A 266,185-nucleotide genomic window follows, 5' to 3' on the forward strand; every position below is an offset into this window, starting at 1 on the left:
GTCCCATGCAGAGGGCTCTTTTTTGCTGTTAAACAAAGCTAGCCAAAGTGTATTGTGTATTTTAATATTAACACACTGACTGCCCCTCAAAGAATAGAGTTCATGCTGATATACTATTTCTGACTCCTACTTTGAGACCAAAGGACTGCTGTACAGTGCATGTGGACTATAAAAGCATGAAGTCACTGCGTGGCTTGGAACAATCCAGTCAGGAGACCATATGTGTTACACATTTAATACAAGTTTATTTTCTCTCCATATGCTTATATAACTGCTGTTAAGATCACTCAAAACTCTCCAAATGTGCGGGCAACCAGAATACCCAATGATCTCAGTTGAGAATTCTCTGCCCTTTTATTTTTGGTCACTTAAAAGTGCTTTTTTCACAGACAACCTTTGCAAGTGCTTTGGAAAGCACATGATCAAGTTACTGCCCCTGAAAAGTTTGAGAGCCATGCAAAAAATGAGTATGTAGTTATGCAACTCTAGATTGCATAACAAATCTGATGTAAAGACATCTCCCTTTTCATCCCAGCTAATCTTTTATTCCTGTGGTTAACACTGGCTGTTGTTTCAGTGCTTATAATGATTATTAGGCACTGTTAATTAACACTAAAACAATGCTTAATATATAAAGATTGGATTGCAGTAGCCAAACATATTCTGGATAATGAGATTTATCCTATAGCCTCTTGATTTGCTATTGGAGTTCTTGATTAGTTTGGCATCCATGAAACGTTTCAGAAATGAAAGGAAAATTAAATGCTGTGCATATTTAGCAGTGAGTTGTAGAACAAGAACTACAGACTTGGTCTGCTCATCACTGTGAAACAGCATAAAATACCTTCTGGAAGGCCCCTGTGAGCATTCACAATACACCTCCCATGCCAGAGCTACCACTGCTTTGCTCTTTCAGGCAGGGCAATTATTTGGTTGCCCCTCAGGCTGGGGACTGCTCAGCAATTCACAGGCAAGGCGCTGCTGAAGCACAGACCGGAGCTGCCTTGGCTAATTAACGAGATCATTCAATTAAAGATGCCTTATTTTACAGCTAGTTGTTAGCTGAGTTTTGAGGATTCCCAGGCCACAGGTAGGAGCTCCTGGGCTGCATTTGAGGGATCTGTGGTGTGGTGGATAGAGCACACAGCTCTGGCTTTTCTTCCCAGCTCTGCCTGGAGAGTTACTATTCCCAAGATACTGTGCCTCTGCCTGGATTCTCCCATTCACAGAATGAGGACAGTGAATGCTCATCCACCCTAAGGCAATCTCTTAAGGTGTAGTTTATTGATATTTTTAATCACCTTTTTCTCTTTTTTTATGTGATCTCTGCTGAGCCATCGCTAGAGACTAAGCTCAGAAGGGGAACTGTTACCCTTGACCTGACATGCTGAATTTGAAGTTGCCCTTGTCCCTACCTGAGGGCAATAACATGCTGCTGTGCAGCAGTCACAGAATGGGGATGAAGTTTGATTTAAGCTGTTTTCTCCAAGATCATATGGTAGTTTGAGAATTTTGTACTCAGAAGGTTTTGTATAAAAATGACTAATTTTTAATTTGGTTGATTTGAATAGTCATTCTCGTGCCTAATGGCCTGAATCAATCAAGTAAATATTTTGTGCTGTATATCAGCTATTGGAAACAAGTCCTTTTTTTTAGTTTATATTTTGGTGGCTTTTTAATTGATATTTTTTGTTAAGATATTGGATTTTTTGACTTTACATTGAAGTTTTTGACTTTGATTAATTCTCAAAATTAGAATTTTTGTTGATGGATGAAATTGAAGAAGCCAGGAGTGAAAATGCAGTATTTGCTTGCAAACAACACAACATTAAGGCACAAAAAAACTGCATTTAGAAAATGTTGTTTGTTTTGGTGTATGAAACCTGAAATCTTTAGTGACTATTGAAGCAACTGATAGTTGCAGGTACCCTGCAGCTCAGAAAACTTCCTTATGTACCTCAGACTGAGCTCCTTGAATGTGCAAGATTTTTTCACTCTTCCTGCATACATTAGAATTTGTTTGTGCTCATGGAGCTGTGGGCATGAATGAGTGAATGTGGGCACATTGATTAAAAATGTAAACAAATTGCATTTGATCAAATGACCAATATTAGACCTCGTGTCTGGAAGTCAATCTGTAAGGGGAGCTTACTGCTCTGAGATTTAATAGCCAAAGGACACACTGCTCATACCCAAGTCAGCTGTGAACAGCATCCCTAAAGACTTAGCAGTCAGGAATTAAATACAGGGTTATAGCTCTTCTCAAAGGAAATTAGGGTTTGTTTTCTCAATGCTCATCTGATCACAAAACCCTTCTGCTCCTCCTTTGTCTTCTCGGTGTTTTATTTTCCTGACTGGTGGAGATACTGAGGGCAGATTGTTATTATGAGAACAAAAGAAAGGAAAATGTGTGTGTGCCTGTACACACAAACCCACAATGCAGGTGAGCTAAGACCTGAACAGAACAGGGCCCATGCTGGGCAGTCTGTGATCCACTGGTGTGGAGACTGCTCATTCACACAGCTCTAACTATTCTACACAAACAATTGGAAAGATGTATTAAACCTTAGGAAAGATGAAAGAAGAGTTTTACAGCACAGTCAAAAGCAAATGGGCATCTTCTATTCAAGGTGATTTTCCAGGGAACACAAGTAGCTGAAGTCACACTGGCTGTGACAGGCCTGCCAATACATTTTGATATTGGGGAAGTGTTTAATGCAAGAAGCCTGGGGAGCCAGCCCAGTGCAGGCAGCAGCGTGTGCTGTGTCAGGAACGCTGGCAGAGGGTTTGAGGAGCGGAAATCCCACTGCGTCCTGGCATGCTGGGGGGACTCAGATGTGGAATGAACAAACTGCTGCAGCATCAAAGACCTCATTTCTCCTTCTAACAATGTGAGTCCATCACATCCTTTAATCGTGCTGTGATGAAGCACCTTCAGCAGTAGCCTCTGGTGCACATTTCTGGGCTCTGTGTCGTGTGTCATGGCAGATTTTTGTACAAAGCAGTGAGGCAACCCTGCAGAGGATGTAAATCAGCAGAGCTCAGCCATGGTGTATAATATCCAGGATTCCCATGCAGGTGACACAGTGCTAAATGCTTTTGCTGTCCTTCTTATGCTCATTTTATGCACAGGCAGGATGAAAACACCACAGTTTTACAGTATTCAGATAATTGCTTTTTTTGCTCTCAACTTGCTACCATAGAAATTCTAATGTCAGAGTCCTCCAGAGACCATATGGGCAGTAAACATTCCTTATGTGTTGTATGTGCAGAAAGAACGCATTTTCTTATCAGTTCACACAAAAGCAGATCATGCAGAAATGATTTTTAAAAATTACTACTATTTTCCCTGTGGTAACAGCAGTAGAACAATAAGTAACAACCCTTGAATGGATTCTCTCTGTTTTATAGTACATGGATATTTTTGCCTTTTTGGTCACAAGAGAAATAAAGACATTAAAATGTATATTTCTTTTCAGAAAATGTTGTATTGATTTTCTGTAACATCTGAATACTTTGTGTTGTAACTTAACATATAACCATATAATTTGTCTGTAACAAGAAATAGACCAAAAGACTTGCTCAGTGAATTGTACAAATGAGCCTTTCCTCATCAGTGATCCAAGGCATAATAAAATACCCTGCTTTTTCATTTCCCTCTGTGAGGTGAAAAAGCTCACTTACAGAAGCTAGTATATTCCACTGAAAGAAAAGGTGATTAATCATAGCTTGAGCTCATACTCAAAAGGAAAAAATCCCATTTGGATCCAGGCATTTGTCCCAGGATCATTCAGTTCCATCTCTAGTTTGGAGAGAATAAGGTTTTTTTGATTAAGAACCACAAAAATGTTACTTTGTTGGAAGAAAGCTAGCAGCAGCCAATGCTGCTATTACACCACCCCTGTTGAAGGAAAAAAGCTAATAAACAGGTTGTTCAGATATTTTCTAATCATTGAAAATACAAGTCAAAGCCAATAAAAGCCAGCTGAAATTTGAAAGATTCTTCCCCAAAGTAATCAGGTTATGCAGCAAAGAATGGATGCTGGTCTAAACCCAGAGATATTACAAATTTAGTATTTCTGAAATGTTTCTGAGAAATGAGGTGTATAACACTGACAGCTCAACCAAACCCTCAGACATGTATTTCATAAAAAGCATACCTAGAGGCCAAACAAATTTTCAGAAAGGACAAAATAGGAAAGCAAAAAAAAAAGGAAATTGCAAAAGTGGATATTCTAGTGGGCTCTTTTCTGGAGGACCAGGGATCGTGGCTGTGCAGACCATGCATACTGTAGGATATCTGGAGAATCCTGAACTAATCTTGGGTAGTTACATCCCTTGCACATCTGCCCCAGTACCAGCAGGCATCTGGGAACCACACTGCCACTGGTTTCCAGTCAAATCCAGTGTCTTCATGAAATACTCAAACAACTTCCTCTGCTAAGGGAATATGCACATTTTCAGTTTGTTTACAGTAGTATTGCATTTAAGGGCCAAGACAGCCATGCTCCTCCATCACTGGCTTGGTGCCTTTTCTTTCACATTCTCTGGGCAAGGTTGAGAAGAAATGTGTGATTATTTCCCTCCCCAAAGCTGAGGAGGCTTTGTCCCCAGACTGCTGTGGGAAATCTGCCACTGTAGGGTTTGTTCCAGCACCTCTCTTGGTGACAGCAAATGCTACAGTGGTCAGGGAACATTGCAGCTAAAACCTGCTCTAGGGGCAGTACCTGGAAACTTGAGGGGATTCTGAGCAGGTTCTGATTGCTTCCCTTCCTCTTGCTGTTCTGCCCCACTGGAAAGGCTGCAATGGAGCGACAGTACTGCAGAGTACTAAATTCTCTCACAGCCTAATTCTGGAGGAAGTTCATGATGGCCTTTTACAAATCCAAGTGGGTTAGGTGCCTGCCTGCCACTGCTGTCCACACAGGCTCCGTGTCTGGTGTGCTTCAACATCTTTGGCATTTCCACTGTCTGTATGTGCCTCTAGACTTTTGCAATTCCGACTCTAAAGTCCTATTGACCTAAATAATGGAATTAATTCCTAAGTTTTGAAAGAATGGCATTTTCAGACACTTAGAGTTATTTTGCCATAAGCAAAACATCTCATAGTCTGTATATCAGTTATGATTTATGAGTCAACCTGACATAGTTCAAAATGCTCAAAAGCAGATGTGGCACTTTAAAAGCTTTGCAGAAACATAGCTGTGAAAGCCAAAAAGGCACAACCACATCAACAGGCACAAACTCTAGGTGATGTGCAGAATTTTTATTTTTGCAGAGTTTTATAAGATCTGCTGAAAATAACTGCAAATTAGAGCTGTGTTTATTTGATGTTTAATTCATGAGCAATAGTATCTGCTGCTGTAGGAGTACATGGGTTTAAAGGAGTTTCTACTCTTGGCTCTTCCCTGGCCTCAGCGTTGGCTGCAGCATTTTCAGTGGGGACCTGATGGGTGTCAGGAGTTGTCAGCTTTGGCTGTTGCAGGCAGAAAGGAGCAGAGCTCAGGAGCAAAGGGGTTTCCCTGTCAGTGACCTGTCACAAGCCCTGAACAGGTCATATCTGGGAAATGATGGTCTGATCACCTCCCACAGCCCCAGCAGTCCAGCAAGGGGGAGGTCAGATAAGGAGGTCTTGAACTAACTACAGCTAATATATGTCAAAATTAACAGCCTGATTGTCACACAGAGATAACTGGGAGGTCACTGGAGATCACACAGCATTGCTATTTCTGGATGCCCTTGGGGCATCCTGCAGTAACCCAAGTAGATTGAGCACAGCCCTGTTCACTGTATCAACATCTGGGTCAGGAGCAGAAGGAAATCCCCTCTGAGCAAGCATCAGCAGTGAAAAAAGCATCCCTGCTCCTGGTGCTTTGGCTGTTCCTCAGCTGAGGAGGATCCCATGCTATTTCTAAATGCTGACTCTGTTTTATGCAGCCCAGGCAGTGCTCCATGGAATAACCACCACTTATCCCTTGACTGAGAGTAGCTTCTCAGGGCCTCTCAGCTCTTTACTGCTCCTAAATGCTGAGGATTGAGGAGCAGAGAAGGTGGCCTTTCAGGGTCACTCAAAGCCCAAGGAAGGATTGCCTCTGGACTCCACTGCAGGAGACAGCTGAGCTGTTGGGATAATGCAAATCTTGCAGGTGCTCTGAGCTTTCATGCATGAAGTTCTGCCAGGGTACAAACTCTTCTGTCAACAGATTCTCACTTAAACTGTGGTGTCCAATGCATAGCCTGCTACTGTATGGGTATTTCCTGTATCTGACATGGCAGAGACAATGGGATGGATCTGGGTTAAGGATTAGTACTTTGCTCTATTCTTTATGCTACATGTGGATGGTGCTTTTCACCTGGGAGTCTTTGTTTCAAATCTGGTTCAGTAACAGCTAAGAGCTGTCACCATACAAATAGCTGCCCTGTGAGCTGTATCCAGTGGCACCTTTAGTAGCCTCTGTTAGCTTGCTTGGGAAACTGGCTTGTTCACAGCACTGTCCTCACAAAGGAATGCCCACACTTAGCCTTCTTCCCCTCCATGCCTCTTCATCCAAGCACTCAGCATTGCCAGCTTCCTTATTTGTAAGCTCCAAGAGAAAATTTCCTGAATATCTCAACTGAACGTCCTCTCTGTGATGCAAAGCATTGCCTCCACTGATGCTTCACGTGGCATGACTCCATCTCCTGGTAACCAGGGGGAAATAAAGCCATCTGCTCTTTGCATCATGGTTGGCTTTTTGCTGTTACATGGAGTGTGTGAGTCCCCTGGCTGTGCCAGTGACATCCTAAAGGTGTAAATGGAAGCTGACCACAGGGTCTGGATGCCTCCAGTGTGAGACCCTCCATGGTCAGGCCAGCCTGATGTGGCCAAATCTCTGTTGCACCTACAGGACATGAATTAGGAGTATTTAGCCCATAACTGTACAGATCTCACCTTTAATGCTTTAAGGAGGGTTGAGCTCACCCAGCAGTAAGCAGGTAGCCATGCTGAAGTCTTGGATTCAACTCCCTTATGATGAGACCACCATGAATTAAAGGTGTTCAGGATACCCGAGGCAGGAGGTTAGAGTATGTAGCCTAATTTCAGGGCTTAGTCTCTTCTTTTCCTCTGTTTCCATCAATAAAAAGAAGAGACAGATCTTTTGTACTTCACAGTACCCTAGTATTGTACCAGTGCAAGCCCTAAAAACACACATAAGTTCTCTTTACATCTTCTGAAATAAAGTCTTATTCATTTTGGACAGGAGCATCTTATAAGACTTTAAAATATATATAATAGACACAAATATTGATAATCATAAAAACAGAGAAACTGTAGAGAAGGGGTAACTGATGCAGCAGTTCACTACAATGATGTGAAAGGTTCCTAGAAATGGAAAAATTCCTCCTTCACAGTGATGACTCTTGCCCTTTAAAAAACAGCCAGATGAGACTTTCTACCCACAGGGCTCTCCTGCAGTGACAGCTACATTAACCTTTGCTGACAAGCACTTCTCTTTGCTTGTAAAATCAGCTTAGTGAGTGCAAAATTCTTCCAGACTTTAAAATGGTTACAATCCTAATGGAGATACGCTCCATGCAAAACAAAACATCCTCGTGCCTCACAATTACTCCTGGTTTTTTGCTTTGAGATCTCTGGGTGGGCTGATACAGGATGATGTCTGGGCATCTGTCTGCTTTGGCTAATATTGCAGAAGAGATGTGAACGTAGGAAAGGACACTGAAGTGTTTCCTGCCTTTCTCTCCCTGGGCATTTTTCCATGCTTATCACCAGATTGTCTGGGCAATGAGCAACAAAGCAGAGGAGCAGTAATATATGCTTGGGCTATCTGTCTGCTGCTATTAGAGAAATGCTTCAAAATTGCAGGAGCAGCCAGCCCTCTCCCTCCTGCGCAGGGCACACGCGCACATGAACGCATGCTCTGTCCCTGACATCCTGTTTCCCCCTATTAATTCCACATCCTTCTGGATTATACATCTGAGCTCTCCTATACACGTGAGCAACTCCTCCCATGCAAAGGGAATTTTTCTGGGCCTGGGCAAAAGGAGGTTCTGCCAGTCTCCTCCCACCCTGTGGCAGCACCCAGCCTTTGGAACTGGGTCACACGAGCTCCGCCACCTCATCGGGGTTAAGCTTTTGCATCTCCTGGGGCCATTTCAAAGACTTCACAGCCCCATGGATTTAAACCATACAACATATCAAGTTTTGATGCACTCAGCAGTTCTGTGATATTTCTATGACATTTGTAATTGCTGACCAGTAATGTCCAGGACTAGGACTTTGGCATAAAATGCAAGTCAGGCTCCCAAACTAGTGCCACCTTGTCACAAATCTGTCATGTCCTGGATATCAGCAAGGTACAGGAACCCAGTACATCACTGAAAATATTTAAAAAGCTTGGAACAGAAAGGTATAGAATGGAATGGAATGGAATGGAATGGAATGGAATAGGATAGAATAGAATAGAATAGAATAGAATAGAATAGAATAGAATAGAATAGAATAGAATAGAATAGAATAGAATAAAAATTATATCTATTAGAATAGAAATATAAATCAAGTATAAATGGACTATAAGGATTAAGAATTTATTAAAAATGCTTAAAATTATGATTTTTATATCTGGGTAATTTTGCAGTATAAACACAATGTATTCTTACACTGTCTTTCCTTTAAGTGCCAACCCATGACATTTATTGCAAACTCCTACTGAGCTCCAAGATGCAAACCTTGCTTTCAAGCCTGTCTTTTCACTGTATTTGGTGGGGCTGGAATTGCCCAGGTCAAATAACTGATTGTTAAAACCTTAAAGTAAAATATTACATTAAGATTCAGAAGGACCCATCTTCTGCTGCAAAAACAGTGGGCAAGTACTTTGCTGCAAAGATCAAGTGAAGTTGCTTTTCTAATAACTCCCAAATTAAGCCACTCTTATTATTTGCATTATTCTGGGATGTTTGGTTCAAGATATCTTTGCAAAGTTAACTGGCAAATCAGACCAAGAATGCTGAATTTCTAAGAAGCTAGTTGCATGTACTTAGTATTATCAACTTAAATTTTGGAACTGACCTTGTCTGCTACGAGTTAAGATTTAATTGTGTCATATGGTTCATTAAGGAGGGGTCCATGAAGCCTTGCTGAAACTGGACTGGGTTCCTTTGTGAAATATGTTTATGAAAATTCATTTACTGGCATTTAGAGGGGAAATTATTTTCTGTCTCCTGTATACTCACTTGAAGGACTGCCAACATCTTGTTTAACACAAGATGTTATAGGTATAATTCCATTGTTTTGACACCAAACAAGAATCAGAATTCCAATGTAAATACAGATTTGAGAAATCAGACCTGTTTTCTGCAGCTCATGGAGGCACAACGCTCAGCCATGTAAGTCAATGGCAGCACAGTCCTTGACTTCATTTGGGCCAGGATTTTAGCCAGGATACTTTGTCACCCAAGCTTCCATGTGAAAAGCTTTAAAATAACTGACTAAAAAAGGAAAAGATCACGGATAATCAGTCATGGCAAATCACTCAAACAGAGTTTAGGGACAGCTCATAAGCCAGAGCTCTAAAACACAGCACAGTTGCTTGGATGGTGAGGTCCTTGGGACTGAAAGCAATTTTTTGGCTTCCTTTGCTGGGGCACTGAGATGCTTCTTTCATTGATGGACTACTTACAGCTAATTATTACAAATTATTCCAGTAAATGGAATTAGTGAGACATTCATGTTGTGCAATTTTTTTCTTTTTACTAGCTCTGCCCATTTAGCAACTTTGCTTTATGGCTGCTGGTGGTCAGCTCCAGGCTCTAAACAGCACATCCCTTTGCTAAGGAAAAGAAATAATTTAAAAGCCCTGTGCCACCCATGTGCCTCCTCCACTCACCTCAGTATTAACTGTTCTGCTGCCACAGGGTCCCAAACCTCCTGGCTGCTCTGTGCCCATCTTTTTCAGACTTCCACACCTTCTTTATTTGCACCTAAATTGCTACGAATAATAAAACAGCAGTTCAATTTCTTAGCTTTAACAGATGCATTTGACTTCTGATTTTGTTTCACAGTTTCAGCTATGAATAAAAGTAATCAAGGAATGTGAAGAAGCCTTGGGGTCAGAACAGTTTAGAAAAGGGTCACTAATAATCAAAAACTGGTCAGAATGTCTGGTTTAAATGTCTGAAAGAGCCATGGGAAGGGAAGACAACTTTTTTCTGCTCTTAAATTCACATGTAGAAATGTTTCCAGTTTAATATCTGCAACTCCTAAATGATACACAGTTTCTGGAAACAGACTAACAAATCCTGAAATTGGTATTTGGGAGGTGGTGTGATTATTATTCCAGTCTGATCCAAGATCTAAAAGAATTTCTAATTTATCATATCAAGGTTTCCTGATGAGTAGCCATGAGGGAGATTTCAAAGGTCAGGAGAAATGAAATGCAGATTTAAATTCAAATTAATCAGAGGCAGACTCCAGACTGGCTTACACATACATGGGTAAACATTCACCATGGACTATATATCACTCCAAAACATGGAAATGTAATCTAGAATTGAATTTCAGAGCACTGAACAAAATGTAAGCCATAGGAAAAAAACTGTGTCTGAGGGTGAAAATCACACAGGAGAGACTGGGGAGCAAGAGAGCAGGGAAATGGGTGGACATGATCCGAGCCTGCCTGGCCTTATCCTTATCACTGGGGCAGGGAAAAGCTGCTCTGACTGATTCTGTTGTGAGCCTCAAGATGGTTTTCCATGATCAGATCCCTGACTTGCTACTTTTCTGGGATTTGTCATTTTTTCACAGGGGGAAGAGACCCTTAAGGACCTGTTGCCACAACTTCAGGAAAGTTGTGAGCTGTGTCACAGAGACCACAATGCTGACCAGGTCTGAGGCTTAGAGATTTTATATCACAGCTGTCCAATGTCTGAAAGTTTTGGTCAAAAGTTTGTCAGCCATATAGAAGATCTAGTAGATGTGTTTGCTTTATTTAATCCATATATTTGCCCATTAAATAATTCAGAAGGTGTTGTATTAAACAGACTTCAGAGAAAAGTGAAGGGAGTGCATTTGCTGAAGCAAGAGCTTGTATAATGAGACATTTCATAAAAGAAGCTGGACTTTTAAAGTCAGAATGGATTAAGGGCATGAATTCATGTGTCCCATGAGAACTTATTATAAACTCGAAGGACATTCAGAGACCTTCAGCAAGAAGCAGCTCTCACACTTGAGTTTAATTTTAGTACCATTGCAGTTGTAAATAAATTGTTTTTATACTTGTTCCAGTGTGAATAAGAATCTTATCTGATCACCCAATTAGCAGTATTGGGGGGGGGGGGGTGTGTGTAAAAAATGAGAAATGTGTTATAGATGATTCTGTGCATTTCTGAATACAAAAAAATATATCTATTAAAATTGTATCTTTCTTTTAAGGCTACGAAAAAAGAGAACTTAAATTGTACTGAATAAACCACTTTGAAAAAAGTCAAGTGAGTTTTTCCCTATCTGTGGCATTGTTATAACACAATCAGTTGGACACTGATAACTGCTCATCATACTCATGGCTGATTTCCTATTCTCACACAGTAATAATGATATTATGAGCATGCTAACTGCTGTGTTGCCAAAGCTACAGGAAACTATCGCCTTCAGAAGGAGTGTAAAAGAAAGAAACCCAGACTGGAAACTTTCCCATGGGTCCCAGGTGCAGGTGAGAGCCTTTTTGCCCAAAGCTGGCTGTGGACAGAGCGGTGAGGGTGAGGGAGATGGGATCTCCTGCTGCCAGCACCTCGGGCTGGTCTGTCCATTGAGATTTCTTTTTCAGAGCCCATTTTGCAAAGCAAGCTTCAGTGTGGCTCTCCCCCGATGCCTCAGGTAACACAGACACTCTCTTCCCATCCCATTCTATTTCCCTTTTCACCCTCATTTTCACAGAGATTTCAGCTTTCTTTTGGCCAACCCAGTTACAGGGAAACCATCCTTCTTAGTGGTGATTAAGTACAGTCAGTGATTTAAAAACAAGAGAACAAGAGTCCGGCATTTAATTTTCACTAAGAATTTAAAAAAAAATAAGTCTGTATAAATGGTCACTCTATTTTAACTCCTCTGATTTTTCTGTAGCAGAAAAAAGTTGTCTCCCCTATTTATTTTAAAAGTTATTATTCCTGCTTTGGACATGAGCTGCCACTGTTACAGGTGTGTGCAAACTGTGATAGAATAGAATGTCTCAGAGTGAAGGGACCCACAATGACCACTTAGTCCATCTCGGCTCCTCTTATATGATGGACTGCTTTTGCTCAGCTCAGGGGCAGGAGACTTTGATGTCTCACCCATCAGCTGTTCCTGCTGCCAGGGAGTCACTTTCCCATGGTTCTTCAGCAAGGTTTGACCTCTGGTATGTGACAGGTGAAAGACAATGACTGATCTGAGGCCTGGATCTCATTTGGTGATTCTGCTAATGAAGTAGCATGTGGACAGGCAACAGCTTTCATTAGCTGTCCATTCTTTCAACTGCTGTGTTTTAGGTTCACAGCAAGAGTTATGCAGGATTGTAGGATGGAGTCTGAGAAGAGGAAATATTAAGCTCACTCAGGCACCAGATTGCCTTCTCATCACAAGTTTTGTACTAAATAATGATATAATTAGTTACCATAATGATTTTTATTTTAAAAATATGTCATATCATTTATCAACTGCAAACTAATTTCACTTTTTCTGTCTTATGAATTTAAGATTCATGTAAGACTGATCACGTGTAAGTGAAAGCAAATCCTATTTTTACTTAGCCAAAAGAGTATTTGCAGTATGTTAAAGCCATAGTTGCATTTCTTACTGTTCAAGCCTTTTGCATTTCAGTTGTCAAATGCAAGTATATAAAAGTTGCACTTCTGAGATTTTTAAACTTTTGGTGTTGCATTGGGTTTCTTTATTGTTTTTTAAATGAAACTATTAGCCTAAGATTTAAAGCAGCTTAATTATGTGATAAAAAAATATCTCCTTAGTTTGCATTCTCTTTGTTTGGCTGCTGTAGATACAGATCTGCAATCTCTTGCCTTGCACAGGTCTCTGAAGGGCAGGAACAATTTCCCTAAGATTTAAGAAGAAGACTAGCAGTTTAGCACTACCACAGTAAAGAGCAGGAGTGTGTGAAATTATTGGAACAACAAGGCTTGGTATCTCTAAAGGCTTAACCCTTCTGGAAGGGGCAGTATAGCAGAAGGCATTTTCCCCCATCAGCACCCCCAGCTCCTGGCTGGGAGCACAATTCCAGGCTCATTCTGGTGAGTCAGTAATTCCTGTCTCATACCCAGGGAGGGATGAGGCCCTGCCAGGGATGAGGCTGATAATTGGTTTCTCTTTGAGGTGCTGAGATGGGGACACCTGTTAATGAGAAAGTTGACCAAGGACACCAGCCCCACTGACACCAACTATTTAGCAGCTGTCAGGCAGTAATGACTCCAGTCACTCCTACCTGGCCTGGTTTGAACCAGTAACCCAGAGACAAAGGCCTCCTATCTCATTACTGCCTCTCCCTGGAGCCAGCCCCCTCTTCTCCAGCAGCTGTCTATCGCATTAGTGTCAAAATCTTGCATTTAAAGGAAGAAGTTTGCAAAGGTACATCTGTCCAGCCCCTGAAAGCTCCCTCCTGCACCCAGAAAGTTCTGTCTCAGGCTGCCAGCTGACAGGGAGGTACTGCAGGGTCCATCCCCTCTTGGGCTCCTGCACTGCCACATGCCTTTGCCTCCCAGTGCCCACTGTACTTCCAAACTCAAAGTCTTTATTATATTCTTATTAAGAGCACTATGTGTGGCCTCTTAAAATAGCTGGGGGACAAAGGAAGGGGCACCAAATTATAGACAGGTATAAAATCCATTCAAGTTAGCTGCAGCCACTCACCCTAAGAAAAGATTCAGCTCACCCAGTGAAAATAACATGAGCAGGCTTACCTGTCTAACATACCTGATAAGTACAGGGGCTGCAAAGGAATCTTCCTCTAAGGACATACATGAAAAGATCAGCAGCCAAACACATTTCAGCTTCAATTTATCAGGAGTCTGATCCAGATAGTATTCAGTGGTGAGCACTACCCAAACTGTATGTACAAGCTCCAAAACAACATGCTTCTGGGATAGAAATGGCAATAAAATGTTACCTGAAGACACTGCATGCAAAAATAACTCTTGCATTTTCCTCTTTCCCTTCCCCCTGCTTTCAGCCTGGCAGTGCTGAGCCCTGCCTGTGGAAATGAACAGCTCCTGCTCTGGTAGGAATGCTGCTTCCAGAAGGGCTGGTGCTCAGCAGTGGGCAGGGTCCCCTCCCAAGCCCCACAGCGGCTTTTCCAGTCTGTCAGGTCAGGTGAGTGAAGTGAAGTGAAGAACAAAAGCATTGCTGTGTGCAGGAAGGGGAAGGGATGGCAGCACTGATCTGTGGCTCCCACAGCCCACCTTGCCCCTGCCCCGAGAGACCTTTGCTCAAGGTTTAAAGTATGGGAAAGGCTGCTGATGTTGGTGTGAGGTGTAAGTAGGAAGAGTGCTGGCATGTCTCTCAAATCCTCTGCATATTAGTATTAGCATTACTATACTATTGTTGTTATTATTTTTATTATGCAGTTTGTACAACAGTCACTTCTGTGGCCCCCAGCTGCAGACTCCAGGCCATGCAGGGTAACAGTGACTGCAGAAAGGCTTCCTCTCTGATCAGCACATCTCTCAAGGATGCCAGACTTGCATCTAGGAATTCTCTGCTCTGGATAACCTGTGCAAGAGCAGCAACAGCAATCCTTCTGTACAGCCAGCCATGCAAGATGATGATGTGCTCAGTGTTCAGCTCCTTTACCATCACAGGTCTCACACAGATGCAGTTCTGGGAGTGGTGATGGCAGCAGAAAGGACTGAGGGGCTGAGGAGATCCCAGGTGGCCAAAGGGGCTGTCCCATGTACAGGAGGATCAGGAGACTGATCACTGCTCCCTGCTCCCTAGGCATTGTGATGGCTCCTGGGGGATACTTTTATTGCTCCCTGAGGAGTTAGGTCTAACCTAGACACATTGCCTGCCAAAGAAGATTCCACCTCTTTTTTCCCCTCTCTCTCTTTTCTTTACTTGCACAGGGTTTGCGTGGAAATATGCCTCCCAGTTCAGGCAGCATGAAAACCTCCTTTCTCACAGCCTGTCTCCTTCACTGTTCTCTGCAGGTGCCTCAGCTGCAAACAAAACAGAAGTACCATGTAGAGTAGTAACTACTCTCTTTCTTGGCACAGAGAAATTCACTGTGTGGGACTATTCCTAGTCCAGAGACGGTCTTCTTGAAAGAAGCAGAGTTAAAGTAAAGCTTTGGAAGCTTTATGGGCAGACTGGGCACAGCCTTCTGCTGGTGGCAATGCGTGCTGCTCCCTTGCACTACATCATTTGCCACCACCCTGCCACACTTTCTACTCCTGAGCCTGCAGGAGGCCAGCCCAGGATCAGGGAGCCACTCCAGATGGCCCAGCTGGAAGCACCAGGAGTGTTGTTCAGTCCACTGCGCATTTTAACGGGCAGCAGCCAGACCAGAGTATCCTCATCAATAGGACTGGTCCTCGTGGCTGATGCTGCTGGTGATCCCAGCACTAAGCTGACCTAAAGGACAGGGGTTGAGCTGCAGGGAGCACATGGGCGTGATAAATTTGCTTTGATTGGCTCTGTTCAGCTGGAGCTTTGGTTTCCGGAGTTGTCGATTCTGGGAACTTTCCCGAGTGTTACATTCACTTCTAATGAAGGCAAAGCAGGGAGTACAACAAATAAGCTCAAATGCACAAGCAGAACTGATCAATTAAGCCTGGTACATCCTGCATGCTATCAAAATCAATGTACATCATGGCTGAAAAGTAGTATCTGCAAAACAAAGCCTAAGCTGTACCCAAAATGTAAAACCTTGAGTTTGTTTGCTCTGGAAATGAGAAGACTAAAAATAAGATTATAAATATGGGGATCTCTGCTGCTCTGGCTGCTCAGCGCTAGAACGGTTCCTGTGTCTGACAGATTATCTCCGCGCCGCTAAAAATGATCAGAGCCCCGAGGCAATTAATTCCTCACTTTCAGAGTTTTACTTCTGCGGCAACAACGACTGCCAAGGACAATGAGGGGGGCGGCCGAGAGGGGCGGGTGTGGAGCGGAGGTAAACAAGGCACGGGGCAGATAACGAGCGGGGACACAAAGGCACGGCAACCTGCTTGCTGCAGGGACCAGCCGCAGCCAGACCAGCGCTGCCGCGACCACCGAGCCGTGGGAAAGCCTTCATCCCACCGGGGACCGAGCAGGAAACATAACCACAGCCAGCGCCCCACCTCACCTTGGCAATCTGATCAGCCCACACCGCCTGGACTGCCCCTGGGCTCTGGTGGGTGGAGAGTGGAGTTTGCCTCCTCTTTATCTCCAGATGGCATCCCTGCCGGTAAGGGTGACCCTTTCTGGCAGTGGCAGCAGATGTGGGCAGAAGGGACGACAGAGTCACCTGCCTCAGGACCTGCTGTGGTCACCCAGGCCAGCAAGGGGATTTCAGCCACACCAAAAGGTGTGTGGACTGAGATCACCTGTTAGGAGGTCTAAAATGACTCTGCCTTCCTGCTTGGTTCACATTTGCAGAGCCCATCACGTGCTGCTCAGCCCCACACCACGGAGCTGGCAAGGTGTCAGTGCTCTCGAGGATCCCCTGCCTGAAATATCAGCCCCAGCAAGGGTCACCAGGTCCAAACTGTGGCCTGAGAAAAACAGAGTAGAAAACAGATTGCAACCTCCAGAGGATTTTTTTACTTTCACACAGGCAAGGAGAGACAAGCTGGGAGCCCTACTTTTATATCAGGAGTGGAAGTGTGATTTCCTGGATGGCTTTCACTCGCTCAGTTCAATGTGATGGTAAGGGTCTTTTGGAAAAACGTGGCTGGCTTCAGTCCAAAACATCCTCAGAATTCCCAGATCCCTGATGAACCAGCAGCATAAACACCTGATCTCCAGCCTTTGCTTTGGACTTAATTGTTTTGAAAGGCAGTTGCTATAAGGAACAGAAAGTGATCTTGGAGACCTGCAACAGCAACCTGGGGTCTGCAACACCTCTGCACCAGGATGAGCCCAAGGAGAAGGGCACTTATTGGTGTCCCTTTTCCCAATCCAGGCCAAATTTTATTTCATTCCATTTCAAATCCCACACTGGGCAAAGATAATAGGTAATGTGACAAATCACAACAAGATCCCCATGTTTTGTGTATCACCCCACTTCATGTAACACTGTTGCAGTTCTTCCTTGGAAAGACTGATAATGGTATTTGTGTAAGAAAGAACTTTGTGGAGTATTAATTTTTGTGCAGCATGTACTAAAACTGGATGTTGTCACTTAAGCCACTGCTCCTTTAAGTTGTGCTGCTTGACACTATGAATTATTCAGATATCTCTATGATATATAGAAGTGGTGTCAGCATTTTAGGGCAGGACTCTCCTCCCTTATCTGCTATAAAATCCCAGCGGCTTCACTGAACTATAAAAGGCAAAATTAGGTCCTCAGCAGCATTATTGTCTTGCAAGCAGAAAACACTCTTTAACACTGAGTGAAGGGTACCAACAGGCCTTGCTTATAGTATAAAAACAGATATTTGTAACTCCCTGGTGCATCAATACATCTAAAAGGTCATTTAGTCATTTGGGAATGAGAAATCAGAGTGTAATGAAGATGGGGGATAGTGTAACATTGCCTATTTTCTCTACTGCAGAGTTACTCAGGTTGCATTGACCTCATGCTGCTAATACCAATGGGCTCATCTGCTGAATAGTGAGGTGCCTGTGCTGTAGGCAGCAGTGCTGAGCCTGAGCACAGAGCTGTGCTGGGAAAAGGAGGGGGTATGTGGAGTGGAGGAGCCCAGAATAGCCCAGGGGCTGCTGCATCCCCAGGATACAGACTGTTCAGGGCAAACCTGTCAAGCTCAGAGGCTGATTGGGCTACAAACACTTGCCATGAAACTGAACAGTCCCTGGGAAAAGTGCTGATAATTTTTCTATCCTTGCATTGATTTTTTTTTCCCTCCTGTTTTTAAACCAATGATGTCAAAGACAATTCAGTTGAAACTGTTATAAATTCATTGTCAAGCACGGAAGAGCATTCACTCTGCTTCCCCAAAACTGAGGGGGTGTCAGAGCTGTAAGAGAAACAAGGATAGAGGTGGCAAGAGAAAAAAAAAAAAAGCATGTGATGTGAATATGTGAATATACTCTTGGCAAAGCCAGGGTTTAAATCACTAGTGGCTTAAATGATAGAGGTCTAAATTCCTGGAGTTTCCTGTGCCTTGTCAGTGGGTGGATGCTACACGGTCAGGAAAGATGCAACTATAAACCAGAAGGTGCTTTTGTCTGGCAAAATAACCTCCTGCAACTTCCTCAGCCTTCAGGAACCAAGTTCTGTCCCCATATATGCAGAGGCTCCCCCCATGCTGCGAGCTCTATGTAACTCAGGGCAGAATTTGCCCTCAGTGATGCACCCTGAAGTCAGGGTAACTGAGGGCTGCAGTTTAGTGGTGCCAAGGCAGATGTAAATTCTTACCTTCCATTTCTCCCATCTCTTTGTTGCAACACTTGTTGAGGCATTTACAAAAGAGGTATTTTCAAAAGACAAAGACATATCAAGCATTTCTGGCCTTCTTCCCATGTTGGATAGAATGGTAAATATTTTTGGAAGGGATGTAAACCTTAATGCTGCTGGGAAGAAGCCAAGAGGCACCACATGGCAGAGAGGAGGAAACTCACCCTATGGGCAGGTTTTTTCACAGTATTCTCATCAGCATCTGGTATTTGCTACTGGCAGAGACAATACAGGGGCCAGCACTTCGATCCAGTCTGCCTGTCTTTCTATTCCTGCTACTGATTGATTTCTTACCTATTCAGAATAGGTTCTGTCAAATTATTTTCCTGACACACACTTGGATCCAAAATCTCAGCATCTCTCCTCTTTGTGTGCATGATGGTGGAGGATGTGACAGCTCTCCAGCACACGGCTTCAGCTCACAGGCATTTGGCAATCCTGATGATTCAAATCTTGTAAGTGGAGTTGGGAGATTTTTCTTAATGCTTCAAAAAATTATTCTGATATTGTATGTAGCCTTCTGACAGTACAACGAAGTTGGATCCCCACCATGCACTAAATTAGCAGTGAAACTTCTGCTCTAGTGGTTACATATGTGTTTTGGACATGTCAATCACCTGCAGCTCCCAGGTAGGAGCAGCATTGACTACTCCTTAGGATTTAGCTTCCAGTCCTCTCCCAACATACAGATTAGAGATGAGGGAAAATGCCTCCATATTTATGGTTATAAACTTCCATGAAAATGAAGTGGTAGTAAACACTGTGGGTGAGGGGATTTTTATGGGCTTTTTCTATTTGGCTCAAACATACCATGTATGCCTACTCTGCAGCTGCCACTACAAGAGATCTGACTTGGTACTGCTCCATCAGCCCTGTAAGGGTGCCTGCACAGAGCAGATCTGGACCCAACATGTGAATGTGCACCTCTTGGGTGACTGCAGGACACTTTGAAATGGACTGGAAAACAGCATTTGAGGCACATCTTGAGAACACACACCTTCCATGCTTTCCTTCAAGGGACAGCTACTCTTCAGTTTGGATGCTACTCTTTGTGCAATGTTTAAAGGCTGCTGCTTATGCCTTTTGGAGGACCTGTTTTTCTGGCAAGGCAAAGAGTTTGCTGGTCATAACCATAATCCTTCTTGGAATATCCTGAAGTCCTTTAAATGAGTTAGTGCATTGGAGAATTTTACAAGCAGTTTCAGGGCACAAAATAAAAAGGCTTTGTGGACACAAGATGAAAACCTCCAGTGAAACGTACTATTTTCATAAGGAGAGAGAATGAACTGGATGGCCCAGTTATATTGCCAGAAGCCAGCATTTAGGAGCGCTGCATAATCTTCCAAGAGACTGCATTTTCCTCATTGCTCAGCCAGATGGGCAAATGGAGGCACAAAGGCTCCTCACAGGATGGTTCAGCTGATCTGGGAAAAGCAGGAAGAATGACACAAGACGGTTCTTCAGGTTGTTGCTACTTGGAAAAGTGTTCTGGCTGAAAATACTGCTTAATCAGGCTGGAAGTGAGGTTCCTATCTTGATAGCAGAGTTTGGAGCATTGCTCAGTTTTTGTTATCGTGCAGCTTTGTCTCACAAAGAGAGCTCCCATTGTTGCAATCTGGGCGCTGGATTTCAAAACATTAATCCAGGATTAGGCCTTGGTGTTGATTTATGGGAAAACACCAGTGCCACAGAGGGTACATCCCGTGTAAATGATTAATGGAGTATGTGTTCTTCTAGATGGGTCCTCGACACATATAAACTGGATCACAGTCTGGACACACAGGCAGAAGTGTGTATTCCTCAGGCTGCCTCAGAAAACCAAGGTCTGGGAGAGTCTCACTGGGATTAGTCCTGCCCCTTTGCCCACTCCCACACCCCAGAGTGGGCCTTGGAAGAGCCACCCTCTCCGGGGAAGGGAGGGAAGTGGCAGCACAGCTCTGAGCTGTGCCGGTGTCCTCTGTAATACTGACGTATCCCTGTAGAGGGAATGCTTTGGTAAGACTTCAATGAGGCTGTGTATTGCTGTGTTCTATCAGGGACCAAATTCATTTCTTGCATCACCTGCTGAGTTCAGGAGTTAACATCAAGAGCATTTTTACCCAGTAGGTTGCTGGTAGTTGTTTTGTTGGGGTTTTTTCTACAATTCTTATTTCGCTACAATTCGCTTTAAAATTTCATCCCTGACTGAACAGGGTGGAAATGCCCATCTGATTCTGTGCAAGGGGTAGGCTTTGATGCTGTCTTACATGAGCATCAAAAGCTTAAGATAACATGCATATTAAAAGTGTTTTTCACTGGCAGCTTGCGGAAGGCCCCATGGCCAGATGTAACGAGAGGGAATCCATAGCGTGTTGTTTATCAACTCCTTCTACACTTCATCTAAAATGCACAAGGAAATCACAATGCCTTCTGAACAACACTGGGAAATAGGATTTTTCACTAAAACTAAAACTATGAACCCTTCAAAAATACCCCAACATTATGTGTTATTTGTGTTGATTAAAGTATGCTTTGCAACACTGGGTTTGTTATTGACCATAAAACTGTGCACTGCCCTAGTCCTTTCCCTCCAAACTATCAAAGTATTTAAAAACTTATCTACACCTAGCCCTTGGTTCCACTGTGCCCATAGATCACCTGGCCACTTTCTGATACCTCTCCTCTAGCACTGCTGCCTTGCCTTTCCAAAATGAGGGGATTTTCCTCTACTGCACTGCAAGGCCCACCTTGAAGGGAAGATGAGGGAGCAGTACAGGTGATGATGCACAGTGTCCTCTTTATTCAGGTCACAGCCACTCAGACCATTTGCCATCTGGACACCTGGCAGCTTCAATGCCATCTCCTGAGCACACAGGCCTCTGGATGCCCAAACACAGCAAGTCACCATCCCTCAACAGCCACGTGGGCACCAGAATGGCAGCACTGACAGCGAACCCTTGTGGATGGCATCAGGGTGGATCAGTGGTGTTAACATTTCCAAAAGCACAGACATACCCTCTGAGTACTGAAAGCAAGTCTTAATCGTCACAGGGACTTCCTTTGTGGATATTAATAATCTTCTCACTTCCTCTGAGGAGCCCCCCTGTCTGCTGAGCTCAGTTTCTGCAGAAACATCAATAACACTCAAACTTTGTAAGGTTTCACCTAGGAAAGACAGCTTTTCTTGGGAAAGGGATGAAGCAAACATCAGGTGAGCCCAGCAATAAACTGCCCACGCCAGGCAGTGTAGCTTCACCTGTCTGTGACAGCTGCCAGAGGCTTCTCCCTCTTTTTGACTTTGGTCAATGATGAACAATTGCTCTGCAACATCCCCCTGCTCTGCTCCTCCTTCCCCCGGCCACTGGCCAGGGACCTGCTAGTCAGATCAGCACTTGGGAGGGTCTGGGAGAAGCCCTTTCCTCTTCCTGTGGGGAAGGATACAATTAAAACCTTGTACATAAAAGGCTTGGCTCAAAAAATGCCTGGGTGCCTTCTGGACACAAGGCAGCCATGAGCTGTGGCTCAGGGAGGTGGGACACAGTGTGATGCCGTGCCATGCTGGCCATGGCCTGTCTGCCCCAGACCCCAGGAGCAGTCACCTCTCAGCACAGACACCTGCTGTTTCCACATCCTAAGGGCTAACTGAGGTGGCAGCCTCAGGAAAGCCAGCCACAGCCAGGACTGCACCTTCTGGAGAACTGTCACCAAGGTGGAGCCCAGGTCAGAGCACAGCTCTGGGTGGTGCCTCTTTTACCTGCTCAGAGAGGGGGGGGTTTGCCCCCTGGAAAGGAGCAAACAGGCCTTGCCACTGGCTGTACAATGGGTTCCCTTCTCTCTAGGGAAGTGGTGTGGGTTTTTGCTAGGGGAGAACTGTTCTCTCACATCTTCAGGTCTGTGCTGTGTGCTACCAAGAATCCACTTGCAAATCCACATGAAGTGAACCAGTGTCCGTGCTCTGTCATCTTACCCTTTTGATCATAATGGGATAAAGAGCTTCCTTAGGAGGACAGGGACAACAGTGCCCACGGAGGGGATGGGCTCCTCCAGAAGCAGGGAGGGTCTGCTGTTTTGCTTTATTAGGGAACAGGCAGTTGTCTAGTTTGCCAAGGGTATATCTGGGCTCAGAAACCCAGCAGTATTCTTCTTGTGCAGCTTTACTGAGACTGAGAAAGATAACATCAAAAGGCAGAAGTTGCAATCCTCCATCCCTCTCTGTTCCAATGTTCCCTCCATGCACAGGCCATATGCTCTGCATCCCACGCTCTGGCATCGGATTTGATGTCTCTTTATAGCTAGAGGGTGTCTTGACCAGCTTTCCAGTGTGGTCAGAAACCTGATGTTGCACTGGATTAACCCTGGAGTCAAACCATTTACTCAGGTTCCTAAGGAACACAAAGCTGGCAATTCCCTGGGGCTTTTTAAGGATACTCATGCTGTGTCCTGGTGTACCTTTCGTTTTAACAGTGTGAGACTGGCCCAAAGGCAGCCCACAGAGAGATATCATAGCCCAAGGAAAAGTGTATTAGACTGAAACTCAGGGGATGTGATGCAAAGATATAGGAAATCTGCCCACATGTTTCCTAGGAAATTCACTTTATGAACTTTCCATGCCCTTTACTTGGTTCTGTCCAATGTGTGCAGAAATTGAAGCTGGAACCCCAGCCTCCTGACAGTAAGGACCAGAACCTGCGACGATTTTACCGAAGAATAAGCGTTGTCTGCGACTTCAGGGCCGTTTCCTCCCGCACCGCTGAGGTATAAAGGAATATGCCGTTCCCAGGAGCAGAGAGATGGCAGGGATGCTGGAGCCGTCTCTTTCAACCTGCCGAGCAGGAGGGACCCGCGGACAAAGGCGGCCACCCCAGAGGGAGCAGGGCAGAGAGACGCGGGTGACAAAGCCCTTGCCGGGGGCGGCAGCAGCGGAGATGCTCCGGGAGATCCCGCTCCGCTCGCAGCCCAAGGCGGCCGCCCGTGGCTCCGGGTCCCTCCCCGCGCCTGGGCAGAGCGGGACCGGGGCCATTTCGGCGCCGCTTCCCCGGGACGCCCGGCAGGCGCGTTTTCCTGCCTGTCCAACCCCACCCTTTCCCGGGATGGTGCTCTCTCCGGTACCTTTTCTTTAGGAAAAAACGAGGAAACCCATCTGAAAAAAAAAAAAAAGGGGGGGGGGGGCAAAAAGCGGGGTGAAAGCCCCGGGGGGGCAGCGGTGAGGCAGCACGGCCGGGGCGGGCAGGGCACGGCAGGGCACGGCGGGGCGGGCGGAGGGCGGGCGGAGGGAGGGAGCGGCCCCGTCCCTTTGTACCTGCCGTTCGAAGGCGCCAGGCGGGCCCGCATTGGCTGCGGCGGCCGCGGCTCCGTAACCCGAGCCGGCGGCGGGCGCGGCGCACCGGGCCCGGCCAGCGCCCAGCCCGGCAGCCAAGGGGCGGCTCAGCGCGGCTCGGCGCGGCTCGGCACGGCTCGGCTCCGCCGCCGGCAGCCGACTCTCCCTCCCCGCCGCTCGGCTCGCTGGGGCAGGGCCGCGCCGCCCTGCCCGGCAGGAGGTGGGACCAAGCCGCGGCGCTGCCGCCCCCTCCTCCCTCGCTCTCTCGCTCCCTCCCTCCCGAGGGCTGAGCCATTCCGGGAAGGCGCCGGCTCCCCCACCGCTCCTCGGCAGCGCCGCACCGGCATCGGCCGCCACCGCGCCGGGCTCGGCCCCACGGCGCCCCGGGGCTGCGGACGCTCACCGGCGGAGCGCGGCGGCCGCGGCGGTGCGCGGTCCCCCGGCGGGCAGCGGCGGGCGGCGGGCGGGCGGGAGGACAAGTGGACGGAGCGCCCGGGAACGGGGGGGCGGCCGCCGCGTAGTTGTTTTGCCCGGGGTAAGTTGGCCGATCCCTGCGGAGGCTTCGCTCGGGGAGTGCAGCGCTTGGCTCCCGGCTCCCTGTCGCCCCGAGCCTCCGGGGCAGGGGGGGCGCCTTTTTTTATTTAATTCCCACCCCCCTCCCCCTTTGGTTTGATTTTCTTTTTTTAATTATTATTATTATGGGGTCTATGGGGGAGCAGAATTTCCAGTCCGGCGTTGTTCTTCTTCCTTGTCCAACGCTCAACGGAGAACTATAATATTTCTTCCCCGAGATGCTGCAGTGATTTTTAGTTATAGGAAATCAGGCGAACAAAATCATCCGAATAACCCGAACCATTTGTTATCCTGTGAGAGCAAACGCAGCCTAGGCACAGATGATGGCAAAAAATTCCATGGAAGGGTCTAAAGAAGACCTGAGCAAAATTTCGGAAGAGGAGATGCTGAGATGGAGCAAGGAAGAGCTGGTGAAAAGACTGAGGAAAGTGGAGAATGAAAAGATGAACTTAATGGTGGAACACGGCAACTTGATGAAAGACGTGAACCGGCGGCTGCAGCTCCACCTGCACGAGATCCGCGGGCTGAAGGAGGTGAACCAGAAGTTGCAGGACGACAACCAGGAGCTGCGGGAGCTCTGCTGCTTCTTGGACGACGACCGGCAAAAAGGCAAGAAGCTGTCAAGGGAATGGCAGCGCTTCGGGAGGCACACGGCCAGCGTGATGTGGAAGGAGGTGGGCATGTACCAGCAGAAGCTGAAGGACCTGGAGGCGAGGCAGGAGACCCTCCTGCGGGAGAACGTGGAGCTGAAGGAGATGGTGCTGATGCTGGACGAGGAGCGGAGCGGGGCCGGCTCGCGGAGCTCCATCGACAGTCAGGCCAGCCTGACCAACCTCAACGGCGGCTCGGCCACCAGGGACGTGGGGGACGGGAGCAGCACCTCCAGCACGGGCAGCGCGGGCAGCCCCGACCACCATCACCACCACCTTCACCACCACAAGGCCGGCGACAGCAAGGCCGGGGCCATGCGGAGGTCTATGGATGACCTGTCCGCGCCCCTTCACCACCGGAGCATCCCCAACGGCCTCAATGGTGAGCCCTGCCCGCCCCGCGCCGCCAGCCCCGGTCCCCCGTGGCGGTGGGGTGAGGGACCCCGGGGAGGGGGGTCCTGGCCATTCCCAGCCCTGCCCGTCCTTGTGACCTCTTTGGCAGAGCAGCCCCGGGATCCGGGAGGGGCAGCTGTGTGCGGGGTGTGTGTTATCAGCGCGTTAACTGCGTTATCGATGTCCTGGGCTGAGGGTTGGAGCCTCTTTTATCTCCAGCAGGGTTGGTGTTTGGTTTTGTTTGTTTGTTTTGGGTTTCTATTTTGACAAAAATCAGCCTGAGTTTTCAGGGTTAAATAAACACTGATTGTGTTCCCACTCTTCCTCCTCTTTCTCTCCCCCTCTAAATATTTTGGTTTATGTTTGGCTTGTTTGTGTGCTAGTTTGATAAGATTGATCAAGATGGGATGAGATTTTGGAAGCATCTGATGAAAGTTCGGGTTTGTCCCACAGAGCATCACCTGTTAACTCCACAGGCTCTCAGGGCAGGCTGGCTGTGGAGTGCTCAGCAGCTTTGGAGAGGGGCAACTCGGCTTTCCCCTGTCTCCACTTCAGAAAGAGGAGTTTTGTTTGTAGAGAAGGGATTGCACTCGAAGGGACGCTGTACTCACGATTTTGTTCAGGCTAGTCACTGAAGTTAGAAACAAGCTCCACAACGAAATCGTGCCAAGCCTCCTCTGGCAGTTCATATCCAAGCAAAGTTTCTCCTGTTGTTGTCTAATAGTGATCAGGCATTAACATAACATTGAAATATCTTTAAATTGAGATTTAAAAAAAAAAAATCTTTTAAAACCAACAAGACCAAATACATGACTTTTAGAATGTGTGGTCAAGAGGATTCAGTAGGAATCAGACCAGGCAGCAAACTAAAAACTTCTTATATATAAGACTACTTTTAATGTTCTTAATCCTCTTTTCCCAGCAGAGAGGGCTATTTTCTTTGTGGGGTGTCCTTTTCCCACCTCTAAGCACACAGAGGGGGATGGAGCCCCAGAGGTTGGCTCTGATTGATGTCAGCATGGATGTGCTTACCAGATAAACATGCTTTCAGCTCCCAGAGCTTCTGGTGTTCTTTTCTTTTTGGTGATTTGTGGCAAGTCTTTATGTCCCAAGAGACCTGAGGGCATGAAGGACTGATCCAGTCGTTTCACAAGTGTCCATCCATGAATGTGCTGTTTGCAGTCCTGTGTGTGTCTACTCACAGCTGGAGATGTTCTGGCCACCTTGCCCAGCAGTCAGGGATTGTTGGTTTCAAGGGTGATCCAGTCACCAGATGGTGCATGGTACAGCAAATATCTTTAAATGTTTGGTGTGGAATTTTTTAATCTCTCTCTCGTAGAGCTGTGTAAATCAGAAGTATCTGCTTTGTAAATCTGCAGATAGCTTCTGCTCTTGACGTGACTTGACTTTATTTTCATAAAGCATTGCTCTCCACAGAGGCTTGAAGAGCACATGACAGGTATTGAATGTGCTGTTACTGTTAGGGAGCAGAAAGGCTTCACCGTTCTGGTTTGTGAACCTCAGACCGTGTCCCTTTAGGTGTTGGTAGCTGAACGGGACAAAGCCAGTTGAATTCTGTTATCTCATCTGTTATCTCAGGGCTCTTGAGTACACAAAACATAACCAGTGCCTTAGAGCTGTCCCTTCAATCCGGGGTGGCAGCACAGTGGGATGCTTCACCTGGGATTCCAAGTCGCCCCTGTCAGCACAAAGAGGGAAGCCTCTGCTCTCAGAGCTCGCTCCTCATGGCGCTGTGTGTGGGACTGTGCCCAGCAGCGTCTTTCGGAGGGCACCGAGAGCCGAGTCTCATGTCCTACCGTATGGTAAGGGTAGGAAAAGGAGGGTGGCCATCTGCACGCAGTACTTCCATGCCTGCCTCTGCACACCCCTTCGCATTTCCTCTGTGGGAAGGATGGGCATGGCCTCGAGCGTTTCAGCCGTGACCTTTAGGTTTTGGTGACTTCTGGTCCTGGGGTGCCTGTGGAAGGTGGTCTCGGTGGGAAGAATCGAAGCTCTTTCCTGTGAACCAGTGCGGCTTCATTTCCGAGGGTGCAACGGAGATGATCAGCACTTTTAAAGCAAATAATCCTTGTAGAGATGTAGACAAGCCTGATCTCTCCACTTAGGTAGTGAAGCTGTAAAATGACTTGAATAGTTGTCATTCTCAGATAGCATCGGTATTCAGCAGGGCCATTTCCCTGACTGTGCCTTTGGAAATGCCTCTCAATACATATGCAAATGAAGGGCTTATCAGGCCCCTGCTTTTGACTGACAGCAAGAAGTCTGGGAGGGGTGTTTGCCTGGGACCGAGCAACAATTCTGTTAAGCCTGTGACGGTGTCGAGGAGCAGGGCAGGAGCAGGTGAACATGAAAAACCACTGCAGTGAGTCAGGTGGGCGGCGGAGCTGTCACGGAGCAGCCCCGCAGCGAGCGAGCAGCCTGCCCTGTCTCCTGCTCCTGTCCCTGCTCCTGTCCCTGCTTCTGTCCCTGCCTTCCTGTGTGCAGCCGAGGTCTCAGCCTTTTTGTGCTGCCCTCCTGGTGAGTTTTATTTTCCTCAGGAATAAAACAGAAGGAAGGCAGAGGAAAGAGAATGCGTGGCCTTTCATTTTTTGGTTGTAAGTTTGAGTCTGGTTTACTGTTGTTGCATGTCTTTAAAGCACTGGAGAACTAACCAGAGGGTGAAACAGGGACTGCCCGGCCAGCTCAGCTGATACTGAAATGAACAGCCCTGTGTTCCTTCTTAGGGAGAGGAGGTGGCTGGAAGGGATGCAGTGCAGAATTTAGCATCTGTAGTAAGAACTCAGCAGAAGCTTTGGACAACTGGTGGGAGCAAGTTTGCTACTTCTGAGCTGCTTGCTAGACTTTTTTTGCTTATGGAAAAGCTGAAAAGTCCTGAAATTGGGAGCTGGAAAATGCAGAACTCTACTGCCCCTGCTAATGGTATCCGTTGAGCTTCACTTGTTACGTGCTTTTCTAAAGGAGTCAGGAGTATGGTAGCTGTTGAAACACTTGCAGGAAGGTAGATTTTTAGTAGAATCTTAGTGAGCGAAGGTGGGTTAAATGTTTCTCATTTTCTGTTCAGTGATCCTTGGAAGTGAGTTGTTGAACCTGGGCTTGATTTATTGGCCCCAGTGACCCACCCCAGTGTGAGGTGATGAACTCTAGATTTGTAAGGTGAATTCAGAATAAATGGTGTAAGTGTAGAAAACACCCCCAACCCAGCTGCTGGTCTACCTTTGCTTCACTTTTCTGAAGTCTGTTTATTTCTGCAAGTTGTCTTTCAGAAGCTGATGATTAATTATTTGCTCATGGAAGATAAGATAATAATTATAACGTAGTGTGAGAATGGCTAATACTAGAAGACATGTAATCCTGCTTGTTGGAAAAGTGAGAGGTATGGTCAGTCTCTGTGTGCACATGGACCTGGGCTGTGGGGCAGGGGCACCCCAAACTGTGATGGAAACTGGCCAGCTGCCTCTGTAAGGATGTGTCACAGTTCTAAACCTACCCAGATCTAGGGCAGAAATTGAGGCACAGTCACTGTATGTGCTTGTGAGTGCTTTGCCTTTCCTTTTTATGCATGCTGTGGATCTCTGTGTGTACACACAATCTTTCTGCCCATCCAGCTTTAGACAGCTCTGTTGAAGCAGCTGCTTGGCTCCTAATGGAATTAGGTTTGAAAAAGAGAATTAAAAAAAAAAAGTCAGGCACATTTAGTGATACTGATATTAACATGACCTGGGGGAAGAGAAACCCCTCAGGTTTATTCCCACAGGATACACTCCTGGACTGTGAGGTATGTGGGAACATTGGGAGGAGTGACTCAGAGTTCCCTGAGGCCAGGGCAAGGGCTTCCACTGGTTTTAGCCTTATCTAGATCTCACTGGGACAACTGTCATCCATCTTCGAGCCTGGAGGCATACAGACTCAACTAGCAATGTGCCAGGGACAAAATCCTGTGCACACAGGCAAAGCATTCGGGCTTTGGTTTTATTTCACAGCCATCAAGTGCAGTTGTCATCAGAACTTCACCTTCCACTGAAACTGTTTGCTCTAGGTTCCCAAAATGGACTGGGTGGTTTCCAGTGTCTCTGACTTTATTCCAGTTGGGTGAAGTGTTAATTTCGATGTTTTGTTTTTGTAAATTATCGAAAACATCAACAATTAAAAAGTGGTCAGGGAGGCCCAGAAAGAAGCTGTGGGTATAACAGAGAGCCTGTAGTAGCAGAAATATTAATCTATGGCCTCTTATTGCTGTCTTCTCCAGTGAAATGCTCTCTCTCTGGGTGAGGGGGTGGGAAGATCTCGAGTTGTATTGATTCCCACTTGTAGATGTCCACATATTTACCTAGAGGGTACAATATATTGCAGTTAAAATGGTGGCAGAGAGAAATGGCTGTTCTCTGTGGGTTGGTATTGATTGGTAATGCAGCTGCCCTTCTTTGCACACCCTTAAGGCCAAAAGACTTTGTTTTATTGGTGTATTAATAATCAATATATTTATTATTTATGATGGCATGTTAATGAGGCCTTTGAGACGAGAATATGCAGGGGCAGAAGCGAAAGATGAGGTTCATCCCATTTAATTTGAGATATCTCCAATACAGGCATTAACATCTGCGTTCCCTTGGACATCCTTGGTCCGCCACGTGGAGAGAGGCACTTTGGTGTGATGATTTATGTGAACTATGTCTGCATCAAAGAGACCAGAACTGTATGCTGCTTGTGCTCTTTCCCTCTGCTGATGCCTGGTCAGCTCATTCATATGCAGCCATCTAAAACCAGATGAGATCAGCCCTGTTCCAGGTCTTGTGGTGACCATTGTCCACTTTTGCAGTGCTCCTGTCCTAGCTCTGGTGAAAGAGAGGAAATTGCCTTTCTCAGCAGCATTCAGATATCACCCCTTTACAGTCCCTCACTGTGTGGGTAGGCCAGGTCAGAGAAAGTCCTGTTCTCTGTTCTGGGGACCTCTTAGAGCTCAGTGGCTCCTGCCAAGCTTAAGCACAGGTTTGGTTACTTGACCAATTATTTTCTTTCTTCTATCAAGAGCACTTTTCATCCTATGAAAACGACTTTAATGTTTGGGTTTTTTTTAACACTGCTGTTGTTAATGTGTTGGTATTTTTGGTACTGTAGGCTGTTACATACAGACTCCTTGTGATTAAGACAGGAAATCAGCTCTGGGGGGGTATGCTAGATACATGTGAGACCTCTTACAACAACACCTGTTTCCATCTCTGCTGTGAGTTCGATGTGCTCACTATTTGGCTTATCAGTGCTGAGGTCTCAGATATGAAGGGAACAGCTTGAGTTTCTTGTAGCTAGTAGTCATTGGCCACTCATTCAAAGGACTTCCATCGAGTCCTTCATTTGAGGCATCTTTGTCATTGTCCACTCCTGCCTTCTTGCTGGGGCAATCCCTGTGTGCCAGCCTGCTTGGCTCCCAAACTTCAGGGTAGCTGGTGTCCCTGAAAACAAGGCTCAGGATGCTTAAATTAAAATTGGGCCATATCTGGAAATATATTCTCCATGGTAATGTGTTCTAATTTTGTTTTCCTCCTGCGTATTATATAGAGATATCTTATTCTCAGCTGTCCTGTTGAAGGAAAAAAACTTGTATTGATTAAAAGACAATTTTCTATGGGCCTTTGATGGAATTATCCACTTACTCTCATTGAAAGCAGTCAGAATAAGAGAAGTAGACTGTGTTGGTTACATGTAAATTATTTGGTCCTCTGGAGACATTTCATCAAATAAAGCTGAGGATCAAATTAAATGGTGATCTAATGAAGTGGCAGGCATGGGAACCCAAAATGCAGCCCTGGCAGGTGTTACACCTCATGTTTGTGTGGAGAGGAGAGGCATGAATAAAACACTGACAGAAGCATTGCATCTGAAAGCTGAAGGGTTAATACTTGGTGGGGACAAGGGTGCCTGCATCCATGCAACCTTGGGGATGCTGGGGGTCTGCCCTGGGAGGCATTGGGCTTTTTATCCGCACCACAGCAGGGCCGTGGCCTTGCTTGCATCTCGCACAGACATTTCCATGGCAGGGTCTGCTGACATTGTCCCTCCAGACTGCCCTTGCAGCATCCTTCTGTACTGGGGCTGCCCTTTGGAGATGCTCTGGGAACAGAAAAATGGACAACAGCTGATGGTAGGTGAGATGGGGTGAGGTGCTTAAACGGGCAAAAACATCTGGTATACATCAGGTGTGGAGTGTGGCTAATGAGAAACATCTAAGCCCATTTAAAATTCAGCTAAAAAGCTTGAACCCAGAAGACTGATGTTCTTTCCACACTCACACACAGGCCTTAATGCATCCCACTGCAAAGCACACTGCACTGCTTGCCTGGAACAGGGGAGGTTTGGAGGCTGCACATCCAGTTTTCCTGCGAATTAGCTGCAACTGGCTGGGTTTGCTTCTGCATTCTGTATTTTTAACCTGACTTTTTGTCTGCCAGCCAGAATTCATCCTGCCCTGTCGCCAAATGTCATCATCCCCTTGTGGTTAACTTGCTGCAATTCATGAAACACTTGGCTGCCATAAATAGTTATGTGCAGAGGTTCCTGTGCGCGCGGCGCGGGCAGAGCGGCGCAGGCAGCGCTGCTAGGCACTCGCGCACGAACATGTCCACCAAGAGAAAGTTGACCCACTTCTGCAAATAGATAACTCCTGGCAGAAAAAGTAACACTGTCTCAGAGAATCTATCTTCCCCTTGCCTACTGAGTTGTGAAGCAAAAAGCAAGCCAGCTCCATCTTCTGAATTAGCAGTGATGTGAGCACAGTACTCCCCATTGAAACCAGGGTGTGTAAATCGGCCCTTGATCTGAGGAGGGCTTTAAATGGCCACAATTTGGTCGTGATTTTTTTTTTTTTTTCAGTATAATGAAAGCTTTTGTTCGTGAACAAGGTGCATGGGGTTCAGGACTCAGCTGCTCTTAGGCATTAGGAAGCATTTATCACCATGGCAATTGAAGGCTGCTGGGCAGGTTATTTTGAACACTTTTCTAGTGACTCATGTCTGGGTCAAGACCATTTATGCCAGGTTACTTTAGCCCCTGTACATACGGGTATGTATAGTCTTCCTTCCCTTAAATTGTTTCTTGCCTTGATATTTTGCTTCTCTCAGGGAACTCATTGCTTGTTCTGACTTATGTCTCCAAGGTGATGGTGCCAAGCATTCACCTTGCTCAGAGCCTCTTCTGTAGAGGGTCTTTGTGACCTAAAGTCCTTGAGAAGTAGATCACAGGTTAGTTTTGACTGGCTTTGAGACTTCACGGATCTTGCCGTGAGATTGAAGCAATCCTAAATCTGATGTGAGTTATCTCATTGTCTGCTCGGGCTCTCCTGCAGGCTGGTAGGACGGGATGTCTCCTGTTTGCCCGGGGTGGCTGTGGTGGGAGGGCTGTCTGCAGCAGAGGGAGCACGGTGGGTGAGTGTCGGGCTTGTGGCAGCGGGGCTGTGGCCAGCTGCACGCTGCAGTCGCAGGGTGACACGCTAGCTGTCTGCTGCGGTTGTGTCAACGCCGGCTCGCTGGCAGAATTAGTTCAATCAAAGCTGGAGTGCTCTGAAAAGCCCTTCAGACTTTGCTCCATCCCCGAGCTCTGTGCAGTGACACTCAGGACTGCATGCTGCTGCCTTTGCCCCCATTTCAGCCCAAACTCCTCTGCTGCTGGGGTTTCATTCATGTTCAGGAAGGTCAGCTGCATTGGAATGTCTGTGCGAGGTGAGAGATGAAGGGTGTGGAGCAGATGGATGGAGTAGGACCCAGGCTGGGAAGCAGTAGGAGATACTTAGCTGCTCTTTCGAGCCATCTCCAGGACAGTAAGATCAAACCATCTCTAGGGCTGACTATGCCTGGGGGTTTGATGGCTGTGTCTGACCTGTCCCAGCATTCCCAGGACAATGAGAGTCCCCCGGTGTGCTGCAGGGAAGGCTGCAGAGCAGCTGCCTCTCTGTCCTTGTGCTGTAGAAGATACATGAAGAGGAAAGGAGCAGACAAAAGGGCTACTCAAAGCAGAGCAGCAAAACCAAACCATTGTTTTAGAAAAGAAGAGAAAAGGCAGCATTTCCAGTCCCCAAAGTGTAATATTTCTATGGAAATAGCAGGAAGAGGCTTGCTGTCACTCTCTGATCTAGTGGGACTGACTAGATTTTGTTTGTTCTTTCCCACGTCTTCCATCATCTCTGGATCATCTGAAGACAGGTTGCTGTGCATCACACATGCAAGATTCCTGGTTTCTGACTTTTGATTAAGTGCTAAGCAGTCTCTGGAGGACTGGCATCTATCTTTCATCTGCAGTTTTTTACTTGCTAAGGTACATTTCTCTCACTCTATGACAGTTATTGATAATGCCTTGTCCTTTAAATGCCACTTCTGTGACACTTTGCTCCTGGCTGTGACTTTTTATGAGGCCATGGACTGTTCAGTGCTGTGGTACATCTCAGTGGCCAGTGAAGTTACGGTGGGACACTGTTAGACTTGAATGAAATTGAGACTTGGACTCTTTACACTTGCTTTGGGTTTTTTTATCAAAGGAAGTCCAGAGTGTCTTTAATCTCCAACAAGGGAACTAATCTGTCCTGTTTAGGCAATGTTCTGCTTGACTTCTGTGTTGCCAGAGGACTACTGCTGGTTGTATACATGCAGGAATTTGCTATTTTCATGTTGATGTTTTCACTGATTCCCCCCCTGCATTTTTCTTTTTAGTAGGATCTAATAGAATAGGTTCCAGGACAATCTACTGTTTTGTGCCAGAGTAACATCATCAGATGCTAACAGAGTATCAGTAATTAAAATAACTAATTTTGGTTGTTGCTGAATCTTTTCCAGCTCATAACAAAGGTGTTAAGAAAATCTTATTTTAATGTACAATCTTAAAGGGCTATTGTGATGCACAGTATTCTTTTGTCTTCTTGGTTTCCTTTTCTTATCTCCCTTCCTGGGATTTGCAGTCTCGTATTTATCTATTTCCCAGCAGCTGAATATAACTTTGATCTACGCTTTGGATCTACAGAGCTTTTAATCCCTTTCCACTGAGTTAAAAGCTTGTTTGCTGTTGAATGTGATACATAGTTACAGGTTATACGATCTTCACCAGCGGTTCATGCATTGCACCGGGATGGCACATTGTGAAAAACTGATAAAATGTTCCCTTGTTCATTTTCCTGATTGCAGCTGAAACCCAGCATGGGAGCGAGTCAATCATTCACTCCTGGTCAAACTGCTGATACAAGTGTCCTTTGCTGTTACAAATACCTCTGCACTGCTTGCTTTATTTCAGTTATTCATTCATTTCTCTGTGATGCTTATTTTTGAGGCTACAAACCAGCTGAGTATTTCAGTCAGTGCAGCAGCCTTGCCATCTTTCAGTTCTGCTAACATTTACAGGGTTTTCCTTTTCCATCCTTTTAACACCTTTTAAAAATAGGAATGAATTTTTAAAGCCTATGTGTTTACTGCTCCTTGATGTCTTGAAGCATGATAGTATATGCCTTGTTTGTGGGGATCTTCTCTTCTGGAGTGGCTGCAGTTTCCACCTCAGGAGCAATAATGTTTTCTGCAGCTCTGTCCTCCAGGCCATGTGGGTGTAGCTGCACTTGTGTGACTGTGTTCAACCATGTTCAACCATCTTCTGAAAGTCGTTCTTTTCGAGTTTTGGTGCAGCTGTTTGCCTCCTGGATTCTGAGCAATTAAGTTGAAAGTCTCTCCCGTGCTTGTCTCCTGACCTCTTGTGACAAAATGCAGTCCTCTTTTTATGACATCAGTTAAGACTCTATTGTTTTAGATGTAAGCTTTAAAATAACAAAAGGGTGGATGGTTCTGCAAGTTAGAGCACTGAGCTGGGACTCAGGTTTGGAGTGCTGTCTCATTGTTACGTGGCTTTCTGGTGTAGTCTTTTAGCTAACTTATGTGATTTGTGGTTCTCCTTTTGTACAACCAGGATAATATATTTCCTTTGTCTTCTCCAAGTTTATTGTGGTGCTCAACAGAATTAGACCCTTACCTCAAATGGGGCCTCTGACCATTGCTATGATACCAGTGATAACAAATAGGTTTTGAGTTATACTGAACCAGCAAGGAAAGAGACATCTTTAGAGTAACTCCACACATTTCTAATTCCCAGTTTTGGAGTTGCTTCAAATCCTTTTTTTTTTCAGTCCTTGTTTCAATTTTACTGGGATAAAAGCACTTCACATGTTGGGTTGCTTCCCTCTGTATTGTATATAGTTCTTGGAACCACAGGATGATGAAGTGTGGTCAGTCTCTCACCACCATAAAAAAACAGAAACTTGTCAAATAATAATTCTCTCAAATGAGAAGATGAGCAAAATTACATAAAAAGCAGGGTTTGCCTCTCCACAAAGACAGACAAGTGCAGAAAGATGCTGCTGCTGCTGCTGCTGTCACGGTGACAGGTTACCTTGATATCTTTCAGAGTGGACACAGCATTTGTTATTTGTTATTTCAGCTCATCCCATCTAGGTTGCCCAGCTGAATATCACGCTATGTGTGTGTATTTAAGATGTTTATCTGTCAGCCTAGTACAGTTTTGACTGAAGTGAAGAATCACAGCTGTGAAGCAGAAGGGTCCTGCTTGTCAGGTTGCTCCCCATGTCACTGCAAAGCAGTGGTGTCTTTGCTGGAATTGCTGAAGGCACTCTTCCTCTTTCCAGTTAAATTCTTACCTGATCCCTTGATTGCTTTATTTCTGATGCTGGTAATTTGGTAACTCCTAATGAGTCCTGACAGAAAAGTCATCAAAGTCATTCTTGGGTGTGAACTCAGAGTTTCTTAACCACATGGGCTTTTATTTCCATTTGCGTGGTGGAATTGGGAGGGAGGATCTATTTGTCAGCGTATCACTGACACCTTAGGAGGGTGACAAGACCACAGTAACTCTTCCTAGGCAATTATGTATGAAAGGTTGTCAGTATGAGTAGTATGGGAAGTTAAAAGCCTTAATTTTCATTTGGAATTGAAGCCTTAATGACTTTCCACTCCCACAGCTCATAAAGACCATGCTTCAGCTTCTAGTTGACCAAGAAAAAAAGGGGAGGGGACATCTTTTATTTCAGACTTTTTTGTGCAAAATTTTTATGAAAAACCAGATTTATGAGTCATTGTTCTTTGTATAAAAGATGATTACTGGGGTACGAACCTCAGAAAAGTGACACTTTATGACTTTGCTGCTAGCCACACAATTTTGCTTTCCCTCTTTTCAATTAGTTAAGTTAAGCAACATCTCAGTTTGAAAGGACTAATTTTATTCCTGTTTGTTGTTTGCCTTATACACTAATTATTTTCTCTGTGTAAAGCTAAACAGCAGAGAGGGGAAAAGAAAGGATCATTCCAAATGAATGCTCCCTAATTTTCAAAATGATGGGTGTAGATCCTATGGGGTTAAGTGAAGTGTTGTACTCAGTCACATCCCTCACTTGCAGCATAATAAGGAAGAGAAACTGGATCACACAAATCCTTTTGTTAACCCTAGGAACATAATTAACTTCCTCTGGAAATTCGTTCTTTAAAAACACAGCCCTCTAAACATCAGTGTTGTTTAATCTGTGCTTAAAAGCAAAGTTATGTTTTTATCCACTTTCTATGTGTTTTGCTGTTGTGTTATTTGGTTTTTTTTCCCCAAGAAATAAGGGAGCATTTTGTAGCTCAGTAGCATCTGCTGCCTAACACAAGTGAGAGCCCAGGGCAGGAGTGTTGGTAGGGGTGGCATGTGCAGGTCACAGTCCTGCTTTGGCTCTGTGGCAGCAGGTCCAGAGCTCTCACAGTGGCAAGTGATCCAGAGCATGTTTGTCTTTGTGGGTGCACCAGGGATGTTGAAGGGCATCTGCTGTTCAAAGCACAGGTGCTCAGCATTTTCAGAGTATTAAGCATTCTGAGAGTGATGCAGGCTTCATTCTTGAAGTGGCTGAGGTGACTAGCTGATTTTCTTGCCCATGGGGCTGTGTTCTTGAGAAAGCATCTCTCCAGAGCTGTAAATGCCCTCTGTCCATAGGAGCATAGGTCAAACAAGTTTTCTGGTCCCACAGCTCTGGAGACAAGTTTGCTCAGAGACCTGCAAGACGAGGAATGGATCATGTAAGCAGCAGCTGATGCAGTTGTTGGAAAGGCCTCTATTTTTATTTTCTTCTTGTTTTCATCTTGTCCAGGTTGGACAGAGAAGGTTTTCAATGGAAGGTCTGCTCTCCTGTGCTTCATTCTGCCTTATTTGGATAAAAATTACGGGGCTGTCCTTTTTAAATTTTTCTTCTAGTTGGCAGCATAAAGTGAAGGAAAGATAAAAATTCTGGGACAGCCTTGGAACTGCCCCTGTAAAAGGAATGCTGTATAAAGAGTAAAACTCCCTGACTCTGTTATGTTCAAGGCTGGCCATATTTGAATTTAATCTTTTTTTTTGCAGGAGAGATTTCATGTGTGAATTTAAACCAAAACTGTGTCATGCACAAAGGGACAGGCTTCTTCTGTTGAAAACAACATCTGTAGAGCTGGAGGGAAGGGCTGGGCTGCATGTGTCCTGGCATGGGGAGCCATGGAGGTGCTGACTTCCTGGAGCTGCTGTGGGAGGGTAGGGAGCAAGAAGGCAGTTGGGGGCAGAACTTTCATCAAGCCCAGATGAAGCTCTAATGCAGCCCTTGTGCTGTGCTGAGAGGGGAAGATGATCTCAGTGTGTGAGGAGTGGGCAGCAAGAGCTGCCTGCCTAACTTGAGATGGGGTTGGAGACCACCACAAAGGGATGTGGCAGCAGCTGAACGAGGGGATGGAGTAAATCACTGCAAAGATATGGTTTGGGAGCTAGCTGTTATTTTTAACAGCTGATTTTGTTGAACTGGATTGAACTCCCTCCAGCTCAGCATTGATGATGGTGCCTGGAGCTATAAAGATTGTATTTTGATCAGCAAGTCAAAAGCAAGTGTACCACTAGTTATGAATACATTTTCAGAATTACAAGCAAAGGAGATCTCAGAATAATAATGGGCAGAAAAAGTTGCCTGAAGGAACCAGTTTCCTTGATAAATGCTGGAAGAGGTGTGGACCTGAACTTTGCACTCCTTCCCATATCAGCTTTTTAAAAATGTGCCAACAGATCTAGAATCTGAGTTTTGAACTTGTTAAAATCCTGAGTAGATATAATGCAATATGGCAGGGAGGCAAATAATGTTGAGGTTTTGAAAATACAAATGGTTCAGTTGTAGATGAGTGATGTGGGTTAAAGAGGGGTGTGTGTGTCCTGTGCTGTATATCGTTGACCCAGTTGGTTATTCAGTGATGAATTCTGATCTGGATGTTTCGAATGACAGATCTGGGCTCTGAAGTGCTGATGATTAGATTAAGACAGTGTAGTAAACCTTAATGGTGCATGAAGAGCTACTGCTGGATTTGCAGTAATACCTACTTTTCTGCCTTAGAACAGCATGAATAATACTTTATGTTTGTATAACTCCTTCCAGACAAGGAGTCTAGGAGTGCTTTGTAAACGCTAATGAGTTTGGCCTCATAGCATATTTATAAGCCTGAGAAGAAGCATTATTCCCCTTTTTTACAGTTTGGAAGTTGACTAGCCTAAATATGCAAAGAGCATGCAGCAGAGCTTTCATCTGCTGACCCTCAGTCCTGGGCCTTATCTGCAGGACTCGGTAGGCTTCCTAAGTGTGTCTGAGGCATGCTCAGAAATTTACTGCAGATTCATTCCAGAAAAAAGGTTGGGGTTTTTTGCAAACCTCCGAGAGTCCTTTGTAAAGTGTAAAGCATTGTAATCACTTGATGATAATTTCGTGCTTGCAGTTTTGTTCTACAGCAGCAGAGATTGAAATTAATCCTCTACTGGAGTGAAATCAGATTGGGCTTTATGAATATTGTTTCCTTGCCCAGAACAAAGAGACTTAGTTAATGTGAATGCAAACTTCTGTTATCTTTACGTGGGAGTTGCAGGTGGGTAAGGAATGTGAGGTCAGAAGGATTGGGAGCAGATAATTGCCGATGTCAAAGGGCAGCGAGAGTGATGCTTGTGAAAAACTCCTTGCAGAGTAGGTGGCATCAGACACTGCAGTGGGCACACACAGAGCTTTCCTCAGCAGCTTTCTCAGATGTTCATCCCAGAATGTCTGCATTATTTCTACAGATTTATGTAGTGGGATATTCTGCAACATGAGCACCGTGGGGATTGTAGGTAAATTTTGTACATATTTTGGGTGTGAATTTAGTGTTTGGTGACACATGCTGTAAAGACAGGTCTAAAGGGATAAGTCCCTCCTTAGCTGTAGGATAAGCATATGCAAGCAGACATTTCACACAGTGCTTTCACATCCCTAACCTGAAAAACCGCTTCCAAATCTCACTGCTTCTTCATGGAGACCAGTGAAGATCCCAGCAAAGAGTCTGTAGAGTTCTAGATGTGGAGATGGTGATCTTCATGATGTGGTTGTTAGAATTAGCAGCATTTCTGGTCTGATAGAATGACAAAATAGTCTGGGTTGGAAGGGACCTTTACAGATCATCCAGTCCAACCCCCCTGCAATGAGCAGGGACAACAACCTGATCATGTTTCTTAAAGCTCCATCCAAGCTAACCTTAAGTGTTTCTAGGGATGAGCATCCACCACCTCTCAGGGCAGCCTGTGCCGGTGTTTTACCACCCTCATTGTAAAAAATGCCTTTCTTAGATTTAATCTAAGTCTACCCTCTTTTAGTTTATAACCACTACCATTATCCCTGTTGTATCCAAAAAGGCCCTAATAAAGATTTTGTCCCCATCTTATAACCTCTCTTTAAGTGCTGAAGGCCACACTGAGGTCTCCCAGGAGCCTTTTCTTCTCCGGGCTAAAGAAACCCGACTCTCTGAGCTTTTCCTCTTGGAGAGCTGTTTCAACCCTCTGATCATTTCTGTATCTCTCTTTTGGACTTGCTCCAGACATGGACAAACAGGTTCATGTCTTTCATTTGTGAAACTGTGTTCAGTGTATTGCTGCACTTCAGACCTGTGTATCACTGAGTCAAGTGCCATTAAAGCAGTTGCCTCTTCCTTGTGACTGGACTGTGATTTCTGTCTGATTCTGGTATATGAAATGCTATATTGGCATGTGACTTTTTCCTTATCTGGCTACTTCTGGAATGCAGCTTAGCCTTAGCTCTTCAGCACAGAACAAAAGCTTTCCTGAAGCTGTTTGCACATGGCTACAAATAGAAACCTCAGGTGATTAGCAAGAGGTTTTGGCAAGTCATGCAGATACATGGGCTATTTCAGTGCGTGATGTGGCATCCTTGCAGAGCTGGGGGCAGGAGCATCCTGTAGGGAGGCTCCAGCTGACTGTGCAGTGCTTAATCTTTCTAATACATCCCATAATGTGTAGTGGAAGATCTAGATAATGCAAGAAAACAGTTATTTATCTGGGATTAACCTACATAAAACATTTACATTGAGCAGAAACTAGGCCAGAATACCACTTAGTCTGATGAGGAGTAGTTGAGGGACCTGGGGAAAAGGAGGCTCAGCTCCTTATTGCTCCCTACAGCTACCTGAAAGGAGGTTGGAACAAGGTGAAGGCTGGTCACTTCTCCTAGATAACAAGCAAGAGGAAAAGAAGAAATTAGCTCAAGTTGTACTAGAAAAGGCTGAGTTTGATATTAGGAGAAATTTCTTCAGCAAAAGGGTTGTCAGGCATTGGAACAGGCTGCCCAGGGAAGTGGTGGAGGCAGCATCCCTGGAGGAATTTAAAAGATGTGTCGATGTGGCACTGTGGGACATGGTTTAGTGGTGGACTTGGCAGTACTGGGTTAATGGTTGCACTCCATGGTGTTCAGGGATCTTTTCCATCATCCTATGAATTGCAGTGTGATACATCTTCTAAAATCAAAAGAGCCTTTATGGTTCTTTCAGTGAGTGGACATTAACTTTGGATTTTTTCTTAGTACCCCTTTTTTTGGTTTGTACCACTTGACTTAGTACTTGAGCTTCGTACTACAGTCTATGTGTATTGATGTTTTTGTTTAAAAAAAAAATCGACTTTAGCCTCCCAAGCACCCAAACAAACACACCAAGTAAGTGGAGCACAATTAATACAATCTTTTTAAAAAACAGGTTGGCTGGTTATCAGTGCTCCTTCAGAAGAATAGCCTGCCTGTTTTTCCAAACTCCTGCTCTGTTAGTGGTGCACAAGCCATTCTCCTGAAGATTTATTATGGTAGGAGCTACAGAGTAATGCTTGGTAAATAGATTTATACATGTGACACTCTACTGAATGGGAGATTTATACTTGTCTGTTCCATTGTGCTCATTACCATACGATGTTTCATTGAATGCAATTACGTGTCTGCCTCTACTCTTTAAAGTGCAGTAAGGTTTCACAATATCACTATCTTCCTCTGCTCAGCAGAGCCTCACAAAGAGGCACTTTCCCCTGTGATGGATGGGGTTTGAGGGTGGCTTTGTCCCTGGTAGGCCTGGAGGTGAGGGAAGGTGGGTTTTGGCTCTTAGCAAGACTCACGGAGCCGTCCTGCTGAAGGTGTTTGAGAAGTTTTGCTCAACTTTGCCTGAACTCTCACAGATTTGCGCTGCAGAACTGACCTGGTCTTGCAGGTTGTTAATTGTGAAGACCCTTGTAACTCACAGGTTTTAAAAAGGCATAGGTCTTTCATCTTGATGAATTTAGTGTAGCATATTCATTATACCAGCTCAAGATCACACAGTATTTTCTCTGACACTAGAAGGATGATTTAGATTTTTATTAGGTGATATTTTTCACCTAGTTTCTTTGGCCCATATTTTACTGTTTACTGCCATTATCTGCTGCATTTTTAATCAGAAAACATGAAATCAAAATAATATTTTTCCTGCTTTGGAAATCAATGCGATGCAAAATCTTTTCAAAACTGTGACCGAAAGCAATGGGGTCTGCTAGGTATTTATTTAGTGCAGATATTTTGTGAGACACTGAGGTCTCTGGCAAAACTTTCAGTGGCTTTGAAAGGACTGGAACTTCTTATTTTCTGTTTGCCTGTAACTTTTCATTCCTGGCTATTGCCTATTACATCTATAAAGATTTCTCTTCAACGCGGCTTTTAGAAACCATGACCTTTTTTGTCCATGGTCAAGCCCTGTGTTGCTGCACCCCTGTGCTTTGAGACCTCATTCATAAACATCTCCCCGAGCACGGCTCTTTATCCCGTGTCCAGGGATGCGAGAGAATCCCGAACAATGGCGAGGCCGAGACAAAAGCCGGCATTGTGCAGAGGGCGCCGGGGCGGGAGGGCCGAGGGGCCCGGGAGCCTCTCCGGGCTGGGACCATTGTGCCCCTAATTGGATTGCTGCTGCTGCTGCTGCTGCTGCTGCTGGTGGCCGCTCCGAGGCAGCCGGACCCGCCGGACCCGCCGGGACCCGCCGGACCCGCCGCCTTCAACCTGGCGGCGGCCGGAGGAAGCAGATGACCTCCGGAGTCCGTGGTGTTGAGCGAGACCTAATGCGGTGCAAATGCACCAGGTTGCAACTTTATTAATGATTAGACCCAGAGATAAGCCTCAGCACGTTGCCTAATCTGCAGAGTCTAATTCCAGGCATTGAAGCCGCGGATGCTGATGCAGCCCGAGCGCCTGCTCAGGCCGGGGGAGCTGCGGGGACTGCAGACAGCGAGAGTTTGGCTCCGGGGCGGGTTCTGGTCCAGCCCAGCTGAGAGGGAGTTTGGCTCCGGGGCAGGTTCTGATCCAGCCCTGCTGAGAGGGAGTTTGGCTCCGGGGCAGGTTCTGATCAGCCCTGCTGAGAGGGAGTTTGGCTCTGGGACAGGTTCTGATCCAGCCCTGCTGTGGGGGATCCTGGGGCAGAGAAGCAGCCACAGAAAGTGTGGAACCAGGGCAGAGTCGTACAACTGGTGACTTCAAACCCAGCTTAACATTTGCTACAGCTGCTCAAGAATATTCACGTTGACCAAGGATTGCTGCTTTCAGACAAAAATAAAGGTGTAGGCTATAGCATAAAGTGACTGGTAGAGTATTTAAGAGGGAAACAAACTCTTCAATTTTTGCACCTGAGGCTGTTCCTGATGCTATTCTGAGTTTTTTGTCATCTTTTAGACTGGGCTCCCTTTCCTGTGGTCCAGGATAATGTCTTAGGTGGGTTTGGCCTGTGCTGATTGATCCATGCTGGATGTATTAGTCTGTGACCGAATCCTGGTAATGTGTCTGCATGAATGGTGGTGGAAAATGTCAGAGGTTGCAGGCAAAGATGAATCACTGTAGGCCAAGGGCTAAGACAGCACAGCAAGTATGATGCTGTGGTATGCTCTGTTATTGGATTTCCTCCAGGGACTGCTCTTTGAGGAGCTTTGGCCTCATGGCATGCTGCACAGACCTGCTGCTTGGTGCCATCCTTTAAGCACAATGTGGGAGCCTCCAGTTGGATCGTGTGCAGATCTTGGGCTGTGTTACAAATATATGCATTGAAATGTTTGGCAGATTCACTCTGCAAATCCAGACAAGCCCATGCAGCCCTAACATTTAAATCTGTGGCTTGGAAACCTGCCTCTCAGAGCCACAGCAAACTGCCTTGTTCTGGACTCTCTGGGATGGCATCTATCTTTTTCTTCAGACCCTCCTAGACAAGCACACAAACATGATCTAAGAAACTAGCTTGCTAATAGCCAAGTCCTCAAAACTCTGTTGTTCAGAGGAGGTGGTTTTGACCTTTACTTGGGCAAATGGATATTAAACTAATCCCACCCAATCTCTGTAGTGACAGGATGACCTATTTCTTTTTAATCTTACAAAATTAAGTTAAAGTTACTGCATCTCACTGCTTTTGCCCCTTGCCTCTAGGCAAAACCCATTCAGGATTCCTGCTTCTCTAGTTTTTCTCTTAGCCTTTCCTGTGTTTTGACTTGTATTTTGGAACACCTGGCTCTCTATTTGGGACTGAAAAGGGGTGAGAAGCCTCATTTGCTGTAAGAGAAGTATCACTGGGCTAACATTTACCCCCAAACAGTGGCAGGCCACAGAAATTAGAGATTCTGGAGAAACCAAAATCTTGTCTTTGTGATGTTAAATTTTTAAGTTTGTTATGGGGGAATTTGGAGATGTTAAATTCTCCAATGGTCTGTCCACGACTGGGAAGTGGCCTGGCCAAGGCCTGGCTGTAGGTGAGACCTTGGCAGGTCCCAGGTCAGCATCCCTGTCCCTGGGAGAGCTCTTTGTTGGGCTTCTGTGTCAACTTCCCTGTGGCTTTGCACTGTTTTCCCTTTTATCCCCTAGCCAGGGCTAGCTGTTGGACCTTTCCCTCCAGAGTTTTGGAGAGGAGCCACTGCCTTCTCTTTCTGTCCAAGGCAGCTTTGCATTAACAGTCTTCCCTGTTCAAAAAAGTGTGAATCAAGAGAAATTTCTGTTGCTTTAAGTAAATGTTGGCCTGGACTTGATTTTGTGAAGTCAAAATCTGTGAATAGCAAATGATGCAAACTAAATATCTGGTGCCAGGTGGCCTGTCCAGGCCATTTGGGATCTTACCCACAGGTGTAAAGTGGATATTGTTCCACCAGCCTTGTATTTCATGCACCTCAGGATAGGTTTATGTTTTGTTCTGGAGGTGCTTGGAGAAGGTGAAGCAGGAGCTGAAGTGGAGAGAAGTTGCTCAGCCCACAGCTTCACAGCTTGTCCGTGGTGGGTGCTATGTGTGAAGGTTTCCTGGACAGATGCAAATTTTGGATTTGTATATCTCTTTTTGTTTTCTGCTTGCATGCTTTACTCCAGACCAGTGTTAGTGCTGCTGTAGGCACCTCCTCTGCCATGGCTTCTGCTGAAGCTGATCAGAGCAGGATTGCTCCTAAAGCCTTAAGAAAAGCCTAAAGCCTTCTAGCTCAGCAAAGGGGAGCTCCTTGTTTGCTCTGTGGTCTTAGAAGGCGGTGTTGTGTCTTCTTCCCACCCACTTCCTTGGCAGGGAGGACAGCAGAAGCAGCCACTTGAGAGAGCAGCTTACATTGGTCCTGTGAGCAAGCATTGTGTCCTGGGAGGAGGTTTAGTGAGCAGCAGGCTCCTCAGCACCTGCTGGCAGCTCCTTTTGGGAGCCTCTGGTGCTGCCAGCCCTCAGCCACCGCGGTCATGGGGGCACCCTGGGGCTGGGGAAATACTTTGTTTGCTAATCTCCAGACAGTGTGGCCTTGGTTAGATAAATCCATGCCTGCAGGCAGCTTTCTGGGGCTCATTATAACACTAATTCAGTTGAATTCCTAATCAGAGACCAGTGGTTTAGTGTAGGTATTTGAAGTTGGTGTAACTTTCTTAGGGTGCAGGAATCGTCCACTGAAAGCTGCTTTGGGCACAGAGGTTGAAATGAGATTGAAATCTAAAAAGGATGTCTATAAAATAAAACATCCATTTTAAGTGTGTTGTATAGCTGGTGTATTGCTTCAGATCAGCCAGGGTTTGGAATTATTATTTTAATTGAATATTTGTGTGCAGAAATGTCCATAGATGAGGAGATACCTCTACCTTGAAATACTACGAAGGACAATTTTCAAGCCCAAGTCCAGTGTTTCTCCATTGGAGTAGGTGACAAGGCTGCTTCAAGAGATAGAGAGAATCCAAAGCAAGCCTTGTCTGACTCCGTGATAACTGTGGAGAAATCCAACCAATGCCCCTCTTTGACCATTCAGGGTTAGATATGTCCAGAACAAGCGGAACAAAAATTAATTATAGCCCATGTATTTTAATTTTGTAAAGTGAAAGAAGCAATCTGTCTACACTGTACCATGTCCTGGTTAGGCTTATGATGTCTTCTATTTATACTGCCTCTTCTGTTTGAAAGGGCTGCTTTAGAAGGGTTTAGTTCACAGAGTGTTTGTGCATGTGTTTTTGTGTTGGTGTTGCACTCTATCATTGCTCTAATGGATCTCTGGGGAATGTGATACAATAGTTAATGCCAGCTATGCTGTTAAATAATAGCTCTTTCAGGAAGGAAGTGAAGAATAATTTATGTACAGGAAAACGGAGCAGGTATACAGAGAACAATAAAAATAGATAAGCTGTGATTTCATTGGAACTGTTGAGCCAAAAGTGGCTTGGACTCTGTGATGCCTGCAGGTGCCCTCCTGCCTGCTTCCAGCAGTGGCAGCTCCATGAGGATGCTCCATGGATGGCCTGTGGCTGGGGCTCCAGGGCCTTGAACACTCAGGTGGGACACAGTGAGGAGTGGGCCAAAACCCAGAGTTGTCCAGCCAGTGCTGGGATGAGCATTCAGCAGCACAAATGCAGCGTTCTAGCCCATGCACTGCCCAAATCCTGCACTGGTAAGGGCTGCAGGAGGGAAAGGGTGTTACCCCTGAGTACAGGTCTGGTGTGAGGGGCACTGGTGGAGCTTGTTTATACAGAGAATGGATTATAAGCTGTGACCTGCCTTTTGATTGTACCAATATGCTCAATCTTATCTAAATAGATTTGTGCATTAGCGTACTTAATTATCTGCTGGACACTCTCAACTTTTGTTTGGATAGCCTTCCTTTTGTGTTTAAAGGTAAATAAATACTGATGGAGTAGATTGGGCTCCATGTGGGCTGTGGGGCTGAACAGGAGTCTCTGCTGTGCTGTGCTCCTGTGAGCTCCTCAAATAAACAGAGACCTCCTCCAGTGCTACCGGGAGAACTCCCCCACCACTAATTTTAAAAGTAACCTATAAATCAAAAGCGTATCACTCTCTTTCCTCTAGGATGTCACTGTTAGAGGTGCACAGCTGAAATGGCAACTTTTGATCAGTCCTTGCCTTTAGTCACGGAGATGTATTATTTAAGTGTAAATGCATTTGCACGAGAAGTGGTATCCTGTGTCTAAGCTGCTGGGAGGTGATCACTGTTTATCTTGTCATAGAAACTTCTTACCCTTTCTGCAGGCTTCACCTGACCACCCCCAGCTCCCCTTCCCTGAGCCCCAGCCCCTCTCTCCCCATTTCATATGTGTGGTGGCCTCTCAAGCAGAGAAGGCATGAAAGCAAAGAAACCCCAGTTGCAATCTTGTAAAGAAACAGACCACCTATGAGATGGGGCACCTGGGCATGTAGGTCAGCAGTATATTTTGAGAATGTGGATTACCTGTGGTGGGGCTGAGTTCACATTCCCATATGACAGGGGATGGGATAATGCTATCTGGTACCTCTGGCACCGCTATCGCTTTTCTGCTGGAGTTCAGACGGTAATTTTAAACCATGGGAAAATACTTTTTCTCTTTGAAGAGTATTGTTAGTCACTTGAAGTCTCCTCCCTCGTTCCTTTGCTGAGCACATCAGCCCACGATCAGATTGCGGGAGGGGAGCCCAGGATTCCCCGGTGCTGTGGGGGGGACTGCCCTCGGCTGGGGTGGATGCGGGGCACAGAGGGGACTGGCATCGCTTCTCTTCTGGCTCTGACTCCTGTGAGTGTGCTGCTCTGTGTTGGTGAGGGCAGGAATGCGACAGACACTTTCTGAGTTATTCTTGGATCAGATTAACCAACGTTTCAGAAGAGAACTTCCACAAATTCACAAATTACGGTTAGGTCAAGAAAATACTAATTGCCTGCAATTTTCCTTCTACCCCTTCTCACCTCCCAGCCTATCTGTGTTCCCTCACTGAATAATATTCCACCTCTCTGGAAATGTAGTCAAACGCCTGCATGAATTTCAAAGGAAGTGTCATTACAGTAAAAATGCTTAGTGTGTTATGCACTGCCAGGTGTTATTGGCACAGGGGGGAAATCTGCACTTTAACAGATCCTTGGCTTAATAAAGAAGTGAAAATGATGCCCGGTATCTTAGGGTTGGTTGGTTTTTTTTAAATGAAAAAGCTATCCCTGATCTCTTATGAACAATGCACAGTCACTATAAAGTACTTGCATTTCAATAGTACTGTTTTTTTTTTTTTTTCTCTCAATGCTGGGTTGAGGGAGATCTGATAATGCAATCCAGGGTGGAAAACCTTGAAAACTTGAGCTGTTAAAATAAAACACAGCGTGCTGTGTTGTATTAAAAGATAAGGCTACAAAGGTGTGGTGCTTATTTTTGTGGGTTTTTCTTTTCTGGAGGCAAGAGGTGGGTTTGACAAAGTTAGAGCAGGGAGTGGGGTGGAGGCAGATTTGTTGCTGGTGGAATTGTGCTCATGATGATTGTGTGCTACCAGGCCACAGATCCATTTATGTTTGTCAGAAATATTAGGTCTCTCCTAGAAGATAATGAGTGACGGTAGGAAGCAACTTGTGAGATTAATGTTGTGCCTTTTTGAAGCTTTCTGCCTTTTTTTTCTGAGCTCCTGGGAGCTGTTTCCACCGAACACCTCTCCAGTCCCGGGGAGGGTGAGGAAATCCCCGCCTGCAGCCGGGTGTGTGCCAGGCGTGGTGTTGCCCTTATGGTAATAACAAACCTCCAAAAAAACCCCAACAAAACCAGAGCTCGTGCAGCTTCAAAGGAAAGGCAGGGCTGTGGGCAAGGGTATGCTGAGAATCTGACCCTGGGAGCAGAAAGCCAAAAGGGCAACAGCAGGAGCAGCGGCTGCCAGGCTGTTTGTCCAGTTGCAGTTTAATTAAAAGCTGGGGTGGTTGCAGCCACATTGTTATTTATTTATTTGTGCTGGTAGAAGCTCTTCTCCTTAGGAAAGTTTAGGTTTCTAGAAGGGAAGCGGTCTGAGTGTTGAAGAAGCTTTTCAGAAGAGTAGCTTGTGGCATTGCGTGCTCTCCAAGGACCTCATCCTCTTTGGTGGGCATGGTCCAGGGATGGTCTCACAGATGCAAAACTGACATTATTGTTGTTTAGCTAGAATTCATTTTTATAGTATTGTAGGAATATTTAGGTCGGAAAAGACCCTAAAGATGACTGAGACCAGTCCTTAACCAGCACTGCCAAGTCCACCACTAAATCATGCTCTTAAATGCCTCATTTGCACCTCTGTTAAATACCTCCATCACTCCCCTAGGCAGCCTGTTCCAATGCTGGGCAACTCTTTAGGTGAAGAAAGCTTTCCTAAAAGCCGGTCTAAACCCCTCCTGGAGCAACCTGAGACCATTCCCTCTTGTTTTGATTAGGATCATCTCCTTCTGCTGGAAACTAGAGACCAAGAAAATGCCCTTTCTGGGTGAGGGAATGTTGGCTGATTCGATTTCTTTCCCTGGTGCAGATGCCAGGCCAAAGCTCACCCTCTGCCATTTGTGTCCCTGCCTTATTACTGCTGTTTCTGTTCCAGAAGGTGAAAGCACCAATCCAGATATCTGTGTGAGCCAGTGAGATCTGGGCAGGCATAAACATTCCCAAAAATGTGGTAAACTGGTGATTTTTTTCGAAGGGGTAGAGTGTTGTCATTCTATCCATACCAGACAATTTTTAGATCTATTTTGTTTCTGTGCACCAAGGCCTGTGATCTTGATGACACTCATGATTTGACTTTTTTGTGATGTATTCAATTAGAATATTGCATTAAAATTCTGCTGTCTTTAATGATACTCATGTGGAAACTACAGGCAGGTAATTACACGTAATTTTCATGGGTTTTTTTTCTGAGATAGACAACAATCTTCACCTATACGAGGATGAGTGACACAGAACAATCTTTCATCGAGTACGCCTTAATTAATACAAATGTTAACTAGTCTTACAAATAAGTCTCATTTAAATGTCAAACATTTGTTATTCTTTGCCTATGAGTAATTTTTCTTGCTTGCATGTGTGTGAATTAAGCATATGTTTTGAAGTCGTTAGGTATCCGAGGTCACAACTAAAAATAGGGAGGTACATTGTTTGCCATCAAGGGTAAAAGAAATTCTTGATTGCAGACACTTTCTTGCTGCGTGGTGTTCAAGGGAGAGAGAAGTGCTCTGAAGCATTTGTGTGGTGCTATGGGACCTTCCTGAATGCTGGAGCTCGTAGGTTAGGGAAGATTTTTTTACTTTTTTCATGACAAATTTCCTTGTTTGTACAGTCTGCACCAGAACCATCACTGTATGGGTGTCATTCCCAGCTGCAGAGCCGTGAATGCAGATATGCCACTTCAAAAGAGGATGAGTGACAAGGCAGTGACAATCCTTCTATTTGCTTTCCCTCTGTATTCACCAGTGTATTTATCCTATGGCCAAGTGATCAGCAAAGAGGTGGTTGGAAGCCTTTGCATTTCAGTAGTCTTTATGTAGAAATGAGTGACAGCAGCTTGGACCCTGCACAAGCCTGTGCTGAGCTCCTGTGTCCTGGTGGTGCTGCTCCAGGGTGGCAGTGACCAGGGGAGCCTGCCCTGCTGCAAGCTGGCACACAGCAGCTCCTCTGCTGCTGGGCTGCTCAGCCCTCGGTGGGGCAGGCTGCTGATGGCCTGCTTCAGCCCATCTCTGCTGGTGGGAATCCTTGGAAGGGTCATTGGTCAGGATGTTTGGGAGTGTCTCTGTTGGGAATACTTGGAAAAGTCCTTGTGGGGGATCCTCAGAGACCTCCTCAGTAAGGACACTTGATAAAGTCCTGGCGTGACCAATTCTTTAAGCTATTTATCTGGAATGGATGGGTGTTTTATTTCCTTCAGGGATCTCTCACTTGCAGCTTTTGCTATTTTAAGAGGTGAAAAGTGAGGTTTTCCTGTGGTGAAGGAGGTGAAAAGGGAAGCTTTGTAGGAAGCCACAAGGCAAGTGCCAAGATACTGTTTTCCAGTTGTGCTTTAAGGCTTTGTGCAGCTGCTGCTGCTGCTGAGACAACTGATTCATGAAAATGCTGCTGGAGCTGTAGTTCTCTCCTAAGCTTGGCCATGGGACTGGAAAAGCACCCAAAGGAAAACCAAGCTTGTTGTGTTGGGAAGTCCATCCAACACAGGGAGGTTGATTTGCAGCCAGCCAGGCAGTCGGATCTGGGGTGTGGGGACCTACAAACCCCTCGTTGCTGCAAGCTCAGGAGAGCTGGCTCTTGCCTGAGCTGGCTTTCCCCTGTGGCCTGACCACTGAAGCTGCTGGATGAGATGGAGGTGCAGGAGCTGAGTAAGTGTCAGAGTTGGAAACTGGAAATGATGCTCTGCATCTAGGAATGCTACAGGGAAGAAGTCTCCCAATGTTGGCCTTTCCAGAAGAACTTTTCATACCCATTTATACTTCACATAGCACAGCATTTTCTGTTTTTATTCTCTTTGTGGAAGAGACTGGGACAGGGTTAGGGAGAAGCTGCAAGGAGCAGTGGTCTGTGGAGGAATGCAGAAGTTTAAAGTGTGGAGCAAGGCTGCCAGGAACAATTGGACTGGGGCGGTTGTTTTGGAGCAGAACTGCTCCCCAGACAGCCTGGTTTGGGGGGAGACTGACCTGGCTCACCTCCTCCCCACTGCCTGACCCTCTGCTTCCTCTGATGCTTGGTACTGGGACCTGGGAAGAGGCCTCTGATTATTTTATTGCTGAGTTTAGGGCTACTTCTGGAGCTGTCTTGAGCACAATGCCTTTGAGGAGGGTTAGCCTGTGCTTTGATTAGGCAATCTGTGCTTTGGGCAATAAAGAACCTTAATTCTGCACTGAGAGTTTTGCAAAACAGACATGAGGCCTGGAAAAACAGATCTTTGAGTCAAGGAGTCCATCCTGGGCTGCTCAGTTCCAGGCACGAGATAGGAGAAAAGTATTTCAGTGGTTCTAATCCCTTGCAATTTCATGGCCTTGGGTGACAACAGAAAACAAACAAACAAACAAACAAACAAGATTTTCCTCCCCTGTAATGAAGGAAATGAAGAGTGACCCCTTGGACTGTCCATAACCTCCCAGCTTGTCAGAGATGCTGTTGCAGATTCCCCTGCCAGCCTGGGTTCCTGCCTTGAAACACATCTGATTTATCTAATCTCTCCTAAAGCATCCTTAGTGATAAGGGATGTTTTTATTTCTCCATTCCTCCTCGTGCTGTCTGGGAGGCTGCAGTATTTCATAAAAGCACAAAGCTGCTGTTTTAGGCAGCACTAGGCCTGTTAGCTACTTGAATCAGGAGCCCTGTCTTTCTCCAGGTTTTGTGCAGGACTGATGCCACTGGCAGCAATAGATAACAGCAGTTCCCTGTTGTGCAGATGGAGGTATTAAATGGTCCTGCTTGGGGGTAGCGAGCCAGCCCTGGGGGTTACCACACTTGGGTTTGCAATGGCTGCATTGGAAGTTTTGGTGATGTGGTCCTGTTTGTATCCCCCAAAGCTTGATGGATATCAGGGGTAGCTTTCAAGCTCTGAATTGTCATCCCTTGAGCTGGGATTGCAAGCTGATCACTCCACAGGGCTGCCAGAATGCGCCTGTGACCTGCTCTGGGATGGACTTCAGCACCTGCCAGGCTCTGGAGTTGAACTTGTGGGGCCAGCCTGGAGCTGCTCCCTCAGCCTGAGCCTCCCCCAGAGCCAAGCTAGCAAAATGGGTTCAAACATGCTGCTGCTGCTGATCTGCTTAATGTCGCGACATGAGGTAGCACATGAAGTAGCACATGAAGTAGCACATGAAATACACATGAAGTAGTACATGAAGTAGCGCATGAAGTAGCACATGAGGTAGCACATGAGGTAGCACATGAGGTAGCACATGAAATAGCACATGAAATAGCACATGAAATAGCACATGAAGTAGCACATGAAATAGAACATGAAGTAGCACATGAAGTAGCACATGAAGTAGCACATGAAGTAGCACATCGTCTGCTGCTGCTGGTGGGAAACAGGGCTCTTATCACTGCTGGTTTCAAGTGCCTGGTCACGCTGCCAAAACAGATACAATTCAAGTTCCAGAGCTGATCTGATGAAATTAAAATTAAAAAGAATTTAAAATTTGGCTTATTTATTTATTTATATTTAAAACAAATCATCCTTCCCTCAGAAGAGCTAAACTCCAGCCAATCCTCGCCCTTCAGCTGTGGCTCGTTTGATGCTTTTCAGTCTCTTTTTGTGGTTCCTCTCTGAAAGGAGAGCTGGGGGTGAGTGCAGAGCTGGGAGGGAGGAAGAGCACATGGTGCTCTGTTCTCACATGCTTCCAGGGCTGGGAGGTGGAGGAATGGGAGCCTCCCAAGGTGTGTCACTGCTGCAGTACATACTCAGGTCTGTGGGTTTGGTGCCTGCTTCTGGTGTTTGTTTGCCCTGTGCTGTGCAGTTCCTTCTGTCTGAGGCACAGCCTCACTGCAGGAACGTGCTCTACACTGCTTTTCTTGAGGGAAGGAGCAGGGTGGAGGTGCTGAACACGTGTGCACACCGGTGTGATGGCATCAGAGCCAAGAGGGAAGGGGCTGTTTCTTCCTTGGATGCACTGGCATTGTTGGGGTGATGTGACTTATGTGTGCTCAGACAGGGCTTTGGGCAGAAAAGTGGCATTTTGGAGATGGTGGGCCTGGTGGAAGAAGCTGCTGTTCCCTGCAGAGTGGGACCAACTCATTAGTGTCTCCACTGATCTGCCAGTGGAGCACAGGTTGCCTGGATGATCCTTTCCTTGGCCAGAGCCAGCAATCAAGCTGCTGGGGCAAAAGTCTGTGTTTTGTTATAAAGGGAGCAATAGGCATTTGGGATTTTGTTTGTTTAAATACATATTCTTGAATGAAAGTAAATCATAAAACAGCAGCAAAAGAAGGCAGCAAAGCAACAAGAAATGAAGATGTGAAGGAGGAAGAACGTCAGCAAAGTCCAGAAGAGATGAAGATGTAGACAGGATCTAAGAAGTAAATGCATGGCAAAGGCATGGTCAGACATGGCTTTCCTTGAGCACAGGGGCTGCAGACCCTCTCTCTCAGGCAGCTGTGCCTGCAGTGCACTGCAGGATCCATCTGCCTTGGAGGTAGTGGGTGATCTCCCAGGTCAGGGTCCAGCCTCCTAACTCCCCTTGCATCAGCAGGGGTGTAGTCTGAGAAAGGAGCCTTTGCTGAGCAGTGGAAGAGACCAGCAACACAGCTGTGATCTCTTAGTGAAAGAGCAGAGACTTCAGTGGATCTTTTCTTTTGCTTGTGTTTGAAAAAAATAGAGATGAGAAGCCTCTTCTGAAGCATCTTGGTCTTTTCAAAGCCTACAGAAGATTTATTTTTGCCTGTTCCACCTATTTGAAAAGATGTGGGAAGACAGGTAGTGCTCTGCAGCACACATCAGTGTGTGCTTGAGCTCCTGGTACAATAGCTAATGAGCTTGCTATCAAAACCTAGTCAGTGGTTTATATGAGGGTGGCTGCTAGCATCAGGCTCATGCATTGCTCTGGGATTTGAATAAAACTTTGTATTTTTGTAGGATATTACTCTCCACGCTTTAATAAACAGCATTTCATTGTCACAGCTTAAGAATGTCCAACTCCTTCATCTGAGGGCAGCATTTCAGCACATCGCATCCTTATTTGTCTGTGATGTTCTCCTTCCCTGCCACTGTCCCATCGTGGGGTGAAAAACTTCAGTACAAAAGCCCAAGGGCCTTAAAAAGGAAATATCTTGTCATAAAACTATATTGCTTTCACACAAATGTGGAACACAAACAAACTCTTCCTGAACAGCCACTTAGAACAAGTTTCCAATTGATAAGGGAATCACTTCCCCCCCCACCCTTTTCTTTGAGAAATTCAGAAGCCATCCTCTCTTATTCAGTTGTGTGGGGTGAGTTGTCATCCACCAGCTGTTCTCAGGCTGAGTTAAAGGTTTTGTGGGAGCTACCTGAGGCTTTGGAGACCACTTTGGTTAAGGTGTTCAATCTCACCCGTCTCCTGGTTAGGAACTGACCTTGGGCTCCCTGCTTTGATGGTGCCTGGGGTAGTGGGGCTGTAAGCACTTGAGGAGTCTTTAAGCACTTCCCCGGGAGAAATAACGATTCAGTGTTATGCAGGAGAGCACAGGCAGGTCCCTGGTATGTAGATGGGGAAGGAGGGATGGATTATCACAGCCTGAGGTGGGGCTGCTCTACATCAGCGGGCACCACTGCAGGATCTCATGCACTTGTTGCAATTATTCTCTGAGCAGAAACAGGGAGGCAGCCCTTCCTTTGCACGGCTGCCACAGTCCCCTGTGTGTCCCTGCTTTAGCTGTGATACCTCCAGTCACCTGGGGATGAAAAACTTGACTTTATTTGGTGTCTGAACAGCAGCTCAGACAAGACTTGTCTGTCTGTGGCTAGGCTTATAATGCAAATAACAACTACATAATAATAATATTGAAGGGAAAGATTGCTGGCAGGATTAGGATTGCAATCTGTTTTTTTCCCCCCAGTTTTTCCTGGGGTTTTGTTGTTAGGTAAATGCTCATCAGCTCTGTCTGGCTGCTTGTCATGCAGCATTTACAGAGATGGATTCTTGTGCATTAGTAACATCTTTTTATAGAGGTTCATGAGATGAAACTGTGTAGCTGTTTCACTCAGAAATGCTCTTTTCAATACTTCTGGGGTTTTGTTTCCCACCATTGTTCCCTCCCTGTAGGACTGCCATTTAATATGAATTGGAGCTTCAAAACAAGCCAAAGATGTCCCTTTCTTTCAATTCTTTGGGGTGGAAAGAGGGAGTTTGAACCTTTTAAACTCAACAGATCTATTAATTTACTTTGCTGAAGTCAGGCTACCTGCCTCCCTCCAGAAGCAAGGTGCCAGATCTGGAAATGGATTTGAGGTGGGGGCTAAGAGGGTGTAGCTACACAGTTTGTGGTCATTGGGAGTGGGGCTGCAGCTGAGCCTCATCCCCAAAGGGCTACAGCTGTGCAGGGCAGGTGAAGGGTGTGGAAGGTGATGAGCCATGGAGTGCCCAGGTGCACTGACCAGTCACCAAAGGGTGCGCAGGTGCAATGCATGTACGGTAGGGGTATTAAAAACAGAAAGGTTTTTCTTGTACTCTTGCTAAAGAACAAGAAAGAGCAGATGCTTGCAGTCTTCTGAAGTGGTGTGATGTTCCTCTGCATGGGCAGATGCTGAAAGCCTTCTGAAATGGTTTGGTGATGCTCTGTGTATCGTGGCCATCTCAGCTGTGACATGTGCTGTGACAAGAGGGAGCCTAAGGGCCAGTGGCATTCCCACTCCCGGCCATGTCCTTCAGCTGTGGGACAAGGCTTTCTTCTCTCACCCACTTCTTTTGCTGAAGAGCTGGTCCAGTCCAGGTAAAGGTGAGCTTCTGCCACTTGGGCAGAGGAATGGAGAGGCTGGTGGCTTGTGTTGATGTGGTTTTAGTCCCTTTGAGAGAATGGGACAAGCAGCAGTTGCTGGATTCTGGTTTCAATTCCTGCCTTAGCTGAAATGGCCCTTTGCCCTGCTGCTTTCTGATGTTTTCTTACACACCTCTTGTGCAAGGGTGGAAGTAACATAATTTTGGGAGAATAGGTCTGTAGCCCAAATTCTCAGCAATGTTAAAGTGCCTCATAGCCCTTGAATGAAAACTGAGTCGAGTACTTAAGTGCTCACTGATAATGATGTTGATTGCTTGGTGTTTTGGTGAATTATTTGCACTATAGGGTGGCTAATGTCCAGTCTCAGATGTAAAGGAGGGACTGACCCTTGTGGCAGCAAAAATATTGTGACTGCTCCAGTGCATTTTTATTCAGAGACTGGAGGCAGTGGGGACCCATTGTCACTGTGTGTTGTATCACCCAGCCCCTAGCAGTGCTTCTGTAATACCACCTTGGGGACTGCAACCAGTAATTCTGCCCTTGCATTGGGGTTTTGTGTTCAGATTTTCCCTAGCAACTCTCTGAAGTAAGGGATGCGGGAAATTGCAGCTCTGGCAATCCCAGTCTTGGGTCCTCCTGACCCTTTCAGAAATGGAACAAACATTGTCTGACGCGTTAAAACCTTCCCCCGCTGGGCAGTGTAGATGGAAGCTGAGCGTGTTTAGTTCTTGCAGAGCTGAGCTGTTAAATTGATAGTGCCTGTAGTTACTCTCGTGAAGGGAGAGAAACATCTTAAATCTTTAAACCTCTCAAGGCCATCCTTTCCTGCCACGCTGTGAGAATGTGTAAGTGTAGCAGAAGAAATCCTGCCTGAATGTAGCCGTGCCAAGATGTGCCTGCAGATCTCAGCCTTCTCCTACTGAGCATGGACTGGTGCCTGCCATGGTCAGGGTCACTCGAGGGGGTCTTTCAAGGCTGCTGAGGGCTGTTGTTAGTGTACCTGGCTTTTGAAAGCCTTGCACGTTTCAGAAAACCACAGTTATGTTGTAGTTACTCCATTCACACAATGGAGATCTCAAGTATTGTTAGTTTCGGTGCTGAAATATTTTCTTCTAAAGTAACAGTGGATGGCATGTATGTCTGACCAGATCTGTTTTGAGCTCTGGGATGAGTGTGCTTTGTGCTTTCATTTTATTCAGATTCGGTTTAACTAATGAGAAGCACAAGTAAATGCTCTTTGTTGCCTAGAGGGAGATCTTGAATGTGGATCATTAAGAAATGGGGTCAGATAAAGAAGAGAAAATACCACTGTCCCCAAACTGGAACTTGCAAACCCATGCACTGTGCAACGCCCCACGGAGCTGGAAATCTTCTGTCAATGCTCATATGACTGTGATGGTCTGCAGTGATGATAGCAGTGCCTGGCTCCAGGGTCTGTGCTATCCCTACTTGTCACAATCACTGTGTTTCAGAAGCCTGGATTGCATTTCCTCCCGGAGAGTTTGTCTGATTGATTGCCCACAGCACATAACAATTTGAAAACGAGTTTGTTTTTAGTAATAAACCTTTGTGGCTTTTGCAAAGTGGGTCTTCGCAGTCTGTTTGGGGCAGAACAGCTCTACCTGACCTCTGCTTTGGGAAGAATGCCAGCCCACAGGGAGGTAAGACAAGGTTATCAGGAAAGGGGGAAATGAAAGGTTTTTCTTACACTTAACACTTACTGAGAGCTGAAAAGTCACAGCTTGGCAAAATATATGTTCCTCCAAAATTCTGAAAAAAAAAATTATTGAATTAATGTAGCTGTAAGTTATGTGAAATGAAATCCAAAGGAATTAATTAGAATTCTGAACCATATGGTCATGTGAATCTGGAGACCCACACAACTGCGTTTTCGTATCTGATGTTGACACATTAAAATTCATCAGTTTGCAGGCAGAGTTGTCTTAGTTAATTTAACTAATACCATAACATTCCTGAGATGCATCATTACACCTCATAATGTAAACATAAACCAGGATGATTAGTGGAGAACCACTCGCTTCAAAGAATTAATATAGCTGAAAAACTGCTTGCAATTTAGAAGGATTAAAAAAAGATGCTAAATATGTCTCCTTATGCCCCTTGTTAAAGCCAGACCTTTATTGGTTTACACAGTACCTGATTTCTGGTGGTACATAAAAGCCAATGTCTTGTTTACTCTTGTTTCTGTACCATTGAGGTGCTCATGTGTTTGGGTTTGCCACAAACATTCTGAAGCGAGAGTTTTGAGGAAGAGGTTGTTCAGTTCATTGAACTGAGTTGTCCACTTGGCTCCAAAAATGTGTATTCCCCAATGCAAGCTGCCCCTTGCCATGCCTTGGGAGGAAGAAATGATGTCCTCAGGGAGAGGGAGCTGGAAAGGAAGCCAGGAGTTCAGCTGAAATACTGAGGGGCAGCTTGGCTGCACTGTGGTGGGAAGAGAAGCCTGGCTCACCTCTGTCTTTAACCAGCTCCAGGCTGGACCTTCCTGTTGGTGTCTGGTTTTTGGTGTAGGGAGGTGGAAGAGGCTCGACTCTCCTCTCATGCACAGGTTGAACTGGAGACTTTCTGCTTGGAGGTGAAACTGAGGCGGATGGGTGTCACAGGAGAGCTGGGTTCAGAAGGTTAATGCATTCTTGATGTCTGCTGAGACACTGGGATTTTCCCCCCCATGGTTACTTGTTGTGTTACATGTCTCGTGTATCTGTGGTGTGTGCGTGTACCAAGAGACAGAACACGCTCCTTGTGATTACAGGAGCCAGCTTGCAGACTTCTGTGGCTGGCAACAAAAAATGTTCCTGGGGATTTTAAGATTGTTTTCAAAACCTCTATATTTGTGTGCACAGCTTGAGGCTGTGTTGGTCACAGGCTGGCCAAGGGACACCAGTTCAGGAGAGCACTGGTTGTGCTTCAGAGCTTTGTGTGACCCTCTGTCAGCTCCAGCAGCATTTGGAAATCTTGTCCTTGTGAGCAAGGCCAGCTGCCTTGGACCTCCTGCACTTCATGGAGTACAATGTGCCAAGCAGATATGCTCTCGTGGCTGCCTGCTTTGTTGGTAGGGTCTGGGACCAGCCTCGGACAGAGCAGTAGTCCTGGGCGACTGGCTTAGCACAAAATATGCAGACATCAATAACAGGCCTCAAATGAACCAATTGATTTGAAAACTGGGATATTGACTTGTGAACCGCTGTTACTAATGGATTAAGCAGCAACAGGATGTGAATCTTTCAGGGGTCATTTAGCTCATCTCTCTGCCCTAAGGCAAGACCACCTCATATCTAAGTAGATGTTTTTATAGCCTGGTCTTAAAATCTCCACAGATGGCAATTCCATAACCTCAGCAGGCAGTGGCTTCCAGTGTGGCACTGTCATTCCCAACTGGAGGGCTTTTTGTAACCTTTAACCTAAATCTTTATCACTGCAGTTTAGGTCTGGTTTTGCCATGTCCAGTCTGCTGTGGGAAAGGAGAACAGGTTATTCTTTCCACCTACTTGTCATGTATTTCAGATATAGTTATCGTGTCTATTCTCAGTCTTCACTAGACTAAACAACCTAGTTCCTTCAGTCATCCTTTGTAGGTCATGTTTTCTAGGCTGCAGAGAAGTCTTGTTCCCCAGTGGACTGTCAGATCGATGTGCTTCCTTTTTTGAAGTGTTATGCCCCAAACCAGCTGGCTGTGTGAGGGTGATGCTGAGCAGAGAGGGAGGAGCTGGTACAGGCCAACTGCTGGTCACCAGGAGCTCGGAGTGCCCGTCTCTGTGGGGAGTAATAAAGCCCTTGAGAAAGGCATCCTACTGGCACACATGCCTCATGGCCTGCCCCCAGAGAGGGAGAACCCTCCTTGGCACAGGGGCTGGTGCCTTTGAGCTTCCCACGCGCCCAAATGGGCTTTGGGGCTCCAGCAGGGTTTGCAGCCTGGGCTGAGTTTCCTGACAGGGCTGGGAAGGTCTCGGAAGTATCCATGAGCAGGCCCTTGGTTTGGTAGTCCCGACTTCCATTTAGATTGTTACTAACTTTTGTATCAAGCAGAAATACATGAAAAAGAGGAGGCTGAGGGAAGGGAGTGGAGGATTAGTTTCTCCCTTTGGCTCATGCAGCGAGCTACCCGAGTTTCCAGAGACCCACTCAAGATTTGACTCTTTAAAAAATTGGCAGGTTGCCATTGCTTTAGGAATTAATTTTTTTTTCTTTGCTCCTAGTGCTTCAGCTGATTTCATAAGAAACTGTTAGAGTGGGGGCAGGGGGAATACCTTGTGCAATGAAATCAAACCAAGGGATCATCCTTATTTCCTTAGTGTGACATGGGTTGAGGGACCTCCTCTGCCTTGGAATCGCAGTTTATGCTTGGCCTCAAAACAGACCTTACAGGGGGACAGGAAAGGGTCCAGCCACCCAGCATGTCTTCAGTAGCAAAACTGGGTGCTTACCAGTCTCTCCTTCCTTGCCACCAGTCTGCTTGTCCTGGTCCAGGAATTCCAGCACCAAAAGTCAAGCCAACTCCTACATTCACACTTGGAATAAAGGATAAAACAGAGCAAGCTCCCAAAACATGGCCAGCAGGTACCTTGCAGCCAAGCTGCTTGCCCAAAGCAGGCATCAAGCCCGTGTCCCAACTGGCATTACCTGTGGCAAAGGAATGACTAAAGGAGCCCTCCAGCCTTTTCCCCAGAGCTTAGGATCACACCCCTGTGCATTTTTCTCTCTGCTTGTTGATGGATGCTGCTTCCGTGCTTTCCCCTCCCTGAACCAGTGGGCTGGGTGCCAGCCCAGAGTTGTGCAAGCGCTCAGCCTTGTGAGGCTGCCAGGCACAGCGATGGTGCAAGAGGACACAGGGCCCTTCTTGCAGCATTTGGAGTCGATAATCCTAATTTCCCTTTTTTTTTCTTTTTTTTTTCTTTGTTTTTTCTTTTTCTTTTTTCTTTTTTTTTTTTTTTTTGTTTTCTTTTTTCTTTTTTTTTTTTTTTTTTTTTTGTTTTTTCCCCCCCAGTTCTGGCAACAGTTGTAGAAGATGGAAGATAATTACCCTGTGAAACAGATTTGATTTCCTACCAGGTCTTTTGTCTCTGCCAGACACTTAAAACTTGAGGGTTTTGGAGGGAGAATTTCATAACACATGACTGATCGTTCAGCAGTCCACGTGTGGATCCGACCTTGGAGTGTTTATACAGACTTGGTGGAGCTGCTGAATACAAATATTTTTTCTTTTTCTTCCTCTGTATTTGCAAAATATTTGGGTCTCGATCATCTGCTGTGTTGCCATTTGGAGCTGCACACGCTGACATGCCATTTGTTCCGCTGCCACTCGGCAGGTTAAACAGTGACCTGCTTGGGACACTCATTACTTGGTGAAACATCTCTCAGAGCTTGAAACCAAGGCTCTGCTGCTATACACAGCAAGATTTATGGCCTGGTGGATAAATTGGATTTAGCAGAGCTGAAGCAGTAATAAAATGATTGTATCAGATTGCAGTGTGTGAATGTGGGGGTGAGGGTCATGTAGGACTCGAATGCCTCCTGAACATACTCACTTTTCTTGTATGTCTTCCCTCTCCTGTAAAACTGTGCTAAAGCAGTGAGAAAAAACAAAGCAGATAGGTTTGGAAAGAATCACTTCTGACTGGCTGACTTCAGAAGGATGGGTAATTTTAAAACAACAGCATTGTTGCTTTGAGGTTGAACTGGCTCAGAGCATTTCTTCTCCCCCTTCTCCCACCCCAAGGGAGAGATTTTATTTTCTTGCAAGTACAGGTCCTATCTGAGGAAAAAAAAAATTTTTTTTTTTTCTTATTACAGGTTTTGAGGGAAACCTTCATGAAGAATTTAACCTGTGTGGTTAAATCTTTGAGAAGCGGACTGTACTTTAGTACATGTTTATTTCTCTGCTCCTTGAAGCACCTCTTAACCTGAAACAGGGGGAAAGCAGTAACAAAATTCTGGCAGTGCAAAGAAAGGAGGATGGAAGATCAACACAGTCTTCCTAGTCTATCCAGCATCCCACTGGGATTACTGTTTTGACCTGCAATTGTTTGTTTGTTGGGTTTGGCCAACACTGGAGGAAGGCAGACCAAAGCTGTGGGGCAAGCTGGGCCAACAGTGCAGGCACAAATGTTGATGCATTTGCAAAGGACAGGCCTGTACCTGGCTTCAAAACTTGCTCTCAGGTTGTTGCTGTGCATACCTGAGTATGCCTCTGACTGGCTAAAATGGCTTTTGATCTCTATTTTTGGGCTCATTAGTAGTGTGCTCTCCCTGGCTGAGAAGGGTAGACCAACACCATATCCATACTGGAAGTTGGTCCTGTCTATTTCTGTGTCTTCTCAACTCAGAATTGAGGTAGAGAGCTTCTTAGACATGGTTGTATGCTCCAGAGCTCCCTGGGAGGGGATGAGAATCAGCCAACCACGCACTGTGCGATCGTTGGGATTAAGTGATCTCTTCCTGGGAAAAGAGGATGGAGGGAGAGTGATGTGTTGAGGGCATCATGATGAGGAGAGGTCTCTCCTCCCTTCTGGAGCAATGCAGCTGCCCTTCCATGTACTTCAGAGCCTCACAAAGCCTCCATGAGCCTCCAGCCATGCGGGCTAATACGGATTACATTAATATAGTCAATCCAAAGATTAATTTTATAGAGCGAACTAGATTGGGGAGCATGTTAACTTTCTCCCTTCAACCAGTTTTCATTAAAATGATTTGGAGGGTGTGCCTGTACCTTGTCATGGAGTGCAACCCAGGGATGGATGGATGCCTGTGGGAATGGAGGCTGTAGCAGAGGATCCGGGCATCACGTAACCTCCTCCAGGGGTGGTTGTGTGTCAGGACTTGTTCACTTGGCCGCAGCACTATCCTGCTCTACTCGCTTGAGATCTGCCCAGCGTTGCTCCTGGTTCTCCCTGCCACACCTTCTGCAGGCAACAGATAAGTGCTTTTGGGGGATGATGTAAGATTTTCCATGTATGAACGCTACAAAGTTGATTTTAGGGCAGCACAGTTGAATTACATTCTGCCTAACAGTAAAGGGTGCTTCTTGGATAGGTTTTGCTGAGTTTCAGATTTTGTCTAATCTAGAGAAACAGTTGCTGTTCCTGGGAAACAGGCGTTCCCAAAACAAATGCAGTGCTAAGTGAGAATGGCTGACAGCTAGGGTGCACAGGAGATTTATTTACATTTTATATATATATATATCTTTACAAAGATAATGGTAAAAGGAAATCAATAGCAATAGTGGTTGCAGTCTGAGAGAAGTGTGTCTGGACATTTTGTGGACACAGACATTTTCTGGCATTGATGACTACAGTTGGTAGAAACCCTGCTTGTTCCATTACAAATAATGTTCATAATTGGTCAGTTCAAAATTCACCAGTACAGATCATTGCTTTCCAGAAGCAGCATTTTATGCTTTTCATTGGACATTGCTTACAGCATCAGTGGACAGTGCAAGGAGAAAATGGGCTCATTAGATATGAACTTAATTGAGAGTGACATGACTGGGTATTAATATTAGTCTTGCTGCAGGCTTTTCCTTTCTTTTTTTTTTTTTTTTTTTCGGTGTTTATAGTCATGCTGGTAGATCCTGAACATTTTATCCATTTACCAAATTCCACAACAGTACCTTCACTAAAAGGCATAGGTTTCCTTGTTTGTTTCTAAATGGAGATGCAGCATCTGATGTCCTCCTCCTCCAGATGCAGGAGGGCAGGGCTCTGCCTGGCTCCAAGCACAGGTCGCACTTGCTACCGATGTGACCTTTCTGATGGTATTTCTGTTTGCAGGAATCCGCCTTTGTGGTGGTTACGGCGGTTTGTGGAATTTAACTTGGCATTTATTTTTCTGAGGAATGGTCTGGTGACAAGAAGCTGACACAGATTTCTTCGGGGTCCTGCCCCTGGGCACTCCAGCCTCTTTCCCCTCCCCCCTGAAATATGCCTTGCAGAAGAAACAAATTGTTAGGTGAAATGGAGGGGTCCGTTTTCACTGGGAACAGGAGAAGCGCGCAGGGGAGGCGGGTGAGCGCCGGGCTGCGATTGGCGCGGAGGGAGGCGCTGGTTGGGATAAATAGCGGGATGCGCTCCTTTGTGCTGGAGAGGTTTCCCGTGCGAGGCAGAGCGAAGATGCCGGTTGTGTTGCTGTCACGACCGATTCAGCTCTTTTTGGTACCTGAGCTTTTCTATTAGGGCATGGTTCTTTCCCCCCACCCGTCCCTTGCCGGGGGAAGGCGCGGGTGCCCCTCGCAGCGAGGGCGCTTTGCGCCGCGCGGTGCCCGGCTCCGTGCGCGCTCCTCCCGGCCGGGGTGAACCATTGTCGGAACGGCTTGTCTCGCAAGTCACTGCCATCTGTGCTGGGCGCCTTGTTCGCCGAACAAAAGGATTTGGAGGGGATCGGGGGCTACGGCTTTAAAAGCCCCAGCTGAGTGGAAGAAAGGATGCTGTCACCCACTTGTGACTGCATGCGGGAGCATTGTTCGCTCCCGGAACGTTCAGCATCCCTTGTGTTACCTGCAGCCATGCCAGCGCCTGGCAGCCTGGTTTGTGATTGGGGGATAGGATAATAGAGTCAGTCATTCTGCCTGCTACTGATATGTTTTGTTTTGTTTATAGATATTTTACAGGGTTTGGTCTGGCAGTTTTGTCTCCTGGGTAATTAAGCTGAATTATTGAAGGCCCTGACATTAACACTGTCATTTTAAATGATTAAAATAAAATACATCTCAGCCTGTTTATCAAGTTAGGTTATTTCCTCTTTCTGATTTTGAAGGGGTGTGTGAACTTGTTGGGAAGAATGTGAGCACTCAGGTAGCTTGGTTAAAAATTTTGTTTAACAAAGTATGGGGAAAAACCCTAGGTCCAGGTAAGGTCTCTTAAAACATCCAAACCTTAAAAGAAAAGAGAGTAGGTGGGAAAAGTTCAGAGTATGGTAAGCACTGCCGGTCAGATTTTTCCTGCCCAAATATTAGACAATAGAAGTCTCTTGGAGATTATTCTGGAGCGGGGAAGAAGCTTTAGAAGCATATTTTCATTTTTTTCTTTTAGGTTGTAACACTGGCAACAAAATGTTTACTGGCCTGATTATATGTGTATAGGTTTTAAAAATTTTTTTCTTCAAACATTCAAATATATTTTGTCCTTACTTCATTTTTTTGTATTTCTTTATTCAATATTGGAATTTCTGACTTGTTGTGGATTTGGCAATCCTCCTCCTTTGCTGTCTGGGAAATCCTCGGTGGTGGATTTCCAGGAGCCTAATTTGGTTAACTCCAGTGTTAACACCAAGGTTCTGGCCTTTGTTCCCTAGCTCTGGGTCACCCATAGCCATCCTCATGTCTATGAATCACTCAGGCTTCTTTCTCTTGACAGGGATTTACAAAATCTGGCTCTTACTTTTCTATACCAAGTTCTATAATTTCTTGCAGGATCAAGAGCTGTAAGCATGGATAGTGACATCCACATGTTTGTGGAGCTGCAGCAGACAAAGGGGCTGCTCCCCATGGGGGTGCTGAAATGGGAACTGAGACACTTGGATCCCATCAGTGCTGCTGCCCGTTGGGAGTGAGCATTTTGTGCCAGTGAAGGAGCAATTGGAGTCAGAACAATGACCAGCAACACTCAGAGGGTAGTTCAGGCTGGACAGGGCCTCAGGAAATCTTTTCTTCAACGTGCTGCTCGTAGCAGGGTTGTCCATGAGATCAGAGGAGGTTCTCCTGGGTCTGGAGACCTTGCAGCCTCTCAGGTCAGTTGGTTGCAGTGCTGGACTGAAGGAACAAGGAAGCTCCTCAGGCCAGTAAGTCTTTGTGTCTCTGCTTGTGCATGTGCAAATGTCTAAAGCCACAGAGGAGGTCACAGGTGGGTTAGAACAGCTGGAGAACAGAAGGAGTGGCTCCAGGCCCAGCTAATTGAACTGGTTTGTCTGTGCACGCCCCACACTCTTTATTGATAAGCATATTGTTGTATTTCCTTGGCAGCAGTGTTATGGCAACAGCTGACTTCCAGTTTGCAGAGTGAAGGTAAAGGAGGGGAGGTGGTGGAGAGGCTGGCATTGGCCAGGGCAGGGGCCAAGGGGCTGTTTTGTCTAAAGGGAGAAATATGAGCCATGATCTCCAGCTGCTGCATGGGGCTTCAGTGCTGCTCTCAAAGTTGCTGGCTGCAGCAGGACGTGCGCCGAGGAAGGGCTCGAGGATGCGGCTTTGCCTTGGGAAACATCAGCAGCTCTTCAGCTCCTGCCCGGTCACCACATGAAAGAGAGGAGCTGGTGTGTGCTTGAGGCAGTGGATTGGGCCTCCTGGGACTGGGGCTGGCCACAGACTGCTGGTGTGGCCTTAGGCAAGTCACTTACCTTCTCTGTGTCTGGGTTGCCATTGGCAGGATGGGGATAGCAAGGTTTGTTCCATTTCAGCATGTCCAGCTGAATTATAGGCTCTTTGGGCAGCCTTGGCATTCCTGGGCAGAATGGGGCTTCAGGCTCTGCTCTGGCTTGTCTGGGTGCTGCTGTCACAGCCAGGCTGACATGCTCAGGTGGACCACTGCCTTGCAAATAAGGAATATTGCCTTAGGAGCCAGGAGGACACAGCTCCTGAGGGTTGCCACCCATGGGTGGGTTTGGGTGGGCTGAAGGGCAGAGTGCCTGGTCCCCACCTTTAGGCAAGGCATGGGGGCTGTCTCTCCTCCAGTCCTGCAGGAGACCCTGCTCCCTTGCCTCTGCACAGCTCTGCTGTTTGCTTTCTGAGTGTTCAGAGCCTCTGTCCTCCCTGCAGAAGCAGAAACACCAGCTTGTCCCATTTGGGTTCCTGCACAGCAGTGAGTGGCTCAGACCTGCCTGGGGGGGTTTCACATCTCGCTTGGAGGACTTCTTTGGTCTGACTTTGCCAAGCTCAGGGGGAAAATGTGCAGGTAGAATGCACTGGGGGTGCCCATCACCAAGGCATTTGCAGGCTTCTGAGTCCTTGCATCTTTTATTCATTGCACCTGAGCCTTTACAGGAAAATAAGCAGTATTCTTAAATAATGCAATTTTTAAAGCGTATAATTTAAAGGTTTTAATCTTTTCTACCTTCTGGCCTACATTGCCTTTCATTCCTTCTCAGATGAACAGATGAAATAGGGGATCACTGGAGCTGTGTGTGTTTATGGGGAATGTTCACTAGAGCATCTCCCAGGTCACTTGCAAAGAAGCGTTTTAGCATTCAGATGCCAAGCCGGTACTTCAGAAAGCTCCTTCAAATGAAATATTTGGCAAATCCATTTTCACATCTCTTAAAAGTGTGGGAAGATTTTTTTTTAATTTGAAAATCTGGTTTGGGCCCTTGCTAATTTTCAGGAAAGACTGATGGAAGGATTATGACCAGCCCTAATTTTGCAAATGAGGTAAGGGAGCAAAGCTTGTATAACAAAACCACAGGATAATGTGTCATCTTGTGCCTTTCTTCACTCACTGGCTGAATACACTTTACTTGTAATGATGTGTGAACTTTTCTTCAAGTGAATTCTGGAATATATTTTGCCAAAGGAAAAAAAAATCTCAGGACTACCAGATCTCATGATATCTCCCTGCTGTTTGGGGCATGCAAATTATGGGCGAGTTTCTAATGTGTTAAGTTCCCACAAGCCTAAACCAAATCCTTAAGGAGAAGCCAGTGGGAAAGACATTTCCCAAGACTGCAGGACCTTTTTTTTCCTTTTAGCCTTGCAGAGAGTCTTGGATTTGGTTTGTTGGGGTTTTTTTTGTTTTGTTTTTTATTCTTAATGAGCAGCAATATTAGCTAAGATTCCTGCTCTTAGGAACACTAGGCATGAATTTTCCCATTGCAGTGTGGGCATGTTGTGTGAGCAAGGAGTGGTGGATTCAATCCACTGGGGCTCAGCGCTCCTACTATTTTCATATTGATGTCTTTGAACTGAGCACTGGATGCTGACCAGGGCCACCATGCAGGAGGGGGTGATGAACTGGCCTGGGGCAAGTGCAGGGCATCAGGGCTGGGAGGACAGCAGGGGCTGATGTGCAGGCAGGCGCTGCAAGGGCAAGTTTGCTGTCTCTTGGCTCTCTTGGCTGTGATGGCAGGGAAAAAGCCTTGCTCTGGGATCACACCTACCAGTGCTGGAAAACCCTGACTATCTTGTCCTGCCTATCTCCCCAGTGCTCACTTTGAATTGGCCCTCCAATGTCTGTTGTCCCCCCAGAAGGATGCTTTTCTGAGCTGCTGATCCCTGGATCTGGCTGATACCCAGTGCTGTTGTTGTTTTCTTGGATTCCAAGTGCTGCATCCCTTTGCAGTCTGGAAACCAGGCACAAATTGTTTGCCCAATATCTTTTCCCCAGGTAAACAGTGCTTTAGATGCTGCAGCTGGGTTATGCAATGCAGATAGGTGGGGACAGGTTTTCTTTCTGCCAGCAGTAGAAAGGGAAAGTTGTTTTATTAAGATAAAAGTGGGATTTTCTCCAATAGCTGGGTGCGCAATATAACATCCCTTTTTCAACTTTGTTATCCTTGGCAGCTAGGGGAGGCTGGAGCTCTGCTCCTGGGGGGGTGAGGTGGGTGAATCAGACAAGGTTTTCAGAGTGCAGCATTTTTGACCAGGTGTTGGACAGATCCCTGTTCTCCAGGGGCAAAGGAGGACACAAAACGGGCTCTGCACGCACCTGGAGCAGCACAGCACGCAGGGCTGCTCTGAGTCTGGCTGTGCCTGCCCCTCCAGCTGCCCTCCTGCCCGTGCCCTGTGCTGCTGCTGCTGCTCCTCCAGCTGCCATCCTGCCTGTGCACTGTGCTTCTCCTGCCCTTCCAGCTGCCCTCCTGCCCATGCACTGTGCTGCTGCTGCCAGCCTCTCCCTGTGCCCATCAGGGAGATGCTGCTCCCAGCTGTGTCCCTGTGCTGTTACCCCCGGCAGATCTCACCAGGGGTTTGCTGTGTGGGGCTCTGCTGCTGGCTGCCTGCACGGCAGGCGCCTTCCCCAGATGCCAGCGAGGCTGTTGGAGCTGGAATGAGAGTGGCGGGCTGTGTGTCCCCAAGGGTGACACGCGTGTCCCTGCAGTGGCAGGGGCACGGCAGGGCTGCCTGCAGCCTGGAAGGGCCTGGCAGCTGCCTCTCCCTGTGCCCTGCACCTGGGTGACACCCAGCACACCGATGGGCTGCAGGAAATAAAACATTTTGTGCTCTCGTGCAACAGACCCACTGGCAATTTGGGGGCCTAGAGGGACGAGGGTGAAGAGTTAAATTTTGTATCTGTTCCTTCTTGTCCTTGGTGATGTCCTTTATGGGCACAACCACAGACATGTGTGCATCATTTTAGTATTATTCTTTCTAATTCACAGAAGGTTTTAAAAAGTCAAGGATGACCCTGTATCTGTGGTAAACTCCCTGTGATAAACTCCAAGAGCCTTGTGTACTCAAGGCCCCATGGCTTTTCTGGTGATTGAAAAGCCATTGAGTAAGTGTATAGTACCTGAACAGGGCAGTTGTTTCATGGAAACATGAGAGTATTTGTAAAATAGTTGGTTGTTGTTTTTTTTAAGTTATTGGCACTGAACCAGTGGTTCTGGTGTCTGTGTATTTGAATATTTAAAACAATGCTAGTAAAACCAAAAAAAAAACAACCCAAAAAGCAAATCTTTGCCCTTTATCCACTGTCTAAATCAAAAGTAATTACCTAGAGCAGAAGTATTTGCACTTCATTATATGAGGACTGACTTTTCCAATTGGGGAATCGTGAGATTGTGAAGAAAATTCAGTTCAAGGATGAGCCCAACTTGGAGTCTGTTAAGTAGTGTCTGTCATCTTCACTTCTTCAGTCAAGCTGTATTAATCTGTCTGAAAGCTCATATTCCCAAGGGCCACCCAGCGCTTGCTATACTGTGGCAGTGACCTGAAGGAGAGTGTGTTACTCGTGTTATTTTGAAGAAAAGCTGAAATGAATTTTGTTGGCCAAGCAAAAACAGCAGTGAAATCAGCAGATGAGTGCTAGAGAATCCTAAGCCAAGAGGCACTTTTATCCATTGCCTCCATCCTGGGCATCCCCCATCTCTGTATGTCAGCACGCTTGTCCAAAAGACCCATTACCCCTTTGTAGGTGCACAGCTCATCTGGTAATAATGAGACATGGGTATTCAAGTTGGCCAAATTCATCCCTGAGGTCATTTCAGATGACTCCAGGAGAATTAAAACAGGACTGAATTTGCTCCTGAATCTTTGTGTTTGCAAATTAATTTCTGTGAGCTCTATTTTTAATTATGCTGTACCTAATTATACCAGATTTACTATCACAAGGGAGAAATGCTCTAGTGTCCAAAACACACAATATTTTCTAATATCCAAAGCAGAGTGAGTATGCCCTGCCCCTTAGATTAATCTTACACTGATGCTGTGTGTGACATGTGGTGATGGGTATATCCAAAATGCACCAGTACAAGGAGACAGGAGATCAGAAGGGATGTTTGGAGTTGGTGGATGTGGTCTTGTGCCATAGTGAGCACTCACACTTGACACTGACTGCCTTCTGAAATTTTTGTTCCTGTTGCTTTTATTGCAAGGCAAATTACGTTCCTGAATCTCATACCTTCCTTTCTGTTGTAAATGTCTTCAAACTTAGTTTGTGTTCCTATTTTCATCTCTTTCAGTTGATGAACATTTTGCTTCCCCTGCCATATTATTGCCCAAGGCAAATGCTGCTGAGTCCTGGAGGAGCACAAGTCTGTCGGTGTGAATCCTGGGTTCTGCTATCATGATGTGGCTTTCATCCTAATAGCAACATCCAACCTCATGATATATGCTGTGAATGTCACAGGCAGCCTTGCAAAGTGAGCCCTTCAGCTCCCACCTGGGAACCTGTGCTAATGCATTACTTTGGAAGAAGACCTCTATGAACACAGTCAAGGGCACCTTAAAATTCCCAGTTGGTTGGTACATTTATAGAGAAACATATCTGGGGCAGCCTTGGCTCACAAAAATGTAGTGTAACCCCTGTGGCATGCAAGGTGCTGCTGTGCCTGGCAGCTCTGTGCTCAGCACTTCTGCCTGTGCTGGTGACCAGGACATGGCCCTGCCCTGTGGGCTGTGCCAGGCAGGGAGAAGAAAACCTGCTGCCTGAAGTGAGGGGCTTGCAGGTAGGCAAGGAAGATGCTGCTCATGGCTGTGCTGAAGGCTCGTGATGCACAGCTCTGATCCGGAAAAGCATATGGAAGTATGATTGACTCTAGGCAATGGCTTTTCATCATTGCTCAGGTTACTGAGCTGTTCAGCCAGGGTTCAACACTAAGCTCTGCAGGAAGTTTTGCTTAGCTGGTATTAAATTTATTCAGATTTTGTGTCTTGATGGGGTGGCCCAGGTCAGAACTTGGGGTGGGGAAGTCGTACAGCACCGCTGGAGCCTGGGAGTGCCAGGCTGGCATTCAGAACTTCACTGAGTTGCGTGGGAAGTGCTGTAAGAACTGTGAAGCATACTGGAAGTCCCAGAGTTGTTAATGCTGCAGAGACAGCAGGTTTGCTACCCAATTCAGGCTGGGATGCTACCCTGCCTGAATTGTGCTGTAGAACATCACAGTGCACTTTCCATTCCGCTCAGCCGAATATCCTGTGCTGTGGAGGGGAAAAAGCGGTGGGGAGCCATTAGCTGCGGTTCGGCGATGAAGCACCAGGCGTGTGGTTTCACAGGCAGCTTCCACTGACCTCGTGTTGGGCAGCTGCCAAGGGCTGGTGCTGGCTCCCCATGCCCAGCTGCACGTCCCCATGCCTCGTGCCAGCCCCAGACAGGGATGCTCTGCGTCATCAGGTCATCCCGGGATGGCGCTGGGAAGTGTTGCCCCTTTAGGCAGCTGCCTGCGGTCGGGTAGGCACAAAAGCTGAGGTCTTGCCCATTGTCAGTGGCAAGCTTTTAAGCAGAATGTAGGCTTTCCAGGTCCCAGGCTTTGGCTCCCTGCCTCCCTCACACTCCAATTCTTGCCCTCTTTGCAATCACTGTTACAGGATTCCCCAGATCTGAGGTCCCTAGCCAGCTCTGGTATCTACTGTGACCAAAAGCAGCCCTTTTATGCATTGAGGGAGTAAGCAGGAATGCTTTTATTCTTGTGATAACTCTTAATGCATTTTGCTTGAGGAAGTGTTTGTTAAAAGGGTCGAGCAGGGTTAGAGAAGATAAATTTGAGCCTCTGGGCATACTGTGGCTTGATGGGCATGAAGCTCTTTCTGTTTCTGCCTTGATCAGGGCCTTGCAGTGCCATCATGTCAAAGGTTGGCATTGGCTACTGCAGCACCATCAGGACTCGCTTTTCTCCTCCTTCTGGCAAGCAATTTGCTGGGAAACCATTTGTATTATTTAACTAAAGATGACTAATACTTGAGAGTGGGTATCTGAGCAATGCAGGAGTGTGCCTGTCTGAGGTCTCAGCACTTACTGTCTGGGTTTTGTGCCTAAGAACACAGCCTTCCCTAAAAAAGATAAAAAAGCCAAAAAGTACTTTACAGGAATCCTTTCATTCCTCCTTTTTGAGAGTGAATCATTCTGAAAATGAGTTCTCTAAAAATTCTCATCTCAGTTTTTGTTGAGGCAAAGTTGGGTGATAAGTAGTTTTGGGGGAGAAACAGAGAAGTTCGGGAGTCCCATGTCTCTTCTGGGACATGCACTCTTTGTGTGTGTGTGTGTGTGTGTGTGTGTTTTGTCTCAGCCCTGGGTGACAGCCAGATCTCCAGCATGTTCCTCCTTCAGTCCCCTGTGTGTTGACACAGGTGTAGGGACTGAGGACATGTATCTCCATTCCTCTGAGGCTGTCAAAGGCAGATCTTGGCTCTTGGCAGCAGCCAAGGATGGCTGGAGGGCCCCTGGACTCTGAGGTTGAAGGGTGGATGAGCTTTTGCAAACATAACCCCATGCAGCCCCATTCTGGTTGCTGCAAGGGGAGCAGCAGCCCACAGCCTGGACACTGCACTGGGCAAAGTCCAAACAGCTCCTTGGAGCCTCTCATGCAGCTCAGGGTGATGGAGTAGCCTGACAAAGCAACCCAAAATGAATCTGCTTTGTGACATGTGCAGCTGGTTGGGCTGAGGTCACCAGGAAAGATGCTTTTGCCTCGTGCATGACGTTTTTGAGCATCATGTTGTGTCTTGTGTATTGCTCTGCTTTGGCCTGAGTGTTCTGCTCTTGGGTACTCATGGAGCCTCCGAGGTCTGAGAAGTCTCAGAGGTCTCTGTTTAATTTAATTTTTTTTTTTTTGTTAAATTATTTATACCCAGTTGCAGCCTTACTCTTTTTTCCTGACTGCCTTTCAGGACAGCACCTGCTTCCCTCCTAAAGAAGCCATTAGCTTGCATGCTCCAAACCAAACTGTTAGCTCAGCTGTAACAGATGGATGGATATGGGCATCATGTAGCAACTTAATGAATAATATCTATCACCTAATTTCCCAAAAGTTGGCATGTAATGAGTCTGGTGCCGTGATTATTACCTCTGTAAATCATGACTTTAGGATGCTGACAGTCCCTCCTGCCCCAAGGATACGGGGCAGCCAGGCAGTGATGTACATTTAATTGCTGGATGAGAGCGGCGATGTGTTCGGGAGCTCGCCATCGCCTCTGAATTATCTTCTGCAGCACAGACACTGCACAGATTAGTGCAGATTGGAGGGGAGGGAGCTGCTGGGTGCATGTGTGTGTTTATTCCCAGCTGGTAGAGGTGGTGTGAGCTGGCCAGTGTGGGATGGAGGCGTGACTCCCAGGCTGGCCTTTCTGGTCTCTCCTCAGGACTAAAGAAGAAGGGGATGGAAAAGGAGATTGCTCACAACTCTGTAGAGATGTTTACTTTGTTGTTCTGATGAGTGTTTGTGGTGAATACCTCTGTAGACAGAGGACTTTGACTTACCAAACACAACCTTGGCTTCAAGGGTGAAAGCTGCCAAACCTCTGCCCGAACCTCCTCCCACTACAGGAAATTTCTGTCCCTGATTTCTTCTTACCACAGACCACGTCTGGCCATAACACAGAGCCAATGCCCATGTTGTGGGCTCTCAGCTTGCTCATGCAGTTAATTCCCAGGCAAGGGAGGCATCACTGCTTACAGGGCCCTCCCACACCTTCTTGTTCTTCATCAATTGATTGTAAAATTATTATTCTGGTGGGCTTTTAAGGTGTCTTTCATTAGATGCTCTGTTATGACAGTTGATAGGGATGTAGATGAATCAGATATTGCAACTGATCCTTGGAAAGCAGCTACTGCCAGTCTGCCTGTGCTGCTGGCTGATGCTGCTGTTTTGCTGTGTCGTCTCCCATGCTTGGGTACTTCTATGTGTTTGTTTAATTTCTCTTTTCCTTTTAATTCTGCCCCCATCTCATGGTGTGTGGGTGAGTGTGGTTATAGCTGGCTGGATGTGGGGCAGAGCAATGGACATCCTGATGCTGTGCTCCTCTCCTCCACTGCAGTGCCTCTGAGCCACGTGATGAGCAGAGGTGAAAATAGCCTGGAAACAGTGACAATGACTGCTTTGGGTGAGACTGAAGGTCCCTCTGGCCTGATGTTCTGTCTCCAGTTTCTCTCCCTTATTTCTCTCAGGGTAATAAGAACTTAGGGCAAAGCGATGACCGTGTATGATGATGGGTGTCCCTACAATACTCTCCCAGCCACCAGAGATTTGCAGCTCAAGGGCTTCCCCAGCCAGGAGTGTTACCTTTGTGTTTGGTGGCCCCTTTGCAGCCAGCACTGGCAGTATCACAGCTGCTCTCAATTCCTGCAGCTCAGGCCCAAAGCCCAGATGCTTACCTGGTTTTTGGGGAGATGGCTGTAAAATCAGAATACTGTGACTGGGTGATATGAGCCATAGGGCATTTCCAAAGTCACTGAGTGCTCTGGGCTGCATGGGCTGGAACTGCTCAGCCATGTGCTGGTGTCTGTGTGTTTCAGAGGGAGCCACTGAGGTGCTGGAAGAGGAGACCCACAGTGGTGATGGACCATGTCTTGTGCAGGGGGTGGCATGCCTGAATTAGCCTCTCCTCCCTCTATCATGTTGGCTTGCACAGAGGTGACCAGTGTCACCCAAATGGGTCGACTCCCACAGTGCTGACTCAGTGTCACCCTCATCTGACCCTGTCTTGCAGGGCTCCCTGCTGGAAGTGTGGGCAGGTTCTGCAGAAGCAAGGTGAGGATTCCAGCAGCCTGCATAAGTGCAGGGCCAGAGGGGCACATGCAAATACCTCTGAGAGCTCATAATCTCAGGCAGGCATCTTTTTACAGCCAAAAGATGTCCTGGAGCATTTTCTTGGCTTCTTTTCTTCCCCCAGGTAAGCAAACACCATCCTGCCAATGCTTTGTGGTGTCAGATGTTCCCCTACCTGCTGGAAAATTCCTATCTGCTCAAGCAAGGCTGCTCACGCTGACGGATTTCCCAATGTAACACCAGTTTCTTCTCTTTAGCTCTCAGCAGTGAATTGGCTGCAGTTGGTCTGTGTTGAGCCTTTTTGTCACTAAAGACATTGTAGTGCTTATGGCATTACTGGTTACATAAGCTGGCTGTCTCCAAGGGGCTTTGCTGTGGCACGATGCTCCTTTAGGGTAAGGGAAGAGCCCGCCTCAGAACAGGGGGACATGAAAAAAAATGCACATACGTGTTTGACTTATTTGAACTTAACACACCCTGCAGGAAAACCCGGATTTTGGAGTTTTCATGTATTCTCTCTGGCTCCACAGATTAGAAGGGGACCGTGGGAAAGCTGCCAGGGCTTGGAGATCAATCCAGCCTTTGTAAATCCTTTCATCTGACTGGCGGCTCCGTACAATTGAGTATTACCCACTTTATTATTGTTGGTTGATTAAATTCCTGTTGGTCAACACAAATAGTGCTGTGCAGGCTGTGCGTTCATGGGATGGAGATTGGCATTGCAAAGCACTTCCTAGAGAAAGGCAGGGGCAACCTGTCACTTCAAACCACATTCAGAGGGTGTTTGGCAGCGATGGGGAGGAGGGGGGAAGAACAAATCCCCCCATGCAAGCAACTTCCCAGGCATTTCTCACATGCCTGCCGAGGTTCAGTTGCCAGTGAGGGAGTGTGAGGTTGGGTCTCTGCTTTTCTGGCAGTGGGAGCAAGCAGCCTCTGCAGGAATGCACTCACCAAGCCCTGTGTCTGCAAGGTGGGGGAGGTGTGGGGTGACTCCAACCTGTATAACCAGGGTTAATAGGATGAAATTAGGTGAAGGAGAAAGTTGTTAGGAAATGTTTCCTCAAGGTGAAAGCTATTAGGCTGCAGCACAGTTTCTCAAGGGAAGCAATGGGCACTTACCTACTTGGGTTGTGTTTAAATGACAATGTGAGAAAAATCTGGCTTTGGGGAGGAGATGGATGTTATCAGTGACTTCAGGGGCTCCAGGGAGATGTGGCTGCTCCCCAGGGACAGTGCATTTCTGGGAGGGATGGAGGGGGCTGCAGGGTCTTCAGCTGAGGTTCAAGTCCCAGGGAGCTGTGGGCTGCTGTCTTCCAAAACAGGATGTTACCAGTAAACCAGCAGCTGGGACTTGCCCTGGTGTTAGTCAGGGCTCTGGTAGGTCCTGAAACAGCATCCCCTAATTTTTTTGGCCTTTCAAAATGCTATTTCTCTGTAATGTCTGGCTTGTAGGAGGGAGGGCATAGAACATATTTCTCAAGAGTGGGAGTAACTGGCAAACAAATAATTTGTGAGCCTCTGTGCTAGATGACCTGAAACATATTTATGCTTTTATGAATGGCATTACTTTGACCATCCATATATTTTTACTTCACCATCCTCATGCCTGAACCAATGAAACACCCTTTATCTTTGGGTGAATGGTTCGTTTCCCATCTCTGTGCAGCGTACACTCCTAGAAAATGAACCCACCTGATTATTTGGGGGGACAGTAGGGGATATCAGCAGCTTTAGGGGGCTTGTGCTTAGCAAAACAGCAAATAGCTAATCTGTGGAAATAAGACCATCTTCTCTCCCTCTATTAGTTCTCAGATAGTCAGAGATGTGGACACAGAGGAGCTCCAGGCAGTGAGCAGACAGGAAGCAGCACGTGGTTGGGAATGAAGATGTTCATCACAGGGTCCCTTTCCACATTGCTTCCCTTTGCCCCAGCTCTGTCATGGTGTGTAGGCAGAACCCATCGTGAACGTGACACGAGGGAGGGAGCAGGGCTGCCCACTGCTGAGAGCCTGCTCCTCAAGCCTGGCACACAGAATATGCATTTGAAAGGCAGATGAAGAGGTGGATCCTGTGGGCCCCTGTGTGCTGCTGTATGGTGAGGCTGGCATTGAGCCATGGAGGCTGCCTTAGCCTAGGAAAGCACATGTCAACCTGCCTGGCAGGGAACCCTCAGCAGCCAGGCCAAAGGGGCAATAAACTGGTTAATAAATAACAGGGAAAGCTGGCAGTGTTGCATAGTTTTAGTTTCTGCATGTAACCTCAGAGAAACATGGCAGAGGTTCGCACAGCCCTTTGCAAGTGTGAGCACTTGTTAGGCTTGGAGGATCAGGAGGTCTCCTGCACTCTGAATCATTGTGGGGCTGATTTTATTATCCCCAGGGGCCAAATGCTTGGGCTCTCCTTGGCTAACCAAGGCAGGTGATGGTGCAGTTCCCTGGTTTGCTGTCATCCCCAGGGATTTTTCCTGTGGGGTGCTGCCAGGACAGCTGCCCTCGCAGTGAGGGTTGCTCAGCATCCCCTGTAAGGGGCCAGTTCTGGCACAGATCAATCAACTTTGTAGTGTACTTCCCTAAAAATCTTGGCTCAGGGTGTAGCCTGGACAAGAGTGAGTTACAATTATTAGGGAAACTTGTCTGAGGAGAGACTTGCTGTTTCTAAATGATATCTCCTCTTGTTATTGTAGTAGCACTGTACTATTAACTTGTTTTAAAACAGGTTTTGTTCCCTTGTCTCATTGTTTCAATCCAGCCCAGTGATACGCTGTAATCTGTGCCTCCACCTTGTTTCTACTCCCATCAGACACTGCATTATGAAATTCTTAGGTATGCATTGTCTAGCCTTTCTTTCCAGGCATGAATTATACATTTTCAGCATTTGGATTCTTAAGCCATCCCCTGTGTCACTTGCGTAGGTATCTGGAGTCCTTGTTCTGCTCAGTTCTGGGTTGTAGCATATTTTTGGTTGGCCAACTGCTGTTCCCAGCCGGTCCTGACAAAGCCCATGCTGTTTTGGCATAGCCAACACATTCCCCTTGACAGCCCTTCTCCTGTTTAATTTCCTCTTGCTGACTCCCGCGGCAGGGCAGGAAAGGGCTGCAGGCAGGAGTAGGGGCATTGCTGGTTTCCAAAAGGACGATTTCCCTCCACCCTCAGGTGAGAGCATAGGCAGCTGTCTCTGCTCTCTTTGTGTGATTTGATGGCATAAAGGGTCTCCTCTGTGGCACAGTTGTTTGTGGTTTTTTGGTCAAACTTTTTGTCGGGTGAAAGTTGGTGGGGATTGGATCCATGCCATCATCCAGCTTGACGCTGAAGTACAGTGAATAAAGCCACATTATCTGTGTGTGGCTGTTTCTCCTGACTGTAGTGAGTCCCTGAAGATGTTTAGGAGGAAGCACACCTTCATCTCGTGATCTCACACCACCATTGGACTGTGTTTATCACAAGCCAGTTAAGTTAGAGGCAACTGTAATATGTAATGTTTAACTACAGTCTGCAATAGGAGAGTGTAAGGCTGAGGGGTTTCTGCTGCTGGATGGGAAGGAGGAACTGGGCAGGGAAAGAGAAAATAAATTCCTCAGAAAACCCCCAGATCACAGGGGAGCAGGTGGAGGGGAACAGTCTCTTCTGCCCTGGACTGCAGCAGAGGTTTTATTCCCAAAACACTGGGTCTCTGGGAGAGGTCAGCGCATTAAACCAGCTAGCTGCAAAACACTGAGAGATCCAAAACTGAGCTGTAGGTGAACACTGGAGCCTTCACAGGTGCCCATCCTTGCTGGTAGGAAACACTGACTCTACAACTGCAGTTATTTTTGGCAAACAGAACCGGGTGTGGGGTTTCTGCCTGCAGTTTAGCAAAGCTCCATATCCCTGGCCACAGAAATTTGTGTCTTTGACACGTTCACTTACAATCCCCAACTCCAGAAGAGCTTAGTGTGCAGGGATTTAGACGTTTCCTGGTGATGGACTCACAGCTATTTTAGGCTTTCTCCCCTTTTCTCTCTGAGGGTCTGACTAGAAATTTCATCCAGAGCTAAAAATTGCTCAAAACTGAGTGTGTGAGATTAAAAAAAAAAAAAAAAGCTCTTTTGATAAAGCAGTGTTTTCCTACCAAAAACTGCTTTACCTAAAGTTTCTGCACAGCCCTCATCCCAAGTGGTGTGGCACTGTGAAGTCAGGCATCTCCCTGGCCTCTTGGCCAAGAGCCCTCCCTGCCAGCCCCTGGGTGGGAGTGAGGTTTGTTGCCACCCTGTGCATAAATGCCAGTTATAACTGGGTAAATGCTTTTTGCTGGAAAAAGCATTAGCACCTTTGCTGCCTTGCACTACCTAGGCTCAGGGAGAGAGATGGGGGCAGACAGTGCTGGGGTTAAAGATGAGATGTAGGGCAGCCTGTGGGGGGGGATAATGAATTCATGGGCACATGGAGACCATTCAGCAAGCTTTGGGCTCCTCTGGGCCCCTGGGTGGAAGGACTTTGATCTGACTCCAGCCTTTTCCCAACCAGGCACTGCCTTTGAATGCGTTCCTGCTCCCAGCCCTGCCCTGCACGGCAGACAAAGGCGAGGGGAGCAGGGAAGAGGAAAGGGGGGCTGTTTACCCTCATCAGAATGGTCGAGTGGCCCGAGTCAATACAGCCTATTTTTCATTAACCTAATCATTAGTTTTGCCTCACTGCCAATTAAATTTTTCCTGTCTGTACTCAGAAGGGCATCATTTGAATCTATGAGATTATTATTTTTTTTTAATAGGGAGCTTCCTGGACATGGTGGGGTTATTTGAGGAGTGGAAATGGAAGTTTAATTTCTCTCTGGATGGAAGAAGATTTTTGGGTTTTAATTATCACGCAGCTTGGATTCCTGATGGTTGAGGACTGTATTGGAAAGGCTGGTTTCCATTGTGTGGAGTGGATAATTATGCAGCCCTCTCCCAGCCTCACTGCATTTATTGTCCAGAAGAATCTTCCCAAGCAAAAAGGGGGAGCAGATTTACAACCCAAAATGCATTTTTAGAGCCTGCAAAACTTTTAACTTGATGTTTGCAAAGGAAAACTTCTGCAACTATTTGAAATTTTATTTACTCTTTTAACAAAATAACCCCCATCAATTAATTTGGTAATCTGCCTTTCCCCTCGCAGGTTGCTTAGGAAATAGTTTTGTAAACTAAGAGAGCCCTTCTGCAGCTGGACTGCTTTGTGCTATCAGTTTCTAAGCAGAATTCCTGACAGTGGGAATTTCTGCATAAAATCTACTGGCCCATTTATATGCGCAGTGTTGAATAGAAGATTTACAGCCATCCAAAACTTGGAAGTGCTTCTTACCTAGGAGGTAATGTTAATCCATCCAGGAGAACGTGTTAAAGGATTCAAAGAAGCACAAAATGCCAAAGCAAAGCTCATTTACAACTGGTCTCTTTCACAATCCTTTGGATTAACCTCCTGTCTTTCTCACTGGGTTTTGAACCATGGATAGTTTGAAGTTTGCCATGAAAACTGAGACATTTCAGCAAAGCTCTGGTCAAATCTGGGGAAGCTTTTGGAACTGCAACAATCCCACCCAGTTCTCCAAGGGTGGGATCAAATCTGCATGTGTTTGGGTGGGATCTGATCTGGGGGCAAACATCCTGTGCAACTTTGATTAGTGTGATGAAATGAAGGAGAAAAATGCTCATTGTGGATGCTCACTCTTTTTCTCCTTGCTGAGAAGTGGAGCAGCAAGAGTGCAAACTGGGGACCAGGGAGGAGATCCTGGAAGCACTTGTGCTCGTTTCAGTGGATTTGTAAGAGATAATTTAGTAGGACAGCTGTGCATGCAAACATTTCAGATAGGCCTTATTTCCAGAGCTTTCTGACTGTGACAGGGTGGCAGAGGACTCTGAACCCGGCTTGACTTTCATTTGCAATTCTCTTTGGTTTAACTAGCGTGAACCCGAGAGGATTTGGGCTTCTGATAGCTACCTTCCAGTCCTGAAAAACATGTGGTTGTTTTGGGGAAGTTAGCAACTTATTGTGGGGGTTTCTGGATTGTTAAAATAGCTTAAAATAACCCAGTCTCCATTTCCCATCCTGACTTTTCACATCAGTGCTTTACCTTGTGCCACCCAAAGACTCATAGACACGGACTCTGCTGTCTGTGTAGCCCTCACCAGCCCTTTCCTCTGACAGGGTGCCTCTGAGCCTTGACCACAGTTGGACTGTCAGTGCTTCTGAGGCTGCTTCCTAACCCACGTGGTTTCCTGGCATTCTCCAGCTTGCCTACATGCACTGAGCAGCCTCTTTTTTAAGCTCTTTCAGCTAGAGACCATATGTTGTTACTATACTCATACCAAGCCTCGTGCATGTTGGCCTTCTGTGATTTAGGACTGTGAATTTATGTGGAAAAGCTGGATAACTCTTAAAGATAAAAACCCTCTTTTTTTTGGTGGGGAAGTACTAACTTTTGAAACCTCTGTCTGTATTTTACACAGCCATCTGTTTCTAATATAACTTTTTTTTATTGCAAACATCCCAGTAGTGTCAGAGAGCCCTACCCCAGCACTTGTTCTTCTCCCCACAGTCTTTCCAGCCCTCTTTTCTTCTTTGCCAGCCACTCTGCAATTAGGTGAGACTTTCTGCAGGTGATGGAAAACCAAAAGGCATGGACGGTTTCAGATTGCTGAACCTGACAAGACAACAGAGGCTGCTTAGTGATTTAATTTTTTGCCTTCAAGTAACTTGTGATGTTTCCTTTCTGGAATTAAAGTGGAACATCCACAGATTTTCCTCGTGTGATATTGTACAGGGTAGACATGGAAAACAGGATTGAAGGGCTCTCAGTTTCACCTAACCAATCCCTTTGCCCCAAGTCAGACTCGACTCTACCTAAACTGCTCCTGGCAGATGTTTGTTTAACCTGCTTGTGAAAGTCATCATCAATGGCAATTCCACTGCCTCCTAAGGCAACCTCTTCTACCCTTAAATATTGCTGTTATTAGAGACCTTGTTCTTTCTGGATGGAGATGGAGTACAATTTATTCACTTTTTAATTTTTCTGGAAATTGTTTACATGTTTGAATCCATTACTGCATCTATGTTTGGTCTTTTCTTCCCCAGGCTAAGCAAGCTGGATTCCTTCAAGCTCTCCTGCTAGACTGTACTTTCCACACTCTGATCCTCCTTATTTCTCTCCTGAATTTTTTCCCAATAGCCTGCATGAGTCTTGAAGCGTGATGCCTAAAACTGGACACGGATCCCTATTCAAGGTCTTTAATAGCACTGGTAAAGGAGGATTATTTCCCTTGTTTACATACAGGTCTCTTGTTTCTGCATCATGATACGATCTCAGATATTGTTTTCAGCCTAACAACTGGCCATGCACAGTTTACAGGTTGCAATAGTCTCCAAGGTCCTTTTTCACAGGACTGCTGTCTGCTGAATGAGGAATTAAGGGATGCTGCCACAAAGGTTTGGGTTGACCTTGGCAGAGGCTGTGAGCGTGGCATGCTGGCAGTGGGATGGACTGAGCCTTTGGTTGATGCTGTGGAGACAGGGAGAGCAGCTACCTCAGCAGTATCCAAAGTCAGACAGGAAGGGCTGGGTTTTGGCAATGGGAGAGAGGAATTGAGTAACTGGATTGATACAAACAGAAATGAGTACAACCTGTCCCATAGGTTTCAGGGAATTTCCCCTGGGACCATACTCTCTTGCTGACTTCTGGAAGCTGCAGTGCTCATCAGTGCCCCCAAAAGGAGGTTGTGGAACAAAATGGGCCACTCTGGCTGAAACATCCACACTTCCCCAAATGTTGAGTCCTTTGTAGCCAGTGGAAAGACACTAATCGGCTTTGGGGCTTTTTCTGACCTGGTCACGTGATGGTGCTATCAAGATTAAAGCAGCACGAGGAAGGAAAAGAGGCTTAAACAGCTGAGGGGGCCTGGCAGGTCATTTTAACCTTTTCATAATCATTAAAGCTGCAGAATCCCATTAGCAGTGAGTGACTTGCAGCTTGGCTCCTCTAACAAGCCCTGGTGACACAACTTTCTGTTCACCTCTGTTTCCCCCCCAGCAGAGTGCAACCCAGCTGCTTGCCAGGACCCAAACTCTGAGCCAAGTCTGGCCATTCCTTCATGTGGTCCAAGGAGTTTGTTGTACCAAGGAGAAGCAATCCATGGGTCTATCAAAAGCAGAGGATTTATCTCCCTGTTTCTAAAATTAGACTCTCTTGGAAGGTCCTGCTCAGGCCATACTGTGGTAGATCAGCCCGTGTCCATCTGTGGCAAAAGCAGAGAGGTGCAGGATAAGGAGGATTATGATGATCTCCTAAGTCACTTCTTTGGCACTGGTCAGTGGGCTATGGCTTTACTCTGCTGGGATTGGTGACAGCAGAAGATGTTGCACTGCTACAGTGCAGCTCTGACATGGGAAGCAAAGCTTTTTGAATGAAGCTGTGTTAACTAAGGCAGGAGGCCCTCAAAGAGCCTCCAGTTTATTGGTGTTACACATCTTTTCCTCTCTTGGAAGTTTTCATGAGTGCAGCATCACATCCAGTAGTCAGTCTGGTCCTCCTCTGTCTCTCCTCCAAATTCTGTATCTTCTTTTGTCTCCCTTCATATCATCTAGTAAATTCTGGTGTAGAGATTCTTGCCCCACAGTGTCTGGAAGACAGGATCACTCTGATCCCTCTGAAACCTGAACATTGGCATACTTTCTTTAGAATTGTCCTTTCTGCATTCAGGCAGAAATTGTTGAGTACATCTAGTGCTTGCACAGCAAATGGCTTCTTAAAGAGGCCAAGGAAGCCCTGAATTTTTCCTGGTGCCAGTGGGCTGTGATGGGTGTTGAAGGTATTGTAGCAGCTGGGATTGATCTGGAGAGTGCCTGCTTTCTCAGACAGGGCAGGCTTCCATGTGCAGGGAGCAAGAGCACTGCAGGGATGCAAATCAGCTTTTCTCTGTTACATGTACACCAGTCAAGACTGTCTGGCTGTGCATGTCTTGGAAATTAATATTTCTATCACTGTGTTTGCTTATTTAATCTAATTACAGTCTATTCACTCTTGACTGAAAGCTTAGTCTGAGGCTGAACCATCAGAAACTCACACTGATTTTTCTCGGGGTGATGCCCACAGTCAGGCATTAAACACAACTTGGAAAGCAAACACCTTTTTTTCCTTGGCTGTTTACCTTCAGAATTTCTGGGGGAATAGCAGGAAAGATCTCCCCAGGAAACCTGGCTGGCCAGCAGTGACTAGTGCCAGGGCTGAGGCAGCCTGTCATGCAGGCAGCCCGTCTGAGAAGCCTGGTGAAGGTGCAGTCCTCTGCATGCCGGCTTACAGGAGGGCTGTGGAGAGCCCTGGAGAGCCACAGCAGCACTGGGGTCCCTGCCCGCTGCCAGCAGCAGAAGAGCAGCTACTGGCTGTCCCCTCAGGATGGGGAAGGTGTGGTTTCAGATGACAGGACTGGGAGGTGTTTTACCACACTTTGGCAGTTTCATGGTTGTGAGGGTTAGACAGCCTCAGATGCAGATGTTCTCCAGTGGTGCCTGCTGTTCTGTGCTGTGATAGAGGGACATCCCCACAGAGATTGTCATGAACACATCACCCAAGCAGGGAAGGGGAAACTGGCAGCCACTGTGCTGCAGCACATGGGCACACACACACTGCTCCTGCCCTGTCAGCCACCTCCTAGTGAAATCCTGACTTCAGGAGCTCCTGAGCTGTTGACAGTCGTTGCGGGCAGATATTTTGCTGTGTGCAGAGATTATGTCATGGATGGAAGTCACAGTAGTGAGCTGTAACAACCAGGGTCAGGAGAGACCTTACCAGACTCTTACAGACCAGCTCGAGGCTGCTAAGCACCCTGAGAGGTCTAATGAACTGAAACTCAGTCAGGAACATACAGTCTTGAAAACCTTCAGAGCTCGTAGTTAGAGGCTTGCCATGAAATGTTAATTAAATAGCTGCAGTGGCATATGTTCCATCCTGTCAGAGCTGCAGCACAGCCATGTTGCCTGTGCACAGCCAGTCTTGTTAGAGTTAAAAATGTGTGTTATTCTGAGACCGTATTTCTTTATTTGTGACTGGGCTGGCTGAATACCTAAGTTATGCCTGAGCTATCACCTGCACCTTGAAAATGAGGCCTGATCCTACCAGTCTCATTCAGACAGATGTTATTGTGGGTGGCTTTGGATGCTACAGATGGGCCTTTTATTTATTTAGTGTAGTCTAAGGTAGTGTCTGTTCAGTAGATGTGCTGCACCTCAGCTATGGGAATATTTAAGATTTGGCCTTAGTTCTCTTTCTGTGAGTGCAATCCTTCCACCTCTTTAACAGCGGCTGACAAAGTGCAGAGGAAACTTCTCCCTACACAACCCACAGTGAATGAGGTGGTGGGACAAGAGGTGGAGCAGGTTGGTATGGTTTGCTTGCTGAATATCTTGCAGAGGTACAAAACACTGGGAGCTTCTATTTACCATAGATGTTGTTGTTGTATATTCTCTTACCACATCTCAAGGGAGATCCCATATTGTGACTAAGATGCTACTGGAGAGGCATGGGATTTGGGATTAGCAGAGTATGATATTTTGGACATGATGATCAGGGGGCTGGAACACCTCTCCTCTGAGGAGAAGCTGAGAGAGTTGGGGTTGTTCAGCCTGGAAAAGAGAAGGCTTCAGGGAGACCTTAGAGCAGCCTTTCAGTGCCCAGAGGGGGCTACAAGAGAGCTGGAGAGGGACTTTTTATGGGGGGATGTAGTGATAGGAGATGGGTTAATGGCTTTGAACTGACAGAGGTCAGGTGTAGGTTAGATATAAAGAAAGAAGTTTGTACAGTGAGAGTGGTGAAATACTGTCACAGGTTGTGCAGGAGGTGGTAGCTGCCCCATCCCTGGAAACATTCAGGGACAGGTGGATGAGGCTCTGAGCAGCCTGGTCTAGTTGAAGATGTCCCTGCTTGCTGCAGGGGCTGTACGAGGTGACTCCTCAAGGTCCCTTCCCACACAGGTGAGATTCTGCACCAAAGCAAACCAGTGAGCATTCCCTGAAAACCCTGGGGGTGCCATAGCCAAGGGCAGCACCTGTGAAACCAAAGTAGCTCAGCACTGGCTTTGTGGTGGCCCTGCTCACATTTGAGCCATCCACTGACTTCAGTCTGTTGTGAAAACTTGCCTTGCATACCAGTCTGAATCAGGACATTGGGAGTGGGGTTTTCTGGTAGGAACAGAAGGATGGGGGCTGCCTAGGAAAAGCAAGGGTGGTGCATGTGTCCATCTCTCCCAACAGTTTCCTTTAATGACAATATTCAAGATATGTGAGTTTCATCTGCTTTCCAACTTCTCTGAAAGAGTGCTGTTGCTTTAATAAATCAACTTCTTTACAAGATAGAGCCACTGGCCATTTTTCAGCCTGCTTGTGTGTGTCAAGAAGCAAGACCAGTAGAGCAATACGAATATGAAATATAGTGGGGAGGAGCAGAGATGTGATAATGAAACTGCCAACAAACAGCAAAGTGTTTTATTGAGCACAGGTGAAGGCCTTCTTATGAGATGATCTTTGATGGAAGGAGAGGAAGAGAAACTGTCAGCATTCTATCATGCAGAGAAGGCAGCTGGCTGCAAGGTGCAAATCTGGCAGAGCATCATTCCTTCATGTGCCTTTCCTCCATGGTTTGGGAGAATCCCTTTAGGGATGAGGCTTTTTATGAGGATAGGAAGAGCCTTGTTTGCAGGCCATTAACAAAATGTAGCTGTGCTTTGCTGTCATGAATCAAGCTTAGTTAAAGTAGCTCCTGGGGGAAAAATGCAGTGGGAGCAGTGGGTGTCCAGCCTTGCTCAGGGGTGTGGGGCACCTCTGAGCTGCATGTGGGGACAGAGCTGGAGTGGGACGCTGTGTGCCCTGGCCTGCCAGCCAGCACTGCAGCTGGACACTGTGTAACCTGTGCTTTGCAGCAAAAAGGCAAATCAAAAGTACAAATCAAACCTCAGTGGGGTGCTGTGGAAGAGAACTAAAGCACCTCTGTTGGTTCAGGTCTACTCTTGCCATTTTGGTTCGTATTGGCCAGGCTGGGTGTAAGGACTGTCCTGCTGGAAATGAGTCCTGTCAAAGGCTCTTGACAATTTTCTCATCTCACAGACACCTACATTAACCTTTTTTGACAACTGTGGTGTGAGCTGCCCTAAGTAAAGGGCTGTTTTTTTCTTATATTCATTTAGGTGCTAGCGCCTCATTATGAGAAGGTCTTAAATAAAAGTGTCTCAATCCCAACCTCACAGCTACCGCACAAATCTCTGCTCTGCATTCTTGTGGTTGGAAAAGTGGCATACAAGGAAATAAAACCATTTATTTTGCTGCTGTCAAAATAAATGTGTAATTTATCATATTTACCCCTCTGCTGGATTCCTCTGAAATCTCAGATGAGAATCAGAAAGGCTACAAGTGTCTTTTAAAATTACACTGTTCTGTGCTCTGCAGGCTGCAAGATTGTTTTGTTTGTTAAAACAATTTCTAATTTATGTTTTTACAAAGCTTGAGGAGCCAGGCAGTTCCCTGCTCTCCGAGAGACCATTGAGTTAAAACAAGGTAGACTGATTTGTCTTGCCTCCATTTAGCTGTAATGAGTATTAAGTGGTTTATCTATGTGGAGAAAAGTTACTCAGCTAGATTGCATCCAAGCTGAATTACATCCCATTCCAGATGGAGTATGTTTTTTAGAACAGTAAATCTTGAGGAGGGTGGATAATAACAGTAATGCGCCTTCCTGAGCTGGAGCGCAGCTCCTCTGCCTCTCCTGGAGGTGATGGGGAGAACTCTACATCCAATTAGTTTTCCCAAGGCTTTGTAAAGAAGCGGGACTTCAGGTTTCTCAGCTCTGTGAACAATTTAGCTTGTAGAATTTACAGTGTGCAAGTGAGAGATGGCTGATGGGGATTACAGTTTTCACCCTTTTGCTGTCGTGGGTAGCAGCCTGGCAGGGCACGTTCTGCCTCTCCCCAGCTTCCTCTGCTGTGTGCTGGCTGCCACAGGGAGGCTGCTGAGTGGGATGTGAAATGTTTTGATGGGAAATTTCCTTCCCTCTGGTGCCATCTGGCCCACTGAGGCACCCCCTGCTCGTGCAGCTGGTTCTCGTGGCCCCAAGGGGTAACTAGAGGGGGATGTTGGCCCCGATGGCATCCCAGGCAGCGCTGAGTGCCAGAAAGTTTATCCTTGACCACATGTCCTTGGCCAGCATGCTGGTCTGGTCACCAGCAGGTGAGAGTGGACTCAAAGTCAGTGCCATGAGGTGTGGCTGGGTGGGTGTGCTGGGGTACACTGCTCCAGCCCCTGAGGAGAGTGCTTTGGGGCTGGGGAAGGTGGAGTGCTGCTCACAGCTGGCAGCAGGCTTTGGCACAGCAGCGAGGACCATTTGTTTGATTTCTAATGAAAAGGGATGTGAGGGTCTGATCAGTCAGTGATCCAGCTCTGCTGCCTCTCCTGGATGGTCAGTGAGGCTGTCCTTGTCTCCTGGCTCTGGGGGAGGCAGGAAAGGATGGAAACTCACTGATAAGAGAAAGGTCAGAGGCAGAAAAATGTTGGGAATGTGTTTCTTGATATAACGTGGGTGAGACCTAGCCTGGGGTTTCACTGCTTAGCCTGGCAGTGCTGCTGCCTGCTGTTGTGAGAGTTATGAGCTTTTTTAAAACTGAGATCAAGATGCAAATGGTTCATCTGGCACCTGCCTCAACACAGGCAGGTCCAGAAGATGGAGGTGATTCATCTCTGAGGGCATAGCAAGGACTGGGATGGCTCTGAGCACTCATCTGTTTTTTTTTCTATATTTTTCCTGGGTATATTTTATGTTTTCATAGGGAGTTTTCTGGCTGAGGTCAGATGTCAAACATGGTTTGGGTTTGAACAGTGGTGTCTGAAGAATTTTAACAGTTCTCAGGTCAGGCTTTCAGAACCAGTGGCGTGCATTGGCTCCCAAGGGTGCAGGGCTTGCCTTCCCAAGAAATATCCTTTTTCTTTTTTTTTTGGTAAGGGGTATGAAACCACAGAGAGGAAATAATTCTCTATTTCCTTTTCTTTGGCAGTCATGCTCTATTCTTTTCATCAACCAGTCAGTCAGTCCTGGTAGCATTCAGGGCCTGAACATGACAGCTTCTGCATCACCATTCATCCACTTAACCTAAATTCCTTGTAGCTGCTGGCACAATGAGGGTGCTGGTGGAGCTGGAATGCAGGTGGGAAGGGGCCCTTATCTGACCAGATGTGCCAGTGGAAGCTGTTGTATTCAGCACACAGCCAGGAGTCTCTGGTTGTCTTCAGACAGGGGTGGAGACTGGTTTTGGAGCTGTTCAGCCAAATGGGTATTATTGTACTGATATTAGGGGTAAGTTAACAAAGTGTGATGGCCTGGGGCACAGAGGAGGTCAGGCCAAAGAAACTTTGACAATCTCAAACTCCCCTTGCACCCTGCTGGAGGACAGGTTCATTACTAATTCAGCAGGTTCTTCAAGCTGATCCAAATCTCGCTGCATTCAGCGCCAATCTGCTGCAGCATTCTGCTCACCACCCTTAGATATGCATGGGCAATGCTGTGGTGCACCAGGCCTTCTCAGGGAAAGTGCTTTAATTGATTCTGCAGCCTGCTTGGTTTGCTCTCTCCTCCTCTGGCCTGCAGACCCCCCCCATGTTAGGGTGGTTTTTGGGGCGAGTTTGTGCTCCCCGCAGCTCAAGCTGATGTTGCTGTGAACCTTGCCACCACTTAAGCTGTTCACTGAACTTACATAGCTCCCTACAGTGTCTTCTTAACCTTTCTCATGAGGAGACTTGTTTGGATTTCCTAGGTTTGAACAAAGCATAATCCAGTCAAAAAACTGAGCATTTTTCCTCTGAGAGAGGGCTTTAGATGGGCACTTGACTCAGATCCATCCTGCTGTTCCTTTGTGTGCTTTGGCACTGGTCTATGGAAGCGCTTTTTGGAGCATATTCCAGTTTTTCCCTGGAGTGGCCAAGGCAGTGTCAGTGATTAGCTGTAGCTCCCCTGCTGGCCCTTCTGCTGAGGGGCCAGAAAGAGCATTCAGGCTGAGTGCTAGGAGCCTTTGGCAGCCACAGAGGCAGAGAGGAGCTGTTCTGCACAGAGCCAGCCCAAACCTCACCCCTGTGCCTGGGCGGGTGTTCCTGTGCCAGAGCTGCAGCCAGAGGTGTCTGCTCTCCGTGGGGTAAATGATCCCAAAAGGTGCTGATCCCAAAAGGTGCTGATCCCAAAAGGTGCTGATCCCAAAAGGTGCTGGCACTGGGGCCCTTGTGCCAACGCCTGGCTCCTTGCTCATTCACACTCAGCAGTGGAACAGGGTGGGACAGTGGCTTCTTCAGTCATGCCATAATAAATGGGATGAGGGAAGTTATAATTTTGCACTTTTCAGAGCCCCCTTTAGAAGTGTGGAAAATGTTTGGAGTTTTTAATATGCTTTTGGTTCAAAACTTTTCCTCCTGCTGTAACAGCTAATGGCCTCTGCTACTCAGATTACAAGTGGAGGGGAAATGTTGCAAAGATCCGATTGTATGGGAGGAACTCATCAAGTTGTAATGGGAATGGAGAAAAGACTGTCCTGGTGTCCTTTATTTTCTTCCCTGTGAAATTTTCAAATGTGTTTCTTTTTCTAGGCATGGTTCAAAACAAAAGGCAGATGCTTTGGAGAGCAGTCAGCCACCCACAGAGCTCTCCAGTGACTTATTTTCTGTGCCAGGCCACCCTGCCTTGCTGCAATGGTGAACTGGCCATTGCATTCCTTCAGGTTGAATATTACCATTTTATGTGAGGGTATTCCCTGTTTTATTGTCCTGGTGTTTTTCTGGTTAGTGTCACGTGCTTCCACTAGAAAAAACAGATGTCCTGGGTAGGCACTTGTTGTGTGTGTCAGGCTGTGTGCCTGCTGCAGCTCTGTGCCCTTGCTGTACACACTTCTCCCCCTTCTACAGCACTGGGAGTTGTGGCACTGACCTCCTCTTAGAGCTGTGCCAACAGCTTGGTTTTGTGAGTTTCTCAGTTGTTTCTGAAAGAAAAAGGCACGTGTCTGGAGGGGTTGTTTGTTCAAACCTAAAAGGAAACATCTTGTTCTGTTGTGGAGTATTTTGGTGCAGTCCAGATGAATGAGAATAGCTTTCAAAACTAGGAAATTACTTTTATGAAAATACAAAACAGTGTTTCAGCTTCACTTTCCTTCTGTGTCACCCACCCCTCAAACTGGCATTGATGCAGATCCACAGACGATATTGCTGTTGCTGAATCTCAGCTTTTTAATGAATAAACCTTTGATGGAGTCCCTCATCACCCTACACACATAGGATTTTATTCATCAAGTCATTCCCAAACTTCCCTTCTACAGAGTGGGAAAACATGTTGCTTCTGACACAAAACTTGCTTGTACCACAAGAAGCTTAAATGTGTTTTTTTAAATGTGTTTTTTTTTTCTTCTTCTTTTCCTAAAGATTCATCTTCTAACTATATCAGGCAACTTGAAACAAAAGTGAAGCTGCTGGAGGATGACAACAAGCTTCTTTCCCAGGTAGGTTTTATTGCCTTATAGATCCTGGTGTGGCTCAGTTCTGCTGTTTCCATATGGTTGTGTCTGACTGCCCATTTTAATGCACACTGGCTTTTGGTAAACATCCTGTGCAGGAAGAACACAATTCATACTAACCCCACACAGATAGAATTTGGTCTCCTTTTGTTAAAATTAAAAAAAAAAAGGAAAAAAAAGTGAATCCTCTGTTAGTGTCTGTGTGTGTTTCAGAGATCCATTAATGCCTCCCTGCAGAGCTCCTTGAGCCCCCTCTGCTCCTGGGGATGCCATGGGAGTCCAGCTCTGCCTGTGTCCTTGCTGCAGGATTTTGCCTTCCCTGCCCATTTACATTGACTTTTATCTTGTTGAAAGAGGAGACTGTTGTCAAAGGACAGCCTTGGGAATAGTTGTGTGTGGTGCAGGCTTCCAGCTTTTATTTGAGATCTTACTTAAATCTGAACAGACTCTCTAAAGGGGCACTTTTTGCTTCCATCTCCCTTTCAAAGTCTACTCCACGTGCCACTGTGCTTTTGATCACTCGTGCTGCTTACCTGTCTTTATATAGCAATGTCAAGCAGTGAGAAGAAAACAGCCATTGTGGTTGGTATGTCCTCTGGATCCCCTGTGAAACACAGCAGTTGGTGTAAACAGGGGCAGTTCTGCTGCATTTAATAAGGCACTGTCTATTTAAACCATTGGAAAAGTTACCTTTTTTTTCCTGTTCTTGTCTATTTAAACCATTGGAAAAGTTACCTTTTTTTTTTCCTGTTCTTTGCATCCTTTCACTGTTTTTATGTTCTACCTTCCTGGCATTTTAAAAGTTTTTTTTCTATACTTTGCTTCTTACTTCAAGCACCATGTTTGACAGTCATTTTGTTCAAGATTCTTCCCAATTGTAAGGACTGGAAATAAAAAAGCCCTGGTAATATTTTTTAAATGCCTTTTTGCGAGTTTATGTTGTGCTGTTCTTTGCATTTCACCAAATTGGAGAATAGAGAATAGTTCCAGGGTCACATTTAAAAAATATTCTCATTTAAAACAAACAAACAAAAATAATGGAGAGCTCTATGTGTACTGGAATTTTAATAACATCATTTTGTCAAATGTTATTTTTTTTCTGAAATGCACATTTTGACCTGACTCTGAGCTTTTTAAAGATTACTCCCTTCTCCAAGCATACTCATTGGCATTACTAGCCATGAAAAATCTCATAAGGCACCAAAGGGTTAAACCCCAAAGGGTGCTCCACTCACCAGCTTTGTAGTTGCTTCATGTATTAATTGATTGCTAATTTTAAGCTCCCCTGTCTTTCTCCCAAACTGTGAGTGAGCTGGTGTGTGGTGGTTTAATTGGAGCTGTTGGTCGGCCGGTGGGATGTGCATGGATTCAGGGATGGGCTCAGGCTGCCCTTGGCCTAGCTTTGTCCTGCCACAGCCAAGCACATTGCTCTGGCAGACCTGCCTTGGGAGGTCAAGAAGAAGTTGGTAATTAATGGTGAAAATGAATATGGTCTGCATAGCTGCCTGGGTTTATTGCTTTGGGAGGATGAAACCCAGTTAATTTTGGGTTGTGCAGGGCTGCTGCAGGTTCATCAGCCCTTCACCTACATGCTGCCTTGGGTGTGAAGGCTATGCCTTTTTCTCCACTGTCCTCAGGTGTCATCACCTTTAGGGCCGTGTTATTACAAATATTTGAATCCAGGAGGGAGGGAAATTACCTTAAAATAGCTCTGTGTTCTGGAGAAGGCCAGTCACATCCCCAGTGGCAGCAGGCACTGATGCCAGCCTGGCTGTGGTGTGCTGTGCAGCCCCTGTGTGATGTCTCAATGGCTCTCCAAAAAGACCAGGATCCAACTTCTTTTAGATCACATTCAGGAAATAACTTTTTTATAATAAGTGGGGACTCAGCTGTCCTTAGGCAGCAGGACTGCTGAAGGACCACCATGGGCTGGCTGAACTCCCTGGGAATACTGAGCTGCATCACCTCCAGTCTGTCATGATACACACCCAGATCTGGATTTTCTTCTCTTTTAATGGGAAAGATTAGGAAAATCTGTATAGACACAGGCTCACATGCATATGTGCATACAGTTCCCAGCCCTTTCCCAGAAAGCATAATCCACTTACTGTGTTTTTACTTGCTTTGTCTGACTGGGAAGCGTTTAGCTGTTACCATGCGGATCTTGGGATAAGGCTCTACTCAGAAAGGATCCTGGCAAACTTTCTCCTGTTTTGAAAGTTGCCAGGTGATCCTGGCTGTTTGAACTCTGCAGTGCCAAACTGGCTTGTCAACACCAAAGTCACATTTCAGCTCGGCTTGGCTTTCTCCCTGGGAGTATTGACTTTGCAATAATATTTGCAGCCCGGTGTCAAGAAGTTCTATCACCAGCGTGCTGAGGAGTGATGAAACCTGACGTCCTAAGTAACAAACAGTGCCTGTGCATTAAGGGATTAACAAATCAGGGGTGGTTATGGAAGTCTTCCTGGCTTCCTTCCAACTGCTAAACACAGAGCTGAAGTAGTGCTTCATCCCCAGAAACCTGAGAAGGCTGGTGCTGCAAAGGATATTTGCAAGCTTTATGGCTGGATTTATATTCCAGTGGCCAGTGACACAATACCCTTTTGCTGGCTGCTGCATCCTGAGTGAGATTTGTTGCTTTATCTTCTTCAGCTTTATCTATCTCTGCAGTGAAGGTATGCTGAGAAGTGGTGCCTTTGGAGCCCCTTCTGGAATCAAGTTGTTGATTGCAGGGGATTGCACTTTTTCTCCTGCTTCCCAACATATCCTTTCTCTATAAGCACTTTAGAAGAAAGCCTCAGTGGGACAGGCAAAAGCTCCCCAGCCCATGTCTGGCAGCTGCTCTGCACTGTACATGTCATTGGCAGTACAGGTGTGCTGGGATTCACACTTGGTTTTTCTAGGGACTTATTTGAACAGATTAATGGAGAGAGCTTTTCTTACTCTTGGAGATCAAGGAATACCATCTCACAAGCCATGCTGCAGTGGGAGGAAAGCAAATGGAGATAAGGGTGTTACTATGATAGCCATACATGTGGGGTTTTTTGTTGTTGCTTTGACTTTTGCTTTCTAGGGAAGGATATTATGTGCATTTCCAGTTGGAAAATAATATGCTTCTGACATTGCCAACCCATCAGCACTCATCACTCTCTCCATTTTCCTTTCTCTGGGGAAAAACAACTCCGGTTTTTACTTTTTTTGACACACTTTATGCTGTGATGCTTTGTTGGCATGGCCATGTCAGCTAGAAGGTCATGCTCTTGGATGGCCTCGCTGGGCTGGCAAAGTCTCTGGCAGCAATTCTGGCAACCCACAACTTTTGTTGCCCTGATTTATATTGTTTGGGGAGAGGTTGTAGCAAATGCCACTACCAGAAAAGACCACTCAGTCCTGCTCTCCAGTCCCAGTAGGTGTCTGTGGTGTAGCCACAGTGGCAAAGACCCCACAAAGCCTGGTGGGGATGGTGTGAACCTTTCTCACAGGTGTAGCTGGTTTCTGGAAGTTCTGGTTGCAGTGTGAAGAAGATAGAATGAAAGCTCTGAGAAATGTTGGTTTCAGAGAGCTGCACGGGCATCACTTCTGTAGCCTCATATTCTCCAGGGAAGACTTGCACTGAGCTCTGCTGTGTGCATGCATATGGTCTGTGCAACATCACGTGGGTGAAGCCTTGTTATTCCTCTGTGTCATTGTGGGAAATGCCCAGAAGAGCTGATATTAGAGTTATTAGTGGTGTCTGGTTGACTAGGTGAGGGTACTTTCCATATTGCTAAGATACAGTCCCTGAGGTGGGACACCATATTTGCTTTCCATTCCTCTGAGCTAGAAGTGTCCAAGCACAAAATAAACCCCTTGAGCTACTTCATGCTGCCCCTTGAACTAAAAGGAATTTTTGATTACACACCCTTAAGGTTAGAGAGACCTGTGTTTACAACATTTAGGAGCTCCAAAGGTCAGTTCTGGGTAGTTTCATAACTAGTACATACATTATAGAGATAATAAGGATAACAAACTTCTGGCCATTCTTTCACATTATTTTGCATTTTCAGCTCATTCTGTACACACACAAAGACTGAGCACTTTTAGCTAAAGCTGAAGTTGTGTGGACTCATCACTTTTCTCTCTCCTTGTAACCAAGTACTGTGCACCATGGGCTGGCTGTCAGGACTCTTTTTGGTTTGTAGTCTCTGCTGAGCTGTGTCTGCCTTTTCCCTTGAGAGCAGGAATGCCAGAGGCATTTTTCTATTCAGAGATCCTCAGGGCACATTACACACCTTTGTTTCAAAAAGCCCAGCTTTATAGAAAGCAGGTGCATTGGGCAGGTGAGGTTCTAAATAACTGGACATTTGACAATAAAGTCCTGGTGCCTCTTCCACGGAAAATTTCAAGTCCCCTGGTGCAGAGCAGAAACAAAAAAATTCTTCACTAGGGAGTGACAGCCCTTGAGATTTATGAGTATTTAATCAGTAGCAGCACTTCACAGCAGTTCAGCCTGCTAGCTGCCTAGCATTTAGAGTTTCCTTGGAAGATCTTTAGAGCATCCCTAGAAGTTCTTGAAAACTGTTCTTAGTCTTACTTTTAAGAAACTGGATGCTTTTCCTGAATTAAAAGGCTGCAGCTGTAGAGTTAATAGAATGATAGTAAGCAATGCCTGTAACACTGCTTTGAAACAGAGCTGAGGTGTTTGAGCAAGGAACTTCCATGGTCACAGCATCTGCAGGCTGCCACAATTCTTGGGCAGATGGGGTCTTGGCACCACCATGCACTCAGCAGGCACTTTCCAGCACATCTTTCTGAAAACAAGGGGGAAAAGCCGGACCCCGGGGCCAAAAGGAGCCTGACAATCGTCAGCGCTGCAAAGAACAAAGGTGTAAATGCCATTCAGTGGAGAGCCTGATCTCTTCCCAAGGAGGAGAAAAAGAAATTGCCCACAATGTGCTGGCTGGCTTCAGCAGAGTCAGAGTGCAATTTCCCCTGTTGTTTTATTACCAGCCACTTCTGTGCCAAGTCTGCCATTAACAGTTGCTGCTTGCAGAGTTGCCTCTGGCTCTCAGAGGTGCTATAAGGTCTTAGCATTTGAGCCTCTCTGTGAATTGGCTCTGGAGGTTTGTCTGAGGCCATGGCTTGTGCCAGGAGCACTGCACACACTCACCATGACAGGAACAAAATTACAAACCTGTCTGATTTCCCTAAAGTCTGCCTATTGTTTGTGTGTGAGGAGGATAAGTATAATTGCTTTAATTTAAGGTCTCACAAGGGAAATAGGATTTTTTTTTTCTTTTTGGTAATACAGAGCAACTCAGACATGAAAGTTTTCCAGGCAGTTGGTCTTCATTTAAATTCGGAATACTGAAGGGGATTTGCCCTCAGTTACTCTATTATCATTTTTAGACAGTGTTTCAATGTTTAGTTGCATATTAATTTTTAGTAATGAAAAAGGAGATTCATATTTGGGGTCACATCCAAATATTCCTTTCAAGTAAATGGTGAGAATTCCTACAGGACTCCATGCATTTTGGAGTACAGCTCTTGAAGAAAAAGATTTTTCATGAGACCTTCTCTCTTGAGACCAAAACTTTGATATAGTTTTGAGAGTTCACTGCATTGCTTACATGTGTAAATGCAAAATTTGATTACAGAATCCTTCAAATGTTGCTTCCTTAGTTGTGGAAGCAGAATCTTGAAAAAAATCCAACATAGCGTGCAAAGCTAATCAATGTGCAAGTGTGTTCCATTTCACTTCTTCTATGAATTACAGTGACAAGACTGATCTGACCAGTTGGCTATCCAATAAGTTGACTTGAGATGTAAGTAACAATATGTACTTATTGAATAAAATGTTTTTCCTCCCCAAATAAGAAATGTTGACTTTTATAGGAGCAGTTCAAAATACCTTCAAGCCCTCTAAAGACAGTGGAGTTCCTTCTGTTTACTTTGGACATCAGAGATTTGAGCTAATTTACCTACCAAAATGAATATTCTCTAAATAAATATTTAGAAGTGCATTTACTAAAGTGCATGATCAGTGACAGAAATGAACTTTTGCAACTTGTAATGAAATCTGGCTGGTGTACTGTGTGTTCTGGGGGTTGTCACCCGTGGTATCCAGGGATTTTATGAGAATGGAAATAGAGTTCCCTTAAAATCTAGGAAATAGAATTCAAAACATCTGGATCCAGAAGTCGACTAAGAGATAGACAGAGACATGCTGGGTTAATTCACTCTTACAAAATTGAGACCATCATATAATTTTTTGAAACTTAAAACTTTGGAAGGGCTGGAGCTGAATTTCAGTGTTTGAGTGTGTGTGAGAGAGATGCACACATGCAAAGCTCTGTCATGCCCCATTTGTTTCTGTTGTGGGTAAGCAAGAACATTGGGTTTAATGAGGCTCAGTTTAACCTCCAGCTGTGAAATACAGGATTAGTCATATCCTGTGCTTAACCAGCTTTGTAATAATTTCACTAAATTCCACTTTTTATCTCTGTATGAGGACAGGGCCAGGGAAAAAGCTCTTAATTGCAGTTAGATCAGGCTATGAAGAAGCAGCTTTTTGTGTCTTTGATACTTGCAGGGAGGTTCAAAGTGCACAGTCTCAGTGATCCGTCCATCTGAGAAGTTCTGAAAAATGTCTTGAGGGGAAACTGTGCAATAACTGCAGAGGCTTAAAACCAGATTTTTACAATGAGTAAAATGCCAAATTCAAGCCCAGATCAAGAAAGATTCAGAGTCTGACATCTGAAAACTTCTTGGGCAACAATGGGAAGGATGTTAATCATTCATTGCGTCAAAAAAGCCTCTTTACTCAAAACTGCAAGTTTATGACAAGACTTTTTGTTTTTTTCATGAAGCCAAAAATGCAAGTCTAAATCTTTATAAGAGACTTTTAAAGGATATTGAGATTAATTGATTCTCTCTGGCTGCTTGAGTCCTGGATCAGCAGAGAGCTCGTAACATCTGAGTTCCTCCAGAGGAGAGGGACTTGGGTGCCCAGCACAAGCTAAATCCTGCAAGGGGCCTTTGCTGCTTTATCAGGAGATATTTCAGGTCTTTATTTATCTCATTCCCAGCTCTGTTGTTCTATGGGATGTGGGGATTGCCTCGAGGGCAGCCCAGCAGCATTGCTGTGGCTGTGATTTTGCAGGAGGGGCAGTGGTTCCCTGTAGCCTCCTTGCCTGGAGTGCAGCTGACAGGAGAAAATGAGAGGTGACTCCAGGGGATGGTGCAGAGCTGTGCTTGGTACTACATCCACATGAACATCTACTTCCCTGGAGGATCTGGGGCAGCATTCTGTAGTTTCTCTGCTGGCACCCCAGTGAAGATGCTGATTTTGGCTCTAATGGGCTGTGATGGGCTCTCTCAGTCTGTGACTCTGACACTCCAGCCCTGCAAGCCACAGACCAGGCTCAGGCTGCACCACATGCCAATGGCTGTAGCTCCATTTGGCTTTGTTAACTATTGAGCTGCATTTCTGTTTGGGTTATAGGCTGTGATACTTGGATCTCTCAGCCGTGCCAGCTCATAGATCCTCTTGAGCAAAGCCTGCCAGTTGTGTGATTATAATTATATACTGCAATTTGGTTTGAACTGATTATCTGAGTCTCCTGTGAGTTATGGGCTTGATCTTTCTCTGCAGATCTAAAACAGGAGGACAAACATACAGACATTCTTGAATATTAGCAGTGTGCTTAAGTTCCCTACCTCAGTTGCTACAGAGAATGGAGAGGTTTGAAACCTGCACTGCTTTTATATCCTGCGCCCCACTGAGATGCTAATAAAAGTCTTTTTCCAAGAGTGATTTTACATGGTAGAATCTGCTAAGCCTCTTACTGACCATCTCCTGCCTTTCCCAAAGTTGTTAGCTCCCCCAACAATAGAGAATTCCAGCTGTCACCAATGCAACCAGGTGAAATCTGGTTGCCCCTCCAGCTTCTGTGAGCACAGATCATGATGTGAGGGGGAAGTCAGAGCCTAGGCAGAAGTGGGGATCCTCATCCCTGTGTTACATTTGTGAATGGCCGAGATCCAGCCATGGCACAATGCCCAAACGCATTTCCAATTCTACATGAACTGCTAAAAATGGATTTACTGATGGAGCTGGCTGAGGCTGTGCTTGTGACCTCCTGGCTGAATACTGAAGAGGGAATCAGGAGAGTAGGTGTTTTGACAGACCCTTATCCTCTAAAGCCTTTGTCACCAGTTCAAGTGATCCCCAGATGTGTTGCATGTACAACAGGGATAGGAACCAGTGTAAAGGAATTTAATCTCTCCCGTTACAGAAAGCTCATATTATTGCATGACATGGAAGATGTTAAATAGTTTTAATCTCATCCCTTAATTTTTTTTTTCGTTATTTGCAGAGATCTTTCAGAATCAAATACGTTGATTTTTTATTGCACTCTCATGTGTGTGATTTCCAACTTGCCTGATAAATGCTGCTGAAGCTAATGGGACTCTTCACATATACTTAAAGTCAGATATGTGCTTTGCTGAGCTTATTTTTGCCTGAATATGTCTTGTTGATAACTGCAATTACTGAACCCTAATTCAATTATTTGCTAGCTTCACACAGTGAAATTGCCCATCCCTCAGATTCCTGGTGCACGAGACATAAAACATGGACTAATGAGATAAGGGGGAAATGTTTGTGCAAGGTTGTGTGGTAGGGGATGTTCTCTGGGGCACAAGGCTGCCTGACAGGGCCAGTCACTCCTGGTGCTGAGAAGCAGGGCCCATTGCCCTGATGCCCCTGAGAGAGCTGTGCAAGGCAGGTGCTTTGCAAAACCTCCTGTGTGTTGTTTGAGATGGGTTTCTGCTTTGCTTTAGCTCAGCAAAATGTCACTGCTCTGCTGTGATAGCTGAGGCTGCCTTGGGCCAGCTCGTTGTGACAGGGCTCTGAGAGTGCCATTGACCTCTGCAGGTGTGCTGAAGTCTGTGGCAGCTGAGAAGAAGAGTAAGGTGGTCAAGCTTTACCAGCTGTTTGGGGGGTTCACCATGCTCTGAATCTGGATAGGAAGGTGTTAGTGCAGATGGGTTCTGCAAGGATTCATTCATGAACATAGGGAAGGGGGTTGAAGTTCAGATAATGATGTTATCGTACCAAGTAACTCAATATTGACGCCTGCATATAAGACCTTTGGTCACCTGTGGTAAAGATGCAGTTTTTTTTCAAGAGAATAGAATAACTTTATTTCTGTTAGGTTTCCACAGGTATAGTGTTCTTCTGTTCCTTCTAGCTGGCTGACTGCAACAGCTTCCCATGAAATTTTAGTAAGGCAGAGAGAGCTAATGCATCCATGAGCAGCTTTTTGGAACTGGGGGGCTGCCTTTTAGTACTGCTGCTGATTGTTTAGGGCTCTGATTGCTTATTCTTTCACTTGCTAATGTTGGTGATTTCCATTTTTTAATCATCTGAATGTATTAAATATGCCACTAATTTATTTTTATTTCTGCCCTGTACTTGTGCAAGAGACATAGGTTAGTAAGATCTGTGTTTTGGCTAAGTTCAAATCAATGCCATTTGCCTATGTGAAGTGTGCACTTTCAGCTAAATTGCTACAGGAAATAACAGAAAAGGGTTTTGAGCTAAATCTTCCATTTAATTACTCAGTTGCAAACAATGGGTTGTTGAGTGTCAAAATTGAGGCAGTTTCAATTACTGGAACAATTATGGTTTAGAGTGTTGTTGCTGGTAGGTTAAGAATTTATATTACAGTGACAGACAAGTAATCCAGGTAATGGGCAGTGCAGGAGTCCATAAAGATGAAGGCAGCCTGACACAGTGGGCTGAAATAAAACCTTCTGCATTTTTTTTTCCTCTTCACAAATGTATATAATCAAAAGCCAAGGTCTCAACAGAGTAACATCCGAGATTTATGGGTGAAACTAAAGTCTGAAGTAAGAGCGATTTTTTTTTTTAATATAGGCTTTTTTATTTACCCATATAGAGAATTACCCAAATCATAAGCCAAGATCCTTATGGGCTTGCATGGTCAGGATTGATGCCCTCGCCCTATTGCTGAGACCAAGCTCACTCTGATGTTTAAATGATGGCTGAAGGAAATCCTGTGCTTTGTAAAAGGGGAGTTAGCCACTGAAAAATGGAAATTGCTTGTCTGTCACAGGGCTGGGTGGTGGTGTGGCATAATAATTTGTCCAAAGAAAATTTTCTGAGCTGGTGTCAATAAGGGCACGTTCTCTTGTCAATATTGAGTTCCTTGCAGTATTCCTTTCCATCTATTTGCATTTCATGCTGTTATATAATTTCTTCTAAAGTTGTGTTGAAAGCAGATATAATATTAATGCATTTAAGCGGTGCGGTGTGTAATCCTCTGTCTCTTGAGCTTAGTGCAAGTGGGTCTGCATTGTAGGAAATGAAGCTGATTATTATAAACCCTTGGAAATGACAGTCCTTTGGGAAGTCTGCTGTCAGTGACTCATGTATGCTTGATTTTCTGTGTTTAGGACACGTTTTGCCCTCCCTTTATATTCCCCAGAGGTAAAAAAAAAGGGGCTCCCGACCTTCAATTTGGGGCTTTGTTGTGTGTATTTAAAAATGACTTGTGAACCAGGAGAGAAAGTTTTCACAGGGCAGGGGGTGAGAAATGAGTTACAAAGGAGTGGAGAGAGCTGTGGTCCTGGGGTGACTCCTGGCCCGGCTGTCCTTGCTCCCGCCTGCAGCTGGAGGATGCTCATGTTCATCTCTAGCAGCTCTTTATCACTTCTGCCAAGGCTCGGGGACAGGATGCCCGTGTTTAGACACCCAAAATGCTCCCAAATGACCCCACAGCCCATGGGGAGAAGGGAAGCTGTGACCCTTTGTGAAGGCTTTAATATTTCCACAGGGCACAGGGTCAAACTGCTCATTTATAATTAAATAATTTTAAAATCTGTTTTCAGCCTTCATCTGTTAGAATTTATGTGAAAGGAGAAAAAAGTGTTTTCAATTAAAGGCTACTTATGTAACAACCCTGTTTTGAATGCTAATTCATGAATTACTTGGAGCTGACAGTGCTGCTTTTTAATTTTCCATGGTCACTTCAGAACATAATTCTAATTGAAATAATTTTTTGCTAATCTCTCATAAATATTGAGAACTTTCCGTCAAGTAAATTCCTATCTTTCTGTATTTAATTTATGTTAAGAACAATCCATTTTGTTGCATCAAAGTATTTCAGAATTAAATATTTGTCTTTTTTCTCCCTTCTAGCAGAAGTAACACTGAAGGGTAGCAGAAAAGATAATTTGTCTGACTTGTCTCTAAGTTTTCAACACTTTATCTTCACAGTTGGTCCAACATGGCTGCAGCACTGATCTGACTTTACTGGACAGAAACGAAAAGGAGAATAAATGTTTCTTTGTAGTACTTTGACCTTAAAATACCACAAACACCATCCATCTTCTGGTGTTATTTGTGTTATTTTTCAATTGAATCACTCAGCACAGCAGGTCAAAAAGTCAGAGGCCGCCATTTCTTCTCTTTGCTAGCAGGATAGAAAGCTTTGATAGGAACAAGTGTTTGCTGTTTTTTCATTGTTTTGTTTTGCCTTTTTTTTTTTTTTTTAATGTAAATTTAGTCTTTGGTAAGCACCAAGACTTTAATTTCTATCTCAAGCGTTTAAAATTATACATTATTTGTTACGGAAAATACCACTTTCCACCCATCAAATTGCTTGTTTTCTACACAGAAAAAAAGTTGGTTTTGCAGTCTATTTTTACTAAAAGACTTGGTGATCCTGCTCTTTTCTCACTGGTAGGAGTGGCCCAATCTCCCTTCCCCAGTGGGAGGGACAGGCCTGTGTCCATTTGTTTCACAACAGGTTGGCCAAGGCTTGGGCTGGGGTCCAGTGCTATCTTCTGGGGTCACTCTTACGTCCTGCCCAGTTGAAAAACGTACCAATAACTGTTTTGTCGTTTTTTCTGGGTGCTGAGGGGTGATTGTGGAGGAATGGTGGCAGTGGGGTGTCAGTGCTGAGGGGTGATTGTGGTGGAATGGTGGCAGTGGGGTGTCAGTGCTGAGAGGTGATTGTGGAGGAATGGTGGCAGTGGGGTGTCAGTGCTGAGAGGTGATTGTGGTGGAATGGTGGCAGTGGGGTGTCAGTGCTGAGGGGTGATTGTGGAGGAATGGTGGCAGTGGGGTGTCAGTGCTGGCAGTGTGTGGCACAGGTTTGTGCTGCCAGGGGAAGGTGCTGGCTCTGCAGGCTTGTCCCCATGCTCACCAGCTGGGAGGGGGAGGCAAGGTTGTGTGAGCTGCACCGAGGGCAGGTCTTGCACTTCTGTACCACTGTCACAGTCAGGACATGCTTGCTTTTTCTTTTATTTTTCTTTGCACTATGGATGAAACTAGGGTTTGAAAATACTCAGAGTAAGAGAGCAAGAGCTGCTCTTGAAGCAGCTGATGGCCAGTTGTTGGTGTTTGCTGGGGACAGGTGTGTGAGACTCCCAGGCTCTCACCTGGTCTCCTTTGCTTGGTGTCCCTCCTTCTGTCTCTGCTCCTCAGCTCAGGAAACATTTCCAATAAAAGTTTGGTTGAAACTGCATGCTCCCACGGAGTTTTAGTTCAGAGGAAAATGATTTCGCTGATAAATTCCTTGAAACTCCAGAAATGTGAAGTGATTTTACCTGATGGATAATTTATTATAGATATGTTGCCCTTTAGTTGAGATAATCTCCAGCAATGATGATGAACAGAGATGATCAGGGATTCTACTTTTAAAATGTCTTTCTGACTAGAAAAGCAATTTGGGATCCACTTACATCTCAGTAATGAAAATTGGGTAAGGTAATAAGAGATTTCATTTTGTGAGTGAATTGACAATGCAAATACCAGGATTTTTAATTTAGGTTTAAGTGGAGTAATGGCTACTCATTCTGATGCATCATTAGTCATATTGCTTTTTAATGAGGGATTCACTTTCTTTCCCTGGTTAGCTCTAGCACTGATAGCAAAGCCCAAGGAATGTGCAAATGTTTAGGGAGGTCTGTTGAATATGTGGCACTGCACCATTTTAATTTTAAAAAGGGAGAAAAAGCAGTTTTCTTTCTATGGTGAAAAACCACACATTTGCCTTTAGTACAGGGAAGATAAATAGTGCAGAGCTGTGATTGGTAGCCTGTTGTAAAAAACCACAAGCAATAAAGTAAGATACATTCCCAAATAACTTCTAGAAAATATAGCAGGAAAATTGCATTGAGTGGAGGGCTCATGAAAGAGACTGGCTTTATGACAGACAGTGGGAGGGAAAAAAGTTTACTCTGGCCATCTCTGACAGGGATGTCTTATAAATAATGGCAGGTGAAGACTCTTTTTGCACCAGCAAACCCACTCTCTGCTCTAAACACCTTGTTCCTCTTCTGGAGAGAAGAACACTCTGCTCAGCGTTTTTATTGCTCAGATGTCTTTTCTTTTTCTTGTCCTATTTTTTTTTCTCTTTTTCCTTTCTGTTCTTTAATTAAGAGCTTGTTTTGATGTTCATTGGACTCAGTGGGAATCTTTCCATCAAATTGAATGCATTAGGTCAGATTCATAATCAGCAGCCACTGAAACAACCTAACAATGGTTTTGTCACACGCTGGTGCGGTCTCAAATGGGATTTGCTTTAAAAAAAGCAATAGAACTAATCCATTATAAACACTTGTTAGAGCAGAGTTTTGACTGTATCTGTGTATTTACCAACACAATTTCAACCAATTTAAGCCAAATTGAAATTAATGCAGACTTTTTCTCCAGGCAGGAGCATAGGGCAGTTAATTAAATCAATTTAAACTAGTGTGTTTTTAGCAACAGCAGTGTGATACTGGGTGTTGTCTGGACTTGGTTTGGTTGTCTTCCTTCCTTAGCTGGGCAAAGCATTTTGACTTTCTGTGAGGACAAGCTGTAATGTGATGAAACACATGGGGATTCCAATGTAGACCAACCCATTCAGATTTGGGGGCAAGACAGCAAGTTTCTGGGATGCAAATCTCTCTTTCTCGGGCCTGTTTCCACATTTCTGGTGCCCCATGATCGTGTGGCATCCTGCAGGTCTCAGTGTTGTTTGCAAAAGTCTGAGTAACCCATGGCCTGTAAACTGCTGAGACCACACACTCTTCTGTAGCAGAGACTTCGAGGGGATCTGCAACCCCTTGGCTCTCCAGCACAAAGATACAACCTCACATTTTGGCTCTGCTCTTTTATTCTGCTTTTCCCTTGGCCACACATGCTCCCCTTCATCACAGATGTCAGGGGAGGGTGCCTGAGCTCCTGAGCTGGCAGCCCAAAGCAGTGGGGAGCAGTGCCAGGACCTCTCCAGGAGGTTGCTGTGTCCATGCACACACCAGAGTGGAGAGGGGCTTGCACACAGCAGGGATGTGGGAGCACAACCAGCCAAGGTGGAATCCTTTCAGGATAACCACCAAAGACATCACATGCCTGGGACACTGCCAGTAAACTAAGAGTCTTCTTAGCATCTTCAGTTGTGACCTGCTAACCTTTCTTTGAAATGATATACCTCCCAGGAATAGTGGAAACTCAGTTTTGCAGCAGTCACTTTTCAGCTTCAGAAGGAGTTATCTCCTTCAGATCTCTCTCTCTCTCTGACTCTCTGTTGTGAAATGTGAAAGAAATACAGGGCACCTCTTCTCTCTTCATAAATTCAGGGGAATCCCAGATATCTGATATGCTGAACTCATCCTGTACCACTTGACTCCATGTGAGACACAGCAGTTCCCAGCAGATTGGGTCATACAGGACTAGCATCCATTTCTCATTATGGCTTTCTTGAGAACTGCCCTTCTCTTCACAGCTTATAAAAGGAAAGTTGATAGGGTGAGGGCTCCAGAATGGTTGTGAAAGTACTGGGTCACTGTAGAAGTTTTAACCTAAGAAAACAGCATTTTGAAATAAAACCAAAGCTGAATATCAAAACAGGCTGTGTAGCTACAAGAAAATATATATGACACTGATAGAAAATAATGTATCCACTCAGAGTGCATTAATTCTTCTCTTTGAGCAGGAAATGGAAATGAACTTCTGATGTTTCCAGAGATCTGTGCACGACAACAGTCTCCAAAGTCCCTGTTATGTTCAGGCCTTTGGGTTACTGGGGGGTTTTTACATACAATTTATATGATTGATGAGATTTCTTGTTAAATTTTATTGCTCCAATGATTTTTCTTTGGTTCTTTTGAAGTAGAAAACATAATTTCTGTAGCAAATGGAAGTTGGAAGTCTTAATAGAGCATAAAAATCTGAAAGGTCATGATTTTTAAACTTTAAAATAGAGGATAGTGCACTGTTTGATTCTCCTAAAAATATGAAAAGTTAATGAGATGTTTATTGGTGATAAAGATAGAATCTTCTCCCAGACCTTTGATTTTGGCTGCTTGTGTATTGGCATTTTCTGGGTGCAGTTTTATAAATGAGAAACACTTCTCATTCTTCACATTTCAAGATCACAGAGAGAGTTAAAAACAAAAGGCAGAAACTTTGTCTCAGGAAGATTATTCAGTACTCCTAACACCCAGTGCTCCTTTCCCTGTGAGTGCAGACTATTGGTTGCATTTATCTGGTTTTTAGGGTCATATTATCCATCTTCATTTATTTGACTATGTTTAAGACCTGTGGGTGCAAGCAAATTTGTAACCAAATAAGAAACTGTTCCTGTCAACAAATATTTTGCAAGCTGAGGTGAATGACAGTAGTTTACAAAGCCTTAATCTAGAAAATGTCTCCTGGTGTGAGTTTTTTGAGTGGGTTTTTTGGTTGGTTGGTTTGTTTGCTTGTTTGGGGGTTGTGGATTTTTTTGCTGATTTTGATTTAATCTGAAGTCTTAAAAATATTTTTTATGTGCTTCTTAACAAATGCTTTTTATTGAGCATGTAGGAACTTGGGTAAAACAAAAATGCCTTCCTGCTGTATCACTTAATGTAGCAGACCTTGAACAGTTCACCTCCAGCTGCTTGCAGGTGTTTTCTCTAGTACTAGACACGGAAAAAGCATTTTATTACATTGTTCACTGTCACTGTTGGTGCAGGGAGAAGTAAAGAGAACAGGTCAGGGGACAGATGTGGTCGTGGGAAAAGCCAGGACATCAGGAGGGGCACAGCTTTCTTCCCTCTCATTAACATTTCCTGTTTTCTGTTGTCTTTGCAGCAGTCCAGCACGGGGGACCTGCGGACTCTGAGGAAAGGATTGTCCCCCTACCACTCTGAGTCACAGCTCTCCTCACTGCCACAGTACCAGGACGCCCTGCAGAACGTAAGAGACCTTTCCTTACCTGCACAGGCAGAGCCCTGGCTTTCCCCAGAGGTGGGCACGGCTGCAGGGGACAGGCTGCCCCCCCTGCAGCTGCTGGCTGCCCCAAGGAGGGCTGCCACTCGTGATTTTTTGTTTGTCTTGTCAGTCAGGCTGGGATACATCCAATTACAGGGGGACAATTACAGGGGAGCTCACAAGTGATTGCTCACCCTGAAGCTGGAGTTGCAAACGTGCAGCTAAAACCTGCAGATGTTGGGAGGATGGGGAACCCCTGGAACATTAATCTCTGCCTGAATTTAGTTCATCAACTTCCCAGCATGGGTTTTCAATCAACTGACAGTCACTGTTGTGAATCTTTTAAAGCTAGGGTGATTCTTGTTACAGCTGCAGCTTCTTCTTGGTAAATGCCCTGTGCCGGTTGTAAAAAAGCTGGCTGTGGGTGAAGCTTGCCAGGTGTCTGGCAGTGCTTGGACAGGGTTGTTTAGTGAGTAAGTTCTTAGGTTTTTCTGTAGCAGAAATGAGGTTTGAGCTTCCTAAGATTTGCCTGCATTGCTTCTCAAAAGACAGAAGAACTTTGACTAAAGCCTCTTGCATGAGATGGAACCTGTGCTGCTGTGCTGGGCATGGCTGAGGAGCCCTGCCAGGTGTTTGCCTTCCAGATGTTTCCCTCACTGCCTGGGCCTCTAGGTTTGTGTGGTGATACTGTTTTCCAGATTAGAGGAAGAGTATAGAAACAGTCAGAGAGTCCTGGTGGGAGTGGGCTGTGAGTCTTAGAAATGTGAGCAAATTCCTGATGGCAGCGCAGCTGGAGAACCTCCCTGCTCCATGTCTGGGACACTGGTCAGCAGAGCTGTAGGACCAGTCATGTGTTGGCTGCCTGACTGGGAAAAAGTCATTCTGTAGATTTAGTGTATCTCTTACAGTTGTAAAGAAGGGCACAATGATAATTTAATAAAATTTGCATAAATAAAACTCAATGATGGAAGCATATCCCCTTCCTATCCCTGCTAAATGGCAGGATAGATAGAGATACTTCAAGCTAAGAAAAGAGGGATAAAGCTGCCCAGGTGAATATTCACTTTTGTAATTTTGTGCCCCATGTGTAAAGACAGGAGACTTTATAGGGAGTGCAGAGAGACTTGAACCTGGAGATGTTTGTTTGGCTGTGCCAGCCTTACAGTTTTGGAGATTTTTCTTTGCTTCCCTGGTGCTTAGGCTTTTGATCCCCAGCTTTGTTCCAGGTTGGTGATGCTCAGTCAGCCTGTGCTGGTTGTCCCAAGGAGTGCTGCTACTCATGATGTTACATTTATCTTGTCAGTCAGGCTGGGATATGTCCAGCAGCTCTCTGCAGAGGGGCTGTGCTGGGATGGGAGCTGGCAGGAGAGTTTTCTGCTTGAGCATTGCCCCCGCAGCTCACTGGGGCTGTGAGGGCTGGTGGCAGATGGTCCTGCCTGCTGGAGCCCTTCCTGGCTACTTGTCCCTGTTTTCTCTCCTTCCTCAAGGAAGAGATGGCACCTGGCATTTATGGAAAGGCCTGGGTGCTGTGTGGCATTCCCTTTCATCTGTCACCCTAGCTGTGTTCTGCCTTCTTTGCGGGAAGTTGATAGAGAAAAAACAAAACCAGCTTTGGATCCAAATCCATATTGTCTGAGATACTTATGTAGCCATTTATTTACTTATTCCTACCAAAATCCCTTTGGTTTGTGGCTTGATGTGATACACTGCTTTTGTGACAAGGATAATGATCACAGATTTATGAAAATGTCCTTGAATGACTTGAGCTTGCCCAGAAGTGGATATTTAGATGTACCTGAGTTTCTCTGTGGCTTTTTTTAACAGACAGCAGGCATGAGTTTGTGAGAAATCATTCTTCTTTGTGCCTGCACAAGCTTCATGTGGGTGAGTGATGGACAGTTGGTGTCAGCTTCAAAGCTGCCAGGTCCGTTCAGGGTTCCGTCATCGGCACTGCCCGTGTGACTCTTTGGGAAGTTCCCCAGCTCATCCCTGTCACTGTCACACAGGTAACAAGCAGGCATCACTCCAGCTCTCCAGGGCTATGACATACCCCAGTTAAGGACACAGCTGGGTGTTTCTGATGTGTCCTGGATCAGGGGCACCAGTGCACCCTCAAGATGCAGAAGCAGAAGACACTCACAGTTGTGCTCTGTGCACTGGGCTTCACACACACAGATAATTACAGATTTGCTCTGTAGTGTGCAGTGGTCACCAAATATCCAGGAGCAGCAGTCCTTGGGGTTAGTCTGGCCTACTAGACCCTGTCCTTTGCAGGGGAAGGTGTGATAGCTATGTTAGCTTGAACTGATAGCAGAGAGTCAACCTTTCCAGCTCTAGGGACTGCCACCCAGTGTCATTTAATGGAGCACCAGAGGCTCCCTGTGTCCTTTGGGAGGTGAGGCTGATTTCCTCTGGCTTGGACTCATGAGAGGAGGCAGCAACAAGCTCCTGATGGCACCTACGGTTTCCCTGGGATGAGACTAAGCTGGATAGGCTGGCTCCATTTTCCCATTGCCAGCAGCCTCCAGAGCTGCTCAGTCTCATGGGAGCTGCTGTCCCAGGCATGAGAGCTGTCTTTGAGGTACCTCAAGCCGTGCACTGCTGAGGACTCCGTGGCTCACCTGGCATCTGGGTGTCATGGTTCCACTGCAGCTGGCAACTAAACCCCACATTGCTGCTTGCTCCCTCCCCCCAGATCCAGGGAGACATCCTGCAGCACAGCTGAGGATGCATGTGGGGGCTGAGCATGGCCCAGAGCTTGCACCTCTCTCTTTGGCCCCTGCATGGCTGCTCTGGCTGCCATGGGGACACATGTTCCCTGCAGACTTTCGTGTACCTGCCTGCTGTCCTGAGGCTGTGCCACAGCCCCATCTCAGTGCCCAAGCCTGAGAAGGTGACCTGAGGGCTGCTCATGGTCCTGTGGTGGCACCATCACCTTGAGGAGCTCAGAAACCAGCTGCCTGGAGGAACAGCTTATCCACACTGGCAAAGAACACCATTAAACATGAACCAGCTTGTTGCTGGCAGTCAGAGCTAGCCTGGCTGGCTTGGACTTAAAATCTGTTAGCAGTGTTCATGTGATTTATAATGGGAATCCTGCCTTTGGTGGGAGTAACTTAATGGAAATACTAAGGGTGGTGTGCATGGAGTGTGGGTGGGAAAGTGTGTGTGAAAACAGCAGCAGGAATTCTAGAGGAAGGGATGCTTTGGCCCGTGCTGATGGCCAAAGACGTGACTGGCAGCAAAGAAATGGGTAAACACCACAGGATATGTGGTTTGTGTCAGGACTGGGAGGTCTGTGCTGTGATAAGGCCGCAGCACAGATGGCTCATCAGCAGAGGACTGGTTCCCTGATAACAGGAGCAATGTCACACCACAATTTTTCTTCCTGTGGTTCCAAAAGGAAGGAGTAGATAAGGTGACCAAAGTGATGGAAAGGAGGCAACAGGCAGCAGCTTTCCTGGGGTTTTTGGAGGGTAAGCAAGATGCTGAGATAAAGCTCAGCGTGCAGTAACCACTGACTCCTAAGGCATGTGGAAGATGTGTCCCAGGACCCATTTCTTTGCTGTCAGTGAGGAGGGATGCCAGGGCTGTCATTAGGTCTTGCTAGTGGGTGTCCCTTGTTTCTGTGACCCTGACCACCTTTTGGTGAACATGTGAATGTATGTTTGTAGGTGTGTGGGTGTGAGTGACATGTTAGGTTAGAACAATCATCACCTTTCCCCTTCCTTAAGTTTTTGCACCGAGTTTGTAGTGCTCCCTTGGTCAGGAGCAGGAGCTCCTAGTGGTTCCCCATCCAGGGGCAGGAGGATGTGTCTGCTGGTGCTGTGGCTGGAGAGCATCCTGGGTCTGGAACCGGGGATCCCTGGGGAAAGTACCTGCAGATGCACTCTGTGAGAGCTGAGACAAGCTCTGCCTTTTTGAGAAGACAATGCTGATGATGCCAATACTCAGCTTCTATATAGGCCCCTGAGGACTGCAATAAGTATCTCCAGATAAAAGTGAGATTTCTGTTAGAGTGTTCAAAGCTGCTTCCCTCAGAAGTCTGTGTAGACTGTAGACCAGACTGGGGAGTCACAATTTCTTTTTCCCTTCTAAATCTATTCCAAAACCAACCAGGTCCATAGGAAAATGCAAAGTATAGTGGAGAGCACTCAGAGGGCTGCTGAGTCTCTGGCTTCTTGGCACTTTCTGACTGTATTTTTCTCCACTGCCCACTTCTTGAAGGATGCAAAGCCTGGGAGATAGTGCTGGCAGCACCAGCCCCTTCCCTTGATTGCCACCATGCTGCCACAAGGAGTCACATTTTGTACCTCTGCCTTGCAGAGATGCTTGGGCAAAGTGTATTTCACTTTGCCAGATGGCACACTTGCTATTACAAAAACAAGCCCACATGTTTGTGGTCTGTAGGTGTAAAGAGAAGCCATTAGATGGAGTGGGAAGGGATGATGAGTCCTTGGCTGAAGCACTGGCTGTCTGCTGAGCCTGTGAGAGCAGTGGTGAGGAGAGGTGATGTGAGGGAACCTAGCAGCTAAACCTCAACCCCAGTGGCAGTCCTGTCTCTCCCTTTTGGCTGGAAAGACAGTGGTCTCCATCCTGCTCAGTACAAGGGCTAAGGAGAAGAAAAGTGAGAAGGTAAGTGTCTATCTCTCCCTCAGCTCCCTGCAGAGGGACGGCAAAGCTGGCTCCTGAAACAACCTGGTGCAGGCAAGGAGATGTAACTGTGGCCCAAGCCTGGTCTGGGGTCTCACTGGGGAACACAGGGCAAGTCTTGATGTCCCTCCTCAGCCTGCATGGGAGTAAATCTGTTCCTTGCAGGGAGAGGAGCTGGATCAGCTTCTTAAAGCCAACCTGACTTTAAAAATCAAGCTTGAAGTGGCTAAAGATCCCCACACTGTTCTCATTGTGATGTCCTGAAGATGTACCCAGAGGAGTCAGGGGAGCTCTAGGAGCATTGATTGCCCCTGCAGAGTCACCTGGTGCACTGGAGATGTTAACAGAGCCTCAAGGTGTCCCAGCACAGCCCAGAAGCCCCTCCACTGCCAGCAAGGAACCTCCAGGCACTCACAGTGCTACATGAACCAACCCCTGGTCAGGAGGATCTGTGGCTGCCCAGTGCCTCTGGCATCCCAGAACTGCATTTATATCTTCAGCATCTCATTGCAGCCTCTCAAAATGCCTCCAGCCCCTCCTGTTACTTCAGAAGCCCCTCCTGTGCAGTGCCCTGATGGTTCCCTGCCTTCTCCCATCCCTGCACCCATCCCCTGTCACTGTCAGGTGAGCTGAGCTCAGCTGGTGTGTGTCAGAGGATGACTCTAGGCTGATTTCTCACCTTCCCACATCAGTGGTGGCCATGGTGCCTTTTTAGGCAGGGGGAAGCAATGATTGAGAGAAGCATGAGAAGTGTGGCAGAAGGCAGCCCCTTCCCACTGGCTTCAGGGATACCACCAGGATGTTACTGAGCAGGCAAAAAGAGAAAATCAAGGTGCCTGATTTGCTGCTGCAGCAACAGTAGCTGTGGAAGAAAAAGTAAAATGAAAGGTTTGTCAGGATTTATGGAGTGCTATGGTGAAGCTTCAGAGTGTATCACTAGCAGCTGAGAACAAACCAATCCATTTTTGAAAGCAGCTGCCCTTCATCTGCTGCTATTGCAGAGGCCCTGAGCAGTGGGGGGCTTTTTTTCCCCATGGCAGCTAACCAGCAGAAAGTTGGGCAGTGACAAAGTTGGGGGTTTTGATGAGCAAAAGAGGCATTGAGAGGCTGTGCCCATAATCCACCCTTACAGCTAACCACAGGAAGCAAGAAAAATTCATCTGCTTCGAGGATCTGCTGCAGGTTCTGGTGCTCATTTTTCATGTACCCTTGTGTGGGGCTCGCAGTGGGCCAGGGCAGAGGCAGGGGCAGGAGGGACCCGGGCTCTGCCATAGGTCTGCAAGGGCAGCCAGGCTCAAATGTGCACAGGGACCCTCCTGTGCCTGCATGCATCCTCTGCCCACTCAGAGGCTTTCACCTGCATCAGATTTGCTTTCAAATCATGGAAGTCTTAAGAATGCCCGCCGTTTCCATCTGGAAACAAAGGTGCTCGGCGTTCCTTTATCAGAAGCAGTAGCGCCTCTGGAATTCCTCACGCTGACAGTGCCCCTGTGAGTCAGTCAGGGTTAGTGCACTTGGCTGACGGGCTTGCTCTGTCCGGACAGACTTGTTCTGTTCGCTCGTGTCGGGTAACCACGGGTGGAGCTGCTCTGCCCATGTCGGTGAGGGTTTCACAGTCCGAGGGGGCAGCTGGGGCTGTCGGCGCTGATTTTACCGGCGTGCCCCCATCCCCCTGCCCAGCCCAGGGAGCGAGCGCTGCCGGAGGAGGCTGTGCGTGACTCACCGGCCCTGCCTGCTCCAAGGAGTCTCCCGAGTCTGCAGCTTCGATCAGCTCAGTGCTGAGAAAAGACACCCTTCCTGTTTGTAATGACATCCAGTCGCAAACAATGTCCTGACTTTGTTTTTCTGTCCGGGGCAGTCTCTGACATCTTCCCTTCCCTTGGGTGCCCCAGCACTGCCCGTACAGCCAGCCCTGTGTCGTGCCTGCCATTCTTTTGTTGGGGGTCTGTGATGTTTGCTGAGAAAGCAATTAAAGAGTTAAATTGATTCTTTAATAATCAGAAAGCACCGTGTAAGTCCTTGTTATTACTTAAGTAGACATCCCTGCATGCTGGGGGCACCATGAACATGCAGGAGGAGGTGGCTGAGACACGCAGACGGGCTCTGTCTGGCTCCCATGTGGACCCAGCAGTTAATTCATGGATTTGAATGTTTACATGACCAGCTGCTCTCTGTGATTAAAGGCAGCAAATTAAGTAATGCCAAAGGAGATTATCATCTGCAATAAAGTCCCTTGATTTGATAAGGAAGATGCTAATACAGAGCACTGATGGCTCTGAACTCACTCCCTGTCAGGGACCTGTGTTGTGCTGGAGAGCTGGGTCTGTCTAGGAATCTTCCACAGGTTCCTTCTCTGGTGCCTGGGGGCAGTCTGTCAGGTGCTTGCAGCTGCAGGGCAGCCCACCGTGTCCTTGGGACTGTGCAGCCATTTAAGTGTCCCAGAAGGAGCTGGTGGTTGGGTTTGAGCTGGGTGCTGGCAGGCTTTCTGCACAGTAGGCATGGAGTAACAACAGCCAAGCACCATCAGTGCTCTGGATCATCTGCCAGGCAGACAGGACACACAGGGATGCTCCCTGGCTCCTGTCAGGGTGTCCCATGCTCAGATATCAGAGACAGGTCTGGCATCATCTGCAGTAGGGTGGCAATGAGGTGTGGTCTGCAGAGGAGCAGGCACTGGTCTCTTCTTTGTACCTCCAGGAAATGTTGCAGCCAGCAAGGAGCCCTGTGCTGCTGCCAGAGTGCCACCCTGTCCCTGCAGGGCCCGAGAGGAGCTGGGCTCCCTCAGGAGCACCGCACGTGGTGGCAATGGCAGAGCTGCCAGATGCGGCGGGGAGGGAAGGGGCTTTGCAGGAAGGGAGGGTGGAGTGTCTCGTCATGCTCCAGCGGCCCCGGCGCTTTGTTTCAGCCATTAACCCCTCTGCGGCTGCAGGGCACGGAGCACGGGAAGGGAAATGTGGCCCGGGATGCAGAAGGATGAGGGGGCCCAGGGAATGTCTCAGGCTGGTGGTAACAGGAGATTTTTTTGTGTGTGGTCACCCAGGAATGGCACTCATCTCTGTGTGAAGGGAGAGTTCTCATTCTGAGTGGACCATCAGTCCTGTGAGCCCAGTGCTTGCCCTTGGTGCTGCCTGTGCACTCTTCTTTCTGATGGGGACGCCGTGCTTCAGGGGTTTGGGGCGTTCCCTGCCTCCCCTTCTCCCATGCCAGAGTGGCCTTATGCTCTCAGTCCTTGGTTTGGATGCTGGTTTTCCCCCATCTGCCCCGGCACTGCCTGGCTGGAGCTGCTCCAGGCGCTTCCTTTAGCGTGTAGCCACATGTGCCATTCACAAACAAAAATGTGCTGGGCCCCCTGTTCTGTCAGCACACCAGGGCTGGGGTGCCAGCCATGGCACCTTTCCATGGCACTGGCTCTGCCACCCACTTCCCATGAACTGTTACTGCATGTTACTGCCTCCTGCTTGTCTCTTAACAGTTCCTAATTTGCAGAGTGGCATTGACACCTTTATTTATTTTTTATTAATTTAAAACACCAGGATGGTGACAGGTGCTAAGTAAGGGTCCAAGTACAATTCAAATCTGGGTAAGCAGGTTGCAAACAAAACCACTGTGAGATAAATAGACGTGCCTGGGAATTTTATTGTGAGCTGTCTGACAGTGCCTGGTGTAATGTAATTTTCTGTGTTCTGTCTTGGCAATAAAAACTTCACGGTGTCTGATATGACTCCATTTAGCTTTAATGTTGTCGGAGGTATGCCGTTAGAAAAATGTGGCTTATATAATCGGGTTTGAATTCTAAATGCTTGTTTTTTGAAATGGGAGACAAAAATTAATAGAAGGCAAGGGGAAGATGTGAGGTTCAGAAGCATTAAGATTTGCTCATATGTTCCATGTTGGTCTGAAGCATCCCCAGTGCCTAGGTTGTGCCTGCTGGCTGAAGTAAAACCAGCACGATGGTCTCTTTTGGGTTTTGAAACTTAGTCTTTTGCAGTCTTTCTGCAGATCAGGAATAGCTCTCTTGGCAGTGAGGTAGGGAAGGGTGTCATTAAAAGGCAGAATGTAATTGAGCAAAAAGAGATTGAAAACTGATGGCAGGCCCATGGTCTCATGTATTTTCAGATCCCTGGAGGATTCAAGGAGAAATGGTTTATCACAATTTCTTTGTTCTTTTTTTTTAATTTCTGATCCAAAACCTCTAAAAGAGCAGACACCTGTCATGCCCAGTTAGGCTCTTTTCTTCTTAGGTTCCAAAGCATTCCCCCTGTTATGAAGAGAGGTCCATGTTGTAAGCCTTACTTTACCAATGTGGGGGTGTGTCGTTTTGGGGATTTCACAGCATGCCCTAATGCAGAGAGTCTTATTAATTTTGGTCTTTCAGATAGACAGGAATGGAGTATCCATGGCAGTGCTTGTCATCATCTGTGCTGGACCACATCCCATGCAGCCAGATAGAGCCAGCAAGGACTCATTAGGAAACTTGGTCTTAGACACTGCTAATGACATTGTGGCGTGACACACAGCAGCAGATGTTTGCCAGCAGCTGCAAGTTGAGGCGTCTGCTCTTCATCTTTTGGTGTCAGATTGAAAAGGATCATTGGCACTATTTGTGGTCTGGGGATTTTCTTCCTCACATTAGCACTATTGCTTTGCTGAATGGGGCTACTTTGATTTGCTTTGTTTTCTGCTTTGGATTGGAGGCTGTTGGTGTCATTCTAGCAACAGAGAATTGGGGAACTTATCCCCTGCATGTAGCATATTGCTTCAAGGATGCTCTGGCATGAGGGACTGCAGAGTTTCTCTCTCTTCTCTTAGTCAAATATACAGCTGGACTGTGACTCTCCATACAGACTTGGAGACAAGCCCTGCCAGCTCCAGAGAGAGATTTCTGGGAGGGTCTCAGATGGAATTGAGTTTCTCTGGTAGATTTGTGCTTTTGGTGTGCATGGTGTGGGGTAGGTGGGATGGGGAGGGGACTGATGCCACATGGGAGCAGTAAAGCTCTGGGAAGTGTATTGGTCCTATCACTGATACCAGCAAATATTCAGCAAATATTTGTGCTTGAAATGGAGGAACAAGTGAGAGCTGGAAGGGAAATGTGTTCAGTGGTGCTTCAGTACTGTTGTCTGCACAGAGGCAGCAGAGCAATAGCTCTTGTTGTGGTTTTCCCTCTGGAAAGGGGCCTGGATATGGGGGTACTTGGCACTGTCCTCCCTTGAGGGATGCAGAGAGTCTCATCAGGACCCTTTCAGGACACTGCAGTCCCAGAACCATCCTGGCAGCACAGATAGGGCTGTTCTGTCCAGGGCTGAGCTCATCAGAGATCCATGCCACAGCAATCTCGAGTGGTCTGAGCAGCCACAGGTTTGGAGAGAAGCAAAAGCACCAACTTGCTGAGGAAGCTTAGGATGGGTCACACCCAGCTCCACAGCCTCTGGTTCCCTGGGACTTTTTTCCTTTAGGAGAACTATCTTTGGGTCTCAGAGGTGCAGTGGTTGATAAACCCTGTGCACAGGGAAGAAAGTTGCTTCCTGCAAGCATCTGAACACTCAGAGACATAACCTACACCCCCTTTCCTTAATTAGACTGGTAATCTCACTGCTGGGCAGCTCTTCCTTTGCTGGGGTGACTGTGGCTGTGGATGCAGCTGAAAGTGGTATGCTGTTTCTCAACATCTCTATTATAAATTTTAATGGCATTTTTGGTGACTTCTGAGCTGTCTTGTAGCACCATTCATTTATATAATTACATAATGCCTCAGCCACGTAGCTGAGGGTGAACTGAACTACCAAACACTATAAAAACCTAGCAAGTGGAAAAGCCATATGTGCATCTAATACAAAGACTGCATGCTCGACAAAACCAGACGGGGAGAGGAAACTGAGAGTGACACTTGCCTCAAAACACACCATGTTGCTTTTTGCCTATATGGACAATTTCTGCTTCTTAGGATGTAACCAGATTAACCTTGCTATTATTGTCTGCCAGGGTGCTGAGTCAGTGGTGTTCCTATGTCTGTGAAAATGTCAACTGTAGGGAACAGGAAGGGCATGGGTTTCTGTAGTGGTGGGGGTCCTCAGATTAGCTGAGTTGGAGTGCTGGAGTGCAGCTGTGGGAATTCTTGCCTACAGTTTCCAAATGCATCTGTTCTAGGCATGAGGAATCTCCTCCATCTGTGCAATTTTACTTACTACTTTAACACTGACTTCTTGAGATTTTGCCTGCCCTACTTCCAATCTCCTATCTCAAATCTCTGATTCCCTCTCCTCTGCATTTCACCTCAATGGATTTCCTGCTGGGTAAAATACACATCCTCCTCTTCCTTCCCATTCCCTCCCTTCTCCCACTGTTGGCAGTTTTCCAATATAGCAACCTTGACCTTTTCTCCAATTCCTTCCATTTCCTCCTCTTCAGCTAGCACTATTGGTGAACTCTGCCCATTTTCCTCTCCTCCATCCTCCAAAGGCTGGCCATGCATCCTGCTGGATATGTTGTCACTTCTTTCCTTGCTGACTGCAGTCCCCTCAGTTCTGGCCTCCTTTATGTGTGCCTCTGTGCAGGAAGCTGATAGGAGTTTGGCTGAAGCTTTTTTTTTCGTTTTTGTGAACCACATGAAATCAGTGGGAATGAAGCACCAACCCCTTTAGAAAACTCTGACTCTTTGTGTGTCTGGGAAGAGCCTTCCCTAAGGGTGCAGCTGCACAGGAAGCACTGCCTGCAGTGATGAACATGGAGCCACCCTTAGCCATGTGTGTGTTTTTACTGGGTGCATCCCATAGCTGCAGGGATTGGGGATCTTGGTGAGATCCTTGCTTGCTTCCCCACCTTCTTCACAGGTGTGTTTGACCTTTTGTAGCACCAGCCTGGCATGGTGGGGAGGTCTCTGCTGCCTGGGGCGATGGCTCGGTGGTGTGGCCATGGTGCACTCACCATTGCTGATGATGGCACTCAGCAATTTGGACATCTCTTTCTGATGGCTGGGGCCTTTGACTTCCCAGCTAAGGATCAAGGATCATGCCTGTTTTAGAAATGAAGCAATCTGTTACTTTGACTTTGACTACAAGTTTTGGGTCTACCTCTTTTGCTGCATTTCTCATTCTTTAAAGTTATCTTTCCCTTCTTCAGTCAAATTCTCTACCTGTGTTCAGGGGCCACTCAGTTGAGTGCCTTTGTCTGAGAAGGAAGGTGACCCTTTGAATGCTTTTTGTGTGGTATAATATATCCAGTATATCACTGTGCTTGCAAGAATGCTTTTATCTTGTCAGTATGGTGATTGGTTAAGTATGATCAAGCTCTTTAGAAAAAACATTTCTCTCTAATCATTTTTGTTTCATTTGTATTCTGTAATAATTTTGAGAGTGATTGTGATCATGGAAGTGCTTTGTAGCTCATTAGTGCCTTCAGTTATGTGAGGAGAAGCTGCTGCTTTCATATGGGAGACCTCGTGATCTACTCTAGTTTGGCCAGGAAACTGTATTTAAAATGTTGTCAGCAGCAATATCCAGCAGAATTCCTTTTAACTTTGTCATATTACTCTCAACTCCAAAGAAATATTAGATGTTAGACCTTTGTTTGGCATTTCCTAGTTAGTTAGAAGAGGGCCATGGGAGAAGATCCATATCAAGTATGACCACAAACTCCTGAATATTCTTCTTTCTTTTGTCATGAAGCTGCTCATTTATGGAAAGAAAGCATCTTTCATGATGAAACCAGAGTAATTATGCATGCATTGGTGTCTCTGACCTCTGTGGGAAGCTGATTCTGGAAGAACTCTGTTGCATTTACCGGCCCTGTGAGAAATTTGTACCCCATTTTGCAGCTGTAGACTGGCTGGAGCCAGTCCCTAGTGCTCCCCCTCAGCCTCTGGCTTTTCTGTCTGATGGTATGGACAGGGTGGCTGAGGATCTGTCCCCAGCAAGCTGTAACACTGCCACTAGAACCATGCCCATCCTGCGAGTGTCTCTGCTTTTTCAGTCTGTTAAATAACCTTGGAGAATTTTTGTGGGGTTAGTAAGTCTAACTTTCCTTTTTCTGAGATGCCACCCCAAGGAAGACTCAGTTCATGAAGGTTGCTATTATGAGTAAATGGCTATTGGTCATGGCATGGGTTAGGCACAGATCAGTGGCCAGGGCTTGAAAGGCTCTGTGCCTTTTTGTCTGTAGCCTAATGGATTAGCCCATTTTTTCTTTCAATACATGCACATGAATGCTTCTGTGAGTAAAAAGGCTCCTACAATTTAAAACATTTGGAAGATTGAAAGTGCCCCTCCATTGGTTCTCCTTTACTGTAAAAGTGGTGGGGCACAGGCACAGGTTGCCCAGAGAAGCTGTGGATGCCCCATCCCTGGAAGTGTTCAAGGCCAGGCTGCACAGGGCTTTAAGCACTGATTTAGTGGAAGGTTCCCTGCCCATGGCAGGGGGTTGGATCTAGAGGATCTTTAGGGTCCCTTCCAACCCAAACCATTCTGTGCTTCTATTATTCTGTGATTCTTCTGGCACAGCTAACTTGCTGGCCTTGGCATGGAAGGCAAAGTGATGAGACAAAGCATAAAAATGCTGTGTTTTTAAACCAGGGAAGGGGTGAATGGAGTGCCTCGTGCGTTGTGTGTGAAAGCATTCCTGTGATGGTGCTACATGCCGCTCTGCCATCCTAATTTGCTTTCAGAGGCCCCCAAGTATAATCATTCTTTGTGTTTCCTAAAGGATGTGAAGGCTAAATACAAGTTTGGTCAATGATTTCATTGTTGATTTCTCCTGGAGTTACAAAGCAATGCGAAAATATTAGGGACAGGCAGGGTGCATCTCACTGAATAAAGATATTGTGTCTCTCATAATTCAAGCTGGATGCCTGTAGAAAAAGGAAAGCACTATGAAAAATGCTTACAAGGCTGGTTGGGCAGTAGAAATCTTTTGTGAAATGTAATTTCGGCATCTTTCCCAACGGAATCCTTCATGCAGGAGGACTGGCCAGCATTTTGGAAACAAACCCAGCCAACATTAGGTTTGGACATCTGCTTGTTTTAAGGTTGCTTTCACAATTTTCTCTGTAGCTGAAGATCAGTACTTGATGTCTATGTGAAAGCACTGCCAGAGAAGCAATGAAGTTATGCCAACTGTTTCTTTCATGAACACAGCTTCTTAGAAATGACTGTTTGATGCTGGAAAATCATCTTGTTTGCATTGCTCCCGTGTCTAGGAGGATGAGTGCTGTTTGATCTTGTCCTTGTGGAAAGCTATCCTAAATGAACAAAAATGTTTCTTGAATCAATTTAGATTTAAACCAGGGTGATCTCCTGCCTGAACACATCTAGACTGAGTGCTGGTGCTTAAATGGTGTCAAATCAAATGATGTTACTGTGAGGAAGGGGTAGTGGTGTCTTTTGTCTTTGAAGGTGGCTAAGGGGATTAAATTTGAGACAAACTAGTAGTCAAATTTTCTGAATATTTTCTTCATCCTTGCTTAAATCACCCAAAGGGGAATTAACACATATCTTACCTGATTTCCACAGGGACCAGCTCGCATGACATCTGACCTTGCATCTTCTCCTGCAGCGGGGTATGTCCCTGTGGGTCAGAAGCCAGAGGCTGTGGTGCATGCTATGAAGGTAAGGCTGTGTGGGGCACTGAGGTGTCCTGAGTTGCACCTGAGGGACAGAGCTGGGCATTGGCTCTTCTTGTGGGAACACCTGAACACAGAAAGTTGATACACAGGCAGGATACTGGTAACCAGCACCTGTAGCATGATGAATAAGCATTGCTTAAAATAGTTGCAGAGCTAAGCGAGATTATGCACAGCTATTTTTTGGGGGGTTGGAAACCTCCAATAAAAGCTGATGATGCTGAAGGTGTTGGTTGCCCTTTGTTTTCATCAGTCCTGTGTAAACTGGGCTGCTGGCGTGACAGTGGTGACTGAAATGTTGTTTTAAAAAGGGACACAAAAACTGCATTTCCTCGTATATTTTGTTGTTGAAAATCCTGCAGCAGTCTTCAAAGGCAAAAGATTTTATTTTATAAAAATATACAACAAACATCCTGCCCATGTAGGATGTGCATCATCAGTAGGGATTAAGTCAGGACCATTGACAATGGGACCATGGGAGACTGGTAGGTGAGTTAAAGGAGAAAACTTGCACTGTGATTTCACAGCAGCTTTCAGGTTCTAGTGACCATCCATTAGCAGAAAAAGTGTAATTCCCCAGTGCTACATGTTTAACTAGTTAAGCAAGAGACTTCTGAATATCTGAGAGACACAGAAGCACAAATCCTTTACAAGGTGCAATAGGGATGGCTGAAAAGTCTCTTAACTAAATTAGTCTTTGGTTGAAATATAGTGATTTATAGATTTGGATTTGCTGAAGAATGCTGTACAGGGTTAAAGAGATTACATCAACTCAAAGGAGGATTCCTGGATGGCTGCTCTGGAGCTCAGATTCCTATGGTCCTAGCTGGAAAAAAGGTCCAGCAGTGGCATCACCAGCTTGGATAATCTTAGACCTGGAGAGATGATTAGAAATCTCTTTGCTTTGTACCTTTCCACATCTGACAGATAAATAAATGGCACAGACATTGCTCATGGTTATGATCCACAAATTCCCTAAATTTTATAATTTTTAGTGTTTCTATCATAGTATATCATGCCTGTGCAGGGTCTCTTGGCTCCAGGACAGATGTGGTGGTGGTGGTGGTGTTAAAACCAACAAATGTCAGGAGAAGCAGTAGTGTGGCTGGGAAGGGTACTGGTTCCACTGGGCAGTTGCCAGATCCCAGGAGGATATTGAATGCCACCATTTCTCAAATAGTTATTGAAGGCAAGACAAGTTTGATTTCATTTGGATCTAATTAGAATTTAAATTATAAATGATCCTTCAAATTGAAAATCTTGATTTTTCAGCTTTCTTGAGACTTTAGACATCCAAATCGTATAACTTCTATTGATTGATTGTATAACTCCTTAAGAGGAGGATGTCCAGCACAGTCAAGGATTAAGAAATACCTTTAGTACAGTTTTGCTTGTTCCCAAAGGAGCTGACCACACAAGTGGCAGTTCACTTGCTGCCATATATTTGTTCAGTGTTTTCCAACAAGTTTCTTCTTTGCTTGTTGTGAATGGCTCTGTGCTATAGAAAGCTCCATCCTGTACTATGCTGCAATGTGCTTGTGGGTGACATTTCTCCTGTGTGTGTATATGCATATATTTATATTTATACACATACAGATGGATCTGCTAAACTGTTGCCTTGCAGAATGTTGCAAACCCATGTGAACCTTTGTTTTTCTGTCACTTTGTATTGATTTTCTTTGATCACATTTGATCATCAAAGCTCTGATTTAATCCAGACTACTGCTGTTGGCTTTTTCTTCCCAAACTGTGGTGTTCATACCTTTCTGCTCCTCTCTTCATTCCATTTGGCAAGGTGGTAGTGAGGGATAGTATTAAGCAGAGTTGGTAGTGTTTTTAAATTACAAGATCAAATACTTATAAATTGATTATGATCATATTCTGGGGAGCAATTAGTTTCCTATTTGCTTTAGGAATTGCAGGACTGAATTTCTCACTAAGGGCAAGAAACATAAATGGTTTTAAGATGTGATTTGATAAGCATATGAAAAGGATTGAAAATTAATAAGGAAGATTCATGGAAACTGGAAATTAAGTTTGGAAGGTCTGGTGCAATGATTCATTTAAAGGAATTGAAAGGAACTTGGATGATTGGATGTTTGCACTTACTAGTAATCTCTCTGCTTCAGAGCTTTGTGGATTCCTAGGAAGGGCTAGAAGAAATTCAGAAGAAATTCTCCTCTGAGACTTCATAGTTTGGCTGGTGAGGTGCATTTGTCTCCAAAACCCTGGAAACTGCCATGGCTTGAGTCAGGAAGCAGGTGACATAGCAGCCACATCTCAAGGGGCAGAAATGATCTCACATGATGTGTCCTGCTCACTCACTTGAGGTTAAAAGTGTTCTCACATTTGAAGTGTGAGGAAATTCTCCTGTAGGTCAGTGTGGCACGGAGGGATGAGGAGGTGTCTGTTTTTCCATCCTGTGGCCCATTTCCAAGGATCATCTGGAAACTGAAAGACTGAGGAATGTGGTCATGGTCTCAATCTTTCTTCCTCCCTTGTGGCACAGTTAGTAGGTGTTGGTCTCCAGCTGCAGACCTTTTTTTGGCCACGTCATGCTGTAACATATGGATTAGGTCTTATTTGGCCCCTGCAGAACTGGGCAGCTTTTCCAGTGCCAGCCCCTCATGTGGAAGCTGGATGCAGCTGCTGCCTTAGACCCTCACCTCCTGTGACACAGATCATGACTCTCTCGAGAAGAGAGCAGCTTACAAATGAGACTTTGTGCTTTGGCTGTACCACCATAGATACTGGAAGAGGCACTGCTTGGTTGAGAAAGGAAGTCCTTATGGTTCAGCAGGCCAGCTCCTTACTGCAAGAAAAGGCAAGGAGAGATGGAAAGGCCGTGAAAATGATCAAGGGGATGGAGCATCTCTCCTGTGAAGAAAGGCTGGGGGTGTTGGGGTTGTTCAGCATGGAAAAGAGAAGGCTCCAGAGGCACCTTGTAACACCTTCCAGTTCTGTAAATGGGGTTCATAAAAAGAGGGAGAGGATCTTTTATGTGTAACACAGTGACAGGACAAAAGGCAATGGTTTTAAACTGAAAGAAGGCAGTTTTAGATTATTTGTTGGGAAGGAATTCTTTGCTTTGAGTGGTGAGGCACTCGAACAGGTTGCCCAGAGAAGCTGTGGATGGTCTGTCCCTGGAAATCCCTTCAAGGCTAGGCTGGGTGGGGCTCTGAGCAGCCTGCTCTAATGAATGGCATCCATGCCAAACCATTCCATTATTCCATGATTCTGTGCACTTGGCTCCACTTGTCTTGTGGAACACCTGCATGCAAGCCTGTCCACAAGTGGTGAGGCTGCAAGGATGTGGCTCTGTGCCCAAGCAAAAGCCACTGAGGGACTGTCCACTCCACATGGATCTGCAGGGCTTCTGGCCTGCCCCTGTCTGCACCCACATACATAATATCCCCTAGGCTTTTTCCTTGGGATTTTCTGCCAGCTAAATTCTATCTATGTGGCTGAAGTACTGCCTGCAATTTACCACAGGTTCTTCCTTGAGCATGTTTAGGATTTTCTTTATTTTTCCTTCTGAAATAGTTTTGTTTGTTTGCACCTACTAAATAAAGAGCAAGATGACAGGTTGGCACTCCTAACAGCTGTTTTTGCTAACAAGAATAAAAGGTACATATGCTACAGCTCAGTATCTCACTGAACATCAAAGCACTTTTCTTAGGAACTGAGCAAACCTGCTAAAGACACGGGGAAGTGATGAGGAGACAAATATGAAAGATTGACATTTACCCTATAACCCAGCTGCCCCCACAGCAGCAGCCTGGACCTCTTCCATGCACACAGAGCTATCAAGCAGGTGATCATCACTCCCACTAATTGTGGATAAGACAGGATTTGGCCTTCCAAAACTAGGGAAAAATCCTAGCAGGGCATATGGATTGTTCCCTTGCTGGAGCAGGATGTTTCCCAGCGCTGTGTCCAGCTGACTTATGAAGCAGCAAAATTAGTGAGGTTTGCACAATTTGGGAAGTATCCCTCAATCTCAGCATGCTCTGTGATGCAGAAATGAATACCTCAACTTTCAGCTTCCCTTCCTGTCATTCAGATTCTTTGGTGGTGTTTTTTATGATTGAATATTTGTTTTTTAAATATATTTGGCCATATGGGGTCAGTACGGCAAGTCAGAAGGGATGGGGCATCAGGTGACTTTGAGGTGACACTGCCTTGCTCACAGACATCAGTGTGGTCTCCAAGAACACTTGAGGTGTTCCTCAGTTTATGTACCAGCAGGGAGAATGCCAGACAAGCCAGCATGCCCACTGAGAGCAAGGTGAAAGTTGGTTTTGGGAAGTAACATCCCTATGCAGGAGAGCAGCATTTCCCAGTCCAGCCCCATGGCCGAGTGGAGCAGGCTGCTCTCACTGGCTGGCATTGTACCCAGGGAGATCACAAAGGGCTGCTGAGTCAACAAAGGACAGAGTGCTGTTAGTGCAGCTTGATGAAAAGCAAAAAGGAGGGGATGGCATGAGCCACTTTGAGTCTGTTTCCTTTAGGCTCCTGGGCTGAGAGGTGGCAGAAATCACAGAAGGACATACCCCAGTTTCTTAGACCCACACTGAGTGCACAGTCCTTGAACTTTAGCTGATCCAGAGATAGCTGATCTGAAGGCATGTTTGTATTCCCCAGTGGTGTAACTGGAGGAACATTAACCTGGTCCTTCTAAAGAGCTGAAGAGGCATCTGGCAGGATCTGAGAATAGCTGGGGCTGGGTCAGCATTAAGAAAAGGCCTTCCTGTCTTTCTTCAGGAGGTTATTCTACTCTTCAGAGTGTATTTTCTTCCAACATGCCTTTCCTGGATAGGCTGTTGCATTTATTGCTATGAACCCGATTTTCCCATACCCAAGATGGTAACACATCTTTACAAAGTGCCTAGCCAGACATGGGTTGAGCCTGGGAAGCAGGATGATTTCCAGGGTAAATGAGATTCAGAAATTAAATACAAACATAACTTCCATCTGATCATCTTTCAGCTCCAGCTCTGGCTGGTTAACACTATTAAAAGACATGTCCACTGAAAGAAATAATATGCTGTGCCACCTTTTCACATCTCCTAGGCTAAGGAATGTGGGTTTAGTTTAAGCACAAGTTGTAGAAAAACAGTTTATTTAAGTTCACTGAGACTCCTGTGCCTGCAAGATGGATGGCTGTTGAAAGCAGGGGCTGATGTGATCTTTAACTAATCTACCCCATGGTTTCCTTGACACTTGCCCTGTGGACACAGCCAATGTTTGGCTGCCAGGCAGGCAGCACTGGTGCTCCTTGCCAAGCCTTGCTCCTGCAGGCTGCTGCCTGTACAGCCAGCATTGGAAGCACACGGGCTCCAGACAAGCAAGTTCAATGTACGAGTCCAGCTGGATCAATAATTAATTCCCTCCTCTTTAGCAGAAAATAGATGCTCTCTTTGTCAGCACGTACATGCTTTTTGCGTCCCTCTTACCCTTCCTCTCTTAGAATGGATGTGGATAATTCCTGTCTGTGCAAAGGCTGGTCCCAAGTAGGCTGCAGGCCCTAGGAGAATGACCTATTTTTGTTTGTAACTCATTTTGAGTGCAGCAGGATTGCTGAGCTGAAGCAGACCTGGGGATAATCTTCGCTGGTATCCCATTTCGTGGAGCAGCCAGTGCAGTGCTGTTTATACCTCAGCAAAGGCTGAAACCCATCCTAGCATGGCTCTGTACCTCCCTGGGGTGTGTAGGAGTATTTATTCACACAACTACACCTATTGTACACCTTCCTGTGCGTGTGGATGCACCGTGGTGAACGAGACCACGGGCTGTTTGATGATGTTGGCTGGTTGCAGGATCTCTGACCCTGCACACTGAGCTGACCACCTGGCTCAGCAGTGGTGAAGCTCTGGGTGAGGTGTGCAAATCAGCACAGAGGCAAGAATAAAACCTGGGGGCTCCTGAGCTATGCTATGCCCACCTTGTGGGATGTGCCTGTCTGGAGGAACTGTGGGAATGCATGTGGGTGTGACAGAGGGGTATCCCTTGGGTCAGTGTTTCCAGCTGGAACCAAAGGCTGCCTTTAGCCCCAGGCAGTCCCCTTTTGTCATCAAAGGACCAGCTGGTCACAGCTGGGCACTTTCTCCCTGAAGGAGCTCTGTGGGGTGGCCAGGACAGAGGGATCTGGCAGGCCAGGACTGGCTCCCACTTGAGCTTCTCTAGAGGTTTGGGGTGTGGGCAGAACATGGTGAGGGGCAACATCATGCTTGTTGGGGTGCTGTCTGGAAGGTGGGACTACCAGCAGCCTTCCTGGAAGAGATGCACTTGTGGGCACAAGCAACCTGCTGCCAATGGTCCCCAGCAGCCACACCATGAAGGTGGTGGGACAGAGGCAGGACATGGCCAGGGGAACAGGGAGAATGGAGGTGCCCAGCTTGATGGCACATTTGTCTTTGCTTGTCTCAAGGCTGTGTGAATCCTGCCAATTTAAATACTTTTTAATGATGTTCTTAGGGACACAAATAACTATTTGAGGATCATAATGGTTTTGTAATACTGGTTTTTTGTAGGTCCTTGAGGTCCATGAAAATTTGGACAGGCAAATGCAAGACAACTATGAAGAAGACCTAAGTGAAAAGGAGAAGGCAATTGTTCGTGAAATGTGCAATGTAAGAACTCCCCCCAGCAGCTCTTGGGGTTCCTTTTGTGGTCTTTTGTTAAAAGTATGGGGGAACAGGGATCTGCTGTAAGCCTTGTGAGGTCCATAGGCACAAGGGAAGAGTGGAGGCTCTGCTGACCAGTGTTTTGGGTAGTCTGAGTGCCTCGTTCACTGCACAGAGCAGCTCAGTAGATAGTTCCCACTTTGCTGCCTTCCTGGCTGTGGAGTAGCCAGTCTAGCTGACCAGAGATGTGCAAGGGGTTCTCCCTGACTAGAAGAGTTCTCTTAGCAATTGTCTCCACCTGTGCCTTTAAGGACTCGGTTTGGGTTAAGCAACAATTGCTTGCCTTATTTAAAGCTGTCCAGCTTGAACAGGTTTGAGCCCAAACCACATGGTAATGTCAGGGGGAGAATCTTGTCTGGAGCCATGAAGCAGCATCATGATATGTGGGGTGCTATGAACACTGCTATGTTTTGGGCAACCACGCTGTTAACTGAGCCGGCCACATCCTGTGCGGTGAGTGCTCGGACCCAGCCTCCGCTCTGGTGGCTGCTCTGTGGTGGCTGCTGTCATGGCATTGCCTCCTGCCTCAGAGCACCTTGGCCATGCTCTGGCTTTGAACAGGAAGTTTGAGATTTCTGCTGGAACACAGCCTGAGCCGCCTGTCACCTGCAGTTGGGGATGTGCTGTTCAATTGCCCAGAGCAGGGAGGAGAATGCCTATGAGCCTTCTTTTTTTGAAGTTCACATTAGAGGTGGGCCCAGGTGGCATCCTTTGGTGCCTTCCAGCAGTTGAGAGGGGCCTAATGCTCTGTTTAAATTCTGAAACCCACCTTAACCCTAAAAAGAGGGTGTGAACACAAACGCAGCTTGCCAAGCTAAGTCACTGTGAGCATCCTTGGCAAGGGCTGAGGCACTTCACTTTGGTTGCTGGATCCCTATAAGCAAAGCAAAGACCAGAGTAAATTAAAGCCTGATTTTTAGGATATTTTGTCTGCTTAATTTCCCTTGTAGCTATGCTGGGGGAAAGGTAAAATACTGTTACTTCATCCTCCCAAACTGACTCATCTCTATTTGTCTATCATCAGCTGTTTTCTCTTTAAATATTCATTCCATGTAGATTCAAGGCAGCGATAAAGTTTTTTGCAGTTTATTTTTTATTTAAATAGTGGCCCTAGAGTGATAAAATGTATGTTTTTAGAAAGTCATGTATATATAATTTTAATCATTATCTTTTTCATTATCTTTTCTGTTCATGGTAGCATCTTTTCTGTAAGCATGGCAGGGTTGACCTACCATTGAACTTATGTTCTGAATCTAGTGTATTTGTTTTATACTATTACCCCAGGCAAAAACGGTTCTAATTTCAAGAGGGACTAATTAGAAAAATGCATCAATGGTTTCCTTCCTTGGAAACTGGTGCAAAGATGCCATCCAGTGTCCCTGCTGAGAACTGCAGCACAGCTCTAGGAAAGGGCTGGTTTTGGCTTTCAGACTGCAATAAAAAAAATATTGCTATTCCTCAGTTGCTTTGCTGTTTGGACTTTTTAATTAATTTTAATTCCTGTATTTCTCTCCCCAAACCCTTTATTTTTTCTTGCAGGTTGTCTGGCGAAAGCTGGGTGATGCTGCGAGCTCCAAACCCTCCATCAGGCAACATCTGTCAGGAAACCAGTTCAAGGGTCCCTTGTAGGAACACCGTCCTGGCAACTGGAAGTGATGAATTCTGTGAAGACTAAAGAGGCAGAGCTCAGTGTTTCTGGCTGCCTGTTCTTTGGGAGTTGGGGTTGAGGTTTTTCAGGGTTTCCTTTTTTTTTCTTTTTTTTTTTTTTTTTTTTTTGACTTTTTTTTTTGTAACAATAGTGTAAATATGGCAGCTAAAGGCCTGATTTCCAGGCTGTGGTGCTCTGGAGCTACTGTTCACCGGGTAACCATCCAATAATGCCAGACTTGCATCATTTTTATCGTAGTTCAAACCTGCTTTGTTGTAATGGTCTGTTTGTAGAATTAACTAACTCAAGAGAATTTCTAAGAGGAAGAAGAACCCTTAACCTGTGGAGAAGTCACCATTTGTATTGCTCCTGTCCACCCACTTGTCTGTGATTCATAGCCAGGTTAGTGGCTCCAGGCAGCCAAGGAAAATGCAATTCAAAGTCATTGGCTTACTGCCTGCCAAGTTTATGAGCTGCTAACACTTTTTTTGGAGGTCCTTATTTTGAAGAATGACATGCAACTGTTTTCACAAGGCTCTGTGTAAAATACTGAGTGGCAAGCTAAAAACACTTGTACTGCCCTACATTGTATGGTGGTACTCGTCACACAAGTGTACATAAAGGCTTAAGACTCCATATCAGGTGTTAATGAACAATTTTTCATGATCAAATGACACAAGATTTCTGCATTTGTAATGTGAATGAAGTCACTTAGCCACACAACAGTATTCCCTACAAAATGCTAACACTTTTCTTGTAAAGCTTTCACTATGAAATAATTCAGCAGAAACTGCTATCCTGAGTGCTTATGGCTTTCACAGGATCTTCAAAAGCAGCTCATCTTTCACATAAGGAAGATGTGGGTGGGTTTTTTTAATGTTCTTGCTGGATCCCTCACCTTTACTGGTTCCCTCACCTATACTGGTTCCTGTGTCAGGTAACCAAACAACAACCTCGCAGAGCTGAATAAAAACTCCATAAACACAGGCTGTCAGGTGAGACTACTTCCTGCCATTCAAGCTTTATTTTTGTTAATGAACCAAAACAACTGGGTTTTTGCCTCTTCAAATTGTTGTATATAAAATAATGGGACTTACATTTTGCTGTTGTGGAGTAGCTGCCTGTGTAGTTGTAAGAATTGACTCCCTCCTTTTCCAAGTTGTCACAGCAGCTGTCCCTGTATTTCATTAGATGTTCTTTCCCAAAAGGCCAAGGAAGCGGGGCTTCCTTATTAGAACTCATTGGTGTAAAATAATTTTAAAGACAGGCATGTGAAAAGATCAAAGCCTCCTCTTCAAAACTTGCATCTATTTTAGTGATTATTGTAGGATGTAATGACCTCAAACACCGTTACTTTTTTTTTTTTGCTCCCTACAAGAATCAGTCACAGCTACAGACAACTGTATTAGCTGGACAGGTTCTTCCTCTAAGTTAATTTGTTCTACCAGTTGAGTTCTTGACTTGTGGTATTGTATGGCATGGAGCACTGATACAATACCAAGGAACCCATGTGGTTTATTATGAATTATGAAAGGTAATTGGCCTCGTGGTGTACAATAAACCTCAGCTGCCTGGCTGAAGAATTTGCAGTGTCAAAGCTGAAACCTGTAACCAGTAAAAAAATAGAGAAGGAATACAACCAAAATACAAAATAACCAGTAAGAGTAAGCACCACTTCATTATTCACTGCAGAAATAGAAATGTAGCAGTTGAGTAGGTTATTTAAAAATAACCAATCAAGAACCACCCCCAGAACACAAGTGCATACTCTCACTCATACACCCACCAGTAGATTATTTCCTACTACTGCTCAGTCAGTGAACAATGAGCTAGATAGCTCTCAGTCTAATAGTATTTACATCCCATGGAGTCTGGAAAAATCCGTTCTAGAGTCTGACTGTCTCCTTTAAGCATCTTTAGAGGATTCTGGATTGCCTCCTCTTTGCTTTTTATTTTGACCTCCAGTTTCTAGTCACCATTGATTGGTGATTACTTGTCTTCCTCCCATACAATTTATACATTGAGATTACTGTAACAGAAAAGGTGGTGTAAAGCAGAGCATCATTATTCCTTACTATCTAAGGTCAAACTGAGGGTTACTTTAATCCATCTCCTTAGTCCATTTTAACTTTGGTGGCATCTGATTGCTGGATTAAGCAGAGAGTTGAAGTATATTTGGAACAAGGTTGATTTATGTCAGTGAATTTTAACTAAAGCAACAAAAATGTTGCCAGCACTTGGAGAGAGTTAACTGTGTTTCTGACGTGCATATGAGGCTATTAGCAGGTCCTCTCAACAAGACAAGAGCTCAGATTACTAGTCTGATTACTCATCAGATTACTAGTCTCACCACTATGTAATTCCCACTCAAATATTCCCTGCTCTCAAATCTCTCTCAAAATCTATTCATTGACTTCAAGCAAAGCTTGTTTTGTTCCACCTGCAGATCTCACCTACAAGGGAAACAGTGCTGCAAATCCTGAAGAGCCACTTTATAGGGTAGCCAGCAGTTCAGCTGAACAAACTTCATACTCATAGGGTACTGCCCTTTAAGATTTTATTTATCTTCAGTGTAAGATGGACATCACTGATTTTGCAGAACATGGCAGTGCTGTACCTTGCGGTGTTACTGTTTGGGAGTTTTTAGGCTTGCCAATCTTCATACTTATTCCATTTGAGCTATAAAATGTCTTCCTGGGGTAAAATGATGCTTAATGACTTTACAGGATGACTTGGGTGCTGAATTTTCAGCTGTCTAAATAGATATTTTATATGCATATTTAAATTCACTTAACTATGCGCTCAGTATTCAGTGAAAACTACCTGAGGAGTTTTGTACATGAAGTTGAAGGGGAGCATCCCTTGAAATAGTGGCCATTAAATTCATATATTTGGGGCAATAGCCCAAGATCATTTCATCAAGATTGAAGCCCTGGGTTCTGCAATCCTCTGGCAAAGAAAGCATCCACTGTTTACAAATGGACTTTGCTTGCTTAGGGAAAGTAAAATCACATCCTTGACTTTTGTTGGAGTGACTGGAGTAAGCAGTGTTTCCCTAACAGTTCCTGAAATGCTGCAGTGTAACCAGCTTCAGTTGGCTCTTCGCACCTTGATAAGACTGCTGAGCACAACCTTGTTTGAGAATGGCACATTTTTATCCAAATATTAGATATTAAATGAAATCAGTGTTAAAGTGACCTTTTATCTTTCTAGAAACTGGGGGGGAAGAGTACTACTGATCTTTTTCAAAGTGCATGACTGTAAAGTGATAAAATTGTATATTTTTCATAATGTGGGGAAAGTCTATTTGTGCTGCTTTAGAAATCAGTTTAAAGTTTGATTTCTGTTAAACCTGTGATCTTACAGCCCTGCTATATTTTCTGTATATGATTTACAAAGAACTGGAAAAGTTAGCACCTGCTGTTGTGTATATAGCAAAATTCTTTAGACCTTAGCACGCGTTTTTACCTATTATTGAACCACTCTGGCTTTTTTGGGGAAGGAAAGTAATAGTACAGTTTTTTTTGATAATGTGTGTAAAACATTCTTTTGAAATATTTTAGTAAAAATGAAGTAAGAGATTGATTGTGATAGTGTATACTTCTAGCTGAATAAAATAAAATACATTCTTTTTAAATAAACTGATGAGTAAGATTTGGGAGACCACCACTGAAATACCTTGGAGCAAGTATAGTAAGTAAGTAACCATAGTTATGACCTCTGAACTAATATGAAAAGCCTGGAAATCCACTAAATTCAGAACCAATTTTATTTGGGTAGAGTGAACAAAGTAGTCCCATTTATAACTATGATGTACATCACAGTAGGCTGTTACATTCAGACTTTCACACTTAGAAAATATATATATTATGTACAGGAATTTGCAAATAGGTGTAAACATACAATATTTTAAGATACCAGTACATTCCAAACCAAAACTATCAGCAAGGCAAACACCTCAAAATTATTCCAGTCAGCTAGCATTCAGAATCTCTCTTAAATAAAGCAGCTTGTATGCTTGACATCGTGTTGGTTTACTTACTATTAAAAATGACGTTTCTTATTATAGATCAAATATCATAGTATCTGGCTATTTTGATACTTAAAAATAGGCACTGATTTCTAGAAGGAAATTTTCTTCTTACTGATATAATTGAGCCAATATGGCTGGTTTTGCTAGTACAAAGTAATCCAGTGCTGGAATAAGTCAAGACAATTTAAACTTAAGTCAAATGTATAAAGTTAGAATAGATACTGCAAAGCTGATTAAAATCTAGAAGCCTATATAACTCACCATAAACCATACTGCAAACAGATCAGCTAAATTTTCATTTAATCTTGTTTCTTCATCTAAATTATACAGATTACCCTCCTCTTCATCTTTACAATGTAGGTTTTGGCTATCTACTCCTGCCTAATCAACATAAAGGTATATTCGTGCAAATTACCTCATGCTATCTCATCCATGTAGCACGTCCAAGTCCTGCTACAGGTGGCATACCAGGTGGTGGAATTGGAGGTGGTACAGGTGGCTGTCCACCTGGGGGAACAGTAGGAGGGGGGTAACTAGCTGGTGGCATTCCCAGCCCTGGAGGTGGATGAGGTGGCACTGCATGAGTTGGAGGCAGTCTTGGAGGTGGGAAGTTAGGGTTGTATGTAGGTGGAGGAGGATATCCAGGAGTAGGAGGTGGAATATTGGGTGGGGGGAAAGAAGCAGGGGGTGGAGGTGGAACTGGTGGTGGAGGGTTGGGAGGGTAGACGTGAGGATGATATGGTAGATGAGCTGGTGGTCCATAGGCCGGTGGCAAAGCTCCGTATGTTGGTCCTTCTGTCTTCATCATTGACTGGAGACTTTGATAACCCTCCCCTGACATGTAAGAATTTGTAGTAGACATCCCTGTAATATAACTGGTGGGGGGTGGGGGTGGGGGACGATGTGGCAGAGGGGGAGGTTGATGTACTGGTGCAGGATGAGCAGGAGGAGGAATCTGGACCTTTGACATATCTACTGAGTCCACAGTAGTAGATTGCTCTGGTTCTCCCATTGAAACTGCTGTTGTCAAAGGAGGCTTGCGCTCTGGAAAAGAAAATTTCATTTATTTTTTTGAAGGACAGTGACAAGAGCCGCTTCTGAATACTTCATATTTTTCCTCCAGTCAAATTAGCAAAAGAGAACTCAATTCTCTAAGTCTCTGAATGCCATATGGTATCCAGTCAGACCATCTCAGGTCACTAAAAACCAACTAAGCTGCCTATAAAGCTTCAAGGTCAGCTTTTCCCATTCTAGAAGTTAAATTAATCTTTCTTATTACTATTTTTTATAATTTAAATATTGTTGTACAATCAGCAGAATTAACAGACTGGATGGATGGAATCACAACTAGTGGATTTAAAAAGTCATAGGATTCATGATACCAAAAATCTTTAGTTCAGTGCTTTCACCTAATTTAGTTCAGGCCTCCTTTCTACCTCTTTGGTAGTCCAGGAGGTGGCCTGGGATTACCCTCTGCACTTCACCTGCCTCCCATATTGGGAAACAATATTTGAGAACACAGGCCAAAGTCTCAACTCTTTAACGCTCAGTTCTAAACCTGTTTACCAAAGAAAGTGAAAAAGAAAACCAAAGGGTAAGTAAGAAGGACATGAAATCTGATCAGCTTTGCCCACTGATTAATTTCAGTGAACGTAGAACCTGACACTCTGGAGAAGTTCATAAAAATGTCAGCATTTGACAGAATTACAATTAGCCACTTCTGGAAAGAACATGCTTTAAGCAGTCTTCTCTTTAAATAAGAATTGTTTGTTTTCCCCTCTTAATGCAGACATTATAAAGTAAGTAATACCACTAGGATGACTAACCTAATAGCAACCTCTCTGTATGGTCAGAGAGATTATTAGAAGAACCAACAAAAAAAAGAGTTTGGGATATCTTGATGAGCATCTACAACATTGTTCAGTAAGAAAAGCTATTTAGAAACACATGCAGGGCAGTCATTTCTAGTGGCATACTACACTGTCACTGTTAAAGAGAATTTGAGATAAATCCTTCTCCTAGTTCACTTGGTCAAGATGCACTCTTGGTTTTCACCTGACTTTTCCACAGAGCTGCCCTTTATTTTGATAATGTTTCAGTGCTTGAACAATTACATCCTTGTATAAACAGAGAGGAAAATTTCAGGTAACAAGGGAAATAAATCCATTACCTGCCTAAGTAGGATTTTAACAGCAAAAATGCCCCCTAGGAAAGCCACATAATTAAATCACACAAGGTGGGCATGCTGGCTGTGGTACTCCTGATTTCAGTGACTTCAAGCTCCTAAATTGTAGCAGGCAATAATTTCCTCATTTGCTCATTTTCAGAACCATTCTGGATGCAAGATATTTATTCAAGATTATCAACGGAATAATGAGCATGGTATTTAGAAAAACTTCATTCTTAATTAGATTTTAACAAATGAGAAAAATTGTCCTACTATATTTCAGGGCACTGCTTTTCTCTCTCCTAGTTCCCTTTAGAAGCTGTCATCTTACAGTTACATTATGGACCATGGGCTGTGAAATATTTATGTCATATTTAAGGGTCACTGGAAGACAGCTAATGCATCAAGGCGCTGGAAGCACATTTTTACAGCGGTACAGTTTATTTTGCAAACATACAGCAAGTGTGCAGTATTACTGTTCCCTGGCAGAAAAGAATCCTCTTTTGAGGTACAGCAAAGAAAGCAACCCCCTGTGGTGTTTTCTTTTTGTTTGTTTGTTTTTTGTATTATCATTTGGAAGTTGCGTAGCTGCAGAATTCCTGTACGACAGATACAACATGGAAAATTTCTATAGGGCAGCTAAAGGCTGCTCTAGGAATCCAATGTGGCATCTCCCATCCTTTTTAGATCAAAAAGTCCCTTTTAGCCTGCTATTAACAATTACTTTTAGTCTTGTAGGCCTTTAACTGTTGCAGCTTTGTTTTGCCTTTATCCACCTAGTATAGTCTTGTTTCCATTCTAAGTTTTTTACTTCTGTCTGGAAAAGCCTGTGCTACTATGATGAAATTCCCTCTAGAGCTTATCAACCTTGTATTTTTAGTTGCCAAGCAGATTAATCAAGGCAACAAACCCCTGCCCCTACCTGAATGAAAAGCAAGGAAGTTAACAAGAATAAATGCTTTTAAGAAAATAAAAGCTTACCTGGAGGTGGATGTGCAGGAGGTATTGGTGGATGTGAAGTTTCAATTTTAGGAATTTTAGATGGTGGTGGTGGTTCTAAAAAACATTTGTCAGTTTGTGATTGGTTATTGCTGTGCAATATTTTCAAAATTCCAACTCTAGTCTCATGATAACGATTACCATATCACATTACACTATGCAAAAGTACAGTGGAAATCCTATTTACTAGGTATGTTTAATAAAGAAAACTAAAATTAACACCTTTGTATAAATAAAGTGGCATCCAGTATCACACACAAGTCTTCCAAAAGAACATATGCCTACAAGTTCAAGTGACTTTGTAATTAGAGACAAACTCCCAATAATAGTATGTAAGTGAGGATGAGCAAGTGTATGCTTTCTAGCCCAAAACTTTATTTGTAAGTAGTTGGAACAGCTCTCAGAAGAAGTTGACCTTTGCTCAGATAGGGAAATGTGTGTCAGGAACCAATCAAAATAGTGATTGGACAGGAGAGAGGAGGAAGAAGAGACAGCTGTCTGGAATCTATCTGCAGAGCTAGAGGGGAATAAATGCCAGGCTTCCTTAAGAAGAACATCCTAGCTATCCTGAACTACTTTGTTCCAAACCAGCAAAGTGAAGAAAAACCCCCAGATAAACAAAATAACCAGGTATGATCACTGCAGGGAGTATACATTTCTTTCACTACACTATCTATTGACAGAAAATGTATTTTGGTAGCAGCCATGCCAACAGCCAACTACAAGCATCACTGATTACCAGGCACTTACTGTTAGTGCAGCTATTTAATGACATGGAACCTTCAGCCACTTCAGGGCCTCACAGCTTGCTGAGGAACTATTCCCAAATGATACATGGAGTTATACAATGAGAGTTGACCAGTTTAGCAAGACTTTACTGAATTGACTCTATTAAGGAACTCTTTGGGCACAGTTATATTCAATTTATTTTAAGTTTTGTAGTTAGGAACATTTTAGAAACAGTTATTGTATATATTTAAGGTACATTATCAGGATCAAAATAGTTTAGAACTGCCAAGCCTGTAAGCAGACAAACTAAGTGCATGTCAGCAAATTACTTATTCTGGTTTAAGCAGTAAAATGGAAGCAACATGAATAGAATATTAATATTTACCTGCTGCCTTTGTTTCTTCTTTTGGAGATACAGCCTGTTTGAGAAAATGAAAAAGAAACAAAGATAAGAATGAGACCATTGCAGTCAGTCTCTTCTCCCAGGTATTAAGTGACAGGACAAGAAGAACTGGCCTCAAGTTGTGCCAAGGGAGGTTCAGATTGGATATGAGGTAAAATTTCTTCATGGAAAGTGTAGTCAGGCATTGAAACAGGCTGCCCACAGAAATGGTTCAATCACCATCCCTGTAGGTATTCCAGAGATGTGTAGATGTGGCACTTGGGGACATGGTTTAGTTGTAGACTTGACAGTGCTGCATTAATGACTGGAGCTGACGATCTTTAAGATCTTTTCCAACCTAATGCTTCTATAGTTTCTTACAACAAATGCAAGATGAACTAAGTCAAATCACACTGGGAAAGCCCAGTTTAACTAGCAGAATGAAAAGACTGGAAAAATAGCAGGTATTTCATATGCAGCATTTCCTGCTGTTCCCACTGCTGAGTATTACATCTCATTTAACGTATTCATCATCCACTGCACATACGTCATGGTCTGGTTCACTGCTCACTGAGCTGAAAACAAGAGGCTTGGACTCTGTTCCCGATTCTGCCTTGACCTGTCACTCAACCTTTGCCAAAATCACTTCAGGCTCTTATGCTTTATTTACCAGGACAGGAGGGCAGTGAAAGTGTTGCGCAGCATAAAACATTTCAGAAGCCTTCAGATGGAAAGCATTGTATAAAATCCAAATGTTATGCCAGGAAAAAAATGTTTGCACATTGAACAAAACCCACAAACCCTCACCTCATCCTTCCAATCACAAGTTTTTGGTTGGGTTTTTTATTGTTTTGTTGGTTGTTCTTTCATTGCAGTTTTATGAAACACCAGATAAAGGAATAAAAAAATCTTTCCAGAGTACATGGCCCCAGTGAGATGACTACTTGATGGTTTCTGAGGAAAGCAGAGAACTTTACTGAAATTTTAAGTGCAACTATATTTAGAATGAATGACGAAGGTCAGAGGGGTACAGTACACAGCATCTCTGTCTTTTCAATGAAAATGGTTTTTTAAAGGACTGTTTATCTCTAGTAGCTTTACCTGCACAAATTGTTCTGTTTCCTTCATTTCACTTTCCACAGCACACTTCAATCCAACTTGAACAGTACTTTTACTTAATTCTTATGGGTATTCTCAAAATTTTTGGTGTCTAATTTTTGCCTGCTTGAGGCAACCTCAAGCTTATATTCCTTTGATAGTAATTTCAATTTTCCAGACACCATCCAGCTGCTTTCCTGCTTTTTAAGGACAATCTTTATCTTACCATTTCAAACACATACACATTTTTTTCTTAGTGACTCTCACGAACTTATCTGCTGCCTTCATTTTACTTAGATGGTCTTTTCTTGACTTTCTAGCACTAAATTCCATGCCTGTAATACTGCATCAGCTCTCCCTGCACTTTCAAATAGAAGCAAATCACTACTTGCTGGAACTTTTCCAAAAATCCCTGATTTTGTGAAGTCAGTTGATCACTTCAGGTGACAAGCAACTCAATTACTGTGCACTTGTTAATATAGAGCAATGTTCAAAAAACAGCATCAAGGTACACCATTACAGTAGAACAAGAAACTGGAGCAAAATAACTCATGCCAGAAAAAACAACTATCAATTTAAACTGCATTCATGCTAAGGAAAAAAAAAAAAGAATCAAGCATCCACAATTCTCCAACAACAGCAGCTGCTAAAATAGAGATGAGCATTTATTTGGTCATTCTACTGCACTGTAGTTTGTACTGCCCCAGCTAGAACACCTGGGGGTCATAATAAACAGTAATAAATTATCAACATTATCTACTGTCAGGCTGGTGGATATTTAATACCTTCAGCTGAATCTATACAATGGAACTGCTCCTTTACTGCTGTTTCTATGGGCAATAAAATTGTCCCCCCAAAAATTTCTAGTTTAATCCGAATGAAAATACTATTTACATCTAATGATTCAGTAGTATATTTTTAGTAAAATTAACTGAAAATTCAAGCACTCTTCACCACTAGAGATGTAGAGGATGTAGACATCTGAGATAGGTCTGTAAGTCATGGGCCAATGCCTCAGCTGCTTGAAAGCATCTTGGCTCAGCAGAAGGTAACGGGAGTTATAAGAGTTCATGTAAATTGAAAATCTGGCCTCCAGGAACAAAGTGTATTTCTGTTCTGCACAAACCAAAGGAGAAGTCATGCAAAGCCCTATTTATAGAAGCAGGCAAAGATTTTTAAGTAAGGTTTATGATACATATAACTCAAGAACATTCTAGAAGCACCAAGTAAATCTTTTAAACACCACACATCTTATTCTCCCAGACTGCTTTCTGGAAAAAAGAACAATTTTGGATCACCACATTTAATTTCCTCAAATTCATGCTGTGTATTCCTACAAAACTCCTTTGAGTTTTGAAACACCCTTTGCTTTTTATTTGGTGCAAAACACCCTTTGCTTTTTATTTATTGTGACTGCTTACAGTGTATCTAGTATTTTCTCCTTGATTATTAGGTGATGGACCTCAAACTAATTTCAGGAAAAGATAAGTTTCACTGATGGCTTGACCAGAGGCGACAGTTCAAGAACAACAGATACTATCCATGCAAAAGCATCACTTTTTTCTATGAGATACTTCATTAACATATGGAATAGGCCAAAATCAGTAGAACTGTACTGGTAGATCCTGAATGATCCTCAATTACAGACATGAACAAGCATTTGTAACAACTTAGATGGCACAAATAGGAAAACACAAAATTGTTATTAACAGTTTCTGATGTGCCAAACTGTCCCAGGCATTTTTGTTGCAGAAAAATAGAAAGAGATCCTACAGGTCTGACAACTCAACCAGAATTTGTGCTGATGGCATAAAAAGTACGAAGTAATAAGTAGAAGAAATACATAATACCTATAAAGAAGTCTCCCACTTTTCAAGCTAATTAATAATATCCTGAACAAAGTTAAAGTTCAGTGCAACAACTAAAAATTTCAGAGCAGGTCTTTTTCTCTAGTAAGCTCTATCCTGCACTTACAAGACCAAGGTTTCACAGAGCTACATTTTTGTCTTTTTTGGGAGTCTGCCATCTGGAAGATGCTGCACTTTTCCAATTCCATTTCATTCCAATATTTGCTGCTTACTTCTAATTTTTGTTTTGGTTTTTTAGTTTGTTATTTTGTTTTTTTCCCCTGATGTCTGTTTGGGTATGAATTAATTGCAAGTTGGAGTAAAAGTGAGAACACAAAATTTACATCCTAAAAAGACCTGTTCCAAAGACTGTACTTCTGAAAACACTGCTCTTGCTAAGCACACACGAAAAAAGACTTGGGTAACACTTTTTTTTTTAACTTACAAGTGAAAAAAAAACCAAACAAAACAGAAATATACATTAAAATCTGAAAGTTTCATTTGAACTCAATGGCTGTTGAAAAGTGCTCAGACTACTTGTGACACTATCCAACTCCTTACGTAGCTTCTTATTATGATGTGATATTATGGACAAAGTGAGGCTATAAAATCTGATGATATACAGGCTGCTACTGTTAAAGGACTATTTTAAAATACCTTTTTTTCAAGAATTTTGACATAACCTTAGAAGTCACTATTCTCTTAATATTAGTAATGAAAGAGTCAAATAATGTCTTCATCAGCATTATACACATCTCTACATTCAGCTGCAGCACAAGAAACCCTCCCTAAACTAAACCTGCTTAATAGAGAAAACAATGACGTTTGATAGCCCAGAACCACAAGCACTGAGAACCTGAACAGCTCATGTTGACTGCAAAGCCCCTCCGAGGCTTTTGGCTCACGTGGAATAAGAATGTCACATCAGAACTGTAAAGGCTGTTTGGCGTTAACAAAGCTGCCACATAACCAAGGAAAAGCAACTACATAAAATTAATTACAAGGCTCATTCTTAAAGCTAACAAGTCTGCTGCACATTGTGGCCTTTAAATCAAATGGGCATCAGATCAGCCTGAAAATAAATTGCAAGGTAAAGTTCAACTTACTGCTGGTCTTTTAATCTGTCTAGGAGGACTTGACTGGGGAGAGGGCTTTTTAGATTGCTGTGCTTGTGTTTGCTGCTGCTGCTGCTGTTGCTGTGCTGACTGCTGAGACTCTTTTTGCTGCTGTGTCTGGGATTGCTCTGAACTCTGGGATTGCTGTGACTGCTGTACTGTAGGTGCCTGGGGTGTAGATTGAAGAGATGGTGGCTGCTGCAGCTGATGAGGAGTATGATGAGGCATTTGCTGTTTTCCCTGTGAGTATAGATCCAGGATCTGATGGCAGATATCTTAATAATAAAGAAAGAAAATTCCAAAGTATTACAACCTTATAATGTACAAGTGTATATTTAACACAATTATCAACTCTGATTTTTACTGGACATCAACTTTGGAAAAATTAATTGCAAATATTACTCATCACAATAATGAATTAAATAACTTTTTAAAAGAAGATTCATTTTCAACTTATACTTGCATTTCTGTCTTTCTTCTGCCTATCCTGAGCAATATGTACATGTAGATGCACAGTTTTCAGAAGAATACAATGTCTTGGTAATAACACACTGTATGTCATTACTGTGTGCCTGGAGAGCCAGGTAACCAGACTCACAGGACAGTAATACAGCAAGAAATCAAGTGGAAGATTATATATTAAAACATACATATCTTGTTAGGCCAGTCAAAAAATTTTTAGGAAATTAAGCAAAGGACTAGCAATAAATTCTTCTTCCAACATGTTAGAGCTAAACGTCCCCCTTAATCTGTTCATCATTCATGGTACATGACAAAAAAACCTTCTATCCTAGCATAATTTGGTCAAAGAGAACACTCATCAATGGGAAAACTGCTGGAAATCAGGCTCCATTAGTTCCAGTGTTTGTAGAAACACTTATTTTAAATGGGGAGTAGATAATCATTTAAAAAATAGAAAACATCATGACAATTCAGGCTAATTAGATGTGTTATAAACTAAAACTGTAAAGCAAATACTGAACAAAAGACTAATCATGATGATTAAATATGCTTCCAAGCTAAGCTAGTTCAATTTAAAACCTGTTTAAGGCACAGCACATACAAGCTGAGTTACACACTTGACACAAGATTATTTTGACTGAAACCTAGATTAAAAGCTATTTGCATTTACTTATGACCTAGGCCACAGAGTTACAAGAAATGTTGTGGGAAATGGTTTTCATACCTTCCAAAACATCAACAGGAACATCTTGGACAAACTGCTCCCACCATCGCCTGTACATTGGTTTTGAAGTCCATTCCTGTATTTCAAACTTACACAAACGGCCTGCTAAGTACATGACTGCAACAGCTATGATCTCAGGCTCCCACTGCAGGGACAGGGTAGTGCAGAGGCTGTAAGAGAAAATGAACCAAGCAAAACACAACCCTGGAGATTACCTGATTGTCCAAGTGTACTTTAATGTACAGCAGCTATAATTAACAGTGTATAAAATCCCACCACAATTCTAACTTCTCAGGCAATGTCAATTAAGAGCCTTGTTAAACAAAAGGGTTTACAAAACTAATTTCTGGACTGCCACTGTCATGAAATCAGGTCCCAGATCAGATTTTAGAGCTTCTAAAATGTTTGTCAATAAAATGTAGACAAATACTAAAAAAACTCCAAAACAGCCAACAGCAACTTGTCAAGCTCAACACAAGCTTTAGATCAACATATAAAAGGTTATCTCTTGAATAGCTTTTGTTAAAGCTAATGCTAAAACAACTGATGTTATTGGTATTATTGATATTAACTAAGTTTCTGTCATAATCAATTACTATTTCTTGATATCAATTTTAAATTATAAAATATTTTTTCTCTCTTTTCTCCATAGATTCTGTAGCATATAATCTGTTTACAGAATTTCAAATCCAGCCAGCCAGCTGAATTTCCATGAATTCACTGTGGCTGTATAAGAACAGAACCCTTTATTCTAAAGGCCTGTAGTGCAAAGCACAGAATTATTTTCCCAGGATCCTATAAACAAAGTAAACTTCTAACATGGTGCTTATTAACTAAGTGCAATATAGCCTCCTCAGAACAGAGGTAACTATAATGCATGATTTGAAATAACCCATCCAGCTTCATACAAGTGTTTTCCTGAAGTGCATTTTAATTGTTAGATTTTTAAAATATTAAACACTATATAATTCCAAGTACAATGGTGTCCAAACTTTGATGGATAAATTACAGTACTTTGACAGGCTTAACAGTGACAGTTATGCCATAATTTTGTTCTACCTGTAAGACCATAATCTGCAAGACCGACAGCAGCAGAAGTAAACATCTCTTGAGATCCACATTAGTTTTGGTCAAATTAATTTGAAGAGTGTACAAAATCTGAACCCACACAGGGCTAATTCAAATCAGGCATATGATTAAAAATACACCTCTTTTTTATGATGTTCTACTTCTGTAGGCATGACTGAAAGCCACGCATTCACAACTTCTGGACAGTCAGACCACTTACACATTTTCTGAAGGGTTTGCTATGGAAACAAAAAGCAATATTGAAGTCCTTAAAAAATTAACTTGCCCAGCTCTGTAGAATCCTCTTGAACAACAGGAAAGTGTGTCAAGTTGTTTTGTTTTTTTTTTCCAATGCCACATGAGAAATGCTTTTACATGCACTTCCATTAATTGATGTCATTCTTACAAGTTCATTATTCCAAGAAATTGTAAATCCAGTGCTAAAAACTGCATTCCTCAGTGAATTTAATGGTTACTTCACTAGTACCAAAATATCACATGAAAAATATATTGATGGAATTGAGAAGTGACTTATTTTTTTCAGAATGTACAATATATCACAGATTTGGCAAGAAGCTGGTTTGTATCCTGGAGATTAAGAATTTAGTTTGGTCCTTTCAAACAGTAAGTTTCTTTTTAATGCAGCATTAAATTAGCACCACAACACTGCAGAGATCTTACTGGTCTACTTCATACTCATTCCAGATTCTGTGCTCAATGGAACTATCATGGTAATGATGGAAAGAAAAACTGAGGAACATGACCAAGAAAACATGTAATAATAAGAAAAAAAAAGTCTAATATTTGTCAAAAAAATATCCAATACCAGAACAATGTAAGCAACAGTAACTATTTAACTTTCAGAATGTTTCCTAGGTGTAACTTACCTGTCATTGACAAATGTCCATGCCATTTGAACCAGTTTTTGAATTTTATTTTTGTCTCCTGAAAAACAACCAGAAAAATATTAGGACATAAAATTAGGAGGGACAAACAGCTGAATGTAGAATATTCTTCCACTGTTAATATATTAAGTTCTGGAATTCAATAACAGGCATTACTTGCTCACCCTGCCAATATTTTACCTTTGAGTTGTTTGGCATACTTGAGAAGAAATTGGTATGGATGTTCCACTTGCAAATCAAACTTTATTGTTTGTAGTAAGATTCTTTCAAGTACCATCACTTCTTCCTATAGAGAGTTACAAGGTAACCACAGTATTATTTCTCCTTTCACTCAAAAATGCTTTATGCTAGTATAAGGCATGACTTCACAGCACCTCCAGGCAGCCATGCTTGTCTCCAAGGGGAACAGAAAGCTCTCCAACTTAAAATATTATTTTAAACTCAGATACCTTTTCTTCACATTTATTTGAGTGAGGACAGGGGATGTGATGTTTAAAATCCCTATACCTCTGCAGAGGAATGAACTGAACTAGACACAGAATGAAATTGCCGGATACACAATCACAATAAAAATACAAGCTCTACCACATTTCACTCAGAAGTTTTAAGTCCTTCTGCTATTTAAAATAAACAAATTTTAAGAGAAGCATAGTTTTGCTAGGACAATGCTGTAACCAAGAAACTTCTCAATACTTTTGAGATCTATTAACTACTATTCACTATTAACTACTTCCTAAAATCCCATTCAGATGATTTATGTCTTGGTAACATTTCTTGCTCTGGCTGAAATTACTCAAATCTACTTTAATTTGCAAAATAATATCAGAATTTACATGAAATAAAATGCAAACTTTTAATGAAAAAAATTATTCCAGTAAGATCCCAAAGCTACTTTTATTAGGAAGAATTACTTTCATAGCTACCAACCACATTACCCAGAAGAGCAATAAATGCATGCTGAACATCTAATGTAATTTAGAACAACTGAAAATCAGTCAATGCTCTATCGAGTGTGTGTCACTTTACTACAGTACAACAGGATGAAATCAATTTCAACATGAGTGTTTTTACCTTTGGGTCATCTCCAAACTGCCCAAACTGTACGTCATTTAGCAAGCTACGAGCTGTTTTAATTATGTCTTTACATTTCTTGGGTGTTTCTTCAACCTTTCCTGCTAGGAAGAGACAGCAGGCTCCTGTCACCTAAAAAAAAGGCAAATACCTTCAAAAAGTGGTTTGCATGTAGATATGCAATACAGTGTAGCATTATAAAAGCACTGTCAGTTTTCATTAACAAGCAGTAGTGTAGAAGTCTCCCAGGAAAGACTTCATGAGCATACTAATTTCTATTTTTATATAGTGCTAAACTTTTATTTTCTTAGAAGGAAAATACAGATTTTGGAGGACTGCCTATTTTATACAGTTTCATTTCAAGGTCAGAAACCCAAAGCACAATGTTGTCTGTCAAGCAGTTTTAAAACTGTATGTAACTACTTTTTTTTCTTTCAGGTAATACAGAATTGCCAGCAATACAGCTGTTACTCCTAAAGAACAATTATCAGCAAGACATAACTGCAGTGTCAATACATTTCTGAACAGAAACAGAAATGTGTAAACAGGCAAGAACAACAAATTTTAAGCTGCAATAATTAAAAGACAAAATCCTAATTTTCCATCTTTCTGTAGTGAATAACAGGAGTAGTACCCAAGTGACTAATCACTGTTTCAAATAGTCCCTAGTGCAATCATGAAATTAAGTCATCAATATTCTAAATACTTACATATCTAGGGAACTGTTTGAAGGAATGAAACATATAAAACCGATGGAAATAAATTATTCCGGTTGCTAGAGTGTCATAATGTCTGTGGTGCAGATTAAGGACTTTCAGACAGCACATAAAACAAATTTAAAACCAAACATGCACAATGGATTCTGCTTTATCAAGTACTTCAAATAACTGGCTGTTCAGTGACCAGTTAGAAAACACTGCAAGTCAAACAGGAGCTTTAGAAAAGAAAAAAAGCCACAAAAGCCCTCAAAGCTGTGTAAATACTGTGATCAGGCCCAGATGCAGCTGATATCTAAAGCATTTGCTGTAAGTGTGCCAAGTCCTGACTGTATTTACAAGAGGATGCACATAAGGGCACCCCTGTGTTTCACCATACCTGCCTCAGAGAAGGTCAAGTCCAGCAGTAGGTACACAAAGGAACAGAACAATTATCACTTCACATTCAAGTGCTGGTCTGAAGGAAAGTTACTATTCACACCTACAAATGCAAATAAAATCTGAACATGCTCCGTATTCTTCACTTAAAGACTAGTAAAAATTTTGTCTTCACCATGCTTTATTAAAAAAAGAACTAAGGAGATTAAAGGAAGCACAGGAAAATAGGAAGCAGAAAATTTAATTGGCTATGAGGGAGTGGGACAGTCTAGAGAGCTTATACACAATTGTAAATCCCAAACCAATGAAACAAAAAAACAGCCACCAAGGACCAAGATTGGGGAGGCAGAGGTTAGAAGCCTCAAAGGCAAAATCTAGAAAGCTGGAGGAAAAATTCAAAATTTGAGAAGTCACGTAGATTCATACACTGAAACAGAGTTTCATAACTCACAGAAGTTACTTGTAATTGGAAAGTTTGTATCATCTTACTTCCAAATTGGAACCTTGTTTATTCAATGAATGGATAGAAATTGTGTAGGAACACATTACATCAAAAGGCACTTGAACACAAATATATTTTTGATTAGCAATTAAACATCTGAACAGCTGAGCACGTCACATTTGTTGCATATTTTATTCTGAAATCTCACTATTCATAAAGACATTTCATACCAACATGAGTGTAAAGGATACAGCCCTAAACGTGTTCCCACATCAAATATGAATCTGGCCCCTTCCCTGCGGTATCGTGCCTCTGTAGCTGGATCAAGCCCTTCAAGCTGTGATGGTGTGTGTGCCAAATCTTTCTTATCCCAGTACCAGCATGGCTTTGTATGGTCCAGGTTTGCCAAGTTTACAGAAGGGCTGGAATTTTCTTTATTCTCCTTCATTTATTAAAACAGAATTGTCTTTGCTGTTTAAATTTTCAAAAACGAAGTCTTCAGAGAGTCACTTCAGGACCTTGAAGAAAAGAAAAAATTAATTCTTTAAAAATAGAGAGAACTGTCTTCCGAAGTTCCTGCTCAAAGAGGAGTAAAGAAGAATAGTGCTTAGCCTTGTCTGTTGGAAAGAACTTTTTCCTATGCTCAAAGACAAGTAGTAAAGAACTTTGCCTTTAGCCTCCCTATATATTTCAAATACAATCAAAGAAAAAGCCATAGGTTATCCTTGTTATTACCTGTTTAATAAGGAAACTTCAAGAATACATCTCCAACAATATCTGCTATTTCTTAGTAGGACAAGTTCCATCTACTTCGCCAATAAAACTAGGAAAAAACAGTTCAGTGATGGCTGTAGAAAGATTTGGAAAGTTAGGGGTATTAGCTGACTATTGGGAACTAGGAATGGCACTGGTGAGGTGAGCCTTAAATACCTGCCTGCTCCCAGGGATACCCCAAGCAGCAACCACTTGGCAGAAGCTTTGTAAAGTGATCTGTACTTGCATTACATAAAAAAAAAAATGTATTAGTGTTCTTTCACATACCAAGACTGAGACAACCAATGTGAGTTTATAGAGTAAGGCAGCATCTAAAACCATCCCCCAAACAGGGCAACTGAATACACCCCAAGAGTCTCCTACTTGCCTGTGTTTACCAGCACTTGGTGCACACAGATGCAGATCACAAAGCTCTGCAGGCACCTTTCTGGTGTATGAACTATGACAAACGTTCAGCCGTGCCTCAGCTTAAAGAATGAGCACATTCTGCCTTATTTCTTTCAGGCACAAACCTGCTCTTACTCCAATTCAACCAGCTACAGATACTACTCACAGATTACTACAGTCACCCGCAAAGGTTTGCAAAACAGTCAGTCATTAACATATGATGCAATATATTCGCTCTAAGCAAGACAGTCACAGCAAGACCCAAAGTTAAAACTCTTAAAATCAGCTATTACTTTTCGAGACGTTTCCCTTTCGAAAACGGAAGGAAGATCACGTGAACAGTCACAGAACGATGCCTACAATCAGCACCTCGCTCACCTTCAAAAAGTTTCTCTTTTTCAGAATAAAGGAAACTGTCTTTGCCTCACGGTGGTTTTGGAATCACCTTCCCAACTCGTGGTATCGGTCACAGACAGATCTAAATTCTGCCACAAGAAAAAGTAAATGGCTACTAAAAACTATTTCCAGAATCAAGAAAAGAGCGCCAGGCCACGACCACACATTCCCATCACATTTAATAGAAAGGTGCTATTTTTTATAACTGTAACGATCCTTCTTCCTTACGAGATATTTTGCTTTCTAACTTCTACAGCGCTCAAAAACCAATTAACACTAAAAGCGCCCGTAGCGACAAGATCTGTTTCTATAAAGGAGTGAACGCATTTCCGAATACGGAACCAGGAATGAAAATTATCACCCAAAAACATCTTAAATGAACCATCTTAAACGTCCCAATCCAGACCACAACGCCCAGAAATAAGTTTTTCCTGCCTTTTTACGCACCCCAGTAAAGTGGAGGAGAGTTCCAGAACTCGATCGCGGCATTTTCATACCTTACCTGAGCCGAACCCACCGACCGCGGCTCCGCCCCTGCAGCCCCAGCCCGGCCGAGGATGCTCACACCGCCTCTCAGACCCGCCCGCCAGCCCTCGGCGGGGCTGCCGGTGCCCGGGGAGGCGCTCGCTCCCCACCCCGGCCTCCCCGCTCCCTTGTCCCCGTCCCCAGGCGGCGGCTGTCGCCGGCGGGCGGCCCGGGCGGGCCCCGCGCACTCACAGGGCTCGCGGGGAGCGGGAGCCGCACCGGCGCGCGGGGCCTCTCAGCGACAGCGCGGCCTCCGCGCCCTGCGCGCCGCCATCTTGGGAGACAGGGCAGGCTGCGCACTGCGTCATCACGTCGCAAGGGCGTAGCGCGCGAGGACGGGGGCCCCGCCAATGGGAAGCGGCGGCGCCCCCACGGCCTCCCGCCCAATCCCGGCTTCGTCAGCGTCTGCTGAGCCGCGGCAGGAGGCCGACGCGCTGCCGTATGCTGGGAGCGAACCAACTGGAACGCTGAAGGGGAAGATTGCGAGCCCTAGAGACCAATAGAAATCTGAAGGCGGGCCAACGGGAACTGAATGACAGCCAATGGGCTCGCTGCCGTGCCCTTTCTGAGGCCGGCCGCGAAGGATTGGCCGCCACGGGCGCGGGAGGGGCGGGGCCTTCCGGCGGGAGGCAGCTCGGCCAATGGCGGCAGGGGGCGCAGGAGGGGGCGGGGCCGGGCGGAGCCACCGCCTCCCCTCCGCGGGCAGCGGTGTCCGGCGCGGGCTCGGGTGCGCCGCTCCCTCGGGCTAGGCAGGAGCGGCCGCTGGCGGGAGGTAAGGCGGGGCCTGCCCGGGCCCCCTCCCCTGCTTCAGCCGCTCGCCCCGGCGCGGCGCGGGCCCTTCCTCTCAACCCTCCGGGCGGCGTGGGCTCGCCCCGCTCCGCCGCCTCCTTCCCCGCGGGAGGCGCCGCTCTTTCCGGACACCCCCTCCCGCCGCTCCGGGGCGCGCTCCGCGGGCCTCGCCGCCCCTGCCTTACCCCGCGTGGCAGGTGCGGGGCTGGTCCGGGCCTCCTCCCCCGGGAGCCGCAGCCTCCGTGGCGGCTCGCCCCGGCCTTTCCCTCTCCCGCTGCCCGGCTGAAGGGGCCGGCGCGTCCCCCGGGTCCGCCGTGGGCGGGTTCGTTCCAGCCCGGCCTGCGCGGGTTTCTGGTGAGCGAGGCGGCGGCAGTGGCGTTTTCCCTTGCCCCATCCCCCCTCGAGAGGCTGATAGAAACGAGAGTAAAGCAAATGGCTTAAAACTGCTTTCCTCATGATGTAATTGTTTTGGGTTTTTTTTAAAAAAATGTGTGATACGGTTTGAATGCTCCCTGCTCCTACTTCAGTTCCCCATGGAGCCTCCCATGCCCCCAGCTCTCGGGGTCTCGCTCAGGGGCGTCTCTGCGGGTGTGTGGCTCCTCAGAGCCCTCCTCTGGCTGGAGAAGAGTGCTCTGGTTTCTTTCCTTTCTCACCCCGTCTGCAGCCTGCTTAAGCAGGGGAGTTAAATCTTCGGGGGAAAAAAATTAGAATTAAAATTAGAATAAATTGTAAACTGTTTATTGACAGTTTACTGTCACTGTTACTCCTGAAACAGCTTCGCTATTTTAGCCTTCCCCTGTTGCTGCAACAGCTGCCTGTCCCATGAACCCTTCCTCCTCTTCCTTACCCAGCAACACTTGATTCGAGTTGCTTGAGCTGAGGTTGTGCTTTGCCTTCAGTTCTTAGCAAATTCTTCAATTTTGAATTTGGCGTGCAGTTTTTTACCCAATATTCAGCTATCAGAATAAGCTCAGTTCTTTCATTTGGAAATTGTCCCTCATGGTTCAAAGCTGCTTTGGCCCCAAGCTTGGTATCTGCTCTCCTTGGAACCTAAGCTTGCTCCTGAGATCAAGCTGAGAATGGATTGTCTTTGCCCCTTCTAAGAGCATGTAATGTAGGCATCTCTCTGTTCAAGTGACAGCTTTGTTTTCTGAAAATTGCTACAATGTTAGGTTAATGTCTTGCAAGTGCCTTCAGTTGCAAGTGTTTTCTGCCTTCAGTTGTTGTAATCCCATAACTGTCAAGTGAAACATAAGTATTTTGTAGGTGAGTAAAAAACAACTGTGGCATTCTGTATGTCCACTATCAGGTTCCTGCTGCAAAATAGTAAGCCAGTGTACAAGTTGTGGGAAGGAAAGGCATGATGGGCTCAAAGGCGGGGGTGGCTTCCTGATATTTTTGCTCAATTAAGTAACTTAATATGGTAGAGATTCAAGCCTGCTGGCTTGTGCCTTAGTAAAGTTTTCGGTTATGTTTAGCAGGGATTGAAGTATATATTGCAGTAGAGTTGAAAACACATTCTTGACATTGTGTGCTGAGAAATAGATTTAGGCTGCTGGGGGCAGAAATGCCACAAGCCCCAAAATCATTTGTAATCTGTATATCGCTATTTCCAGAGATGGCCTGATCTGCTGCTGAAGTCAGATGTGCCTTGAAATAGAATTCTGATTTCAGTATGGTAGAGAAATTAAAAATAGACTGCATTATGCCTCTCTGTATGGAAAGGTGTACATCTTGATGATGTTTTCACCGTAATAAATCTATTTAAACGTGTCTACTGTATCTATGTAATACTTCATCAAAGCGGTGCTGGTTATGTACTCAATTTGATAAATTGTGTAGTTCTCAGCAAATGAGTATTTCAGTGGTTGCTCTTTGAAAAAAAGCAAAGAAAAAACAAAGGCACTTTAAGGGTACTGGAGGTCTTAAGGGATCTGTATCTTTTCTAGTGGGCTGTCGTGGTACTCAGTGCATGAGGCCTCATGATGCCTGTGGCTTAATCTTTTGGAAGCCTGGGTAGTTCTGTTAAGTCTGTCCTACTGATGTTTGAAGTCAGGGTGGCTTGCTTTATTCTCAGTTACGAGTTATATTAGATAAAGTGAAGTTGATATTTTCTAAATTAAGAACATTATTTAGGAACATGCAGATAAAGACAGTACATAAGGGTTTTTCATTAATTCTGCTCTAAAGAAATTAGGAAAAAAAAGACTGTGGGAGTCTTCAGGAGGAGCAAAATTCAAGCAAAGAAATAAAATTACAAAAGTGGGTTGGTAAATTGGTAGAGTTTATCATCTCTTTTCTTTAAAGAGTATTTTTTCTTTTCTGGACAAATAGCTCTCTGAGGATCCGATTCAAGAAAGAGGCAAGGGAGTTAAGAGCTTGTTTCCTGTGGATAGTTAGTAAACTATCTTCCCTAGAAAGATCAGTCAGGTGTTGATAGTAAGAAGCACTCCATCTGCTTAAGAAAGCTTTAATGGGAGGTCAAGGGGTATGGGGACAAACCTATGGTAAATAATGTAATAGTTCCAAGTTAGCAAGCTGATAAAAGTGAATTAAGAAATACGTATTTTTTTGAGCTGTTCTGTTGGATGTGTATTTTTTCTTTTTTGCCCTTCAGCATTTTGTGCTACCTTCAAATTAATAATTTCTTACCAGAACTTTATATTTAATGCACGAGGCAGTCTTGTGCTTAGTATCTAGCTAGATTCAGCTGGGTGGGGAGGGAGATAATGCCAAAATGACAGGACTTCCTTTTTTTAGTAGATTAATACCACCTCAAGCATCTGTAATCAGAATACTGTCAAGACATATTTTCTTTGATTCTAATTATAAGAATAAATGGAATTTATTCTTTTGGAATTTGATTCCTGACAATTAGCTAAATTTGTTGTAGTTGGTGTTTTTTGTAAGTGTATCAGGCAAATGTTTAGCTAATTTTAGGAGCTTCTTTTGATATTCTGTAGATTGGCTTCTTCCCAGTATCACAGTCACCACTATCACCATCATTCTTTCCTTAATCTTACACTGTAATGGGATTAGCAGTTTGTTCTCTGCAGAGTAGATGTATGCAGTGCATACAGCAGTGGTTCAGTCTTTCCTCTTTTCCAAATACTTTAGGTTTGTGCTCATGGTTGACACACCTGTGGTGGTACAGCTTTTTGTAGTAAAGGGAATTACTTGATTCTGACCATCCTTTGCCGAAGAACTTGTTAGAGACACTTCAGCTTCCTAGATTTGGCTTTAGATGACTAATAATTTTTTTAACTTAGGCTGTTATGTAAAATATGAGAACCTCTCAAAACTAAAAGTACAGCTTGAGTTCTTCATTGCTCCATAAAAATGGCCCTTTAGTGTTGTCTGGCCTTAGTCTTGTGTATGTGGAGCTAGGCTTGTGTTTGTAGCAGTTAAGCGGTGACTTCATGCCCAAGTGTATTTTAACATAGCTTTGCATTTTTGGTCTTGCCCTTCCTCTGCTTTAACCTTCTTTGCTCCCTTTTTCTGTTTTTAGCTGCTCTGCCCTACATTGCCTCATGATTGCATCTCTTCTAACAAATGACTATCCCTGCCCTTCCTTTACCACTTCCCATCCTGTTCAGGTAGTCTGCTAATCCTTTTTCTTTCTTTGAAATAAAGAAGAATTAGAGCTGTATTCTTTCATTTCAGTTCTGGGTTCTGTGACCAGGCCAAAGCAGCAGACCTGTCACTGCAGGAGGCTTCCATCTGTATATCTAACTTGGGCTGCATCATGCAGAGGTGTGAATGACTGTGCTTGAGATCAGTTTTATCTCCAGTACTGGTGTTTACAAGCTCTGAAGTTGGCCAGATGTAGATAATACATAAAGCAGAAATAAAGGAAAATATGTGTTTCTGAGGATATAGCTGCTAATATCCTATTAGGAATCAAAATACAATATAATTTGTAACTTGAGAGATATTCAGAAGGATTTTCTGAGCCTGATGTTATCACCTGTTATGTACTGGGGGATGATAGATTAGTTGGTTTATTTTATTCTTGGGTATATTCCCAATATCTCTGAAGGAGTTGGCTAACCTGTCCTGGAAGTGCCTACAGCAGTGTTTGAACATATGGTTTTCAACTAGTGTTTTAACGTAGGCCAAAATTGTTTTTGTAATTGAAGATAGACTGTAAAGTCTGTCAGTTCGATTCAGTTCCTTTTTTATTGTTTCTGTTAAGAGTGTGATAACCTGCACTGAAAGGGGGGGAGTCAGTCTCTGGGGCTCCTGTGTTAGCTGTCTGATTCTAGGCTTTTGCATGCAGATCAGTTTGCAGATTGTTCTTTTTATATGTTTGTATGTATCTTAGAATATGTTAAATAATGATGGAATCATCTCAATAAAACTAAGTCTCTTACATTAGAAATGCTGCCTGTATTTCTTAGTTAATCTTGCTTTGTATTTAATGCTCTATAGAACTAATGCCCAAAGTTTTCAAGTAATGTTTCAGCAGAGTAGGAAGAGGATGTGGTGTGTGAATTTCTACTTCCATAGGACCTGAATTGCTGGTCCAGAACTTCGTATATGCTGGGTCTTGCCTGGTGTACCCATTCTCATGCCAAGCTAAGGGAAGATGAGTTACTTTGTGGGAAGGGGTTGGTGCCAACCGAGCATGAGATGCAGGCTTCCTGCCCTTGACAGGTCCTGTGGGGGCTGTCTTTGTGGCCACTGTTGGAGGTTTTTTGTTATCTTTATTTGATTACATTTTATAGATGTAGCCACATAATTACTTCAAGAACTGAGAGAAGGACATTTTGCATTTAACAACTTTTGCATTAAAATATTTCTGATAAGGACTTCTGAAAGATCTCTTTTTGCAGGTTTGCCTCTAGGTAATTCAAATGAACTGGTGTCTGCAATTATATAATTTGTGGAACTGTATGTCTACTTTGTTCCACTGCTCAAATCATCAGTGAGGATGATAATCAGTGTTAGTCCTAGTACTAATCCCTGGCCTATGCTGGTGTGACTGCCTCCAGCTGAACTTCCTGCCATTCACCACAACCTCTTGAATCCAGCAGTGCAGCCAGTTTTTAGTCCACCTTACTGTCCACTACTTTAGTTGGTAGTTCATCAGCTTGTGTGAGTATGTGATGGTAGATGTTGTTAAAAGCCTTATCCATGCAGAGATGAACAGCATCCACTGCTCTCCCATCAAGCTGACTTGCTTCAACATCTTCCCTCCACTCAGCACTGTGAGGCCACATCTGGAGTGTAGTGGGCAGTTCTGAGCTCCCCAGCATGAGAGGTGGAGTTACTGAAGAGGGCCCACTAAGATCATTAAGGGACTTTCCTCATATGAAGAAAGGCTGGGAGAGTTGAGACTGTTTGGCCTGGAGAAAAGAAGGCTCAGCAGGATCTTCTCAGTGTGTACAAATACCTGAAGGGAGGGTGCAAAGAAGGAGGGCCAGGGTTTTTCAGGTGTGCCCAGTGACAAGAAGAGGCTCAAACTGCAATAGAGGATGTTCCCTCTGAGCATCAGGAAATACTTTCTTACTGTGAAGGTGACTGAGCGCAGTTTGGAGTCTCCATTCTTTGAGATACTTAAAAGCTGTCTGGACATGGTCCTGAGCAGCTGGCTCTAGGTGGCACTGCCTGAGCAGGGGGGGTTGAACAGGTCAGTCTCCAATGATCCCTTTCAGTGTGAATTTTTTTTTTTAAGTTTGTTTGAATGTTTGTATTCCTGATCCTATTTCACCAAAGATCCATCAAATCTCAGGACCTTCTTGTCTTTCTTGTATTTTGTCCCTTGCCAGATTCAACTCAAATGGGCTTTAGCTTTCCAGTCCCCACACTAGCATGCTCAAACAAGACCTTGATTTTTGCTGAGTAGGCTGGCCATGCTTTCACCTCTTCTGGCTCTTTGTTTGAGTTTTGTCAGGAGTGTCTTGTCCATTGATGCAGACCTGTCATCTTCACTTAACATCCTGCACATAGAGGTGGAGCATTCTTGAGCTTGGAAGAAGTGATTGTTGGAAGTCTCACCTCTTCAGATCTTTATAATGGAGTAGTAGCAGAATAGCTTTATTTCCATCCTGCAGTTTTCAATTGTGTACTCTCAGAAGAAGTGAAAGTAGTAGGCCTCTAGAGAGTATTTTGTGAAACCATGAGCAGATGCCTGAGTTAACAAACACCAAGTTACCCTTGTGCATCAAATCTCTAGTTCCAGGCATCTATATAAGATTTGTTTTAGCATTCAAGGTTACTTGTTTTTTTCCCTAAATACAACAGAATATAATTTATCATTTTCAAAAGTAGAAGATGTTAGGCATATAGATGTTTTTGTTACATTTTTGATACCTGCTGTACAGACAGCATTTCAGGGTTTGTTAAAATGGTTCTGTTTTACTGCATTGGTGGTCACTATTCCTTATTCTGGTTTCAGCATTTGTTTTCCCAGACTTTCACTGGGATATGATGAATTGTCACCAATATGCTCTTCTATTCTTTTGATAGAATGGGACAGAGGTTGATATCAGTGTTCATAAAGTTGGTTTTCTTGCTTCTTCAAAACCAGTGATAAAAAAATGTTCAGATCTTCCAGTCTTAGCTGGTTTTCCCTGCATCTATTTACAGATTTATTTATTCAGTTTTGTCAATTTAACCCTAGATACAAAAGTATTTCTTTAATGCATCTGCATAGTTTCTTGTTGAATATATTACTCAGAAATAGCTACTGGCCTGTATCTAAAAGTCTGTGACCCATTTGTCCAGGGTTTAGTTTTTCACATAAACAAAACTGACTTTTCAAAATAGGCTCACAGCCTTCTGGGTTAGTCTCCACTGCCTAATACAGGCTGTGGCATCTGGGTGGTCTGTGAGCTTCCAGGTGGCATGGTTAGAGCTGCTGGGATTCAGGAAACTGGTGACTGACACATTTCAACAGTCTTGATGTGGAACTCCAGCTCTAACCTCTGTAAACCAGCAGCCATTCTATAACGTCTGCTGCTCACTTTGCAGTCTTTGGATATTTCTGGTATGTCTTTTATTTGTATGTATGTATTTATTTATCGATGGTCTTGCAACTGGTTAATCCTTGATAATCCTTTCTTTGGAAGCTGCCATTTTCAAATGAAGTGGATCTTAGCAGGAAGCTGAGCTGTGTATGGATGAATTTCTTTGCTTAAGGAACTTTGTGTGCTGGCATAGTATTTTTAGACTTGCAGAAAGTAATAAGGGTTGGCTGGTGAAGAAAGAAATGGCTGGTTACTTTGGATGACCACCTACAATGTGTAATCTTCCCCTTTGCTAAGCAGAGTTGCATTGATAGCATATTAATATATTAACTTTACTTAAAATAGAGAAGCATCCATTCCCTCTGGGGTATGCTGCACCTGATTCTGTCAGTCAGGAGCAAGTAAAATGGATGTTGTCAGACCAATTTGAGAAGCTCTGTGTGCTGATCCAGTGAGTATACTAATAGAACTGTAAAACTTAGAATTGCAGAAAATGACTGTTGGGTTTTCATGTGGTTGTCAGATTCAGATTGTATCTGTTCTCTGCCCCTATTTCCAAAAGTCAGCATTCAAGCAGTTATTTGTTCCCAGCTGATGCTTGGGAACAGTGAGCTCTGTAAGGGCTCATGAAATTACAATTTTTGCATTTGTCAGTGCCCTATTTGAAAATAGAATTCCCGTTTTCAAGACAATGACAGATAATGTTATGATTTCCTTCTGTCACTGTAGGATGCCTGGCTTTTACAACCTGTTTCTCTGGCTTATTGAGTCTTTGAATCCATGCCTGAATTTTAAAAAAACTGGCCTGTTGCACTTTGAGTTTGGGCATTTAGAAAAAAGAAATGAATAAATAAAGAAATAAAATTAAGGAAAAATAAATAAAGAAAAAAATTATTTGCTGTATTCTGTGATGTCTGAGAGTTGGTCTCTAAATGGTTTGGAGGTATAGTGTAGAGTTTCATATAATAATATGAACAGCCAAAAACTTTTCAAACTCTAGTAAACAGTGATTGCAGTCTTAAAGGCATGGTGTATGCCTAGTTTGAAAGTAGGAAGTTAGTGCAGTGATGCTGGTTTTATTTGTCATACTGGCGTTTTACTGTAGCACTCCAAGACAGCAAAATTCTGTGCAACTTTGAGGAATATTTTACCTTCTGTAAAGGTAAAGTTGTGTCTTTTCCAGAAAACTCTCAAATATCAGATCAGGTTAATAACAGAAAGATGGTTTGAGCACATTTCTGCAGACTTCTGTCCTGACCCTAGATGACGTGTTGGCCTAAGGCCTAGGGCATGACTGGTCTAGTTTTGGAAAGTGCTGCTGCTCCCAGAATGCATTTTCCTCTGGTGGATAGAGATTCACCAGTGTCACCTGCAGCAAGATATCAGGTGCAGCTTTGCTACAATGGCTGTGGTATTTGTATTCAGTTCTGTCCTTTGTGTCTCTCAGGAAGAATTACTCGGTCTGAGTAGAAGTCATCTCTATCTATTTACAAATTTGCCTGACTGGTAGGTAATGGTTCTATTTGTGGTAGCAGGAAACTCAGCTACAAGAACTGGGAATCATAACACTGACAGCCAGTCTTTTCTGGAGTCATGCTGCTGTTTTTTCCCTTGTTTGAGATTATATTCAGTAGAAACAAATTTTCTTTTTGGGCTGATGGATGTAAGTATCATCTTGCAAGTGTTGCGGGTGTGACTGGTTAACGCAATGTCCCTTCATGGTCCTTTATGGCCGAAGGAGACCTGGTGTGTTGCTGGCAAGGGACATGGGGCTGTGGCTGTGACAGCAGGCCCTGAGGCTACTGCTTGAACTGGATTCTTGCTGTAGCACAGGAAGCCATGCAGGTCTCAGATGAGATGGAAGGTGCGGGGTCTGCAGGGGCCTGTGACTGTTGAAAGTCCAAACTGCTGGAATCTGGCACAAGTGGATTATCTTTGCTGGCTGTGCAGAAGCGTGATAGGCCCAGGAAACTAGGAAGGAAGGTACTTAGAAATAAAAAAGTTGACATTTCAGTTTGGAGGGGTCAGAGGCAAGAGAAGCTCAGGCTTCCTAGAGGTTTGTAGAAAGACTATAGGAATCTTTTCAGCTCTTTATCTGAACATTTTGAAATACTACTTGTAGGGTCTGGTCAGCCCTGCTCTGTGATTCAGTGCATGCTGGGGTTCAGAGGGATTGGTTGAGGAAATTACTAAGGGTGTGCACCAAATTAAGATTGGGCAGGAAAACAGATTCTCAGCAGACATGTGAAGTTTATTAGGATACTAGAGGCAGTTATCTTGTGAAAACATGCTGGTCAGTCTTTCTGCCTTAATATAGAGACAAAGGAGACCTTTGTTCAGAAAGATATATGGCCTTCCTAGATATTTTTGAACTGAAGTGGGCAATGTGCTTACTCTGTAATATGTGTGCTAAGATAAATGTTTAAACTATTTCTTCTTTGGCTTGTGTTGTCACCTGTGAGCATACCAGAAAAACAAGTGCTACCTAGCAGTTCTCCTTTCATTCTTCTAAATGGTGAGGATTAACATTCTGAGAAGATTATGGCAGTTTACAGGACCTTATAGTCTGTATACATTTTGTTTATTATTTTATCAAGCATCTGAAAGCTCAGGGATGAAGCTAGGTAACACTTAATACTGCTGTGTCTTTCTTGTTCCTTAGAGCCCAGTAAATGTGTATCTTAAAAGCTGCTTTATTTCAAACCACTGCAGAGTTTGAGTAAACATGGAAGAGACTGTAAGGTCTCAAGTTGCCAACTATGAATGCCAGAAGGTATGAAGGGGCTTGAAAGATTATGCTGCTTCATTTCCAAGGTCTAGAATAAAAAGATCAGAAAACTGCCAGTGTTTTTCAGAAAATTGCCAGTGTTTTTCCTGAAACTTCTAGACACCTACTGGAATAATCACCATTTTAACCACTAGCTAGGGAGTGGGCTTAAGGCAAATGGATTTGGAAGACTTTCTGACAGTTGTTCAGCCCTCAATTACATCACTTATCAGGCATTCATAGCAGAAACTTCTAAAATTTTTTTTCAATGTGCATAGCTCTTAAATGTTGTCAGAACTTCCTCACCCAACTGTCAAATAATACTCTTTTGGGATTTAGAAATGCAGAGTGCTTGGTCTGCCCCGGGTGGTTTGAGGACACTAAAATTGCAGTGAATTGAAGTGTAATCATAACTGAGCTTGAGGGCTGTGATCTCTTCTGTAAGAGTTTGCCAGCAAAAGAAGCAGCTCTGTAATAAATGAAGAATGGTAAAATGTTTCTTTCAAGCTATTAAGGAGCGTCTCTGGGGTATTTCTTATCAATTGAATTGCAGTAAATCTGTGCTCTGCTCCAATTAATACATTGGCAACCATTGTGTGACTATCCTCAAACTTCAGGTGGAATGAATGACAGTGATGCTCATGCATTATTTCCACAAATGAGCAGTGATAGATTTTTATATATAAGTGTTCAATGAGCTGATGTTGCCCTGAACCCAGAGCAGGAAGGCAGGCCAGGTGTACCCTCTGTGTGGCTAAAACAGAAGCACATTCTCATGGAGGTGGAGTGCCCCTCTGAACTTTTTGCCTCCATGCAACCCTGATCCTATATCAGCCTGATCTGCCAGGTGTCTTTCAGAAGTGCACAAGGCACACAGTATAATTTAACAGCAAGCCCATTAACTGGCATAACTACTCCCACATCTTGGAAAGCTTGAGAAGAGATACACAGATACTCAATGGATTTCTCCAAACTCGTCTTTTCGTTGTTCATACTAGTTTCTGCTGTGGTTCCTAGCTGCAGCCTGGAAGCCCTGAGAATCCAATAAACATTTCTGGACCATATTTTGTTTCTTGTGGTCTGATAGTCATCCCAAACGCTCCTGGTCAGGATGAAGTGCCACCAGTACCACCTCTGACTACATCTTTAAGGAATTCATCTGCTTCAGAAGTTTGATGGAACAGCTGTGCTTCATACTCTTAGCTGGAAAAAAAATACAGCAGTTACTTTAAAACTGCTTAGAATTCCTTCTTTAAGGACAGGGTATTCCAGGAAGCAACTTCCAACTGTAGCTGAATTCAGATATTTATAATTTCAAGCACAGTTAATTGTGCACGCTGGGTAGTGTCAATTCAGTGTCCAAATATAGATACTTAAGTAGTTTTTTGTTTCCAGCAGCGGTATTGAAACATTCAGCCAATTTAAGTCGGTACAAGACATGAATGTATAATGAAACTCGTTTTGAGGGCAAGAATTGCGTGTATTGCCACATAGCCTAGAACGAGTCTTGAAGCTTGTGAAACTTGTTTTCTGCTTTGGATATCATCTTTCCTTTCTCCCTTTCATTAGAGTGATTTGCAAGAGGATTTTTGTAACTTTGTGAACATATTGGAAGGATTCTGTGGGTAGTAAGTTCTTTTCAGTGAAATGCAGGTGATGTGTCTGATGTGTGGCTACATCTGCGTCACCTGGCTGCTTGGAGGAGTAACTTCAACATGAGAGCTAGTTACATGGGAAGGGTGCCAGGACTGTGGCCATCCCTTTAGAGGATGTGCTGTCTATGCTGAGACTGGAGACATGGTTTGTCAGTATGATGGCCCTACATAATTATCTAATTGGAAAGGAGCAGTGTGGGAGGCAATAGTAAATCATACTGGAGTTGCAGTAGGTGTAGAAAGCAGAGGGTAGGCAAAGGTGTTAAAGCAAAAACTAAGCTGAACTGAGAGGAGAATTTTTCAGTGAGTAGCGATAATTGTGGGCCCAATTGCTACTAGGTTGCTTGAGGGCATTCCACTTATGTGGAATTATTGTTGCAATTAAACAGTAGTCCTTGGCATTAAGTGTCTTCAGCTTTAAATCTCTTCCTTTGAGACAATCCAGTTAATTGGAATATATGTTATTGCCTAGTTATGTGTTATTTATGCTATTGACTATAATGCAATTAGAAAACTACTTAAAAAAATTTACGCAGTGATACCCAAGAATGTTTTTCGCTATTCATCTAGGCTCCTTTCCTTCTGCTCTAGCAGTTACATGAAGCAGGTCACAGTAAATATGTAGTGATATGTATCAATATGCATCAATCTTTTCTGTGCATTCTAGAGAATTTGAAAAAAAAGTGGATGGTGTCCGCATGCACTTTTTTTTTCAGTAACACAAATGGAGGAAAGGGTTAAATTTTTATTAGTAGTTCTTTCCCCCATTTATAAGAGGTGCTGCCTCTTTTTTGGTTGTTGAAATCACTATGCTTCTTAGTAACCAAGACAGAGTTATGTGACATGTACATTTTGGGTTAAAAAGCAATTGCCATGGAAATATATACTTAAATAGCATCATTCTAAAGTCCTAATTGCATGCAAGACCTTACCAAAATTTCAAAGTGCATCAGCTGTCTTGGACTGGGACAGAACTTCTGCTCTTTGCTGTTCACTCTGGATCAATGTATTGAGTGTTACAGTGTTTTGTTGCACCTCTATTAACATAGTATTGCTTAATTTTAACTTGTGCCTTCGTAGTTATCAATGTAACTAATTTTTTCTACTTTTGCAAAGTAGTATGACTAAGCAAAATACAGAAAATGATGGTGGCAGGTCCTAGTTTCTGATGTCATTAGTCATCATTAATATTGAGATTTCCATGAAGTTGCTTGGTAAATGTGCCAGCATGGCCAAGGAGTTGCTGTCTGAAATGACATACTGAAGTGATTTTGAGCCTTGTTGGCACATTGCAATGGCAAGTAGAACAGCTCGTGTTGAGCCATCGCAGCACCAATTTTTGAAAGTTGTGGAATATTTAGATCTTTACAAAGCCATTTAAGTACAGCAAAGGTAGCACATAATTACTACTTCATGTCTTAGCTTATGAGCACTTTTACTTAAGCATTGTGCAGTATGTATGTGCACAGGATAACAGGTAAAATTAAAGTAAATTTCTATGACATACTGGCTAATAAATATTTTGGTCCATATTAACATTTCTGTATTTATGGTTTTGCCATTTGGGAAGTTTTCTTATGTGAGCTAGAAAACAACTAATTTTACTTGTTTTGTAGACGAAATTTTTCAAAGTTTCTCTTATATGTTGCGGGTATTTCTTCTGGGATTACACTGCCATAGGCAATGGCTCTTCCAGGACAAAACATGTAAGCAGCGTTCTTGCAAACAATCAAAATTTTACATCTGGGTTTAATGAAGCATATGTCAATCACGTGACTGTCTTATGCCTTAGTAAACAGCCCACATGAAGAGTTAAGTAAAAAGATGGTTTAGCTGAAAAACAGATGCTTTGCAAGAACTGGATTTTTCGGAATAAGTACAAAAGCAAAAATATTACCTAACAATTTTTTTTTTGTTTACTTAGTTAATGTTAACTGTTTTTAAAGCAATGGCATACATATACTATAATTGTACTCAAACCCATCCTGTGGGAAGAGAAAGGATTCATTTGGAAGCATTAAGAACATGGACATATATTTCTAATAATTTTTTTGCCAGTAAGTTCTTTTCATTAGCAAAGGCTAGAGAGAAATTTTCTGTATCAGTCTTTATTTTGTCCCCATTGGGGTAAAAATTTATTCTTAATCAGCAAAATTTATTTAGATTATTGTAATTTTCATATGGTACTGTGTCTTCTTTAGAGAACAGCAAAACTTACAACCACTGGTGTGGTAGATTCCTCAAAGAAAAAAATGCTTGTGAGAAGCAATTATCCCAGAGAGGGCAGACAGAGGTAAATGGTACCTATCTCCTGAAGGGAATAAAACCCATCTGCTAAGTGAGAAAGATGAGAAAAGGTATAGGAAGGAAATAACTGAATCAAAAGACATGAGTCTTTCAAAGGCTTTTTCTCAAGAAGACTGTTCTTTTTAAGACGTGATGGTGACAACCTATTTAATTTGCTTTACCTGAGCGATGAAATGTTCAGAGTCCTATTGCAAATAGATCATGCAGTTAAATCAGGTCTTTGAAAAGAGAATAAATGTGAGTTTGTGTATGAAGTAGGAGAAGCTGCCCTGGATAATTTGACAGGCCTCCTGAAGAAGGGAAGCTTACTACATCGCAGTTTGGGCTGCAAGAAGCAGTATGAACATATCCGAGAAAATCCCTCTGTCCTGCTTTTCCTGTAGGCCTCTAAGTAGCCTGCTCTTGATTGATGTCACTGTTACGTTTCCTCCAGTAAAAGAGGTGAGGGGAGAAGAAAAATAAAGGGGACTGTGGTAAGGATGAAAGCTGTAGACTTCACAAAGAAACAGAGCAGGGCAACTTCTCACTATTCCTTCAGGAGATGGTGGGAGCTGTTCAATGCAGTCCTTTGTGGATGGGAAGATATGAGGGAATGTAGTAAGTGTTTTTTAATCAAGAAGATTGTGGAGGAAGACCTGTGGCTTTGGGTGGTCTTGAGTCCAGGAAGCAGACACTAGAAAGGGAGGGGGCAATGCTAAGCAGAAACTCATAAAATGGAACTAAAAACCTGCAGCATGTAACCAATATAAGTGTGTTCCAGGATGTCTCTTCCTGTAGAGCGTGAGTGTCTGGGGCTGTAGGTTGCTGCTGGAGTTGGCTTTTTTGACTTGATGTTCAAATGAAAAGCCTAAGCAGCTAGCCTATATTTTCTATAGAATAGAGTGTTCAGATTAACTAGCAAGAAGGAGCTGCATTTGATGGGTGCAAGTTGTTTTGGGTGAGCAGAAGATCCTATGGCACCCTCTGTTAGTTGTGTTGTGCATCAGACTGATTATAAATACAGCATATTGTCTAGAGGAGCACATGCATCAAAGCTAGCTCTTCAAGGAAATTGTGTGGGTTATGGCTAAGGGAAACATAAATTCACATTGTATTTTATGTGGAAAAAATATGGAGTTTTCTATTATTAATCTTATTTGTGCTTTCTTTAGGTCATTTTTATCAGCATTGTCATCAGTGTTACAGAAATACTTCAGATCCTATTGAAAAAAAAAATTGTTATTATTCCTCTATACAATCACAGAAGGTCCAACTTCCAAAAGAGCTTGCAACTTAAACAGAAGAACCGAGACATGCTGGAGAAAGAAAATACACAGACAGTGAATTGCAATGACATTTGTATTTAGAACAGATTTTGGGATAAGTTTGTAGAGGAAGTGGAAGAAAAAGGAAAAGGCGGTCATGGGAGCAGAGAATTAATAGCAAGAAGAGAAGGGGTGGAGTACATCAAAGATGAAAGAGCTGGGGGGAAAGGGATTGAATCAGTAACTAATTAGTCATTTATTTAGTGGGAACATTTAGATTAATACCTTAGGAGTGATGAGAATGTTAATGTGGTTTCCAAGTGACATGATGTAGGTGGTTTTCAGAAGAAAACATAGCGTTCATTGTAAATGTATAAGCTGAATTTTTCTTAAAGATCACAGATCTCTTCCTCCACCCACACTGTTCTTACACTTCTTGATTTCATCTATTTGCTATGAAATGTATTTGTCTTTTTAGCCACAGTCATGAGATTCAAGTTTAGGAGAAAAAACCAAACATGATCAGTGGAAGCAAAAGATCACATTCTGCGTAGAACTGGTCATATCAAGTGTAAAATTGTGTTCTCCTACATACAGATTAGAGAGCTCCTGTCACTTGCCTATAAGCATTAAGTTTGTCCTTTAAGACCCTGGCTTCTTAACATATGTTGATGTAAGAGATGATACTCTTCCCTCTCTGAAGCAGAGGGGAAAAGGACTTAGGCTAGGCAGTCAAGCTAGAAAAAGAAATTGCAAGCCTCATTTGTGTGCATCCCACTCATCTGTCCTCCCTTTTGATGCAGCCAAGGAATGTATCCCACAACCACCTACAATACTCACCTCTCCTTGCTCTTTGCATGGCTTGAGAATTCCCCTGTCTTCTCGTCTGCCCTTGTTTACCCATATGTATCTTTCTTATACAGATTCTAGATCTGCACCCCTCTGCCATCTGTGCCCATGTATGCCAAGTAGATGCATGGAGTGGTAACTATTATGTAATGAGAACATAATGTAGTTAATATCTACAAGGATCTGAATTAAAGAAGATATAATATTAAGATACTGTATTGAAATGTACTGAGTCCTTGAAGTGAAGTTGAACTTGGAAAGATAACTCTTGCTGTGGGAATTCCTAACTTGGTTGGTAAGTAAAAGTCTGGCAAATTTTTGGGTAGCTGGTTTACTGCTTTGTAAAGTAAAAAATAATAGCTGAAGCTATTCCGAGTCCTGGAAGAGACGAGGAGGGTGACAGAGCACTGCAGGGATTCTGAGGCCATTGGAAAAGAAAGTGACATACACATCCAGAAGAAATCAGACTTCATGTTGTCTGCATCATGTAGGATAAATTTTTTAAGTCCAGCACAGTTAAAAATTAACGTAGTGTTTACTTAGCTCAATGATCATATTCACAGTTTTGTAACAAAGGTTGCAACTTGTATTTTTACCCAGTTAGAGAGGGGGAGAGGTAGGTGTCTTTGTAGTGCTCAATGACAGATTTTTTAATTTTTTTTCCTGTCAAACCTGACTGCAATTCTATGTAGCGCTGCAGTGAACTGGGGGGTTTGTTAATGATTAAATGGAAGTTTTTTTCTGACCTATTATTTGGAAAGATCTGTGTTTTATCGTGCAAAATTGGCATTGCTTCCTTAAGGAAATGTGGTCTTGTGATGAAGTCAAACTCTCTTATACCAGAAGTATTAGGTTTCTTAAATAGAATGCTAAAGCAGTCATGGTTATTTTTTAAATAAAACAACAAAAATGCATTCACTTGGTGGCAGTTCTTTAGTACTTCTGAGGTTTTGTGCAGACTTCTCATGGTTAACTTCTAAAGCTGTTAGGTAAACATGCTCACTTTTTAAAGCTGTAAGTCAAAAGGAAGCGTATTTTACAGCTCATTAAGATATTATTATTGTGTGTGATGTGGAAACCAGTTCAAAGTCTGACCCAATACTGCTCTTTGATAGCTGTATTAGAGAGGGAGATGGATCACTTACATCCCTGACTGCCAGTTTTGGCATGATTCTCTTTGTCAAGCCAGCTGATACACTATATTTGGAAATGTGGCTGTGTTCTGTATTACTAAGCTTATTCGTCATTGCTGTCAGTGTACTCGCTCTTTGGAGAATGCTTTCAGGAATTTTCAGCAATGTTCATTTGAAAGAAAACATGGCATAGTACTTAAAAGCTCTTCACCAGAATAGAGCCAGAAAGCCAAACTCAAAAAGAAAAAAAAAAACCCAAACTGCTTTTCCACTGAAATGTGTGCTGCTTCTTCAGACATCCATAAAGTTTGTGGTTCATCTGAAGGATTTTTTGGTTTGCTTCTCCCCATATAGTACTGCTATATTTTATATATATATGTCTTTTATATGTATATATTGCTTTTTCTGTTGTCATGCAGGTACTGCCAAACACCTCTTCTTTTTATTGCTGTGTCAAAAACAGGGTTCATACTTTCTTTCTAAACAATAGCTGTAGTCACTTACAGGAAAAAAAACCTTTTTGTCTGAAATTTTATTTAATTTAAAAAATATGCTGGTTTTCTTTTTCCCTGAAGTTAAAAATATTTCGTAGAATTCTAGGATTTTTTTTTTTTGAACTGAACTAAAATCTGTTTCATGAACTGAATTATGAAGTGTAGTTTCACAAAGGAAGCACATTCACGTTCTCCATATTGCGTCTCCCACTGTGATTATAACCCTGCTTAAATACAGCAGTGCACTCCTTAACTAAACTTTTTTCCCAAACATGAAATTAGATGAAGTGTTCTGTTAGATTTCAGAAGTTTTGAAAAAAACATTCATAATCTATTTTTAAATTATTTATTTTATAAGATATAATGTGTGACTTTTTAATGGTACATAGACTTTACAGTGCTGGTATTTGGAATTCATTTTCTAGACAGCTATGTGTAGCAGCAAATCCTTTCAAATTATGGCTCTTGCTAAACAATACAGCTGTCAAATGCATTAGGTTTAAATAGTTATATCTGTTTCATGTAACTGAACAGTGAATGAAGATGAGTATGTAGGAAGTAGAAACCCATTTCCTGATTGGGAATTGGATCCAAAAGTGCAGTTTTGATCAAGGTAGATGATTCCTTAAAAGGAAATACTTCCTTAACCAGATATCCCAAGATATCAGTCTGATGGTTTTGCTTTTTTTTTTTGTGCGTGAGAGAGACTTGCTGATTTAATCGTGCATGCAAAATATTTTCTCTGTAGAAATTCTGATGGCTAAGAAGCAATAGTTAGACAGGATGCATATATCAAAGGAGAGAGCAGAGATACTTGCAGAGCTTATTTCATATTCATATATTGGTAGCAGTATACTGAAAAAATGCATTTCTTATTATGGTGCCATCAATCTTATGAGTTGTGTTCAATGAGCTTGGGTTTTTTTCTATGGTATGTTTGCTGTGTGTTATTTGAACAGCAGTAGTAGCTGAGACCTATCTCATATTAGCCTTGAATTTCTTACTTGTGTAGACCAGATTTCAGCTAGATTTCTGGTTTTGACCTCTGATTCATCTAGGGTGGCAATATAAATTCAAAGCATTGTTCAAATTTTCCTTTTCCTTGTATTTGGGAAGCTGAAGTTCACGTCCTCTGAAATCAGCTTTATCTTTAGACATAATTCTTGCCAGTACTTTCATTGGAATAATAGATTTTTGCTACTAACGTGTTTCATACAAGGAAAAATTCAAAAATTAATGCTGACTGCATACTATATTTGAACAGCTTTATGTATTGCTGTATTGTTTTTCTGAATCCACAATGGCACTTTTCATGTGTCCATTTATAATATGTGCACAGTTTTCTTTGGTTTTTTTCTTCTCATAAATATACTGATGTATGTTTATATTTCAAGCAGATTATTCCTCTCAATACAACTTTAAAAAAAGTAATGGAAAGAAAAAAGCATGCAGTATATTGGTGGTTGTTTATATAGAACATTTGCTAAGATGTTTTTCCCCAGTTTATTGATCAGTTAACTTGCTTCATTCTTGGAAATGAGAAAACAAAATCCTTCAAAATAATTTCATTTTTTCAACCTGCATATCTTAATACTTATGAGTATCTTGATCGAAACCAGAAGGAAAGACTGTATAATGGGAAGACCATGAAAATAAACTCTAAGTTAATCTTTTGTTGGTATTGTTATTTTTTATCTTTGTCTCACATTGCATTATGGCAGGTTGACCTTTTATATGGATCCTATTTCCAGTGAGTACTATTATAAATTCAACATGGATTACATAATGAGCATTACTGCCCCCTGCATCTGTGCTGAAAAATATTAAGATATATCAAATGTAATTGTTTGTGGTAGAACAGCACCTTTCAAGGGGATGTCCTTTGTTCATTCACAAACATCAAGAGATGTAATCAGATAGTGGTCCTCACATTCAATCTTTGAGATCTCTCCTTCCCAGCTACATGTGTGGGTTTTCATGGTAGAAACTGTATTGGGAAAGTAAGTTATGCAACTCAAGGGGGACTGATAAAATTAAGCAGCACAGGTGGGTTGTTTAGGCCTCTGACATCTATCTGTCAGAGAGTGCTAAAATCAGGGGATGTGGATATGCCCCAGGACTTCACAGTTTGTGTCTACTCAGAGCTAGTTTTGTTCTTGTGCTATGTTTAAGGTCGGAAAATGAAAGACTCAGTTTCTTTGCCTTCCCTTTGGAAAACACCTTATAGTTTTGCCTTACTTCCCTTTTATGAGGTGTTGCTTTTCAGTCAGTTTTGAGCTCCTTTAATTTTGAGTTAATAAGTTAACAGTGTTAATTTAGCTTGCTTTCTGATCATTCAAAGTTACAATTTAAAATAAACCTTGGGTTTGGTAGCTTCTTGTTCTCTCTAATCTTAATGGTAAAGGAAAACAGCCAGATTATATACCTTTCCTACTTGAATTTTCAGCTGCTGGTCAATACGTTGCAGTGTTAATACCAGTTGCCAAAGAACAAAACTTTTTGGTAGCATATAAGAGGAAACATGTAATTTTGGGTCAGCTAACTACACTGACTGAGGATAAAATTATTCCTTTTATATATACAGGAACACCTGGAGCCAAAAGTACTGCTTCACTACAGTGATTTTTGCATTTTATGGATGTTACTGTGGAATGTGTTGTAACTTAAAGCTGCTGTGGCTGTGGTGATCTTGATGACTTGAGCAGATGTTTGAAATCTTTGAGACGTCTGAAGTTGTGGACATGACTGTCTCTCTCCCATCTCACTGCAAAATAACTGGGCATAGAATCTTCTGTGCTGTACAGGAAGATATTATTTATTCTATAGACTACATAATAGACGTGAAGACTTCAGTTGCAATAACATGTGGAATTGTAAGGAAAAAAAGTAGATCTGGAGATTGAGAGGCTCCATTTTTTTGCTTTAGCTTCAAAGTTAAATCAGGTTGCTTAGGGCCTTGCCATGTCAAATTTTTAAATTCTCCAAGGTTGCTTCAAGATGCTGTTAAATCTCCATCCTATTCAGTGCTCAACCACCCTCAGGGTGAGGAGTTTCCATATGCCTATGTGGAATTTCCTTTGAGACATTGTGTCTGTTGACTGTTGAGTTTTTGCTGTGTTTTCCAAGAAGAATCTGTCTTCACCTGTTGCATAATTCCCTATCACATAGATGAAGGCGGTAGTGGACTCCCTTTCATCTCCAGACTGAACAAATGGGGTCTTTCATTTTATGTGTTAGCCCTTTTAGTGGCCTTCCTCTGGATGTGCTTCAGTTTGCCAGTACCTCCTGCTTTGTGTGGCCCAAAGCTGCAGCACTGGATATGTGGCCTCATCGCTGCAAGCAGAAGGAAATAATTGCTTCTCTCTTGCTGTTTATGTTGTTGCTTATGCAGCTCAGACTGCAATTAGTTTTCACTGGTTTATGGGTGCTGGCTTTTGTTAAACTTGCTGTCTCCTAGAGTCTCCAAATCCTTTTCTGCAGACCTGCTGCTGGTCCAGTCTGCAACTGTGCTGTATATGATCTTTTCCTTCCCAAATGCAGGATACTTCTCTTTGTATAACTTAACAAAGTCACTTCTGGCTTCTTCCTCCAGTTAGTTGCTGAATGCTGGTCCTGCCCTTCAACATGTCGGCTGCTTTTCCCATTTTATATCATCTGTAAGTGTGTGAAGATCCTTTCTGTCCTAGCATCCAAATGTGGTGATTATTGGCTGGTGTTGTCTGCTGAGAAATACTGCACCTAATCTGTGGGCATAAAGGATTATGGACCAAAACTCTTTGAACTTCATGATTCAAGGAATTTTTTGCCTGCCTATTCAGTCAATGTCTCCTCAGTTTGAGAATTGAGGTGCTATGGGAGATAGTGCTAAAAACCTTGCATAACTCCAAGCACTGGCAGCCACCAATTCTCCCTATTCCATGAAGCCACTTACCCTTCTGGTTAAGGCAGTGCAGGGTTTGCCTTTAGAAGTCTGTTTTCTGATTCCAGTCACATTTATGTCCATCATGCCTGGAAATAATTTCCTTTTGGAACTCATTCTACGTTTTGTACAGCAAATGAGCTGAGACTTACTGTTTTCTAGTTCTCTGGATCTTTTATTCTCTGCTGCCTTCGCCTTGCCTTTCATTTGCATTTTGTTTGTTTGATTTTAAGTTACCATGACTTTTCAAAGAGGGTAGCCAGCAGCCTTCCAGAGACATCAACTAGTTTTTTCAGTACTTTGGGTGTTTCCCACCTGATCCTACGTACTTGCATAGGTCCAGCTTACCTAGATAGCTTTTTGATTTGGTTGCTCCTCTCTCTCAAACTTTGCTAAATGCAGAAACATGGTAAACCTGATAGCAGCCCTTGCAGGTAAAGACAATGCCCAAAGTGTCGGGTGTTTTAACTTTTTCTGTACCTTTTATTACTAGGTAGCTTCCTGATTTAGCAGCTCAATTACATTTTCCCCAGAGTGTCTTCTGCTCAAACAAGCTTTGGTCTCCCTCTTTCATCCTCTGCTTGCCCAGACAGTGCATCTATACTCTCCTCCAGTTGCCTATCCCCAGTTCCAGTTTACCTATGTTTCTGTTTCATTTGAGCTCTGTCAGTGAGGAGTCCTGTGTGCAGTCAGCTGGCCTCCTGCTGTGTCTGCTGATTTTCTTTCATGTTGGGAAGGCTTGTTTGGTGCTCAGAGAAGAGAGTCCAGGAAGATGACTGGCTATCATGGACTCATTTGTAGCCTCTCAAGTCATTCTGCTTACCATTCCCTGAGCAAGTCCCAGCTCTGTCTACTGCAGTGAGTGCAGAGCCTTTAGTCTGCTTTTTTCCTTCCTTTCTTTTCTCAAGACTTATGCTACGATTTCACAATTACTGCATCTGAGGCAGTTGGCTGTCTCATGTGTAAGCAGTTCTTCCTTATTCATGAGTACCAGATCCTGCTCAGCCCCTCCTCTAGAAGGCTGTTCAGTGCCAGCATCAGAAATTGCTCCCAGTGCATGTGAGAAATTCCCTGGATATTTCACACCTTGCTACAATGCTGGTCCCAGAGGTGTTGTGTGATTTAAGTCCTGCATGCGAACAAGGGGCACTGAATATTGGAATATCAGCCTAAGATCATGTTCCATTTACTTTGGGAACTGAAAATAAGTTTTCTTTAACTAGTTGCCTTGAATCAGAAGAAGCTGCAGCAAAGATATACAGATGGTATTTTGATTTTATTTTGAAATGGAATACTTAATTTTCAATTCATTTTGAATTACTATGTAACATACAGTCAAAATACTAATTCAGCTGCTATTGGCCATGCAGCTGATGAGATAAAATAACCTGGTTTTCTATAGCCTGAATACTTTGGAATCCATAATATTTGTTCACAACTAATGAATTTGCATGCGATTAGAATAATTTTTCTTTTTGTCTCTAAGATTTCTGGTTTCTAATTGCCCTGAAGTAATTAATGTGCAACTACATTAAATATTGCTTCAGATTGCACTGTACAGCTCTTATGTTCAGGCCATGCAAATAATACTTACACGTATATATGTGCGAGAAATAATTTCTCATTCTTTTCTTTTTCATGTGACTAGTGAAAGAAGATCTTGTTCATTCATGCTTATCATATTCTTTTTCATTGTAATTGGTGACAGTGTACTGCTTAATCTGTTTTAGTTGGAAGATGGGGAAGAAAAGCCGAGTAAAAACTCAGAAGTCAGGTACAGGAGCCACAGCGACAGTATCTCCAAAGGAAATGTTGAATCTAATTAGTGAGTTATTGCAAAGTAAGTTTTGTTTTTATGCCTCTCTGGGAAAAGGGGTGCTGTGCAAACCACTCAAAAATATTTTCTTGCTGAAACCAGTGACTTGCATTTTTTCTGTAAGTGGCCAAGCTTGCTATTTCAGAGTGCTTAAAGTAGATCCTCTGAGATATATACTAAACTGTCTCTGTTAATATATGCCATCATTGGCTTATTTAAATGGGTATCTATTGGACAGACCATATTTGTGGCAGCATTTAGCTTTTCATCTGAATACAAGCATAAATACTGGGTGAGATTAGATTTTTAAACAACCAGATAACTTGGCACTGAAGCTTTTTCAAAAATGTTTTTCTTGTAAACTTGAAAAATTACACTGTTTCTATTTATCACTTGAACAGTACTTTGAACTGATACTAGAGTAGGGAAATTAACCATCGGAAGCAATAATACAACTCAGTTCAACTGCACAGATTTTTTGTTGCTTAGATAAATTTGTTGTTGTTGCTGTTTGGAAACTTTTCGTAGTACTTAGATCTTGTGTATAGACCAAAAATTGTTTCACTTGTTGAGGAACTTGGAACTCATCCATTATTTCTAGTAAATATGAAAAGCAGAGCATAATTTCATACAATGATGGTAAAATACTATTGACTCTTTCTACTGTCATTAGTATCTGTGCTGTGATACAGTTATTTTTGAAACAGAACTCCAGATTTTCATATTCTGGAAACATCTAAGTTTTGCCTTAGAAATATTAAAATTTTTCTTAGCATTGCTCATGAGGAGGAGACAAGGAGTTGGCAAAGCAGTTTGATGCTTATGCTACAATTGGCCTCTGCTTTGCTACCAAAAATAAAATGTGGATCTAATTTGCTAAGCAAAGACAAGTATCAGCTGTTCTTTTTGTCAAGCTTCCATATTTTATTCAATGCTAAGGTTTTTCAAATCATTTGAGCAAGGTAATCTTCAGCTGTCCACTTGGATTTACATGGCTTAGATCAAGAAATCCGCACACTGACATTTAGATTATTGGCAGAGACACTGTGGATGTAATCTAAAGCTGAAGCATGGCTTTGTGTTCCTTTGCTTGTCCCTGCAGTACTTGTGCATTTATGAAAACAGTAATGACTAGGCAGGTCAAATGTATGTACCAGCAAATTTCTCAATTATTTAAGGTATGCTCAGTGCTATTATCTGCTTTCATTACAGCAAGAGTGATGGCAAGCAGGGTAATGTAAACAGAGTGCTTTGCTTGAATTATTGAAAACTGACACTTTTTTTGTTGTTTGTCTTATCTGAGATATTATTTACTTAATGGCCTGGTTGTTTTCTTTCTTTTCTTCCCAGCATTTTAGACATTTGCTATTTCTTAAATCTGAAGGAATAGTAAAAATAAAATAAGTTATAGTGTTAAGATTTCAAAAGTCTAAATTAATTACCTGTCATTTAATGGGATGTTTATAACAGCAGAGATAGTTTTATTTGCTGTGTAAACATATTTGAAGGACAGATAATACTGAGGTTCTGTTAAGTCACTGTGAAACCATAATTCTGAGGTTCAAATATATATGTGTCTGTGCATATATATATATATCTATATGTGTATGTATATATGTAATGTACTAAATTAAAGAAAACATTTTTATTTCCAGAATGCAGCAGTCCTCCGCCAGGTCCTGGTAAGGAATGGGAAGAATATGTACAGATCCGTTCACTGGTGGAGAAAATCCGCAAAAAGCAGAAAGGTAAATGTGAAACACTTTCAGGTTTCTGAAATGTTCAGGTGGGCTTCACCACTGGCATTAACCATTTTAATACTCAGAATTCTGAACGATTATCACAGACAGATAATCCTGTGAGAATTCTGTCTGATAAGTAGAAAAAGGAGCTTGAGATTGTCTTCTCATCACCTTCTGAAGGACCAGAAATAACAATCGTTAGAGAATAATAGGCTGCCTTGGTTCCTGGTTGCATAGTCTGCTGCTCTGCCTCTATAAATCTGAACATTCTAAAGTTAAATTTGTAACTGTTTTACATTAAGGCTTTACTTGGATGTTGAAACAGTTTCAGTAAGACAACATCAGGACATCAAGTGATGACAAAAGTATGTAAATGTACAAAATAAATGCAGCAGCTAATAAGTCTCTCTGCTCTAAATGATGCACATAATCAAAATAAAGAAATTATTGTAATATCACAGTTCATGAGGAATTTTATTGTCAAAGTTTAAGGTATGTTTTTTTTTTAATACTAGATCAGTTTTCTTCTATTATGGAATGTAACATCTTGCTGTTGATAATAGTTCTTTTTATATTAAATTTTATATTTGGAAGCATACTCTAAAAAATCCTTTTCATATAATTTTAGTAAAAGTAACCTCTTTTATGACAGATATATTTTAATGACTGAGAATTAACTTGCAATTAATAGATTTGGGCTGGATGTACCTGAAAAAGTCCTAAACAATTCTTTCTTCTCTGGTATTTATACACTTATAGCAAGAGAGCCAGACTACATATAAATGGAGCTCAACTAGTTCATGGTGTTACTTGATAAAGCAAATACTTAAGAGGCTTGAAATTTCCCTTTTGCACCTGTTTTTAATATATTTTGAGTGATGCAAAAAGATCTTACTCCATGAAAGGACTTAACACACCTCATAACATCAGTTTTTGGTAGAGGGTGTATGGAAGAATAAAGGTTGCTCTTTCAGTGACTGCATTCTGTAGTGATGTAGATGTGAAGTTGGTTCATTTTTAACTGTGCCATGACTTCTGTAAACTTACTGTACATGTGCAGGTTTTTATGAAGTAATATATGTGTTAAAGTAAGTCATAATTCAGGTTAATAAGAGCAGAGTTTGAACTGGGGCTGGCCTCTCTGAATCTTTGTTCTGCATCAAAAAGATTAAACTATCCACGGGGAAGATGCTGCTGGCAGAGTTGGTAGAATTAGTGTAACAGTATCATGTTAATAGAGCATAGTTTTTTCTTTGGAAGATACAAAACCTACTAACCACACTGCTATTGACATGCAAGTGTCTTTCCATGTAACATTTTACATACATAGTGAGTAGCAATGGTGTGGTGTTTTTCAGGACTATTTTTAATAGAACATAATAGTTAATCTCCAGAGTTTGCTAACTTAATAATGGCTTTAGATCTAATAATATATAATTAATATATATTGCCAAAAATCTTATACTTCGTGCTTCTCTTGACTAGAACACGGTGTTGCAGGATGTGAACTAGAATAATCTTCAGTATAGAAAACTCTTAATTCGAAAACTGAGTATTTTTAATTTCTAAAATTTTCCTTGTTTGACTCATTAGCAAAATCTTAAATAAAGCTAATTTTCAATATAGATTTTCATCAGTACAGCTTATTTTGTTCCATGTAGAAACTATTATTCCCCAATGGTGCTTATAACTTAAAGGAGCTGGTCTTCTCTCTAATTTGGAAAAAATTAGGATGTATTGGTGCACACTGTATATGAGGAACAGCAGTAGAATTTTAGAGATGCTTAAAGAATGGTCCCAAGTCCAAGCTGGATGTTAAAAGCTTCCAGTAGTCTTATACAGCAGCAAAAGCTGGAAATCAAAAGAGCAAAATCTTGGACAGTGTAAATACCTACCAAGTTCTGTAGAAACCATGCAACTACTCTTACTATGTTTGTTAGGGCATTATATTCCAAACAATACTTTGCAAATGCTTAATAAATTTTTATAATGCATCATCAAAGATGAGAGTTTTAAATGATACTTGCACTTCTAAGTTAACTACAGATTTTATTGGTTCTGGGCCTTGAAATGCAAAATTTGGAGGCAGGAGGGGGATATTTTAAATGCGCTAATGCTACTTCCCTAAAATAATTTTAATTTCAAAATGTATTTTATTCCCCGTGCTTAGCCAAAATATCTTTGGCTGATGTCATCTTGCTGATGACATTTTGTCACTCATAAAATGGCCTGAGCATTTTGGGGGCCTTTGGACACTTTTAATGTGATCTGATTCTAGATTTTGCGTTGGAGAGAACAGAGACAGGCAAAGAGGTACAGAAGGAGCTGGCTGAGTATAGCCAGGAACTATTACAGAGAGATTCAAATGAATTCACAGTAGAAGGCTGAGGAAATGAATGAGGCTTGTGATTTCACTGGTGGACCACATGCTGTTGGAGAAGCAAAGTGTAAAAATTTGGATGAGCTCTGTGATGTCAGGAGGATGATCCTTAGATAGTTTAGATCTATCCTTAGATATTTTAGTAGATCCATATGCTACAGGAAAAGGCTAACTGTCTTGTATGTGAAAGAAGAAACTCAAGATCTGCTTATCATCAGTTGCACTGCTGAATTAATGAAATTGCAGCTTGCCTCTCAGATTCTTCCTTGTCTGTATCAACATGTTGTGGTGATTGCATTTATCATTGATATTAAGACTGGAAATATTTTGGCTTTTATTAAAAGGGAAAGAAGAGGAGAGTTTCATATTTTGTTACTGTTTAGTTTGGGCAGTTGCATTTTTAAGATGACTGGTAAGCCATTTTGGCACAATAATGAATTTGATGAAAATTGGGTATGACATTTATATAATATTGAGTAACACTTAACAGAGACCAGTTCTGACTCAGCTTCTTCAAAGTAGCACTGCTGTGAGATAGCAGATAACTTTTAACATGGGCTTCTATACTGAGCTTTTTTATCTTTCTGGATCCTCTTATTTCTGCATTTGTTTTTCAATAAATTGTGTATGTAGGTTTGTCTGTTGTCTTTGATGGAAAAAGAGATGACTATTTCCCTGAATTGATAAAGTGGGCAACTGAAAATGGAGCATCCACAGAGGGTTTTGAAATAGCTAACTTTGAAGAGGAAGGATTTGGTTTGAAAGCAACAAGAGAGATAAAGGTGAGCATGTGAACATTTGACTTACATTCCAAACACAATTTTCTAATCTATCTGCAGAGCTCTGAAATGCTCACCCTTTTCCCCCTTTTACCTGCTTATGCTGTTCTGAAACATTGTGTGCTTGAGAATAACATTATTGATAAATTAGAGTATTATTTTTGATGGCTACTGATAGTGCTGTGAATTTTTTATCAGTCTTTTAGACTGATGTATCCCTTTATTCCATGTTTTCTAACTATTTAGTCTCTTCTTTCAGGTCTCTTTTAAAGAGCTGAAAAAGTTTTTGACTGAAAAAGAGGTATTTGCAATACCTGTTTTGTTGCCTCTTCATTCATGTCCCTTCTTTTAAAGAATTGGTCTTTTTGTCTCAGAGGCATTTGCAATACCTATTTTCCAGTGAAAATTAAAAAAATCCCCAAATTGTGATAATTGTAAAGGATTTTTTTTATTGTCAGATAAGGAGTATAGACACACACAGAGTTAGGTAACTGTTAAAAGGTAAGAATTTAAAATTGTCTTTCCATTCCCATCTTTAGGTGGGAAGTAGGTTTGAAGACCAATCAGCTGTTGTAGAATCACTATTAGAAAATGAACCCAGTATAATCATTTAAGAGCTTCATTAGCACACAGTTAATACATTGATAAAAATCCTGAACAGTTCTTCTAGAATAAAAACAGCCAATATGAAAAAACTCTACTGTGAGAAAATATGTGATGATATAATTATTAGCAATATAATGTGTCTGGTAGCTTTAAGGTTGTGTTGTACATCTTAGCAGTTCCAAAATGGAAGGGCTTTATTTTGTATCTGAGTGCCTGTTTTAAAGCTTTGTGTAAAGCAGATTGAAATACTGCTTACCACAATATGAAACAAAGGTTGTTTGTTGAATTTGCAGTGGACTAGAAGGAAGAATTTAGATTCAGAATAATTTTGATTTTAAAAAAATAATACAACTTGTAATTTAAAGTTGGTATAAATTTGAGACACTTGGCATATAATATAAATGCTGGCTGACCCTCTATTGCATTTCTTTCCTTTCTGTAGGCTGAAGAGTTGTTTCTGTGGGTTCCTAGAAAACTGTTGATGACAGTTGAGTCAGCTAAAAATTCAGTCTTAGGTAAGAGCACAAGGAAGTTCTTAAGAAAGAAATTAATATTTATGGGATCTTTCAGTAGGAGACTTTTTTTTTTAGCTGATCTTCTTTATTACAGGGCTTGCTTATCATGCCAGCCATCGGGTTTGGAATACTTGGAAACTTGAAGTGTCAGTGGAAAGAATTTAATTTCCCAGTTAGTTTCTGGCTGAGTGCACTGGATATCTTCCACAAGTGTTTGTGTTATTCTGAACATGTATTATGTAGCTTGTATAGTACTGGGAGATAAAATGTTCTGAGGTATTGAGAATATTGTTCTAGTTTTGTCATGCAATTGTACACGAGCCATTTGCTGTGTCAAAAATCTTACAGTATAATACAGTGTAGGTAGCTAAATATTTTAGAAACCCGAAAAGCTTTTTCTTTTTTTTAAGTGCTTACCTGTTATTTAATCATGTTAATTTAAAGTAAGTCTAGGACGATATTTTCCATGGAGAATCAATTTAGTTCCTCACCTTTCTTGTTTAATTCAGGATCTCTGTATTCTCAAGATCGAATTCTTCAAGCCATGGGCAATATAACATTGGCATTCCATCTCCTTTGTGAGCGAGCCAACCCCAACTCTTTCTGGCTGCCCTACATCCAGACTCTCCCCAGTGAATATGATACTCCTCTCTATTTTGAAGAAGATGAAGTACAGTATCTTCAATCAACTCAGGCCATACATGATGTTTTTAGCCAATATAAAAATACAGCTCGACAGTATGCCTATTTCTACAAAGTCATTCAGGTAAGAATCTTAAATGTAGTATATACATGTTGTTCTCATGATCCTTATTGTGGAAGGTGTGAAAACAGTGATGCTGTACAAGTATATTGCTCTTGAAAGTCTGAATCATTAAAGCAATTTCTTGCTGGTTTTTTGAACTGCTATTGATATTTTATGGTTCTGTAGGCTTGTAGATATATAAAAATGTATTTAGTTGGTTGAGAGAAGTGATTATTGCCCTTTGTTTAAAAATGGGTGAGGCTTCATCTGGGATACTGTACAATTTTGGGCCCACCAGTGCAAAAGACACATTGACAAACTGGAAACTTATTGACAAACTGGAATGAGACCAGAGGAGAGCTATTAAGATGCAATTTGCTTCAGCCATTTATCTGTATAGGAGACTAAGGAATCTGGATTTGTTTGTTTTGGGGAAAAGGAGATAAGGAATGATCCTGTCACTGCTTTCATCTTGCTGCTGTTAGCCCATCTCTAGAAGTTTGTGGGTTGGAAACTTTTCTCCATGACCTGCAGAGATCTACAACCTATGCATGCCTGTATGATTCTTTGAAAAATGTGTAGTTTGCGCTTAACAAAGTAAAATTATAATTGCTAGTTGACAGAATAAAACCATTGCATATGTTGTATTTCCAATGAACTGGATTAACTGTTGTTTTCTGTTCTATTTAGTGTCATTTTTTTGATTACTTTCAAATACAAAGATAAACCCATCTGGTAACAGTTAGGGTATGGAGAGGCTTGAGATGGGTGAACTTTTCATTGTGTTCTGAAGTAATGATTTAAACCAAGTTTCTGACAGAACTCTGTTAGTCGGACTGATATCTGGGTAGAATGTTGTAAATGAATGTTGATGTGTTGTTCTCAAGTAGAGCTCCATGTCCAAAGATTCAAAGCTTTTTGTGGCACAATCTGTATAAAAAAATGTATGGCTCTATGTACTGAATCTCCCCAAATGTGTGATCTAGAGATATTTTGTTTGGCCATGAGAGAGGTCAGAAGACACAAGGCAATTGTATTCTCCTTTAGTGTTACCAGAGTTCCAAAGCTTTTCTGTCAACTGTTTTAACTTAACAAAAGTTACTTTATTTTGTGTAGCTGTTTGGTGTTTCAAGAACTGAATATGTTTCAAACACAAATTCAGTTTATGAAGTATAAGGAGCAGAAGGTTACATTTTGAAAACTGAAGCAATTGAAAATAATTGGTGAAAGCCAAATCAGATGCACAAGAAATAAGCTAGAAACATTGGCTTTGATATTGGAAGGGAACTGAATTCTTCCTTCCAGGTGTTACACTAGAGGAAATGATAGCTCTGCCAACTCTTTTTTTGTGCTGTGGACTCTCCTAGACTGCCAGTCCACACTTGGTCTTCCAGACTTCACTTAGTTTCTCAAAATATGCTGCCTGATCAAACAGATCTTCTAAATGTTGTGCCTTAAAACATTTTTTCACCCTAAAAGGCTCTTCTGTTTTTAACAAGTTATTAACAGAATATTGTGGAACATTATCTGTGGAACATTCTAGCTGCTATTCTTGCTCTTGCAGTTCTTTTCAGAACTGAATCATCTCATTCAGCTGAACTATCACTATGACCAGTTCCATCATTTTCACTAATCCTGCACTAGTACTGTTATGGGAGAGGTTATGTGACTGCAACATTAATTTTAAAAAAACCTCTGAAATGCAGAATGGTCAGAAAATGAGATCAATTTTTTTTTGGTTCTGACAAATGCTTTTATTGCTTGTCTTGTGTTCTTGTTACATATCTTGTTCTATAGCTGTTTTTTCACACTGTTGGACATGGGATGAGGGTAGATCAGGTAGGATTCATTTGCTTTATTTACTTTCCTTTGCAGAATGAGTGGTAATAAGTATTTAGATAAATTTTAAGTGGGTCCTGATTGTTTGGTGCCTTACTTCAGCACTGCCATGTAACCACAATTTCAGCTGAATGTTTCTTCACTACTATTCAAACAGTACTAGCAAATAGTACTGTTCACATTAGAAAGTCAAATAAACTCAGCTGGCTCCAGGACTGCCAAGTGTATGTATTGGGCAGCTATTATTAATGTTTTTGATGAACACTTATGGAAAAGTTTAAATTTTTGATTTCTGCTTTCAAAAATAAGAGCTTGTAATTTATGAAATGGTGGAAGAAAAGAGTTCATAGAGAAAAAATAGAAGTCTCTTTCTTCCCTAAAACAGTACCATTTTTCCTTATTCATAAAAGCTGAAATTAATTTTAGTATCAGCTTGCATGTACTCATATCATGTTTTGAACAAAATTGACCCACAAAATACTAATGCTAAGGGTAATTCATGAGCAGATGGAAAAGGGAAGAAACAGTGAAAGAGAAATTTTTCATATAAATGAAAAAAGCAAAGCAAACCCACTTGTCTATGAGAGGCAGTGTACTCTGCAAGCTTGATTAAATGAAGGGTTTTTAAATTTTTGTATACCATCATTTCATTCAGTACTACTCCTGCTTTAGTAGAAGTGTTTAAATGAAAGCTGTCCTGTGTGACCAGGATTTTCATATTGCTTTCAATATGCAGACTAATTTTTTAAAGTAGAAATACCTTTTAAAGTATATTTTAAGTACAAATACATTTTTTGTAATGCAAAAATTTTAAAACTAGGTTTACTTTATTGATAGTTGTTCTACTGTGGGAAGTAATGCTAGCAGCATCTTGAAATAAAAGCTGGGATTTTTTGCTATTTGAAGATACTAAAAAAGGGACTACTTTGTGCAGGTAAAATATTCTAATTGCGACATTTTTAGTCTACAAAATAATTCTAATGGTGGGGGGAATAAAAGGGTTAACAAGTCCTGTCTTCAAATGCTTCTTTTTTTTCCAAATAGGATTGCTAGACTGCTTTTAAAATAATTTGGCTTCTGATAGGTGTGCAATTTCAAACATGGTTTGAGAAGTGCTGTTCTGTTTTATTTCCTTAGCTTCTCCATAATGGGTGACTGCTGCAGTTCTGACTCTTTCTCCAAGTGCTTAGTCTGGCTGCACATGAAGAATGGGCAGATTTATGAATTTCACAGCTGTTGCAAGCTAAGCTGTAGTCTGGTTTGATAAGCAGAAACAGGTGGGGTGTTGAGCAGACAAAAATAAACTCTTGAGCATGTTAGCCAGGCTCTATAAACCACACTGACACCTCTCTAAACATATGTAATTTGATAACTAAAAAATAGTTAAAAGTTGTTGCAGATGTACTTCAGTGGTGCATTTGGCCTCTGTATTGGTATCAAAATACAGGGAATGCTCAAAAGATTACTTTCATTGCTGCAGACTTGTAGCTTGCAAGATTTTTTTTTATAGTTTGTTCCAAAGAGAAATTCTGTAAGCTGCAGTGTTTTCTCTTCTCGGGGGAAGAGAAAGGAAGGTATGTCTGTGACTTCCTTAACATTTGTGAGCCCTGCATGCCTGCAGAAGGGTGAACAAAGCCCAGATATTTATGGCTTAATGTTAAAAATTTTTTGTCCACTGAAATTTGGTATGATAGACACAAGAGGGAGCCATATAGTTTACAGAAAATCACAGTGACATTATATTCCTAAAGAAAATACAGGCAAGTTTGAAGCTTTTTAAAAAGAATATGCAGTGGTCTTTGTGTTTAATTTTCAGGTGCATCTCCTATGCCTGTTTGTAGTCAGCTACAGAGAAGTTTTTGTGAATCAAAACAAGATATGAAGACAAGGAATGCACTTAGAGAAGGTGGAAGTGCCCAAACTATTTACATTTTGAACATGATGGGTTTGAAGCAGTGTTGTATCTTTTGCCCAGCTGTAGTAAAAGCTGTTACTACCTGCCTAAATAAAAGACAATTTTATGATAACTTTAGTTGTCTTCTAAAATCTTTGAAGTGGTAAGTCCAAAATCAGCAGACCATTAGGTAACCATTGCTTTTGCCATGGCAGTATGCATTCAGTGGCACCCTGTGAGTAAGTAGTATCTGTATGTAGCTGCCTCTCATGTGCTGGAAAAAACACCAGTTTTGTGGGGCTGTCCAGGATAGCAGTTTGGCCTTGATTTACACAGTGTTTTCAGCCTGTAGTCTTTGGACTACTGAGGGACCACATTTTTTTTTTTTCTGAAAAGCAAGTTATCAGTCTAGAAAGCACAAAAACAAAAGGCCTGAACCCCAGCCAATGTGGTTGACAGTGCAGTGGGCCTCTGCTATGAGGCCTGATCAGGAGGAAGGAGGAAGTTAATGAGGCCTTCTACAGATAGCTGGAAACAGCCTCACATTTGCAGGGCCTGGTCCTCAGCAGGGACCTCACTCCAGTATCTGTTAAAGGAGCAGCACAGCAGGGCATAAGCAGTCCAGGAGGTTTGTGGAGAGCTTCCTCAGCCAAGCAGTGGAAGGGCCAGTGAGGAGGGGTGCTACTTGCATTCATGGACCTCGTACTTACAAACAAGGAAGGGTTTGTTAGAGGTTGAAGACAGCCTTGGCTGTAGTGACCATGAGGTGGTGGATTTCAGGATCCTGAGAGGAGCCAACAGCAAGGTCATGATGCTGGACTTCAGGAGAGCAGTATTGGCTACTTCATGGATCTTGGAAGAGTCCCATGGGGTAAAGCTTTGGAGAGAAGAAGGATCCAAGAAAGAAAACATGGTTAGTATTGATAGAGCACCTCCTCTAAATTCAGGAGAAATTTATCCCAAAAGCAGGAAGTCAGGCAAAAGTGCCAGGAGGCCTTCATGAATCAGCAAGGAGCTCCTGGCAAAAACTCAGACATTAAATGGAAGCATAGGGAAGGTGAAAGGAGGGACAGGTAACCTGGAAGGAATATGGAGACATTGTCCAATCATCCAGGGATGTGGTTGGGAAACCTAAAGCCCAGCAGGAATTGCAAGATATATCAAAGGTGATCAAAAGGGTTTCTATGTGTACATAGGTGACTGAAGGAGGACTAGAGGAAATGTGGGCCTGCTGCTGGCTGGAGCATGGGACTGTGACATAAACCATGTAAAATGGGGGTACCAGCTGCCTTCCTTTAGTGGTAAGACTGGCCTTCAAGAGTTCCAAGTACCAGAATGCCATCTAGAGGTGCCTGGACAAGCTTGAGAAATGGGCTCTTGGGATCCTCATGAAGGTCACCAGGGGAAAGTGCTGCACCTGTGTTGGGGCAACCTATGCTATCAATACAGCTGTGGGTTGAGGGGATTGAGAACAGCCCTGCAGAGATGGACTTTGGGAGTGCTGGTGAATGAGCCAGCAATGTGTGCTTGCAGCGCAGAAAGCCAGTTGTACCCTGGGCTGTATCAAAAGCAGAGTGGCCAGCAGGTTGAGAGAGGGGATTCAATCCCTCTGCTCTGGTGAGAGACCCCACCTGGAGTACTGCACCCAGCTCTGGGGTCCCCAGCACAGAAGGGACATGGAGAGATTCCAGAGGATAGCCACAGAAATAATCGGAGGGCTGAAGCACCTCTCCTATGAGGAAATGCTGAAAGAGCTGGCATTGTTCATCCTGGAGAAAAAAAAAAAAAAAAAAAAAAAAAAGGGAGGTCTTAAAGCAGCCTTTCCATAGTTAAAATGGGGTGGGAAAGATGAGGACCAACTTTTTAGCGGGCTTGTTGCAAGGACCAAGGGTAATGGTTTTAAAAAAAGAGGGTTGATTTAGACTAGATCTAAGGAAAGTATTTTTTACAAAAAGAGAGAGGGTTGATTTAGACAAGGAAGGCATTTTTTGCAAAAAGAGTGGTGAAACGCTGACAGAGGTTGCTCAGGGAGGTTGTTGATGCCCTATTCCTGAAAACATTTCAGGTCAGGCTGGATGGGGCTATGAGCAACCATATCTAGTTGAAGATGTTCCTGTTCATCACAGTGAGGAGTTGGGCTAGGTGACCCTTAGAGGTCCTTTCCAAAGCAAATTCGATGACTCTCAGTGATTTTTGAGCGATGATTTCCCAATGAGGATTGGGAAACTTTCCTGAGGACTTGAAGAAAGTTAATGTCACTCCTATCCTCAGGATAGAAAGATCACCCAGGGAACTACAAGCCTGTTAGCCTCACTTCAGTTTCTGGTAAGGTACCATCCAGTGGGACTTTGACAGGCTGGAGAAATGGGCTGCTAATTGATGTTTAGCAAGAAGTGCAAAGTCGTGCACTTGGAGTGAAATAATCCCATTATTATGTTGGGGGACAAGCTGAGCATGAGCCAGCAATGTGTCCTTGCAGCAAAAAGGGCTAATGGCATCCTGGCTGCATTAGGATTGTTGGCAGCATGTTGAGGGAGGTGATCCTTCTCTACTCAGCGCTGGTGAGGCCACACCCAGAGTACTATGTCCAGCACTGGGCTCCCCAGTACAAGAGAGATCAGTTTAATTCTAAAATTCTTACTGAATGAAGAAGGCAAAGTCACTTATTTAAGTAACATTTTAGTAAGTAAACTTACTTTCTTTGACTCACTTTTATGTTTTTTTGCAAAGTTAACGAGCAAATACTTGCTTTCTTTTCCTTCTGTCAAGCTCCTCTTACTCAAGAAGACAGAAGCTGCCCCATGAGTCACACTCTTTTTAATATTTTTTTTAAAATAGAATTTGGTAGAAGTTGTTAAAAATTTTTAGGTATTATCTGTAGTCTGATTTTTCTTCCAGCATTTCACAGGAACACTGTCAAACAATTTTCTGACTAGGGTGTATTGACATCTGGACACTGTGAAAGTGTTGTTTTAGTCCCGTTGTGAATACAAGCTTTGCAGTAATCTATCCAAAGATATTTTGATCTGTTTGTGTGCAGTACTGGACAGAGAACTTAATTTCCTGGAGGCTGTAATCCCTTTTGATCAGATACTAAATTTCATATATTATTCATATAAAATTTGACTAATTGATTTAGCATGAATGAAATTCTAAAATCCAGCCATTAGCTGTTGGGGACTGGAATATCATTTTAGTTAAGATGTTTAACACATCAAGTTCTAGATTTCATCATAGCATCTTTAAAGTCTGGTATTGTGTGTGACTTCAATATTGGGTATATTAGGTGAGATTTCACATCTCTAGCATTATTTTTACACCAATTTTTGAAGTTTCAATATGACTTATGCTGCTCTTACATTATTTTTCTGTGTTGTTTCTAATCTATCCTATTCCAATAAGCATATGATTTTCCAGGTCAGCGTGAAGTAGAACACCTGGTCTCTCTGTACTTAGCTTGAAGACACCACCATTTAACTTGTGTTTTCTAAATGTTACTTGAGTTGAATGCAGACAAGTATACTGTCTTTTAAAACACCCTATTGAAGTAATCAGAAGTTGATTATTATTTTTAAGTTGATAATAATAGAGTAATAGAGAATATTTTAATGCTTCCAAAGAGATCAACCAATGTGCAGTCAAAAGCAGATTTGAAACAGAAATTTTGAAACAGAAATTCAATTTTTTTTCTGTAACAGGTAGGTCTTCAGGATTCTCAGTTTTCCTCCCTGCTTGATTTATACTCATTGGCATACCAGTCAAATAGCTTTTTTTCAGAAATTATGTCAGTGACACTGTGAAAAATGGGTGGAAGAAAGATGGCATAGTTGTAAACCCTGTAAAATCTTTCCCTTTTTTTTACTTGTCTACTATGCATGTCACCTTAAGGAGAGATTTAAAATTGCATTGAGTGGGCAGTTGCAAAGGTAAAAATAGTGTTGCTCTCTAATTTGCTTTGTCTGGGTTTCAATGCCCAAGTTGTTCTTCTTGATCAATAATAAATAAATAGGCAGTTAATAATGAAATATATTTAAGCTTTTCTGTGTTTTTCCTCCTCTGAAGGCCAAAATATTGTATTAATCTGTTTTGCTGGCAGCGGATTGCAGATTGACAGTATGCTTGACTGTACCACTTAGTGTAGCTACTGTAAGGTGGTTTAGACTTTGCAAACATGTGCCAAATTCCTGATTTTTGTGTCACTTCTGGTATATCCCACCCCCGGCCATGATGACAGTAACAGCAGATCCTGGGGCTTTGTTGGGCCATTCCTGTGGCTGCCCCTCTCCATGGCAGCAGCAGCTCCAGGCTTTGCTGTGCTGTGTCTGTCCGAGTCAGGCAGATGAAGAGCTCGAGTCCTTGCGTGGGTGGGAGGTTCTGCTGCCTTCTTCCCCCGTTCCTTCCTTGCCTTCCACAGGAACACGGCGACAGCTCTGGGCTTTGAGCCAGCCGGACACAGGAGGAGGTGTTTGGCTGTTCAGGCAGCGTTTGCTCCTCAAACAGCTGTTCCCTATCTCCTCCAAGGAAAAGGTGGCAGGCCATATGGAGGCATCCTGTGGTCCAGATTCAGACGATGGGCACCAGTTGGACCGTGCTGGCCTAGATCGGAATACAGGCACATCCTGCTTGGTGTCTGCTATTTCTTTGAGTCAAAATGATTCGAAGTTGGAGGACAGACAGGATAAAACATATCTTTCATTTTGGATATAGATGTTATCTTTCATTGTACAGACATTATTAAGATCTCCTAATCAGCAGGTTTTAATTTATTTTATATTCTGAATGGATTCTGCTGTAGTGGCCTAAACACCTGCTTTCCTCTAGAGAAGCAGAGATGTACTTCAAAGCATATGTGCCAGTGCAAAACAAAATTTGTTTCTGCTTAGTTTAAACCACATTTGGGAGGAATAATACATTTTTCTGTTAGTAGCATGTGCTTTTAAGGCATTTTTTTGAAGATGAGTTTCTCAACCACTCTCCTAGTTGAGAATGCAGATAAGCATCTCTTTTTACAGCCAATAGAGTGGAGACAGTTTTTTGTTTGCTTTTCTGTTAGTAGTCTTTTTTTTTAAACTGAGTTGCACTTTGTGGGACATTTGAGTCTATCCCCAGGGATGTTGTCTGTGTCTTTTGTGGAAGTGAGTGCCTCAGCAGACATCAGGAGATCATCATGCACTTACAAGTATACTTTCTCATATAAAGTTTGTACTTATTGTGCAGATTTAATATTTTTCCTGATATAACAGCAGTTACAAATGTTCCATAAATTTAAAATATTATAACAAGCTGATGTTTCTTAGAGCGGAATACTCAAAGGATGTATTCTTTAAGCACTGCAAAATTATACAGGGTACTTATCTTTGTTAAAATTAGTAATTTAACTAAATTACAAAGTGGATTATCCTCTTCAGTCAGACCCAATGCTAATACTCCACACAGTAGGACATTGATATGTTGCTAAGTAAACCAAAGTTTATTTTCTTGTACTGTTGTTTGAATGCGGGTGGAAGAGGAAATGGTAGGTTTTTAGTTTTGGATGTGTGTGCCACTGTAGCCTAGTACCTGTCATTCCAGGACTTACCATGGCCTGTGGAAGCTTGGTTATGAGGTGATCATGATCCAAACTTCTACCTAAGTGGCTCCTGGTAGGATTTATTGGAAAACTTGAGTAGTTAAATCACAGGTAACAAAACTTTGGCTATACTGCATAATATTAATGCTTGTTAGCAAGCTCTTTCATTGAGAAGTGGTTGTGAATCAGAAATACCATTTCTGTCCTTTCAAAGCAGTTCACTTCAGGGTTTCCATCACAGCATTTTATTTGTGGCTTGTGATTCACCTAATAGTCGAGTTCACTAATAGTAGAGTTGGGGATGAATTTGTGCATGAACGTAGTTCCTGCGTGTTGCACATAACAGAATCATAAAGTATCCAGAGTTGGAAGGGACTCACAAGGGTTATCAAAGTCCAGCTCCTGAAATTAACAAGGAAAAATGTTTCCTGAAATGAAAAATGCTCGAGGTAAACTTTGTACCTCAGGAAGAGCCTATGGAGGAAAAGATGCGTCATGATATACAAACAATAGACCCTTGCAAGGAAGCAGGGTTTTGTAGCTATCTTACTGTACCTGTGTGAATGAAATGCTGCAGAATGAACCTGTAAATAAATCTAAGGCTCAACATGAACAATAAACTCATCTTTTGCAAGATTTACTACAGGAAATAGGGGTGCTCTTGTGTCCTTCTGTCATGTGAACTGCTTTTTTGTCTCATTGCAAAACACATCTAATCTCAGCTCAGCTTCTCCCACTTCAGCCCTTAATGGGGCTGCACTGAGCTCTAAATGATTTTGTGAAAGGACAAAAAAAAAGGTATAGAGAACTTGGTTACTTATTTATTTAAATGCTGTATCTGAGTGTCTTCTGTTTTGGGAAAGGTTAGTATTTCAGAATTGTGTATGTATGCATGCACACATACAGAATAAGCAGTATTCTGAAATGGAGTAATCCAGAAGTGGGTGTTAAGGAGTCCATGGCTGTCTTGCCTCTATTTAAAAAAGGAGATGGCACAGGATTGGAGGTGGGATACTCAGTTGCAGTCAGTTCAAAGTTGTTTCTGTGTATTCTACCAAACAGTAGTATTCACCTTGCATGTGAAATGGATTGTCAGTCCTTCAGACCCTTGAGTTAATAGTTAATGGTTTGAGTTGTCTATTGTACCACTACTGTCTCATTAACAAAGAACAATTTTGCAGGTAGAAGGTACAGAAAAAGGGACTGCACAGTTAAATTCCATTGCACCAGAAGGAGTCATTCCACTTTGCTTCCGCTGAGTGAATCCCCTAATAGTCTGGAACAGTGCTTTCTTGTGTATATTGGCAGAAAGTAAATAAAAAATGCTGACATAAAGAATTAAGCAAGAATATTATTTAGATTTAAGAAGTTTCAATCCTGTGGTACCTTTTTTTTATATTAAGATTCATTCTATTAGGTTTTGCAAAGTGGAATTATCTTTTTTTCTGTTAGGAAAGTCATATAATGGCACGAGTTTGGGAACATTATTCCTAGCACTTCATGATTTGGCCTGTACAGTAAAATTCTATAGCATTCCTCTGTAGTTATAAACTGTTGTTACAAAGTAAAATAATCTTTGGTTTTGTCTCCTGTCCTGTACAGTGAACTGGCTTCCCTCATTAGGTTAGGCAGCATATGTCCAATGGAAAAAGTGAATTCTTGTTTCCCTGTAGATCACTAGGATCCTCCATTCTGAATTCTTTATTTTACTTAGCTTTAGGGCAGTTAAAGCCTCAGCGGCTCCACAGAGAGGAGTTTCTCTTCAAGGCTGCTGCTTCAAAGGATTTCCAGAGCTGGGAAAGGGACAGTAACCAGCAAATGCTGACAGATCTTCCTGCTTCTGGCCCTGAATATGTGTGTGTGTTTGTGTTTTTGTACACCTACACATTGGCCTGAAACCATCAAATAGCATCCACTAAGGCTCATAACGAAATCTCCCCATGTTAATGAGTACAGTGGAAAGAGGGAAGAATCTGCAGAGAAGAGGAAGAAAAAATTGTTTGGTCAAAAGCAACTAACCCTTGGGGTTTATGTTCAAAGGAAAGAAAGTTAACAAGGTGGAAACTTAAAGTGGTTTTGGCTTTAACTGTTTCAAGCACCCTTAGTGTTTTGGGGGCTGTGAAGGGAGTGCAGTGGTAGCCTGTTTACTCTTAACACTAGCTATGATTATTTCCTGGGGTAGAAGTGGAGCTGTCTCCACTTCAATGGGTTTACAAGAGATTTCTGAGATTACTGAAATCTGATTTAGTGATATCAATGCAGTGATTGCACATGACTTTGCCTTGGACGTGGTGAGTACTTGAAATAGTTGTCACGGAAGTCCAACAATCTCTTTGTCTACAAATTCAGGAAACCAACAAAAACAAGAATTTTTTAAAAACCTTTTTTTGGCTATGTATTACAGTGGAGTAGGAGATGGGTCCAATGATCAGTTTATCTCAGCTTAGAGGTGGTGTCTTTTAAAAAACAACTAACTTTCATCACACCTAGTGATTAAAATAATTTTTTCTTACTTGGATTATACAAGGGTTAATAGCACAAAGGAATACACTGGGCAATATGACTTCACATAAAAATACATCAGCTCTTTTCAAGGCATCTAGTAGTGTAGATGTGAACACAAATTTAACACTAAGTAAACTTTAATTTTTCCTTCTACTTAGACATTGTATTGTGTGTTATAATAATTGGACTTTTCTTTGCATCACTTGGTAAACAAGCAAATGTTAAGCCAATTTTAATGGAAATTCTCCACCAAGATTAGGAACTCTGATAAATGAGCTGTAGCATTTTGTGATTGAATAGGGAAAAGGGTTACTGTCTGCAGAAGTCTGGCCACTCTGACAGGAGCTGAATGCCCCTAGGCTGGAAAGCAGAGTGAAGGTTGTGATGGTTTAGTAGCTGGGAGGGCACCCACCTATTCTACACTGCAGCCTTCGTGCCATTCAAATGAAACAAGTAGGAGTCCTTTAGCATCCACTTTCTGGAACTTGAGAATCATTACCTTGTGATGTCCATCTAAAAGTTTGATGGATAAATTAATAACACAGAGGCCCCTATGGCACATCAGGAGTGTTACTTGTTTGTGAGGCATTAAACATGAGATGTGAACCCCTGGATATTACTGCTTCACAGAAAGAGAAAATATGTTTGGAAGTGTCCTTTTTTCTTTTTTTTTTTCTTCTCCCCCCCACCCCCCTTCCTCTGATTGCCATACTGAGTAACTGGCTTCTAGTCTGATAGTGTTTTAGGTGACTAGAATAACAGTCTGTCTCTTTCCACAGTGGCTGCAGACAATCTGGCAGCAATCACTGTTACTTTTTAATATTTCTGGTTATTTTGAGATATCCTCCAAATGTCTCAAAGAAGGCTTGGAACACTGAAGGGGAAAAAGCATTTTTTATTCATTTTTTTTTTTTAGGAATAGCAGCATCAGGAGGAAAATGAAATTCAGCATGCCACTATTTGTTTTTGCAGTGGTCATCACCCTGATTGCCAGCTCTGACAATATTTTCACAGAAAGGGTAACGAAATAAATGGTATTTGTTCTTTATAATAACTCTTTCAGTAGAATGTCAGGACCTGCATCTAAATGAATATATTCATATTTTCATGTTCCCATTTTTTATTTAAAGCTTCCCCTCCCAACTTTCTGAAACTACTTCATACAGACTTGGTAAGTTAAAATTAGGGTTCATGTAGTGGATAATGTCACATTTGAAAGCTAATCTGTAGAGACCTAGCTGCATGAACCTGTAAAAGCTAGATCTGATTTTTTTTTTTTTTTACATATTAAGTGTTTGTTTAGTTTAAATATGTCTGTATCTTTTTTGAGCAGTCTGAGCAATTTGCATGCTATGCAGCAGTCATCTTCTATACTTTATTAAATATCTGTCAATTATAAATATCAAGGTTTTACATTAATGTCAAGATAGTACATCAAAAATTCATGGAATATGTGACTTTTTTCAAGGGTATTTAATACTTAATGCATTTGTGTCATTTTTCTTTCTAGATATATTGACAGGTTTTATTAAGTGTTTGTTAGGGAGATTTCATTTTTACCAAGGGACTATAAAGAGAAGCTGCATACTAAATCAAATTCTTAATCAGAATATTGTTCTTTTTTGTGTGTCTTCAGATTCTTGTAATCTATAGGGTTTTTAAGTTACATAGTAAAATAGGCCAAATCAGAAATCTAACATGATCAAATATGCTGACGTATCTTAACTTAAAAGAGCTACTAGAATATTGTACCACAGGATGTTTTAAATATGGTAATTACATATGCCGGGATTTTTATACTGCCCTGTGTCTTTTAGACCATGTATTTTGTCGTTTATTGTAATTTACTAGTGGTTTTATGTGAATTACATCTGGATGGTGTCCACATAGTTTCCAAAGTTTCACAGATTTACAAACCAGAAGGGTGACAGAACATTTGGCAGCATCCAAGATCTTTCCCCATGGGTTGCATGTTCGGGTTGGTTCTTACAGGGGACTGCTTGTGTGAAATGAACAGTTGATCTCCCTGCAATCCACTGATCTAATACACGTTTCCTACAGAGAAGACAATGACAGCGTGCATAGATCTTCTATTCTATGGTTATTTGCTCCAAGTTCGGGTTGAGGCTGTGGGCGGGTGCTCCTGGAATGGGGTGTCTGCTGGAACTGCACACAGGGGCTGTAGCCTTCGCTTTGTGGCTGTTGAGCCCCCCAGTTTCTGCGATGCCTTTTCACGTCCAGTGCGTTATGACCATCATCATTCTTACCTTTGGAAAAACAGCGTGTTCAGCTAAATCCTGCTGTTTCGGGGGCAGGAGCGAAGCTGGAGAGAACAGAGAGGACAGACACACAGGGGTGTTTGCGTTCCGGGATCTTTCTCAAGGGATGAAGAGGTCGGACCCCGCTCGGCGGGGCGCTCGCCCCCGCTGCGGGTGCGCGGTGCAGCGCGGGCTCTGGGGGTGCCCCGGCCCCGCGGGCCGAGCCGAGCCGAGCGGAGCAGTGCGCGGCGGCGCCGGCAGGGGGCAGTGCCGGCCCGCGCGGCCAGCGGTGTGAGGGCCCGGCCCGGGGGCGGCGGGGCCGAGCGCCCGGGCCCGGCCGTGGGCCGGGGCAGCGGCACCCGCGGGGCTCCGGGCGCTGCAGGCCGAGTGCCGGCTGTAAACTTGAGGCGCACCATGAGACCCCGCTCCTCACACCCATCGCCACGGGCCGGAGGGAAACGCGGCCGTGCTGGAACGGGAAACTGGGGGGCTGATACTCGCAGTGTTGGTGCTGTCTTTCCCCGCTGAATTTATCAAGCTGCTGCAAAATACATCACTAACACTAACAATAATAGTTGAAACTGAATTCTCATAAATGAAAACTATAGGGAGGTTTTTGCGTGTAATAATTGATTCCAGCTGAAGGCTGCGTTTCTGCCTTCATTTCTGGGCTCGGGTCTGGACTGTCCGGCAGCAGAGGTGCTTCCTGAGATGTCTGGGCTTTGTCTCAGTCCCGGGTTTGTGCTGAGTGTTTTTGTGGGAAGAAAAAACTGTGCAATCTGTTGCTACAATTAAATTCGAAGGTATTTGTTGCACAATGACCGTGCCATCGATGTGAGTGAAAGTCATATGGAAACGTAGAGTGCTGTAAAAAGAAAAAGAAAAAAAATGAAGGTGAGGGGAGGGCCAGGAGGCGCTGGGATTGTTAACTTCAGTCGAGTTCCGGAGACAGCCCATCGGAAGGGTTAACCGGAGGGGCTGAGGGAGAGCGGCCACCTGGGACCTCACACCCAATTGGCAGTCTTTTGTAATATATAATTTGCCTAAAATTGCGCGCTGAGCACAAGCTTTTGTTTTCTAATTGATTTACGGTTTGAGCCACTTTTACCTCATCCCCTACTGTCCTGCACACAGTGCCAGCAAGTACATTACAGTGAGAAATGATAAATTACCACGCACTTGTGATGCTAATGCATCAAGAGTAAAAAACTGCGTACTACATGGAGCTTCATGCATTAAAAGCGTCGCAAAGATAGAGCTATGCAAAAAATCATTTGTATCTTCTGAAATAACCGTTTGATCATTTGCTTCAGTTCGTCTCAGAGACCTAATTGAACCCGAAGATTAAAATTTATGCTACTATGGCTTTCCATTTGTGAATTGGAACAAAGTTCTAAAGAAAATGTGTGAATGTGGGCTTAAAGCTACCTGTATTTCCGAGAGTTTAAATAAGTTAATTAGTCAGAAAAATAACGGGTATCAGAGCTTCTTAAAGCTTTTAGAAATTAAATGTTTGCTTGTTAATGAGAACTGTGTTACGCATTCTCAAATGACACAGCTCCATTTTTAGATAGGAGCTAGTGTGGATGGGTTAATGTAGATACTGCCTAATCAGTGTTTGTCACCAAAGCTATTTAAATATTTTAATCTGCTTTTGTTTGAGATGTAGTGCAACTTTTACTGAATAACACTGTTACAGGTATCAAGGAAGAATTTAATATCTTGTATAATATTTTTTGCATTTGTGAAATACATCACTGATATCACCGAGGAGAGGAAAATGTGGAAGTTGGTGAAAGCTAATGTACTCTTATTGTCTGATTTCTTTCCCCCACTGTACATCAACGGCTGGGTTGTGTTTTACCTTCACACACTCAGTCCACCTTAAATTTTTTTTTATTTTTGCACAATGTCTGTGGGTTCCAGCCTTGAAATATGAAGAAACAGATTTATGGCGGCTGCTGGGCACAACAAATTAAGTTGACAGTGATGTATGAGAGCATAATAGCATGATGATCCCTCTGTAGCGCGGCTGGACGCCTCCTGCTTCATTTGGCTCTTGTTAGGATCTGTTAGGCAGCTAAATAATGAAATTCTGCTGACTGATTTCTGATTTCTCTTTTCTTCCTCTTTTCACCTTTTTATGCAACTTACGTTTTGCAGACCCATCCTAATGCCAGCAAACTGCCCTTAAAGGATTCTTTCACTTATGACGACTACAGGTTGGTCTGTCTTTTAATTTTTTTTTCTTTGTTTCTTTTCTATTTTTACTATGGTAAACTATGGGGCCCTGGAAGTCTTAATTGGTGGGAAAGCCCTATTGTTACTGAAATGTTAATTGTAGGATTTGATATTAATACACTTTATTAATTAAGAAGAAACTGAAATAAATATGCAGATTTTAATTGTTACAAGGAATAGTCATTCATTATAAGCGGTTAGTTTAGCTCGCTGGCACACATAGTCAGATTACTAAGGTTAATTCCTTGTTTCTTAAGAAAATAATGCAGTTGACGTGGCAGGAGTTTTAGGGTTTGGGAAAATTTTTAATTTTTTTTTTTTTCATAAAAGGCTCTGCCAGCACATACTAGCAAAAGTTAATATCTAGAGCTGCTGCTGTTGAACGGGAGAACTGGAGAATGGAAGTTGTACACATGAAGCATGTGTGTCACTTGGAGGTGCTATAAGGGGTGACAGGACTAAGATTAAAAGAATAATAATTAAGATAATGAGAGCTTTAATTCTGTTAAATGATTAAAATAGCATGAATAAAAGGCATTCATAAGGGATTTTCTAGCCTAGTTGTACTTGTGGGTAAGGCTATGAAAGTGGGATTTCTGAAGCATGCCTCCTTCACTTAAAGGGAGGAACATACCAACTTACAAGTGAGGTGGTCTAAAATTTTACAGACAAATTGCACCAATTAACAAGAAGCATATTGTTACTGTGTTTCAAGCAGTGTTTGTATATCAGAATTATCTACAATTTAACTTTCTATTAGGTTGATTTCAGTTTGCCACAGTCTTTCTTATCAGTCTACTTCTTCTGAAGAAACCCTTCAGGTAGTCTTATTCTGTATATTAAGTACATGTTAGTAGTGGAGTCTGTGGGAATTAAACTTATTTTGGCCTTCTCCTGGTGACACCTCAACACATATGTGTAGTAAGGCCAGAACATGGTGAGACTAAGATACTTTTTTCCACTGGTGTTTAATATTAAATTTTTTCAGGCATAAAATAAAAATTGAAATTCTAGAAAGTACTGAAATTCTAAGCTTTTCTAAAGATTTTTATATTTGAAAAAGTAGCTTGCGTTTTGTTTACTTAACCTGACTTAGAAGGGTTTTGAATGATGTCCATGTGCTAAAGAATTATGTAATACTCTCTCTGTGGTTTTTACCTGGATATCTGTTTGGAATGTTGTGGCTTTTTTTTTCCTCTCAATACTATTGAGCAAAAAACTTAGCAATACTGACCTAAGCCAAAATCTTGCAAATTGAAGAGAAACACTTGCCAGAAGATCAAACATGTGTCAGGTGGTTGCACTGGTTTCCAGTTCATGCAGTACATGAGCTTTTTAGAGAGTGAGGGGGAAAATACACCCTGGCTCTTACAAGAGTTTGTGCATAGATGAGAGCTCCTGCTGCCCAGCAGGAAAAGCTGCAGGAGCAGGTGACCCTGGGTTTGGGATTTGTAGTGTGAGAGATGTATGTGGTGAAGGGCTGGGAAGCAGAAGCTGACAAAGGGAGTGGATCCTGGCTGAGGAATGCGGCCAGTGGAAGGTGTGAAGAGTCTCTTGCAAAGAGAAGGGATCACAATCCTGGTTTGTTCTGTGTGCCTGTCTCTGAAACCTGGGAGTTGCTGCTTTTCCTTCAAGTGATATTGCCTGCTACTGTTCCTACAGTCAGTGTGATCTTAAAGGAAACAAAGTTTGGAAACTCCCAGTCTAAATGATTGCTTCAGGTGGGGCTATGGCCAATTGTATTTTAATGCTTTGAACATTGACCAGCTCATGTTTTTACCTTTTGCAGATGGGCAGTTTCCTCTGTTATGACACGGCAGAACCAGATTCCAACAGAAGATGGTTCCAGAGTTACACTGGCTCTAATACCTTTATGGGACATGTGTAATCATACTAATGGACTGGTAAGGATTTCTTCAGTATTGCTGAAAGACTTTAAAGCTTAAGTATTAAGCCTTTCAACTGCTATACAACAGTTTAGTAACACTATGTGTTATGCTTCGTAACACAGGTATGTTATCTTCCAAAGAAAACCTAAAAAACTAATATCTGAAAGAAAGGTTTGTCAGTTTCTCAAATATCTTATGATAGCTTTTCAGGCAGAGCTTTCTTCATCTAGAGAAAACTTTACAAGAGATTTGATACTTGTGTAAAGTTATGTCTTATGTACATATAATGTACTTTAAAAAGTTTTCATTTACATGAAATGTTTTGTCCAGACAAGTCTGTGTAGTCTCCTGACATGGAGCTTTGTTTCTGGTGGGCTGTAAAAGATGCACAGTACTGGACAGAGAATAGAAAGCAGGCACTGATGTATGTTGCCTCTTGTAGCTACCAATAGGGAAAGTGGTTAGAGATTTGCAACTAAGAAATACTGCCTGCTCTCCTAACCATGCCCAAAGAGCCTTGTTATAGAGACAGCAACAACAAGAACAAAGCCTAGTTCAACAAAAACAGTACATCTGTTACTACATCAAAGAAGCAAAATGCAAAAATACTACTTTAGGGCATATTAAACATTTAGAAGGTGACATATGTATATAGAAAGTCAGACCTGCTGACATTTTGGCTTACGTGCGCTAGTTCAGGGGATGATTCCTGATTTCATTAACAGCCTAGTTAATGCTGAGGTGAGGAAATGGAAACCCAGAGAGGCTGGTTTATCAATGTTATTTAGTCATGCTCATGTACACTTCAAAAGTCATACCCCCTACTTGTGTTTCCAGTAGATATTATTTATTGTAAGCACTGGATATAACCATCCTATTCATGAGATCTGGTTCTTTTGTGGGAGAGTTGACCTGAGTGTTAGGACAGCAGTATGTGTTAGTGCTGTTGGTATAAAAAAAGTCTGTTTTTAATGAACAAACTGTAAAGCAAGTTGTTTTTCACTTGACATTTAACTGATTTAGTGTTACTATGACTGTATCAATTACAGCATGGTAGGCTAGGCTATGAAGTTGCAAGTGTTTGGGGTTTATTATTTATTTATTTTTAGTTATTGCAAGGTGATTACATGTTGTTCTTTAACAGTGATTCTTGCCTTTGCCTGTTTGTTATGCAATCTCACAGCTTTGATTTAGCAATAAAGTTCATATGAGCGTCTTCAGTATGAAGAAAATTGCTTAAAATTCAGAAATGTGTATTTTTGTAATATAAGTCATAGCTGCAAGCATCAGTACTTCCTGTACCCTTTTCCTGCTGGGCATCTCTTTCAGATGCTTTTGCAGAGACTTGTCTGTATTCATTAGACAACTCTTAATGAATGCCTTCAAAGTTGGGATTAGAGTAAAGAGGAAGAGAATCAAGGTTCTGTGAGGGAAAATTTAAGTAGCATATATTAAAAGAGCAGCTATTTGTGTTGTTTTACTCATTCAAACTTCTATTTAAATTGATAAAGTAATTTTTATTTTTATTATGCTGTTTAACAGTGGGTTTGATATGGAGCCAGCCTCTGGAGCCAAACCTCCTAATGCAGTAGTATATCAGGATTTGAAACATTTTTTTATGCTGAAGTATGTCCTAAAGGGCAAAGGGAGTTGTGCTGAACTTAAATATTTTGTATATATGTAAAGATTTCAGTAATTTATTTCATATTTCTAGAGAAAATAATTTAAATGGATATAAATTCAGGAAAGACAGAAAACTGTAGTGTTGGTAATGGGCTAAGAAAAGCTACTAAAGCTATTTCTGTTGTGTGCTAGTTGCCTTTTACTATTAGAAATTGGGGGGGGGGTGACTGCTAAGATAATTGTAAGCTGCCTATATCATAGTTTATATTATTGTAGAGTGAAGTGAGGGTGGGCTCTGCTCTCATCACAGCACAATCCCTTTAAAATACATGAAGGGAACTGTTATTCATTGCAGGAAAGTAAGAAACAAAAGATGACATTGAAGGCACCCCTGTGTAGTTTATTCCAAATGCAGTGCTGAAATACCTCCCAAGTCAATCAGCTACCATATATATCCCTGTTCCTGCTTTATTCCACAGGGCCTCTTTCCATGAGCTAGATAATAAAATTCTCTTTGGATTTGAACTGGAGCTAGGTCCATCCAGCTTTTTCTTGCTTCTGACACTATTAATTAGATCAACCTGCCTCTAAGAACTATTTCAAAATGGTTGTCTTCATGCATTTCTCATTGTTATTCTTTAGTGGGATTGTATTTTGACAGTCAGAGGTTGATTACCAGTTCTGACAGAGCTTTGAATAAGCTACATTCTGCCTGTTGGGCTGGGTCCATCCTTAATCACTGACCAAGCAGACTATTGCATGCTTTATACACAACTTGAAATTCATGTATCAGTCTGCTTCAGAAATAAAACTGAAGGGATGCAATTTGTCAGCTATCATGTGGGAAGAGAAGTAAACACCCTGTTAATTCTCTTACGTGACTGCTATTAAAAGAAAGAGGAAATAGGAGTCTAGCACTCCATTATGCTTTATAGAAAAGTCTTTCAGAAGCGCTGCTGGGTTTTGCATGCTGTTTGGTTTTTTTTTTTTTTAAAGCAAAACTAAAAATTTAAAAGAAAGATCAGTAATCCAGTCAGGCATGCTTAAACTGACAGAATCCTTGTCTTAAAATACTGGAATTTTCCCAGTCTGTGAAAGCCTCATGTTCCACCGGCATTTCAAAGGATTGGAGTGGACTTTTCACATTCAGAACTATTTCACTGAGTTTACACACTAAGAAAATTTCAGGACAGGTCAAGAGTTTCTTTTTTTGGATGAAAAGTACAGGTTTTCAGAAGATGACTGATTTGTAGAAGGTAGATTTGTTAACCTCTAGCATTTGTAACCTGCAATTCAGGGTAGGATAACTTTCTAAATCAAAAATCTTAATTAAAATTGTGCAGTTCAAATTAGAGAATGCACAGGAATTTCTGTGTTCAAGTACTGCAGCCTGTGTTTCTCAGTGGGCCGTATTGCATGACTCTTGTGTTCTTTACTGATCCCCACAAACCCATTAAACTGACCTGCACTGAGGCATCTGCACAGGGAGCTTTCTGCAAGCGTCTGCAGGGCCGGGCTGCCCGTGCTTGGGGCTGACATTCTGGATTTACTCCATTTGAAAGCACTGTTTCGGCTGACAAATGCACATTTAATGATGCAAGCAGTGCAAAACTATTAATGTGTAAGCCATCAACCAAGCTTTTGAAATAATCTGAGGAGTTCTGTCTCTGGACAAGCTGCATCCAAGATGGGAATTGGGGTACACTGCAACTCACGTCAGTCAGCTTACCAAAAAGTATGTTTTTACAAAAAAGGCTGAGAGAGAATCGCTGGCTTCTTCTAGGTTTTTCCCCAGGCTCAGAGCATATTTTTCCTTAAGTTACCTCTGTCAGTACTGAACTCAGACTACCTACCATAAAAGTTGCTTTCTGATTTTTCAGCAGCTTATGTTCCATCCTGTGGCTGCATCTCTGGTCATACTATTCAAGAACGTGCTGTTCGTCACTTAATAAAAAATATTACATTTTTAGGATGGCTTTACTTGTTAGTGTGACCCCTTTACAGTTAAGTAATTATTTTTGGGGAAGTGCAGGTTTGTCAAGAGAGTTTATCCTCCTCCATTGCCAGCTACCATCTCAAAAATCCTTTTAGCATTTTAAGAGTATTACTTAACTTTTAGATAAAGGGATTATTTTCAAGTAAATTATAATTCTCTGAAGATTGTATCCCCTAAAGATCCACAGTTATCTAATCCTTTTTCATTGAGAGATCAAAAATGTGTTGGCAGTTGAAGGATAAAGCACAGCATATAGAGCTGTCAGTGCCTTGCTCCCTTGGGCCTCATGGGAGTGACTGAAAGCTCCAGAACTTTATAACAAGCTGCTGGCTTTAGCATGGTACTTTGTCTGTGCTCTGTGGAGGGTACCTTCCTCAGAGCCTTCTGCTCACTTCAGGTAGGTTATTTCCTCCATTAGATTTCTTTATTCCAGAGACTTTTTAAAAAAGGAATCATAAAGCAATCACTATCAGCTATATTCTATTGTACTGAGAAAGAAAAGTGTGCAATTCCTGTTGTTAATATTTATTTCCAATCGGGAAATCTGTCAGTGATGGGAGAGAGAAATATAAAATGCTAAAGGTGCTTTTGTCACTCTTTTCCTGGATAGATCACTACAGGCTACAATTTGGAAGATGACCGGTGTGAATGTGTAGCACTTCAAGATTTCAAGGCTGGAGAACAGGTAGTGTGAAGAGTTGTCTACATTATTGTTGTTCCATTAAGTCCTATGAACACTTGGTGACTCCCTAGAAAATTTTAATAGGGTAGTAGATTAAACCCTGCTTCATTTGAAATTTATTATGCTGAGCTAATTTTGAGTGAAAATGCTACCAAACTTAATACATGTACATTTTTCAGAATATTTTCTGTCACTTGGTAGACCCTGACTGTTAGGAGAGTTTTATTCCTTGTATTTTATAGAACTAGTTGAAATATTTAATCATTGGTGAGTGAACATACACAGCCACCAAGTTAGCTATTCTGGAAGAGCTTAGTAAGAGGCCATATCCAAAGGACCAAAGATAAATATTTTTTAGATTTGTCTGCAGTAAAGGATTGTTGAGTCTTTTTTAACAATGGTGTTTGTAGGCTTATCTTTCTTGTTAGTCTTTGTTAATTTAAAAGAGGTGAAATGCAGTACAGTTGCCAGTCATTTTAACCCATGCTGTTGTCATTGCAATGCTTGGTGGAAATGAGAAAGGACCTAAAAACATACATATATATGTCCCTTTCGCACAGGCATGAATGCATTTACCTCTTTATCCTGAGAGGCTTGCAAGGATGCATGGAACATCCATGTATTTTGATCAGAACTGCTCAAAACCAAAATTGAGGGTCCAAACTAGTGATGCATGGAAGACAGTGGTTCTAGGAGTGTAGGAAGCTCCTGTGCTGTGTCAGCAGCCAGCCTAAACCCTCAAGTGGAGTAGCACTCCTTTTCTGACTGCTGCCCGTGCAGTCAGCATGGCCAGACAAAGCCTTTGTCTATGAAACATCCTGAAATGTTTTGTAACTCAGCCTCTGAGTTTTTACTTTTACTCTGTTATTTTGCCAGTCTTACAATTTATAATATTGTGATTTTAATTTTTCTTTTGTACTGTTACCTTTTCTTAACAAAGAAGTGTCTGGCATTTTTTCTTTATTGAATACATCTTTCCAAAAGTGTATTTATCCTCATTGCTATGCTGAGGTTTACAGTGATTGTATATTTTTGCTCTCAGAATTTGTTATGGTAGTCAAATATTTTCTGTTTTTTCCAATTGTGGTGTGATGAGTTAAAAGGGGTCCACAGTTTTTCCAGAAGTGATCCAATTTATAATTTTCCACAGCTGGCAATGGATGTGTCATATAGCTGTTCTGGCTGCTCTCTCCATTTCAATTATACAGGGTTCCTATATTTCAATTTTATTTTAGTAGTTTCACTTTGTCTGCTATTTATCAGAATTTCTGTGCAAACTTTAACTGTTAGTGACATCTTTAAAGCACTGTAATTATATAATGCTTCAGTCCTTTAATATACCATGCAGATGTCATTTCTTACAGTTTTAGCAGGAAGAGTGTGTGATCCATGCTTTTACTACTAAAAATTGTTAGGCAGCAGAGGTCCATAGAGTCTGTCAAATACTGGCCTGAAATAAAGCAATTCTCACTCTGTTTAATTGGATTTTTTGTAAAACAGTCTTGGGGTGTAAGAGCATACTGTGTAATCTATACATGACATGTGACTTTTAGTTTAATATGAGATGTATCACAGTAGTTTTAAAACTTGAGAGGGTGAGCAACTCTCTCCTTACCCACTGCCTCAATACACCTAGTCAGGTCACATGTTCATCATATGAGTGTGTTACAGTATAATGTTCAGTATAATTCAATATCATACTTTAGCATTTAGTGCTTAGGATAAACAGCTCTTATACAAAATTGAAAACAGAGAAAGTAAATGGCATCATTGCTGTTACCGAGCCCTTTAGAGAGCACTGTGTCTTTCTCTGTCAGCTAGAGAGGAATGGAAGCTTGCAGGCATCCAGAGCACTGCTGTACCCTGAGGTTCTGAAGGGAATTCTGTAACTGCTGGGACTCCTTTTTCTGACTGACAATTTTGTTATCAAACACAAATGGGAAAATATCCTCTTGATGTGGAAGAATACAATTGTTACTCTGACCTCTAGTCCCATGAATTTCATACTGCCTAGCCCTGAGTTAAATACATTCTGCAGGTTATATTTAGGAACTTCTTTTTAAATGTGAATTAAAGAAACTATATGCTTTATGGAAAAGAGTTCAGAGTAAAACAAAAATAAATACTGGCTGAACATAGCTCAGATCTCTCTGTATGATGTACTGTGGTGTATCTATATCTTAAGGTAACATTTAAATGAAAGCAGAGTTGATCTATCAGCAGTATAGTTTTGAGTGGACATTTGGTTGGGGAAAATGACTCCAGAAACACCATTTCTTTTAATGGGCCCTCCTTGTCTCTGTTTTTTTTTAGCCTTTAATAAGCCTTTGAAAGCTTATTTCTGTATGCTGCTACTTTATGTCAGTGTGAGAAAGCAGAACATTTTTATTTTAAAGTACAGAATAAGAATTTCTTCTTGCCTTTCAAAGTCTTTGTTACATGTATATGTTTACATCTACATCTAAAATGTAATTACCATATTGTATACAGCATTTGAGTCAATACCAGAAAACAAAGCATGTTTCTTCATATAACCAAATATACATTGACCTCAGAATAATAACTCTTCTAGAAAATAACTTTCAAATTATGTCAATTTTGTGAGCTGATCTTAAGCTTTTTTCCTGTCCCTTCACTTCTCTTTTCATCCTTCTAGATTTACATTTTTTATGGCACTCGGTCAAACGCTGAATTTGTGATCCACAGTGGTTTTTTCTTTGATAATAATTCACATGACAGAGTGAAAATAAAGCTTGGCGTGAGTAAAAGTGACAGGCTGTATGCTATGAAGGCAGAGGTCTTAGCTCGTGCTGGTATCCCAACGTAAGTAAAACACAATGCCATGGGTTTTTCAAAACATTTCCAAAGTATATGGTGTCCAGTAGAGTACATATGAAGCTCTTTTGTGATAATTTTCTTAGGTGTTATATTTCTCCTGTTTGTATAGCAAGTTAAAATTATTGTAATAATATTTACAGAAGTTCTCTGAGCTATATTATCATCTAATTTGAACCATATATAAGGAAAAAAGCCTTTGCTTTAATAACCATTTGAACAAAAACAGAGCAAGGATTAATTTGGAGCAATCTGTGGCTTTACTTTATTTCCTATCCCTTACAAACATACTACAATGCTCAGTATGTGAATCACAGCATTTTCCTTTAGTCATTTCAGTCCAGAGGGTACTATTAGGAGCAGCAGACACGAAACATTGCATTTTCATGAATTTATTATGAAAGCTGTATAAAATAATTTTAAGTGTAAAATAGTAGAGATTATCATTCTTTTCAGATACAAGTTAGGGAAGCTTTTCCACTTGAGCTAATATTACCTAATTTTTTTGAAGTTACTTTTGTAGCAGTACATTTGTTGTATACATTATGGTCTTTTATGTTACAATAAGTTAAAAGATATGACAATTGGACTTGTATTTACTGTTGTTGTTTGCTTGTTTTGTTTATTAGTTCAAGTGTTTTTGCCTTGCACTCCACTGAGCCTGCAATCTCTGCCCAGCTTTTGGCTTTCCTTCGAGTGTTTTGTATGAGTGAAGGTAGGATGTTTTATGAAGATAGCCTCATTTATGTTTCTCTTGTTTTGGGGATTTTTGATTGGTTTTTTTTGTTAATGTAGGAATGGGATAGACGTTTATATAAAACATTAAGATAAATTCCTCAACTTTTCTGATCATCTAAGTTAAAAAGGAATCAATAAGCTACTGAGAACCCCAATCTTTGGCCATGTCATCTGAGGGAATATTTCAGTAACTCTGAAAGTATGAGATTATACAATTTTTTGTTTCTTTTAATCTCCTAGATACTTGTGAATGAGTGAGGTTTGGAGTTTGATCTCTAGTTCTTAGGTTTCAAAATAGTTTGCAGAACAAGATCATGCAAGACCTAGGGGTTTACATGGTTAAAATCAAAGCATTTTAGTAATCACCATTGGAATAATTTACGTATGAAATTGGAATATTCTGTACTGCAGAGGAAATATGGAAGAGACATTTTAAAGTTGAGTATTTTCAATATTTTAGTAATTTGTGATCTAATTATTCAATATTTTGGTAATTGATAATCTAAAACAAATTGCTGTATTTGCACACTGTCTTTCTAGTGTTTCTCTTCTGTTACTTTTATTTGTGGGGCAAAATATCTGTACATTTAATAAATATTCAACTTATTTGTGCATGTGAAACTTCTCATTAAATGCTCATAATAGCTCCTTGTTGGTTAGATGCAATTTTGAAGGGTATGGATGTGACAGTTTGTCATGACAGTGAGAGAACTCCCTTGCAGTTAGGAATACTGTGCAGATGATGTGGATTTTTTGTGCCAGCAGGAATACTGAAGTAGTTTGAGTTTCTGCATGTGGTCCATTTGCTTTCTTTAATAAAAACAATGTAACTTAGTGTCATGCCTTCACTTCCTCTTGTCATCCATCTTTTAGAACTTACTAAGAGATTAGAATATACTGGAACAGTTTAGTTGGAAGGGACCTACAACATCCATCTCTTCCAATTGCCTGATACTTCTGAGAAGTAAATTCAAGGGAAGAAAATTTTAGGATGCTGATGAGGGAGTGAATTTTGGCTTGGAGAGGAAAATATAGCTAGTGAATGCTTTAATTGCATTTCTCTGGTATATGATTGTGCTCACTTTATTTATATGTCTTAAACAGTGTTTAAGAAAACTGTTTCTTGAGCAACTACATGCAAGCTCTTGGTGAAGTTTGTCATAACTGCTTTGCAGTAGTCAAAGTTATTAATTAGAACTTAAATGAAATTTGTGTAATGTCAAGGAGCTGATTAAATATTTTCTGCTCTTGAGTTTTGATGAATGTCTTTTCTGAACACCTGTAAGAAGTTTCTGCTACTGAAAAAGATTATCAAAACAATAGAAAAAATAATTCTATAGCTATTTGCACGCTCTTTGGACTGTTCCTTTTATTCTCAAAATGTTCATTGCACTCTACAAATTTACTCCCTTTCATTTAGGAATGATTTTACAAAACATTCTGTTTCACTGGCAGAAATTTACACTGTGTATGAGAGGCTGTGATATCTAAAGTATCTTTATTTCCACGTGGAGAGAAGGCCCATTTGCTGCTGACCTGAAGAATTTCAGTTGTGTCTTAAAAGTAAATCCTAGAAAAAAAGCAGCATATCTGATAATTCTTATTTGAGGAGAGGGTTATTTTTTGCTAGCTGCTCAAAGATATACGATTGAAAATAAATCTTTCTGCAGTTTGTCAACTGACAAAGTGAATGATGAGATTGTTTTTTAACAGACTGGTTTTATACTTTTTGCAGAAGAGCTGAAGGAGCACTTGATAGGTGAGCATGCAATTGGCAAAATCTTCACTCTGGGGAACTCTGACTTTCCTGTTAGCTGGGACAATGAAGTTAAACTTTGGACATTCCTGGAAGCCAGAGCATCCCTTCTTTTGAAAACCTATAAAACAACTGTGGAGGTAAAATTATTATGTGTAATTTAAAAGTCTGAGTTCTTCTGTGCATTGTGATTGTAGGAAAAGATATTTTGTCCTCCATTTTGTCTTTGCAAACTTCAACCTGAATGTTAGTGCATAATTCATTCTGTACTTTTTAAGTGCAGAAACAGTTTTGCATTATCTAAGGAAAATCAAATAAGATTGCAAAAAAGGAAATTTTGTTAATGTAATTTTGTTAATGTATTTTTCCTTTGATTTTCCAAGTATAGACTACCTGCTTTTTTCTCTGCAAATAAGATGGGGAATCAGTTTCAACTTGTTGTCTGTTAGTTGCATTCTCCAGACTGCAAAGAAATGTGCTCCTTTTGCAAATGTATAAGTGAACCTGCATGTTGCATGTATTTGTGAAGTAACCTGACTCTGCTTGTCAGGCAGACTGATTTATGTGCAGAAATTTTGGGCTTTTTTATGATTTCATGACAAATTTCACTGGGACTCCTTGCAGACACCCCTCATGTCCATTTGGCTCTGCCTGGAGAGCCCGGTGTCACGTCCTGCCCAGAGAAAGAGATGAGGTGAGGGGCTGTTTGATTCTGTGAGGTGTTAGTAGCAGACTTGGTTTTTCTTTTCTAACAGGTGGATAAGTCCTTCCTGGAGACTCATGACCTCACTCCACATGCGATAATGGCCATCAAACTGCGCTTAGGTGAGAAAGAGATCCTGGAGAAGGCGGTGAAGAGCGCAGCTGCCAGCAGAGAGTATTACAGCAAACAAATGGCAGACGGAGCTCCACTTCCCAAGTATGACAAGGGCCATATTGCCTTGTTGGAGAACACTGTGGCAGACTCTAGACTCCCTATTGTCTTGAGAAACCTAGAAGATGTGGAAGAGCAAAGGGACTTAAAGATTGATGAAGCCATTGATGCTGAAGTCACAGAGAATGGGTTTGTAAATGGTGAAAACTCTTTATTTAATGGGACCAAATCAGAAAGTGAAAATCTTAGTAAAGAGAAAAGCAACAGAGGGACTGAAGATGCCAAAGAATCTTCTTCAGAAAGTACTGATGAGGTTAAAGAATAGTCCTAAAATTTTACTTTCATGTGAAATTAAACTAGCTGAAGTTTATCAACAGTGCATTTATGTTGGTGTGTTCCTTTGTTAACATTTCTCTTTCTGCAGAGAAAAATGGTTTTGCTGCTTTATATAAAAATGAAATTTTAAGTTATTTAAAAGATTTAGCATCCCTTTTCAATTAAGATTGCCATCTTGCTTTCAGGCAAAAACTGGGGAAAGAGGTGCCTTTGGAAGATTTTGCAGCCCTTTGTTGAACCAAATGTATTTTCTTCCTGGGGAAGAATTAAGCTCTTCTATCTGCTGTGCGTTTGTTGTTCTGTCACTCTGACTACCGAAATTAAAAGCTTGCTCTGCCTCCTGCCAAGAAAAGCAGAAGGCAGGACTGACTCGGTATTCAGCATGAAGGTAGGGGAGCAGTACAGCAGAAAACTGAATGAGAGGATCAGGAACTTGGGAGACTGGAGGAAAACCTGTTTAAAATCAGGTGTGCCAGTCCAGAAAAAGGTAAGGTGGCAACCTTATGATTGGTAGTTTTAAATGTCAATGAGAATCCAAATTGTATACACTTAAAGTGATCTCTGAAGATTTCAGTTTACTTTGTCTTTTGTTTACTGTATAAAATATCTTTCTTCTTCAGTCGGAGTTAGGCTGCTACAATACAACATTCATGAACTTTTAAAGGCTGACTACTTTTTATTTCCAGGCAGTAGTTTTTATTTACAATGTTGGCAGAGCTACTGGAGATTTTGCAAGCAGATAGGCCAAGCCACAGCTTTAAACTAATCAAAGCGAGGTCACCTCCCAGCTTCTTCAGGTTTTCACAATGAGCTAGAGATTTTCAAAGCTACACTTTTGACTAAACCATTATTAAAAGGAAAATATTAATAATGTTCTTGTCTGCTACTCCTTCATTTCTGTGTTGTTGAATGTAACATTGAATTCACATGGTTTCCTGATCTTACTCGACTTTGTCTTTTGGTTAAGATATTAATTGATCCCGCTTCCTCAAATGAAATGGCAAACAGGTTTATGTATTTTTGGCCAAAGTCCAAACCACAGCCAAGTCTGCAGTGGTTTTTGCCATTTAGATTGTGTCTTCATCTGATGCACATTTCTTGCAATACCGCCACAACTTCAGCAGGTTTACTGTCACCAGCAGTTCTGGTCACTATCACAGTACGTGTTTGAACTTCTGGGTGGAAACCATACAGTCCTAGCACTGTGCAATAGCAGAACAAGGGTAATTCCATGGCTTGACTTTAAAATTACCAGCGTATTAGGAGGAGAGAAGGGCAGAAGATTTTTATTTTATGGATCAATTCAGAGGAGTATAAAGTGGTTTAAATCCGTTCTCAATATTAAGGACTTTGTCTTTTACTTTTGTATCCTTAAGTTCATTATAATGGATAGAATGGAAAGCTTGGACAGTTTAAAACTCAATAGAGGTTGCAAACTGCTCATCGAAGATCAGTTGCAGTAAAACGTCTTCTGGCACATTTGTAGTTTTTTTAGCCTTTGCTTCTTTCATACTGCAACCTGGAACATGTGGTTTTGCATCATCTTTGGTGCAATACACATTTAAATAGTGACCTTCTTTCAGGTTGTCATAGAAGTTTTGGTGTTCAGCTAGTATCAGTGTGGGGAAAATAGAAAAAATAGTTTTTTAAAAAGTATTTCACTAAGAATGGCATGTTGCCATTGCACCTTGGATATTGCTTCATCACTAACAAGATGCTGGACCAGTATTTTTGTAACTATATGCTGCCTTTGGTAGAATGTCATGGAATTGTTGTCTTGACAATTTAAATGTCCTACAAGAGTCATTACATTTTGGTTTTTATTAGGACCAATACTCCACTTCTGTTTCTGCCACTTACATTGCACAACATTGTACTAGATACTATGATGCAATTCTGAAACTAGCCTTCCCTGAAAATCATAACTGTAATTCAGAATTTAAATGCTTTGATTCAATCTGATACACTGTATTTTGTTCCAGTATTTGCTAATATCTATGGCCTAGCAAAGCCTGTGGTCACCACAGGACAGAATGTGTGGGTTTTCTTGAATAAAATATAGTTCTACCATGTCTTCACTAGTGGGTGTATTAAACAAAACATCTACCTGCTACTGACTGCTGTATCTTTTGGGGTCTGTGGGGAGAGGAGTATCTGTCCAGGTGGGCAGATGAAGATTAAAGGACAAATAATTGGGGGAAAAACAAAAAAAAAAGATTAAAGGAAAAGAAAGGGAAAGTGTTCTACTGAGTGCATGGTCAAATTCTTACTCTTCATCTGTTAGTGTTATTTAGAAAAATATGTTACACACAATAAAAATAGTGAGTAATCTAATTTTGTAATTTGCATTTTTCCTCTATGCATGTAATGGTTTCTTCAGAAGCACTAACCTAAAACTTAAGCTTTTGAAAACTGAGGTGAAAACAAAAAAAATTGGCACTGATGAGCCCTTATTACCATCTGTCATGAAAACAGACCTTTCAAAGCATTTTAAAGTTAACTTTCTTCATAATGTTTGGTTAAGAGGCTGTTCACACTAATCCCAGGCTAAATGCCAAATCTTGCTTCTGTTTAGCTATCTAAAGTATTCCTGTAAGAAAGACATCACTTGCATTTCTCGGACTGTTCTCCAAAAGCAAAACAGGGGGAAAAAAGCCTTTTGAATTTTACATGAACCTACCTACTGATGAATCATTTCCCTAACAACCTGTAACTAGTTTGAGTCCATGCCACAAGGTGATGTCCATATTTCCCTCTCATAAAGTCAAATATTCAAAATTAATCAACAACTTCCAGCCTGAAAAACGTTTTTAAAGTGTAAATGCAACTGTAGCTTAAGTGCTGTCATGAGTGAAGGAGAAATGAGAGCCTTCTGGCTGGGGAGGTGGGATGGTTTTTGTTCTTGGCTAGAATATTTATTCTTTGCCTCAGACATCATTATAAGGTGGTATGTACAGAAAATCTGTGCAACCCAAGAGTAGCTGCCTTCTTGAGGCTGATTTGCCTTTAGGGAGGAATGATCATCATGGAGTCATGAAACTCGCATGACTCAAAGGTATTCTGGAAGATTTAGTTTACAAAATCTCCTCTAGTTCTCATGTTTAAAAACAGTATGTAGTATCTACTGCTGCTCCTTCTCTCTCATTATATAGAAAGGCATGTAAAGTAATTATGAAACATCATTTGAAGTATTTCAATCAGACAAAAGAAAGGTGCTCCCAAAATCTTCTTTTCTGATTTTATGGACTGAAACTCAGTCTAGGTGTTTCTTATACTCTGTTCCAAACAGGGGTTTTCAGTAAAAACATTGCCCTCCCAAATTTATCTGATGAAGCAATACCCATCCCTTTTCCTCTGGAAGATTTTTACTGATCCTTGTTGAAGTCAGATATGACCACATGATTTTCACGTAATTACCATCTATATTTAATAGTTTCTATCGAGTTTCCTTCTTTGCATGCACTGCATGCTGTGCAAAGTACAGCACATAAATTGGTGACTCATGGTTAGGAGAGCTTTCTTAGCATTTCGCGGGTTCTACATCTATTTCCTAACAAATGCCACAAGTTTGGAAACCATGTGGAGGATTTTTCAGTTAAAATTAAAAAAAAAACCCTCTCAGTCCATAATTTAGAAAAAAGAAAACCACAAATGGTGTCCTGGTTTCTGGACCTGGTGAAATTTTTAATCATGGAAGATTAAGCTAGGTAGGGGAGGAAAATGAGGAAATGTCCTTTCCTAGGTGGAAAAGAGGAGCTGGACAAGTGAACAACAGCTAATTTGTCCGGGAGGCAGGGGTTGCTGTTCTGAAGAACAGGAAGTTCAAGAATTATTTCACTGCATGTTCAAAATCATCTCAAATTAGTTCTGTAATTACTGTGAAATTTCACAATTAAGCAAGGGCTTCACTATGGATCACAAACACAGATGGATCACAAAGAGTTGTGTTGATCTGGCAGTGAGGGGCAGATGTAAGTGGCTGCTGCCACTGAGACTTGACTTTGCTTCTTCAGAAAGGTGCTTAAAATCTGCATGAGTATAGGGGATAGAATCTTGCACATGAGTAATGTTGGTTTTCATGACTGAGTTGCCATTACCTAAGCACAGATTCAAACACCATCAGAACTAGGTAGTTGAACTTAAACAGTGGTATTTTATTTAAGTTTACTGTTTTTAAAAAATGGGCTAACTTGCTAGCCCTGAATGCACAAGTTAATTGTCCTTTGAATAGGATTAATGGTACAAAAAGCAAATTTTCCTGTAACATCCCATGCGTGGCAAGCACCAAGAGTAGCTTCATTCCAGCTTGCAGCCTTGTTTCACTTACACACGTTTCTGAGCAGGTACCCTCTTGCTTTGTGTCCAGCTGGGGCAACCTGCCTGTTCCCTAGATGCATTTCTATCTGTGGAGAAATGTGGGCTGTCCTCTTGCCAGTTCAGCAGTGTTTGACATGGTGCTGTGGAAGTCAGTAGATTTCATGTTGTACTGCTACCATGGACCCATGCAAATAGAGTATTCACTTCTTTCTTTTAGCCTTCTGCAAATGCTCTTTGATTTAAATATGCTGCGGTTTGTTGTTGTATTCACAGAAGTTGCCTGTTCCTCCTATGTAAGGCTGAATTTTGGAAACTGTGTAGGTGTCCTGCATCCAGCAACTGCTTTGTGATATGGGTTTAAGGGAAATTCCATTCCCTTTGCTGTTTTCCACACCGGTTCACCGCTTTCAGTAATGCTAATACCTCAGCCAAGGCTCCTAATTTCAGCACTACTAAGTGGGCTTGTACAGAGATTTGTGGTCCAAAGGTATGAATAATGTGCTTTAAAATTGAATCTCCATGCTAAAACAGGCATGCACAAACAGCCTCCTATGAACTGCAAAGGCATTTTTAGATTGCCTTGAATATCTGTAAGTCCCACTGCCTTGCAGCAATTAATTCAAGTGATTGGATGCTAGGAATGGTTTATTATAATTGCACACAGGTAGTAATTTATTAGGGTGGCTGTTTCTTTTGGCATATGTCAAGAAGGTCAGAGTTTAGGCTTTTTTGGACATTAACCTAGTCTTCTGAAACTCTGAAGTTCCACTTTTTGGTCATTAATTTTGTACATGCTGAGATTGTGACAATTAACCCACTTAATAAAGGTCAAGTTTCAATTTTTTCCAATTTCTGGAACACTTAACTTTATTCCTTCTTGAAAATGGGCAGATACAGAATGATAAATAGTTATTAAATGAGAACGAAGATGTAGTTCTGCTGTCAAGATACTATTGAATGGTTAGTAACAAAAGGACCAGAACTGCTATGGATTTGAAATAAAAGGAGTAGCACAGATCAAACTACAGGTAAATGAAATAGAAAAGTGTACATCACAGTGAGCTGTTTAAAGTAATTTCTACATACGTCCCTGTTAACTTATTCTACCTAAGCTTCTAAATTATGCAAATCCATAATTTGTCCCTTTAATTTTTTCCATGTACACATGTGATTTTTCTCACAGCTGTAAAGCAGCATCAAACCACAGCTAGAAGGCATAAACAAGCAAAGTGAGTAAGGAACTGGTGGTGGTGTTTTCAGGTGACCAAAACCTAGTTATACTGCATTCCTTAATAATACCTGGCTTTAAGGAGCCACCAGATTAGGTAAAAAGAAGCCCTTGGTTCTGTCTGGTGGCATCAATTCCTAAAGGGTACATTGGCATGTTGTGTCTCTTAAGCTATCACTTCAAAATTCTGAAAAGTATCTATCAAAAAAGCATATTAATTTTAAATTGTATCATCCACTGAAGAAATGTATGCAGACAAATCAGAAGTAGTCATTTGCTGTGTTAATAAAATCACTGTACCTTTAGTAGTTTGTCAGCACTGAGTGATGTTTGAAAACCTGTTTTTCACATTCATTTTTGAAATTTTTAGGTATTGACTAAGACAGTGAGTCCTCCTGGAATATTACAGCAGCAGTTTATAGGTTGATGCTAAACACTTCAATGCAGGAATGACACACAAACCTTCAAATTATGAGAAGCTGCGGAATGAAAATAAAAGTGTTTCCTGTATAATTTTTTTTATTAAGTAGTGCAATTGCTACTACCCAAACCTAAGAAATGGTGATATCATTTTACACAAATTCTCTGTCCTGTGCTGCTCACTTCAAGTACAGGGATACAAACTGTCCAGCACTATTAACATGTGCAGCAATGTAATTGCACAACATTCATATTCAAATGTCATTGCTCAGGATTAGATGAAATTATTTCCCCCTGGAAAAAGAGTGTGACTTTTGATTTTAAAATGCAACACAGTTTGGCATGGTGTGGCTTATTTTTCACAGGAGAGGTCTAGCTGCTGCCTCAAAAACTCCTGCCTTGTCCCCAGAGGTTTTTTACACATGCACACATACTCTTGAGGTACTCCCTGCCCTTTCTCCCTTTGAGAGGGGTTATTAACCTGTGCTAATGCTGTCTAAATGCTCACTAGCTGGTAGCAATACTTGTGGGACAGATGATTTAGAGCCACTTGATTCAAAACATTCTCAGCTAAAGCTAAGTAATCATTTCAAGTGATCAAATATTCTCTGCTGCGAGAAGCAAATACACAGCACAATGATAGTTATCGAGCTTACTCTCAGCAAAGCATATTAATCTTTTCTTCAGATTTTACTTTTGGGAGTAGTGATGTCCTCTGACAGGACAATTCAGTTATCTTTAGCTGAGTTTTCAGAAGCAGCAGCATTTTTCCTCAGCAAAATTAGGTTCAACAGGTGGAATTTCAGCCTAAAATGATATGCAGTCTTGAGGTGGACCTCTCCTGCTTTGCAGCAAGAGAAATTAGCTAGTATTTTCTTTCTCTTTATTAAGAAAGCTATTTTTGTCATCCATATTGGGCAACTGTATAAAAATAGGCAAGTTTTGTATCTTGGCAGGATTAAATGAGAAGTATGTATGTCTTTTTTTCATATCCTTGAATATCAAAGCAAGACAAGCCTATTTAGGAAGTAGAATTTTATTGCTTAACATATATTTGCATCCCGCAGTGAAGACATTCACTTTCATGGCACGTTTTCTCCCAATGGTTTCTAAATGCCTTGCAGCACTCACAAAGCCGAATTTTTGCAGTATTTTTCTGAGATGAAGAAGCATTATGATGTTTTCTGACATGAAGAAGGGGCTGCAATTGGGTGGCAGAGCCTGAATCTGTAGTTCTGGTCACAAGAGCGGGTTACATTTCTAAGTTCATCTGAAACAGGTTTGTGAACAAACTACAAGATTGTTTCTAGAAAGAGGGAAAGAGATGTGCCTGGTACTTGTTTAGAGAAAATGTTTATTAAAATAAGCAGTTCCTCTCTCTGAACAAAAGATCATTAAGTGTTGGGACTTTTTTCTCCCTAGCTGTGGATTGAGGGAAGAAAGTATTGCTGTGACAGCAGTGTTAAGCCTCCCCCAAGGACAGACTGGGATCCACAGGTGTAATTTTGCCTGTTGTGGTCTGGCATCTTCCCTGAGCTTGGTCAATGGTGGCAAATGCAAATAAAGTATTAACTTGGAAAATGCTCAGAAATATCCCATTTCCAAGAAGACAAAACAAGTCAAATACAGACAATGAAGTAAAGGTGAAGTTTCTAAATGAGACAGCCTCTAAAAACTCTTTAAGGTAATGGGTAGTTGTGGTACAGATATATGAAGTAAGAAAAGGTATTTAGGGAAAGGCATATCTGGTTGATTTACTGACAAAAATGTTCACTTAGGGGCGTGTTAGTCTAAACTGCACAAATCTACAGGAAAGGGTGAGATTCAGCATATCTTCCTCATGTGAAAAACTGAAAACATTTGATCTGTCAAAACATCCTATTTTGATGTTTCAAGGCTGATTTGTTAAAGAAAAAAAGAAAAAAAACCAAACAACTGGGTAGTGACATGATCTCTTCATTTTCCTGCATGTTGTTCAAGCATTTCATAAGTTACTTACGTGTCAAGTGTTAGGAATTTGTTGGTCATCTTCAAATCTAGCAAAATTACAGAAAGCTCAGAGATTGCTGAGTGCCATTAAAATCACCAGCCAGGTAGTGCCCTGGGACAGACCTGCTTCATTAGCTGATATGCTGCTAGCAAATTCATGTGGAGACGGTCAAAACACAGTTCGTGGTCAGTCATGAGAGTCAGAAGAAATCTATTCCTTGTTCATAAGAGCAACTTAAAATTTAAACCCTGCTTTGGGTTTGAAATGACCTTTTAAGAGTATAAGCTTGTATGATTCTATGACTTCAACCCTTTTCTTTGAAATCTTGAAGTCAAAGATTTGAAGAGCTCAATATCTTAGCAGCTTTTTGTCCTCTGGTGCAAGTGGTCAAGAATGCATTTTGCTGCAAATTGAAGAACAACCTTGAAGCTGAATTGCAAAGTTGCTGTTTGGTCCAGCTGCAGTCCCATTCATCCTCCTTTACTGAGGAGTACCAAAGGGAGTCTGAAAGGCAGAGAGCCTCAGACTGACCCAACAGAACATAGTTAACCACTGACACTTCATGCTATGGCAAGCAAAACAAGAATCCCACCTCTCAGGAGGAGTCTGAAAAGGCTAAGCACTGGTCTCAATGCTTCAGATTTCTGTAAAAGGACATAGGCAAAATTAAGATGACAATTAGCTCTCAGTTCTAAGATTACAACCACATTTGAATTGAGGGGGAAAGGTAGAAACTTATTTCATGGGCAAATAATTATGTGGTTGTCTAAGGAGCAAGCTTTTTGCATTGCTTTTGATGCTTTTTCTATGCATAACAGAATGAAAGTTCAGTGGTCTGGGCTGGATTTCCTACATTCCTCAAAAGACCAGTCAGACCAAGTCTTTGATAACAGACTCATCAGTTTGGCAATATGGAGCTTGAGGAAATGTGCATAAGTTTCCCTCCTATTTTATTTTATTTGACAACCTTTTTTTGAAGATCAGAGCATACTTACAATTTTTATAGAACTCCTAAATCATTAAGCTTACCACATATGCTTATAAATGGGTTTTGTAGTCTGTTCAGTTTTTTCATATACTGGGTTTATGTCAGGTAAACTGGAATAAATGCAGGCTCCTGACTCCCACCTGGTTATTAATATCCCCATGAACACTTGCTGGCAAACTGAGTTAACTCTCCATGACTTGAAGTAGCCACTAAATAAGATTGACTTACTTTTCAGCTTTTGGTCCTTTCTGGTCTAGTTTCAAGAGTTTCAAGTCAAATACAGTGTGTAAGTGATACATCAGCCTTGGTAGAGGTTGATATGGCTGTCCATCATCTTCAGTTTTCTTGAGCTCCTACAGAGTACAGCTGCTTTGGTCAGCTGGGATTTGGCCACAGGAGCTCACCACTTAAAAAAAATGAAGGAGAATGTGCCTAGAACAGGTACTACCAAGTTCTTTGAAAGGTTGCTATGAAATAATACAGACAGAAAAATAGTAATGAGTCAGTTAAAACCTCAAACATAGAAATATTAAACCTAATAAGCCTAAAGATCAGAAGTGTGTCAATTTTCCTGGTTTTTACGTTTGTTGGCTTTTTTAAACATCTTTCGTATTTGCAAGATCTCTAAAGACACCCGTGCCCTTTCTGGTAACAGGATAAATACGGTACTTACTGCAATGAGATCTCATTTTGTTCCATTTCAAACCAAATAAGTGTGCTTTAGAGATCATGGAGGTCTGTAAAGGGATTTGCCTCCAAAGCTAACAAGCCAGCCATGGAACAAAGGGAGAATAGCCCTAGTTTGAAGTCAGCAGTTACCAAAATGCAGTGTATTGGCACTCTGAGTGTCAGTTTTCCCTTTTGTAAAGCATTCTGCACTGTTCTGGAGCAAGTGCCTCATGCTGTGGTGCAGATCTCTACCTTTGCTCATCCCTTTTCTCCTTTTATTGACATTCAGAGGAAATGGGCAGTATGGACAGTCTTTGCTGCATCATTCTCCATAGCTGCATACAAGCATTTTCAAATGTACTATCTGTCTGGTCTTAGGAGTCATAGGAGAACATTACTTCATTAGTAAATGCAAGAACTGCAGAAGGACTTGGTGTTAGCAAAATATCAGGCCAGAACCTTGGACTTGTGCTCCAGATTATCCACTGATCCCACAGGAGGGAGCAGCTGACAAACTGTGCCTCCAGAAGTGCCTAACTACAGACATGACTGAGCCAAGATTACAGGGTATGTGCATCCCCAATTTCAGCACAAATACAAAGTCACCCTTTGTTTAAAAAAAAAAAAAAAAAAGGACCAGGCCATTTCTTGTATCTCTGAAGGATTTGGAAAAAAAAAAAAAAAAAAACAAACAAAAACCCAAAATAACATAACACCCTAATTCACAAACTATTCTGTTGTGTTTCTGCCTGAGTCTCATCAGGCACTAGCTGGTGCCACTTTCAGAGCACTATTTCTTAATTCTCTCTTCTTCACTTCATACTTATCTCACTTTAGAGTGTGAAATTTTTCAGTTCATTATGTTCTGAACTGTTATTTAATTGAAGCCCCTAATGTTCAGTCAGTACACACTGCACACAGTCATTTAAAATATTCCAGCAGTGCACATTTTTTATAAGTGCTTCAATTGGAAGTGATCAAGGTTTGAGACTTCCAGCCTATAAAGGCTTCTGCTGTGGAAATGTGAAGTGCTACTTTCAATAATTTCAAACTGCTTCCTAAGCAGGCCTTCTGTTCTGACTCTCTTAAACTGCAGCATAATTTCTCAGCATGGTTTATGCCCAGAACCTTCATTTAATGGCTCACACAGAAAGGAGCAAGTTGCAGGATTTGATGGGGCCCGCTAGCTGTGGAGCATGGTGGGAAGCCCTGCTCTCTGAACAGAGAGGCTGGGTGGGAGATTTTTGTTCTGCTCACCCCATCTTGTCCAGAACTGCTGGAACAGAGTGACTGCCCCCACTGCCCTTTTTTCTGCATGGTGTGTGCCACGCTTGCAGCTTTGTCCTCAGCTCCATGGGACCTGGTGTGACTGAAGTATGAGCACAAAGAATGTCTCTAAATGGATTTTTTCAGTGACACGCTCTGAAACTCCAGTGTTGTAAGGTGGAAAGCACCTAGAAGAAACTAGGATGAACCATGGCATCCCAGGAGGGGAGATCACAGCCAGCTGCAGTGTCACTGCCCTGGAGTGAAGCTGTGGTGCAGGGAAGGTACTGCCCAAGGATGAGGTGCAGCCCTGCAGCTCCTTAAAGTCTGCTCTGCCCATATTTTGGACATGGCTGCTACCTGTGACAACACAGACTGCAAACCCACTTTTCTTCCCTTTTTCACAAGCTTTATGTAGATGACAAAAGGAACTGTGCTGGGAATGGTTGTCCTCCATCTTCTCTAGCCTGATTCTGTGCAGCAAAGGAAAAGCTCTGCTTGTAAGGGAGAGAATGAAGCTCACCACTTTCCTTCTCCTGCTGCTCAGAGCAAATGATACACAGGAATCACCAGCTGTCTGTTGTGGTGGGACAGGCTGGTGGCAGTGGTAGATGAAGTCTCCGCTACTTTTCATTGTTCCCATTTAAAGCTGAAGAGGAGTCAGAGATTCCAGTTTTATTGAAAATGCTTGGTAATCTCTAGTAATGACCTAGTCTAACTAAAGAACAAGCACTTGTTAAAGGTCATTTTCCAAGTGCTGTCATCCTCTACTCTAATTAATATCAACCATGTATGATGTTGGCAGTGGCTTCAAATATTTTAGCATGGGAAGACTGGACTTCCAGTGACATTTTTAATGAAAAAATGTAAATCATCTCTTATGAATGCTGTAATCAAGGTATTCATTAGCTAACCCTGGACTGCAAAGGAACACCTACAGAAATAAGCTGTGAATCTTAGATAATATTGTAGGAGTGAGAAGTCTTCCAGATATAACCCAGTAAGCTGCTATCAGCTAGGGACATGTCTAAAGAGGCATGGTTCAGGTAGCCAAAAAGACCATGAAAATGACAAGTGAAGCAAGGAGGCAGAGTGTACACTACTGATTCCTAGTGAAAATGTAGAAAAAGTAGCTCAGGAACCTGTAGATTTGGGAAACTGTTTCCTTGAAGATCCTTATCTTGATCTTTTAAAAAGATTGATGAAAGCCCTGAAGCATGAACAGACACTATTATATTCTTTCCAGAGTGCACTAGGAGTAACCACACCAACTCTAGATTTATACCTTGAGGCAGGAAGGACACTGACCCTGAATCCAGTTACCTGGTATATGTCCATAATTTGTACTTGTCCAAGACAAAGGCATCCAGTGTTGATACAAAGATAGGGGGAAATGGTAATTCTGTTGCTATTCTTGGCAGCTTGCTTCAATATTTGATGACTCTCACTTTCAAAAACAAAATTTTCCTATTGCTTCAGGTCGTAATGGTAGATTTTGTACTGCTTTGTTTTGCTGGATGCAAAAACTCTCTCTAGTCCCTGGAAATTTCCTTCTGTGAATATACTTGTATGGAATAGTCAAGTTTACCTCCCAGGCTTCTTCTTTTTATGAGAGAGGCACAGAAGGCCTCTTGCTGTGTTTCTTCCAGCCTGAAAGTGATTTTAGGATCTCCCTTCTTTGTTCCTCTAATTTTTCCATACTCCTCAAGGATTCTTCCACTGGAATATATATGGTTGCTCTTAACACCAAAGCTGTTTTGGGTGGTATTTCTCTTTTTGATTGCCATTTTGCCTGGTCAAATATCAAAGTCGTTCAGTAGTCCACTTTGTCTTAATGCTCCTTGGCACTTCCACTGAGTTCCACGTTCATCATTTCAGTCACTGCTGTTGATGATACAGTTTCCACAGTTTACAGGTGCAGCCTGTATTCTGGTTTTTTGATATCCGGCTTTGAATTCAAGTGCATTAAAAAGTTCTCAGGTTACATGATTCCATTTAACAAGTATTTTGGACAAGGATGCATGAGCTTTGCGATTATCTTAACTTATAGTGCCTGAAATTGTTATATCTTCTTAAATTCTTTTTTTTTTAAAGTTTAACTTTCTTATTTTTATAAGTCCAGTGTTGGTGTTTTTTTAAATCTCCTAAAGTTCATGTGCTGCATGCCATGATCGTACAAGAAATTCTATAGTCAAGTTTAATGCCTCCGGGAATATTTTTACTTGCATAGATAAAAATAGGGACATGTTCTCCAGTACATTTTCTTGGAACAGAGATTGCTAAACTCCACACTTTTCACATTTAGTCATAATTTCAGAAAAACAACAGAACATTACTTCTTTGTGAAGTTCAGCTCCAAATTCAGTTTTCCCAATAGTGGGTTTAATCAAAAACTTGTCTCTCCAGGTACTTTCTCTTTTTACTGTACAGGACAAGGACTGCACAGAACGAGTGGTTTTGGCTCTTGTTAAATGTCTTCATGCTCAGGAGATAGTTTGTACAACCATTCACTAAGGAAAAACAGGGATCATCTGCACCAGGCAGTTCTTGAGCTAGGAATGATCCAAAAGGCAGTGTCAGGCTGGAGATGTTCACAAACTGTGTCAGAGCTGTAGAATTTCTTACCAGGGTCTGTGCAAGCCTTCACAATCATAAATCATAGAATGATTTGGCTTGTAAGAGACCTTAAAGATCCTCTTGTTCCAACCAGCTGCCATGGGCAGGGACACCTTCCACTAGACCAGGTGGCTGAAAGATGCATCCAACTTGGCCTTGAACACTTCCAGGGATGGGGCACCCACAGCCTCTCTGGGCAATCTGTACCCAGTGCCTCACCACGCTCACAGTAAAAAATTTTTTCCTAATATGTAATCAAAACATCCCCCTTTTCACTCTGAAATCATTCCCCCTTGTCAGTGTAAACAGTCCCTCTACAGGTGCCTTGTACCCCTTCAGGTACTGGGAGACCTCAGTAAGGTTTCACTGGAGCTTTCTCTTCTCCAGGCTAAACATCCCAGTTCTCTCATTCTTTCCTCCTCAAGAAGGGACTCCATCCCTCTAATCATCTCTGTGGGCCTCCTCTGAATTCACTCCAACAGGTTCATATCCTTCCTGTATTGTGGCCCCAGAGCTGGATGCAGCACTCCAGGTGGGGTGTTCCGAGAGCAGAGTCAAGAAGAGTCACCTCCCTCCACCTGCTGGTCATGCTGGCTCTGGTGCAGCCCCGGAGATGGTTGTCTCTGCGGGCTGTGCATTGAAGTTCACTTGCAGAAAAGACCAGACATGAGTGACCTGAAGTTGTGTAAGAAAGAGCAGGATCTGATTCTAGTGATACTGCCAAATGACACACATGACCAGCAGAGGTGCAACCCTGCCACCTCTCTCTATCCTGAGCCAAGATTTTTCATGTCCTCTGTAGTTCAGACAATTTTTTTCTCAATTTCTCCTGCATTTTCATCCAGTAACCCCACTGTGTACCTGCGCTCACAGATGCCGTAGTCTCTGTCCTTCACACATGTCCTTCACACATATCCCACACAGAATCCAAACACAAACCCAAGAACTTAAGTGATTTAAAAGTGTGAAGCATTTCCCAGTTTTCATAGACACGTGATACACATTTTGGTGCGCACACATAGATGCCAGCTTGTAGCAGCTTCTTGTGATGTTGAAAACACATACTGGTAAAGTTTTGCAAACAGGTGGGGAAAAAAACTGTAGCATTGGTTATTTGTATTGAACTGCTGCTGGAGGCCATGGCAAAGTGACAACCTATCACACTAAAACCATATTCCAAAGAGCTCATAGCCTCATGGTCTGTCATTGTTTTGTGTGAACATTGCACTTCACTCTTCCAAATCCCAATGGCAAGTTGGCCAGTGAGAGGTGTAAAACTCTAGAAGAGAAGATTTCTAAACAAAAGACCACAACTCTTCACAGTGTATTTGCCCCATTAATATCTAAAATCTCTTGTTCATGGTATAAACATAATGAGTTAATAATCTCCATTTCACCAGGAGGATGTATTTGTATCAGAAACTTGCAATGTTTCTCTCAATGACAGATCTATACAGCATTTTTTAAAAAATATCTTGGAACCAGTTTGATCCTTATTTGGCTAGGATCACACAGAATCAATATTGGCACTGTGAGATAAAAATTTCTCCCTACTTTCCTCCCAAGCATAAACCAAATTCTGGAGCCCATTGTAACTACCTTGTGTCTGAATCATAGAAGCCTCAGTACGTGGTTACCTTGGAACAGCTACCCTAATTCCCAAGATGCATGGCATGCTTACTGTACCAAGAATGCTCAGAAACCTCTTGATTGGTAAATCTGATTCTGAAGATTCTGCTTTTCATATTTATTTATAATCCCATTCATAAACTCATAAAGTTGCAGTCTAAAGTCTGTTGTGTTTCCTGATCCCACTGCCTGTACCTAGGACTTGCTTCCGAAAACCCTGTTGCTGTGGATGTGAACAGTCAACTTCTGCTGTTGAAAACAGGGGTCTTCTCCAAAACACCAAAAATTTTTTGAGAGACATCTCTTGTCTTACATGCTACATGTTAAGCCTGAGGCTGTTTTCATAGCAAGAAGGGAAAATATGGTGAAAATGCAGTGGATGAATGCATGTATCAGCACACTGTACTTACAGGTGGCATTAAACAAGAAATGCACTGTGAACTGTGCCATGCCCACACTGCCTTCACTTAAACTGCTTCTGCTTTCACACTGCTTTGAGCATCAGCATTTCAGCTGATTTATGGGGAGAGAATTCCACTAAAATACACATTTTTAGATAGAGTGACAAGCTTGTGTACTCCTCCCTAGCAGATACATGTAAAATCCAGTTGAAATGTGTATTAGGTGGATGTCCCTGTTTGATTTTTTTTTTTTTTCTTTTAACATGCAGATTTCAGTAGACCTTTTTGGCCATACAGCCCTGGAAAGTTTTAACACCTGTAAATGCCTGAGCTGTCCAGGGTCCAAGTTGCTTGGGAGGTGCTGAGTGATGCTCAAACAGTATCTTGCAGTGGCTCAGCTGATGAAATTGCCATAGTGTGTGGAGGTGGTACTGGCCAAGGGCAGGACCCACAGTGAATTGAGTATCTCAGCTCTTCCACCGCTCTACTCTGTGACCTCAAGAAAGGTGCTCTGTTTTCCTGTGATTTCTTCTCCACCTACAAAATGACATTTTGAGCTAAATGCTTTGAGAGTGACAGATACTGTCCAAACTTTCCCTGGAAAAACTGAGTATTTGGTATCTAGGATGTAGTAGAGTCAAGCCCTGTTTGGTAATATGGGGTAAGACAGCACTGGAAATGGTGGGAAAAAACCAGTCCTGAAATCTCTGCAGTTTCTTCTTGTGATGGGTGAGTTCTGGCTTAAAGCTGCAGTGCCAGTTCATGGAATGAGTGAGAAATGCATCTGCTGAGATCTGGCCTAAGCTCCTTCCCATGAGAAAATGGGCAATTTGTTTGTAGCCACTTGTGAGTCACAGAGCCACATCCCGCAACAAATCATAGACCCCCTGACAGGCCGGCACAATGGTACTCTGTGCAGAGAAGGCACTGTGGATCTGCATTTCAGGAGTGTTGTCCACTTCCACTGCCAGCCCAGTCATGGAAAGCTGTGGGTATTTGAAAACCTTGGTTAAAATCAGGGGCAGAAATGTTGGAACCAGTCATTTTGGGCAGGATGATTTCTGAGGACCCGTGGTAGTTCTCCAGCCCCAGCAACATCCCAATGCAAACAAAACTAGTGCTTCTAATCACAACACTGGCTTTTATCTGAAAATAATTAGCTGAAGAAAAATGAAACCCCTTCTGTCCTTGCAAAGCTATAAGGGAAGGGAAGTGCATCTAAGATTGCTTCAAATGAAACAGCGAGGCTCAGAGGAACCAGAGACCTCTGCTTGTATGTTGCATTCCTTACTCTTGAGACAAGTTTATGAAGGAATGGAGTGTCTTTAATCATTTAATTTGGCTAATTTAAAACTACATATGCATAATTTATTTACAGAGAGGTAAAACCCTCTAATTCCTGCATTTATTATTGTAACACACAGTATTAGAGTGATTTTTTTTTTTACTATTGCAATCTGCACACTGCCTGAGAGTGTTAGTGTGCTACACATCATGCCTGAGTGAGTGTGTTTGAGGGGGTTTGAGACTGCAATTCACTTATACCACCCTCCATAAATTATGTACTTAACTTCCATTTATATACAAAGGCATTGCAGAAATTATAATATAAATTAATTTATAGGGCTTTCATTCCCAGACATTGTTTTATGCCCTTTGTTTCAAAGGAAAAAAACCCCCAACAAACCAAAAAGGGTCTTCCCTTTCCCACTCCAGGGGGGGTTCAGTTTTGGTAATATTGCAACAGTGCCTTATGTTAAAAGTGCATTTGGCTCATTTGCAGCAAAACCCAGGGAACCCGCCTTGTTGAAACTGCCTCCAAATACAATTTATGCAATCTATTCATGTAAGTGGGACACCTTTTCTAATTCCAGCTCATGGGAATTTAATTGCCAAGTTTGAACCTTTGTCAGGATATCTATCATTTTTCAAGGACTTCATGGATGGAAAAAGAATTCAGTGAAGTCCAGCTCTTTACAAGGCTTGACAACTATTCTGACCTTCTCAGAGTGTAAGACATGAGAGCCCCAAAAGACCTGGCTGAGGCAAAGTGAGAGAATTGATTCCAGAGCTGCCTCATTCACAGGTACCTTTAAATTATATTCCAGCCTGACCCAGAAGGTTTCTGCCATCTAAGTTTCACCCCCCTCACCTTTAGATTGCTGAATTTCCCCTCATTCCTTTGCTGGCCTGGGCTGTACTTTGTGCAGCCAGCTTCACTGAAGGCATTGTGTGTCCACCATAATGCCTCTCATCACTAATTCACAGTCCCTTGGCATGTATGAAAGCTTAAATTATTTCCTGCAGTGTGCATTAGCTTGCACATGTCTACACTGAATTTCATCTTCCATCATGCTGTCTGGTCAAGTCTTTCTGGAACATGTCGTAGCTCCCCATAGTGTTGAATAACCTAAAAAATTCCGTGTCATCCGGACATTTTGCTAATTCACTATTTACATACCTAGTCCCAGGTCACTAAGAAACATCTCTTACTACAAACTTTGGGCTGACAGGCATAAATTCTTAATGTGTATTGAAACCATGAGCCAATCTAGGGCTATTTCTTAGTTTGATATATTTGAAGTAGCTTTTAATGGCTTATCAGTAGGTGTTGAAGGCAGTGAAATCTGTGACAGCATTGCAGGTTCTGCTTTCTTCAGCTGGGGTTGCTATCGGAGACAATGGGGCTGGCATTCTGCTCTCCTGGATGAGAAACTAGCTCTTTTCTAAATCTGCTTGGGATTTGAGCCTCTTCCATTCACTGTATTTTTCCTGTGCAGGAAGGATGACAACTCCCATAGGCAGCAGCAGCTACTCACGGTGCAGAAGGAGAAATATATGTCTCTGTTCTAGGAAATTGGGTTGACCTATTCCCCTGGAGCTGGTTGGCACAAGAGGAGGAAACAGGAGCTGACAGAGAGCAGGACCATGCACAGGGGCAGGAGTAAAGATGTGGGCCAGTCCTGGCTGTTGTTGAGCCTCCCACTAAAGTTATCTCCCCCAGCTCTGCTAGTGTGGTTACTGATGTGCCCCTCAGAGTGGGTTCCTGTCTGCTCTCCTTAGAAATACTGAAGGCAATATACAGTGATACGGCTCTGTTCCCAAAAATGGGTGACGGGCCATGTTCAACATAGCAGGTACAGTGTCTGTTGGAAGAAAGTATGGCATGCATTCATTTAATGCACTTCAAGAGAGTAATTTAACCCACCTGGTTCCTTACATGTCATTGTAGACACTCTCTTTTACTTTGTAAATATTTTCTGTTTCTTAAGCTGTAGGAATATATGTCAGCACTTGTAGTGACAAAGAGGGAGATTCTGTAGGCTATAGGCTGCTTTGGAGGAGAGGACAGGATCTGAACAAAGAAGGGGATGTAGGAAGAAATGTTGGATTTTGAAATTTTAATAAGTAAATTTTACAGAGGAGGATGAATCTCCTTTTCTCTCTCCCTTCAAAATCATCTTAAATGATATAAAATATCTGAGGGTTGTTAGCTCTCCTGGCAATGCCAGGACCACCATGAAAAGGTTACCACTGGTATGTCCAGCAGCAGCACAGAGAAAAGATGAGCTGAACACTCAAACAAAGAATGGGTACCACTAGCAATGATGCTTGTTGACAGCAATAGAATGGTATCTATTTCTCAGAGGTACTTGTCATTCCAGGATATATGCAGACTCAAGTATACAAAACTGATTTGGATTATGGTCGGCAACACTTAGGAGGTTATCTTTGCAATCAGAAGAAAAAGGGCTTTTAATTACAAGCTGAGGCAAATCCTGTGCTTGATTCTGTACTACTGCTCTGGAGTTCTGCCTGGTTTGGATACTTGTCTCTGTTTCCTCATGAAATCACTTCCTGAAACTGATGTTTTTGGTAGAATCACTTTTGCAATAAAATGATGGAGGGCAGAGAAATATTTGTCTCATGCTGAGCACACTTGGGAAAACACTTCTTTGCCCACAGCCCCTACCTGACCAGAGCGAGTAGGCCACAGACCTGCACAGATGCCTTTGTAAACCATCATTCCTACCATGGTCAGGGACCAGAGTCCCTCAGCCACCAGCTCAGACCTCTGGTGTGCTGGTGAAACCAGGAGCATAACCCCTTCCTGCTGTCCCAGCAGCATATCAGGTATAGAAGAAGATAAAATCTCTGTAAATCTCTGTTTCCAGCTTGTCAGCACTCCTGTGTGAGGCAATGCTTGTGTGATCTCCTTTCTGTGGTGCCCAGCTTTCCACACGTGGGCTGCACTGATCCCGAGTGCCTTGGCAGGGAGCTGGTAGGTGCTGTTACCCCTGGGAGGGGGCTGTGCCGCAGGTGCAGTGAAGGCACTCGCTTCCCCCAGAACCTCTGCAGACACCTGGTTTCCAGCCTGGAGGCTTTGGCCAGCTCTGTCTTCCATTACATCTCCAACATCATCCCACACCTCATCACCCTCTCCACTCTCCACCTCATCCTCCAGCCTTTCCTCTCCCCTCCTGCCCTCAGCCACCCTCCAGCTTCCTCCCTGCCCCTCCAGCCATCCCTGTCTGCATTCCTCGTGTGCTCTGTTTGCCTCCCACCAGAGCATCCCACAGATGGTGCCTTTCTGCAGACGGACTTGCCCAGTCATCCACGGCTCTCCACGGGGCGCTGGCTCCCAGCAGCCATCAAGGCCCCTTTTCCTCCTCTCTTTGAGGTGATCTGCAGCTCCTGGGGGTTCCATGAGCTCTGGAGCAGTCCTAGGGAGCTGGAGTTCAGCAGTGTATCCCTCCAGAAAGCTTTTTGGGGGCTAGGCACACAGGGTAGACAGTCTGAAGGTTGCCTTATTAAAAAGGGTCTTGGGTGTTTGTGGCTGTGCATGAAGCAGTGGGAAGGGGAGCAAGGGACAGGAACCCTGTCAAACTGGATGCACACCAGGCTCCAGGCCTTTTGGAAGCTGCGCTTTCAGGTATGAGCTGAGCCATTAAGTAAAGCTGCCTCCAGCACTGCCCTGTCAGAGCAAGGAAACGGGGACAGCCCCCGCTCCAAGGCAGCACAAAGTCCCTTTCCTTCCCGTGGCGTCCTGGCCAGGCCTGCCCTTACTCGCTTTTCGGAGGACTGTGAGCCCCGGGGGAACCCAGCCCTGAGGGAACCCAGCCCTGAGGGAGCCCAGCCCTGAGGGAGCCGAGCCCTGGGGAAGCCTAGGCCCGAGGGAGCCCAGCGCTGAGGGAGGCCAGTCCGAAGGGAGCCCAGCGCTGAGGGAGGCCAGTCCGAAGGGAGCCCAGCCCTGAGGGAGGCCAGTCCGAAGGGAGCCCAGCGCTGAGGGAGGCCAGTCCGAAGGGAGCCCAGCGCTGGGGGAGCCCAGCCCCGAGGGAGCCCAGCCCTGAGGGAGGCCAGCCCTGGGGGAGCCCAGCCCTGAGGGAGGCCGGTCCGAAGGGAGCCCAGTCCTGAGGGAGGCCAGTCCGAAGGGAGCCCAGCCCCGAGGGAGCCCAGCCCCGGGGGAGCCCAGCCCTGGGGCTGTGCGGTCCCGCAGCCGGAGCTCTGCCCATCCCCTCTGCCCCATAGCCGGGGGAACTCGGCCGGCTCCTCTGGGCCCCGAGAGCTGCACGGTGCTTGCCTGGAGCTGGGCTTTGTTACAGGAGGAGGAGTTTCTCCCTCGACATTTTCACAGCTCGAGAAGGAACAGGAGGGATTGATGACTCTGAGCCCAGGAAAGACAAAGAGGTGATACTGCCCTACTGGGCTTTGATAAACCCAGGCAAGCAGCCACCGCTTGTTCTTACAATCCCTCACTCCCACATATGCACGAGAAACGCTATTGTGGGGCTTTTTCAACATTACTGCATACTTATTAACTGACGTGCTTTTGTTTTCTATCAAAAATCTTGTTTCTAAACCTCTCCTTATAACTCACCACATAGACACATGCACACACTAATTTTTCTGTCAAAGAAATCAGTACTGTAACATTTGAAGGGGAAAGTAAAAGACCATTTTAAACTACCTTTTTTTTTTTTCTTTTCACCATTTTCTTTCACCAAATTACTCTTCAGCTCTTAATTTCACAGACATTGTGCTCAGTTTCAGTAGCCTGCAGAGATCTGTGGAGGTGTGATTGGGAAAGCCTTTGCTAACAAAACCCTCTTCATTTCTTTCTCATAAGCACAGTGTTTGCACCTTGCAAACCTGACACTTGTACTGAGGCACAGATTTGTAAAGGTATTTTGGCATCTCCCTCCCAGCAAGTCAGACTTGGAGATTTGGCTTTTCCAGTATGATAGTTTGCTCTTTTATTAGTTGAATTTTCCTCCTGTTGGAGGAATGGCAAATCTGATTTGACTTCTCTGGGGGCAAAATCACAGGAGAACAAGGCAAAATCCTTTAAAAATATCACCTGATTAATCCTCTCAGATATCCATCAGGAAAAACAGGCACTTTGACTCATTTTCTCCCCACAAAGCAACTGGCTCAGAATAAGAGAACCCACTTCTAATTCAGGGTGATGGCTACCTGGCTGGATTCAGCAACATGCAGATACACTGAAGAAAATGTGCCGCAGCAGCTTCCTAGCAGGACTTCACAGCTTCCAACCCCTGAGTGCTTTTTAAGCACCAACTCAGTAATTATGCATCATGGACAGTCCTAATTTTTCACTGTCACTTCTGCATTTCACTGCAACTTTGCAAAATGATCAAATGATTGAGATCTGGAAAGTTCATGCTCTCTGTCCTGTGTTCAGGCTATTGCACAGCACTGCTGTGCCATTGGGGCACTTAGGGAATCCTATTGTCTTTGCTGCTGTCCTGCCTAGAGGGCCACAGGGTGCAGGACCCCGTGGTGCTCACTTGTGGATAAGCACATGATATGAGTCCCCACAGTGATGAATGTATTGCATACAGGGAAAAGAGTCCCAGAGAGAGCAGGGACATAGGAGTGAGCAATACAGAAGCACAGAATGCCAGCTCACATCAGTGGACATATCAGCTACAGAATGTCCTGCTCCCACTTGAGACCAATATCTGGAATGCCTTTCACAGAGGTGGAAGTCGGTTGGATGAACAAGCCATAGCTGAGACTGCAGCTCTGCATCAATGTATATCCAAAAGGATTGTCAGGCTGGAGATGCTCTGCTTGCTGTAGGATCCTGTAGGATGCTGCATCTGAATAGCATCTTTTGTGCCAGGCGTCTCCATGATGGAACCTGAGACATTATAATTCCAAAATACCCACCAGACCCCAGAAAACTGCTGAAATGCATTTGAAATAGCAGAATTCTGATGTGGTCAATTAACCCCCTGCTATGCAGAACCCTGATATCTCTGTATAAATAAAATAAAAGGCAATAGTGTTGGATTGATGGCATAGCTGGGGAAGAAAGCAGCGATACCATTAGATAGCTCCTTATGAATTATTTATTGGGCGCTGTGATCAGAGCTCTGTTTAGCCTCTGTCCTGCTCTAGGTCATCACAAGCATATACCCCATGCCCTAACTCAGAGCATTAAGCAGCCATGCCAAAGACAGGATCTTTGCATGACTGCCTCCAGATCCCAACACATACCCGTGTAGCCCCTATAATGGACAAGCACATGTATTATTAAGCAGCAGAAAGCACTTGTACAAGGCTGACGGCACACATGACTTATTTACACTGACCTAAAATAGCAGCACTTTAAATGATACAAACACAGAAGACTTTAAAGTGCTCCATGGAGATTTGTGAATACAGGAGAACCCTTTGGCTAATTCTGAAACATTGTTTTCTTAAAAAGTCATCTGATTTTCTTTTATGCACCTGCCATTACTTTGCCTACCTAGAAGTGACTTCCTTTGGTTTTCCCTATATATTGGATTATTAGCAGCTCGGTTATTACAATCCTCCCACTTTTGTTGGCAGATGCAGCCTATCAGAGCTGACAGCTCCTAAGGGCTGAGGAATACTCTCCCGCAGGCTTGCAGGGTAGAGGATTCATGGGGTTTTCCCTTCTTTTAGCTGAGATTCCTGATGGAAAGTTGCTTTAAATGGCTCCACTTCAGCTATGCCCACTGGCCAGGCTTGGCACATTTTGTCCCCACTGTCACTGGGTGTCTGTTTGGGGACAGGGCCTGTGTGCCCAGATGAGGAGGGAGGTCACTGCCAGGGTGGCAGCGAAAAGCCCCTGGGGGTGTGCCAGGATCATGGGGTGAAGGCCAGAACCAGTGAAACCTTAAAATGAATGTATGTGTGTGTGCAGGGTGGGGGGGACCTTAAAGATTATTTAACCAAAAAAAAACCCCTCAGAGTCTGACTTATATGAAATTTAATTTAATTTATTTTTACACCAGCAGCTGTCAGTTCAAAGAACAAAAACAAAGTAGCCATCTGTGCTTAATTTCATAAATCTACTGTAGATTGTCACATGATAGTGAAACTTGGACAAAAACATGTCATGTGATTGGGTCCAGTCCCTTTAAAGTCAGGCTTTCATATGTAATCAGATGTAGTTGCAGCTATAGGCATGAGGCCCAACTAAGCAGGCAGTGACATGTCATGAACTGAGAGGGGTCAATCTGATAGAAACCCTCATTTCTAGGACTTATATAATCTCCCCTTCTTCTCATGGCAGAATTGTTTTGATTCTTTTTTATTATTTTGTGTTTTTAATTACCGGCATTGGACCAAAACTATGAGCTTATTAGATAATAGCAATGCCTGCAACATGAAATACAACATGAAATAACTCCCCTCCAGGGAGAGCTGCAATGGCATGGAAAAAGCAGGGTGCCAGGAAGCTATGAAGTACCAAGGGTGGTTGCAGTCATGCAGTCTCACCTTCCATCGGAAGCTCTTCTCTGATTCTTTAGATGTGACAAAAAGCATTTTCTTTAAACCTTTACCGAACACAGGTAAATCAGAGAAACATAAAGAAATAAGATTTTCTTTATCCATTTGAGAGGCAGGGCTAATAGAGAAAGTCAGAATGTGTTTACTCTCCAAAATCATATTACTAAGAAAGTGCAAGGGAGAGAGATCAGAGGGGGTGTAATTAAAATACAGATCAAAAAGTCACATTTTTCAATTTGCCATGTGAAAAAAAATAACAATCAGCTTGTCATATTCTCATTAAATACCAGATGGTTGAGCATGAGTAATAGATCTCTGGCTGACAGAAATCTGCAAACTCTTTTCTTTGGAGAGTTTTTAACTTCAGCAATCCGACCATATCGAATAGTCAATAATGCTATCAAGGTGAATGCATTTGTTTAGTATTTACGTGCATGTATTTGTCTGTGCGTGCCAGAGTGTACGTGCATGTGGGGTGGAAACCAGAGCTGGGCCCCAGAGAAAGTAAATTTGATTCTTAGCAGGTAAGTTTAGCTGCCTAAAACACTTTTACACTCACAGACACAAGGGTTTACTGAGGTTTAATACTTTCCACCTTCTCATGGACAATTCACTGATGACCACAGCCAGGCTGAAAGTGCCACAGCTCCTTTAGCTGATGCAGCATATAACTATAAATCAGGTTGTTGCTCTTGCCCTGAGCCCCTCAGATCAATCTCCTTCTTGCACCACTGCTGTTCCCTCCAGTGGAGATTCAGCAGCTGCAGGCAGCCCTGTCCTGCTGCCTTTTCCAGGGCCAGGTCACCCCCGGACTAACTCCAGGAAAAGTTTTGCCATGCTCAAATTAGTTCTCTCATTTGTGGTCACTAGTGCTGTGTTACAATGACACTGACAGGCTCTGGCCATAGAGCCTCTGCTGAGATGGTGTGAAGAGAGAATGAACAAGATGTTTCTTTTCTTCCCCATGTGATTTTCTCTCTCAGTGTGCAACATGATGCAGCACAAGGACATGGTCACGTTGGGAAGCTCAGATCTAACCATATCAGAGGGTGCCTGTGGAGGCAGCGCTGTCAGCATCGCCGGTCTGCTGAAGCCAAACCAACCTTTCTGTAGCCAGGTTCCTGTCTTGATCCCAAGTACAAAGATGCATTTGATTGCTCCCTCACTTGACTTCAGCCATTTGCAAGGCTTGATAACAGCACAGCCAAATGACTGGGAGCCCTGAAAGGCCGATGTAATAAAGAAAACATTTAAGCCTGCCAGCAACACATGGAATTTCAAAGAAATCCTGTATGTGTGCAGAGGGAGCAGCCATGCTCCTCTTGCCTGCTCCAGCCTGTCGTGGAAGTGAATGCATACTGGTCTCTCTTGGAGACCTTGCATTTTATTTTAATCTCATCATCACCACCCCCTACCCCCCTTCTTCTTATTCTTGTTGCTGTTTTCCCTTAACCTAAAAGATGTAATTTTGAATGAAAGTAGATTATCTGGTCCTTGTATACGGAAAAACATCAATTACTGTCTAAGAACAATAGTTTTTGTGGTCGGAGTGTGGTAGCTTTATTCTCCTACAAGTTTGGGCTGGACTGATACTTAGAGTAATAGACATTAATGCCAGAAGAGAGCTTGTGAGGTTTCTTGGCCTACTCATTTTGCTAGTAAGGGATATTTCCCTACAGGATATTGTAACCAAGCTTTAATTAAAAAAATTAGAGGGCATTAAAGCAGCACAAAGTAATAGCCTCCTTCGGTGTACCTCACATTTCCAACCAACCTGTTAGTCTCAGGCCTTCTTCATTCAACCTACTGACACATCTGTGCTCTTGGCAGATCCGGATCTCACAACGCTGTGTTTTTCAGGGGTACCTAGAAGTGATATGGCTACATTACCACAATAAATTGGCATGGGTAGAGCACCATGCTAATAAGTTTGGATTGCTTCTCGTCCTCAAGCTAGTTCTTTTAGACCTACCTCATTTAGCGCTACAACGTGCAGTGCAGATGTATCCACACACTATCCAAGTCTTTGGGAATGACACTGTTATGTGGAACTCAGAAAATCCATGGGTGGTGGGAACAGTGGTGAAGCTGAAAAGCTTGCACTCTCCCCACCCAAGGCTTCTACTTGGTTGATACAGAGCTGTTTTGGTTTTTTTCTATGAGATCTTGGTGCCACTGAGAACTGTAGAAGTTTTGACACCATCTACAGCTGTTTTAAAAATTTATCCTGTTTATTTTTCTAGTCAGAGTAAAAATGTTTTCCAATGATAATATGCTACTCTCTCAAAACTGTTGATTTCTTCAATTCTATCCAGTTTTGCCAGTTTCACAACATTTTCCTTATGCACTTTTCATGCTTTTAGTTAATACCAGCATATATAACTGCCTGAATCACTTTTTTTTTTTTTTTTGTGAATTGCCATCTTATCATACCAGCCTCACTTTTCAGCTGTTACTTTTTCAGGAGTTCACCCCCCATCTCCTCATTTTCTCTTGGATTGACAAGGCTGACAGAGGCACCTGTAAGCACTTGCTTTCTTGATCCTGGCTTTAATGATTAGCTTAAGGAGTCTCATATGCTCCTGTCATACCTATTGCTACCTCTGTCAACATTCTTTTCAACATAGCAGACTTTGATTGCGCTTAGAGACAAGGTCTGCAGCACCTGTTTTCAAAGGAAATGGAAAGGCAGATATTCTGCTTATGAAGATTGACTTCGTAATGGAGCCAAGGTTAACAAATTCACCTGGAGATTTCCTATGGCTCTTGACTCTGTGCTTCTTTATCTGGAAGGATATACTGATGGTAAGGTAACAGTAATTCTCACCTGCAGACACTGGCAGTGGTTTTTGGCAACTTCCACGATGTTTGGCTTCTCTTTGAGATCTGTTCACTCTCTGTTTAGCAGACCATGCCTTGCTTGCCTACCTTCTGTTTGCAGGTGAGGTGGTTTTGGAGAGATGCTGATGAGCCTCTTTCATTGGTTTGCCTATACTGCTTTCATCAAGACAACACATCCAGCCACCGATACTCCAGGAGACACCTAACAGGGCACAAACCAGGAGGAAGTTTCCATGTGGATTTAGCTCACCTGACAGCTGTTTCATCTCTCAGGTCCTCATGACCAAGGTCAGAGGCTTGAGCAGAGCTGCTGTTTGCTCATCAGAACAAAGGAAGTCTTTAAGCTGGTTTTACCGCCCTATCAAACTTCTGTGGGTGAGGCAGGAGAGAACAAACTCGTTTTCAGGACCACAGAGGTATACAAATCTCGGGGTAAGCAGATATACATAGAGGTGTCTGATGACTCATCTGATATACCTGATTAGTGAGAAAAGGTGCTTTTGAGGTTAAGACACTGGAAAGGATTTGGGAAACCTGGATTTTGTTCCCAGCCCCACCACAGATTTGCCTGTTGCATCTTGAGTAAGTGTGTTTGCTTGTACCTCAGCTCTCTGTGTGTAAAGGGGGCACAGAACTATTTACCTCCTTGCTTTCCCTTCAGAAAGATAGGAGAAGCACATGGGTAAGTGTCCCTAACTCACATGGGCTCTCATCTCACTGGGATCTCTTAATACCATCAGTGAGTGAATCACAGTGCTCAAGGGAAGAGAGAAACCTATACTTAACACATGTATGTACAAAGGATGAACGGTTCCAGAAGTATCAGTGAAGTATCAAAAGTTGGCCACTTCTGGGAACAGTAATCATCTTCTTGGCATCTGTCTCTGGCAATCTCAAGCTGTTCATGAAAATTTGAACCAAACAAGGACTGAGCATTTTATTTCATGGTTTGCCGGGCAGTTAAGTATTTAAATGCCTCCATTTACCTTCCTTCATAACAATGCATATTCAGGTCCTGTCTGCAAGAACAACAGAATTGAAACAAATGCAGAGCAAGACAAAGCTTCCTGGACAACATGGAAGTAGTGGGCAGCAACACTATTTCTCTTTGTTCATTAGTCATATCAATTGCATTTATTACATGGTCATTTGGGTGACATAACATTAATTGTTAGATGGGCCTAAGGAGGTGGCACTGAACAGCAGAAATGTTTGGTATGATAATTTGTCCATCCTTCTGTTATATTCAAATTCTGTTCTTGCTGGCTGAATTACAAATACAACCAACCCCAGTCATTCAGCCCTCCACACTCCCCTGCAACCAAAAATAAACATTATTATTGTTATTTGCAATTGCAGCAACATGAGTGAGTGAGAATCTCCAGAGATGGCACATTATGTGTTTTTTTTGGTTGATTCAGTGGTCTTTCTACCCTTTTAACCCATTCTAGGTTTGTATTCAGAGATCATGCTTTGAGGTTCTGTCTTGCAATATCTTGCTTTAAGGCTGTTGTAAGGCACTCTCTTGAGAATCTCTTTTCTTGGCAAACTCTTGTAGCAGCAGGCTTTGTAGGCAGACTTCTTTCATTACATAACCTTTTCCTCTTGATAGGGCATCTGTAGTACCGGAGGGAGGAGGATGCCTGATGCAGACAGGTTTTATCCTCCCACCTTATTTTCATGTCCATGCATTTTCTCCTCTTTGAGAGAACTCTAATACTTCCCCTTGCTACTGAAAGTAGGTGGAGGAACAGTCAGTTTTTCCTATCCTTGGCAAAATGTTTTCCTGGCATTGCTGCATATTGTGGAGCAAGGAGCACAAACACTCTCACTGTTGCAGTGAAGCAGGAGGAGGAGCTGTGCTCTAGCTAGTTTTTCTGGGCAGGTATGTGACAGCACCAATAGAATAGTGACATGAGCACCTATGTTAAATTCTCCATGTACAGCTGATATTACAGTGGTGCAGTAAAACACATGGGGTCGCCTCCTGGCACACTTTGAACATGCACAGTGGAGTGGGAAATGCCATAAGGTTTTCTGGGAAACAGGCCTTTCAAACCTCATAGCCATCTGAGCCCACCTCCTTGGGAGCAGAGAATTAAACTTGAGTCTCACATTCTGGGCACATATCCTCATCCTTTAGCCTTACAGAGAAAGGTGAGAGAGTCAGGTTTGTTTTATAATTGAATTCAGGTGTTTAATTAGCTATGACAAAGTAGATCAGATTCAGCAGAGTATTATTAAGGAAGTCCTGTTCCCAAATACCTAAGAAGGTAGTGATGAGGACACTCTCCTCAATGGGAGACCAAGGTTTGAATCTGCTTTCTAATCAGATGTGTGGGCGAGAAGAGAGGAGGAAGACTTGAAAGCAATTTCCTACCTCTTATGTGGCTAAGGGAAAAATATGGGCAAGATAACTCTTAGTTGTTTTTTTAGTATTTTTTCTTATCTCCGAGAAAGGATTTACAGCCAGGACTCCCAGAGGAGATAGGTGCCACCTTCTCTCCCAGTGGTAGCTATAACTGCCTCTGCTTAATTGCTTTACCACTAAATACTGCACACCACATGGCCTCTTGTAGACATTTCTTATCCGTCAGCTTGGGCAGCTACTTTTTCTACTCTCCAGTTTCTCTAATCCCATCCTGAGGCATCAGATTTACTTTCTCCCCTACACCAGACCTGGCATCCTAGGATGCCTGTGTCTCTAACCCAGGGCTGAGGATTGCAGTATACATTAGGGTAAGTGGAAGTTAAGTATTAAACCAGTGTGGTTTTCCTCTTTTGGTGTGAAATCTCCTGTTGCCTCAACTATGAACATGTTGGACAGTGAGGAAAGCATAGGCTGGAGCATGTATACAATTAATCAAGCCTTGTGATCCTCTTTGTCTCAGATCTTTGGTAATGAATTTCCTCTGGCTAAAATGACATGTTTAAGGTCCTTGTGCTGTTAAAGTCAGCCTGCTTTATACTTTCTGCTGTGTGTATGGGACTCGCAGGGAACTGGTAAAAGGTAATGCTTGTACTCCCACTAGTACATGACTCTGGCTTTATAGACCAAAAAGTTTTTCAGCTATCAGCCAAGAAAAAATAAATATATTTCTTGAAGATTTTTTTTCCTAAATGAACAAGTTGGGCTTGTATGGGATGTTTCTCAAATTCATTGTTTTGCCATGGAAACTTATATTCTGCCTTGTTACACTTAAATTGCATTTACTTCAGTGGAAAATATCTCCATTACCACACAATGTAACCCCCACTAACTTTCCTATGAGAAAAAGTGTAAGTGTGGAGGAATAAAGCAGCGAAAAATAACAGTTAGCTTGTTTTTTAGATCTGTAATTCTGACACCAGAGCCTATCTAACAAATAAATTAATCTTATTTTCTAACATTTTATTTCACTGCTTTCACTACTCTGGTCACTTTTCCTCTAGCCTTGACATTTCAGGAAGAAGAAAGAGGAGAAGGAAAGTATTAGTCTTTGTTTCAGAACAGAATCACGCTTTTTCCTTACCCAGCTCAAAGCAGCATGTTCATTTCACCCTACAGATACTCCAGGCCCATCCTTGTTGGGATGAAGTGTTAACTCCCTTCAGAAGGATGCTAAATTTCATCCACGATTGAACAAGCATTCAGATTCAGAGTTCTCCCACCTGCTGATGTCCCTGGACCTGACACACATGGCATTACATATGTGCATTTCCCTTGTTTGCTTCCACCATGAGGCCAGGTTTTCCACCCCTTGCCAAAAGTGGAAAAAAGTTATCTCCAAGTCTTGTCATGTTCTGGTTGGCATGGCACCATTTTCTGCCACACTGAGGTGTGGCTCTGAACCATCCACCAAGTAACCTTTTAAGTGACACTCTTCTACACCATCTCCTGGATCCAGTAGCTGGTGTTAGGAAGCTCACCAGGGCTTTACTTCTCGGGTTTGTGCTCTGCAGGTCCTTAGGTTAACGTTTCTAGCTTTAATCAAAAAAGATGATGTCAACAGGAATCAAACTGTAGTGTAGGCTTTCCTGGTGCTGATTGTAACCTTTTTTGTTGGTTAATTGATAAAGTGCTAAAAGTCTGTTTCAGAATTTCTGTTTCATAAAAATGTCTTCTTTGTTGAAGTATCAATTAACTGCCTTGGTTCAAAGTTTATTTCTCTTGTGAGGGGCCATTTATTCTGTAATAATTGTCTAGATTCTGACATTAAATACTGTAATTTCACCTGCTATGCTTAAAACCACTTCCAAAGGCTTCTATGTTTTATTTCCTTGCCATTTTCTACATAAATAGTTGGAGTTTTTTCATGCTTGGGGAGATTAATAAAACTATAGAGTAGATTGTGAAATTCATCCCAAACCAAAATACAATGAGCTCCATTCCAAGACCTCCTGCAGGCTCCATTTCTTTAATTAAATATATGCCAAGGTTCCTCTCCATGAAGTAAATATATAAAACTGCATATTTGAGGGCAATTATAAGGTACTGTATTTTGACATTTCTTCGCTGCAAATCTTTTAACCTTTATTACGGGAATTCTGGTTGAATGGATTTCTACTTGAGATATATATAGCAAGAAAGCTTAATGTCTGTAAGAAATTATGGACAAACTAAAGGGAAATCACAGGAAATGTGAGTAAATGAAACCCTGATTTTGGTCCTGCCAAGGGCTGTGGCCAGGAAATGTTCATCATTAGCAGGAGCTGCATGATTGTACTGAAAGCAGAGAAGGGTGTTTGTCATGGGGAATCTTCACCTTTCTTCATTCAGAGTCTGGGTTTGCTGGGGCACAGAACAATGTGTTTCCAAGCCTTGTTGCAGTAGTGCCACAGGAAAGGAGACAGGGCTGGTTTCAAACAGGGCAGTGTAGTGGGTTGATGCTGACTGGATGCCTAACACCCACAAAAGCCTCTCTACAGCTGGACAGGGAAGACAAAATAAAACAAAGGGTTCATGAGCTGAGATAGGGACATAGATCACTCATCAAATACCACCATGGGCAAAACAGACTCAAATTAGTGATATTAACTGAATTTATTATGCACAATATCAGAGCAAGATAATGAGAAGTAAAACAAAACCTTAAAAACAACTTCTCCCCACTCCTCCCTCTTTCCCTACTCTACCTCCTCCTCTCTGGCAGCCCAGGGAGATGAGGAATGGGGGCAGTGGTCAGTTCATCACACATTGTTTCTGCTGCTGCTCAGGGAGAGGAGTCCTTCCTCTGCTTCACTCTTCTCTGAGCCACAGTTACAACACCACAATATCTTTAAATTTTTTTCTTCTTCCTAATTATATTATCACAGAGGTGTTACCACCATTTCTTATTGGCCCAGCCTCGAACAGCAGCATCTCCATCTTTGGAGCTGCCAGGGATTGGCTCTGCTGGACATGGAGGAAACTTCTGGCACCTTCTCACAGAAGCCATCCATGTAGCATCCCCACTACCAAAGCCTGGCCATGCAAAGCCAATACGGACAGATGCTGTGTATACAAGCCCAGACAGCCAAAAAAAAAAAAGCACTCTGCTCTCCTGCACTTTTTCGTTTTAAATGGGAGCAAGACATCAGTTGCCTCCTTCTCTTTGGTCAATCTTTCTCTGTCAGTAATTTCTTCTGACAGTAGGTGGTGTGAAATGTGAGATTCAGGTGTGAGAGTGACTCTGGATAAATAAGCAGGGCACAATGGCCTGGAAAGAGGAGCTCTGAATGGGGAAGCATTGCTCCAAGGGAGGGATATTTTCAGGTGTGTTGACACTATAGCGGAGGACAAAGGAAATTCCTGGGTTGTATGGACCTTCTGCCCTCAGGAATAGGGGGCTGATGTGCTGTTAGTGCCCACATTGTGAGTGGGATTGCCAAGACAGAGGTGGGTGGTGAATGTGCAGGAGAGCCATCAAAGGCCCCGACTGCATCCAGGCTCCTCCCAGAGGAGGTCAGGGTCCTGCTGACCCTTGTATCTTTATCTCAGACCAGCAGGCATGTCTGGTATTTTCCCAAAACTGCTCTGGATATCAGCGGAAAGGGAGAGAAAATTTTTCTGAGGAGGACACAAGAAGGGTGAAAGTAGAAGTCATAGGTAGGGTTCTGCTTCAGACGTGGCCTGGAGCAGCAGAAGCTCCTGCAGCTGCCATGGCAGACACTGGCATGTAGGTTCACTCATGTGGGAAACCCCTGTGATATGTGAAATTTCCTGGCAAAGAAACCACAGCTCCTGCTGGAGCCGGGACACAGCAGCGTACCCACAGTTTAGGTATCATTTTGAGCAAACCCAGCAGTGTTTGGGAGCTACTGGAGGCTGGTGGTTTGCAGTCTCCACATGGTTCTGCCTTGCATATGATCTCAAACTTTGCTTAAACTGGGGTTCTCTCCTGGAAACACAGACCAACACATGCTACACTTATGCACTGTTAGATCTGAGCCTGTTCAAACCTGCTGACTTGACAACAGGTTACCTGATGAAAGCAGGCTTAATTGACTTAAAATCCAGAAATAGAGAGTTTTGGATGAATTTTCTCACATGGCATAATTTCCAGCCTTTTTTTTCTTTTAACTGGTAATCATCCTTTCATAGGAAAGGACAGCAGAATAAAACTTGAACTTGCCATTCTTAGTTGGTCAAAACAGATATTTTGTCTCCATAACTCTGAATTTTCCTCCCAATGCATGTGTTGAAGGTTTGCCATGGATATTTTTCTGCCTTTTAAGAAAAAACATTAGATGATCCATCTATAAGAGGAGCTCTGACATCAATTGGTAATGGATACTGCACATTAAAAAGATTCATTCTGAACAGCTCCTGCCCCACACAAACCCTAAGCCTGTTTGGCCTGACCTTCTGTGGCTTTTCTTGCCTGCAGAATAACTCATGAAATTTTTAGCATTCCTGCAATCATAACATCTGGGCCTCATTGTTCTATACCTTGGGAAAAAGGGGGGCAGTGACAAACACAGTTTCAATTCACATCCTCTTTCATCTGGTTTTCTACAAGTCTTGAATCAAGATGCTGAAGCACAAAGTTTTGCTGGTCGTTTCTGGCTGCCCTCCTGAGGAGCAGCCAGCAGAGTGATCCTGTGCACACAGCACTGGGGTGCTTCTTTGTGTTGGGCAAGTAAACAGAAGAGTCCCTTATTCAAAATATTCTCTGTATTGGGTTTGTGTGGCCAGCTTTCAGTAGTGAGGATGGCTATAGGGGTGGCTTCTGTGAGAAGGTACTGGAAGGTGCCCCTATGTCAAGTGGAGGCAATGCCAGTGGGCTGCAAGATGGACCCAGTGCTGGCTAAGGCTGAACCCATCAGCAGCAGTGAAAGCCTTGAGGGTAACATTTTTAAGAGAAAGGGAAAAAATTGCAGCACTGGAACAATTGCAGCTGAAGAAAGGACTAAGAATGTGCGAGAGGAAAACCTCTGCAGACACCCAGGTCAGTGCAGAAGGAGGAGGAAGTGGTATTCCAGGCATCAGAGGTGAGGTCCTCTGTGTCCATGGTGAAGCAGCTGTGTCCCTGCAGCACATGGAGATCCATAGTGGACCAGAGAATCACCTGCAGCCCCTGGAGGACCCAGTGTCAGAGCAGGAGGATGCCCAAAGGAGTCTGTGTCCCCATGGAAAGCTTGCACTGGAGCAGGGTCCTGACAGGACTTACGGACCTGCAGAGAGAGGAGACCATGCTGGAGCAGGTTTGCTGTCAGGAACTGTGATACTGTTGGTCACCCATGCTGAAGAATTCTGTTCCTGAAGGACTGCACCCCGAGGTGGTGATCCACGCTGGAGCAGTTTCTGAAGAGAGGCCTTGGGAAGTACTCAGATTGGAGAATTGTGTCTCCTCTGGCAGGGACCCCATGTGGAACAAGGGAAGAATGTGAGGGGTGTCTCTCCTGAGAAGGAGGAAACAACAAAGCCAACATGTGATGAACTGACGATTGCCCCATTCCCTCCCCTGGTGGGGAGGAAGGAGACGATCTGGGAGTGAAGTTAAACCTGGGAAGAAGGGAGGTGTGGGGAGGAGGTATTTTTTAAGCTTTGGTTTTATTTCTCATTATCTTATTTGATTGGTGACAAATGAAATTAATTTTTTCAAGTTGAATCTGTTCTACCCATTAGTTCTTCCTCTCCTTATCTTGACCCATGAGCCTTTCTTTGTTATTTTCTCTCCCCTGTCAAGCTGAGAAGGGAAGTGACAGAGGGGCTTTGGTGGGCACCTGACATCCAGTCAGGGTCAACCCACCACATGCTGGAAGATTTTTAGCAACCTATTAGAAAAACCAAATTAGTGCTACTATGTGAATGATGTTTTCTTTTGTCCCTTCAACAGATCTACAGGAGTTTTTCTCTTGCACGTCACTAAACTTTGAGCTATGCACATTAAGAGGAATTCAGTGATTTGAAGAAAATCATCTTCCTGTACTTGTTGCAAAGAGAAGTTGAATAGTTAAAAAAAAAATTTTTGACCCTTAGTATTTTATTCTTCACTAATAATTTGCTTTTGCATCAGCTGCTCTTTGTCATGTTACACAGCATGTAGGAAATGCCATCAATAAGCTGTAGCCTTTCAAAGGTCGGGGGTCACAGTGTCCATTCTGATGGACAAAAGCATTATAGGAGCAATGCATGTGTTTGGGGCTGGAAAGGGTAAGACTTTGGTACAGCCACAGACTCATTAACTAAAGGAGTACAGTGCTGCTTTGTTGTTATGATTTGATAGAATGCTTGGAAACAAGCAAAGATCAGTTTGTGTTTGCGAAGGAATAATTCAGCTTCGTGTGGATGCCTTTTATTTTTAGAGAAATGTGTCTCCCTTAGACCCTTGTAAAAATAAATTGTGTGGAGCAGAGGGACATTGCCTGCATGCAGAATCAACTATTTGCCAAATGTTTTCTTTGTTTAAAATATGCACTTGCTAGACTGAAGCCCAAACTGCAAAGTTCAAACCAACACTCAAATTCTAAACAGCGCAGACTTTAAAGTCACTGAAGTCCAACTGGGAATCATGGCACTATAAGCAGTCCTGGAGTTAAATTTTTTACAGCAGCCTTTGCTTACAAAATATCAGAAGAGGTGCAAGTGCTACCACCTGTTTCCTTCGTCACCACTCCCAGTTTTTGCAACAGCTCAGTGGTTACTGTGCTCCGCCAGGATGGGAATGACCCACGTTCGGTTTTTGGAGAGATGATAAAGCATTTGAAGCCAGGGACTCTCAGGGTGTGCTCAAGAGGGTCTCCTTCAGACAGTCCTGCAGAAGGGCACTGTTTGCATCAAATGTTAGATTAAAAAAAAAAAAAATTATTCGAGTATGAATTTTTTTTATCCCAGGCAATATTACCTATAAGAGGGAGACAAGGGTAGCAACCCTTGCTCCAGCAAAAACTTTGTTAGGGCAGAATACTCAAGCAGGTGTTGGAGCTAAGAGCTGGATCCAATTTTTATTTTTTTCCTAAGTGGACACCTTCATCCTCACTAAGTCAGTGTCAAGGACATGCTTTGTATCCCTGTCTGGCTCCCTTAGCATACAGGGTTACTGCAGGCAGGGCAGGGCAGGGCAGGGCATTAACTGCAAATCTGGATTTGGGAGGGGAGGATGGGGAGCAGGGAAGGGATGTCTCCATCAGCCCAGGAGGGGCCACTCTTTCACATCCCTAGGGAAACACATCAAGCCATGGATAGAAGTACAAGTAGGGCAATCAATGGCCTGATATTCCTTACCCACCCCACTTAGGTACGAACATTTCTAGATAACATTGTTGTTCAGGGGCCATAATCAATGACAGCCTGTAGGGGAATGTTAGGTGACCAGCTACACATTATTAGTTCATTTAGTTTAATAACGATAAATAACTTTGCAGACAAGGAGTTACTAGGTAAAGTGGAAGGGTTTTTTTTTTAAATCTAATTTTTATTTTTAGTGAAACATAACGAAGGACAACAACTAGTGATAATAGCTCCAGTATATGAAAACAGGTTTATCATTCAACATATCACAGTGCATGGCTTGAACCTTCAGAGCTGCTTCTTAGCAATTTTAAGATGGTACCTGTGGTTTGGGGCGCTTGGATGCTTCTAGATCCTTGGCTCTAAGTGTTCCTTCACAAGGCTGTTCTGTGAACCAGGTTCAAAGCTTTAGTGGGGAAATCTCCCGTGAAAGACTCTTGCTTCCTCTGTGATCCCTGGTAATCTTTCCCTAAGAGAAAAAATCTGCATTACTGTGGTCTCATTTAAATATGCAAGCAGAGTTTGACTTTTTCCCTTACTCTGTAATTAATGTATAAAGTACCCATCTCTTGGCAGCATCTCTGGGTGGTGTGTAACACAGGAGCACTCAGTCCACCTGGGCTGCAGAGCTGGGGTTTGCTCCTGCCACCAAAGCAGACACTTACCGGGCAAGGAAAAAGCAAACTGAAGGAAGGCTGCCGTGCTCAGTGACAAAGTGACCTGAAGAGAAAGGCTCCGTGTACCCAGCTGGGATGACAGCCACCGAGAGACCCCAGTGGACATCCTCAGGGAAGAAGCTCCATAGACGGAGTCCCTGCCGAGAACGTTCAAACAGCAAACCCAAGCGCAGCAAAACTGTACAGTTAAAAAAAAAAAGGGAAAAAAAGATAGTTTTCATGTTCCATAAGGCTATGATTATGTGATATACATATTTTTATTCAAGATCAAAGCGTTGTTTTTAATAGTTAAATATTCACATATGCAAATGAGCTTTGATTTGCATAAAGTGATAATTATGTTATTCATTAGGACTTGGTAAATGTTGTGTTCAAATTCCATGATCATTTTGCTTTAGGGTTACTGAGAAACAAGTTTATGAGTTTGAGGGAAAATCTATTGTGAAAGTAAACGGCGGAGTTTATTTCCACCAAGCCGGGATGATTTCCCTACCTCCTACGTTCCCAGGATGGCATGTCCAGTCTAGCCCATTATATCAGCTAATGTCTGTGGGGAGGCCCAGGGCTGCTGTCCCTGCAAGGTCATCTGTCAATGCCAGCCGGGGAGGGGGAGCTGTCAGTCTCGCCGTGTCATTGTCCCTTCCCAGCTGCCCCGCCGCGCTCTGCCCGGCCGGCTCGGAGCTGCGGGAGCGCTCCCGCTCCCCTCCCGCTCCCCTCCCGCTCCCCTCCCGCTCCCCTTTCGCTCCCCTCCCGCTCCCCTCCCGCTCACACGCGCCTTCCCCTGGGTCAGGAGGAACAATGGAGCAAGCAGGACAGGGCAAGCCTGTGCCGAGCTGCAGACACTTGATAAATGGGTGGGCAGGCGGCAAGTGACAATATGCAGACAAGTGATATCATTTGCAAATGGATCCGGCAAGGGAAGCACGAAAACAGAGAGGGGGGAAGACAAAGTCAGGGGCACGGAAAAGGTTTCTTGTTAACCCTTGCAGGAGGGTGGGAAATATGGTAGCTTGAATCCCTGGGAAAAAAGATGTTGGGAATTCTGCTTTTTGGTCCCTTGCCTGTCCCCTCTGGGATAGTGGAACGCCCCACGAAGAAGGTACATGACATTCATTGCTTTCTTAAAAAATGCATTTTTAATGTATTTGGCCTTGTCTCCTGATGCATAGAGATGAGCTTCTTGGGAATTACCAGGGATTTACCTTCCTTAACTCCTTCTTTGGAGAGATTCACATCTCCTTGTTCACAAGTGGTCAGTGCCTGAGAATAAGGCCCAGTGCTCGGGCTGCACTGACCTCACCCTTCAGACACCCCAACAGGGACAGTACCCCATCACCCTGGCAAGTCAGCGTCCCAGGAAGAGCCCACATCCCACTGGCAGGCCACTGGAAGCAGGAAGGGATCAGGACTGCTGCATGTGCAAATGGCTCTTCAGGAGGGGTGAGACCTAGTGAGACAAATTGGCAAACAGGAGAGGTGCTATGCATGTTTTAAATATTTGTGTATGTAAATACTTTGTAAAGGTCAGTCATGAGATTAAACCCCCTCCTTTCCCCTAAACCCTTTCTAAACACTGGAATGAGAAGAAATCATCATCCAGAAGATTGAATGCAGAAAGCAATAGACAGTCTACTTAAGCTGCAGGACCAATTTTTTTCATTACAAACTGTTATGTGTCTTTCCTAATGGCCAACAATATCCACCTTTCTTTCATGTGTGTATTTTTTCTGGCCTCAGTCACACAAGAAGTTTTGTATCCATGCTGTTTGCTTCCAATGAACATGGGCTGTTTTCACACACCACGAGATTTGCGTTTCTGTCTCAGGCCCAGTTGTTCCAGTGACTGTAGGAGTGGATCCTGCCCTGCTCTCACACTCCATGGTGTATGCCAAGGAAGTCTTGGCACCTGTTTGGAGAATGTGTTCAGGGATGGCTCGTGGGGAAGAACACTGGGATCATGGAGTTACTCTCAATCTGCTTGTGGCAGCATCACTTCTGCAAATGAGCCCCACACAGAATTTCCATGACCATGAGGATGGGGAGTGTGTCTACAAAAGCTGGGTCACCTACAGTCACAGACTGTGTGTAGAGGCGATGCAATGACCAAGTTTTGGGTTTATGTTTGGTTCTTTGTACACAAGAGGTTTTGAGAAGAGCTGAAGAGATCTGTGGAATGTTCTCTAGGCATCACAAATCCTTCCCTGCTTATGACAGAACCAATGTCATAGAGGTTTGAGGATGTTTCCAGCACACACCTCACAACTCATCTAAACTAAAACAACCATCAACCCCCTGTTTCATGACAGGTGGCTGCAGTGTTCACTGGCAAAATGAACTAGATTAGGATATAATTCTTCCATGGTGAGATTTGCAACCAGGGTTTTGTGGTGATAGAGGTTCTCAGAGGGCAGTATTTTGTGTGATACAACCTCTCCACCATCTCTCCTGCCACTCTTAACCATGGTGTAAACTTTGAAGTTATGCTTCCAGCCCTTTTCCCTGCAAAGGCATGTCATCTTGTCTTTTCTTTCTCTCACTCTTGCTGGATATCAGCTGTAGTTAACATATTTTAGTTATTCTATTTAAATGCACTAAAAATACAGGTCAAATAGCTGGATTATCCATTGACTGCCTCATTATCCTATTGAATGAGGACTCTTTTTGGCTTTTACTGTGGACATGGACAGGATATATTAGAACTTGTCTGTCATTAATAACTTCACGCACACCCATCTAAATGGCCAATTAATGTTCACATCTGCCTTAATGTTATTTATTAACTTGTGTTACCTATAACAGCTACTAATGCTTTTGGAACTTATTTCATTCCTGATTTTTCTTCTGTTCTTTGGCCCCACATTAATGCTATATTTCTTTCAGAACCTCTCTTATTGTAGGAGGATGGACAAGATGACCTGATAGCCTTTCCCATCTCTAATTTCTATATGCACGCTTCCCTCATTAGGACACTCCTGCACAATAAAAGGCAGAATACCAGACTTAATATCTGAAAAAAGTGTTCTCCTTTTCCCCAGCCGTCTTGCTGTGCTGTCAGGCCTGATTTAGCCTTACCAGCTGTGCATCTGTTGCTCTTCAGGGCACTGAGAGCCTGAAGATGGGAGGAGGTCATTAGGGTCATACAGATTCCATCATTAGAAACAAAACTGCACATCTCCTTTCTTTTTCTTTTTTTTCTTTTTTAGGAAGCTTTCACATTGGTCAGAGAAACAAAATGTATGGGTTTTACTCTTCTTAGGCCAAGCACTATCTTTCTGGCCATCAACAGCAGAGCCTTTCTCTTAACTGCTGTTGTACCAGATCATTCGATTGCCCATGGAAATCCTCACTTATGCACATGGATTCAGTGCTGAGGACATGCATTTAGACTTGCTGTTTCTACATGCCAATGACTACAACAGTTAAAAAAAGAAGGAAGTTGGTCTTACAGTGAATTTTTTTGAATTGTATTTCAGACAATTGGTTTTCTGTTGCTGTTTTGTGTGGTAGTGGGAAAAAATTGAAGATTTCCCTCTGCCTCGTTTTCCTCATCTGACAGTGTAGATGGCAAATTTTATGGAATTAAATACCTTTATCTTTGTGAGATATGTGAAAATCACACTTGGCTGCTTCCTGTTTCATATTATCTGCATTAGGGGATGAATTCAGGCTTACTCTGAACCACCCTGGAAATCCTTGTTATGGCAGTTTTGCTTGATCTTGAATGTGACTGGCCTTTCATTTCACCTGAGGTGACTGAAAAGAAGCTGGAGAGCAGCTGAACAAACAAAAAACTCAGTGGTAAGAAATCCGTAGTTCGAGCAAGACTGAAAAAGTGATATTTGGAAAAATAATAACTAACAGTAAATTCCTGTTCTGGCTAGTGCTTTCTGCATTGATCCTTTGGAAAAGCTCCTGGGCCCAGAGACGCAATGGATGCCTTTTTCGGGCATCCTCGAAGATGTAAACTACAAATCACTAAGCAGTCTTGTACAGCTCTGCCAATGAGGTAGTTCTAGATGTTGGTCCAGGATTCCTACTTTGAGGCTTGTCAAGTGCCTTCAATGGGATGACTTTCAGTTACTCTAAAGTCACTTTGAACATAAGGGAAATGTTAAGGTAAATGCAAAGGATACTGGTTTTATTGCAATCCAAATTTAACAGCATAGTTACTCAATTTCAAGACAGGTGGATAGAAATAGAAAAACATAATTATAACTATCTATATGTTAGATCATCCAAGAGGTGTCTCTGTTTCATCCAACTAGCAAGCTGTCAGATTCTTATGCAATGTCTTGGCATATTCCTCCCTTACACAGAAGTGTAGTCTCAGGCTGAGCTTTCAGATTTAGGAACAGGTTTATCTTTACAACCCCCAACTTTCCCTGAGGATCCATTCTGTATCTGATATCTGTGCAGGATAAATGCTCCCTTCTGCCTTGGAGAACAAGGGATCAGCCCTCAGCATATGACTTCTTTATACACTGAAACCGACATTTCCTGTAACCACCTATACGTTATTCAACCTTACTTCTACAAAGAGAGAAATGAGAATAGTGTGCATAGTGTTTTCCAATTTCGCATCAAGATCAGACATGATGATAAGTAACCACTTTGGAGTGATAGCAGGTGTTTAGCTGGGGTGAATCAACCTTGGGCTGGGCTCTGAGGCATTCTGGGGCAAGGAATTCCAGTGCTATGGATATTACTGACTAGTGATAAAGAGACTTACATTCACAAATCATCCTTTTATTTTGTATCTGTTTAATTTTAATCTTAATTTATTATAAACAGGGGAAAAACATATTCAAACCCCTACAAAGGCAGAAGATTCTGGTTTTAATATTAAAATATGTCATTTGCAACAACCTTTATGGCTTTGTCATATACTCTCAATAAATGACTTCTAAGATTGATTAAAGACCTTAGCTTTGCTTCACATGTTAATCAATCTCACCAGCCAATTAAAGCTTTGGTGCTAGAGAGCAATAGAGATCATCTCTCTGGCAGCATTCATTGTGCAAGCCAAACCTTTCTGACCTAATACTGGTAGAGAAACTCATGGCAATTTATGGGAAAAGAACATAAAATAATTGCAATGTTATTCATGTTGATACTTGATGAATAGATATTTAGAAATTGTATTTCAGAAGAGGTAAAAGTTAATGCAGAATTGGCTTTCCTGGACTGAGGCAGAATTGGTGCTTTAGAATAGCAGACTTCTACTTCTAAGCTACCCATGCTCTTCCTTCTTTTTATGAGTCAGAATATGTCAATTAAATTTGCTTCAATTTCGCTACCTGTAAAAAGGGAATAAAACGACCTGGTTTTCCATCTGGATGAGCTGAGGATGAATTAGCTCATGCTGGAAGTAAATGAAAAGCAAGATATCTGTTCCAGAGATACTACAGTTTCCCTCCTGAACAATTTAACTGAAAAGGAATTTGGAGCAGCAAGAGCAGAACTACATCAAGCTTGCAGGTCACTGCTTCCTGGTCCTGACTGCACTGAGCATGGCAGGCTGTGGGAAATGAGCAGAGTGGGATACAGTCCATTTTCTCCCTGTCTCCACAGCTGACCTGCTTAGTAGCTTTTATAACAGTGAGGCCACAAACTAGACATGGAAAATCAACACTTGTTGTGTCAGTTCAACTCAATGCTGAGGCACACTGATGTGCCTGAGTTATACATGAATAAACAGATGATTTCAACCACCAGGGCTACAAGCCCCTGCATTTTTCAGAGGATTTTTAACTCACTCTAAACATAAATTCTGCACTGTGTAGGATGTGGTGATTAAGTGGCCAAGCAAGGACTGCTTTTTAAGTGTATGTGCCCTGATCCTTTTACAACTGGTAGCTGTGTCTTGATTGAGCTCTCTGAGTATAATGTAATTTAAATAAAAACCAATGATAATAAATAAAGAGTTACAGTAAAAATAAAAATTGAAAATAACTGCAAACAGCACAAAAAGTCCTTTCTATTTTCCATGGTGAATATTTATTACAAAATTCTTTGGTATTGTGAGGTATTGCAAAATTCTTTATTTCACATTTGAGAGTGTTGAAAGATCAAATTCCTAGAATTCATCTATTCTTGAGGTGGATGCTAACAACATGTTAAGACTAGACTGAGGGCATTATCTGAGTTCCATGTATAGCCTGAATTCCAGACGAGACAGAAGCCAATTTTATTTATGTTTCAGCTTGGTATAATATCTTCCTGTCATTCAATTGTCTTGGTCTAAACACTGTAGGAAAGTTACTTTCAAATGATTGTCTGGGTGTCAGAGGCTTGCAAGCTAATAGTCTAATTACTTTTGTAGTCTTTATTAGTTGAAATGTTTATTAGAAAGGTTACTTTTTATCCAATGAAAGATGACAATCTGGGTTTGATTGAGCGCTGTTTGTTGTTTTAATATTGTTAGCTGCGTGAATGGGTTAACACACTTCTCATCTTCCAGAAGCTGAAGGCTATGAGAAATCCCAGGGGTAGCCACTCCTCAGCCCACATTTGCTGCCTTTGCCAAGAAAAGATCCCATAAGATTTCACCCCCTCCATCACTTAAGGGTTGTGATGATTTTTAATGTCACTGCCTAGATGGCCTGGAGATTTTTATCTATTGCACTTTTAGGTCACCTTAATATTATCTCACTCAGAGAGGGGAAAAAGTTTCTAGTGGGATAATATTAAGTTATACAGCATGACACAAGGTCAGACTGTGAGAGACAGGAATATATGAATAAAGCCAGTGGCCATGAGAGTCACCAGTGTGAAAAAAAATCCAAACAGGAAAAAAAAAAAAGAAAGAAGAGAAAGGAACAAAGACTAAGAGGGGAAAAGTGCTGGTGGAGGAGAGAAGTGAGGAGGGGACAAAGAAGAAAGATTAAAGGAGAAAAAGAAAGGATCGGGGTCAGAGTGGGTAATGTAAAGTCATCTTTCTTATCCCAATCATCTGCACACTGTGTGCTCTCGGTGGCCATGTTCATACTGAATTAGCTTCAGACTGTTTCTTTTCTCTGGGACTCCATCTTTTTGAAAATACATCATCAGTACAACTCCATCCTGAAGGCATATTACGCTAATGCATCATTATTGCGCCGGCTGACTGATGATGCTCCCATGTCATACATCACCAGAGCTGCGCCTCGCTCTGATGAAATGCTGGAGTGATACATAATCAGGGAGAAGCACACAGGTCCCACAGCTAACGACTCCAGAGATGTAAACTATCCAGAATTAAAGCTAAAGCCTTGGAGAAAGGGAGCCAGGAAAAGCCAGCATCCCTAAGAATCTGGCAGCAACCTGAAACTCCTGAGAAAACCTACAGTAACTTTGAGCTACATTAGTGGAAGTGCCTGGAAGGCTGCCAAAATCCAGCTGCTGGGCTTGGACAAAAGTCACGAAAGCCTTAGCAACATGGCAGTAATGAGAGGCAGCTACCAGAAGCCAGGGAGGGAGAGCAACATCCCACTCCAGCCCTGCCTGCGAAGGCAAAATCACAGCTTGACTGATAAGCAGATACACAACAAGGCAAGGGGAAGAATGGGGAAGATGGGGACACCTGTCATGGGGCAGCTGGCCTTGGCTCCCTTCCAGATAAGCATCTCTCCTCGCCTCCCTAAAACACAGTCATGCTGCCTCTGTGGCTTCCTGTGGCAGCCAGTGGCTGCTGTGATGGATGGGCTTGCAGAATCCAGCCCTGGCCAGTGTGAAGTTGCATCACCCTCTTGTTAATCTGTTTTGGGAGAGGGGTGGAAGAAGAATAGAAACTTGGCTTAATGGTGGTCTGAAACTTGGCATGAAACAGTAAGTTCTTGATCTGCACGCACATACACTCTTCCTGTCCTGCAAAGGGTTTGCCCAATGCTGTGTGAAAGCCCAACTTGCTGTTTTGTACACACCTTCCTTTAATTCGGTGCTTCCTCCCAATACAGCCCGTGCACCTGTCTCCCACTCCCAACCAGAGTCTGGTTCTCCCTCTGCTTGTGGCCTCCCAGTGCCCTGCAGCAATTTCTGTATCTGTGCCCCAGTTCCCCAGCAGCCAGAATGGGACTTGTGGGTGGGTAATCCTCTGCTAGACACAGTGTTGTACTTTTCTGAGCAAGGTCTCTGTTCTCTGTTTCAGATTGCTTCTTACCAAACAGGTCTGAAACAGTCTTTCTTCTCGTGGGATATGTCCCTCACTTCACCAGTTGTAATTCCCCTGGGGATAAACACATTTGATGGTCAAGTCATTGGTAATAATAATTCCATGAGCTGGATTCCTGTCAGCCTTTTTCCATCATGTCACCTATGTAACAGGGGGACTAGAGCACATCTGAAGTATCTCTGCCATTCAGAATGGAATTACTCCAAATCTACACCCACATTGCTGAAAGTTGAATTTTCTCCAGTGGTGCTAACCAAAGAGGATTTTTATCAGATAGGTTGGAAATGTAAACTGTCAAAAATTAGAAAAGGCCTCAACTTAGCACAGCAAGACATCATTTTCTCCCTTAGTCTTACAAAACTACTGTGTAGCTGCCATACTTCACATATCTTTTAATGGACTTGATATTCTGCTTTTTCACAAGGGAAATAATCCTATCACAAGGCTGCAACTATATTAAGGAGTATTGGTTTGCAGTGCTCGTCATGTAAATACCAAATTTGGCTGCACGCATGGAGTATGATATTTAAGAATGAATGTGCTGCATGAAGATCTGAGACTTTGCAAGAATGAATGAATTTTGGCACCATTAAACAATAGTTTTCCTTTTAAAACATGATCCTTTGCAAGCCACTGCTGGCTGTAAGTTCTTGTAATGCATTCCTTTGTAAATTCTCTTCTAATACGGAAGATCCCAGAGCAGGTCTCTGAAAGATTAATTTCAGATCTTTGAGAGATTCATTGACAACTGGCGTTCATCATCTATAGGAATGACAGGCAAGGAAAGCCTTCACAGCAAAATCACAAGCGTGCGTGCAAACACATTCTTGGAGAGCTGTCTCTTTGCAAAATAATCATTGTCTCTGAGTCTCCAACCCCTAATTTACAGTTTCTGTATGGCCATAACCAGGAGCCAGAGTCACTGTCAGCGGGTCAGTGGTAACAGGACTAACAAATAACTGCCACAGGGTACCTTGAGGCAAATCAGCCCCTGACAGGTTCATCCCTTCTGTTGAAGGTGGTTGGAAGACAGACTGGGCCAACAGCTATGTCCCTGCCTTCCCTTCCTAGACCTGACAAAGTTTTGTTCAAAGCTAATGATAAGCCTGAAATAAAATAATGACAGTTCAGTTCAGGTAAGCACTGTGAAACACAGATGGCTATGTGGGCTGTCCAAGTAGCTTTGGCCTGCAACAACAGGGACTGCAAAATTAATCTGAAAATATCAATTTTTTTCTACTTTTTATGCTGTCAGAAGCCCTGTTGTTTCTCAGGTGATTCTCCAGCACTGAGACTCACTCAGTTTATAATTCTGTCCCTCCAGTACTGGTCAAGATCAGGAGAAAGATTCTGAAAACAATAGTTGAAAGAGAAGCTGGACAATGTGAGGAAAGGAGTGGGGATGCCCTTAGGGAGAGTCAAAGTAGGTGGTAGAAGATGGGGCTGACAGGAAAGAGCTGAATGTTTCAGTAATGCACTGCTACATTTGCTTGAATTTAAGTCTGATTTTAGCCAGTGGTTTGTGTTGCTATTTGCCTGAACACCTGGAGCTGCACAACTTTTTGATATTTACTTCATTTCTTGCATCTCTGCCCAGCTATATAAGAAGACAACACAGAAGTTAGCCTGCAGTTAGCCTCTGAAGAGGTCACGGATTTGTACTGCCTTTGCATCAACCAGAAACCTGTCAAAGGAAATCAGTAATGCAACTGCTTTCCCTTGGATTTAATTAAACATTTCAGACTTCAATTTGAAAGCAAACAGAAGCAAAAAAGACCTTTAACCATTGGCTTTCTCTTACAGCTACCCTGTACACTGAAAGGTGAGGGGGAGGAGTCATTCAATAACAAACAGAGAAAATTTTCTAATGTCTTGATTTTTTTGCATGTGCATGAAGCATTTTAGTCCTATTGTTTCTTTTCCCAATCTGTTTGGGGTCATTAGTAAGTAGGTCATTTTGCCCACCCAGAGGAATGTGAAACTCCAGGAAAAGCCAGAGAACCACATGTCAGTTGGCTGGTCCAAGGCTACCACTTTAGTTGCTTACAGTCTCCCCCCACGTCCTTTGACAAATCAAATTGTAATATATGCTTTAAGTCTAGTTAAATGCCCAAGCAACAGAGTTGGTATGAAACCCTACAGCAGTGCAGAAATTATCAAAAATATATTGTCTTCCATGATCTTTAGTTTACTGCTAGTCAAACATCAAGAGAAATGTCAAGCCTCAGCTATTTTCTCAAGAAACTGCTCCCCAAAAATCCAGACTATTATTTCAGCTTCCTAGATAAAGAATGGCTGGTAGCTCTGAGCCTTGGGCACCCTGGATTTTGCTGTTCTAAGACTGAAGCTAGGCTAAAAAGAGGCTAACATGAGAGACAGAGCCAAGGCCACCAAAAGCAAGATGGTCCTCTGCTGCCAGGGCACCATGCAACTCTCCGCTGTCTTCTTACCAGCAATACTAGGGAAGAAACCCTTGAGTAAAAAGATGGTTCCTTTTATTCTAGAACAAAACGTCCATGAGAAGTACTAGTCAGAATCTTAATACACTTTTGCATTCTTCCATGAAAAGTAAGAGTGGGTAAAGCCTGAATTTCTCTGGATTTCAAAGGCAAGAATTAAATTTGACTCAACACTCTTCTAACACCAATCTGCACCACGTAGGTTCAAGCCAGTTCTAGTCGAGTATTTTGTGCTTGAGAATGTGGAATTCCTTTCTACTTTGCACAGCATTTAATACACTAACAGAGTTGTAGTCATTAAACCCAAATAATTACAACCAACATTCAGTCTGTTTCTGCTGGACAACCTTCAACATAAGTTATGTTTGAATTTATTCCGAATGTACATTTATTCCAAATGGAGGTAAATAAATGAGTGACACTATGGTGTAGGTGGGATCTGTGAAAAGAGGCATCAACTGTGGAATATCTTCTGGAAAAAGAAACACATATTCATCTTTGAGGTATTTATTTATAGCATACACACACACACACACACATATATATATATACACACATATCACCCAGGGTTATTCAATCACATGTAAGTTCACCTCCCTTTTGGTAAAGGACTTTCTCAGGCAACAGAATAAGCAATTGAACACTTAAAAAATTTCCTGCTGTGCAACATCTCCTCATTTTCCAGTTTTACTATTTTGGCAATTCTGAATTAGCATTTATTCATAGCAATCCCTAAAGTGTCACCAAATGAATTCTGCACTAAAAGAAAATGTTCTGTCTGTGTTCCCTCTGTGTGCAAACGTGATGGGGCAGGGAGCTTTCTCCCCATGGAACTTCTGTCAGTCTGGAGCTGGGTCAGGGAGTTTGTGCAGTGGAGCAGCCCTGTCACCTTTCTCACTCCCACTCTTCATGGACCGGACCCTGAGCACCCAGAATGGCCGGAGCACTGAAGTTCAGGACAAGCAGTTGCAGATGTGGCAGTGACTCTGCTCTGTTTGGAAAGCGGCTGCCTCTTGGGTTAAAGATTAAAGACCAGCCATTTTCCATTCTTAGCAGAGAAAGTAGAAATTTAATTTTTTTCCTCTGGGTAAACAGGAATGGGAGTTTGATAAGAAGGCACAACAAATGAACTTGAGAGCTATTTAAGTATTGTTTTCTTCAGTGGGGGAAAGAATTTGTCCTTGTATCAGAGTTACTCTTGGAGATGAGAACAAGGAAAGCAAAGCTGGGACTTGTCATTGTTGGACATGTAACTGCACTCTCCTTGGCAGCATCTGCTTCTGAACAGGCCCAATGAGCATGAAAGCTCTTCACACACAAGGATGTACACCTATTCCTTACTCTTTACATGCCAGAGTCTGCATGTTCATAAGCCAGGGCTGCAAATCACCAGAAGGTCTCACCAGCTTTCTTTAGGAAGGCTCAATATATTAACAGAACAGGCATGATTCAAAACATTTTGCAGGGAACAGTTATGAGGGTGGGAAAACCCACCAGCTTTTAGCTGTATTTTCCATCTAATTTTTTTTTTCTTTCACAGGCAGTGAATGCAGGCTGTATCATAAAGGGTAAATTTCTTGGGCAAGTGGAGACAAATTTTCATGAGGGTCTTAGGGAAACTTGATCTTTGCTCATCAAGCAAGAAGACACTTTCTCAAGCTGTGGAGATGACAGCAGCTGTGCATGTTACTGGGGAGAATGAAAAAAATTTGCATCTTCAGTTTAATAGCACGAGAGAGGTGGGGGACCAGCATATGGAAAAACTGTCACTTTCATCCCTTAGCAATATCATCTAATAATGGAGAAGTCTCCTCAAGGGTTCTTGGGTTTAGGATTTACAAAATCATGGAAACACCTTTCCTAACCAAAGGTAGTTTGGAAATGTGTTTTACAGTATTTGGAAGACTTTGTTCCAAACAGCAAAGCTGCACAGAAAATCTGCAAGCATCCCTGAGACATAAATATATGTCCTGATTACTTGCTATCCCTCCTGGGTACAGGTGTTTCAGGCAGAGCTGCCAGTACTTTAACACAGTAAGCCTAGGACACTAATTTCTTTTGGAACATATAGAAAGAATGTGAATTTTTAAAGTATATTTACCCACTCTGCAATTTAGCCATGGCAAAAGAGAGAGCATTTTTGACAGACAGGTGTGGTCAGTATTCCAGCCTTAAACCTCCTTGTACCACCAGGTTGGTGGTGTCTCTGAACAGGCTCTTCTCTCCTCATCATGTGCTCCCACGATGAAATGTCTCTGCATGGCTTAACCACGTACACACAGCTCCCATCCCAGCAGCTCCTAGCACACCTGTGCAGCCTGAGGTGACTACATAAAAGAAGCTCATAAAGCAGCACTTGCATTTCATTCATTTCATTCACCAGCTCGAGATTTTAGGAATGGAATGGAGCACAGCTGGCCTTTGGATGTCAGATATACTTCATAAGCCTGCACTGGTTCAGCACACAGGCAGAAGACTTCTCGTGGCTCTCCACAGGCAGTAGAGAGGAAGCATGTTGGCACTCTCACAGCTGGCAGTGGGGCTGGCACAGGAGAGCTGTAAATACTGTGTAGGCACGAAGGTGCAGGCTGCCTGGGTGAGGGCGGGTCACCAAGCCTCCAGGGGCTCCCAGCCTCCGGCACCGAGGCACAGGGAAGGGCGCTGTGCTCTTCTTTAACTGAAGGGCAAAGGGTACAGTGTGTGACAGACGTGTTGGATCAGGTCTGGTCTGACAGGGACAGATGCTGCTGGGTGTGGAGATTCATCTCAGGAGGCTTTGGGGCTTTGTTATGTCGTGGGAGCAAGGAGCTGCTTCTGCTTGGGACCGTGGAAAGCTCCACACTCAGAGGAGTTGTCTGACCTGGGGTTTCTCCCTCCCCTGGCAGAAGTAGCATTGAGTACTTGCTGCCCTGTACCTGCTCTGAATCCTGGTCTACGTGTCTATTCACATGGCAAAGGGAATCTTCCATTTCCACCCATCTCACCTGAGAATATGCCCCAGGATGGGTATGAGAGTACCCCTAGAAGCCATGTTATCTCTGCATGATTTGGGCTGCTGCTGGAGCAGAAAGGAGCACATGGGAGAGAGACTTGTTATATCCTCTGACTCTTTCTTATTGATTTGCAGATCAAAACATACTTTGTCAACTTGTTCTTTTCCCTCAGAGACAAAGCAATTAAAGAGGACAGCAGTATATCCCACAGAGGGAATTAAAGGAAAGCTCTCTGACTAGGTAATGTTTGTATCTATGATTGTTGTTGGGTAGTCTGCTCCTTAGGACTGTGGGCAGAGTCCCAGTGAATTTCTGTGTTTATTAAATTTTCTACAGTGTTTCCCTTTTGGATGTATGCTGAGCTCCAGGGGAACTTCAGAGGGCTCTTTCCCAGAGCAGGATGAGTGCTCACAGAATGTGCTCACCCTGGTTGAGTGCCTCCACTGCCAGGGTGGGATGGTCTGATGGTAGAGGCTGTCTGATGGGCCTTCACTTTATCAGGTTCCAAAATCAGTGTACAGATACCCAGACCTATGGGCTGAGTGCAGACATATCTTGAAAATAGACTGTAAACATTCAGAATGGCTGGTACTGAGCACAAGTGAGAGGTAGGACATAAAAATTACCTGTCTTGGACTTAAAGTTTCTTTCTCAAAGCCTTTTTTTCTCCCCAGACATATCCACATATCTCTTCCTAAAGTATGTGAATAGCCAGTCTTCAGACTCAGCACAAAGTCTCTCTTCAGGCAATGCTACCTGAGTAGGGTCCATAAGGAAGGAGAAGACAATCCAGAAGCAATTAATATGCCAGGCAGTAGTCACAGTTCACTTAAAGTAGCCCATAATGTCTTTATTTCTCACAATAAACTTAAAAGAATCTCCCTGGATTTCCCTGAGGCTGATAAATGAATAGGATTATATATCCAGCCTCTATGAGCAAACACTGCATCAAGAAAACCTCAAAACAATAACAGCAGAAAGAGCACTGATATTCAAAAAGACTCAAAGTGCACAATATGGGTCCTCATTTCAAATGTCCCCAAGGCTGTGGATGCTCACAACTGAGATTCCATCTTGGCCTCTTGTAAAACTGAAGAGTCACGTGAAAAATTTGAAACTGAATTGCCTAAATTGAAGGCTTTTTTCCAGCCAGACATTTAATTTGCTCCTTCTGTTTTAGACAGGGTGAACTATGAGCCTTCTCTTACAGCTTGCACTGTCAAATGCATCCTAATCTCAGTATCACCTTCAGCTGGTTAAGTCATGTTTTCACCCCATTTACACATGGACAATGCCCAGTGGTTTAATAGGGTTGTCCACAGTGCTCTAGAGAAGCGAATAAGGATCTAGCTTTGTCAGAAAGAGAATATTCCAGGCAAAGTGTTTTCATTTGCTTCTCTTCATGGCAATCCACTGATATACCCAAACTCCAATTTTAATCTTTCTGCATATGTTTGTAAAAGTTACCTGAAGCAATTAATCATATTTAAAAATTATTAAAGGAGCCCTAGGAGCCTCCAAGTTCTAACACTACAAGTATTTTCCCCAGGGCACTGGATTACAGTAGAAATTTTTTTTTAATTTGCAGAACTCAGAAAAGTCAGAAGATGGCAGCAGCTCATTCATGCATTAAACAATCCTTAAATCTCATGAACAGAACAGCTCTTCCTTTAAGTTATCTGAATTATGCAACCACATAAGAATAGAGATTGATAATTTACTAAGCACAATAATTCTGCTTATCCAGGCTCTGCAGTCATCAAAGCTATTATTTCTCATATTCTTTTTTTCCATTGTCATAAGTGCAGTGAAGAAATTTACAAGGGTGAAGGAAAGTACATTGTTGTGAAAGAGTTGGATGCTCTTAAGGCTGTGAAAGAGATGGATGCTCTAAATTCTAGGCATATATTTCCAGGATCCCTACACTTTTGTCCTTTTTTTTTTTTTCTTTTCTATTTTGAAAATATCATATTATAGAAAATAAAATAAGATGCTTTTGCTATTTCCAAAAAACATGAGATGTGAAGAGGGATTGTTGTTTTCCCCCTGCTTCTTTTACAGTTGAATATTTTTATCTCACTCTGTGCTAATCTACATACCTCATCATTTTCACACTGCCAGCAGTGGGATCTCTTCTCTCCAAAGATTTAATAGCGTTAATGTTGCAGTAATGACCTATATTACTAAATTTTCTCTACCTTGAGAAAATATATCATAGCACATTTAAAGTACGGCACAAAGGGTTAGCATAAATAATTAAACTAAATTACAGCAATCAAAAAAACCCAAAGCAGGCCAGATCAAGCAGCATCAGAAGGAATCTGGTGTAACTCCATTGCTGTCAGTGGGATTATTCCCAAACGGCCTTGGCTTAAGGGATGTGGAATTTGGCATCCTAGCTTTTGTAGCACAACCTCCTTGTCATTGTGTGTTCACTCATTCACTTAATTCATAAAATTCAATCAATCGCAATGGGCCACCCAGCCACTGGAGCGAAGAGAAGAAAATCTATTGTATATGATATTTCTTTGATCAACTACGTCTGAAAGTGCATTTCCCCCTCCCGCCCCCCAGCAAAAGAATGCATCAGAGACGGGGCTGACACCGTGGCCAGGGAGCTGGTATTTCCCTCCAGCCTCATCTGTATTGCTTTATTGACATGTTAATGACAAAACACATCCCCAGGTCCTATGAAGTACAGAACAAGTCAGAGAAATTAGAATAATACCTAGCCCTAATTAGAAGCCAGGTATCTGCCTGACATGCTCTCTTGTTGTATTTAGCTTCAGATAGCTGTAGGTTGATTGATTGCCTGGTTGTTTGATTGATTGATAGAGAGGCTTCACTGAGCTCATAGACACACGCATGGAGGAAGCTTTTGATGCCAATATGAACAAAGGTAATGATAGACTTACAAACAATGCCAAATGCTGAGTCTGTGTGTTTGGCTTAATGCAAACAGAAAGTGTGCCCACCGCTGTTCTAAGAGCAGTGAGACTACAAGGAAGATGTCTTGTGTATGATTGAACCTCATAGCTACAGGCAAAGTTGTACTGTCAGGAAGATTGCAGGTGATGTTTCTGATTGCCTGAAGATCTCTGCACATAAGCAGGGCAACAGAAATTAATCCAAATCCTTCCTTCGCAGCGTCACAAACATGGTTTTAGAACTGGGCTTCTAGAGCTGGTCTGCTCCAGCTGGCAAGGGTTTCTGGAAAGGAATGAGATTGATTTTCTCTATATGAAGATCACAAATGTGCTTCTTTTTGGGTGCTAAGGCATTAATTGACAAGGCTCAGTGTGCTACATGCAGAAATGATCAGCAGCACACAGAACTAGAGGGCTGCAGAGTTCTCTCTGTATCTCCCCCCTCATATGCCCCCAAATAGAAATATTTAACAACAAATAGAAAACAGAAAAACTTTAAGGGGCACCTTGATCCTCGAATGCTGCTGAGCCCATCTTTCTCTGATGCCTTTGATCTGTACTCCCCTCCTCTGTTCTGCACAGTGACAAATGCACTGCACACAGGGCACAGAGTGCAGCACAGCAGGACAGATCCTTTTAGCTAGAGCTGTGCAAAATGTTCATAGCAGAGCCCCAAATCACAAGAACTTGCCTGGCTTCAGGTTTCATTGCAAGCTTGGAACTCAGACCACGTTTGTCAAAAGGTTGCTGAGATTTGCTAGCCCTTTGAGAAATTTCTCTCTTTCTTTTCCCTTGTGAGCTCCTTTTCTCTCTTTCTCTCTCTAATCTGTCTGAATTTCTAAAACTATTTCCACACTGTTCAGGAGCTAGGAGGACTCACAGGTCTGGACTAAAAAACCTGCCAAAAGTACTCTCTCATGGTGTCAATTTAAAACCAGGTGAAAGTAGACCATCCTTTCCAAGAAAAAACCCAAATCCCAACAACACAAACCAAACAACATGCCCCTCCAAAAAAACCCTAAAGCCCCCACAACAACCAAACAACAACAACAACAAACAGCTGACACACATTCTCTCTCCCTGCAAATTCGTGAGCCACAGACTTGGTTCATTAAAGAGTT

The 266,185-nt window shown here is 43.0% G+C and overlaps 3 protein-coding genes across 10 annotated transcripts; 2 read left to right on the forward strand and 1 right to left on the reverse strand.

The window, feature by feature from the left end:
* The first annotated feature begins 24,401 nt into the window (after positions 1-24,401).
* Positions 24,402-134,603, forward strand: CCDC85C (coiled-coil domain containing 85C). Of its 3 annotated transcripts, none has more exons than XM_084208574.1 (6): positions 24,402-25,497; positions 92,109-92,185; positions 108,330-108,434; positions 122,606-122,701; positions 129,249-129,347; positions 130,941-134,603. In XM_084208574.1, exons 1-6 carry the CDS (start codon positions 24,786-24,788, stop codon positions 131,028-131,030), a joined length of 1,179 nt encoding a protein of 392 aa, XP_084064700.1. In that variant the 5' UTR covers positions 24,402-24,785; the 3' UTR covers positions 131,031-134,603. The 3 variants fall into 3 exon arrangements, with proteins under 3 accessions (XP_084064700.1, XP_084064701.1, XP_084064702.1); XM_084208575.1 differs by having other exon boundaries at positions 108,333-108,434; XM_084208576.1 differs by lacking the exon at positions 122,606-122,701.
* Positions 134,604-134,806: 203 nt separating this feature from the next.
* CCNK (cyclin K) lies at positions 134,807-151,571 on the reverse strand. Of its 4 annotated transcripts, none has more exons than XM_084207254.1 (12): positions 151,460-151,551; positions 150,725-150,831; positions 149,437-149,703; positions 148,360-148,441; positions 147,650-147,781; positions 146,759-146,864; positions 146,561-146,618; positions 144,606-144,775; positions 143,411-143,694; positions 139,363-139,396; positions 138,231-138,305; positions 134,807-136,126 (listed from the first exon to the last, which is right to left on the reverse strand). In XM_084207254.1, exons 3-12 carry the CDS (start codon positions 149,631-149,633, stop codon positions 135,504-135,506), a joined length of 1,761 nt encoding a protein of 586 aa, XP_084063380.1. In that variant the 5' UTR covers positions 149,634-149,703; positions 150,725-150,831; positions 151,460-151,551; the 3' UTR covers positions 134,807-135,503. The 4 variants fall into 4 exon arrangements, with proteins under 4 accessions (XP_084063380.1, XP_084063381.1, XP_084063379.1 ...); XM_084207255.1 differs by lacking the exon at positions 151,460-151,551 and adding an exon at positions 151,245-151,282; XM_084207253.1 differs by lacking the exon at positions 150,725-150,831 and having other exon boundaries at positions 151,460-151,571.
* A 338-nt stretch (positions 151,572-151,909) lies between these two features.
* SETD3 (SET domain containing 3, actin N3(tau)-histidine methyltransferase) lies at positions 151,910-213,254 on the forward strand. Of its 3 annotated transcripts, none has more exons than XM_084207775.1 (13): positions 151,910-152,039; positions 175,126-175,235; positions 176,867-176,959; positions 179,967-180,115; positions 181,161-181,233; positions 181,743-181,999; positions 198,207-198,265; positions 200,074-200,188; positions 204,403-204,477; positions 207,131-207,297; positions 207,939-208,024; positions 209,783-209,943; positions 210,559-213,254. In XM_084207775.1, exons 2-13 carry the CDS (start codon positions 175,133-175,135, stop codon positions 211,000-211,002), a joined length of 1,782 nt encoding a protein of 593 aa, XP_084063901.1. In that variant the 5' UTR covers positions 151,910-152,039; positions 175,126-175,132; the 3' UTR covers positions 211,003-213,254. The 3 variants fall into 3 exon arrangements, with proteins under 3 accessions (XP_084063901.1, XP_084063902.1, XP_084063903.1); XM_084207776.1 differs by lacking the exon at positions 151,910-152,039 and adding an exon at positions 160,603-160,690; XM_084207777.1 differs by lacking the exon at positions 151,910-152,039 and adding an exon at positions 174,582-174,660.
* Positions 213,255-266,185: the final 52,931 nt, after the last annotated feature.

The sequence above is a fragment of the Fringilla coelebs genome, assembly GCF_963513975.1.
Source record: "Fringilla coelebs genome assembly, chromosome: 6".
NCBI classification, from domain to species: domain Eukaryota; kingdom Metazoa; phylum Chordata; class Aves; order Passeriformes; family Fringillidae; genus Fringilla; species Fringilla coelebs.

Excerpts from the sequence above, each read along its gene's own strand:
- SETD3 (XM_084207775.1), top strand. The coding sequence starts at position 175,133 with ATGGGGAAGAAAAGCCGAGTAAAAACTCAGAAGTCAGGTACAGGAGCC. Across the intron at positions 181,234-181,742 it reads AGCTAAAAATTCAGTCTTAG|GATCTCTGTATTCTCAAGAT; the intron begins GTAAGAGCACAA and ends TGTTTAATTCAG. Across the intron at positions 209,944-210,558 it reads CCTATAAAACAACTGTGGAG|GTGGATAAGTCCTTCCTGGA; the intron begins GTAAAATTATTA and ends CTTTTCTAACAG.
- CCNK (XM_084207253.1), bottom strand. The coding sequence starts at position 149,633 with ATGAAGGAGAATAAAGAAAATTCCAGCCCTTCTGTAAACTTGGCAAAC. Across the intron at positions 147,782-148,359 it reads TCAAACAGTTCCCTAGATAT|GTGACAGGAGCCTGCTGTCT; the intron begins GTAAGTATTTAG and ends CCTTTTTTTTAG. Across the intron at positions 144,776-146,560 it reads TGGACATTTGTCAATGACAG|CCTCTGCACTACCCTGTCCC; the intron begins GTAAGTTACACC and ends TTTCTCTTACAG.
- CCDC85C (XM_084208574.1), top strand. The coding sequence starts at position 24,786 with ATGATGGCAAAAAATTCCATGGAAGGGTCTAAAGAAGACCTGAGCAAA. Across the intron at positions 25,498-92,108 it reads CATCCCCAACGGCCTCAATG|ATTCATCTTCTAACTATATC; the intron begins GTGAGCCCTGCC and ends CTTTTCCTAAAG. Across the intron at positions 92,186-108,329 it reads ACAACAAGCTTCTTTCCCAG|CAGTCCAGCACGGGGGACCT; the intron begins GTAGGTTTTATT and ends TTGTCTTTGCAG.